Source organism: Malus sylvestris, chromosome 15 (genome assembly GCF_916048215.2).
Source record: "Malus sylvestris chromosome 15, drMalSylv7.2, whole genome shotgun sequence".
NCBI classification, from domain to species: domain Eukaryota; kingdom Viridiplantae; phylum Streptophyta; class Magnoliopsida; order Rosales; family Rosaceae; genus Malus; species Malus sylvestris.
The window spans coordinates 21,483,627-21,767,911 of NC_062274.1; the positions used below are offsets into that span (position 1 = coordinate 21,483,627).

Here is a 284,285-nt window from a genome sequence, read left to right on the forward strand (position 1 = left end):
TTTATTTTTGTATAATATTAGGAGTGTTATCAAAATGATGAATTACATCATAATCCCCTATTGGCTTAATTTAGGTTTTATTTTTTGTTTGTTTTGTAGGTTTTGTTTTCTTGATGTTTTGAGAAAGGTAGGTACATAATTTGATTGATTTAATTTGTTCATTTCTTTTCTGGGTTGTGAGTTATACATAATTTACTTGTTTTGTTTCTTATTTTTTCTAAAAGTAGTTTTACTCTAATTTGCTTTTACCTTCTATGGTGTATCTACAGGATGGATTAAGGGAGCCACAAGCTTTTAACATTGCATCATTTCGGTGTTTGGAATGCAGAAGATTGATTAGACATATAAATTTTGTTTAGACTACCATTTCTAATAGGCTTAAACTTCTTCATGATACTTGTACCATTTGTATTAAATCAATGAAGTATGAATCATTTTAATATTAATTTTTTATTGACAGTTTATTTTTTCGTCTAGGATGGTGGTGGAAAATAAATATAATCGTAAACATATTTGACCATCAAACTAGGAGAATACAATCAAATAATTAATGGGAGATTGAAAAACATTTTTAATTAATATAATTCCCAAAATGAAATAATAATATATATAAATGCATTAAATAAATAATTATGTAGGGGCCCTAATAATCGCCTCTAATACTTTAAGCATCCGCACTTAATATTGTTTACACGTTAGACTTGCCTACGTGGCAATAAAACTATTAGGGGCGAAAATAAATGTTTATTTGCCCCTATTTATTAATAGCAAAGTTCTTTTTAGGTGCAATTTTAATATTCATCATTTCTAACTATTAGATGCAAAAATTCTCAAATTTTGTCCCTATTTCTAATTAATAGGTACAAATGTATTAGCCTCTATTTATTCATAGTTTTGTAGTATCCACATATACTATTCAACCTGTCATTCTCTATCATATATGATTCACGATATGTTCAAATCTGCTGCAACAACTCAAATACCCATTTCATAGCACCAGTTACTGCCCCCTCAGCCGACATGTGTCCCAGCAAAGCTTGCTGTTTGTGACAAGACATGGACAACAAGTATCTCAGAACCATGCATGCTAACAGTTACAGTGATTTTTGAGTTTCAAAAAAAGCTGGTTCAGCCCAGACAACTTGGGAAAGTTTGGGACCAAGGCCAACTATAGCGCAGCATACCTACCTCAACCTTCTGAGAGCCTAATCATCGTGCGCACTTAAAGTACGAACCATCTCCATCAATGACCGGTTCACACGAAAACAACTAATTAGCCATTGGCCAACAAACCAACTTTTCATTTCAGCAGCTTAACTGAAAAGCGAAAGTGACAAATATAAGCCAAATCAGAATTATGAGACAAGTCTCTAATACTATCTTAAGCATAATTAGTGCTTGTTTTGCAAGGGTCATGCTTAGGCAACTTGGCTATGAGACCATGATTAAGATGGTTTAGCACTGAGAGATTCTACTCCATCTTCGATGATATATTTCTATGGGCATGTCTATTTTATTACGTTTTTCTTTAGTACTAGTTATTGTCAAGCCATAACTGTATCCAAAATCATGACATTTTAAATCATGACATGTAGATATATTTCAACCTAGATTCAAATAATTTATCCTACCACTGAAGATAGTGCCTTAGTCATCACAATTCTCATAGCACCAGCTATTTCCACAATTGTACCTAAAATCATGACATGTAGATTTATTTCAACATGGATTCAAATATTTTATCCTACCAATGAAGATAGTGCCTTAGTCATCACAATTCTCATAGCACCATTGTACCCAAAATCATGACACTTGGTACATTTTAAGTTGTGTTTAGGACCGAAATAATCTGTCTTGCACCAAAAATATATCTCCAAGTGAGTGTCGCGATCATCACGCTGCACGTAAGCATCAACTATTGTCAAACAACAATTGTATCCATAACCATGGCATCTGATACATTTAAGATGGATTTTGCACCAAAATAATCTACCCTACCACTGAAGATAATGCCTAAGTCATCACGCTTCTCATAAGCACCAGATGTTTTCAATTCATAAATGTACCCATAATCATGACACTTGAATTATTTATACCTTTATGCCATTTGAACTGCCATGACAAAGATATATATACATATATATATATATTTAGATATATAAAGATAGTTGCCCCAAAAGGGAAAAGATATGCATCATGTGAATTTGCCTTTAAAGTATAAGAAGCAAGGTCCACCAAGTTCAAAGGCAGCAGAGAGCCAGCTGCAACAAGCTAGCATGGGTGTAGAGAATGTCTTCCACATGACTGGAGGAGTTGGCCGTACTAGCTATGCCAGAAATTCTTCACTCCAGGTTCTCTCCCAATCTGTATGTGTGTGCGCGTGTGTGTGTGTTCAGAATGTTTATTTCCTAATTTTATGTTTTTTCTTTCTAATTCTGGATTGACAGAAGAAGGCATCTGATATGGTAAAGAACATAACTTTAGAGGCAATACAAGAACTTTACCTCACAACAACTCCAAAAAGCTTAGGCGTAGCTGATTTGGGCTGTTCATCCGGACCCAACACCTTATCAATCATCAAAGAAATCATTGAAGCAGTTGAAGGCTTCAGTATAAAAACATTTCAACCATCACCAGAGTTCAGAGTTCACCTCAATGATCTTCCCTCCAATGACTTCAACTCAATCTTCAAGGCCTTGCCAGACTTCTCCAAAGACCTCAGCGACGAAAGAAGCAATGGGAAATCTCCCTCTATTTATATAGGAGCCTATCCTGGCTCATTTTATGGAAGACTTTTTCCCAACAATACATTGCACTTTGTCTACTCATCCTACAGTTTGCACTGGCTATCTAGGGTAAGAATCTGATATTCTTTAATTAGATTCATTTATTATTTCAAATCTACTTTGCTTGGGAAGTGATTTTCACTCTTTTATCTCTCCCGGCACTCCTCTCTTTCTTTTCTAGCCTTTGAAGGGATAGAAACCAGAGGTTCTAGCCTCTTTTTTTTTTTGGTAAAAGAGGTTCTAGCCTGGGATAGCAACCAGAGGATGAGTGCAGAAAGAGAAAACAGGAGACTAAAAATAACTGCCCTAAAACATAGTGGTCATATCTATTTGACTATAATGTCATGCAGGTTCCTCCAAAAATTTACTGCAAAGAGGGGAAGTCCACAAACAAAGGAAGTGTTTACATTTCTGAATCAAGCCCTGTTGGAGTTTCTCAAGCTTACCTGAAGCAATTTCAAGAGGACTTCAGTTTGTTCCTTAAGTCAAGGTCTGAAGAGCTGACTGCAGGAGGAAGAATGGTGCTGATCTTGTTGGGAAGGAGTGGCCCAGATCATGTTGATAGAGGCAATTGTTTCCTCTGGCAGCTTCTTTCTCAGTCCATTGCCATTTTAGTTTCCGAGGTACTAATTTATTATGCACACCAAGAAACTCCAAAATTTCTTATCAAATGTATGTCTTTATATCCAAGACAGAATCACAGTGGCACCCGTTCAAAAATTGAAAAAGAGATAATATAAAAAATCAATACTGGGATAGACACCACGCGGTATTTAAAATGAAATTAGGTAGGTAGTAGAGGGAACTATGAGGTGGACGTGCCGCAAGGATGTTGTCACAGTTGATTTTGCCTAAATTAAGACACTATAAGTGATACTATAGGAGGGAGAATCGAACATATATGGGCACATGTTTAGAGTTACATGAATGCGTTTAGCCGGTTGAGAATAATTTTGTTTTGATTGTGTTAGGGTGAAGTTGAGGAGGAAAAGCTTGACTCATATGATGTGCATTTCTATGCTCCATCGAGAGATGAAATAGAACATGAAGTGAGGAAGGAGGGTTCTTTTGAATTGGACAGGTTTGAGATGTTTTGGCTGGATCAGAGGCATGGCAAGAACGATGAGAGCTATGGAACTAGTATTGCAATGACTGTGAGGGCTATTCAAGAATCAATGATTGGGCAGCATTTTGGAGAAGGAATCTTGGACAGTATATTTGAAAATTTTGGGAGATTGGTGGATGAAGAAGCGGCTAAAGAAGAGATTAAGCCCATCACTTTTGGGATTGTACTTAGAAAATTATAATTGCCCAAGTAATCTGATCCCACTGTGATATTTGTGGTTTTGACTTCTGATTTGGAATGATAAAGCAACGAAAATTTTAGTTCTTGAATATTGCTTACTATTTTATAATTTCATTTCAAACTATCAAACCCTCGTTCTGTAGCCTCCCTCATTCCTCCTATGAGTGCAAATGACTAAAAGATCGATGAGTGTCAAAATCGCTATCCACCTAACAGACACAGACTGAAAAATCCTATAAAGCAATTCATCCTGATAATCTAGAAAAATATCAAAGTGTTTGATGAGGTTAATGATAAAAATTCAAGTGAGTAGAAATTTACCAAAAGAAATATGTATCTGTGGAGTATTGTCGAAACAACAATTCAAATTCTTCTTTCTTTTTCTCTATCAATATTGTTGCACTCTTTGACCCTCCACTCTATTTTAGGGTTTTTGTAGGCTTTATGTCTTTAAGTCAGAAATGAATTTGCCAAAAACCTACTCCAATTTTTTCATTGGGTTGGATAGGCTCAAATTTTATAACATTGCGATGGGTTTAATTTTTGGTCCAGTGTCTTAATGGGGAGAGATTGGTTTGAGTTTGCCTTATGTTGCAGCACACCATAATAGGGTGAGACTGAGACCGAATGAGATCCGCATGTAAGAGTCTCACAATGTGTGAGTGAGTTGTGGCATGAGGCAACTCTACCGAAAACTTTCTTTTAACTGGAATCACTATTGTTCGATTAGGCTTGACCTACGCCTTCTATTTGTTTGGTAAAAGGTTATTTTTATTAAACAACAAAACAACATAAAAGCAAATCAAGGGCCAAAAACAAAAGAAAAACACAAAAAGAGCCCCAAAACAGTTAGGCCCTAAATTAACACAAAGTATCCATGACCAGAAGCTTCTACAACTTTCTCCAATGTCACAATTCCAAGCAATCCATCTGATTCCTTGTCCACCGCCGAGTCTCGCCTCATTAGACGCCCCATCCAACCCCGATTTGCTACTTGAGCACAACCATAAACTAGGCATAGCTGGCAACTAAGCGAGAGAAGCCAACTACCAATATAAAGCTCGTGGAAACCCACTAATGACACTACCGGTACTGGCAAACAACAAAGAGAAAGTGGTGGTGTTGGAAACACTCGAGCCGGTGGATACACCGAAACTTTGCTCACTATCTCAGTGGGATGCATGGCTGAAGATTGGAATCAAGAAGAGGTATATCCTTGGGGATAAAGGAACAAAACAGATCAGAGTAAAAATTTGGGAGAAAAAACAATAGAGGCAAGGAAAACTCTCAAACAGTGAGGAAAGCAAGGAGGAAACGGCAACCAACCTCGACCGAAGCTAGGGTTGATGCCACCAGATTTTCTTGAGTTTGAAAGCTTCACACAAACAATGAGGAAAACTCTCAACTTGGAGTGAAAGGTTCTCACCATGGAGAGAATAGATTGAAAAAATTGACCTACGCCTTATGTTTGAAAAACTTAAAGATCCATACCCTTGTTATGTATTGTCAGTTGACTACCCTCTTACATCTTGCAAATAGAACCCCTTAAAGTGGAACATATTTGCACGTGTGCGCTAGGGTTTAAATTGAAATAGAATTTCAAATTCCGCCATCAAAATTTCCTTTCGAATTCGAACATTTCCAAAAAGATTGGATAGAAGTTGGAATGAATAGAGAGATGCAAAAAACTCTAAAATTTCAAAATTATATGTAATGTTATCTCCTCTTCTTACATTTAAATGCAAATTTGAAAGAACAAGAAGTTTTCGAATACATGAACAAATATTCTTAATTACAATTAAGCTGCTATGAACAAGATTGCACTATAAATATTTATTTTTGAAACAACAAGAATATCTGGCTGCTTAAGATGAAGACAATTATTCAAAAACAGAGCCAAAGAGTCTAGTATAGGTCCTCTATATAGCACACAGATAAGACCCTCCTTACAAGTGACAAGTTTTGTCAATTAAAGAAGCCACAAAGCTATATGATCCAAGCCACCTTTTCTTTAGGAAAAGTCCCCTCTACTACCTATACTGTTTATCACCAAATCCCACTTTCCTTTTCAATCAAACTCTTGACCTAAATAATACGGGACACTTCCTACTGGTGGAGAGAGGATCCTAGCCACATACTTTTTATGAGAATTCAAGGATTCTTCAATTATATTCATTTATCGTATATCGTGCGGTCAGTTTTTGTCAGATACTATTTATATTCAATTTTAAATAAAAAATTTACAATAATTTCTAACCACACAATAAACGGATATGATTGGAGAATTCCTAAATCCTGAATCCTCCTAGCTTCTGGTGCATACAATTATATCATTGATATTTTCCCAATAATAAATATGCCCCATTTCTAATAAAAATATAACTATTTCACCTCAGACTCACCAAATTTGTTGCTTGGTGAAGCTAGCTTTGTTTTTTTGGTAAAGGTGAAGCTAGCTTTGCACTGCCATTTCCACTTTAATTCGGATAGCAAATTTATATGGCATGAAGAAACCACCAACATGACATCAATTATACAGTTTTATAGACAAAAACTAGCTCCGGTTCTTATTTTATTGACATAAAACACCAAGTAACAGCATAAATGTGACACGTGAGCCCTTCTCCCAAAATGGACTTGCACCCCTATATATCTGTCTATAAATCTACATTGTCTTCACTTTCTTTTTAGTCTTTTTTGTCATAGTTCATGTCCCACGGGTCCCCTTTGGTTAATTTGAATATGGTTTCTGCTGGACACGTAGCATTGCAGAAGAGCCACAACTTCTTATCCGGCACTAGATGTCGAAAATTAGACGGTTGGATTTGCATAGCCGAACTTTGACAGTTTTAATCTAGTGGTTTAAATAATAATGCATCTCTTCTTTTTTGTTCAATGTCCATTGGAAAAATTTGTTATAACATATACGTATCACTAATTGTAAATAATTATGTCTCTATTTTTTTTATTAAGTAACTGGAAACATGCACATAATTGTATGTGTTTGATGCAGAGAGACATGCAAGCTTGCAAGAGGAAGATAATCTGTGATGGTACTATGGATGATTAAGGTACAGGATTTTTGGCTCATCATTCACCTAGCTAGTATGTGGCTGATCTTTCCCCATATAATGGGTGGCTGAAGTTAGGTATCTATATATAAAGAGAACACAAAAGGTGAACAATGTTTTTTGTGTCACTCAGCTTCAACAAAAATTTGAACAAAAATGCTCCCAAAACAAAAACTTCAAAAGCATCCCAAATTAATACATCAAATAAGACATGGGCATTTTTGTTATTTTAATAGTGCTTTTTTTAATAATTTATTTTTTGGTACAATTTTTTTTTAAATAATTAGTACATCACAATAGACTAGCAATAATGTGATTCAATTTCTTTATTTTTAAATACGTTCAAAACATCTTAATAAGCGTGTAATGCCAATTATAAAAAAAATTCTTTCACATTTGGATAATAATGTAATTAAATAAGTTGTCAAATAATTGTTTTTTTTAACAAACAATATTATTTACACTAAGGGGGAGGGGTGGTGTGACAACCCATCCCTAGTTCTACGATTTTTAAATTTAAAAAAATGTGAATTCACGAAAATGCCCTAGAGGCTAAGGCTTGACTTTCGTTGACCATTGGTTAAAGAGACGTATGACTTATTTTTGTAGCATATCCTTGTAGTACTTGTTGGTACAAACACATAGGCGAAAGCTGTTTGCGAGTTCGGATTATAACGGTATAGTTTCCGATGGTTTTCCACCGGATTTTCCACGAATGGGACCTAGCCACCACTCCCAAACATATCTAGCCCTTCCCTCTTCCTACCACACCTCAAATTTCAAGAGATTTGGGCTTGAAATTGGGAAAAATCGCACCGGTGGATGAGACGGTTCTTGGCCGAGATTCACCAAATTTTGAAATGATTTCATCTAATTACCATCACCTTTAGACTCCCCTTAAGGCCTAGAACAAAGCCTAAGCAATGGTCTAGGCGTCGGAGTGAGTATGGAGGTCGAATTGAAGCACACCATTTTCTAGGGTTCCTGCGGGTTTGAGCAAAATTGGAGCTTTTCCCAGCCAAATTGGACTTGGCCACGGTTATAAAGTTTACTCTACTTATTGAGATCTTCATTCCTGTAAATTTTGATAATTTTTGGAAATAGTTGGATTTTCTGGCGAATTGGGGCGGCCGACCGCCACCCGCGGCGGCGCGTGGCCAGGTCACTGTCGATGTTATCCTTAGGCTAAATTAGATGTCTATAGTTCATTTTTGGCAATTGTATATCGTAGGTTGATCATTTGGACCTAAACTCATTAGGATACGTTACTTGGTAAAGATATGAATCGACGATTCGACCGTTGGACCGTCACCAAACTTTAGTATGTTATAGTATATTATATTAGAGGACCATAGGAACTTACGGATTGGGAATCCGATATACGGATCTTCCCAAATTGGATTTGTAAGTGCATAAAGTAAAAGGTTAACCGCCACTTAGTTTTGGCAATTGGCGGAGATCCGACCGTTGGATCGTAATGGAACTTTAGGATGTTGTTCTAGAAGTATAATGTGGATCTTTGAAAGCAACGGACTGGAAATCCGTGATGCAAATCTTCCGAATTGAATTACGTGGGGATGTGTTTTATCAGTTTGAACTCTGAGATGTGATTTGATAATTGGTTATAGGCGACAATGGTTCGTGATATCTCGATATGCGTGCTAGGGAGTCGTAGAGCGGACCTCAGGTGAGTGAGTCTTTTCCTTTCTATTGCATATATATATATATATATATATATATATATATATATATATATATATATTCCTCAAACGGTTATAAACTGATTATTGCATATAATTACTGTGAATGCCGTGAAGCACTAATGCGAACAATGAATGGCTTGATCCCTGTTTAGGGTATGTAGACAGTCTAACAAAACATTAGATCCAGCCATAACATAAATGAGATTAAATAATTGAGACAATAACCTTGTTTGGGAAATTGTGCAAGGTGAGGGACATTGGTAGAAAATGTGAGATTTAACCTTATGATTCAGTGATTGGATGTTGGTCATAAATCATTGTGTGAAGGATCGAGAATTCGAAGTAAAGAATTGTAAGTATTGGTAGTTAGTTAAACTAGTGTTTAGTTGAGCTTGTTACCGATAATTATTCCCGAAAATTTATAGTTCGGGAGTAGAGCATTATAGGTTGTGCATTTTATGCCACATTATTGATATATATATGTGTGTGTATATATATATATATGTATGTATATATTTGGAAGCACTACAATATGGTTAAGTTTTGAATTACATTAACGCATATCCATAAGTATATTGTTGCGCATAATTATTATGTATGCTTTAAGGTACGTCGGTGAACGTGGGATGCATAGATAAGTTCAAGTGAGTATATGTTATGAAATGTGGGATGCATAATTATGATTACATTTTATTTGGAAAGATCGAGTGATGGCATGACTATATTATGTTTTAAGCAACTCCAACACTGTCGTACGGATTGCCCATGATTCGTACTTGTTATGTTGAGATGTATTGAGAGCTCATAAACATGCACCTCGGTGTTAGTGCTCCTGCCCGTGGCTAGAGGATAGTCCTTCACGTGATGTTCACCTCCCGCACCTTACACTCATCTTGGATCCAAGGTAGGTGCACAGTCCTGTCGTACAGACCGCTTTAGGTGGTGCCGACTCGTAGGTGACCCGTGATGATTCGCACAGTCTTCACGTGATCGTAGCACTTGATTGTATTTATTTACACCTAAACCTGTCGTACAGACTACTTTAGGTGGTTCCGACTCGTGTGCAGGTATACTTATTGAGCTATGGATAAGTCGTACAGGTCACTATAGGTGACTCCAACTTATGTGCTAGCATATATGATGAGATATGGATAAGTTGTACAGGTCACTAGAGGTGAATTCGACTTATCAGCTAGCATATGTGATGAGATATGGATAAGTTGTACAGGTCACTATAGGTGACTTTAACTTATGAGCTAGCATTGATTGATGAGATATGGTTGTAGTCGTACAGGTCACCATAGGTGACCCCGACTGGTGTGTTAGTATGGGTTATTAAGCACTTGATTATTTATATTGCTAATAAGATGTTATGATGTGCTATACTTCTGGATTTATTGTTAGTATACCCTTGATTTCATGTTTATCCGCAATATGATTTTCTGGAAGCTAAACAGGTGTTACGGAGAGGGATTATATCGTTTAGAATGTCTTTACTAAAGCTCTATTTTCTGGCCACTCACTCTAGTTTTTATCCCTCTAGGTCTAGTAGTAGAGCTTTCGTATGGACAAGGATTTGTGGCAAGTTTTGGTCTTGGAGATTACCTTCGATGGTATGAATTTCAATCCACTTTACTGTACTTTACTTATGCTTTGACGTCACGTGTGAAATTGGTTCATTTCCGCTCACAGTGCATCTTGCATTTAGACACTTTTAGGTTTAAATTTTTCCACTTTTTCCACATCATCATACTTTATGGCTTTGTCACATTTCAGGTGTCAGCTAGCACAACTCGATTCGGAATCCTAGTGGACATCCCGTGTCGGGGTGTTTCAGTTTGGTATCATAGCATAAATTGGGCAGTATTGCGTTCATCACACGCGTGATGTGAGCATTCTTGGTTCTCGAGTCTAATGTTTGATCTTGCCACCTCGTCGAATACGGAAAATATGTTAGTTGTTCCTAAGTTTTGGTCAAAATTGATGACTTGTCGATCTTTAGAAGATCATTTTGGGCGAGTGTCTCTAGATTATAATGAATGAACTTTTCTACCAAGGAAAGGTGTGGAATTGAGACTAGTTGATGGCCCTAACGTGGGGTTAATGTATCATTATTGGTGTATCACCATGGATTTATGGATCAATCTCATCACTATTGTTAACTGTCATTATTAAACCTTTTGAGAGTAGAAATAAAAAATAGTTTTGATTCCTTGGCGATATCCAGGAGAATACCACCATTCCATTTTTTCGTACTACATTAGTTTTCTTGCATTTTTCCACACAAATCCTATTTTAAATTGGTGATCTATGTAGTAAACTTTTGAAACTCAAAGTATTCTCGTGAAGCATGTTAAATCCATAGTAGTCTCATCAATGTATAGAACCATTTGGAATGAACTATTTTATCCGTGATTTAAAGTTAGCAATTATCATCTTTGCTTGGAAATCGAATAACATTTCTCTGTGAAGAACGTGTCCAAAATCTTTATCAACCTTAGAACTTCTTAAATACACTCACTTTTTGGAACGGACTAAGTTCGGACAGTGGCAGTAGAAGAATTTAATCTGCAACTATGAGTACACTATAGTGTATCTTTCAGTTGTACGAAAATGACATATTTACTTTTGAACACTTTCAGATGGTCCTATTCTATTTTAGTTGAAAAAATATGAGTATCGATATGGAGTTACCTTTAACCTATCAAGAAATGGTTTGAATGATTATAATCATTTTGTTATATGAATGGAGTTGGGAAGTATCATTATACACTCTCAGTCCGAAGTATTTTGTATGTGTAGAGAAAGTGAAAATCAATAATCGTGATGTTGAACTAATGTTATGCTCATGTGGTGTTCCAATTAGTGGTATTTATACTTCATTGTATGGTGTGTTTCATTTCTTACCAAATAATTATATCATTATTCTTCCGCCGTTAATACTGATCCTTTTGAGATTGGAAATTTCAGCTAGTTTTGATTTTTGGTAGTATCTGTTAGAATATCACCTATTAGAATTCCTGCGAAGTCTATTCTTGTCAAGACTCTAGAACTGTCTTGCGCAACAATGGTTCTATAGTAGTAGCAATCGACAGAAGAACATTTTGGGGAAATTACCTTTGGTCCCTGGTAGTTTTAATAATTTGTGATGTTACTTTTCAATCATCAAGAAACCTTGTTAATTCATTCTTAAATTCGACCTTCCTACTTCTTGGACTGAGGTAATAACGGAATTGTCTAGCATTCCGGCGTAATTCATCTTATTTTTTTTATTATCTTATTTTTGAAAATTTTCGACTCTTTAATATTTTAGTCCGTGCCAGTTATGGTTGTACTCTCAGTTTTATCTCATGCTGTTAAAAATAATTGGGTTGATTTTGAGTCACTGGTATATTCCTCATGTCATTTAGGAGGTTGATAAGTTGTCCAGGAGGACTGTTTAGACATTGACATTGCATAATTAATCCAGATACCTTGTACTCTAGATATTTGAACTTGTCTTGACGCTCAAATTTTTGGGTGTCCTGTTAGCCTCATCGACATGATTTCACGCTTGATTAGTGAGGAATTCATAATAGATCGATTTAACGGGCGCGTGCGCAGTGATCAAAACCCCATGAGAGAGCAACAACCTTTCCAGACAAGTGCAACAATTATTTATTTTCTTTATAAAAGAGAGATTTTGGCTTACGAATCTGTCGATCCTTTTTAGGTATATTGGTCACTTCAGTTTCCCGAAAGTAACACCATAGGGCCTATGAAAGCGGTGTTTTGGGTGTCAATTATTTTTTAGGAAAATCATTTTACCATCTATTATATAGCATTATTATACCTATAAAGAGAAAAAAGGTTTGAGCTTGAAAGCATGAAAGAGGAATAATTACGTTTCGATCGCGACAAAATGACATTCTCTGTTATGCTACTGCTCTAACTTGATTTCCTTTTTCCATGTATATATATATATACTGTTTGTACCATATTTAGAGCCTCCGTATTTAAACCTCGTATAAATACTCGGGGGACTCAAATGTAATTATGTAATAAATGAAGGGGCAAATATGTAATAAGTGAGGAGCCCTTATTCTATAAAAGGACTCCTCACTCTCCTCATTAGGGGAGGTGAAGGTTTAGGCCATGGGAAGAGAGAAAATAGGCTAGAGAGCACACTGCCTCTAGCCTTCTTGTATATTCACCATTCAAAGTGAAACAATATCAACATCAGTGTGGACGTAGCCCAAACATTGGGGGTGAACCACAATACATCTTGTGTTCTTTACTTTCTTGCAGATTCACAGTCGGATTTACGTTGTTCCAAGACCCCTTCGGCTATGTGCATCAACATTTGGCACCGTTTGTGGGAATCGACACGAAAATCTATGTCGTTTCTCTTTCATTTTTTTTCATCTCACCACCGTGAGACCTCATCACTGTCCATCGTGAATCTGTATAAACCCAAAAAAAAACCAAACCAACGAAATTTCCTTCCTGAGTCTTTGACTACACCTAACCACCAAACACCGCAACCCCCATAACCCCAACACAAGCAACGCAGAAAGAAACAAAAAAACAAAAGGAGGAAGAATGAGTTTCCAAGATCTCGAGGTTGGTTCTTCTCCCCAACAGCAACACCAACAACGACGACCTTTCGTTTACTCGAATGCGATTCAGAATTAGCAGCAAAATCGAAGTCAAAATCTTTACGAGCCGTCCCAGGCCCTGTCTGTCGGGATTTTCTAAATCAACATCGTCGTATCCACTTTTTACCGCCTCGTCAATTCCCTCGGCACCCCCAGAGACACCCTTCAACTCCGAGACAAGCTGCATAAGATAAGGGCGCATATTGGGCAGTTGATGAAAGATACTTCTCACAAACTCGAGCAAGCTAGTGAAACTGATCACCATGCCCAAGTTACTGTTGTCATGAAGATTGCGGATGCTAAGCTTGCAAAGGATTTCCAGGCCGTACGTAAAGAATCCCAAAAGGCTCAGAGGCTTGCAGCTGAAAGGGAAACAAGACCCGACCCTTGGAGGCTGAATGACGGTGCAATCGAACGGTGCAGATCCTCTAATCAGGCAAGTGGTGGACGGCGGTGATGAGTCCCACCACCACGACGCTTTGGTAGTCAAGCACCACTTCTCGCTTTTCAAGCACAAATATAGCCTAAGACCCATGCTAGCAGCAACAAAGTTTTTCTTGAAGTACTGAAGTACTGGACGAGAGGGACCCGTTGCTAGCAGCAAAGAGCACAAGCTTTTTTTGCTTGGATTGCAGAAAGCAGGAAAAGGAGATTAGAGAGGGATCTCGAGAAACTTCGTGAAGACTCCTGCCCCTTCTCTTTCATAATCTGCCTCTCGACCAATGTCGATGAAACAGAAGGATTAAACTTCAGCCAGGAGGTACTTCCACGACTCATCACTCTTTTTCTCCATGAGGTACTTCCATTGGAAAAAGAAATCCGAGGACGATGACAGCTCCATGCTCTTTCTCCTGTCGTACTAAGCATTTTTCGGGTTGGGTTTTTTTAGCAAGAGAACTCGTCCATCCACAGGCAGTTGGAAACCCGGCAGTAGAGAAACCAAGTAGACTGCGAACACGAAGTGAACATCAACTGTGGACGTTGATTCGCGCACCTCGTTCAACCTCTCGCTTTCCGGATTTGGGAGATGAAGAGGCGTCGTACGTTCTGCATTACTCGAAGTACAACGGGAAGGCCGGCGACATAGGCATGAAGAAGACGATGAAGGTTGATGCGGTGATTGGAGCTAATGGAGCGAATTCTAGAGTGGCTAAGAACATTGATGCTGCCAAGATGCAGGCTTGTGGTGGGGTTGCAGTGATGGGTTTCTTCAACAACCCACTTGGACAAAAGGAATAGCTTTTCCTAACAAAGGGCTCAGCTTTACCAGATATTTACATGTGCTAGCATGTTGATGCTCTGTCGCCTTCTTGAGGCTAAAGAAAAGTTGAGCTTAGAGTTTCATAACGCTTTGAATAAAGGACCGATGGCTTTGTCGACCACATGGAAAAAGTGGGTGGATGACTTTGAATAAAGGACCGGTGGCTTTGTCAAACCTGACTCCACGTGAAGGTTTCCTCCAACAGTTGGACCGCTGAGGTTGATGTGAAAGGAGAAATCTCGCTGTTGCCAAGTCCCAGCAGTTTTTTTTTTTTTTTTTTTTTAATGATGTGATTTACTTTTCTTATTTTTTGGAGACATCTATATAACCCCACTAGAGGGTAATCATAAATAAAGAAAGAAGGCAACATGCTAAAAAAAAAAAGGGTAAAATGTCGGCAAGCTCCAAATGGTTGGCCGAAATGTTATGTGGAGGGCGAAGACCCATATGCCCAAAAGAGCTAGGCCCTATGGCTTCAAACTCCAACCTCCATCATTCCGCTTAAGGTTCACCCTCTATTATCACCAACCAGGTGACCAAAAGTACATCCAGTACTCCAAAATTATTCGGCAGCCTACCGTTATTATTACCAACCAGATGATCAAAAGTACGTCCAGTACTCCAAAAATATTTGGTGATTAAAAGTACGTCGAGTACTCCAAAAATATTTGGCAACTTACCACTATTATCACCAACCAGGTGATCAAAAGTACATCCAATACTCCAAAAATATTCGACAACCTGCAGCTATTATCACCAACTAGGTGATCAAAAGTACGTCCAGTACTCTAAAATTATTCAGCAGCCTACCGTTATTATCACCAACTAGGTGATCAAAAGTACGTCTAGTACTCCAAAATTATACATGAGCATCACTCATGTCAATCATACATAAACATTCATGAGCATCACTTATGTCAACATTCATGAGCATCACTCATGTCAACATCCATGAGCATCACTCATGTTAATCAACATAAACATTCATGAGCATCACTCATGCCAATCAGCTTCGAAAGCTTCATTTACAGAGCTCTAGCTTCGAAAGCTTCATTTACAGAGCTCCAGCTTCGAAAGCTCTAGCTTCGAAAGCTTCATTTACAGAGCTTCAGCTTCGAAAACTTCATTTACAAAGCTCCAACTTCAAAGCTTCATTTACAAAAGCTCCAGGTTCAAAACTTCACTTTCAAAGCCTCACCTATAAAACTTCACTTTCAAAGCTTCACCTACAAAGCTTCAGTGCATGGTATACAAAGACTACCTCTGAACAACCGCCACTTCGGCCCATACATGCATTAAATTTGAAGTCTCCAGCCAACAGACTTTGTTAACTGAAGACTTGGGGGACTACACTATGTACCATATATTGGGCTTCCGTAACTGGGCCTCATGAAAAATTCTTGGGGGGACTTAGCCCATTATTTATGTACTAAGGAGCGAACCTTTATTCTATAAAAGGGACTCCCTCACCTTTATTAAAGAGCATCGCCGCCTGCTGAGTAACTGCCTCGCCGCGAGCATCAACTTTAGCCTATCATTTATGTATTGAGGAACAAGCCCTTATTCTATAAAAGGGACTCCCTCACCTTTATTAGAGAGCATCGCCGCCTGCTGAGCAACTGCCTCGCCGCGAGAATCAACTCTAGCCCATAATTCATGTATTGAGGAGCGAGCCCTTATTTTATAAAAGGGACTCCCTCACCATCATTAGAGAGTATCGCCGCCAGCTGAGCAACCGCCTCGCCGCAAGCATCAACTCTAGCTCATCATTTATGTATTGAGGAGCGAACCCTTATTCTATAAAAGGGACTCCCTCACCTTCAACGCCACAAGCCGAGGCAACCAAGGCAACATAAGCCATAAGCCGAGCAGCATCGCAACATATGCTACTTCTAGTTGAGCATCATTTCACATTGAGCACCGCCTCATATCGAGTATTAGTTCTAGACGACTTCTAGTTACTTCGGCCCACACATGGACTGAATTTCAAGTCGCCAGCCAAAAGACTTTCTTGACTGAAGACTTAGGGGACTACTGTTTGTAGCATATTTAGGGCCTCCGTATTTAGACCTCGTATAAATACTCAGGACTCAAATGTAATTATGTAATAAATGAAGGGGCAAATATGTAATAAGTAAGGAGCCATTATTCTATAAAAGGACTCCTCACTCTCCTTATTAGGGGAGATGAAGATTTAGGCCATGGGAAGAGAGAAAATAGGCTAGAGAGCATACTGCCTCTAGCCTTCTTGTATATTCACCATTCAGAGTGAAACAATATCAACATCAATGTGGACGTAGCCCAAACATTGGGGTGAACCACAATACATCTTGTGTTCTTTACTTTCTTGCAGATTCACGGTCGGATTTACGTTGTTCCAAGACCCCTTCGGTTTTGTGCATCAACATTTGGAAGCAAGTGAGAAGGATACAAGGAATCATGTGGAGACAAACGTAACAGAACACGTGCCGATACATCCACTACTTTGTCAACAGCAAAAGTATCCTATATCATCAAGGTCGAACGTACTCTAGATTTGATAGACTTGTTTTGACCCTCAAATTCTTGAGTCGGCCTTATACTCTGGAAGAAACCAAAAAACCCTCCAGCCCAGTTCAAGAATAAGCCTGTGGAAAGTTACTTATTCAAAACAAAAGTATCTTCTATCATCTCTTCTCATTTTTCTTCTCTTTATCCTTTTTGCTGCCTGCAAGATAGGGAGAATGAGAACAATCAGCCGGAACTCGAAATCAAACTTCTGATCTGGGACTGATTGTTGGGAGCTCTGATTGCTTACCTTGTCTGTTACCTCTTTCGGTAGATCTCCTAGCTCGGCGACTTAGGGGACTCCTACTACATGGTTTGTATCGTGCTTAACCAAGCCTGAAACTACAAGCAAGCTTCAAGTGAAATTGATACATTACCTTGTGCATCTTTACTGGTTAAATATACCACCCCTAGATAGAGGAAGAGTACTTCCAAAGAAGATGCCACATTTACCTATGAGACAAATAAAGCAAGTGAAGACGATACCACACTTCGGTACTTAGAAGTTTCGTGATTACTCAGCGGCTTGGATCTTGCAAGTCCCCAACCGAGGAGCTTCCCCCACTTGGGAACTTAGGGGAGCACTGTTTGTACCATACTTAACCAATCCCGAAACTACTGAGCACTGGTCAATGTTATACTGTCAAGGACCCAAAAGAGTTTCCCTCAGACCAGGAGGCCAATCACAATGCGACACGTGTCGACATCAGAAGCCAATCACAGCGCAACACGTGTCAACATCAGACGCCAATCACAACACGACACGTGTCAATGTCAGAACAAAGCTAGAAACTCTTCTATAAAAGGAGATCATTCTCCCAGAATATTTCCTAATGTCATTTGTACTAAATCATTCACTTGTACTCACTAAAGGAGAGTTTGAACCTATGTACATATGTAAACCCTTCACAATTAATGAGAACTCCTCTACTCCGTGGACGTAGCCAATCTGGGTGAACCACGTACATCTTGTGTTTGTTTCCCTGTCTCTATCCATTTACATACTTATCCACACTAGTGACCGGAGCAATCTAGCGAAGGTCACAAACTTAACATTTTCTGTTGTACCAAAGTCTTCACTGATTTTGTGCATCAACATATACTTTTTCCTATCTTCTGGATTACACTACATTTAGCTAATGATTTCAAATTTTGGGGATGAAATTATTTAAGGTGGGTAGATTGTGACAACTCGTCCCTAGTTCTACGATTTTTAAATTTTAAAAATATGACTTTACGAAAATGCCCTAGGGGCGAAGGCTTGACTTCCGTTGACCATTGGTTAAAGAGATGTATGACTTATTCTTGTAGCATATCTTAATAGTACTCGTTGGTATGAACGCATAGGTGAAAGCTGTTTGCGAGTCCGGATTATAACGGTATAGTTACGAACATTTGAAATTAGTTACTTGTTAGTTTAATTTTGAACTCCCACTTGGCAGGAATAGTGGACCAATTAAATTAAAGGGACAATGAATCAATTAGAGGAGGGGGAGAGGGCAACAACCCAAGGAGAAATAAAAAAAAAAATAATGAGGAAACGGGGAAGGGAGAGGTTGCACAATGGTAGCGGAAGAGAGCATAGGAGGGGGAATGCCCAATCAGAAGAAAGGGAAAGGAGGGGGAATGAGGAAGAGGGAGAATGAGAGGAACCGGCCGGGTTCCCTTTTGACCCGCACCCATCGACCCGTTTCTACCATAATTTCCGATGGTTTTCCATCAGATTTTCCACGAATTGGACCTAGCCACACTCCCAAACATCATCTAGCCCTTCCCTTTTCCTACCACACCTCAAATTTCAAGAGATTTGGGATTGAAATTGGGAAAATTTGCACCAGTGGCTGGGACGTTTCTTGGCTGAGATTCACCAAATTTTGAAATGATTTCATCTAATTACCATCACCTTTAGACTCCCCTTAAGTCCTAGAACAAAGCCGAAGCAATGGTCGAAGCGTCGGAGTGAGTATAGAGGTTGAATTGAAGCACACCATGTTCTAGGGGTTTGAGCAAAATTGGAGTTTTACCCGGCCAAATTGGACTTGGCCACAGGTATAAAGTTTACTCTACTCATTGAGATCTTCATTCCTGTGAATTTTGATAATTTTTTGAAATAGTTGGATTTTCCGGAGAGTCGGGGTGGTCGCTCGCCACCCCCGGCTGCGCATGGTCAGGTGACTGTCGATGTTATCCTTAGGCTAAATTAGATGTCTTGAGTTCAGTTTTGGCAATTGTATATCGTAGGTTGATCGTTTGGACCTAAACTCATTAGGATACGTTACATGGTAAAGATATGAATCGACTATTCAACCATTGGATCGTCACCAAACTTTAGTATGTTATAGTATATTATATTTGAGGACCATAGGAACTTACAGATCGGGAATCCGATATACGGATCTTCCCGAATTGGATTTGTAAGTTCATAAAGTAAAAGGTTAACCACCACTTAGTTTTGGCAATGGGCAGATATCCGACCGTTGGATTGTAATGGAACTTTACGATGTTGTTCTAGAAGTATAATGTGTATCTTTAGAAGCAACGGACCGGAAATCCGTGGTGCAGATCTTTCGAATTGAATTACGTAGGAATGTGTTTTATCGGTATGAACTCTGAGATGTGATTTGATAATTGGTCATAGGCGACATGGTTTGTGATGTCTCAATATACGTGTTAGGGAGTCATAGCACAGACCTCAGGTGAGTAAGTCTTTTCCTTTCTATCGTGTATATATATATGTGATTGATAATTCCTTAAACGGTTATAACTGGTTATTGCATATGATTACTGTGAATGCCGTGAAGTACTAATGCGAACAACGAATGGCTTGATCCCTGTTTAGGGTACGTAGGCAGTCTAACAAAATGTTAGATGCAACCATAACATAAATGAGATTAAATAATTGAGACAATAGCCTTCTTTGGGAAATTGTGCAAGGTGAGAGACATTGGTAGAAAATGTGAGATTTAACCTTATAATTCAGTGATTGGATGTTGGCCATAAATCATTGTGTGAAGGATCGAGAATTCGAAGTAAAGAATTGTAAGTATTGATAGTTAGTTAGTTTAGTTGAGCTTGTCACCGATAATTATTCCCAAAAATTTATTGTTTGGGAGTAAAGCATTATAGATTGTACATTTTATGCCACATTATTGATATATATATATATATATATATATATTTGGAAGCACTACGATATGGTTAAGTTTTGAATTGCATTAAGGCATGTCCATAAGTATATTATTGCGGATAATTATTATGAATGCTTTAAGGTACATAGGTGAACATGGGATGCATAGATAAGTTCAGGTGAGTATATGTTGTGAAATGTGGGATGAATAATTATGATTACATTTTATTTGGAAAGATCGAGTGATGGCATGACTATATTATGTTTTAAGCAACTCCGACATTGTCGTATGGATTGCCCATGAGTCGTATATGTTATGTTAAGATGTACTGAGAGATCATAAACTTGCACCCCAGTGTTAGTGCTCCCGCCCGTGGCCAGGGCACAGTCCTTCACATGATGTTCACCTCACGCACCTTACGCTTACCTTGGATCCAATGTAGGTGTACAGTCTTGTCGTACATACCGCTTTAGGTGTTTTCGACTCGTAGGTAACCCGCGATTATTCGCACAATCTTCACGTGATTGTAGCACTTGAGCGTATTTATTTACACCCAATCCTGTCGTACAGACCACCTTAGGTGATTCCGACTCGTGTGCAGGTATACTTATTGAGCTATGGATAAGTCGTACATGTCACTATAGGTGACTCCGACTTATGAGCTAGCATATGTGATGAGATATGGATAAGTTGTACAGGTCACTAGAGGTGACTCCGACTTATGAGCTAGCATATGTGATGAGATATGGATAAGTCGTACATGTCACTATAGGTGACTCCGACTTACGAGCTAGCATTGATTGATGAGATATGGTTGTAGTCGTACAGGTCACCATAGGTGACTCCAACTGGCGTGCTAGTATGGGTTATTAAGCACTTGATTATTTATATTGCTAATGAGATGCTGTGATATGGTATACTTCTGGATTTAATGTTAGTATACCCTTGATTTCTTGTTTATCCGCAGTATGATTTTCTAGAAGCTAAACAGGTGTTACAATGAGAGATTATATCGTTTAGAAGGTCTTTACTAAAGCTTTATTTTCTGGCCACTCACTCTAGTTTTTATCTCTCTAGGTCTAGTAGCAGAGCTTTCGTATCGACGAGAATTCATGGTAAGTTTTGGTATTGGAGATTACCTTCAATGGTATGAATTTCAATCCACATTACTGTACTTTACTTATACTTTGACGTCACGTGTGAAATGAGTTCATTTTCGCTCACAGCGCACTCTTGCATTTAGTCACTTTTAGGTTTAAATTTATCCACTTTTTCCACATCATCATACTTTATGGCTTCGTTACCTCCAGGTGTGGGCTGACAATAATGTGATTCAATCAATTGTTTATTAAATATTATTTTCTCTATTTTTATTGTAAATTCTATAAATACCGATTTTATTATGTGAATTCAGCTACTTTAATTAGTAGAGGTAGGATCGTGAGGTAGATGAAGAATAATGTTATACAGAAAACAACACACAAAATGAAAACTAAAAACTAAAAAACAAAATATAATCAGTAACTATTTTTAGGATTTTCACTTTAAAAACTTTTTTTCATTCATCCTTTTTTGTTTCTTTGCCTCCTTCCCACCACATTTCTTTATCTCTCATTCCTCTATATATATTTTTCACATCTTAAGCACAAAATGTACAAATTAAAAATAAAGTAATAATCAATTCCTAAGTAAATAGTAATTAGATCTTGTCATAGACAGTATCTAAAGCTGGAACTTAAATTTGTTCTGATATACCGGTGTACATTTTACATCCCACTTTATATCTAAATAAACATTTTATGAGGGAAGTGGTGTGCAGAATATAAGATGAGCTTAAATTACTTACCCAAGTGAGTGGGCCTGGGACCTAAAATACAGGCAAAGGCATATTAACAGTAAAGTGAATTTCTTACTACCGAACAAAGGCATTATTCTTCGGGAATTTTAACGAAAAGCACCCGGTACTGTTCACTTTAACGAAAAATCACATTTTTACACTAAAAAGTCAATCCTGGTACTATTCATTTTATCATTTATTTTGTTCTTATCATTAAAACTCAAAGTTTTCAAGCTCTTTTCATTAGTTTTCCTTTATTCTAATTATCATCAGCAGCTAATTAATTGATATATATATATATATATATATATATATATATATATATATATATATATCTTAATACTAATTACTTAATTTGAATAGTGTTAAAGACGCATATGCATCATCCACAATCAGCACAAAATCTTATGCATTACAGAAGCACGCAACAAGATCCTTCTAAAGCTAATTAAGAATCTAATTATTTGAAACCAACAAGGAAGAAACATGCTCAAGTTCTAATTATTTTCGTTCCAATTATAATGAGATCAACAAAATATATAAATCATAGGAAGTATGACCTCTCGAAATTTCAGAAGATATCAAGTGAAGATCTTCATCAACTCCTGGGAAATAATACAGCAATTACATTCCTGGTTGGCACCTACCACTTACAGTTTCCCCCTCCACTTAATCACTTAAACATAAAACTAAAATAATTGGACGTCTCCTTCTATGAGGATGCTAATAAAAGCATATAAGTTGTGATAACTAAAACATGAAAATCAAGAGGTGTAATTTTTGGCTTATTATATTAACACCCCACAAATTGTTGAATAAACCCCACATATTTAATACACCTCACATTTGTTTTTTCAATTAAAAATTATCTTAATACACCCCACATACTTCCCCATAATACCCTCATTCCCCATATTCTTAATATACACCTTACATTTTCTATATGCACCCCATATTTTCTAGACACCAACATTTCTCAAATCTTATAAAGCTTTTAATTTGGACAAATAACGCCGACTAAAATTTTGACAAAAGATGCCGCCTGGGATTTAAAGCATATGTGGGTTATTTTCAATTCCACCATTAAAACCCATGTTGTCTGTTTTTAATATTTGGTGGTAATTTTAGATGTTTAATTCTTCATGTAATCTCTGTGATCCCTAAAAGATGAATACGAACATAGAAGCTTGAATAATGCATCAAAAGCGAGATTAAATAATTATCGATATCGTCAAAGTCACTAAAACAATAAATAATATGAAGCCTTACCTCATGTGAAGCTTTCGAAACATCGATTTTGTGTTTCATTCGTCAAAAATAATTTTTCTCAATCAACATATTTGTAGTTTCATTGGTTAGGATTTTGTTCAACAATGGAGGGTTGGAGGGGTTTTGATAGTTGAAGAAGATAAATAATACGTTAAAAATGATTTGGGGTGTATATAGAATTTTTTTATTTTTTTTAACCTAATAAGGTCAAAATTGCCATTGCATAGTAGAATAAATAAGTTATTTAATATTAAATTTTAATATGGGTGCATTCAACATTTTATAGGGTGCTAATATAAAAAACCTAATTTTTTTTCTTTCTAGCAAATACGAAATGGAACCATTTATACCAGTGTTTTTTCACCACCGAAATTATTTGTAAATATGAGTTTTACTTCAGTAAATACAGTCAGTAAATATACGTGCAGTGTTACACAAACTTATATATGATTAAAAGAAAGGTTTGTTGAAATCGAAAATCACTTCAGCAAGAATCGAATCTCGTCAGAAAAAAGTGTAAATGACTTTCGGTATGAAGGTTAAGGGGATAGCTTAAGGTACATTTTAGTTTGGAAGATCATTGCCATATAATTTTATGATGATTGATACTGTTTTATCCACTAGAGAATTGTATTCACTTAACAGTAAAAATATGATCCCTGTGTGAGACAATGCTTAATGGAATTACTATTATTATTAAGAAAGTTTGGTGCGAGTGATGATTACACGATCAATCATGAATCGTACCTACTAGAAGCAACTGTGGAACTTTTCAGAAAATGAGCATTCTTGTCAAGAATCATGTTTGTAAATTAGTTGCGGATGGAAAAACCAGTTTGGTGCCAATCGAAAGAGAATTTGAATTATCCATTAATTTTAGCCACCATAATCTTCGTTTGTAAATTAACCCTATAAATTTTTAGAGCTTTGAGCTTTCAATTCTTAAAAGATCACACTCATGCACACATAACATTATTAAATAGCGTGTTATACTATGAGTGGTAGCATAGTACAGGACATGCGTGTGGATGCAAATTTCCGCCTTCTTCTTTTTGGACAAAATTGCACCTGCAAAACAATTAACACCTTAGGTCAATGCCAAGAACCTCATGCACCCATGATGAATGGGGGGGGCTTTGGCTGAAGAACCTCCGATGCCAAAGTTAGAATTTAGAGAGAAAAGTATTTGGAGAGTTTTTGGGAGTTTTGCAAGAGTGTGGAACCCCTTTTTTAGAAAAAATGGGGTCATATATATAGGGGAAAATGGGGTCATATATATAGGGAATGGAGATGGCCGGCACTTAGAGGTTTTTTGTGTAAAAATGGGTGATTTAATTGGTGATTAATGGATTGATTGGGAATTAATCCTTTAATTAGCCAATTAATCTCCATTTATACGGAATAATTTGTAGGTTATGAAGTAATTACCTAAGATGAGGATGGATGAGATAATTTGGAATTGGTTACCTTTTTTGGACACTCTTGGCTTGATTAAAGAATGATTGTATCCTACTCGCACGTAGGACAACCGGTGTGTCTCAGGAGTAATTTTGTCATTTTTACCAAAAATCCAAGTGTCGCCTTGTGATTTTTTTTGGCTCCACAAATGCCCCCACACCTGCTAGGCTACTCATAAGAAAGGACAACAGGTGTAGAGATCTTCTCGCTCTAGGAAACTTAGGACTGCTTCCTGTTTTAATGTAGATTCCCTCTTTAATATGAAATTAGATCCTTCTAGGAAAGGGAAATAAATTTCTCTCAGAGCCTATTTAAGTCCACCTTAAGTGGGTTACTAAATCAACTTTGGAGAGTGATTTATTCTACCCTACAAGAGAGAGAGCTTAGAAGATATTTGTTTCCCCTTCTCTAGCAATCTTCTACATCTTACCCGTGCAAAGGACCGTCTTTTGTTGCTTTCTCCGTCTTCTCTGTGCCGCACTAATGTAATAAAAACTTAATTTCTTCTTGTCTTCTTCTTGGATGGTGCTGCCACGGGGCAGTCGTCGGGTGATGCGGCACGTCGGTTGGCATGGTGCCAGGAATCGACTTGGTATGGGCCAAGGAGGTGATGTGGCAGTGGCCATTGCTTGAGCAGCTCGGCTTGATTGAAGCCAATGATTGGTTCGGCATGGGCCTAGGAAGTGACGTGAATAGGCAATTGTTTGGGTTGCCACATTTGGGCAACCTGCTGAAAATGAGGAAACTGCTTGAGTTTGATTTTTCAACTACTATAGATGGAGCAGTCAAGGATGAAGCTGTTAAGATCAGAGTTGCTGAAGATGAAGTGTCGGATGAGTGAACTGTTAAGTGTAAAAGTGGTTCTTACCCCCAAACCATTTGTTGCTTAGTTGATCTTCAAGCATCCGATCTTTTAAACTATGTGGCCTTCTCGCATTGGAGAGTTTACCCTCTTGCACTGGAGAACAATTAGTTTATCCTCTCGCACTGGAGAACAAACCTCATGAGTGTCGGGGAATTGGTTTACCATCTCGCATTGGAGAGCAATTAGTTTATCCTCTCGCACTGGAGAGCAAACCCATATGGGTGTCAAGAAATTGGTTTACCCTCTCGCATTGGAAAGCAATTAGTTTACCCTCTCGCACTGGAGAGCAATTAGTTTATCTTCTCGCACCGGAGTGCAAACACATATGGTGTCGGGGAATTGGTTTACCCTTTCACACTAGAGAGCAATTAGTTTATCCTCTCGCACTAGAGAGCAGACCCTTTTAGGTGTCGGGGAATTGGTTTACCCTCTCGCATCGGAGAGCAATTAGTTTATCCTATCACACTGGAGAGCAAACCTTTTTGGGTGTCGAGGAATTGGATTACCCTCTCGCACTAGAGAGCTATTAGTTTATCCTCTAATACTGGAGAGCAGACCGATATGGGTGTCGGGGAATTAGTTTACTCTCTCGTACTGGAAAGCAATTAGTTTATCCTCTCGCACTGGAGAGCATGAAAGTCATTGTCTTGAGTGCAGCTGAGGAAAGCTGGACTACTGGATAATTGAAATAATCATCAGGCTGTGAGGTCTTGTTTGGCGAACTGCTTAAGACTTTGAATTGCTTGTAGAACCCACGTAAGGGTGTAAACGCAGTAAGCTGCTCCCTGAATTATTGCGCCATCATTAGGTGTTTCATTTTCTGCCCTTTTGAGGCTTGGTTGGCACGAGAAATTGCGCAATCACTTGGTTATGAGCCTTTCTACTTCTTCCTTAATTTTCCTTTGTTGGGGTGGTAGAGCTATCGATTGCCCATGATCGTGATATACTAGTCTAAGCTGCTCTTCCATACGTTCATCTCGTCTATGACGCGGTTGAGGAAGGTTTGGTATGTTCTTAGTAAGCGAGCGTGTAACTCATAGGTTGCTGGTTGAACTTAAGTCGAATTTAGTGACTGCTTCTTTCCGTCTACTGTGCTGCCTGCTTCGATGTGATGTGGAGGATACTCTTTGCGGGCCTAACCGCGAATGAATGCATTGCCTAGAAGGTTGTTCATGTTGATTATCGGAGTGTGGCCCCAACCGTAAGTGTATACTTATTCTTGGGCCTAGTCAAGAGTGCACACTCATCCACGCTCTAAGACGGGAGTATACGCTATCTCGGGGGCCTAATCGGAAATGTACATTACCCGAATGGTCGGCTTGTGGCTGCTTGCTGGGACGCTACTGGAAAGGTTCGTCTACCTTTGTCCTACTTCGTGATACCTTGTCCGGGGCACGTTGGATCTCGGTGCGTTGCAAAAGTTGATTCACCAAGGTCATCTATTGTGCAAGAGCGCTCGTCAACTCTATGACTTGTCGAGACAAATGTTGTTTGCCATTTAGATTATAAGAGCTTGGAAGGAATGTGCTTCCTTGAGCAGTGGAAGTATGGTAGACTCTAGGTATGAGATTCGAGTTGGGAAATGTCAAATCCGTGGAGAAATATGGTAAAAATGCCCTCGGCTTGATGGTTGCTCCTGATGGTCGAGATATTATCGAGCCAACTTGGGCTGCTTGGGAAATCATGGGAGCAGGCTGGGCTGCGGGAGTAGGTTGGGCCACGAGAATGGGCTACTCAAAGGGAGCAGGATTTGCCACTGGAGCAAGTTGCTAGGCGGAAGCAGGCTGGGCCACGAGAGTGGGCAACTTGGCGTGTAGCGTATGTGGGTGTGAGTCTAGGGCTCGGCTTGGCAATGCATTGGGCTCGCGTTAGACTTGAAATGACATGGCGTGGGATTGCTTTGATGGCAAGACTCAAGTCATGGTAATGGTGCCATGGACCTCGCCGTTAGTGGCTACCGAGGTAGCCACCAGGGTGGTTCCCATGGTGGAAATTCGTGGTGGTGGTGCCACTCCACTTATTGTCACATTTAGCCTCGTGGATCGCCGTGGTCCCATCTCTTGAATGTTGAAATTTTCATTTGTTGATTTATCTAAATTTCTAGCCATTGTATTTCTCTTTTACGTTTTATCAAATAATTTTTGCAAATAAAAAATTCTAATAATAAGAACGTACGAAAAATCTACACATGGACAAGAAAATAGAAAACCTTGGATGTGAGAATCTTCTACGAGTGTAGGACTCAGCTCTCAATGAAAGCACCAATTTGTGGATGCAAATTTCCACCTTCTTTTTCTTGGACAAAATTGAACCTGCAAAATAATTACCACCTTAGGTCAAGGCCAAGAGCCTCACGCGACTACGATGAATGGGGGACTTTGGGCGAAGAACCTCCGATGCCAAAGTTAGAATTTAGAGAGAAAAGTATTTGGAGAGTTTTTGGGAGTTTTGCAAGAGTGTGGAACCTTTTTTTTAGAAAAAATAGGGTCATATATATAGGGAATGGAGGTGGCCGGCCCTTAGTGGTTTTTTGTGTGAAAATGGGTGATTTAATTGGTGATTAATGGATTAATTAGGAATTAATCCATTAATTAGCCAATTAATCTCCATTTATATGGAATAATTTGTAGGTTATGAAGTATGTTGATGCACAAAACCAGAGGTCTTGGAACAACATAAATCCGACCGTGAATCTGCAAGAAATGTAAATAACACAAGATCTATCGTGGTTCACCCCAAAGTTTGGGCTACGTCCACACTGATTATGTATTTATCTGAGGGAGAGAGAGCTCTGAGAGTGAGAGCTTTGAGAGAGGGAGAGGGCCTAGGAATTGGCCTTCCCTAATTGTGAGGGTGATGGGTCATTTTATAGAATAAGGACTCCTCACTTATTACATGTTTGCCCCTTCCTTTATCACATAATTACATTTAAGTCCCCCAAGTATTTGTACGAGATCTAAATACGAGGCTCTAAATATGGTATAAACAGTAGTCCCCCAAGTCTTCAGTCAAGAGAGTCTTTTGGCTGGAGACTTGAAATTCAATCCATGTGTGGGCCAAAGTAACTAGATGTTGTCTTGAACTGATGCTCGATATGAGGCGGTGCTCAATATGAAATGATACTCAACTAGAAGTAGCACCTGCTGCGAGGTTGCTCGGCTCGTGGCTTAGTTGCCTTGGTTGGCTCAGCTTGTGGCGTTGAATGTGAGGGAGTCCCTTTTATAAAATAAAAGCTCGCTCCTCAATACATAAGTGATGGGCTAAGTCCACCGAGTATTTTTCATAAGGCCCAGTTGAGGCCCAATATATGGTATATAATGTAGTCCTTCAAGTCTTCGGTCAATAAAGTCTGTTGGCTAGAGACTTCAAATTGAATTCATGTATAGGCCGAAGTGGCGGTTGTTCGGAGGCGGTATTTGTATACCCTGCACTAAAGCTTTGTAGGTGAAGCTTTGGAAGTGAAGCTTTGAAGCTAAAGCTCTGTAAATGAAGCTTTCGAAGTTGGAGGTTTTGTAAATGAAGCTTTTGAAGCTAGAGCTCTGTAAATGAAGCTTTTGAAGCTGATTGACATGAGTGATGTTCATGAATGTTTATGTTGATTGACATGAGTGATGCTCATGGATGTTGTCATGAGTGATGCTTATGAATGTTAACATGAGTGATGCTCATGAATGTTGACATGAATGATTGTCATGAATGTTTATGTATGATTGTCATGAGTGATGCTCATGTATAATTTGGAGTACTAGGCATACTTTTGATCACCTGGTTGATGGCATGAATGAGAGTACGGGTTGTACATTTTATCACCTGGTTGGTGGCATGAATGGTTAGTTGCCAAATGATATTAGAGTACGGGTTGTACATTTCATCACCTGGTTGGTGGTAATAGCGGCAGATTGTTGAATAATTTTGGATTACTGGGCGTACTTTTGATCACCTGGTTGGCAATAATAGCTGCGGGGTACCAAATAATTTTTTGTGGTACTGGACGCACTTTGGTTCACTTGGTTGGTGCTATTTTGGGCTTATGGGCCTTTGCCCTCCACACAACATTCCAACCTATTTATTTTGGGCTTTGCCGTTTTCTTTTTACTACCCTCTAATGGAGTTTATACAGATGTCTCCGAAAAATAAGAAAAGTAAATTACATCAAAAAATAAATTCGACCCTCTGCTTAATGGGTCATGCCCATAAAGCCATCACCACCACTTTCTGAAATATTCTCCCAACGACATGATCTTTTTTCTTTTATGTTCCTTTACCCTAATCTCTCCTCCTCCAGACACACTCACTTGCTGTTGCTTTTACTTTCCCTTTTTTTGCTTTCTTTTTCTTTTTCTGCGTAGGCCCAATTGATTTTGATCTAAATCTGCCAATAGCATTGCTTCTGTCAGTGCTTTTGCTTTTCTTCTTTGTGAGTGTTTTTTCAGATAGTGGGATGGTGGACTCCCTGTGGTTACTCATCTTCGCACCAAACATCCGGCTTGACTCAGCGTCTCCGCTTCATAACTCATCCAAGTTGCTTGAATCGACTCATCTGTGCCATTGGATCTGTGTCCGTTCTGTCACTCTATAACCCGGTGGACATGGCAGAGAGTCTGCTGGGCCGTGGCTGGAACAGAGACGGTGCCATCGGATATGTGTCCATTATGGTTGACCATCCACTCGGATATTTGCAAGCTTGAAGGTGAGACTTGCTGAGGTCCTTCGAGATCTGGCGGAGGTCCGAAATGGAAATTGGGTTGCCTTCAGAGACCCATCTCTGAAGAACGTTGGTGGCGCTTCGCTTGGGCTGCTTAAGCCTGAAGACTCTCATATTCAGATTGTCACTTTCCTTATAATCTTGGACAAACTCAGCATTCACAGCATATGCTCCTCCTGACAACAATAATCTAAAGAATTGCGAAACAAGAAAATGATCAACCAACCTGGGTGAGAAACAACAAGTGGATACCCAGTCTTTGGAGGAAAGATTTGGCAACGTCAGAAGTTGGAGATCTCGAGGCAACAACCATGGATATTCCCTTGTCCTTGAGCGCATACAATATTCCCGAGGCTTGTGGGTAAAGATACGACGTGTCGTCGTAGTAGCAGCACTCGTAGAAGAAAGGCCAGATGGTGTAGTCGAGATCGAAGACGACGAGACTCGGCAAGTTCTAGTGTCGTTCGATTATCTGCAGAGCCTCGCTCTTCACCTTCTCGTCTTCGCCCATTGTTCCCTTTTGGCATAGGTTGAAAATCTAATAAGCAGAGAGCCATTGTTGAAGGCAAAGTAGAAGAAACCAATGCGTGATGGGTGCCACGTGAATGAGGTGGAGTCAGGTTTGCTGAGAAGAATGGCTTGAGTGAAATTGCAAAGATCGAAAGCTCTTTGGTTCTAGAAAATATAGAGATTGTACTGATACTTGTGCTTGAAAATGACAGAGTCTCCTACATGAATAGTTGGGTTTTTCCACCTTGAAACTTCATCAACTAGTATTGTGGTGGAGTGAGAATGCTGGAAGAGTAAAGCGAGCAAGCATAGCACGATGAGCATGGAGAACTTCATGGAGAGCCTCTTTTTTGAAATTTTTTGTCACCACAAAGTATAAAGATGGTTTTTTGATTTGCCTGAGGTGGTATTTTCAATGTTGGAGAGAGAGCAGGGATAACTCTGTGTCTGTGTCTCTGTGTGGGTTTTGCAGATCCACGGCGGAGGTGAAAAATTGAAAGAGGACAGACATAGTTTTTCGTGTCGTTTCCCACAGACGGCGCCAAATATTGATGCACAAAACCGGAGGTCTTGGAACAACGTAAATCCAACCTTAAATCTGCAAGAAATGTAAATAACACAAGATGTATCGTGGTTCACCCCAAGGTTTAGGCTACGTTCACACTGATTATGTATTTATCTGAGGGAGAGAGAGCTCTGAGAGGGGGGAGAGGGCCTAGGAATTGACATTCCCTAATTGTGAGGGTGAGGGGTCCTTTTATAGAATAAGGACTCCTCACTTATTACATATTTGCCCATTCTTTTATCACATAATTACATTTAAGTCCCCCGAGTATTTGTACGAGATCTAAATACGAGGCCCTAAATATGGTATAAACAAAGTAATTACCTAAGATGAGGATGAATGAGATAATTTGGAGTAGGTTACCTTTTTTTGACACTCTTGGCTTGATTAAAGAATGATTGTCCACTGCTCGCGCGTAGGACAACCGGTGTCTCAGGGGTAACTTTGTCATTTTTACCAAAAATCCACGTGTCGCCTTGTGATTATTTTTCGCTCCACAATGTGAATTTGATACCTCTTAGTGTGTATATATCCTTGTATAAAAAATTAAATACACGACATATGCTGTGATATGTCGATTGATAGCATCAATGACAAGTGTTATGGTCATACTAAAACATAACTTGTTTTTAAACAAATAAACAATGAGATGGGCTTAAATAAGGACATTGCTTAACTCCTTACATGAAAGGAGACATTCATCTTTATATGATAGGAGGGAAAAGTTATGACCAAAACAATTTATTTTCTTTGTTATAATTTAAAATCCTCTTTTAATCGTTTTAAAAATATACAATACATGAAGATATTACTTATTACTATAACCGTCAATGTTTGCAACATATATGGATGATCAAACGTTTTTCAAAGTGAATGAATTTTTCTAAAGATAATGTTTAAATAATGATAAATAGAATGAACAATTTTGACGTTTGTACATTAAAATGTTGTCACATAATTATATAATAAAAAGAAAAACCTTATTGGTGTGTTACCAAACGGGGCAGGAGCATAGAGAAATGGAATTGCACTACTCTCGACACATTCTAGCATTTACTAACATTTGGGGAATCAAAAAATAGGTGGGGTCCACTTAATATCCGAAACCGTATTCCAGAATTACTCGGAATTAGATTACCGTGATAGAGGTGGTATTTGGATTTCGGAGAGAATGCTCTATCCGGAATCAAACCTTTCTTTCCAAAATACCCTTCCGTCTCCTTGTCCCCCGTCATCCTCTCCAGCAGCTCTCTGCTCCTCTTGTGGTCATCATCTTTCACAATTGACGCCCTTAACCGAATCTAACTTCAACAACAAGGCATAGTCACATGCATATATCACTCTTTCTATGGAAGTTGGAATTTGATTCGATTCCTCAGCAAATATTCCACCATTTGATTAAATAGACCCAAAAAATACCAAATATAATGCATGTAGCATATATTCCTTTAATTTCATGCTGTTTCCACAAGCAAGAAGCATATGGTTCATATTTTAAATAATATTCTCGCGCTTACGATCAAAATAAAATTCCATGCACAGTCGGATCCATCTCAACCCTATCCAATCTAACGGCTCAGATAAAAATAAAACACAAAAAGAGATTAATTGTAGTAAATTATTTTTATAATTTCCCACAAAATTTTCAACCAGAAAATGCTGTACATAACACTAGGTACCCTTGGCTTACATCCAATTTACTCAAATTTAATTTCTTCATTTTCTTTTAACTTTTTCTAGGATTTTTTTTTATTTTTTATTATTAGCTATGGTTCTGAAGAACAATGGCCAGAGACTTCTGGTGACGAAAATTCAGCTGTTTCTCGGTGAAAGCTTCAATGTAACGCTGACACTCCTCGTTGCTCAAATCGTCCTCCTCCTCCGTATCTTCCCCTGCACGTTCCTCGCCGGGCCTCGCGATTTTTCGGCCAATATTCGTCTCCGATCTGCGCAGCTTCGTCGATTTTCGCTCCCTCCCGAACTTCTCCGATTTCGTCCTTCGAATCTTCTTCGTAATCTCCGAGTCTGAGTCCGAGTTCGACTCGGTTTTCGGTTTAGGATCCGCCGAGTTCACCTCCAAAACGGTTTGCTTGTCCTGGTACATAACCTACTCTGCCCCGCGTAAGACGACAACGTCTTCTTCTAAACGAGACTTCGTACTACTGTCCGTTCCGACGGCGCTGTTTTTGACTAACTCCGCATAGAGTTCGGCCTCCACGGCATTGTTATTACTATCGACCGAGCTGAAGTGGCTAAACTTGAAGACTGAAGAGGCGATGATGGCGTGGCAAAGGAGGAAGACGAAGATGGGGCTCGAAACGACGCCAGAGAGGAGGAGGAAGTAGTTGAGGGAGAGGGTGAGGGCGAATGGGAGGAGGGCGAATGAGCATTGCGGCGGTGCGGAGGCGTTTGTACCTCCGCATGGTGCTGGCTTTCTCTACCTTCACGATGTCGAAATCCCACGACTCCACTTTTGGGGAGACACAAACAGGGGAAAATTGTTGGAGTTGGAAATTGATTACAGAACGTGTTACTAATTGTGAGATGGTTTTGTTCGTGGCAGGAATTTCCATGAAGGATGCTTCCTAGCCGACGAGCACACAACTCCCCGAGAGGTCGGTGCCGGTTGATGCTTTCTGTCGGGCTTCTGCTTTACTGGCAGGCTTGTCGGGCAAAGCCTGTCGGGCAAGGCTTGTCGAGCAAGGCTGAAAGAGAAGGACAGAGTTAACTTTGAAAGGTGCCTTTGTGGGGCCTTAGGTGTAGGCCTTGAGGCTCACAATCAAGTTTAATTTTTAAGTGCTCAGGCGTGCCACTGCCATCTTCAACATGGCAGATGTAAAACGGATGTTGAGTTTTAATTATATATATTCGAGAGTCTATGTTAGTTATTGCCAGGTGCCTTTGTGGGGCCTTAGGTGTAGGCCTTGAGGCTTCCCGTTAATAACTAATTTAGTACTCGAATACATAAGGTTCATTTTCTTGGTTATCTGAGTCTTATAACCATTATACTTCTGATTACCTGAGCCCGAAAAGCAGAATGAATCCAAATAGGTGCCTTTGTAGGGCCTTAGATAGGCCTTGAGGCTTCCCATCAGAACTCCTTCTATACTCAATGTTCTAGCCCGAGAAACAGGATGAATCCAAATAGGTGCCTTTGTAGGGCCTTGAATAGGCCTTGAGGCTTCCCATCAGAATTCATTCCGTACTCGAAAGTTCTATGGTAATCATAATATAATAGAAATAAAACTAAGTGACAGGTCGATTACTTGCGCCTCAAGTAACTTCGAACTTCTTGTTATCAAAGCTTGTCGTGGATGGGTTAAGTCCACATCCGGTTCTTTTTTATGCCTTGAGGTCAAGGACTTTTAGAGTGATCAAATCTTATATGCCTAAGGGCTTAGAACTTAGATCTGGCTTGAACTGTGACGACATATTCAAATCTGATTCAAGCGTTGAGAGAGTCTATTAATAGCCATATTACTATAAATAACTTGGATACAACTTGTAGTATACAACATATTGCTAGGCTAATGAATGAAAAGACAAAAACAAAGAGGGTCGGGCAAGGCTAATCGTCTTGCAACTTCCTATCTTTGTGGTTTATCAGGAGGTTTAAAAGCTGAGAAAAGGGGTTGGGAAGTGAGTTTACAGAAAGAAATCGATACTACAGCAAGAGTTGAACAGGGTAGCAGAGCTATTAAAAAGGGTTTATCCCGAAAGGGATGAAGGCTTGGGCTGACTACAGCTTCGTTTTGAAGGCAAATCTGGCTTTGATCAGAGTTTGTGCTTGTATTTGTTGGTTTGTTTGAGTGTCATTGACTCTGATTTCTCTTTCTTCTTTTATAGACACCTTGGCTTGGCCTCCTGTAGCAATAATATTGCCCGAATGCAGTTTTGAAGGATAGTGACTCATCAGCTATTTACTTGTACTGTCACTATAAAGTACTTTTTGGGCTGATTAGCTGGCTGGTCTATACCACCTGGCCCTTGGGTAGGTGAGCAAGTGGTGCAAATGATCTGCACCTAGTCGAAAAGGCCTTTTCTACCTTCTGGGCTTGGGCTGTGCTTCGGGCTTTTCTCCTCTGTTTGGGCCAACTCCCTTCTAAGCCCAAAGTTTAAGTTTTAACCCAAACAAGTTTAGTGTGGCATTGGAGGTGATTTTCCGTGGACATTTTGATTTCTCGGGAAAATGTTTGGAGTTGGAAGTGAAATTTTATGGACTGGACGTTACGTGAGAGGAACAGAGGGAGAGATGGTTTGTGAGTTCGTGGGGGTTGGAAGCCATGAATGAAGTGAGAAGCCGACCATGCTTTTGCGTTTTATAGAGACTCTGCACTCTGCAGGAAATCTTTTTGCTTTAGGTAATGGTTTGTTTTCTTTTTATTTATCTTATTTTTCATTACAATAAAGATCACTAGTGAAAGGAAGCTTAGTTTAAACATACAAAAACATGAATACATAAGAAAAAAGTCCTCCAACCATACTTTATGATCTCCTTTTTCGGCTTCACACTACAAACAATAGGAGGAGAGAGGAATAGGCTATAGTGACTAGCAACTTAATATTGATTCATAATATATTTTCCAAGCACACTTTGAGTTTTAAATTTTGTGAAGAGAGAGAAGAAATATAAATTGAAGGAATTTTAACTACTTAATACAAGAAGCATGATGAAAGAATATAGGGCTCCTTTCTAGAAAAGTAATTTTTTAATGTACTTGGAATATCGTTACAATAAAGCGTGATATGTTATTACTATTTTATTCAAATTATAACACTTATATTTATATTTTTTATTTATTAATATACTATTTAAGCAAGAAATATATCAATCATAGCATATACTTATATTATAACACATGAAATCAGAATACTACATGACAGTGTTTGCATTACACAAAACTTTTTTCCTATAGATATATTAAGATGTGAATAGTCCATTTTAATATTGTGTTAGAATGCAAGGATCCAATTTAAACTAGTTAGCAATGCCTGAATTAGATCAAAATCTTTAAGCATTAATACAAGACTTTCATCTCTAATCTCTAATGTGCGATAATACTCTCACGTTAGCAATGTGTGAATAAATGGCTTTGATATTGTGTTATGTTTACCTTTTCAATATTCTTGTTATGTTCACCTTTTCAATATTCTTTTTAACCATGTTTGGTTAACGTGTTTGAAATTTGTGATAGGAGGAATAGGGTTGACAAGATGTGAAGTTTTTCACGTGAAGTGCTCTGCAGCTGCCTGTTGAAATAAGAATGGATCAGTTATCAGTAGAGTACAGTGGTAACGCTTCTGCGCGCATCGTGTGTTCTGGTTGTTTTGGTTCCAAGTCGAAACGAACATATTCCTCATGTGGTGTGTGCCAATTCAACACCCCCCCCCCCCCCCGCCGGGGGCGTCAGTAGAGTACAGTGGTACCGCTTCTGCGCGCATCGTGTGTTCTGGTTGTTTTGGTTCCAAGTCGAAACGAACATATTCCTCATGTGGTGTGTGCCAATTCAACACCCCCACCCCCCCCCCCCCGCGCGGGGGCGTACAATAATGCTCTCCTTCCCTTCCTTCCCTGTGCCTTCCATGATTTGCTTGGTCTATGTCATTTTTTTCACTCTCTTTTTTTCTTATACTTCCTTCCAATCTGCTATCTCCAAATTTGTGTCTCCTTTGTACTTTTTTGGCATGCATCACTTGTCACAGCCCGTCCCAAATATATATTTATCGACGGCGTGAATTGACGAAAATACCCTTGGACGTTAGTTGTGTAATGTGGTTTAAGTGTGGTTTTGGGTCAATATTCTTAAATCCTAATTATTTGGAACCAATTAGGATTAAGTTATGGTATTTTTGGTAGTTGACCAATCCTAGGCCACACACACACACTCTCTCTCTTCTCTCTCCCGTACCCTCTCATCTCTCTCGGTTCACTCTCTCTCTTCCTTCTATGTACGAACGTTAACCAAAACCTTTGCAAACGTGACAGATCGAAGTGGAAAATGACACCATTGTGTTCGTGAAGCTCAGACGAACGCATCCATACCATTTATAGGAAGAACTATTTCAAAATCTCGTGAAAACCCTAACCTTGAATGAAGTACTGTTCATGCAAAAACTTATGGCTTGTTTTTATGGAATTTGAAGCTTATATTTCGGCATATGCGATGCATCCAGGAGGCACTAAGATGTATAATACCATTAGACCATTTTATTATTGGCCAGGTATGAAAAGAGAAATTGCCGAATATGTGAGTAGGTGTGCCATTTGTCAATAGGTTAAAGCTGAAAGGAAGAAGTCGTTTGGGTTGATGCAGCCCCTTCCCGTTCCACAGTGGAAATGGGAAAATATTACTATGGATTTTGTGTACAAGCTTCCTCGCACATAGAATGGTTATGACGGCATTTGGGTGGTAGTTGATCGGCTTACGAAGTCAGCGCATTTTATTCCAGTGAGGGAGAAGTATTCGTTAAACCGATTAGCTAAATTGTTTATATCACAGATTATGAAGTATCATGGTGTGCCAGTTAATATTATCTTGGATCAGGATCCCAAATTTACTTCCAAGTTCTGCTAGCATTCCAGGAAGCTCTTGGTACGAGATTGCTTTATAGTACGGCATATCATCCTCAAACAGATGGACAATTTGAGAGGACCATTCAGACATTAGAGGATATGTTGAGATCTTCAGTGCTGCAGTTTGGAGATAGTTGGCATGATTGTTTGGATTTGATGGAGTTCGCCTACAATAACAGTTATCATTCGAGCATTGGTATGGCACCATTTGAGGCACTTTATGGGAAATCTTGTCGTACGCCTCTATGTTGGTCAGAGGTTGGCGAAAGAGTTTTAGTGGGCCCTGAGTTTGTGGATGTGACTACTCAAAATGTTCAAGTAATTAAGTCTAACCTGAAAGCGGCCCAAGATCGACAAAAGAGCTTAGCAGACAAACATGCCACTGATCGGAAGTATGATGTAGGCGATTGGGTATTTCTGAAGCTATCACCTTGGAAAGGTGTTGTACGATTTGGAAAGAAAGGAAAGTTGAGTCGGTAAGGTTGCTTACAGGCTTGAGTTGCCTCAAGAGTTGTCCAAGGTGCACAATGTATTTCATGTTTCGATGCTTCGACATTATGTTTCGGATCCTTCACAAGTGATTCCTCCTCAACCCTTGGAAATCAATTCGGACTTGACTTATGATGAGGAACCAGTGACTCTTTTGGATTGGAAGGATAAGGAACTAAGGAACAAGACTGTACATTTGGTGAAGGTGTTATGGAGAAATCATTTAGTGGAAGAAGCTACTTGGGAGACAGAGGATCGGATGAGAGAGATGTATCCACGCTTGTTTTATGATTATTAATGGATGTATTTGTTATGTATAATTTCGAGGATGAAATTTTATAAGGTGGGGAGATTGTTACAGCCCGTCCCAAATATATATTTATCGACGGCGTGAATTGATGAAAATATCCTTGGACGTTAGTTGTGTAATGTGGTTTAAGTGTGGTTTTGGGTCAATATTCTTAAATCCTAATTATTTGGAACCAATTAGGATTAAGTTATGGTATTTTTGGTAGTTGACCAATCCTAGGCCACACACACACACTCTCTCTTCTCTCTCCCGTACCCTCTCATCTCTCTCGATTCTCTCTCTTCCTTCTATGTACGGACATCAACCAAAACCTTTGCAAACGTGACGGATCGAAGTGGAAAATGACACCATCGTGTTCGTGAAGCTCAGATGAATGCATCCATACCATTTACAGGTAAGAACTACTTCAAAATCACGTGAAAACCCTAACCCCAAATTAAGTATTGTTCATGCAAAAACTTATGGCTTGTTTTTATGGAATTTGAAGCTTATAGGAAGCTTCGTGGGGTCCCTAGGAGGCTAGGGATATGTCGTTTAAGGATTTTGGACATCGGAAAGTGGAGATCGAAAGTTTTAAATTTGGCCGGAAAGTCGATGTAATTTCAAACGTGTTCTCATGAATTTCAAAGACCCAAATTGTTATATCGTGTTTCTACTTGTCTTTAGCTTCATTTTGATTTGAATTTCGTAAGATTTGGTGAAGAAACGAAGAAGAATAAGTGTTTCAAAGATTTACCCAATTTCCGGTGCCGGCGACGGTCGCCGGAGATTCAATGGTAGGGATGACAGAATATTCCATCAACTTTGACGGAATATTCCAACGACATCAGTTAGTTGGACGGATTCTGTTGGGTTTTAATAGAATATTCTGGGGAATATTCCTAACGGTAGTTAAGGAATCTGTCAGGATTCTTTACGCGTGGTGGCGCGTTTTGCCTTGCCCTTGCCGGCGCGTGGGAGCTCAAAAATTTTATCTAAAAATTTGAGGATGATCCTGAGGTTGTGTAGGTCACTATGGTATATTCATATACCAAAATTGAGCAATGTATGAGAAGTTATTAGCTAGTTTTGCCTATGTGCTTTAAAATAACGTTTTTATAGTTAATTCGCATATAGGTGAAACTTATCCCGAGGACGAGCATATCCACAAGCGACTCGGGGGTTACGACCCAGCGACATACCAGTGAGTGGGCTTTTGTTTTCAGTATATAATTATATACTTGATATATTTCCCATAAATGCATTTTTTAAGGAAAGTATGCTTTGAAATAATATGCCAAATGCTTTTATATTCTGAATATGCATTTCATGGTTGCATATATATAAATGTGGTGCTGTGGAGGCACAGGTAAGTTTAGGTAAGTTATGTTTGGTTATATGAATCATCGATGATATAATATGTGACTGAATAATGTTGAGCTCATAAAACTGCACCTAGGGTGATTGTGATTTAGCTAGAGATATGAAGTACAGGCCTGTTTATTTACATCACCTCATGCACTATATGCTCATACTGGATCCAACTTAAATGCACAGTCTTGTCATACAGACCTTATTTATGATTCCGACTCATATGTGACTAGTGATTTATCGCCTGGCTATTATGAGAGAATAGAATTGAGCATAATTATATTACACCCAATCTTGTCGTACAGACCCCTTTTTAGTGGTTCCGACTTATGTGCAGTATATTGCCGTATAGGTCATTGTAATGACTCCAGCTAGATTGACTTTTGAGCTATGAATTCAACAGTACAGACTACCACAAGGGTTCCGGCTAACATATCATGTTTCTATGAATTTATTCTTACCTGAATTACTTACTCTGTTATATCTTGGCATAGCATACATTTGAATAAGTTTATGTGAAGCATGAATTGAATTGATATGATTTCATATATATTATGTATATGCTTATATCTTGATTCTGGGAAAAATTATACATGTTTTACAGCGAGGGGTTAGTATATTGATAAATGAAATGGTTTTGTAAAACATTTGTTTTGCCCACTCACGTTTTCTGTTTTGCGCCCTTCCAGGTTTTAAGTAAGCTTGATGTTGCTGGCTCGAGGCGTCGGATGTTTTGACTTATCTAAATAATAGTAGGGCATTCTTGGTACTGTATAACTAGTACATGTCCTCCTGGACTGCACCTAGACTTTATGCTCTGATTAGGAGTGTTTAATGTTGTAACTAACTCCTATCACTTTCTGTTTAGTAGTGCACTCTCGTAATTCGGTTTTCAAATATTCATATAATTCTTATCTTTATTGCTTCCGCAATTTGCACATGGCTACGTCACTCTCACGTGACGGCCAGCATGCCTTGATCTCGGTCAGGGTGTGTCATCACTTTAACTTATATTTTAGTTGACAGCGTTAACCTTTTATAAGATCAAATTAAAATAAAATCACAATGAAAAATTGAAGAGAATAACAGCAACTTCAACTTAAGCCCATATGTTGGCTGCAACTCCTTTCCTCATCACCAATAAAGCTTATTTTCTTCTTTCTTTTTATTCCTATTGAGAATGAGTCTCACATGGATTGGATGAGAGAACTTGCATGAGCTTATAAGAGGTTGAACTATTCCCCTTATTGTTGTTTTATGGTAGAACTTCAACTTTCTTCATGGTATCAAAGCAGGTTGTCTCACGTGTAAAGCCAAACGGCCACACGCGCTCTACATCATCTTGTTATGTTGTCCACGTGTTAGACTTAAAAATCGCCCCGTTGTGTTGTCCATGTGTTAGGCTTGAATTCGCCACACGTGAGAGAGCGTGTTGAGAATGAGTCCCACATTTATGGGAGAAGGGAACTTGCATGGGCTTATAAAACGTTGGGTTACTCCCTATATTGCCAATTAGTTTTATGATGGAACCTCAACTTTCTTCAATTTCCCCTCGTTGGTGAAGCCGCATTTATCCATCAGATGTTCGAACAGTTTCTTCACATCGTTTCAAATCTCGATCTATTGATCAGGTTTCTTACTCATCCCCAAATTCCAAAATTCACCAAAATTTGTTTTATGACGGGCTGGATCGATCACGATTTAGTGCGCGTGTTCAAAGAGAGACAAAGAGGAAGAAGAGTAATGAGAGAGATAGAAAGAAAAGAAGATTTTCCGACGATAATGAGTTGTGTGTCACCAATGGAATGGTGTGGTTGGGGTGGGTGGTCGTCGGCATAGTTCAGTTGGTGGTGGAGTTTGGATGGCTGTTAGATGCTTGTTTTCCTTTAACAATTAGTTTGTTTGTTTTATTTTAGAAAACATTTAACACTGTTAGACCTACTCTAGTAAACTTCAAATTTTAGGTTTTAAACTTATTCCAACTTGCTCTAACATTTGACATAAATATGAGTTTTAACCCAAAACTCATTTCTGAGGCAAATTGAGGTCAAGATTTCCTCTAGGTTAGTGGGGTTGCCCACCATATATGTGTATTTTTTTTTTTTAGTTTTATATTTAAAAATTCATTGAATGCAACTGCTAAGATCTAATATGATCAAATCCAATGATAAAAAAAATTTAATGATTCAAATTTAAATCCAACAGCTAAAAGAAATTAAAAAAAAAATACTTTTATCTCTTTCGTATTCTTACGTATTGTTCCACGAGTTTCATGGTGTCAGTTTAGTAATTTTTTAATATTTATCGGAATCTAAATATTTTTAGGTTAAAATGTTCATAAAATTAAATTAGGATATGTTGCATAATTTTTGTTGTAAAAATAGTTACTTTAAGAAAAAAATTATTCAAAATTCATTCTTTAATAATCTTGGGCTAAAAAATTAAACTAGAGGGTTGGAGGAGAAAAACTATTTCTATGTTAAAACCTAAATGTTTTGGGTTAAAAATTTCAAGTTTTACCTCAAGAATTGAAGATGATCTTAAATAGAGTTAAGTTGAGAAACATATGTCAATAAACTAAAACGGAGACAAAATGGAGACAAATTTGCGGATAGCATATCCGCTGTCTCCAGTTTCCTATTTCCAAATTTTAAGAATACATAAGAATTGGTCAATAATAGAATATAAGATTAGGGTTATATGTTGATCAATGTGATTCTCCTGATATCTGTGTAACAGGGACACTACTTTGGTGGCAAGAATTTTGCAACTACAAGGCTGCAGGATCGGGCCTTAAACCCCAAGCAATGAGTCACCAAAGTGAGTGGACTGCACCACGAAGGGGGAGGCTCAAGATGAACATTGATGGTTCTTGGAATATAGAAAAGAAGTTGGCTGGTTTTGGCATCATTATTCGTGGGGACACTGGTAATTTTGTGGCAGCAAGAAGTGGGTGTTGTGTGGATGTTTTCTCTCCATTTCAAGTGGAAGCAATGGCAGTTAGAGAAGGTTTGAGATGGGCGGGGAATAGGGGGTTTTCAAAACATAACTTGTGATAGTGATTCACTTTAGATTGTGGAAGCGTTTATTAATCTATCCCCAGTTGGACAAATTATGGAAGATATTAAAGCGTTACTTTCATCAATCACTAAGACTATTTTTACCCATACCCGCTACCAAGCCAACTCTATTGCCCATAGGCTAGCATGTTTTGGCCTCTCTTTGCGTCAGGAGTGTGAATGGGATGTTTCCCCTCCTTTATTCATTTCTGATTTACTCTTGGAAGAATGTGTGTTGCCTTGATTTGGCTTATTGTATCTCAAACTATGTAATTACATTCCTTAATCAATAATCTACTATCATTTTCTTTCAATAAAAAAATTCTAAAAAAAAATAAAAAAAACTCTTCCCCTTATGTTGAAACCCTAGCTAGATCGATGACACATTAGGGTTATTGATTTGTATTACTATAATTTAAGAGAAGTCTGTTTCGTCAACTATTTTTTGTGCAAAATCGTACCCTTGGTTGCCTTGCATATTAATAAAAAGAAGTTAATGTTAAAATAATTGAATAGTAATCAAAGGTCATCTTTTTAACAAATGAATTATCTACACTACGACGGTGGGGAAATGGACTGAGCCTCATATAAACTAGCAATAATGTGGTTCAAATTCGCCTTTGGTGAGAATTGAATATAATACTTCTCACTTACAAGTGAAGAATTCATTTTTTTAAAAAAAAAGCATAAACAAATGAATTCTCTCATATTTATCTCCTTTTGCTTTCTTTTCTTCTATTATACATGAGAAATGGTAAGAAGACTCTTTCAAAAGTGGGACTCTATGGATTCTCTGCCACCTCAGATTTTTTTGCACAATGTTTTATAATGTTAGCACAATAATCAAAATTAAACTGTTAGGTGGTAGATAATTCATGAAAAGTTTTATTTTAAAAGAGTCTCCGTAACATTTCTGCCTTAAAAAATAAGGAAAACTAATGAAAATGGTTTGAAAACTTTGAGTTTTAATGATAAGGACAAAATAAAGGGTAAAGTGAATAGTATCAGGATTGACTTTCTAGTGTAAAAATATGGTTTTTCATTAAAGTGAACATTATTGAGAGCTTTTCATTAAAACTCCCAAAAAAATAATTGTCCCTCAACACTCAACAGCACATGCATAGTATATGTAAAAATAAAATACTGAAACTGATGGGTGGCCATCACTTTGTGTTACAGTGTTATTCCTTAATTTTAGGGTCTATGTCTTCTAGGAGATTTCCTGTGAGTTGTATCTAGGGCTAGCCTTTGTCTCTCTAGCTACTACTTTGTAGCTGTTTGCATTTGTTTATTGGGTAGGTTTTTCCTTCCTTGCCTCGTCTCCTTTTTATGAGACCTCTCCCTTGTAATTCTTTTTCATGAATACATACACACTTTGTTGAACTTAAATCTCAACATAAAACTAGTATGATATATGTTTTGGAAATTGAGACTGACTATACTAAGTCCTGCCTAAATGTCAATGTAGATTATGGGAGATAACCAAAATAAATGTGTTTTGAACAAAGAATGCATTCAAATTTGAAAACTAGTATATATCTTCAAAGAGAATGAGCTCTGATGCAAATTACTTAATCGGTATATTACTTACTTCCTTTCATTTCCCTATAAGAATAGATCCTTTATAATTCCATAGAATCGATATGGATAACCAAGGTAGGCTATATGTACTTAAGTCAAACGTGAAAATCAATAAGAAAATTAGTTGAAATGATTATTTTCAAATCTCAATTACTGAAATCATTATATATCTTCATGATCAATATTGGATAACTATATCTTTAATATTAATTATTTGTTGTTAGTATTTAATCGATATAGTCGGTATTTGAACACTTGAGATTTGATTTCATCATTTTACTCAAAATTTTAAATTAAAGTGCATTCTTAATAAATGATATGCCTACTAATTGGGTTGATGATCGTCAATCCACGGTTGCACACAATCACTTCAAAGAGGACTATATACCTAAGCCCAAATATAAAATATATGTAGGGATAGGAGGCAAACCCCTTTATATGCACAAACCACGGTGCATTTACATCAGTGAATTACGTACGTACACAGTGCAAGGCACAATGAGTGCATGAAAATGTTATAACTTGAAACTCGAAAGATTTTTTAATGTGCTCAGAATATAGGATGGTACATTACGTATTACTATATAAGTAGTGAAATATTTGTATTAAAAAATTAACAACTTAAAAATAAAATTTTCATTTATTTATATAATGACACATGATGTAGCATCAAATTACAGGTACAATGTAAACTTACTCTTGAAATTCATAGTACGGCCAATTAATTTTTAACTTGTGTTTGTCGGAAATATATGTATAAGGATCGTTAACAATCAAACCCTAACCCTAGTTCATAAATCTTAACATTGAATGATAATTGCTACATTTATTCTATCATTATGCATGCAGCGATTATAACAAGTAATAAGGGTTTACTTACTTGTAGAAGAAGACATTGACACCAAGTTTGATCACTTGTCTTCTCTTCTCTTGGTTACAAAAACTGATCCGAAAACACTCAATGGGACTGTTTCTTCGTGAAGGATCACACACACCCGAGAAGAGAGACCAAAGTGTTATATATATGTACTGCAACTCATCCTCCCATCAAGGATGCAGTTACAAGCAATTTTCTTCGGTTAACTGTCACCAAATTCAAATACTTGTAACTTGAAGTTTCCCTCCTTTGTGGCTCCAATCCCATACGAGTCACACATATAAGTCCTAAATGAAATACAACCATTTTGTTCTATATAATTGCACTAAACATGAACTGATGAAGCTCACTACATTTTAGGGTTTCTTACATTCTCCCACAAGAGCAAAATATGTTCTTTATTTTGAATTGCAAATATACATACAAATGTGATCACTGATTGCATTTTCTCAATGACCTTAACAACTATATACTGAAAATTCACCAGTTGAGTTTTAAAGCTATTCAACATTGAATACAATGTCAGAACCCTAAAACCACAAACTGATTAAACTCCAATATATATGTGTTGTATTTGAGAGAACAAAATTCTTGGGACATAATTGCATGCAAGTTAAATACTCCCACATTTTGTTGGTCACAAGGTACTATAGATACCTTTACCTTTAACACTTAAATAATCGTTAAGCATTTTGAAGACATTAACCTTCAACATTACAACACATGTATTAACTTTATTACATTACTGATGGCTTAAACAATAAATACAAATATGTATAACTTACTCCCACATTTAAAGAATATCAAATGTTGACTACAAACCCATTTTCTGTATATGTTTGTTGAAGACTGTAACATTCAAGGCCTTTATCATTGGATTTGCAACCATGTCATGTGTGTTGATATGTTGAATATCAATCACACCCTCTCTAACTTTATCTTGAACTTTCAAATACTTGATATCCATAAGTCTTGATGCCTCTGATCTTTTGTTGTTTTTAGCAAAAATATTGTAGCTATATTATCACAGGAGAGCTTGAGTGGTCTTTCAATGCTTCTCATAATCTTCATCTCATAGATTAAGTTCTTCATCCAATTACACTGTTTCACTGCCTCAAAACAACCAATATATTCAAACTCCATAGTGGACATTGCTCTTGTAGTTTGTTTCTTACTCCTTCATGAGATAGCCCCACCACACATTAGAAAAATATAGCCATTGGTAGACATTCTGTCATCAATACATCCACCTAAGTCTGCATCAATATAACATACTGATTCTAGATCTTCAACATGATGATAACACAACACATACAACTAAGTTCTTTTCAATATCTTAACACCTTTTTGCCAGCATTCTAGTGAGCCAACCTTAGATTCGATTGAAATTTTCCTAACACACTTAACACAAAAGCCAAATCAGACCTAGTACAAACCTATGCATACATCACACTACCAATTAAAGAACCATAAGGCTTATAAAAGGAATTAGAAGGCTCATTGTCCAAATAAATATGGAGAAATTGAATGGCAACAATTTCAAAACATGGAAGCAACAACTTGAGATGAATCTTGGCATGTTAAAGTTTAGTATTGCATTCAAAGTTCCTTAACCTGCAGTCTTAACAGATACAAGTACTACACAAGAAAGGGAACATTTTGAAAAATGGGAAAGGGCAAACCAGATGTCTTTTTCATAATGCAGAATGTGATGATGGAAGAACATGTGAGATGAGGGATTCCTAGTTGTGACTTGGCTAAGAACTATTTGGACAAAATAGAGGAGAAGTTCAAAAGATCAGATAAGGCTGAAACTAGTGTTTTGTCTGTCAGAATTGATAAACACCAAACATGATGGATCAGGAAGTGTTCGTGAACACTTGCTGAAATTGGTTAACATTGCCAACAAATTAAATGCTTTAGACATCGGTATCACTAATCAGTTCATTGTTCACATGGCTCCTTAATTACTTATTGTCCAGTGATTATGAGCAACTGAAAGTGGGTTACAACACTCAAGAGGAGATTTGGAGTATTAATGAATTGATAGCCATTTGGAGTAAAAAAGAACAATGTTTGGACATTAGTTATGCATGTGCATACAACACCCACTTTGTGCATACTAGAAAAGGCAAAGGAAAGGTCACTGGTGTTAACAGGTTTGAGAATTACAAAGGAAAGAAGCCATTTGCATTCAAGAAGTCCGTATCAACTACTGGAACAATTTCTGGTTCCAAGAAGCATTGCAAGTCCAATGTGTACCTATGAAGTCAAATGCACTCTCCATTGCTTCTAGACCTAAATACAATCACAATGATGTTAAAAATGTCATTTATGTCATTCTGATGATCACTTGAGGAAAGATTGTCTAGGCTTTAAAGCTTGGTTAGTCAAGAAAGGTAAAACAACAATAAATGTTTTTGTGACAGTAGAGTCAAATATGATTTTTATTCCTCATCATTTTTTGTGGTTTGACACAAGTTGTTCTATACATATAACAAACTCTTTGTAGGGATTTCAAAGCCAAAAGAGAACGAGTAAGGAGATCTATAATGTTTATGTTGAAAATGGGAATAAAGTTGCAGTTGAATATGTTGGTTCTGTCAAACTGAGATTGTCAACTGGCTATTTTTTAACTTTAAGTAATGTACTTTATGTTCCTTCCATGAGAAGGAACTTGTTTTCTGCTATGCAATTCATAAACGATGGTTTTTCATTTGTAGGGGATATTAATCAAATTAAGTTTTATTTTCGAAATCAGTTTGACAATCTACTCGATTATGCATTTCCAAATGGTGATCTTTGTCACCAAGAATGTCTCAGTATTAAGCATTCTGCTTCAAAATGTATGTCCCTAAATGACAGGTCTTACATGTTTTGGCATTACAGACTTGGACATATTTCAAGAGAAAGGATGATGAGATTAATGCCAAAGTTGGATGTTAATGATACTGTGGAATGTATTAATTGTTTTAAAGGCAAAACTAACACCTCAACAAACAAATGTGCAACAACAAGAAGCAATGGTCTCTTAGAGATCATACATACAGATGTCTGTGGACCATTTCCAACCAAAACCATTTGTGGAAATTCATATTTTGTTCTCTTCATTGATGACTTTTCACGATACACTTTTATATATTTGATTTCTAAAATGTCCCAAGTTTTAACTTGTTTTAAGAATTTCAAATTAGAGGTTGAAAAACAATCGGAAAAATCAATTAAGATTGTGAGGTCCGATCGTGGAGATGAATATTATGGAAGGTACACAGAGAAAGGACAACAAAAGGGTCCATTCGCCATATTTATGGAACAAGAAGGAATTGCAGCACAGTATACAACTCCTGGGACACCATCATAGAATGGTGTTGCTAAAAAAAGAAATAGAACAGGGAAGGAAATGGTTAGAAGCATGTTTTCTCATTGTCAACTACCAAAATTTCTTTGGGGAGAAGCAGTGAAACCAACCAACTATATCTTGAATCGGGTTCCAACAAAAGTAGTGGCATCAATACCATTCGAAATACGGACAGGTAGGAAGCCTAGCCTAGCTCATTTTCATACTTGGGGATGTAGATGTGAAGCTAGGCTTTATAATCCAACTAAACGAAAATTGGACATGAGAACCACTAGTTGTTATTTTGTAGGGTATGCAGAAAGGTCCAAAGGCTACAGGTTTTACTATCCTAATGCATTAACTAGGATAGTAGAGAGTAACAATGCCAAATTCATTAAAGATTGCAGTGATATGCACTCTTATTCCAAAACTTCACATGTGTTTGAAAAGAAATATGAAGAACCTCAGATCACTGAGAGTGAGTGTACTTCAAATACCATTGAGAGTGTTTTAATACCTGTGTCAATGGTGAGTCTAGAAACATGGAATGTTGCACATGTGCCTTCTCCACCAAGTAATTTAATACAAGATGTTATTACAGATCCATTGCAGCATGATTTCCATGATACTACACTACAACAATCTTTTTATGATTCAATTCCCAATTCTTCTCAGCACATACCTGCATCTGCATCAACTTCAGCACATGTCCTCGAAACCCTACCAATTTAAACAAGAAAGTCCATTAGGCCTAAGAGGTATGCTATTCCAAGTGATTATCTGTGCTACTTGCAGGAAGTTGAACTTGACATTGGTAATCATGATGATCCAACCACATATCAAGCAGCAATGGAGAGCTCCAAATCCTCACGATGGCAAGTTGGCATGGAGATGAATTGGATTCAATGCAAAAGAACAATGTTTGGACATTAGTTATGCCTGCAACAACTGTCAAACCCATTGGATGTAAATGGGTGTATAAAACTAAAAGACACTCACATGGAAGGATTGAGAGATATAAAGCAAGGTTGGTGGCCAAGGGTTTTACATAGAAGGAAGGTCTGGATTATAATGAAACATTCTCTCCAATTTTAACCAAAGATTCATTTCGAGTGATCATGGCACTCATTGTTCGCTTTGACCTTGAACTACACCAGATGGATGTTAAGACAACCTTTTTGAATGGTGGTCTCAATGAAGAGATATATATATGAAGCTACCAATTGTATTGATTGAAAGGGGGAAAGAAGACATGGTTTCAACTTAACAAATCAATATATGGACTCAAACAGTCCTCTAGACAATGATATAAGAAGTTTGATCAAGTTGTGATAGACTTTGGCTTTGTAGAGAACAAGATTGACAACTGCATTTATTTCAAAATGGTAAAGTCCACCTTTATCTTTATGGTTCTCTATGTGGATGACATTTTACTTGCCAGTTCTAATGTTCATTTGCTTAGAGAAACCAAAAACAAGTTTTCCAGTAGCTTTGATATGAAAGATTTGGGGAAGTACACTACGTTTTAGGGTTTTTTACAGTGTTATATACCAATGCCAGATAGATCCATTCCATCTACTTAAACTGTATTTTATACATCATATGATATTAAGGTCGATTGTTAAGTTCCTTTTTTAAATTATTACATAAAAATTCAAGGCTTTTTATCCAAAATGGTCCTTGAGATTTACATAACACATCACTTTGGTCCCTGAGATTGAAAATCAATAGAAATGGACCCTAAGATTATCCACCATCCATTATTTTGGTCATTCCATTCAAAACTCCGTTAAGTGTCTCGAAGCTTTTGGTCGGATGTTTGGGCAATTTTCAAAGCTTTGTAACTCAATCGTTTCTTAACCAAATTCGACTCATAATATATCAAAATGAAGATAGAAAAGTGTAGAACAAGATTATATCCATTTGAAAGCCCAATGGCTGCCAGAGATGGCTGGAAAATACGTAGACTGGTCCGCGAGAAAACTGGAAAACTCACCGAAAACTGGGTAAACATTAAACATTCATAACTTCTTCAATACTCAACGAAATTGAGTAATTCAAAATAAAAATCATACTTCTTGACAAGAAGAAGAGAATGGTACCTTTTTCAAAGGCTAACTTGTCGTGATTTGGCCATAAAACCGCTCAAAAGTGGTTATCTTGGTCGTCGAGTTAGCCACTTTCGAGCCATTTTCTGGCCAAAACACAGCATGTTAGCCATTGAAAAAGGTACCATTCTCTTCGTATCATCGAGAAGTATGATTTTCATTTTTGAATCACTTGATTTCGTTAAGTATTGAAGAAGTTATGAATGTTTAAAGTTTACCTATTTTCAAGCAAGTTTTCCAGTTTTCCCACGGACCAGTCACCTTTCAGGCTATTTTTCGGCCATCTCTAGAAACCATTGGGCTTCCAAATAGGTATAGTCTTGTTCTACACTTTCCTATCTTCATTTTGATATATTATAGGTCAAATTTGGTTAAGAAACGATTGAGTTACGAAGCTTTGAAAATTGCCCAAACTTCCGGCCAATAGCTCAAAAACACTTAACAGATTTTTTAACGGAGTGACCAAAATAATGGATGGTGAACAATCTCAAGGACCGTTTCTATTGATTTTCAATCTCAGGGACCAAAGTGATGTGTTATGCAAATCTGAATGACTATTTTGACTAAAAAACCAAAATTCAATAATATTGTTAAATTCCTTCTTTAAATTATTACATAATAAAAAAATTTAATCAACGATGATATCATGCAGTATTTTCTAAAAATATGATTTTGCATTATATTGTCCAATTAAACACTATAGAGAAAAATTTCATCTTCTTTCCTTCCTTTAATTGTTATTTTTCAGTTTTTAAAGAAGATTTGTCTGGAACTGACCTTCTGCAGAGTGCAGAGGATGCTTGACGGAGACGCAACCCTATTTATTTCGCAATACTAATTCAGAAAAGTAACCAATGAAATGAGATGGTACTGGTCGTTGGCCAAGGTGGTAGTCAACGATGTATGATGAATGTCCCAGGTGAATAATATTGAACACTATTATTGACAACTCTTCACAAGTCACAAGCAAGGTCTAAAATATCGATATTATCTCGATATTTTTATTGAAATTTTTGTGTTTTTGGACTACCGATATTTCCGATATCATCGATATTTTAGACTTTGATAGGAACTCTATATGGTACTAAGTCACTCATGTATTTTACCATGCAATGTATAAAATGTAAAATATTGTACTAATTCATTATATATAAATAATTATGGTGTGTTTAAACTTCTTTCATTAATTACTACATATTTTCTAAACTCACAATGTTTGTCAGCTCGCTATATAATCAACTTAAATCAGTTAAATCCATCATGCAATGCATTTCCTTCCAATTTTTTGTGATAAACTAATAGATAATTGACTAAATAAACATTTTGCAAAGTTTCAATAAAAATTTCCAAGTTTTTCTTACAATTTCCTTGGTTTTTATTCAATTTTTATCGATATCGATAATATCCCGATATTTCCATTGAAATTTCCGTGTTTTTGGACTACCGATATTTCTGATATCATCGATATTTTAGACCTTGGTCACAAGAGGTTTTGGCTGTCTCTACTGTTTCGTGTTCAGTTTTGGAAATGAAATATGCACGCCGATAGATTAATCTTGTTATATATAAACAGCAGCAAATAAAAGAACTGGTTGTTTGGCTGGGTCGAGTATCTTCTTCCTTGAATTAGGTTTCAGTTTGCAGGTGTATTCATCGTGTAATATAACCAAATCACTTAGGTATTATTGTGACGTGTCACCCTTCAAAATTTCTTCTGATCGAAATTAGATAGGATCCATTCCAATGGGACCCACTTGGAGTAATTTAATGGGTGAATTGATCAATTATTGTAGGGTAGGGAAAAACCTAGGAATGTAGTTTTTCCGTGAATGAGTCCGTCCGGTCTTAGGTATTATCTGAGTTGATCAGTCCAGTTCAGTCGTAAAGGAGTCTTCTCTTTGATCTTTCGTACTTGTAGTTCCTTAAGTTCCGCAGATAGCAAAAGAAGCAACGACTTTATAATTGACAGAGACTGAGTGATAGATGCCGGCCTCCATGCCCTCCACCGTCTATTTCTCCCGATCCGACAACGTTTCCTTGTCTTTTCTTACCTGCTTCCTTTCACGCGTGGCATTGTTTCACAGTCCACACAACCACTAACTCCTCCCCAACCACACCCCCACACACAACATTAAAGCAATTAATGCTCGATAACTTTCACACTTCTGAGTTTTGACTCATTCCTCATAATTTTACAAGTCCCGATTCATATTATATAACAATTACTAAGTTAGAAAGGTTTAGATGTTATGTGTAAAGATTAGTCTCTTCTACAGATATATATAGTTGATGCATGTGAGATTTATATTTCGTCTAATGGTCAAAATCATCCACTCGCATCTGAGCGACAAATTTTTAGCAAAATCCATGACTTTGTGTGTAGTTGAATGAATTCATGACACCAGATTGGCACATACAAATACACAATAATTTCTCATTAAACTCTTAAAGTTTATTAATCAAGTATTCTTTCTTTCTTTCTTTCTTTCTTTCTTAATTTAAATATATCATATAGATTTTAATAACATTTCCTTGGAGATGATCAAAGAATTTGCAGTATTATTCATCACCCACTTGGCAAACACGTTCGATTATATATATTCACCTCCACCACCTCAAATTTCAAACGAGATACATATGATACATCAAATTATATGGGCTCCATTTTTATGTGTTCCAAAAATTCTGCAGTTAATTTGGCTTCATTCTTAGTATTATCATTTGGATTTGAGGCTAAGATATCTCTTGTCCTTGTTGGCATAATATTTCAATTATCAAAGGCATGAGCGGTGAGCCAGCTGATCATTATCTTATATTATCCACAAAGCTCTAGGTTTTGATTAAACAAAAACAGATAAAGGAGCTTTAGTGGTGGAAATTTGCTTCTTCGGAATCTGCATGCAGTAAGTGAAAGTTCCATTGTTCGCAGTGTTTGCAACATAATTTTGATTTTGATTTTTGAAAGTGATTTAATTGATTCAAGGTTGAAGCTTTTTGTCGAACATATTGGAACTTTCTTGGCTGTAAAGACGAGGAATATATGTAAAGGCTGCTGCAGATAACACTTTACCTTTGAGTTAAACACTCTTGTATGTTATATATTCGTTTTGGTTTGGTTTTAGTGGTGTGGATTATGTGGTATTAGTAAGCTCCACACATACATGACATTTCTTTCTTCCATTTTTCTTAATTAAAGATGAGCATTAATAATACTATAGAACGACTAAACCATGCAGCATATGCACAATCTTCTTCTCATTTCTTTTTTTAGTTTTTGCAAAAAAGATTTTGGAAGTGTCTTGTTCATGTATTTAATATCAAATGGCTATTTTACAAAATACCTCTTAGTCAAGCTGTATTTCTCTATCTACTATTATAGAAGACACTCAATGCTCTATATGAAGAAAATTAATATTCCATTATAAAGCGAATTAATAAGATGAGGACTATGATCCAACTTCTTATCAGGACATGCAAAGATTTTAATTTTATTTTAATTTTGAAATGTATAAGGATATGCAAGGTTGGTAAACATTCAATGTGGGGCATTTCCTTACATGTCTTGTGTTGATGCACAAAACCAGAGGGGTCTTGGAACAACGTAAATCCGACCGTGAATCTGCAAGAATGTAAATAACACAAGATGTATCGTGGTTCACCCCCAATGTTTGGGCTACGTCCACACTGATGTTGATTGTATTTCTCTCTAACTATATGTATGGATTACAAGGGTGAGGGGGAGTCCCCCAGAGAAAGAGGGTGTTGTTGTGTTTGTGAGGGTATTGCCTTCTATTGGGTTCCCAGAGTCTTCTTTGTGAGGGGGAAGGAGTCCCTTTTTATAGAATAAGGGGCTCCTCCTTTTACATAATCATATGGGCTGGGTAATGAAGCCCAATGTATCAAAATCTGAGGCCCAATATGTGTGGTACCAACAGTGGTCCCCCAAATCTTCAGTCAAGAGAGTCTTTTGGCTAGAGACTTCAAATCCAATCCATGTACGGGCCGAAGTGGCTAGATGTCTTGAACTAGTACTCAATATAAAGCAATACTCGGCTAGAGGTATCACATGTTACGAGACTGCTCGACTGGAGACGATGCTCGTTGCGAGGCTGCTCGGCTAGAGGCTATGCTCGCGACGAGGCGTTTGCTCAGCTGGAGGCTATGCTCGTTGCGAGGCAGCTCGGTTAGAGGCTATGCTCGCTGCGAGGTGGCTCGGCTCGTGGTATTCCTCATTGCAAGTATCTACTTTATGTCGACATGCACTCAATATGAGTTGATTCTCAACATGAGTCGGGTTCGCTTGTCGAGTTCGCATATTGGGTCTATGTGTCGGATCTGTGGATTGGGTCTGCAAGTCAGGTCTTTGAGTTAGGGCCATATATAGGGTCATCGAGTTGGGGCTATCTGTAGGGTCATCTAGTTGGGTCCAAGCACACAGGTATCCCAATAAGCAAATGTTCGAGTAAGTGGCTGTTTGGTCAGATAAGAGATTACCATGAGCACGTGGCTCATCAGTCTATAAGTTCATAGACTTCTTTAATCAACAATAATTTAATCAGTGGATCTAGTTACTTAATAATTCCTGACAATAAATTACAGTATAAGTATGACCGTATAATGAATAAATCAAATTGACAAAGTTCGTCAAGGCAAAAATATTGTACTGTGTGCCTTCTATGAATAATTGATTTATTCTGTTGTCTGATAAATGACATATTGCATAAATCAACAATATATTAGGTATTGCCTAAATGTGTGCGTGTGTGTGTGTGTGTATGTAATCATGAATAAATGATTTATTCAGTTGTTTGATAAATCACATGTTGTATAAATCAATAACATGATAGTAATCATGTGATATCATAAATAATAATTGTATTATTTAATCATAAGTCATCATGACATAAAAATAATAAAATTATTATTTTATAATTAGTCATCATGACACAAATAAAATAATAAGATATTAAATAAACAATGATATTGAGAAACCATAATGATGGGTTTCTTTCAAGCATGGCCGACAATATCAAAGCGGAATGATTATGACTTAATAATAAAATAATAATATTAATTAAATAATAATAAAATAATTATAAGGAAGCTTATCTTATGCTTGGGTTTTTTCAGAAAACAGGCAGGGAACACGCATTCCCTTTCATGATGAAAGTTTCTTGTTGGTGAGCATCTTCTTTGGTGGTCGACAAAGCCATCAGTCCTTTATTCAAAGTGTCATGAAACTTTGAACTCCACTTTTCTTTAAGCATCAATATGCTAGCATATGTGAATATCCGTTAAGCTAAGCCCTTTGTTGGGAAAAGCTATTCCCTTTGTCCACGTGGGTTGGTGAAGAGAACCCATCAATGCAACTCCACCACAAACCTGCATCTTGGCTTCCAAATACAATAATATCTCACAAGCGTCCTTCAAAGAGAATGGGAAGCTGGAAGAGCATACCGACCTTGCGGCGGAGGCTGAGAACGTCGACGTCCAGAATATCACGAATTTCACATCCCCATCAGCTTCTCCAACGTTGACTGTCAGTAGGTGCTCTCTAACTGCTGGGCAATGATGCTGTTATTGAAACTCTCAGGATCAGTAGCTGCAAAGCTTTTTCTGCGTTGGTTTCTCTGAAATCCTTGGCTGCAAATCTCGCACACGACTTAGAAATCTGTATAACAAGAGAATGGATATCCAAGAAACTGAGAGCTTCCACTCTGTACTAGAGTTTCCTCCAGGACCTGTTTGGCTTCCTGGAAAGTTTAAGAAAATCTTGAGCAGTGATGTTCATGAAAGCCTCGGCAACTCGGGAGCATCGTTGCATTGAAAGCCTCGGCAAAGCGCGCTTCTCCCGAGATGTCATTGAGCAGCGTCCTCGTCTTGGAGAAAAAACTCTCTCCACCGCTGTTGGGGTCGGAAGCCGTGGCGATGCTGAGTCGGTTATTGCAGCCGGATAACATCCCACACAAGCTGAACTTATGGCGGACATTGACACTATAAGTCAAGTTGTTAAAAGATAGGACGAATGGCAATGAGTGAGGCTCGAGGCTGGCGTCAAAGATTTCGCATGCGTGGTGTGCTGAGGTCTCGACTCCGTCGCCAGTTGTCTCCTTACGTACATCACTAACATGCTTCAGTAGCTGGCCGAGCGAGGGCAAAACGCCGTGGGTGGCGCGTGGAAAGTTGTCTAGCTCCATGGAAGTGAAAAATAGCGATATCTAATTGTCCGCCACGCGAGACGACATCCGTATCGGTCTCTTTCTCTCCAAGTCTTCTGATACTTATAGTCGCGGAGAATGTGATGCAAGTTAGGAATGAAAGCGGTTAACGGCGTGTTTGGAATAGGATTAATCTCTCAAAAAGTGCGATCAAAGCATTTTGTTTCGTCTGGCCTCTTCGACTCAACAATAGTTTCTGTCTCTCTCTCTAAAACTCTCTCTCTCTCTGAAATCCCTGGTTACAGATCGAGTAAGATCTCGGGTTGTGCAGATTCACGGTGGACAGTGTGAGATTTGATGAAAAAATGAAAGAGAACCGACATAGCTTTTCATGTCGATTCCCATAGACGGCGCCAAATGTTGATGCACAAAATCGGAAGGGTCTTGGAATAACGTAAATCTGACCGTGAATCTGCAAGAATGTAAATAACACAAGATGTATCGTGGTTCACCCCAATGTTTGGGCTACGTCCACACTGATGCTGATTGTATTTCTCTCTAACTGTATGTATGGATTACAAGGGTGAGGGGGAGTCCCCTAGAGAAAAATAGTGTTGTTGTGTTTGTGAGGGTATTGCCCTCTGTTGGGTTCCCAAAGTCCTCTTTGTGAGGGGGAGGTCCCCTTTTATAGAATAAGGGGCTTCTCCTTTTACATAATCATATGGGCTGGGTAATGAGGCCCAATGTATCAAAGTCTAAGGCCCAATATGTGTGGTACCAACATCTTGCTTAGAGTGAAATTTCAAGCTTATCACGTAGACATCACAAATAGAGTGATGTTGAACATGTGTAGTTATTGGGTTTTACACGTGTGCCAACATATTATGATACAATGAAGAATGTAGAAGTTTTACTATAAAACTGAGAATATGTGAAAATATAGCCCAACTCCTTATAATGCAAGATTTGATAAACTTACAGTGTGAGATGTTTCTTCACATCCTCACACTTTGAACTATGCCGAAATGTTTTTAACTTCATGGCTCATCGACAGAGGCGACCCAGAGGCAAAGCGATCACAAGGCATGCGCCTTGGACCTCACTTTAAATTAATCCTCATATTTTCTCCATATGCTTGTTATATATCTTAAAATTTTAATCATTCATTGTATTCTTGATTAGAAAGAGTGAAAAATCTCTTATTCTCATAACTCTAATATGATGTGAAAAGTTCATGATAAGGTACTAAATTAGTAAGATCTCATTTCATTTTTGTCTTTGGCCTTAGTTTGCATTGGGACTTCTCTGCTCACCACTTCATTTTTTACGAGATTCTAAATTCGAATCTCCCATCATTTGTTGGTGGATAGGGTGTTGAGTTTCTACCCATGTGTATTGGGATCGAAACTCCCCTATTCCCCTTCTAGAGCCGGTGTAGACCCTTAGCATGACACATTTTATCTATGAGGCTTCGACAAAGCTTTAAATGACTTATTTTGATCACTATAATCAACAATGGAGGAGCTAGGAAATTTTCACCTGGTGGGCTAGCTTAATGATTTAAATTTTTATAAACAAAGAAACTTAATACTATATTTTTCAGAGTATGCTCTAGCTTAAGAAAATTTCACAAGGTGAGTCGAGAATTTTCGTTATTAAATAAATACATGTTAAAATTGAAACAAATCCAAAGTTGTACATGTACAAGAAGCGATGAGAAAAAGGATGTAACAAAAAGAGATTGTTTGTAAACTATAATATATAATTTTATATGGTTAAAGCAAGAGAATTAAGATTAGTAACTAAATATATAATGGGCTGCATTCGAAAATCAATAAAAATTACATGTAAAATATTAATTTTTTATGAAAAGCTACCTAGGCTATAGCCTAGGGTAGCCCTCAACATGGCTTCGCCATTGATAATCAGGGAATCTAAATTTCTTTACTTTAGATATAGATAATTCGTATTCTAAAATCCATTCTCTCACCAACATCTATGCTATGCCCCAAAAAAAATAAGAAGAAAGAAAAAAAGGGCAGTCACCCTAAAATAGTTTGTTCTCATGTGTGGTTGGACAAGAAACAAAGGTTTCTTATTCTTCAAGTCCTTGAAGGGCCTTTCTCCTTCACACTATCAAAACCATAGTTGGATTTGGATTTCAATCACCTGTTCAAGGGCCTCATTGCTCTTAAAGCAAGTACACCCCTAACAATGCGCTGACACCCAGCTCATTTAATTCACTCAAATGAACAGTAATTGAACAAATGCATCTCCACCCCCGCTAGCATAAAGTCTAGTCAATTCGTATTAAAATATTATTAATTTTTTTATAAAAAAAAATTAGTTTCAATTTCGGATATGATTTTTAACCAATCTTGTCATGCCACGTGTCATTATCTGAAAGTACTATTTTGTGAATAGATTTTCGATAAGATTTTCAACCAATCCTGACGTGCCACGTGTCACTATTTGTTTACAATCCTATAGCCAAGATTACGATAAGATTTTCAACCAATCTTGTCACGCCACATGTCATTATCCGAAAGTACTAATTTGTGGATAAATTTATGATAAGATTTTCAACCAATCTCAACGTGTCACGTGTCACTATCTGTTTACAATCATTTAGCCAAGATTTCGATAAGATTTTCAACCAATCACGTAAGATGGAAAATGATGGTTAGGTATTTATAGAAAAAATAATAATTATTTTAATTTTAATTTTTTCTATATTTTTAAACATTTTTTAATAATTTTTATTAAGTTAATTAATCTGGACCGTTGGATTTGAAAATGATTGAAATCGAACAGCCCAGATTTGGACACGTGGCCAACAATAATAATTCTGACCGTTTTCTTTTCTTCTTTTTTTGCCAAAAATCGTGGACCGTTGATCTAGGAATCGGACGGCCCAGAACGCGCCACGTCACTAGCCATTGGGCTTGAATTTCAAGTTTTATTTATCCTTGGAAATCCAACGGCTAAATAAGCACCACGTGGCTTCTCCCCACTCCCCTTTATTGCGTCTGGGAGGATGGGCCTCGCCATCTTTTTTCTGTCAGGAACGCACGCCCACGCGCCTGACACACAAGAAAAATTATCGGCCGGAAGGGATTTGAGTGAAGCTAGCCTATTTTTTAGGCTTTGTCCCAGCCTACCCCATTGGGGTGGACTTGATCTTATGGTTCCTTGTTTTTGGTCACTCGTTTTCCAAAGTTTTAAAGCCCACAAACCCTCTAAAACTCAGGGTGATAGAATAAATTGATTTCAAACTCACATCAATATTCGAATTTAATATATCTTACTTATAAGTAAAGAAAAATTATCACTAGACCATAGTACTATGTGACTTAAAAACTTTTAATACAAAACCTTAGCAGTCAACTATTCTCTTCCATTTTCTATCAATTATGCAACAACAAGAAGTCCGAAAATAGGCGCCAACTCAGACTGTCAACTGAGAAACAAATGCTTGAGAGGGAGGGAGGGGCGACAAAATGTGAATACTCCAATCCAAGTTCTTTATGTTTTATTTTTACTATGTACAAACTATGTTTATAAATCATATTAGATACAGATGATTCTAAGAAAAATAAAATAAAATAAAAAGAAGAGAGAGAACTATGTATTAAACGGATACATTGGGCTAAAGTCTACATATTATCAAATCAGGCAAGCATTGCATGTTCGACACAGAATAACTAAAAACACCTTTCTTCGAATATGTACGGTATTCATTTATATGGGAAAAATGCATACAAGAGAATAACGCGCATTTAAGTGGCCACATTAAAGCTTTATCAGGACTTTCAACTTACTAAAAAATAAAAAAAAAATCAGGCACCAAAAAGGACTTTGAACTTAGTCAAGACTCTTTCTCACAGACACACGTAACTACTACACGACTGCTGTTGTTTTCCAACAAAAAAAAAAACGAGTATTGTGGTATTGTTGCTAACCTCGTCTTACTTTACTTGAATGGCGTTCAAGATTATGCACAAATTAGGAACGCTTTGCCAGAGTTAGAATCTTATGCTACTTGTTTAATTAGTGTTAATGCTGGAATTTTCTGGTTTTTTTTTTTCAAGTGTGTACATGTGAGCTGTTTCGTTTGTTTAAGCTTTTTGTAGTGGTGGTTCGCTGTGAATTTATTATTTATGAACATATTAAAACAAGTTAGAAGGAGAATGCACGTAATTTCTAGGTGATTTTGTATAAAATCAATACAAAGTTATCATATTGACAATATATCAACAATATTTATGTTAATTATAAATAGGTCAATCATGTATTATGACATTTAAATGCACTTAAAATAAAATAAAAATTACAGAATCTTTCATTACTGATGGCACCCATTTCAATTGGCACCCATTTCAATTGACACCCCCTTTCTCAGACCGTGCATTGCAGTGTCCATTTCCTAGTTCCTTTTTTTTCCATCACTCACACGCCTTCTATGCTTCATTCTTCGAGCAACTATTTATTTTTACATTTAGATTCAGATACTACAATGCAATGTTCTTTTCCATGTCCTATTTTTCTTGTATTACATTTTGATTCAAAAACTACAACGCAGTGTCTGTTTCCTGAATCTATTTTTTTTTTCTTTTTCTTTTTAACATTTTGATTCAGAGACTGCAATGCAGTGTCTGTTTCCTAGTTCTATTTTTCTTTTTTCTTTTTTACATTTTGATTCAGACTCTACAATGCAGTGTCTGTTTTCTAGTTCTGTTTTTTCTTTTTTCTTTTTCTTTTTCTTTTTTACGTTTTGAGTTAGACACTACAATGCAATGTCCATTTCTTGGTTCTGTTTTTACATTTCTATTCAAACGCTGCATTGCAATGTTCGTTTCCTAGTTCTCTTCTTCTTCCCATAATCTTTTCCACATTTCATGGAGTCTCTCTCGACCCATAAAATTACATCTTTGAAAAAAATTTAAATTTCATATCATAGAACAAAAGGAGATAGAACCCATTAAATTAATCAAAACGCAAAAAGATTTCAAACCCAAAAGAAGAAAACATCAAACCCATAAAATTCATCCCCCGCAGATCCTCCTCACGGCTTTACCCATTTCAGTCAATGAGAAGGCCTTGCCGATGAAAGATGGTGGCAACGAGGCGTATGTATTGAAATTAGAGCTTTTTGGGTTTGATTTTAGGTCTTTTTTCTCCTGCAGGTGGAGGCGGTGGTGTGGTGTCGTCAAAGAGTCCCACTAAGAACAAGTTGCTGGATTGGGAGTGGGAGAAGGATGAGAGAGATCGATGTGGTGTCCTGGCGGGGGAAGACGGAGCGCACGTGGACATCTTGATTGCATATTTCACAAATCTACTTAGCGGTTGGTTGTAGGGTGGAGGAGAAAGGTCGGACAGTTTTTTTTGAAAAAAATAAGAGAGAAGGAGAGAAGGATAAAATTTTAACTATTGATAATTCCTTAAAGCCCATGTAGCATTTATCATTGATCTATACCTAATTAACAAAAATATATCTTTGATATATTGCTAAATAGTAAATTTTTTATTGATCTTTGACTAAATTACCTTAATTTCTATTATACAACACTAAAAAGATACTTAATAAGGTAAATTGGAAAACAAAATAAACACGTGTGTTTATTATAATATAAGTTTCGACAAATCCTTTACTACCACACAAGTAATAAATAAATACTAGTGAATTAGTGTTGGATTGCTCTATTAATTAGGGGATTCTCTCTTCAACACACTATGTTTCAAGATCAATTTTTTTTCTCCTCTTAGTGTAGCTTAGAATAATACTGTTTATACTATACTTAGGGCCTTCATATTTAGACCTCATATAAATACTTGGAGGACTCAAATGTAATTATGTAACAAAGTAAGGGGCAAATATGTAATAAGTGAGGAGCCCTTATTCTATAAAATGACTCCTCACCCTCACAATTAGGGGGAAGGCCAATTCCTAGGCCCTCTCACCCCCTCTCAAAGCCTCTCCTATCTTGAGCAAAGTTCTCACACTCTCTCCCTCACAAATACTCTCAGAGAAATACAATCAGTGTGGACGTAGCCCAAACCTTGGGATGAACCACGATACATCTTGTGTTATTTACTTTCTTGCAGATTCACAGTCGAATTTACGTTGTTCCAAGACTTCCGATTTTGTGCATCAACATTTAGCGCTGTCTGTGGAAAACGACACGAAAAGTTATGTCGGTTCTCTCTCAATTTTTCACCTCTGTCATGGATCTGCAAAACCCACACATCTAAAAAAAAAAAAAAAAAAAAAGCCAGGTTAAAGCAAAAGCCATGGGAGAGCTCCTTGCTGTGACAAAGCCAACGTTAAGAAATGCCCTTGGTCACCTGAAGAAGAAGCTACACTCAAGGCTTATATCGAGAAGCATGGCACCGGAGGCAACTGGATTACCTTACCTCAGAAGATAGGCCTTAGAAGGTGCGGCAAAAGCTGTCGACTTAGATGGTTGAATTATCTACGGCCGAATATCAAGCACGGCAAGTTCTCAGAGGAAGAAGATAACAACATTTGCAGCCTCTACATGAGTATTGGAAGCAGGTGGTCTATCATTGCAGCCCAGTTACTAGGGCGAACGGACAACGATATTAAGAACTACTGGAACACAAGGCTGAAGAAAAAGCTCTTGGGCAAGCAGCATAAACAACAGGAGGCTCAGCAGAGTCGTCGCGCTGCCATCTTTAAGCAAAAAACTCGCAAGACTTTTACCGACCTCCTCTACACAGCCTTGAACAACGCAGGATATCTTACGTTCCGAGACGACGATGAACTTAAGAGAGGAGAAGATATAAAGCTAGGACTGCAGAAAGTGATCCAGCAGTCACGAACTTCTCGTACCTGTTTGACATGGAGTTGGTCGTCGGCTGCTCCGAGATCTGACTCGCCAGACTGTCCCCGCCGCAGATCGTCGCCGTCCTCGACTGCAAGTCCTTCTCGTACATGTTCGACATGGAGTTGGTCGAGAAGAAGAATGTTCTTGTCGGCGACTTCATGCCGAGTGTCAAGTTCACCGGCGACTTAAGGACCTGCGCTTATCTCTCCACCACCGACCCCAACTCCAAGCGTTTCTTCTTCAACAACGAGCCTCACTATGTGGACCCTGATCCTGGCCACTTCTTCCAAGCCATTCGAGAGCAGATATTTGGGCTACAAGAACCGTGCTAACTCCGAGTTTGGTGCTGACCACCGACTCGAGCCCACTGGTGAGCCAAATCTCTATGGGGAAAGGTTGATCCCAAGCACTTCGGTGACTGGGCTTACAAGGGAAGACCCAGAAGGAAGATAAGTTTCCTCACAAATATTATTATTTAATAGTTTATTATATATTCTATTACCTATCTTTAATCATTTCTAGCTTCTATATTTAAAATGGTAGGATAAAGTATACCCTTTATCCATCTGTCCCACCAACTTCTGATAAAAAAAGATCATGCATCCCATTTTCTGAAAAACTTTTACAAATATTATTATTTAATATTACAGGGTATAATATATACCCATTATGCATCTGTCTAACAGAAAAAAGCCAAGGTAAAACTCAAGATAAGAGCACTTTTATTATGAAGTGTCTACTTTTCACTTTGATATTGTCGGTCATGAAAGAAACATCATTATGTTTTTTCAATATTATTGTTTATTTAATATCTTATTATTTTATTTGTGTCATGATGATTAATTATAAAGTAATAATTTTATTATTTTTATGTCATGATGACTTATGATTAAATAATATAATTATTATTTCTGATATCACATAATTACTAGCACGTTATTGATTTATATAACATGTGATTTACCACACAACTGAATAAATCATTTATTCATAGAAAGCACATAGTACAATACTTTGCCTTGACAAACTTTGTCAATTTGATTTATTCATTATACGATCGTACTTATACTGTCATTTATTGTCAGGAATTATTGAGCAACTAGATCCACTGATCAACATTGTTGCTGATTAAAGAAGTCTACCAACTTATAAACCGATGAGCCACGTGCTCAAGGTGATCTCTTGTCTAACCAGACACCCACTTACTTATCACCAACCAAGCGATCAAAAGTACGTCCAGTACTCCAAAATTATTCGGCAACATGCCGCTATTACCACTAACCAGGTGATCAAAAGTACGCCCAGTACTCCAAAATTATTCGGCAACCTGCCGCTATTACCACCGACCAGGTGATCAAAAGTACGCCCAGTACTCCAAAATTATTCAAAAACCTGCCGCTATTACCACCGACCAGGTGATCAAAAGTACACCCAGTACTTCAAATTATGCACGAGCATTACTCATGTCAATCATACATAAACATTCATAAGCATCACTCATATCAATCATACATAAACATTCATGAGCATCACTCATGTCAACATCCATGAGCATCACTCATGTCAATCAGCTTCAAAAACTTCATTTACAAAAGCTCTAGCTTCAAAAGCTTCATTTACAGAGCTACAACTTCAAAAGCTTCATTTATAGAGTTACAGCTTCAAAAGCTTCATTCACAAAAGCTCTAGCTTCAAAAACTTCATTTACAGAGCTTCAGCTTCAAAGCTTCACTTGCAAAGCTTCACCTATAAAGCTTCAGTGCAGGGTATACAAATACCGCATCCGAACAACCGCCACTTCGATCCATACATGGATTCAATTTGAAGTCTCCAGCCAACAGACTCTATTGACCGAAGACTTGGAAGACTACACTATACACCATATATTAGGCCTCAACTAGGCCTCATGAAAAATACTTGGGGGACTTAGCCTATTATATATGTACTGAGGAGCGAGCCCTTATTCTATAAAATGGACTCCCTCACTTTCATTAGAGAGCACCCATCACTTATGTATTGAGGAGTGAGCCTTTATTCTATAAAATGGACTCCCTCACCACCATTGGAGAGCATCGCCGCCTACTGAGCAACCGCATCGCCGCGAGCATCAACTCTAGCCCGTTATTCATGTATTGAGGAGCGAGCCCTTATTCTATAAAAGGGGCTCCCTCACTTTCATTAGAGAGCACCCATCACTTATGTATTGAGGAGTGAGCCCTTATTTTATAAAATGGACTCCATCACCACCATTAGAGAGCATCGCCGCCTACTGAGCAACCACCTCGTCGCGAGCATCAACTCTGGCTCGTTATTCATGTATTGAGGAGCGAGCCCTTATTCTATAAAAGGGACCCCCTCACCATCATTAGAGAGCATCGCCGCCTACTGAGCAACCGCCTCGCCGCGAGCATCAACTCTAGCCCATATTTATGTATTGAGGAGCGAGCCCTTATTCTATAAAAGGGACTCCCTCACCTTCAAACGCCACAAGCCGAGCCAACCAAGGCAACATAAGCCACAAGCCTCGCAGCCTCGCAGCATATGCTACTTCTAGTTTAGCATCATTTCAGATTGAGCACTGCCTCATATCGAGCATCAGTTCAAGACAACATCTAGTTACTTCGGCCCACACATGGACTGAATTTCAAGTCTCCAGCCAAAAGACTCTCTTGACTGAAGACTTGGGGGACTACTGTTTATACCATACTTAGGGCCTCCGTATTTAGACCTCGTATAAAACTCGGGGGACTCAAATGTAATAATGTAATAAAGGAATGGGCAAATATGTAATAAGTGAGGAGCCCTTATTCTATAAAATGACTCATCACCCTCATAATTAGGGGGAAGGCCAATTCCTAGGCCCTCTCACCCCCTCTCAAAGTCTCTCCTATCTAAAGCAAAGCTCTCACACTCTCTCCCTCACAAATACTCTCAGAGAAATACAATTAGTGTGGACGTAGCCCAAACCTTGGGGTGAACCACGATACATCTTGTGTTATTTACTTTCTTGCAGATTCACGGTCGGATTTACGTTGTTCCAAGACCTCCGGTTTTGTGCATCAACAAGTACTATCGCTTATAATGAAAAGAAAGCAATGAATAAATATTCTCATGTTGAAAATGATCTATTCTCAATTTTATCATTACCAAGCAATGTTGTTAAGCTCTTACAAAAGAAATTATGTTACTACGTGACGATAGAGATATACACAAAACTATATACCACGTAAGAAATCTAATATGAAATCCAAAAATTTCTTTTACGATATGCTCTTACCAACCAAACTATTAGCCTTGCAATTAACACATTATTCTAAGTTTAATTCCCATATAAGTAAATAAATATAGACGTTTATGAATTAGGTCAACTAAAAGTTATTTGCAGGTCTGGTGGTATTACTCTTTGCTTAGAAGTGAGAGGTCTTAGGTTCAAATCTCGTGAATGGTGAATTCAATATCAAATTAGGATGCCCATTGTGTGGCTTAACAAGCCTATTTGAGAAGTGACAGACAAATGACAATTCACCACCAGCAAAAAGTACTTTTCAAGGGCATGGATAGGTTAATAAACGATGACTCACCATGCTCTAGAGGCCATCACCAAAAATGGGAAGTTTGGACAGTCAGGCTAAAGAGTCTATAAAAGCAGCAAAGGACACAAGGAAGAAAGACACTCAACTAATCAATCAAAAAACATCAAAAGCAAGAAACTAGAAAGCTTTAGTTTGTTCAAACTTCATCATTTTTAGCCGCATGTCCACCATAGAAAGCCATTTTTTGTCAAGTTTTAGAAGCTCTGCTACCTTTCCCCTGTGTTGTAGTATTGAATCCCTTTAGTAAACCCGATTTGTATTTCACTCTCCATAGATTACAACCCATGTAAAACACAAAGAGAAGTGGTTGCAAGAAGACAAACCTTGCTTGACAAGGTCATACTCTTACTCGAGTCTTTTTTGTTTGCACTTACATAAAGTAGATCTGTTGTTTTATGCATCTTTCATTGTATCATAAATCATTTTCGACTGCTTTTCGTTCAAGGTTTCATCTATAGTTAATCTTGCTAAACTAATTAACTTTGCTTCTTTAGTGTTAACCGTAATCAAAGAAATAATTTGAAGGACCCTGAACTCCTTTTATTTGGATATATGATATAATGAGTAAAAGTCCTTGTTTATAAGGCAAGAAAATAACTTCATATAGACTTAACTCATCTATAAACAATCCAATCGAACTAAGAAGTCTAAATAACTTGTGGTGCAAGTAATCATCCCATTTAATAAACAAAAAAGAACAATATGTTATACAAAAATAACGGTAGCACGCTTAGACCCATATTAATTTTGATTGTGAACCTCAGGACCTAACAAATGCCCAACAAACACACCATTTAAACTAATAACAAATTCATATTGCACTACACTAAGCAGCAAACCTTGCCAGGTAAGACACAAGAGAGTTGTGCGAGAGACAGCAGAGTAAAACTACCCAACGCTACTATGCGCCACTCATTTATTACCTGTTCCAGTTCCACCATAAAAGCTTTGAGAAATGGCTCTCAGCCTACCCACCCCATTCCCGCACCATCACTAAACCATGCCACCATCAGCAGCCACCAATTTCTTCCACCACCCAAATCTCAGAATCTTCCACCGCCGTTCTTGTTGGCTCAAATCTCTGAAACCCATTTCTTTTCCCAGAATTCCCACCAAAAAACTGGATTCATCAGGTGGGTTTGTTCCAAAGAAAGCTGTTTCAGGGCAGAGGAGCAGAGTCATGGGTTCCAACTCCATGGTTGAGCTGATAAAGATGCTGCCTTTTCGAAACGCCGATGGCGAAGACGGCGGCGGAGAGCTTCATCGTGAAGATTACATTGATGGGACTTCGGAGTTGAGTCCTTTGGTTGTGGATAATGGGTTGGAATCGAAGCTCAATCGACTGGTTGGTAAAATCGCCTGTTTCATGTTTAGTATTGGGTGTTTTACATAGAAGCCTTCGATAACATTACACTTTATAGAAAAACGCTTCAAATCCAATACTGTAGTACTAATAATTCATTTAATTAGAGCACGACCTCGAAGTGTTTTTGTATAAAACTTAGTTGTCGGGTTTTATTTTAATTAGAATGATGTTAAGGGATTGGTTTGGGTTGGATGCAGAGCAAGTGGATAATATCTGCTTTATTTGCTGTGGTGATTCTATGGAGGCATGACGGAGAGGCCATATGGGCTGCAATGGGGTCTGTTGTAAATTCAATCCTATCTGTTATACTCAAAAGGATACTGAACCAGGAGAGGCCAATTCCGTCGTTGAGAGCTGAGCCCGGAATGCCTTCTTCCCACGCACAATCCATCTTCTACATTGTTACGTTCACTATTTGGTCGAGTAATCTCTCTCATCCCTCTTAATATTGTGTTTCTCCGTTAACTGAATGTTGTATGCTTTTTAGCGGAAGAATCCCCGCCCTCTTGCACTCAAGTTGAATCCACCTCCCCATAGATTAGAGTATATCTTGTTGCTTGAAAAAAATGTATGTTTAAAAGATAGAATACGCCAATTGGTGTAAACTACTATAATCATGTTGACGTGGAATGCGAGCTTAATATACATTGTTGATCCTTTCCTTAAGTTTCATAGAGCAGTTTGCAGCATAATGTCATTGGGAAGGATGCTAATGACAGTTATGAACTTTTACAATTTCAAATTGTGGTCAGAGGAATACTTAGGGGAAAATAGTCAGTTTTTACGGCACTAACAATTGCCATCTGCCGAGCAACTAGAATCTAGACACATCTAAGGGTCAAGATGTCTTCTGATCTTCATCATTGAACGGATTAGATGACCTGTCATTAGATTGATGATGCATGCCTTTAAATCTTATCTCTAATGTTTCGTGAAGATTAAATTTTGAGGATTTTTCCAGAAGACAGTGAGTCAGCTATGTGGGATTGTAGTCGCATTTTTCAATCTTTGTGATATGAGGGAGTTAGTAAATTCTTAACATATGTCGAAGAGTACATCTTTAGGGGATTTTCTGGTGTGACTTTGTCTCAGCTCTGATACCATGAAATGCAACTGGACGAAATTTATGAGAATAACTGTCATGCAGTGTTTTTGTTGGTGTTGATGAGAATTGGCATGTAGTTTTCTTGTTTTTGTAGTCAAATATCAATCTGCTACCTCTATTTTCTCATCAAATGCTGTTTACCTGTGTGCTGCTATTGCAGTTGTGGAATGGCTAGGGATGAATGAGATTTCTCTGACTGTCACTGCATTTGCCTTGGCGTTTGGTACATATTTTGTAAGTATTCAATCGTGTGTTGATTTCAGTTAAATAATGCTTTGAAGCTCAGCTGCATACTCTCTTTTTTTTTTGGTCAAAAGCTCAGCTACATACTTGAGTGTTCAAGATCTTCAGTTGATGCCCTACCCAATAGAACAAATTTGCTCACCATGGTGAACATTACCACAATATTATGTGTCATTGGATGAGTTTGATTTAATATAATCCATTACACGAATCTCAGAAATTAAGTTCATCCAATGACGTTTAACGTGTGGTGGTGAGCAAATCTATTCTCAACTCAATAAATGCTGGACATGCAAAGAATGAACAAGCAACATATGCCTTTACTAGATGGTAGATCCGAAGTAAACAGAACTGAAGGGGATTTAGATTGCTTATATCTTTATTATTTGTCTTTGCAGTCGTGGTTACGAGTCTCACAAAAACTTCATACACTCAGCCAAATTGTTGTGGGTGCTGCATTCGGAACTATTTTCGCCATCTTTTGGTTCTGGACATGGAATGCTTTTGTGGAGAAAGCATTTGTTTCGTCTTTATGGGTTCAAATAGTTGTATCTGTGGGGGCTGCTGGATTTTGTCTAGGATTTGTTGTGCATGTAATTCGTTATTGGCTCAAGGATGAAAGGTGAAAAACCGCGTACGTTGATTTGATATGATGGTATATTGCATTTCCACTGGTAGATCTCATTTTATGCTTCTGGCTTTTACGTTTCTGCTTTTTTTTTTTTTTTTGTCTTATAGTTATAGCGGAGGATCCTCATCGGGGCATTGAAAAGAGAAATACCATTAGACTAAGAATTAGTCGGTAATTTTAAATTTCTGTTGAGTGTCAGTTTTAGTTGATGAATCAAATATTTGGACGCCTTCCGATTATCCAATTACAAAATGCATGGATGAAAAGAAAAAATTGTATACAAAATTGAGAAAGCATATAAAGGAGTGACAAAATGATTCGAATAATATCTTCTTGTTTTAGAAGTTAATTGTATAGGAGTGAAACTTCCATGCAACCCAAACGCTTTGAACCCAGAGCACTAGCCTTTAAACCCGGCATGCTTTGAATTAGAGATGCAGCACACTTCTCTGGACAACTTGCTCAACGTAATATCCAAATGCGAAAATAAGTGCTAATCATCTGGATTTGAAGATATAGTGTTAAAAGTTAGCCCTCGGATGTTGACAAAGTCGAAACCTCTACTGAAGCGTGCAATTTCGCGGAAGAGACCTCTTCGAGAGTTTCCATGTCTTCGATAATGCTTGACCTTTTATGTTGAGCCCAGCTACTTGAGGCCGAGCCTGATACTTCTTCTCTTGTTGTGGGCCTGTACCAGCCCTACCTTGAGGTCCATATAGCTGGGGTTACCTTTTAGGAGGAGTATATATTGTAATAAAGAGAGCTGAGAGAACTTGTGAATAATTGAATGAAAGTTTCCTCCTTTTCCTCGAATTCTTCTTCCATTTCCTCTTTAATTTCTGCACTGTTTTTCTGTTCAAGTTACCTTTTTTAGCCATCTGAACCTATTGGGCATACCAACTGGTATCAGAGCCCATCGTTGGGCAAAAGCACACACTCCGCCACATCCGACCCCGATGCCGTCGCTGCTACAGCTGACGTGCGTCAAGAACACCTCCACACCCAAGTCGACGACTTGGGTGACTTAGTCGCCACACTGGAATCCCAATAGAGTCACCTCCAAAACTCTCTAGAAGCATTGACTGCATCCAACACAGCTTCTCAAAATACCATGACATCACAATTTACAGCTTTCCAATCCCTACTCCTCGATGAGCTCCGCCTCCTCAAATTGGGGCCCTTATTATAACCAACCCACCTCCCCCAACAAACACATTCCCAACTCAAAACAATTGAAATTGAACCGCCAAGGTTTAATGGCGAAGACCTCTATGGCTGGTTAGCCATGGCAGAACGATATCTCGACTCCTACGAGGTACCTCCCCATCAATATGTACTTGTGGCTGCGTGCAATTTTGGAGCTGATGCTTCCATCTGGATACGAGGATTTGAACAAAGATATGGGTGAGACAACTGGAGTCTTTTTGTGGATATGATGCTCCAACGTTTCGGGGGTGATGATCGTGCCAACATTGAGTCCCAACTCACACATATCCAGCAAAAGACCTCAATGGATGATTATTTGGTAGATTTCACACGGCTTTCGTGTCGGGTCACTGACTGGACAAAAAACCAGTTGAAACATGTATTTTTGGGTGGTCTGAAAGAAGACACACACTATAATGTTCTTGCACTGGAACCGGAATCATTACATCAAGCTCAGAAATTGGCCAAAATTTTGGAAACAGAAATCCAAGCCAAACGTTCAATTCAACCCCAATTTTCCCGCAATTACGTAACCCTTACCACCACCTCTCATTCCACCATCCCCCACCCAACCCCACCAAACACCACAAGACGACCACCTCTGCCTACTGGACCTTTCAAGCGTCTCACACCAGCGGAGATACAGGAAAAAAGACACAAAAATAAATGTTTTAGGTGCCATGAACAATACACTCCCACCCACAAATGCAAATCCCCACTTCTTGTATTGCTCGACACTAATATACCAGAGGACGATTCCCCGAAGTTCCATGATTTCCGTGAGGAAGACATGGTGGTCGACGACCCATCTTGTTACATGCTTGAGTCATTCACAATACCAGGCATAAATATAGGCCGACCAATGAGGCTAAAAGGGTCCATTTCCTCCAAACCTGTCACTGTCCTTATTGATTCCGGAGCGGCCTGTAACTTTGTCAATCCACATCTTGCTGATCAATTAAACTTACCTGTGGAAAACATTACACCCGTGAAGGTTACCACCGCTTCACAAGACCGTTACGCATCTAAAAGAGTAATTGGTGTGACCCTCAACATCCAAGATTATACATTGACCAGCTCCTTCCTTTTGCTAACTATACCCGGATGCGACCTCATCTTGGGGGCAGAATGGTTAGAATCCTTGGGATTCATTGGATGGCATTTCAAACATAAGACAATGGTATTTTCAGTAGGAAACAAAACTTACACTCTTCAGGGATTAACACCTTCAACCTCCTTATTTCCAACCTGTTCCAGAGTGGACCACTTACTCGAACAACCATATTCTCTCTTAGCATCCATACCCGACCCCGATATCATACTTACCCCACCCATTCATACTCACCCAGCCATCCTATCTCTCATCCACCAATACATAAACCTCTTCGATCCCCTAGTCGGCCTTCCACCCAAAAGATCAATAGACCATACAATACCACTCCTTCCAAATACAAACCTAATCAATGTTCGCCCATATCGATATCCACACTTCCAAAAGGCAGAGATTGACAAACAAATGTAGGAATTCTTGAACTCGGGTGTCATACGGCCAAGTTTAAGCCCTTTCTCCTCCTCGGTTCTCCTTGTCAAAAAGAAAGACGACATTTGGCGCTTATGTATTGATTACCGTGCCCTAAATGCAGCGACCATCAAAGACAGTTTTCCTATTCCAGTGGTGGATGAACTCCTCGAAGAACTGAATGACGCAACTATTTTCTCTAAACTGGACCTTTGATCTAGATACCACCAAATCTGAATGAACACTAAGGACATCGGCCAAGACAGCATTCCACACCCATGACGGACACTACGAATTCACGGTAATGCCCTTTGGCTTATCAAATGCACCTACCACATTTCAATCCTTGATGAATTCTATTTTCCATCCTTACTTACAGAAATTTATCTTAGTCTTTTCTTATGACATACTTGTTTATAGCACTTCATTAGCTAATAACATCTCCCATCTGAAGACCATTTTCCATACACTTTTTAACCACAACTTGAAGGTTAAACTAAGCAAGTGCTCTTTTAGCCAAGAACAAATCGATTATTTGGGCCATACAATATCAGGCAAAGGCATGGCTGTTGACGCATCCAAGATAAAAGCCATCATGGATTGGCCCTAACCGACATTACTCAAAGGACTTAAAGGATTCCTTGGGTTAACAGGGTACTATCGGAAATTCGTCAAGCACTACGGAATAATTGCCAAGCCCTTAACCAATATGTTGAAACAAGGTAATTTCTCATGGTCTCTTGATTCTATTCACGCATTCAACGCATTGAAAAACATGTTATCCTCAACACCAGTGCTAGCCCTGCCAGAATTTTCCAAACAATTTGTTGTCGAAACGGATGCATCAGGTAGTGGTATTGGGCCTGTTTTGAGTCAAGAAGGTCACCCAATTACTTATCTTAGCAAGGCACTGTCCGAGCGCACCATGGGCCTCTCCAGTATGATAATTAGATGCTAGCAATAATCTCTACGGTGCAACATTGGTGGCCGTGCCTATTGGGCCAGCACTTCCGAATACTCACTGACCATCAACCTATCAAACATTTTCTGGAGCAGTGAATCACAACTCCGCAACAGCAAAAGTGGTTGGTGAAACTGTTAGGGTATAACTATTCGATCGAATATAGACCTGGTGCACAAAACAATGCTCCTGACGCTCCTTCATGCCAGCATGACCTCCTGCTACTCATGGGCGTATCAACACCAATCTTTGACTATATCCTTCAGTTGCAATAGTCATATGCTCAAGTCCCACAAGTGCAAAAGGTTTGGCACCTTTTACTTCAATCACCACTCACTCCAATTAAGGGATTCTCTCTTGTAAATGACATCCTGCACTACAAACAAGGGATCTTTGTTCCACTCACATCCTAATGGTGGCCTAAATTATTACAAGAATTCCATGCTTCGCTCCAAAGGGGACACTCGGTCTTCTTATGTACTTACAAACGATTATCCCGAAATTTTCTATGGCCTAGAATTAGAAAATAAACAAAGCAGTTTGTGGCAGAATGCACGGAATATTAGCGCCAAAACATCGAGAATACACATCCTCCCGGATTGTTACAACCTCTGCCCATTCCCACAGGTGTTTGGCAAGATATAGCAATGGACTTTGTCGAATGACTCCCTCCCTCCAATGGGCACACTGTATTCTTTGTTGTTGTTAATCGTCTATCGAAATATGGCCATTTCATCCCCTTAAAGCACCCTTACACAACTGCTTCGGTCGCCAACACTTTCATCAATGAGGTTTTCAAACTTTATAACATGCCTAAGTTGATCATCTCAAACTACGACCCAATTTTCATCAGCAACTTTTGGCAAGAGTTCTTTAAAATCCAAGGCAGTAAACTTTGTTCAAGTTCATCTTACCACCCTTAAACCGATAGGCAAACAGAAGTCCTCAACCGCACCTTGGAACATTACCTTCGCCGCTTCTCCAGTGATAAACCCACCAAATGGTCATCTCTCATTCCTTAGGCTGAATGGTGGTATAACACAAGTTTCCAATCTACCATTAAAATGTCTCCGTACCAAGCGGTTTATGGCATTGAACCACCAACCATTCGCATGTATATGCATGGGTCCACGGCGTTCAATCAGTTGATGAGGCACTACAAGACTGAGATAAGTTAATAAGCCTCCTATGAGCCAACTTGCAACTTACCCAGAACAGGATTAAACAAGTTTATGATAGCAAGCGAACTGAGCGGGAGTTTAACTTAAAACTTCAACCATACCGCCAACACTCGGTAACTACTCGAACAACACACAAGATATCTCCCAAATTCTATGGCTTATTCCAGATAACAAAGCGCATTGGCTCAGTGGCATATCAACTTCGCTTACCTTTAAATTCCAGGATCCACCCCGTTTTCCACGTGTCCATCCTCAAACCAAAACTCAGCAGTGATTCTTCTCCATTCTCATACTTGCCTCATATTGACTCCACTGGAGTTCTGCAATGGCAACCAAAAAAAGTGCTGGACCGTGGCATATTCAAGAAGAAAAATAGAGCTGTTACAAAATGGTTGATCAAATGGGCTGGCCTACCCACCGCAAATGCCACTTGGGAGGAAGCAAATTACATCTTGGCTCGTTACCCTGAATTCACGGCCTGAGGACAGGCCTGTTCTTAAGAGGGGAGGAGTTGTTGAGCCCAGCTACTTGAGGCCGAACCCGATACTTTTTCTCTTGTTGTGGGCCTATACCAGCCCTACCTTGAGGTTCATATAGCTAGGGTTACCTATTCGGATGAGTATATATTGTAATAAAGAGAGCTGAGAGAACTTATGAATGATTGAATGAAGGTTTCCTCATTTTCCTCGAATTCTTCTTCTCTTTCCTTTTTAATTTATGCATTGTTTTTCTGTTCAAGTTACTTTTTTTAGCCATCTGAACCTATTTGGCGTACCATTTTAATGCGACCCCTGATCCAGAATTTCATGCAACTTCCTATCCTTGAACATCAAGCAACGATGCAATTTCATTTGGTTCCATAAATTTCTTTAAGATGCAACTATGCCCTAAGAGGATCCCGCTTAATATAAACTAGACTCTTGCATGTAGTTTGACATAGCTTTATCCAATTGAAGAGATCAGCTTTAAATTTTTAATGGATTAAATGCTAACCTTCAACGTCAATTAATGAAGAACCAATTTTCTGAATTGTATCGTCTACCTTTGAAGCTAGTAATTCCAACACACTGTATATATCATCAGCTTGTGGATGAGACCAATCTTCGGCGATAAATGCAAAAAGTCAATCCTTGACCTTTATCCAAAACCATCCCGGCTCCTTAATTACCCCCTTTGATCTCATCATTTTCCTTACTTCTTCCGCTTCCCTCCATTTTCCTTTAGCAAAACTCAGATCCAATTTAAGAATCTCATCTGCAGCACATCTTCCACAGTCGACGTCACCATGGAGCCCACAAGCTCTAAGGAGAGTAGACCAAACGACATCATCATGTTGAAATAGCATACTTTTGATCATATCCTCTGCCTTACTTAACCGTCCAGCTCGACAGAGGAGATCAACCATGCAGCCATAGTGTTCTTTTGCAAGATTAATCCCAAAGTCATTGCTCATTGAATTGTACTAGTGGAAACCAAGATCAACTAGTCCAACATGGTAATAAGTAACAAGAACACCGATGAAGGTCACCGAGTCTGGTTTCAACCAACCCTAGGAATCTTCTCAAACAGATCAATGGCTTCTTGGTAGAACCCACATTCAGCATATCCATTAATCATCGTCGTCCATGAAATAATATCACTAAGTTTCGTTACATGAAAGATCTTTGCAGCTTCTTTTATACTTCCACATTTCAAATACATATTCACAAAAGCACTTTGTACCATAGATGTAAACTCTAAATCGACAGACAGAACATGAGCGTGCAGTTGTTTCCTTTGTTCAAGCATTGACATGCTTCCACAAACACTCAATACACTTGCAAGAGCAAACTCATTTGGTTTTGGTCCGTCCTTTCTGATCCACAACAAAAACTGAAAAGCTTATTCCCCGTAACCTCCTTGAGAATACCCAGCAATTAAAGTGCTCCATGAAACAATATCTCTCCTGCTCATCTCATGAAACACCTTAGAACCTAAAGCCAAACGCCCACATTTAGTGTACATGGTTACAATGGAATTTCCCACAGACAACAAAGAGATAAGACCCCTATGTAAAATGTGGGCATGCAATTGTTCACCCCATTCAACTTTAGCAAGATTGGCAACTCTAGAGATGACGCCTGCAAAAGTGTATTCATAAGTGTTGAATTATTAGTCTATAGTTTATTCATGTTAGTGAAATAAGATGAGTATATTTGTGTATTCACTTGAGTATATACTACCAAGTGTGAGATCAAAAGATGTAAGGCATATAATGCCATGTGTAATGATCTTAGTCTATAGCTCAATGTATGGCTGAGATCATTTTGGTAATGTAGGGTTTCCAACCACTTCTCTCTATCAGTTATGTATATTGCACGATGTAAGGATGTTTTTAGTCTTAAGAAGAAAAATATAATCCTCTGTTACACTTTGTGGTAGAGAATAGATTATTCATAAAACTTTTTCTTCTTCTTAATTCTCCAAACAAATATAGAAAGCCAACATGGCCTCAGAGCCAGGTTTTATCAATTGAATCTAGGCGTAAATCTGTGATCTCATTGAGCTGAATTAAAAGGTAGGTGAAAGTCGTTGAAGACCCATTGTTCATCTGAGAAGAGAAATCAACTCATTCGAACTAAAGATGTCTAGATCTAGAGGCTCGGAAGTAAGAACTCCAATCTTCTCCGGTGAGAACTACAAGTTCTGGAGAATCAAGATGGTGACCATTTTCAGATCACATGGGTTATGGAATCTGGTGGAGAAAGGAGTTAAAACTTCCGATTTGAAGAAGAATAAGGCTGAAGAAACATCGGAGGATAATGTAGATGAAGGAATGGCCGTTGTGTTGATGCAAGATGCAAAAGCTCTGGGAATCATTCATGATGTAGTCTCGAATCAAATCTTCCTTCGAATCGCCAACGCCGAATCAGCAAAGATGGCATGGGATTTGTTGTATGGAGAGTATCACAGTGGTGATCAGGTACGTTTATGAAATTGCAAAATCTGAGACGTGAATTTGAGTATGCTAGAATGCTTGATGATGAAACTCTATCTGGGTATCTTACTAGGCTAAATGAATTGATTAATCAGATGAAAACGTTTGGTGAAATTTTGTCTAATGAAAGACTTGTGCAGAAAGTTCTGATTAGCCTTAGTAAACCATATGATCTCATATGTCTTGTCATTGAGAATACAAAATGTTTGGAGACTGTAGAATTGCAGGAGGTAGTTGTAATTTTGAAGAGCCAAGAACAACAGTTTGATTTGCATACGGTTGATGCAACTGAATGGGCATTCTCTTCACTCTCTGTGAATCCAAAGGAACAAAACAATAGTGGTGCTCATTCTGGTTCATCTAGATTTCAGAAAAACTAGAACTCTAAACGCAAGAAATGGGAATCAAAACCCAAATTTCAACAAAAATCTCCTCTGCACACTTATCAGAATGTGAATGCATCTCAGTCAATGGGTCAAGAGGTTGCAAAGCCTTAGCGTAAGGTGTGTTCTAAATATCATTTTGGTGGGTGTAGATACAAAGGGAAACCAAAATGCTTCAATTGTGATAAATTTGGGCATTGGGTTAAAGAGTGTAGTGCAGGCAAAACAGTGCAAAAGGCAAATAGTGCTAATCAATTGGAGATCACAAGGAATCTATTTTATGCAAATAGCACAGTTTCATAACCAAGAATGAATGGAGAATGGTACATCGATAATGGTTGTAGCAATCACATGACAGGAAATGTAGAATTGCTTGTTGATGTGAGAACCAACATAGCTGGAAAAGTTCAAATGCCAATAAGAGATCTTGTGAATGTAGCAGGAATGGGTTCATTGGTGATTGATACAAATAAGGGCAGAAAATATGTTAGAGAAGTAATGTACATGCCTGGTTTAAAAGAAAACTTGCTAAGTGTTGGTCAAATGGATAAGCATGGATATTTCTTGGTGTTTGGTGGTGGAATGTGCAGTGTGTATGATGGTCCATCACTGGAATGCCTAGTTATGAAAGTGAATAGGTGTTATCCATTGGCTTTATTATCTAAAAACCAAGTGGTTTTTTGGCATAGGAGACTTGGGCACTTACATCTTGGTGGTCTTAAGCAATTGAGGGATAAGAATATGGTACATGGTTTACCACAACTTGGAATTCATAGTGGTGTATGTGAAGGGTGTCAATATGGAAAGCAACATAGAGATGAATTCTCAAAGAATCAAGCACTGAGAGTAAATGACCCACTTGAAGTTGTTCATGTTGATCTATGTGGTCCTATGAAAGTTGACTCAATTGCTGGAAACAAATATTTCATGTTGTTGATAGATGATTGTACCAGAATGGTTTGGGTATATTTTCTAAAGCACAAGTCTGAATCATTCAGTTGTTTTAGAAAATTCAAGGCTACGACTGAACTACAATGTGGTTTTAAAGTAAAGTGTTTGAGAAGTGATCGAGGAGGAGAGTTCATGTCAACTGAGTTTGTGCAATTCTGTGAGAATGAAGGGATATAGAGGCAACTTACTCTAGCTTACACTCCACAGCAGAATAGAGTTGTAAGGAGAAAACATAGGACAGTGGTTGAAATGGTAAAATCTATGCTACATGAGAAGGGAATGCCATACTATTTCTGGGCTGAGGTAGTGCATACGGCTGTGTATCTATTAAATAGATGTCCCACAAAGGCATTGGACAACATCACACCTTTTGAAGCTTATTCTGGAAGCAAACCAGGTATTGCTCATCTGAGAATATTTGGTGCTTTATGCTATGTTCATGTTCCAAAAGAGCTTAGACACAAGCTTGAATCCAAAAGTGTCAAAGGTGTATTTGTTGGCTATGCAACTTGTGAAAAGGGTTATAAAGTGTTTAATCCAGCTACCAAAAAGCTTATTTTGTCCAGAGACATTGTTTTTTATGAGAAAGCAGTTTGGAATTGGAAGGGGATTTCTGAGCAACATGAAATGCCTCTTATTGAAGGAAGATTTGTGTATGACAGCCTCAGTTTAGAAAATACGCTACCACAAATTTCTCCTGTATCACAGTATCTTGGAAGGAATATCAATGCTGAAAACTCAAACTCTGAAACCATCTTGTCTCCTTCAGGTGAATCTTCCAGCAACATAAGTCAAGATGAAAGAAACACTCAGGCATTTGATCACACGCCTCTGAAATGGAGAAAACTAGATGAAGTATTGACTCAATACAATCTCTGCATCATGGATCCAGAGAAGTATGAGGAAGCAATGCAAGATGAATCCTAGCTAAAAGCAATGGAAGATGAATTAGCTATGATTGAGAAGAATGGCACCTGGAAGCTTGTGGATAAACCAACAAAAAAGCCTGTTATTGGAGTTAAGTGGGTCTATAAAACCAAGTTAATCTTGACGGTTCAATTTAAAAAAAAAAAACTAATGAAAATGGCTTGAAAACTTTGAGTTTTAACGATAAGGACAAAATAAAGGGTAAAGTGAATAGTACCAAGATTGACTTTTTAGTGTAAAAATGTGGTTTTTTGTTAAAGTGAACAATATCGGAAGCTTTTCGTTAAAGTTCCCTTTAAAAAACAAAGCTAGGCTGGTTGCAAAGGGCTATGCTCAAAAGCCAAGACTAGACTACAATGAAACTTATGCTCTAGTGGCTAGATTGGATACTATCAGGACTCTTGTAGCATTGGCAGCACAAAAGAGCTGGAAATTGTATCAGCTTGACGTAAAATCAGCATTTCTGAATGGTGTATTGGAGGATGAAGTTTATGTAGATCAGCTTGAAGGGTTTGTAGTCAAAGGAAAGGAAGATAAAGTCTACAAATTGTACAAAGCTCTTTATGGTTTAAAACAGGCACCAAGGGCCTGGTATGGAGAAGTTGACACATATTTCTCTCAGTGTGGTTTTGAGAAAAACTTGAGTGAACCGACACTGTACACCAAAGCAAGGGGGAAAGACATCTTGATTGTTTCTATATATGTGGATGACATAGTCTATACTGGAAGTGATAAACTGATGCTTGAATAGTTCAAGGAAGATATGAAAAGAAAATATGAAATGACAGATTTAGGTCTTCTCCATCATTTTCTTGGAGTGAGGATAATTCAAACCAACTCTAGCATTTTCATTTACTAGAAGAAATATGCAAGTTCTTTGTTAAACAAGTTCAATCTAAATGAGTGCAAGCCTGTGGTCACACCTCTTGTGACAACTGAGAAGTTAACCAAAGATGATGGAAGTGGAGCAGTAAATGAAGAATTATACAAAAGCATTATAGGGAGTCTTCTATATCTCACAGCCACCAGGCCGGATATCATGTATGCATCCAGTCTACTTGCCAGATTTATGCATTGCCCTACTAACAAGCATTTTGGAACTGCTAAACGTGTGCTCAGATACATTAAAAGGACTCTAGACTACGGTTTGGAATACACAAAAGGGAAGAAGGCAATGTTGATTGGCTATTGTGACAGTGATTGGAGTGGATCACTAGATGATAGCAAAAGTACATCTGGATATGCATTTTCTTTTGGAAGTGGAGTTTTTTCTTGGGCTTCAGTCAAGCAAAACTACGTGGCATTATCTACTGCAGAAGTAGAGTACATAAGTGCATCTGAAGCCACTGCACAAGCAATCTGGCTCAGGTTTGTATTTGAGGATTTTGGAGAACTTCAAACTGAAGCAACACTATTGAAATGTGATAACACTTCTACAATTGCAATCACCAAGAATTTTGTGTTTCACCAGAAGACTAAACACATAGATATAAGGTACCATTTTATTAAGAATGCACTGCAGGAAGGAATTATTGATTTGGTGTATTGTCCCACGAAAAAGCAGCTAGCAGATATTTTCACAAAACCTTTGGCTAAGGATTGGTTCAGCTATCTTAGGAGTACGCTCGGAGTAAAATCAGCTCAAGACTTAAAGGGAAGTGTTGAATTATAAGTCTATAGCTTATTCATGTTAGTGAAATAAGATGAGTATATTTGTGTATTCACTTGAGTATATACTACCAAGTGTGAGATCAAAAGATGTAAGGCATATAATGCCATGTGTAATGATCTTAGTCTATAGCTCAATGTATGGCTGAGATCATTTTGGTAATGTAGGGTTTCCAGCCACTTCTCTCTATCAGTTGTGTATATTGCACGATGCAAGGATATTTTTAGTCTTAAGAAGAAAAATATATTCCGCTGTTACACTTTGTGGCAGAGAGTTCGCCACAAATGAGCTCTCATTGAACCCATTCTTCATTGTTTACGTGTGAATTGCTCTCCCATATTTCAAAGCACCCAAATCAGCACACGCCTTCAACGAGATATCAAACACATACGCATCATACTGCACCTTCGACCTCCACATTTCAGAAAAATACTCCAACCCTTCTACATTGTAACCTGCACGAACAAGCCCAGTTATAACAGTAGTCCAAGACACCACATTTCTTATCGGCATTTCGTCAAATATCCTGCATCATTTCTCAATCTTACCAATCTTCATATACATGTCAAGAAGCGCACTGCCCACGAAGACCGAATATACTAAACCCGATTTCATCGAGTACCCATGTATTACTTCCCCATAAGACCAACGTAGCCTGAAATCATATCTCTCTGAAGCATTTTATCGAACACCTGCCGGGCGTCTCCAACGTTACCGGTTTATACTAGCTGCTTCAAATGAGCGTTGAGTTCAAGCATATCTACATGATTACCCAAATGGATCTTCCGATGTAGATGGTCTGGTTTTGCATCCGGAAGAAGAAGGTTTCTGCATTCTGCGTGAGCGAAGGCTGAAGCTGTAATATTCGTCGAATATGAGGTCTAATTGAAAAAATCATGTTCTGGTCATTGAGCGACCATGAGAGACATTTGGCGCGTACAGGTTAGAAGCGCGAAATATTTTTCTCTCTATTTTTGTCTAATGGACATGGGATTAACTCAATCTCAATTAGAAATACTCTCCGACTGGTTTGGTACCGAGGGAGACTAATTTGTTTGAGTGCACTTTTCCGAGTGTACTCGTAACATAGACGCTTAATGTTATTATTTCACGTATTATAATATAGCGTGCATAATGTGTTTTGTATCGATAAATAAAACACGTGTTATATTATTATAACATGAGTGGATTTGTAAGACCCCCACGTGACGGTTTCATAATTAACCCCAAAATTTATCATGTTTGAAGAGGTCATGAGTTTCATGTTATAGCATAAAGAAACTTTTGAGTGTGACGGTTCATGTGTTACAATATAAATAGACGACATGATTGATATAAAATCAATTTATGATATATTAGTAATAATAAATAAATTCATCTATTACAATATAAGTCGATTAGTAACTTCACGTAAATATGTGATAATCACGCTAAAACACTCTAGTTGAATATTAAGCTCCAAGGTTGAAGCGATATGCTACATGCCTTGAGATTTAACAGGCTTACAAAACTCTATGCCACATCGATCTCCAACCATTGTAGCCTCAAGATTTCATCCCACAAAGAGCAACACAAGAACAAAATTAGGGTTTTCATTTTGCAGCAGCATTACAAGCTTGACATAATGAAATAACATGTATGACTTTGAAGCTGTCTGGTTTTCTACAAACCAGAAAACTTCCTGGAAAACCCACTTCACACTTGACAACATAAGTACGAGATGTTGGGACATGTAGGGCAAAGAAAAGTTCAAACTATACGTGTAACACAAGTTTCCTTCCTGGAGGAAAAAAGTTCATCCGAATCATCTCTTAACAGAGAAACCCTAATGGCAAACCTCACAAGGTAATGCATTTGATCAATCTCCTATAGGCTTGCCTTTTAAAAGAGTATATATATATACGTACTCGAGCTAGGATCCACAAACACATGATGAATTGGGGCTTTCGTGTAATGGTTTGGGACGCAGGGTGGTGAGAGGCTACTTAGGATTGCTTCTATGAGTTTCCTCTTGATCTGAGCCTCCACTTCCACCGTGGTAAATTTCCTTGGGAATTTCGGATGTGGCTTGCGTGCGGGATGCCTTGACGTCCCATAATACGAAGCACATTCCTTGTATTTTAAATTATTAATGAATCAGTAAAGATGTTATCATAATCCATCTCCTGTTGGGTGGATTATGTTTACTTATAATCTAAATAAATAAAACTAACATCTCCCACTCACCCAAATAGGAGTGGTGTCCTCACGTTCACATTCACTTGTCATCATCCCAAGTTCCCAATATTCTGACGTTCACAAAGAATGGATTAAGACGCGACCCTACGAAAATATGTATAGCATAGGAACAGAAAAGTTTAAACTATTTGCATAGCAAATGAAAATGTTCTCTCGATAGCGTTTCGTCTATACCCTAAATTATTTTTCTAAAACACAGAACAAGACATTCTTTAATCCCTCGTGAAAAAGCAATGTCTTTTCTCTCAAGCATTAAATGTAATCATGTTCTTGCCTTTTACGCAAACGTTGGCTAGCTAATGAGTTACATTATTAAAGTGGTGTAATAACAAACAGTCTTTCCTAAGCACTCATGTCAGTTCAAGTAGACTTGACCGCTTTCCCAGACACACCCCTTAGACAGTAATGATTGATGAGCATCTTCAAGTAAGTATGCAAAAACAACAGTCGGCAAGTATCCTCTTTCTGACATGGTCTTTAGTCCAAAGGGTACAAGTTGTTGGATTCAAAAATCTAGTGGCTCACACAGTAATGAAGAAGGAATTTATTCATTACTCTAACTATTTTTTTGTCAACTTAAGCACATATAGTTGTCTGACTCTAGTCTCAAACATGTATGTTATGACGTAATCTCATATTTCAAATACGAGCATATCAATTTGTCTGAAACATATATTTGGTGCGTCATACGAATCTCAGCGCAGTTGCTATGCTAGTACCTGACCTGAATTTCTTGGCATAGATGCCATCCAGGCTCCTATATTAGTCAATTCACATTCAGCTATAACCAGGCTACTTGGAGTCATGGAAATATATACATGAATTATGCCAAGATCAACCTTCTCCATCATAAGGTCTCATCTTAGTCCATCTTCAACCGAATAAGGGTCAAATGGTCATGTTAGGCCATATTTTATATCATCTCCAACCGAGGGGGCCATAGGCCAAAAATAGCTCTTTGACAAAAAACTCATCTCCAACCGAGGGGGCCAAAGAGCCATAGGCCAAACATAAACCCTCAATAATTTATTATTTTAATTGAATTAATATGGTTAATTAAATTAAACTACCATATTAAAATAAGATTTTCGGACATATTTTGAGTGTCACTTATCGCAAAATGAATAAGCCTCATGATTTCTTATTTTTATATAATCTCAATAATTTTTCGAATAGGATTTCGAGTGACACGTGTCGCTAAAGTGAGTAACTCTCCAGATTACTTCTCTTTCTCCTTCATCTCTCTTGTTTTAATCTTCCATTGCAGTTCGTCTTGAGTTAGAAAATTGTCCATTGAAACACCCTTTGACATAAAGAAAGCACGATAATGAAGAAAGTGTGGTATTCTTGCACCTGCCACAAAGTCATGCTTGACATTTTGACGCCAAGTGGGCCGAGCTGGAGGGGTGGTTGGCTGGCTGGAAATGGCCAGCCAGCTGGCCTAATTTTGGGGTTTTGGCCTGGTGGGGTTCACAACCCTTTTAGCCTAGCCCTTGGTTGGAGACAGTTTTCGTGTCATTCCGAGCTATTCCTTTAGCTATTTGACAGGGTCGGTTGGAGATGGCCTTAGTTCACTCTCTAAGGTGACATATCAAATAATATACGTGCATTTTTTGTTGTACCAATTAAGTAATGCGCTCGTCGGGATGCATCCTCTGCGCCCAGGACATATTCGGATGCACTATATTTGTCTAGGACATGAATGTTTCAACTTGCTCGTTATCTCAATATGCCAAGGTGAAGCATTCGTGTGAGTGAACCATTCAAAGTCCAGTGACATAATAAAGATGTGTTTGCATCATTTCAATTCCATGTATGAAATGAGGCACTAAACATCAATCATAATGTCAAAAAGCAACTCTAGTCATGGTTTTAACCATGCTAGTTGCTTAAGATGCGTCTCTGGACTGCATCTTCTTTGTGCACTTCTAATTGAAACATCATTTCCGGTTAGAGCAATTTTAGGCGTGGACTAAAGCAGTTCCATTTCTGCATTCTAGTATAGCTTCTCATTTCTAGGCTATCTAGTCTTTGCAAGATCCTTCAAACTTCGTCTTCAAACTTCAAGCTACGCCCCCTATGTACCCTACCCTCAAGGTTTTTGGCTAACTTGAACTCTATATATAGTGGTTTAGGCAATATAAGTTTGTTTCTCATCCTTTGAGAGAACATCTAGGTGCATCACCTCATATTATGTTGCCTTTCTTTCTCTTTTCATTGCTCATCCTTAAGGGATGTCTCTAGTCCACATCAAGGTGGCCAATAGAGAGGACAATGGTTCCACCGTGATATTAAAGAACTCTCTTCATTTAATCACACAAGTATTTTCAAAATTTCGCTTAACGAACACAATTAAGTCTAAGTTAATTTATGATCGCTCATATCAATATCAAGTGCATCATAGAATTCTTTTCAACTTGCATAAGACAAAAATTTTATAGTCGCATATCATATGACATAGCGCTCCATACTATTATTGTCAATTGTCATGAGATAATATAGAAAAAATTTATTGTTTCTCTCACTTTACTTGAAATGCATATCCTAGTATTAAGGCATTTCTTTCTCTTCCAAGATGACCTTGAGTTCAGGAGTGGCCCATATGGTGACATCCAAGAACTTCTATATATAAGTCCCACTAGGACAAACTGAGAAGTTTCTAAGAACTCGATCAAACTCCATAGCATCTTAATTTTCTTTGCCTGTGTCTCACATCCAACTTGGAGATCAACTCGTATTTGAAGTGAAATCATAAAAGAAAAGGTGGTGCTCGTGAGTCTCCACATGACGCGACAACTACTATAGTGTCTTTGTTTTAGTAAAGTAAATAAATAATAAAAAGGGAATTGTGGATTCTTGCACAATACATTTTTATGTATGTTATGGCTTATGTAGTTTCGAGCCACATCCAGTATTGATGAAAGTTCTCAGCTCATATATCAATTGAATGGCGAAAAACAAGAGCTATTAGCTCTAATACCACTATTAGAAACATATGAATATGCAACATATATAAGTACTCAAGATTTAGGGATTATACTTAGCAGAAAAACCTTGAGTCAAACAACCGTCTTGTTCTTACAACCGTCTCGAGCGAGGAACCACGAACACACATGAATTGGGACTTTCATGTACAAGTTTGAGACATAGGGCGGTGAGTTGGCTACTTGGAATTGCTTCTAAGAGTTTCCTCTTAAGTCTCCCCCTCCATCTTGGTGAACCGAGTGTTTGGGAGAGTTTTGTGAGTGAGGAGGAAATTCCTTAAGACCTCTATTATAGTGGTCTAGCTAGGGTTTAGGGTGAAGGCTTGGAGGCTAAGGCAAGCCCATAATACCAAGCATATTCCTTGTATTTTAATTATAACAAATAATTAAAGATGTTATCATAATCCATCTCCTATTTGGTGGATTATGTTTATTTATAATCTAAATAAATAAAACTAACAGTTTCTACCCAACCTTTCATCCCTTCTAATGGCCCTTGCCCTCTTCCACATCCGAGCATTTCTTATCCGCGCAAAAGATCTTCAGAATCTGATTGAGCTTGTGAGACTGTTGAGCAATCACATTTGTTGTTGAGGGACTTTAACTCATAACTATGTCGTATCCATCACGGAAAGAGTCCATGCCTTCAGTGAGAAGTTGCCAGAATAGTCCCCCAGCAGCTGCTCCTCCTCTTTTCGTCGAAAAGTATATCTTGGAGTACACGGTGTTAAAGAGCAAGTCTCTTTGGTAAGTGCTGAAACCGAGATCTTTCCAAGACTTCCCAAACTCTGCAATGTATATCGGCTTTTGAAGAATGTTCTGTGCAACTTGGATGTGGGTGTTGAGCCAGTTGTTCAAGAAAGCGACCTGATGTTTATCATTAGAGCTACCCAACCTGCTCAAGCAAAAACCGGCATAAGTACACCGCTAAGAAAGTTGACATGATCCTGCAAGTTAAGGAATGTTTACCATTGATCAGGATAAGAATGAATTGTTGTGAAATCGATCCCAGGAATCCTATTATTCGCGATAAAGTCTGTTCCAATATTATAACCAGGATTGAGACTCATCTTCTGAGGTATTTCTTGTCCATAAAATCCCTCTAGACCAACTTCCAATAAGTGGTTTCTATCTATTGACTTCACATGTGAAGCCATTTCCTTTATCCAAGCTTGTTAGTATGAACACCAATTAGTAGAAATCTGACATGAAATGAAAAAATCCATCTTAAATTAGAAATGCACAGCACATAAAAGTGGTAGCTCTCTCAAATGCATTTATTCTAATTCTCGAGGAGAAAAACTTATGTAGGGGCAACCTCATCACGTCATTTATAAGGCAGCTCTCTCAAAAGCATGGGACCCCCTGTATTTTAGTCTCACCTAACTCCACATTCGTCCCACCCAATGTGAAAGTTATCCTAGTCAGACATCCTTATCCTCTATAAGAGCTATGATTAGTTTATATTTTTGCTTTTCCTAGAAACTTGGTTTAAGAAAGAGGAAATTTGATAGCCATTTTTTTTTTAACCTGAATAGTCCTTCCTGAAGGATCTGATGAGCATCTAGGCTCATTAATAAGTTCCCAGGCCATAATTGTTGGGTCATCTTTGTAATGAACTCCAATGTAGCTGTTATATCTGTTAACAACAGTCTGAAAAAAATATTGATCAAAATTAGAAATGAAGATCATGCATATTCATAAACAGAAAAGGCTCTTCGCATACTCTCAAGGCTCGTTTGGTTCTTAGGATCGGATTTGGATTGGATAATATATTTATACCCAAGGTTTGTTGAGTAACTAGTACCTTCAACATAAGTTGGATTTTATGAGTTATCCAATCTAATCCTAGAGACTATACGAACACTGATTGCTTTCACTTACGGTACATGTTTCTTGTAGTAACCCTTCACAACAAGGTTCCTAAAGAAATCATCATCAGATGTGAGGTACTGCCCTTTCCTTCTTGCCCAATTCACATACTGCTTTCTTCCTCCAAAGTTCTCATAGTTGTTCACCAAGCTTAATATCATCTTAATCTCATACCTTCTGACATCAGCTATCACAAAATCCAACCCCTTCAAACCAAATTACTAAAATCACCATCAGTGCAAACTTCAAAAATCTTTGGCGCCAGTGCTGCCTAAGATTGGATTAGATAACTCAACAAATTAAAAGTACGTTGAAGGAAGAAAATGCCTAGGGTTAGATGGATCACTCGTGAATGAAACTCAACTCATTCAATCCACACAAAATGGTAGGATCAACACCTTCTAGTTATAAACTAATCCATCTAATTCCTTCATTTGGGACAAACTTTAATAGTTGGCCTTCATTTCTTACTTCAGCATACCTTGAGGCCTTGTTTGGTAACTACGAGTGAACTGGAATAGGTAACTCACTGTATGCATACTTCAATATAGTGTGTTATCCATTCCAATCCAATTGTAAAGACCAAACAAGGCCTAGTTCAGTGAGTTATCCAATCCAATCATAGGGGCCGAGAGCAACAGATAGGAAAAACAAAGAGTAAAGCAGACCAAGTATGAGAGGAAGAACCTTAAACATGTGCTCGTTGTAGGAGCCAGGGGAGAACTGAAGAGGCATGTAACCTCCATCACTGAAAGCCCAAGTTCTAGTCACGGTGAGTCCGTGGCTAGTTGCTTCGCGGAAAGCAGACGAGACTTTGTGCCTCTGAGATGGGTCAGAAGCCACATACATGAGCCAGTAGCCATTGAAGCCGTTTGCATAGTAAGGGTTGTCGTTGAGAAGAAAATGCACTCCCCTTACTCTGATGAAATCATCACCTGCTGCTGAAACATGGATGGGACTAATAAAACATTGTTGGTGTATTATAATTGCTAAAAGAAGAGCAATAGAAGGATGCTTCGTCTTCTCTAAAATGTAGATGTAATGTTATTGCAGTTGGATAAAAAGCTTGGAGGTGAATTTGGTTGTCTTGTTTTACAATTGCAAATGTGCAAATAAATAGAGAAGAAGGAAACTAGTCACCCATGCAGCAGAGCAGAGGAACCGCCGAATTGGGTAGGGGCATATGTGACAAGTCACCTATTTTTAAGACATATGCAAGGAGAATGATTTAAATAACATGGGTACACCATTACGTTTGCATCTTGTGTCAATGAAATAAGAAATGTGTAAAGTTTTGTCCTTATGTCATTGTGTTATAGGTATGGAACGTCACATGATGTGTACCCGTATCTTGTAAATTGTTCACATACACAGAAAATCCTTGCATTAAGGTTTATTTGGTGCCACTTCATTCGTTCGCCAAGACACACACGACACGAGGGGGGATTCCCTATATTTAGGTTTTATTCCATGCCACGTCATCTCTCCGCCCTAGACACACACAAGGGAATCCCAAGTGCAAGGACCAGAAAAAACGGGCGCTCTAAGCTTCGCCCATGCGCGTTTAGGAAGATTGGCAGCAAACCATCCACCCAACCCTACCCACCTAGCGGTCGTCCATCTTACAACCTTTTTATGTGTATTTTGAGCAGACCAATGACGTAACACAAAAGACCCTAATCAAGAATCTCTCAAAATCAGTAATACTAGTACGGTTACGAGTTACAATACAAGAAACAAGTATAGTATTGCTGAAAAGTTCCATTTTTTTCTCTACTACATTTGGGGATCAATTCGTGGTTTGTATACAACTTACTAAACAGACAACAAAAAGCACCAATGCTTGATTTATATATGACTTACTATCGATTCAATGTCTTCTCATTTTCGTTGTTTATGAAAATTTGAAACCAACACCCATTCGGGCATATTTTTTACTTTAATTTGTTTTAAAGTTTTAACTTTTTATGTTTCCTTATCTACCCACCAGGGCCACCAAACGCATTATCATTTTCTAGGAAAGTTTTTCGCACAACATTTATCTGTTTGACTCTTTGGCTTCTTTTATTTCTGTCAAAATTTGACTCTTTGGCTTTGGCCTACATTAAATTGGCGCCATTTGCGGGTCTTGACATGGTGGTGACACGTGGCAAGTCAAAGTCATGTCTGACCATCACTTAAAGTGATGATGCCTCCCACCGTTCAACTGCCTCAAACATCCCACGTCATGGGAAACTCACCTACACTACTGGGATGCCATTGCAACGCAAGTGGCATCGTGGGAGTGTAGGGTTTAATACTTGCCTTTATATTATTAAATCGGAATGTCACAATGGCACACTAACTGCATACGGAATATATGCCACCTTCGTTCTGGGCCATTGTGCATATGTTTGAACAGTGACATGCATCTCTACAAAGCCTGGGATAAACAAGATTAGAGGGCTTACTGAGCCCACTTGTGTGTGAGAGAAATAGGGAGAGGGAGGGAGAGAGAGAGAGAGAGAGACTGAAGGGGGTTCTACAAGTAACAAAATCTTTGGCTCTGGGAAAATGCCATTGCTTTACAGCCTTACAGGAATGCTTGCGACTATCTTCCCAATGAGATTACAATATACCCTACTCCAGATAACAAAAAGAAACGGGAGGCATCTACGTTAATCAACGACATCAAAACCATCTCAGAGATAACATACAATTTTGTGGCAAAATGATACGGCCATCGTCACTTGTGTACTCCAATGGATACGGATTGGCCCTGACATCATAATGTTTGAATTTGACCCCCATAGCCATAATTCTTCAAAAGCACTTCGTCTTGCCGCCAATTCTCTTTAACCTTCACCACAACCTGTTTAAAGCATGAATAATAGTCCTGTAAGGCGCATATTTTCTATATATGACATGACGAATGAAGTAAAAGTGAGGAGATAATGCAGCAGCTAAACTGCCCACAGTGATTGAATGCATTAAGCGCAGGACAATGGCCAATTAAAGGATAAAGTTAACATAGTTTGTGCACAAAGATTGTTCATGGTGTAACTTGGCACCTCTAGGAAGACTTTCTTCTGCAAGAAATTTTCTATGTCGAGCCGCGCAGCTGTTGCAAGTAGTTTCAGAGCTCTCCCTTCCTACGAAATTATTCAGGGCACAAAATCAGCATACGAGCTATCTCTTCCTACAGTGATGGCACATGAAAGCTCTGTGGCTTTGTGTGATACATACCTTTACAACCCATATTAAATCTTTGATCAAGAAAATAAATGATAAATTAATTTGAATATAATTTACACGTCCTTTTGCAAGCATTTGCACTTGAAAATTTCATCTTCCAGCTTATTATTTCATAATTGCTAAAAAAAGCAGACACAGTATTGCAACTGAAGATTACTTACTTTTCCAATAACAATGATCTTCTGTGAGTTTTTTTCAACGACAATTTCCACTTGTATAAAATCCTTCGCCATTGGCCTAGTTTTGTAGCTCACGACATTCACCTGGAGAAAAGAAACTATAAATATTATCATTTTATTCTGTTTCTTTCTAGGGATAAGATACCATTCTTCACAAGCCAAACCTTTTGAGCTTCTATACTACATACCTGACATGAATAAGGAATCTCTTTGCGGTACTGCATAAAGATCTTTTCTCGAACAATTTCGGATACAAAGAATCTTTCTGGGTGCTCACTGACAATGTCCTGAGGACTCATAGGGAATAAAGATAAGTATTTCCATAATGAAAATAGCACTTGTGGATATTCTTGACATCTAAATATACACTTTGAATAAGCATACGGAAGATGGATTTTTACTCCTGCTTAAAAAGAACTAACTTTCAAAAGTTCTACACTGATATAGTTTTCTTCTTTGGGATGGAAAGCATTGTGAAACTAATGCCAGAAAACCTACAACTGAAGCTATTTTCTTTTATTAATTCTATGTTCCCTTAGAATGGAGGTCTGATTGTATAGATAGTCTTATGACATTCATAACCATTTTGCAATTTCGACACAACTTGTGATGGTTGGGATAAGGCAAGAATAGAACATTCGCAACCATAAAATAGGAACACCATTAAGAAATTCAGTTTCAAAAGAAAGGAAAGGCAACCATGAGTCTATAACATGAAATTCCAAGTACCTTCGGATAATATGCTGGCCCAAAAGGAAGTTTTGATAAAATCCATTGCTTGACGTCTTCCACTCCCTGTCCAAGTTTGGCACTCACGGGTATGACCTCATCAACGTTTGTAAATTTCTCATACCACTGTAAAAGATGTAATTCTTATTTAGGCTCAACAGGAAGCTTAAACAACAAGATCCAGAATTACGTGTGTAGTTAGTTATACACGTAAACAAATACTGACCTCTAGTTTCTTTGCAATTTCACCAGGTTTAATCAAATCCTTCTTATTCATAACCAACAAAATGGGTGGCAAGCTTTCCGTCAGGTTACCCATGCCTTCTTCCAGCACTTCATCAATCTAGAAATGAGAAAACGATCTAAGGACAAGATGGTAAAGTTTCATAGGTAAATCCTACAAATGAAGAAGCATACTTTTTCAGGCACTTTACATGCATCAACAAGAACAACTACACAATCCGCATTAACCGCAGCACTGCGAACATTCTTCATCATCATCGAATCCAACTTGTGCATTCTCTTCTCCATAACACCCGGTGTGTCATAAAGTATCATCTGCAAACAAATCAATGTCAGAGCCATATGCTTTACCAAAACTTCCGAAACCATCAATAGAGTATTATTTCTGTCCAAACCAAGATACTAGTCGGCTCTTATTTATAAGAGACTACAAAATTAAATCTTGAACCTAAAAATATGAATCCTGAATCACTGCTCGGGGAACCATCAAATGGGTACACCTCAAACCCTCAGAAACTTAACCGCATTTACCATTTCCATTATGTTTCCTTATATGCCAAGTAACCAAACTACACCGTGGTTATAGTTTATAACAACATATGAACCACAACATTTCTCACAGCTTTCAATGAGACTTTAATACAAATACACATAAACAACTGAAACAAAACCAACAATAATATCAGCTACCTGATAGTCTGTGCCAGAACATATACCGAGAATTCGATGCCGGGTAGTCTGAGGTTTATCAGTAACAATGGACAACTTCTGACCAACCATTTGATTCGAGAGCGTACTCTTTCCCACATTCGGCTTCCCCAGCACAGCCACGTACCCTGCATTTTTCACTCAATCAAATCCACAATGCCAACTCTTAAATAAAACCCAAAATTCCTCTGCTAAAATTAAACAAAACCCAGAAGATATTTTATCATTTTCTTACCGCTCCGATGATTCGGGTCAGCGGCATCTTCGAGCTCCTCCATCTCGTACTCATCCAGCAAAGCCATGTTTCTGTCTGGCTTCTCACTCAGAGACAGCAACGACGACTCGTCCTCCGAGAAATCGTACTCTTCTTCTTCCTCCTCCTCTGCATCTTCTTCTTCTTCATGGGCTTGTTCTTGTTCGGTGATCCCGAACCGTTGATTTGTGGCTGCATACGCAAGTTTTGGGGTCCAATTTCTTCGATATTTTGACTGGAATTGTGGGTTTATAGAGAAATGGGCGAAGAGAGAGGTGTGGTGGTCTTGGGTTGCGAGGAATTTGGAGTGGCGGTAGTGGGTGAGGGGGTTTTCTCTGGGAGGAATTGCGGACATGTGCAGAACTAGCTCCATTGTCGGAGCTCCGGAGTTTCTGATGATTCTCTTCCCACTCTGTCATATCATACCTGTGGATAAACCCTGGAACGGCGCCGTTTTTTTTTCCCATTTTTTTCTACCGTTTTCTCTGGAACCTATATTCACGTTATTATTGTATTCAAATTACCTTTCGTTATTAGATAAATTTAACTTCAGAGATTTGTATATAATAAATGGACATAAATTTCATAATTTAAATTCATTCAACGCAACAGAATAAATAAAACGTTAAACATTACCACCACTTGATAATGATGAGCAAAATTACCCATTTCAATTTTTTTTTCTTTTCCCTTTGACAAAATAATGATAACTCTCGAAATGTAAGAAACCAAATATATTTGGTTTACGAACTAAAAACATATAAACAACCTACAACTTTCCATTTGGGTGAACGAAAAGCCGAATTAATCAGGTCGTTAAGATTAAGCCCAAGCATGATTCCCTTCAAAAGGGTAACTGGTCAGCGAGAAACTAATTCGGATAAGTCGGTTGCATGATTCCCTCCACGGTAATAGGGCAGAAAATTGCTGAATCAAACTGCGAAAACCCAATTCGGTTCAAACTGAAATTGCAAAAACATGGAATACGGGCAAATCAAACTGCAGGTCAAATAGCCTTCGACCAAAAATTCCAAGGGTTGTGTAGCACCGTGAACAAGCACTATTTCTAAAACTGAATACTTATCGGGCAAACAAATTGTGTATAATTGCTTTGAGACAACCCAAAGCTTCAAACTTTATGACTTCCTAATTGTGATCTATAAACCTTCCAATATGCCAGTAAGGGCCAAAACTTGAACTATTTGCTGTAGAAACGTACATCCTCAGATCAAAGGAAAATCTGACTTGTAAAAGAGCGAGAGAATGTTAATCCACAAAGGGTGTGGCATATTAAAAGACCTTTTACTTTCTCCTCCTGTTTTATGGCATAGGGTCACGGTTGCTACGTAAAGTTGTTATCATTTGCCTGCATCACTCCTTTCAGGAACCTCAGAATCAAAGCTTGGCGATCCCCTGCTAGACGGGATATATGAGTATGCCAAGGCTGCAGTGCCAAGAGTAAGGGCAGTAGCGATTGAGCCCCATACCCATCTTTGTCTTCTTTCCCTTCTCTCCCTGTCACGCCGTGCCATCTCTACATGAGAAGAAAAAAAAACCAGAGAAACTTAGGTGAGCTAATTATGTGAGGTAGATAAAGGCCGTACCCAGTGCACAAGGCTCCCGTTTTACGCAGGGTCTGGGAGAGGTGAATGTCGGCTAGCCTTACCTCCATTTATGGAGAGACTGCTCCCAAGTCTCGAACCCGAGACCTACCGCTCATGGGCGAAGGCACTTGCCATCGCACCAAGTGCGACCTCTAATTATGTGAGGTAGATCCAAGGACTAAATTATGCACATTAGGAAGGTGCACAGATGCAGTTTAGTCAATATTTGGGCACAGAGAGAACAGTTAAAATTTACTTCCATATAGAATATTTCCAGTTACATTCCCGTCAAGGACTGGGTTCCTGTATTATTTTTAAATGCATCCCACAAACTAATAAAACAATATTTTCCACCTAATAGAGGGTTCCGGGTTAAACACAGGGAAGAGGACAAAGTTCGACTGAGGTAGGCATTGGAAATGATCTGATTTAATAAACAATAGAATAACTAAAGCCTCAGAAATCAGGAAATAAACAAGTGGCATAAGGTATAGAAATCTCACCGAGAACATCCTGATTCCTCTGAACCATTTCCTGATTCATAGCCTCATAGTTACGAAGTTTGTCCATCAACCGAGCAATCTCAAAGTTCTTTGACTCAACCTGAGCTTCCATCTCCATCTCCATCTCAGCCCTTACCAATCCCCTCCCAATAGTATTTGATACAAACCTAGCAAGATAAACTTGTTGGTACAGATCTTCTGCAGGATCAGAACCTAGTTGCTCGTGACCACTGGCAACGGTGGGATCTTTAGGGAGTGTGAATCCTACAAGAGATAATTGTTCCCTAATCCTCTGCCACTGCCCTCGCATGTTATTCAAGGATTCTTCTACTTGCTTCCGCTTCTCTATCTCCATTATGAGGCTCAATCTCATTTCACGCAATTCAACTTCAAGGTCAGAAACAGAAAGCTGCTGCCCTTGCCCGCTCTCAGATGAAAGTTCTACACAAAGTAACAATAAAAGTCTTTATTATTGTAGTGCATAGTAGAACAAGGTGGCTTACAGAACATTAAAAGATTAAGCATACAAAACTTGGAAACCCTTTTGTAATTTAAAACCGAACTTCTGAACAGGAGAAACGAAGTGTTCTTTTAATGCATAACCTAAACAAAAAGCTCTCAAACACACACAAGACATGAATAGAATGTCATAATTTAATCTCTCCTCCTATGCAATTTCAAAATTCACATGGTTGGGTATCTCTAGAGAACCAGCATGTGAATGCCTTTAATCATAATTAGCAATTTAGTAGTAATCTCATGAATAATGAACCATTTATATGTCATGTAGACAGAGATGTCAATTTTCAGCAACAGTATGACACAACACAAACCCTTTATGAAAATAAACTGGAAAGGATTAACTTTCAAGAAAACACGAAACAGTAACACAACTTGAACCCAATAAGAAATAACAAGCTAGGATTAACTACTACGTATGGTAGGACGAGTTAGAGTAAACTATTAATTGATATGAATCCAAATATAATACAAATTATTAACAAGAATATCAAACACACTAGATTAGTTCTCGCTAGTGCTTGGATCAGGTGGCTTTTACTTTATGAAGATATGAGAAATGAGTTTGGTTCAAAATGAAAATCCTGTTCTTGAGTTTCTAATTCATGAGATATGCATGTCAACCAAAACACGACAGAGTTAACAAATGGGTCAAATTGCACATGCTCAACACAAATCTAGATTTACATAAGAGATGAAAATATACGAGTATGACCCGCCAAATTGCACATCCCTACACATATAGAGGGGGGAAAATAAATATACATCATATTCTATGTAAAGATACCAAACTATGGCAAAATCAGCATACTCCAATCTTCAATCATGATGCTCAATTAATTCACAGATATACGGACAAAGCACAATCAAGAAAAATTAATAATCAAATGAAAGGAAATAAAATTAACCAAAAAAGCAAAGCTACATACCATCCCAAGCATCATAAAATTCCCCCATGGGTGTACTGGTCTGTGCAGAACGCTCTGCCCCAAAATTTCCCTCTCCATCAGTGTTGTAACTTGCGACACTCATGGAGTCTTTCGGATCAACGAAATCTTCACGTTCACTATCTCTCCCTGGACTCATGGCAACTTGCTTCAACAAATCATCTTCCCTAGCAGAACCATTACTCAGTTCCACATTACTGCTTCTCTTGTTGGACGCATAGAAGTTATCTTCATGCTCGCTACTACTACCTAGTTCCACATTACTGCCTCTAAGTTGCCCATTACTGCTCACGAAATGATGGACACCGTTCGAATGACGCACTTCAACAGGCTTCGAAAAAGTAAAAGTATTCAAATCATCAACAGGTGAATTTGCCACCTTTGCCTCTGCGTTGCTGACATTCCCATTGAGCTTCACCACCTTGGCCTCCACACGGTTGACATCCCCATTGAGCTTCTCTCCACCTCCAGCTTTTTGGTGCAAGGACACATCCTGCTCCGAGTAACTCTTCATAAGCCTTGGACCACGGCGCTTGTGGTTGATGATGTAAGGCGAGGGAGGAAATGAAGTGGGCAAATCCGGGAGCGGTGTGGCCTCCGGAGTAGCATAGAGGGCCGGCCTAATCTGAGGTCGATGAGGCCTCTTCTCCACAACGGAGGTGCTGTTCCTCCTCTCCAGCTTGGAGTCAGGAACCGGCATTGAACTCGAAAAAGGCTTCGAATTGGAATTTGGAAGAGATGACATGTCAGCAGATTTGGAAGAAGCTCCAGGTTCTAACAACCTATCTAAAGCTATGACAGTGAAAGTCGGCATGGCTCTGCATCATCAATTCATCATCATCAAAAAAATCCAAATCAACAAAAAATAAATAAAACCCTAGCTGTGCAGTTATAATCCTAATATTAAACACTTATAATCCGATTCATTTTCTTCAAGATAATAAAAACCTAAGCCGCACAAATTCCGATTTCAAGAACAATAAACAGAATAATCATAAATAAATAAATAAGCAAATAAATCGAATCTGGAAGAATCCTAACGCTATGTTTGGTTGCCGAGAAAAAAAAAATCAGAAAATCCTCCAGGTTTTGGGGAGACGCCGATTCTCAGCCGCCTCAGCCGCCAAACACAAACAAAAATACACATAAAAAACATGAAATGAAAACTAGATGCAGAAACAGAAAAGTAAGATCGGAGATAGAGTAAGATGCATACCAGGGAGGAGAAAGAGAGAGATAGAGAGAGAAAGAGGGGGTTCAGGTGAGAGGAAGAAGGGGAAGGACGATGGGGAGGAGAGAGGAGAGGGTGCAATTGCAATTGCAGAGCTGAAACATTATCGAGATTTTTAGGTTTTATGGGGTTTCATCAGAAATAATCACCACCGCCCTTCTTCTTCCTTTCACCAAATGAGAGAAAATATTTGAGCCTCCGAGTTGGTTGGTACTTGGGCGGGTCTTGCAATCTATCGCAACGACCGCCTCTTTTTCTGAGAGCTTCTCTTGCTCGCTATTTGAGCCTCCTTCTCACACGGTCCCCGCAAATATTTGAAACGTCCCATTTCCTATTCCTACAAGTGTACATCAAGCTTTTGCAAATATTTCAAATTTACACAATGGTACTTTAACTTTTTCTGTTTTGCAATTACCATTTGTTCAAAGAGAGGGCATATAGTTTGTTGGTCAGACCGCCACTTAGGCCATCTCCAACCGAGGGCTAGCCAGATGACTCGTTTTAGCCCTCTAGCTCTTCAAGATATTAATATTTTAATGAACAATACAGGGTCATATTTGCCTCCATCTCCAACCGAGGGTCAAAGGGTCATAGAGCTCGTTTTAGCCCTGTCACAAAAAACCACCTTCAACAGAGGGTCAAAGGGTCATAGGACCAAACATAATTTATTATTTAAATTTAAAAACTACAACTTATATTTGAAAACTACAACTTAAATTTAAAAACAACATTAACTTAAATTTAAAAACTACAACAACTTAAATTTAATATCCATAATCAACATCATATTCATCATCCGCCATTGTAGGAGTATAGTCAAAGGTAAACAACTGCCGCCGAGTCATAATTTCTTTTTCTTCTTTTTTCTATCAAAATAGGCCTTACTCATTGGAGTGTAATTCGAAGTGTTCATTTCCATATTCTTATCATCCATCTCTTCTTGTATTTGTTTGGCCCGTTCTTCATGCCTACACTTCTTTTCTTCCGCCTCAAGGGCATTTTGCTCCGCCATTAATCGCAATGAGGCCGTCACTTCGTGTTAAGCAGCGTAATCATCATTTACCTTGCCATTTTCCTTCAACCTCCGTTCCTTGTTTCGTCCCATAGCCCTAGGTATGGAACCTTCACCAGAAGACGGATTTTCTACCCTTGTTTGTTGAATGGTAAGAGATCCATCTTCATCCATATCTGCAGCTGAGGATGCAATTTCGAACACCAGCGTAGGAGCTTTATGTTGAGGTGGATCTTTAAATAACACCCACCCTTTATAAATTTCCCAACAACTGTGAAATTGAAATGGTTTCGAGCTACTCTCCATATACAATTCCTCCGCTTGGTGTACCTAGAAAATATAATTACAAAAATTAAAGGAAATTAATTTATGAAATTAAATGTAATATAATTAAATATTTAAAATAAATTGTGAAAACACTTACTTCGTCGTAGTAATTAGAGCCGCTTTCATGTCTACTTGTGGCTGCTAACAATGCTTGATGCCATTTGTTCAAACTTGGCTGCAGATGTTTCTTCCATCTTGAAGAACAACTCCCGTGGTTTCGAATATTCAGTGGAGTGGTGTCTTCATAGAACTCTAAGTATTTTTTTGACACACGAGTCCAAACATCGTCATTTGTTTGACAATTCCCCTCACACTATCTTCTGACACCCATCTATAAGCCTTGCAAAGAGCTTCATCTTCTTTTCGAGTCCAAGCCCTACCTTTCATTGCAGACAAGGCCATTTGAAAATTATTGAAAAAATTGAAGGATAGATTTTTGAAAGAGGAAAGAAAATATGAGAATTGAAATGGTGAAAATTTTGTGATGAATTGTTTAGGTATTTATAGGAAAAAAAATTAGAATTTTTAAGAATTAAAAAAAAAAATTGGCCCAAAAAACCAAAAAAAAAAAAATTTAATCCAACAGTAACTGACGTCAGTTAGCTGTTGGATTCAAATTTTTGTTTAAGCATTCATGTCGGATATAACCGATAGGAATAAATTTATATTAAATATATTCCTGTCGGTTATATCCAACACGATTGCTGGAATTTCTGGCCAACCCTAGGTTGGCTAGCTGGCTGCATGCGGCCAGACCTTTGGCCCTTTCATATTCCATGGGATCCACGAACCCTTTGGCCTAGCCCTCGGTTGGAGACGGTTTTCGGACTATTTTCGACCCTCTGGCCCTCTGGACCTTTCAGTTGGAGATGGTTCGAAAATAACCCGAAAATCGTCTCCAATCGAGGGCTAGGCCAAATGGCTCGTAAGCCCTACGGGGACAAAAAAGGTCCAAAGGGCCAATCGGCTGGCCCAATCCAGCCAGCCCCTGGCCGGGCTGGATTTCAAATTTCCAATGGCTACTTGCTGAAGTCAGAAAGCAGTTTTTTTTTTTTTTTTTTTTTTTTTTTTTTTTTTACAAAAATCTTTAACTAAATGTTTTAAAAAAAGTTCCTCCCACATCTGATGTGAGACTCTCCCTTCTTTTCTTTTCTTTTTTTCACACTCCCTCTCCCACAACCGATGTGGGACTCCCACTTTTTTTTATTGTAACATCCCACATCGCCCAAGAGAGTGATCCTTAAATGTATATTCACATCCCTACCTAGCACAAAGCTTTTTGGGAGTTCACTGGTTTCTGGTTCCATCGGAATTCTGAAGTTAAGCGAGTAGCGCGCGAGGGCATTCCCATGATGGGTGACCCACTGGGAAGTTCTCGTGTGAGTTCTCAGAAACAAAACCGTGATGGCGTGGTCGGGTTCCTAAGCGGATAATATTGTGTTACGGTGGTGGAGCGGGCCCGGGATGTGGTGAACCCCGGGCCGGGATGTGACATTTTCTTTTCCTACTTCCTCTCACACACCCGATGTGGGACTCTCCCACCCACTTCCCTTTTTTTTTAAATACTCTAAATGAAACCTCTCACATTTGACTTGAAATATATAAGTTGTATTTTTTAAAATTTTAGTTGTAGTTGTTAAATTTAAGTTGTATTTTTTTAATTTTAGTTGTAGTTTTTAAATTTAAGTTCTTGTAGTTTTTAAATTTAAATAATAAATTATGTTTGGCCCCTTGACCCTCAGTTGGAAATGGTTTTTAGTGATAGAGCTAAAATGAGCCCTATAGCCCTTTGGCCCTCGATTGGAAATGGTAAGAAATATAGTCATGCACTGTTCATTAAAATATTAATTTATTGGAGGGCCAGAGGGCTAAAACGAGCCCTCTGGCCAGCCTTCGGTTGGAGATGGCCTTAGTACTACGGTTTAGTGGTATTTCTTTTTGCTTGTAAGTGAGAGGTCTTAGGTTCGATTCTCATCAAAGGCAATTGAAACACATTATTGCTAGCCCATTGTAAGACTAAACCCACCCCTTCCCTCTTAGTGTTAGATAATATCGATTGTTCAAAAAAGTTTGTTGGTCAGACCTTAAGTTACACAAAAACCCCTTATCCCACCTCATGCATGTAGGGTATACTTGGCAAACGAGTTGTGTTTGTGTCATACTCGTTATCTTAACAGATTGTGTTATGTTAAATCTAATATCTTAACGGGTTCTTGATAGGCGATCCAAAAAGGACTCAACTCGTTAATGGGTCGTGTCATTTCGTGTCAGTTTAATGGGTCATGCAAGAAATTATCATGTCTAATGTCTAGACTTGGCAAACTGGTCTTGTTCGTGTCGTCTACGTGTCATACCCATTATCTTAATGAGTGACTTGATAAAGACCCGCCTCGTTAACGGGTTAACAAAGAACCTATTATTTTTGCGTCGTTTAGTGTCAGGCTAACTAGTCGTGGTATATATTGCCAAACCTAATGTGGTGACCCGATCAAAAATAATTTGTGTACATGCATACGACTAGTTGGATACAAGAACCTCTTGTTTTTAAGGTCATTGTCATCATTTCACTCAACTACAAAATAGGTTTAATAAGTTAAAAAAAAAATTTTAAAAAATTAAAAAAAAAAAAAAAACTAAAGTGAAATTGTTGAGTTTTTTTCTTTGAGAAAAAAAAAATGTCGTGTAAACACCTGTTTTAGCTGCAATAAAGTGGGCGTGTATTGAGTTAATTAACTTCAACTTTCAAGTACTCAAGTAGTGAAAATGACATGTATCCTAAGATGGGATAGGTTTTCTTGAGAATAAGAGCAACTTCAAAGATTAAGACTCCGGCTAGGAGAGAGTGGATAAGAGAGCAACAAAATGAGGTTCAAAAAAACAGAACTGCATGCCATTTAAACTTTGAGGGTGACTATCACCTCCATTTGCATCAGAGAAGTATCCTGTAGAGATTTGATTATGATGTATTTGTTTTAATGTAGTTTGTTGCCTTTCGTAATGTTGTAGTTTGTTTGTGTTTATGCTTATCCAAAAATGTTGTACTTTGTGTTATTGATAAAGAAAAAAGTGTTGTGCTTTGTATTCAATTTTCTAGGTTAAAAAAATTCATAAAAAGTGATGAAATTTAAGATAACACACACATAAGTGATGAAATCTAACTTTGTCAAAATTTGAATTTTTTAGGTTGAAAAGTTCATAAAAAGATTTAAGATAACACGTCCAAAAATCAACTTAAGAAATGTTAAGACAAAAATAAAATTTATTGCGTTATCAAATTATTACATAAATAAATATATAACCTCATATAGAGCCCAAAAAATATATAGCCCCTCATTGAGAGAGATTCTTTTTAACAAACGATATTATCTATACTAACGGGAAGATGGTGTGTTTAGCCTCTGGTGTGTTTAGCCTCACAATGGGCTAGCACGGAGAGATTCTTTTTTAGAGTCCCAAAGATTCATAGGAGCTCTAAATTGGCCTATATCAACCACTTTTCTAGCCTCATATAGAGCCCTCATTGGGGATGCTCTAAGATATTATGAGAAGTTTAAGTGACAAATAGTGGCACAACATGATATTTAGGTGGTTATTGTAAAAACATTTCATTTATATCGCAATTTCTCAAAACTCGGAAAGTTCAGGCCCATTTGTGCAATTTTTCATTTGTTTTGGTCAAATGAGCCAGAAAAAAATGAAATTTCATTCCCAATGAGCCAGAAAATGAACTAGATCCACCACTGGGACTAGCAACTTCATTCCTTGGGTAGCATAAAATTGGGTTATATCTCGCCTCAAAAAACAGTGGGTCCTACAAAAAAGTAGTAACCTATGTGAGCAAAATTATATCACTATCCCTCTACTTGTGAATACACTTATACTCTTCTTTTATTCTTTTTTTTTTAAATTTTTTTTTCTTACATTTTTTTTTTTTGCAATCTGGCAAATTAATTATTTTTTTAAATTTCATAAGAATTAAAATTTTCAAATTGATTTAACGTTCATGGGCATTGATGGGTGAAATTTTAAAATAAATTTGTTTCAAAATTGTCTAATACTAATTTACCAATTAGTGCTAGGTAAATTGTTATGCTATACGTGAAAATCAATTATTTCAAAGGGCGAAGTGGGAGTTTGTATCTTTCAATAGATGAGATTGATATAAGAGAATATAATCCAATGAACAGTTCATAAGTGATGATATCTAACTTTATCACAATTTGAACATTTTTAGGTTGAAAGATTCATAAAAAAAATTTAAAAAAAATTTAAGATAGCACATCCAAAAATCAACTTAAGTAAAGTTAACACAAAAAAAAAAATCATCGCATAATCAAATTACTACATAAATAAATATAGCTCTATATAGAGCTCGAAAGAAATTGCCCCTCGTTGAGAGAGATTATTTTATAAAGCTCCAAAGATTCCTTTTGACCTCTAAAATGGACTATATCCATCACTTTTTCAGTCTCATAGAAAGCCCCTCACTAGGGATGCTCTTAGAATGAATGAGCTGGTTGTTAAGTGGGAATTGGGAAATTGGGAACCATTTAGGGATTTTGTTTTACCTCAATTGGTTTTGGACGTTTGAATTTCTCTAACACCTTATTTCCTTATTATTTATGAATTTCAAATTGATTTAACGTTCATGGGCATTGATGGGTGAAATTTTCAAATAAATTTGTTTCAAAATTGTCTAATACTAATTTACCAATTGGTGCTAGGCAAATTGTTATGCTATACGTGAAAATCAAATTATTTCAGAGGGCGAAATGAGAGTTTGTACTTTCAATAGATGAGATTGTGATATGATATTAACTAGCACTCAAATTAACCCTCTTTTTATCAATTGTAGTAAGTATGTAAGTAGGGATCGTTCTAGGCCGGGGATTAGGAGGGATTGCTAAATCACTTGAAAACTGACTCAAAAACGTAAAAACAAAGTTTAAAACACTAAACTAGACTCAAAGAATGTAAAACTATAACTTAAAACACCAAAACAAACCAAAAGACTCAAAATAACACAAAAACACTCAAAACTGCCTTAAAACCACTTTCTGGGCAGTTTTGAACTCTAAACAAGATTTTGACGAAAATAGGTTTTAACTTGACTCAAAACACTTAAAAACACAAACTAACACACTCTCTAACTAATTTGACACTTGAAAACAAAGGGGGATTTGGTTTTTACGAAATTGAAAACAAAACATAAACTTGTAAATCAAAACAGATTTTAAAACGAATTTGATTGAATTGAATGGATAGAAAGCTAGCTAAGGGGTTCATCTCCACACATGTTAGACTTGTATTCAAAACGATTTCCAATTGCTTTTCAATAACCCATGAATTCTCAATGCCCCAAGTTAATTAGGTCCGCTTAAATTAACCTTCAGATTTTTCCTAACGTTATTGAATTGGATGATTGCATACGACAACCCAAAGCATTCCCCACAAGTCCCCTACATGATTGCATAATAGAGATACAAGCAAGAATCATTAAGTTCTATGAAAACCATAAGCATTGACGAAGCACTTGTTACTATGATTGCATGAAACTTATGCCAAGAATTTACTTAACGCGATTGAGATCATCAACCTTTACTACTTATGAATATAAGTCCATAACGATTAGGTGAAATTTCCTTATATCCTAGCATCAAATTCATGCATGCAAATTAAGTGTCGACCCTCAACCAACATACACAAATCAGTTTTAATTCTTGTAGATAAGTAAATTGAATTCCCAACTTATGAAACGCAATTAGAAGTAATCAAATCATATAGCAAGCATAAACATGGTTTCGAATCCCCCCCTAGCCAAGGGGGGGTTTAGTTCCTCATACTCGCAAAGCCAAGATACATAAATTTAGAAATTAAAATCCAAAGAAAGAAAACACCTAGAACGCTCCAACTTGGCAGCAAGTGCATCCAATGAATTCTCCTTCCTCCTTGCTGCGGCAAAGACTTTAGAACAGGTTTTTGGGGTTATTTGTGGTGTAGAATGGATGGGGAATGGTATGGAGAGGTTTAGGGTTGATGGGGGTACGGCTAGGGATGATTTTGGGCAGAATTTTGGGACTTTGGTGATGGAAAGGTGCGCCAGAAATCAAGGTTTAATTTCTGGCGTGAATGGTTATGTATCAGAGGTGATGCTCTGATCTAGGGGTTATAATGAGTATATATAGGCATCCAAAACCCTAGGGTAATCAGATTAGGGTTTCTAGAAGCCCAAATCCACCAGAAATTAGGTTAAAACAATCAGATTTTTAGTGGGAATAAGGCCTAAGGTGCGGCTAGGGTTAGGGTCCACAAGGAATTAGGGTTTAGGTCATCTAAAAGCCCAAAACCAAGAATAGAAACTCTCGAAAATGGAAACCTCCAAGAATAGAAACTTCCAACTTTAGAAACTTTGGTTTCCAAATCTGAATTCTTTGTTCTTCACTTTCATTTCTTCATTTCTTAAGCTCATTTGACCTTCAAACTCGTCCATTCCTTGTGCTCCATTAGCATACACTCCATTCTAGCTCAATTTTGCTCTAAAATGCTCCATTTTGCACTTCTTTGCATACTTCGTCTCTAAACCTGAAATTGCACGAAAATGACTTTAAACACTAAAATAACTAAAGAAAAACAACATAAATGCTTAAGAACAAGCCAACTAAGTCGCATAAATATGCTCCTATCAAATTCCCCCACACTTAGCTTTTGCTAGTCCTCGAGCAAAACAAAGAAACCAAACAAAACAAAAACACAATCTAAACCTTCCAACATTTGCCTCAGGGATTTCCAATGCACATGACATGTTAAAAATCATCACTCCCACAGATTTTAGTCATCTTCACACTTAAGCACATACTTAATCATAGTCACCACGTACTAGTTCACATTTAACCAATTAAAACATGATTTTGAATGTAGTAACATGCCTTAGAGAATGTGCTCAATTCCTTACTAGATATGCACTCAATTTTCACTCAGATATTCTGACTACACACCCTATACTAGTTATATGTGAGAAGATTGTTATAAACATGAAAACGAATGCTCACATATATGTATAACAAAGAAAGCACTTTTCGGAGTTAATAAGCATGTTTAGATATAATCTCATGAATGGAATGCTACTACTTAGATGCGAGAACCAGTGACACCATATGCTCATACCAATTTTAAACTCCACAAATTGAAACACATAACACTCAAGATTAAAGTCAAGGGTTGTAACGGGGCTAGGGGAGTTGGCTAACAACGAAAGGATAGGGAAAACAAACGTTCTTTAAGCAATAGTAAGCAAAACAATGAAATCGTACTCAGAATTCCCATTAGCATGCAGAAATTAACTTTTAAACACAAAAGGGAAGATTCAACAACAATTAGGGCCGAATTCATTGTTTTGGACCCTTCCTTCAACAAACAACACTTAAGAACTCTTTTTCTCAACTTTTCAACTCTTTTTTCAAACTTTTCATACTTTTTTCTTCAATTTTTTTTCTTTTTCCATGAAATTTTTTTTTTCTTTTCTTTTTCGTGCCTCATTCAAGACTTTGGCACACCCACAACAAAACTCACTTCCCCCACACTTGTTTTCTGCCAACAATGACCAAAAGGAATTCATTTTGAGTCATTCATTACTATGCTTCAAGAACGAAGGTATGGATGGTCCTAATCTAGGCTAGGTGAGGATAATGTGGGTTAACGAAGAAAACATAGGCTAAACAAGGCTCAACGGGGTTAAAACCTACAAAAACGACTGCATGGAATGAAGGCTTTTTGGCTATGGTGGTAACTACTAACTTCATCTTGAATATGTGTTATGTAATTCAATAACATGTTTTGAATGAAATTGGCATGAGTTTTAGCATTTGGAACTAAATGATGAAACGCCTTCTAAGTAATAACCAAGCAAAGAATAATGAGATCATGCAACGACTTTAGAAAACAACAATGCACAGATTTTAACTCTCCAAATAAACGTTTAGGCTCAAGTCTCACAAGGTTGTAGCGTTTGTTTGAGTTCCTTCCTTCAAGCATGTTACAAAAACTGATTTTTTTCTTTTATGATTGCATGTGAATTCATAAGTTATAACCACAACCAAGCATAAACAAAGAGTAAATCAAACTTTCATCCACGTTAATCACTCTCTTTAACAGCCATGTAATTACAAACCGAATCCTCATCATTGTGTTGGAAGGTACCCTAAGACACAACAAACACACAAAAACAACTCTTTTTGGATTTTTTTAAAACAAATTTTTCAAATTTTTATGTGATTTTCGGATTTTTGCATCAAAACACACTAAAACACATCAAAACTGCTCAAAAACACTTAAAAACAGCAAGGAACAAGTATCCAAGTTAAGGGTGATAAAATCCCACGAATTTGCATCTAAAACACTCAAAAATTTACCCCCCCCACACTTAAATCAAACATTGTCCTCAATGTTTCAAGCATAAACTCACACAAAACACAAAGAAACACACAAACAGCAAGTTAAAAACAAAACTGGCAGATTAGAAACAAGCAACAAAGTGAAGGGTTTTAGAAACTCAAATCTGGTTGTTAGAGCAATTCCTAGGTCCCACGGCATGGATTTGATCTTTGAATGGACGATGATACTTGAAATGAACCGGCATTGGTTTAGATTCTAGTGTAGGTACCTGATTCATCAAAATCAGCAAGTTAGTATAAAATGTAATGGAAATTGGAGAAGATGACTTACTTGCTTTGTCCGACAAGAACTCAATGACAAACACCATTCCTTTGAACGTTTCAGGGATATTGGACTTGGCCAGATTTACTATGATGGTTGTGACTTGTCCAATGTCATCAAATTCAACTTCTTTGGGCTTTGTTGTTTCAAATTTGTCCTCTTTGATGAAGTCTTGACATTCTTTAGCCACTACTTTCTCTTGAATCATTCTTCTTGGGAAACAAAGGCCTTTGAAATATTCAACACGATCTAGAGCTTGCTTTGTTGCACCAAGAATTGGAATATCCTTTTGCACCTTTGGAAGAGCTGCCACGATGTCTTTTTCACTCTCTTCTTGCTTGGGAATCAAAAACCTGCTAGGAAAATGGACATTGGGAGGAATAACATTAGAATGAAATGAAATTGGGACGTCCTTACTTGTGGTGGGTGGGTTAGAAGGCTTAGGGGGTTGCGGCAAGGGTTGTTCTACCCTTGCCGTGTGTATGTCTTCTTCCTCCTCCTCAATCAGCAGCTCCTCATCCACTTCTAGGCAATGTTTGGACGTTTTTAGGTCAGCTCCAACCTCCATAGCCCTTCCCAAAGTGATAGCATCATGGATTTCAAAATCTTCCTTCGAATTTTCAATAGTTGAGTTGGAAACTTCACTTTGCTCTTGAATGTGTGCCATGAACTCCATAATCTGCCCAATATGCTTCTCCAATTCACCCGTCTTCTTGGTTTGAATTGGCATCTCTTTGTTTCGATTTTCTACTTCCTGGTACAAAGAGGTGAGTAACTTATTAAACATATCATTATCCAAAGACGTACCTGAATTGAATTGGGCAAATTGTTGTGATGGATGTGATAGTTCATATGGCCAATGATAGAACTCCTCTTCTTGCTGCCAATATCCACCTTGTTGATCCTCCTTGGCTTGATTTTGTGAGCCCTGCAACAAAGAATTTAATTCATTAAGAATTTGATTATAATCTATTGACGAACCTAAATTTGATTGAGCATATTGTATATGAGGTTGTGGTGGCTGCATAGGTCTTGAATAGAACTCTTCATATGGCTGCCAATATGCTTTGTGTTGAACTTGTTGAGCTTCCCACCACATAGAGTTTGAATGATCACTCCAATCGCTTTGTGGATATAGATTGGCTTGGTATCCTTGCCTATAAGACGCACCAAATGTAGGGACACTTTGCATTGTGGTACTTTCGGCAATCTGTGACAATTGAGAAGTAAGATTTGCTAATTGAGCTTGAATGCTAGCAAAATCCATGTCTTACTTCTCTAGTACCTAAAATCAAAGAAAGAGAACTAAATCAAATATCAAAAGTAACACAAAAAAAAGGAAAACAAAACTAAGTCAGAAACTAAAACAGAAACAAACTAAACAAAAAGAAAAGAACCAAGGGATTAGCAAAGTTGCTAATCCCCGGCAACGGCGCCAAAATTTGATATGATATTAACTAGCACTCAAATTAACCCTCTTTTTATCAATTGTAGTAAGTATGTAAGTAGGGATCGTTCTAGGCCGGGGATTAGGAGGGATTGCTAAATCACTTGAAAACTGACTCAAAAACGTAAAAACAAAGTTTAAAACACTAAACTAGACTCAAAGAATGTAAAACTATAACTTAAAACACCAAAACAAACCAAAAGACTCAAAATAACACAAAAACACTCAAAACTGCCTTAAAACCACTTTCTGGGCAGTTTTGAACTCTAAACAAGATTTTGACGAAAATAGGTTTTAACTTGACTCAAAACACTTAAAAACACAAACTAACACACTCTCTAACTAATTTGACACTTGAAAACAAAGGGGGATTTGGTTTTTACGAAATTGAAAACAAAACATAAACTTGTAAATCAAAACAGATTTTAAAACGAATTTGATTGAATTGAATGGATAGAAAGCTAGCTAAGGGGTTCATCTCCACACATGTTAGACTTGTATTCAAAACGATTTCCAATTGCTTTTCAATAACCCATGAATTCTCAATGCCCCAAGTTAATTAGGTCCGCTTAAATTAACCTTCAGATTTTTCCTAACGTTATTGAATTGGATGATTGCATACGACAACCCAAAGCATTCCCCACAAGTCCCCTACATGATTGCATAATAGAGATACAAGCAAGAATCATTAAGTTCTATGAAAACCATAAGCATTGACGAAGCACTTGTTACTATGATTGCATGAAACTTATGCCAAGAATTTACTTAACGCGATTGAGATCATCAACCTTTACTACTTATGAATATAAGTCCATAACGATTAGGTGAAATTTCCTTATATCCTAGCATCAAATTCATGCATGCAAATTAAGTGTCGACCCTCAACCAACATACACAAATCAGTTTTAATTCTTGTAGATAAGTAAATTGAATTCCCAACTTATGAAACGCAATTAGAAGTAATCAAATCATATAGCAAGCATAAACATGGTTTCGAATCCCCCCCTAGCCAAGGGGGGGTTTAGTTCCTCATACTCGCAAAGCCAAGATACATAAATTTAGAAATTAAAATCCAAAGAAAGAAAACACCTAGAACGCTCCAACTTGGCAGCAAGTGCATCCAATGAATTCTCCTTCCTCCTTGCTGCGGCAAAGACTTTAGAACAGGTTTTTGGGGTTATTTGTGGTGTAGAATGGATGGGGAATGGTATGGAGAGGTTTAGGGTTGATGGGGGTACGGCTAGGGATGATTTTGGGCAGAATTTTGGGACTTTGGTGATGGAAAGGTGCGCCAGAAATCAAGGTTTAATTTCTGGCGTGAATGGTTATGTATCAGAGGTGATGCTCTGATCTAGGGGTTATAATGAGTATATATAGGCATCCAAAACCCTAGGGTAATCAGATTAGGGTTTCTAGAAGCCCAAATCCACCAGAAATTAGGTTAAAACAATCAGATTTTTAGTGGGAATAAGGCCTAAGGTGCGGCTAGGGTTAGGGTCCACAAGGAATTAGGGTTTAGGTCATCTAAAAGCCCAAAACCAAGAATAGAAACTCTCGAAAATGGAAACCTCCAAGAATAGAAACTTCCAACTTTAGAAACTTTGGTTTCCAAATCTGAATTCTTTGTTCTTCACTTTCATTTCTTCATTTCTTAAGCTCATTTGACCTTCAAACTCGTCCATTCCTTGTGCTCCATTAGCATACACTCCATTCTAGCTCAATTTTGCTCTAAAATGCTCCATTTTGCACTTCTTTGCATACTTCGTCTCTAAACCTGAAATTGCACGAAAATGACTTTAAACACTAAAATAACTAAAGAAAAACAACATAAATGCTTAAGAACAAGCCAACTAAGTCGCATAAATATGCTCCTATCAGATTGAGATAAGAGAATCTAATCCAATGAACAGTTCATAAGTGATGAAATCTAACTTCATCACAATTTGAACATTTTTAGGTTGAAAGATTAATAAAAAAAAAATTTAAGATAGGACGTCCAAAAATCAACTTAAGTAAAGTTAACACATAAAAAAAATCATCGCATAATCAAATTACTACATAAATAAATAAATATAGCCCTATATAGAGCTCAAAAGAAATTGCCCCTCATCGAGAGAGATCTTTTATAAAGCTCCAAAGATTCCTTTTGACCTCTAAAATGGACTATATCCATCATTTTTCCAGTCTCATAGAAAGTCCGTCACTAGAGATGCTCTTAGAATGAATGAGCTGGTTGTTAAGTGGGAATTGGGAAATTGGGAACTATTTAAGGATTTTGTTTTACCTCAATTGCTTTTGGACGTTTGAATTTCTCTAACACCTTATTTCCCTATTATTTATGAATTTTTTTACATTACACAGCTTATGGAGCGCACCGATATTTGAACACACGATTGCAACGCCCAAGATCCAGCTACTCAACTTTAATTATAGTTTGAGGCAAACTACCGATCTTATAAATTTCAGCATGGGACTCTAATTAAAAACTCATCAAGTCATCGTAATATTACCTTTTCTCCCCACCCGGCCTTGTTCTGAAGCATCGTAAACTAAGGCGATCTACTCGACCTTTTTGGTGTGATTGTGGGCGTACCATAACGTCACTTGGAATAGCTAGAGTAGAAATTTGAGATTCAAAAAGAAGTTGCATGTGACGGACAAACTATTATAATGTCATTTGAGCGATTTAGAAACAGACAAAAGAATCTTCACTGGCTTTAGATCCCCCAAAATAAATGACAATAATATATAATCGGATAAAGTAAAATGCACCAAAGTAAAACTAAATCCATTCCAAAAGCAAAAGAAAAACGTTAATTGAAGATAAAATTAATCCGAACAAGAATGTAAAATTATTCTACTAACTGAAAGTAGAATCACTAGTTTTTTAGTGACGACATCCTACCTCCGATAAGGTTACTAGTATTTGTTTGGACAAATTGGACAGCACGATAAGATTTATACAAAATATGTTTTACAAAATAACACATAGTTTTCAAACGCAGTGAGTCAAACTTGAAACTACCTCCAATTGTAGTGGAAACAACTACCTCCCTAAATCGAGCAATCTTTAGTTGTTTACGGATCCAAATTGAATATTCGATCTTTTCTTCGGGTTAGATATGCAACCTAGTCACGTAATACAACATGTTTTAGATTGTTTTTCCTGTAAAACACTTTTATTTACAACTACTTTTGCTAAAAATAATCTTATTAGAAACGCGTTGAAATTTGATGTCATAATTACTAAAGTTTTTCATTAGTTAAAAAGGACAAGGCAAATCTAGAAAACGAGTTTCCATGCTTTATAGTTTGCTGACGCATGCAATGAAATGTCAACGAAGATTTTGTAGGGAAGAGGAAAGAGAAATAGAGAAATAGAGAAATAGAGAAATGGAGAAATTAATAAATTAACTCATTTAATAAAGTTTTTGTTTAAGATATTGAAACATGACACGACCATAGTCTCTCTACCACTTACCATAACTTCGTCTACGTCACCAAGATTCTAAATCTCGTTTAGTGGAGGGAGCATAAGATTCCTCATATTATCTCGCTTGGCTCGATTTATTTGCATCATTTTTGTCCTGTAATTTAATTACTTTAATTTATTAGAAATTAACGGCACGCATTAATAGAAATATTCTTGTGGTCATCTTGTGATTAAGGAATACATGATTATTCTTATTTAGATAATATTGGAAATAGTTTATTAATGATTACATCTAATGTTTTACTTTTAATTCTCGATTTAAAATTTAATGGTGAGTAAACCATGAACCATTGGTCAGTAGATTGGCAATGCGATTTTGTTCTTCAAGTAACTCAAACCTTCTTTTTTTGTTTATTGACAAACGATATGATATTTGATAAAACTTAACACACACCCCCACAATAAATCAAAGTGTGCCACCATAAGAGCAACTCTATCGTTACAAAGGCCCCATAGGATAAGTCACTATTGAATAACCTTCAATGAACAATAACTGCTTTAATGAACAGTAACTGCCTTTTGCATCTCCACCCTTACACTAAATAGCTCTAGCAATAGTCAATAAAATATTAGTATTTTTTATTTTATAAAATACTACAAAATAATTTTCTTTATAATTTTATTCTCCATCAAAACCCTTTTCAACGTCACCCACTTCAGCACCAACAACTATCCCCTCGCCACCGACCCTGCCTTACCCGTCCCCGCCGAACAAAAGGTCCTATTCCCCTTCACCTGCCTCTACTGCAATGGCACTGGCGTCTCCAACAAGTAGCCTCAGTACATAGTCAAGTCCAACAACGACCTCGACCACATAGCCACTGTCCTATTCTCGAGGCTCGTGACGTACCAGGAAATCACGGCAGTGAATAAGATATTCGACCCCAGTCTGATTCGGTTTGGGGAGAAGCTCTGGATTCCTTTGCTGTGTAGTTGCGATGTGGTGGACGGTGAGAGGGTGGTCCATTACGGACATGTGGTGGTGGCTGGGAGCTTGATGGAGGCGATTGCAACAGAGTACGAGACGACCCAGAACGTCAGCCTAACGCAAATATTTTTAAATCATGGCTGACGTCAGCCATGCATCACTTGGGCCTCAGACTCTCGGGCTGTGGATCGCGCCTGACCTGTCCACCTGGCCTCCCCCGAGCCCCATTGCCAGCATAGGCTGGAGCTGATCGTTGGGGCTATTGCCTCATTTCTGTCACTTGTCCATTGGGCCAAATACCCCGGTGGAGTTGCTTTAACAGGGCAAACGACAAGTAGTTTTGTAATAAACTCGAAACAACTATATATCGTTTTTGCAAACGTGTGAGTTGAACGTGAGACAGACAACTACCACTGCAAAAAACTAGTGTTATCCACTTGGATAAATAAACTGGTAAATAGAAATCTAAGCCCAAAATATAAGGATAAAAACCTACGCATAGTGCAAATTTCAGCCCAAAATAAAAAAAGGCCCGTTATGGTGGGCTTGTAAAAAAGCAGAAAAAAAGCCTAAGAATCTCCAATCCGACAGAAAAAACAGCGAAAGTTCTTCTGGTCTTCTCACCTCGTCTTTCAAAAATACATGCGTCAATGTCGTCCCTCCAACGATTTTCATTTTTTATTTCCCGTCAAAGTAAACCAATCGTCCTCCTTCAAATTCTCGGAAGGCAGTTTCAGCCGCCATCGTCCTCCCGGCCCGGCTGACCGACCGACGGTTCAGATTGCTGCGCGGCAGAAATGGCGGGGATTGGTTTGCTCGCGTCGGATTTGGTAATCTCGTTCATGTGGGTATGGTCGGGGGTCCTGATTAAGATCTACGTGTTTAGCTTTCTGGGGTTTGGTCACGGACCCAGCGGTGAGATAATCAAGTGCGCCCTTTCGATTTTGAACATGTTTTTCTTTGCGTTGCTGGGTAAGGTTACCAACGGTGGCGCCTACAATCCTTTGACCGTGTTGTCCGGCGCGTTTACGGGGGGTTTCAGCCGCTTTCTTTTCACTGTTGCTGCCAGAATCCCTGCTCAGGTGACGCCCTTTGACTCGTTGATCGTTTGTTTGGATAGAGAGAAAATTTTAACTAAAATAACGGAATCTAGATAGAAAATTTTGTTTGGATAGATGGAAAGTCGATTGATTTTCTTTATTACATATTAATTTGGATAGGTGAAATCTGATTTGGGCATTTGTGACATATTGGTTTCATTGTTTCTGTGATGCAATTTATGTTGTTTTTTCTTACTATATACATGTGTCGATGATCTTGTTTTCTCTTGCTTCAGGTTATTGGCTCTATTGCTGGGGTTAGGTTCTTAATCGCGACCTTTCCTGAAATAGGTCTCGGGCCTCGTTTGAACGTTGACATCCATCGAGGTGCTCTTACAGAAGGATTGCTGACATTTGCAATTGTTACTATCTCGCTTGGGCTCGCCAGAAAAATCCCAGGGAGTTTCTTCACCAAGACTTGGATCTCAAGTGTTTCTAAGTTAACTCTTCACATTCTTGGCTCTGATCTGACTGGTGGTTGTATGAGCCCAGCCTCTGTAAGTACCTACAACGATTCTTCACGGCTATAAATCCATTTCAGCTTGTTGAGATTTAATTTACGAAACTTGAATGCACTGAACCTCAACTTTATGGACTTGGGCAGGTGCTGGGATGGGCTTATGCTCGTGGCGACCATATCACGAAGGAGCATATCATGGTTTACTGGCTCGCCCCAATAGAGGCGACTCTGCTGGCAATATGGACATTTAGGGTCGTCGTTCCACCAGTCCAAGAGGAGAAGGCAGACAAGAAGGCTAAATCAGAATGAAGAAATTCCACTGCATTTCTCCGTGTCTTACGGACGTTCTAACCTGTTAACAGTTGGAGAAGATAGACAACGGTTGAATTAAGCAAGTTTCTCCTGTATATGAAATCATTGTGCCTTTGAATTTGTAATCTATGAAATGGAGGATATTTCAATACAAAGTTTCCTGAGTTTCGATTCATTGTTCTCTCTCTCAAATATATAATTAGTTATTTTCTTTTAGCGTTAAATTTCTGGATGATCTGAATGCTCGGAACTGGCAAGCTCGATACCATCTTCAACTTTACCTCAAAGACTTCAATGGTGGGTTCGGCCCTTCCCCAGCTTAGCATCCATAACAAAAGATGTTCTCTTACTAGTCTTGATTTCTCAAACAGAAAGGCTGGTGGCATGTTCATGGCAGTGCGAATCAGTAACCCAGCTACTTCCGACTTCCTTAACTAGTCCTTTCGTCTCCATTACACTCCTCAATTCATCTACAGAATCCCACCTTCCGATGGTTGCATAAAAATTCGATATCAGAACATAATTCCCGGGCTTATCGGGCTCTAACTGCAGAAGATGCTTAGCAGCAAGCTCACCCCCTTTAACATCCAGATTAAGGCTACAAGCATTCAACAATGCTGACCAGACTGCTGCTGTAGGCCTAATGCCATGCTTAACCATATCATCAAACACACACCACACTTCATCTATCTGACCGGCCCGGCCTAACATATCCATGAAGCAGACATAGTGCTCCGGACCCAGGCCCAGACCATACTTCTCTATCGCTAAATTAAAACACTCTCGACCTTGCTCCACCAGCCCCGAGTGCCCACAAGCTGAGAGAACAGCAAGAAAAGTCACAGCATTCGGCAACACTCCAGTTCTTTCTTCCCCCATCTTGTTGAACAGATCAAGAGCTTCGACCCCATTCCCATGACTTCCATATGCATCAATCATGCTTGTCCACGAAACCACATCTTTATTACGAACTCCATTGAACAAAGATCGAGCATTCAAAATTTTCCCACACTTTGCATACATGTCCAGCAAAACATTGCACATTTGGGTATCGGACATGAACCCATGACGCAATGCCACGCAGTGTATCTGCTTCCCAATCCACAAATTCGAATTCTCTGAGCAAGCAGCAAGAGCGCTAGTAAGTGCAATTACATTCGGTTTCATGGCAGACATAATCGACAATGCCTCTTGGTACTTCTTGTTTCGAACACACCCGGCAACTAGAGAATTGAAAATGACATCATCCCTTCGACAATTCAAGCTCGAGAACACTTTCATGGCTTCACTCATACATCCAACAGCAGAGTAGAAATCAATCAAAGCGGTGCCCAAAATCACCATATCGCGGCCCATCACAACCACCATCCCATGAACCTGCTTGCCTTGTCGAAAGGCCTTGGAAAAGGCACAAGCTTTAAGCAGAGAACACATAGTAAACTCGCTGAACTCCACTCTTTCCTTCCTCATTGCTTCAAAAACACCAACCGCTTCTCGGGCAAGCCCATGCCTTAAAAAGCTCGAAAGCAAAGCATTCCAAGTTACAACATCCTTGAACTCCATCTCCTCAAAGGCTCTGACAGAGTCCTCCAAAAACCCATATTTGGAGTACATGTCCATGACGGCAGTCTTTGCCACGGTTCCTGACTCGGAACCAGTTTTGATCATCAGACAATGGACCTGCCTGCCACGTTCAGGGCGGGGAAGAGCCCTGCAGGCGCCAAGTACCGGAGTGAAAGTGTAGGCATTGAGGTCGGATTTCGTGCGATGAACGCGGCAGAAGAGAGCCCATGTGGAGGAAAATTGTCCGTTGCGAGTGTAGGAGGCGAGCAGGGAGTTGAGCGAGTAGATATCTCTTTGAGACGTTTCATCAAACAGGTGGTGGGTCTGGAAGCCATTGAAATTGCATTTGGCGGGAAGGTGGAGAGAACGTATAGGACGAGTTAGGGCGGTCATCAATTGGGGTGAGGGAACGTCTTACATCTAAGGTTATCCTCTCTCACAGGCACTCTCGGCTTGCTTCCTTCTCCAACATGTTAGGATATGGAAGCCAAGTCTTATACGGCGTTATTAAGGAAATATAGAGCCGGAAGAGACGCCGCATCCACATGGTACTAAGTAGTTTTGGCTGTCTCACAGCTGGTCATAATAAATTTATGAGAACTTTAACGAAAAGTTTCCGGTACTATTTATTTTAACGAAAAATCATATTTTTACACTAAAAAATTAATTCTGGTACTATTCATTTTACCCTTTATTTTTTCATTATCATTAAAACCCAAAGTTTTCAAGCTCTTTTCATTAGTTTTCCTTAATTTTATTTGAATTCATCTTTATGAAAATTAAATTTACAATCTCTTACAAAAAGAAATATCACTAGACCATAGTACTAAGTAGTTTTGAAAAAAAATGATTTTGACAACTAATCTATATATATAAAGGGAGAATGTCAGTTTGGTGAAGTATTCAAAATGCCAAGAATGCCCTCACTTCAAAAAAAAAAAACACAAAATCATCCTAATATAATATGGTTAAAATCGTAATACGCAATTATAATAGGGTTGAAATCATAATACACACAATATAATATTCGGAGATGTTTTTACAACTGTTAGATGAAAGATATCCCCATTCAAACAAATTGTGACCCTTCAGATGAAAGACATCTACAAGCAGTTGCTACAATGGAAACTGCAACCAACCGCATGATCAAGAGGCCATAACGGCTTACTCAATCCCCACTATTCATAGAAAAAGGAGAAACGAACTCAATCGCACATAGCCGTTTCTCACATTGTCTTATTTATGCTTCTTCTTCATGCACTTTCATCGTCTTAAATTTCGTATTCATTTTGCTCAGTTTTTGTTCAATTTCGATAAGGTATTACAGCTTGGAGCCAATTTGCAGATTTTAAAAATAGTGGATGTTGGGCAAAAAACGCTTGGACATGTAATTCAATTTCAATGCCAAGACTGTTCGTTTCTTTTGGATAATTTTGATCTTATGCTGATTTCGACTGAATTCTAAAAAAAAAATTAATTTGCCTTAGTTTAATTTGTAGTTGTTCATTTCTGATGAAGAGCTGTGAATGTTATGAATTACTACAGGTTTAAACTAACGATCTGTTCAACAAAATGAAATTGCTTTGTGTTTTAAGATCTTCATCCGAATAAAGTTTCGTTATTTCATATGGTGGACATCCGTTTGCAGTTCGGAGTCGATGTGCGTATTTTGAAGATGGTGTATGCTAGGCCAAAAAGGCTTGGACGGGTAATTCAATTTCAATGGCAAAGACCATTCATTTTTTTTTTTGAATAAGTTTGGTCCTCTGCTAATTTCGACCAAAAAAATTTAATTTGCTTAGTTTAATTTGTAGCTTCTCTACTCGAAGCGTCCTCCCTCCTCCTACTACCCCACGTCACTCTCTTCTGGAAGAATTTGTTTACAAATTGAGAGATTGAATTGCTGCTTGGAAATTCAGAAAATTTATGATCTTTGTATGGCATTTTAGGTTTAGGATACAGAAAGATTGTGTCTTTGATGTAAAATTAATATTGAATTTGATGAACTTGATTAGATTTTGCATTGTTTTAGGCCACTGCATATTAAGTTTGTGATAAAAATTAAGGATTGTTTGTGTGGTTTTTTTCCGTATTCATAATTGTTCAACATAATCAAAATTAGAGTTTTTTTTTTTGGTGTGTTGATTTTCAGGTACTCTGTATTAGTAATTGCTTATTTCAAAAGGGAATGTGGGGATATGATAGAACTTTAAGACATTTCTCATGTGGATTTTTCTTATAGAAAAGGTATGGTATTCTGTATGATCTTACCTACTTTTTTTTTTTGAGTGTCGTGTGATTGTTTTCTAATAAACTCAGGCTATCCATATTTTTTTTTCCTTATCTCCTTCCTATTTTACTTACTGTAGGGATGCATCTAAGTAGTTTTACATGAGATCTAAATGGGAAAAATAAAAATATAAAAACCTTCTGAAGATAACAAAATGAATACTTATGGCAAGAGGATCAAAGTGCTCCCACACTTGTGATTCTAATGGAATGCAATATGATTACCCAAAAACCTTACACAGTTAAAATAATTGCACTAATTATACAAGAGAAGTTAAACTATAAATCATATTCAATCATGAGGACAAATAACCCTGCAGAAAATTGTTCATGCCCATAATGTGGTCATCCGAATTTTGTATTGACTGGTCCATTGATTTTTCTGAAGGAAATCAGAATATATGCTTGTTGCCTGCGATATGATTGACATAGTTTAACTAGATTGAAACCAGACATACCCATCTAATGTATATGTTGTATGCATTCGTCATCTTTAGGGGCGTGTAGTGCCCGTGATTAAAAAATGCCTCTCACATGAGTGTAAGCGTATGTGGAGATATAAGGTTTTGATCTCCCTCATTTTGATATATGATTGGATTTTTATTGTAGTAGATTCAATTTGCAAAATTACAATTGCTTTGCTCTTAGTTCTCCACGATTGTTTTATCTGTTATTGTTTCATATCTTTTCATTCCATGTGTTTTTTTTTCTTGACTGGCCAGGAACAAGATAAAGCTTTTTGATTGTTTGGCTTGACAAGGAACAATAAGCATTTTTGCAAGCCGTTTGAAGTCCATCCAAATAAGAATTCAGGACTATGTGTTGTCTTGCTTAATCAGGTTTTTGTTTTGGGTTTTTTATATCTTAGTTTCAAACAATTCTATATGGCTTCATTTGTATGCTTTTACTTCAATGTTTGGGTGAGAAGTTGGACGTCTTCTTCATTTGAAAAATAAATAAATAAATTTCCTTTTTTCCATGGTGATAAGTGCAAAGAGAATGAACCACTGGAGATCTGCTATGCCAAAGAGAAAACAAGTATGGAAGATGGAGATTAGTTCTTGATTGCTCTCATTGTGGAGGACAAAAGTATAAACATTAAACACAAAGGTTTTTGAATTATATGTGGATTGAGGAGAAAAATATAAGAGTATATGAAATATAATTTTGCTTTCCGTGTGTAGTGAATGGAATAACAAATTTCTGTATAATTTTTGTACTTCTGCAAACAAGTACCGTCTGATAGCGAATTGTCAATTTTACTTGCAATTCGTGACAAACAACATTTTTAATGTGCACAACATTGACATGCCAATGTCTAAAACCTAATATAAATTTATAGGTTCAATTAGCATTTGATTTAAAACCAATGCCTGTAGAGAAAAGGATATCAAACCAATGTTTTCGGAGCAGCTGGGTGAATTCTAAAAGCATGTGCTACAAATTGCTTTTCACTGGTAGGATTTCATTTCCTTGCAAACAAAGTTAACTTTCAATTCCAGAGATTTTGGATTCTGATTCAAGATCTTTGGTTTCGTTCTTATCATCAGACAAGGTCTTGAGAATTTAATGCCCGTAGAAAAAAAGATATCAAAACACTTTTGTAATTCATCGTCTCTGCATAAGATTGCAATCACTTATATCTAATACGTACGACCAACAATCAATTTAGTTTTATATTCAGAGCTTCACCATTTTCTCTTGATACATTTTTTCTGCATTTTGTACTGTAATTGCAATTGTACGCATTCATTTGCTACACCAACTTCAGAGTGAATTAAGGTTTTTTCTGCATTTTGTACTGTACTACATTTTTTCTACAAGTTCATTTTTCAAAAATACAATGTCCAAATTCATTTTAGTTGTACTCTATTTGTAGTGCTGATGTTGCAAAATTTATTGTCATCATTAAATAATGAATTTCAAAGATAACAACATGGGTAATGCTAGGAAGACTAAATTTGTAGACAATATTTGTGATTTTATCTTTCTTAATAGTCGGAAAAATTCAGATTTCATACTTATTTGTTTTGGTGCATGTGATAAAAAAACGTTTGATAATGTGGCACCAATGATAAAAAAAAATAATAACAATGGCTACAAATTGGCATACGTGGTTTCGACATATATAAAAGTTCTTTGGGTGTAACACCCGGAATTATAGAATAATACGCCTTGACTATGTGCATTAATTAGAAAGCATGGTTATAATAATAGTTTGTAACACAATCGTAGAGAAAAAAATATATCATAAGGAGTTGATTGTAAAAAAGAAAATAATAAGAAATTGTTATGACATTCTCACATGCATAACCAAAGTAACACATTTTTAAGGGCGCGTAGCGCCCGTGATGAAAAAATGTCTCTCGCATGCGCATGAGCACGTGCGGAGAGGTTGGTGTTTAATTAAGCGAAAATGCTAAAGAGGGCACATATTTTTTACCACATTCATGTGGCGTGTGATGTGTACTTGACACGTGAATTAATAAGTTCATGTCATTGAATGTTTGTTATATGTGTCAGTTGTAACATCACATTGTACATGAATGTGGTAAAATAATATACCCATACTATGAGTAACTAGGAGGGGGGGAGAGGATGCATTTTTTATGACGTAAAATTGACCTAAACCCTAGTGCAGAAAACAGAACATGGGCACTACACTAGACATTTAACAATTTACAACAACCAAATGTGTATAGAAGCAAAAAGACAGATACAATCATAATTAGTAGCAGTATAAAATGATAGAGACCAACAAGAAAAGGGTCAAACTCCAGCAGTTATACATCATGAGGCGTCATGATTGTCACATGCAAAATAGTCATCTGTAAGCCTCTTTAGCTTTTATAACTCAATTTTTGTCTTTAAGTTTGGTCGGGTGGAGATTTAACATGTTCCTTCTTTTTATTTATTACATATGCCTTTACTTCACAGAGAATGTGCCCGTTGGTCTTCCAAAATTTGAACATTCAACCACCATATTTCATTCAATTATAATTTACCCAACAACTATTCTTGTGAGCTAAGGATACATAATTACTCGCGGTAAAAAAAAAAAAAAAAAAAATAATCAAATTACATGATATTAATGGGCTGCATGCGCAAAAGCCGGCGCTACCGCTCTTCGGAGTTGAATTTGTTCCAAGCTTCCTGTATTAAACCAGACCAACAAACAAAATCAAACAAGTGAAGAAGAAGAAGCACAACTAGAAATCACTCAAGGCACAAATAGACAAATGCACTTGACGCACCTTTAGAAGATCGAAAACTTTCTCGCATATGTACTTCTGTTGAATGCTTGCACCCCGTTGTTGTAATTTGTCAGGATGAACGCATAGAGTGGCTTTCCGGTAAGCTCTCTTTACTGCTGCAGCTGTTATGACTTCTGTCAACGGAACGGGCTGCCAACCACTATCAGCCCCAAGGATCTGTCAATGAAAAACATCTAGTCAATTAACCACTTGATAGAGCCTAGCTCTATGCGACTGAAGATAATAGGTTCATTTGCTGATACGTTCTATTTTTGTTAAATTAAACTCAAGAGATCAAGGAAGTCAATGAAGAATGAATGCCAAAACGTATGCAGATCAATAACACCTACATATTGCAAAGTTGAAAGCAATGCACGCAAGTTGCCTTCTTTTCCACTTGACCACCTCCTGACTTCCGCATCCAGAGTCTCGGCTAATCTCTGCAAACAGAATTAGATCCGAGCCAATCAGCGAAAATGATAAAACAATTCAAAGTCATAAAAGTTCATTTAATGTGGAGAGAATAATTACATTTCTCTCTGCTTGCTCTCTTTGTGCAAGAAGATCGCGCGTATTCTTCTCCGCAAGAGCTTTCGCCTGAAACAGTCCCAGAAAGCTTGGAATTATAATGCCAGGTAAGACTAAACCACTCATAGATTATAAATGATTTAAAATCATACCGCTCGTTCAGCTGTTCTAGCATGCCTCTCTAGCCTAGCTTTACACCTTTGGGCTGATTCACCTTCCACCCCCTCATATCTCTCTGTAATAGAAAGTTTCAGAAAAAAAAAAATAGTTTAGAGCCAACTGAGCAATAACTCAAATGTTGATGGAAACTATGAAAAAGTTTAAAGAAAGATTGCTTGAATAACCATTGGAGCATTAAAAAATCACATACCACCATATACTGAGGAATATGGATATCTTGATCCCCTAGTGCTGTCCGGTAGATCCTATGAATTACCAGCCAGTTCAGATAGCTGTTTGAGAATATGAATTAATTAAAAGGATGATAAATTCAACAGGAAAAAAAAATACTCACCGACGATGAAGAGCAGTGCCTTAAGCCAATATTTGTAGACGAAGTATAGAATTTATCAGAAACAGATCTTTGCACGCGCTCTCTTGCTTCATATACAGCCCTTTCAGCCATTGCTTTTTCTGCAGCACGCTCTCGAGCCTCTGCAGTTGCTCTCTCTACTGCGGCACGCTCTGCCTTGAGCCTGGCCTCCATGGCTGTCATCCCTGCTAATGACTTCTCCCTGGCCTCTGCACATGCCTTCTCCAGTCTTTCACGAGCCTCAGCCATTGTTCTTTGTCGAGCTTCAGCTGATGCTCTCTCAATAGCAGCTGATTCTGTCCTATCACGAGCATCCAAAAACGGCCATTCACGAGCTTCAAGTGTCGCTCTATCAACAGCCATCCTATCTTTTTCTCTTTCTCTCTCCCTTTCTCTTTCTTCCTCTATCTTTCTAAGGCGCTCATTTTCAAGCTCTCTTTCTCTTTTCAATCTTTCATTTTCTTTTTCCCCATTTTTAGGGGTCTCTTTAAGACTCTTCTCTTTTCTCTCTGGGGGCTGACCTGCATTAAATTGTCCAGATGATTTCTGGCTGTTTAATTCTGTCATGGCGGGATGAGCTGCTGCTGTTTTCCTTTTATTTTCAACAAACTCTTTCACCAGTTTAGGCGTCGAGTATTCTTTCTTGTTTTCTTCTCTGATTGAGGCAGCTTCAACTTCCTTTAAGTCCTTTTTAGCTTCATGATCAAAATCCACTTGATTAAATTGCTCAACCCGTGGTGGTCCAATGTGACTGCCAGGTTCTCCGGCTTTCTTCATGTGAATGTCTAAAGGAACCGACTCATAGGCATCTTCCACTGCAACTTGGCTATTTCCTTCTTGTGTGCTTTGCTGGGCCATGCCAGATTCTTTGAGCTTTTCATCAACCGGCACATTGTCAATTTCAAATGCCCCCAATTCCCTTTTGCTAGCTTTAGGTTCAGCCCTAATTTCTTCACTTGCTTTCTTGACACTATCATCTACTGGAAGAGACTCACTGGCATCTTCCCTTCTGAACCGGTTCTCTCCATTTTCTAAATGGTCTGCAGATGCGGCAGATGCTTTAAGTTCCAAATCAATCAACATGCTTACTCGTACTACTTCTGGCTGTGTATCACTATTGTTGTGTTCAGTCCTTTTCTCTCCATTTCCTTCATGAGCAGGGACTTCTTGTGTAGCTGCCACTGTTTCACTGCTTTTATCATGCTTATTGGATATTTGAGTCGCTTGAGAGTTCTGATTACAATCCTGGTTACATGTATCATCAGATACCCTGAGATCCTCCTGTTTCATGTGCAAGGTCTGACCGTTTTCATTCCTCTCTGTCCCCTCATTTGTTGTGTTTAGGACATTCAGTTCTTCCCAGTCACCAGCAACTTTAGCAGTCTTCCCAGTCTGTTCCGACTCATTAGCCTCTTCTAACGTGCTTTCAGTTCTAACTTGCCCAAAAGTTTCATTTAATCTTCCCTCAGTTCCTTCTTTGTCCTGAGCCTTTATTAATCCATTTATGTCATATTGCTGCTCATAAGCATGGGCCATTTTTATTCTTTGCTCAGCTTCCTTTCTTTTACAGGCATCTTGTTGTCTCTTCTCATATTCTTCCCTCTCGAGAGCTTCTTTTATCCTCTTCTCATATTCTTCTATTTGGGTAGCCTCTTTCTGTTTCTTCTTATTTTCCAGTTCAGCAGCCTCTTTTAGTTTCTTCTCAGTCTCTCGCAACTCAAGAGCCTTTTTCAGCCTTTTCTCATTTTCTACCTGCTCAAGAGCAGCCTCCTTTAACCTCATCTCATTTTCTTCCTGCTCAAGAACCTTGTTCAGTATCTTCTCATTTTCTGCTTGTTCAAATGCCTCTTTAAGCCTTATTTCATTCTCTTCCTGCTTCAAAGCTTCTTCTTGTCTCTGTTCAAAACTTTTCATGCCACGAGATTCCTTGAGTTTTTTGTCACTTCTAATTCTTTTTTCATTTACCTTCTGCTTCCTGGCCTGCTCTTGAACCTCCAGCACAATGTCATGCTTTTCTGATTTTTCAGCATCTCTTTGCTTCTCAGGTTCTGCAGGTAGAGTCCCCATTCTAGAACTCATCTCATGCTGTCCGTTCTCATGAATTTCTTCAGCCACCTTCACCTTTTTGTCATGCTCTTTTCGACTGCATGCCTCCTTAGATGCTTTGGGTCTTGCATTGCATTCCTCCCATCCACGAGGTTGCTTCTCTGTTTCCTCTTTAATAACTGCTCTTACTTTCTTATCGATTTCTTCTTTCTGCTCTAATGCTTCCATGGTTGCCTTTTCTTTATGCCTGTTCTCGTGACTTTTTCTGCTCTGAACCAAAATCTTCTCTTTGTTTTCCAGCTCAAAAGCCTTCTTGGACTCATCAATTGCCGCCAATTCAAAATATTGTGTTTCTTCCTGCCATTCATTAGCGTCATCAATTTTGAAAGACCCATTCCCATGCTTCTCTTGTTCAAAATGTTTAGCCACATTTATGAATACTTCATCTTCTAAAAATTCTGGAACTTCTTTGGTTGTCTTTGAAGATTTCCGCCTTTCCTTCTTAACAACAAATTTCGTTCTACCATCTTCTCGTACAGAAGTGGCCTGCACTCCCTCAACTTTCACACCATTGCAGTCATCAACAATTTTACCCACCATTCCTTCCTTCTCTTTCATTTCTTTCTTTGAACCCGATGTTGTACAGGTTTGGAATCCGTCTTTCCTCCTCTGCATTAACACTTTTGCACTTTTCAGTTGTACTTTAGCTTTCTCCATTGCTTCTCTCATAGCAGCTGCAGAGATTGCAGCAGATGAACTTGCATCCACTTCGACATCAAAGAACCGGGGTGAACTATCACCTGCCGTCCCATCAGAAGCAATCGTGTTAGAATTTGAGGACAATCTACCAGAATCTCCACTGCTTCCATCCAGTATGGGCGGTGGTCGAGAGGGTGGTGGCAACTGAGAGGGCTGAGTTCTAAGGCTTATGTCTGATACAGTCACAAACGGCCTTCTATGATGAGAACCATATCTACCATTTCCTCTTTCATGTTTAAGGTTGTCTCCAAATGCCTGTCCGGAAGAACTACCATCAGGGGGGAGTGACATGGTCTTTTTGAGATACTTTTGATTCACCACTTCCACATTGGAGTTCATATTTAATTTGCTATCATCAGCTACTTGAAAGATTGGATTCTCATGTTCTGTCTGTTGGGAGGGAGTGATTTCATCCAGCACATATGTGTATCCAGGAACAACATGTGCCTGAGTTACATATGTCATCCCGTTCAAAGAATCTTTACTGCTTGTTTGATGAGCTGTATGATATGCCATGCTGAAATCTTTACTGCCATCAAATGACTGGTAAGGATCTCCATTTGAGCATTGGTTCTTTCCGCAATCATCCGACCCTTCTGACAGAGAACCAGATTCTGCAGGAGTCCTATGAATGAGGAAACCAGAAAAACATATTCTAACATCAAATTCTAGCATTACATGGTTCAAATTATGTATAGAAAAAAAAAATCTTTTTATTCCTCATTTACTATTGCAATGATAGACAAAGCAATTATGTTTCTTGTTCTTTCATACTTCCACGTGTAAAGAAATTCACTCAGATACATTAGTACATGATTAGATTGATCAAGAAGCTTATCAAGAGGGGTGTTGAACACGGGCTGTGTCACAACCTTCAACCCAAACAACCCACAGATCCTAACAGAGAAGTTAGTCTCCAACTCCGGCTAAACACATTTATCTCGCCCTTCTACAATCATAGAAGTCAAAATTTTACTTCAATCGAACTTTTATCATATAAATAACCTCCCCTAGGACGCTATTTCTTACTTTCTTTTTTCTATACAATCCCTATTCCGGGAGGCCCGATTTGAACACAGAGCTCGGGTGCAAGAGTAAACGCGCTACAAGTTCCTCGCGGTCACTATTTCTTACTTATCCAACCGGAAAAAACCCAGATCAAAGGTTATTAATTACCTCATTAAATCAACCCCAATACCTAAATCCACAAGACTTTGTTTTGTTTTGGTCACCAAGTTTACACTTCCCACTCAAAACTCACAAAAAATAGAAAGACATAGATTTTTCCCCAAAATGCCATTCACATTTCAGTAAAAAATAAAAATAAAATATTTACTTAGGAAACAAATTTTGACTGAGAATTTAACAAAAACATGCATGATCATACCAGGCTTCGTCGGAGGAATCGCCACCGCCGCCGCCGTGGGATTGATCAGCCAGGTCGTCGTACGCGACGGCGAAATCCAGGCCGTTAAAGCCGCCGAAGACCTCGCTGTAGTCGAAGCCGGAGCTCCGCACATCGAAGAAGACCTCGTTTTCGTCGACGGCGGGAACATCCAGCACCGGAATCGACGAGGCGCGTGACGCGTGGAAGCTCCCAAAAATCTCGCTGTAGTCCTCCAGGCGGGGCGAGAGGGACGAGAGGCCGAACTTCGGCGGACCGCCGTAAACGTCGTCGTAGAGCGTCTTGGCTAACAGGCCGCCATTGTTCATCATTTTCGCGGAAGAAGACCTGTTTGGATGCCGAGAATGTGATAAATTATCCATGAGAGAGAGAAGAAAATTCGCGTTTCTAGGGTTTTGCGTTTCGAGGCGTTTCGTTTTCCTCCCTCTCGCTCTCTAACTTTTTTTCTCTCTCTGCTCCTGAGTGCAGAGTCTCAGGACTCAGAACTCGGACACAGGCCGACGAAAGTGGAATTAAAAGGAAAGTCTGAAATTACCAAAAGGGACTCGTATAATTGCATGACGAATTTTCCTTTTACCTTTTTCGGATTTTGCAATTTTTATGGATTTGGACAAGTGACGGGGTGTAGCCGGTAAATGGTGGACAACTGGAAACTTTTGAGCAAGTATAAAATATCGATGATATCGAAAATATCGGTAGTCCAAAAATACGGAAATTTCGATGGAAATATCAGGATATTATCGATATCGATAAAAATTGAATAAAAACCACGGAAATTGTAAGAAAAACTTGGAAATTTTTATTGAAACTTTGCAGGATGTTTATTTAGTCAATTATCTATTAGTTTTTCACAAAAAAATTGGAATGAAATGTATTGCATGATAGATATAACTGATTTAAGTTGATTATATAGCGAGCTGGCAAACATTGTGAGTGTAGGAAATATGTAGTAATTAATGAAAAAAGTTTAAACACACTATAATCATTTATATATAATGAATTAGTACAATATTTTACACTTTATACATTGCATGGTAAGATACATGAGTGACTTAGCAAGGTCTAAAATATCGATGATATCGGAAATATTGGTAGTCCAAAAACACGGAAATTTCGATGGAAATATCGGGATATTATAGATATTTTAGACCATGCTTTTGAGTATAACCTCGTTTATTAATTACATGTTATTTGCTGAATGAGAATTTTCGTATATCATGTGCGTATGGTATCAGTATGTACTGAATGCTTCATTCAAGAAGCACATTCTTTCAAAAAAGTATTTTAGTAGTATTTTTGTAGGATTTATTTGTATTTTAACTAAGGATTGGTTCAAAAAATATTTTCATCAAAAGCGCTTTCATCAATATTCAAAGCACTTTCAAATAAGCTCTTATTATTCAGCTAAAAAAATGACACTCCAGTTAAAAGTTACGTGAACATTCCAAAAAGTCCAAAGAAACAACTTTCTTGATATACCAACAACAAATAATTTTTTTTTAACAAACAATATTATTTACACTATGAGATGGGGAAGTGGCTAAGCCTCACAATGTGCTAGCAATAATGTGATTTAAATTCGTATTTGGTAAAAATCGAACCTAAGACATTTCACTTAATAGCAAATGACCTTTTAACTTATGTATAAAAGTGCTTCCTTCTCTTATTTTATTTTTTTTGTATTTAATCATAAATATTAGGTCTAGCTTGAGGTTGTTGTGCTTTTTTTAAAACTACTTCTGCTGTGCTATGAGAATAAACAACTGTGAAAATAAACAGATAAGTATTTGGTAAACTATAGTGACAAAAGTGCTTTTAGCAACAAAAAAAAAGGTGTCAAAGATGAGATAGGATTTCAATATGAAAGTTTCATTAATTGGTACTGTTCACCCGTCTCCAATGAAAAAAAAATTGAGAAGTATGTGTAGCTCTGCTTCTGTTTTCTGTTGCTTTGGTCTTTTTGAACCCATGATTTTGAGAAGAAAAAAAAAACACTTTTTTTTTCATTTACCAAACACAAACTCCAAACCAACCCTTATTAAATGGATATAAGTATATTACTAAATAGATATAAATATTATAAATAAATTACTAACATGACAACGAATATAACTAAAAACAAGTGTGTACGAGATGCTATAAAATGTGTATGTTTATCATTTTAAAAAAATGAAATGAGAAAAAGGGCAACTGGGAATGGGCAATTTGGGTTGCAATCTTTTAGATAAGGTTCAATTTCAATGCATCAAAATGTCCAACAAAAAGGGTCCCAATTTGAGTACGGTGAGAAAAACCTGATTCCCGCATAAACACTTTGGGAAGGACTTGCTACAGAGAATAATGACAAGGCGCCTTGTTTGCTAGTATTTCACTATTTTGTGGGGTGGGTTTGTAAACTTGATGAACTTAGAGGGAAACTTTGGCAATTTACAAGTGAGTAACTAGTTGCATTTGTCTTTGAACAAAAAATAAAAATAAAAAAACAAGTTGCATTTATCTTGGTATTGGCATTCATGTCGCGTTTTTCGTGTTCGTAACATATTTGATATCTTAACAGATCGTATCGTGTAATACTCGTTAAAATAAATGGGTAATATGATCCAGCTCGAAATCCACCCGTTAAAATGAACTGGTAATATAACATGACCCGTTATCCATTAAAGAAAATATATTTTAAACCAATAAATAATGAAAATGAAAAACATAATTCGACCAAAAAAAAAGGAAAACATTATAAAATTAGTATATGCATACCACATTGTCACATAAATATTAATTCAAAACATAAAAAATAAAATAAAATAAAAACATTTATCTTGCAGGTATTACGTATCCCTTTCTCAAAAAAAAAAAAAGTATTACATATCCCCAAATAAGAGTCTAAAGAAAAGACATTAGTACATTACTACAGAATACTAAATGTTTAAGGATATATAAAATGAAGGGAGTTGCGTTTCAAGGTTGAGGAACCTTGCAAGTATTTTACAATAAAACCATTTCATTTCCATCAATCACCAAAGGAAATGGTATTGGAATTTTGGCTTGATATATTGTCTTCAAAAATTATATTGACGATGTTTTTATTAAGGCTTTAATATGTTTTATAATGTTTTGAACTCACTCTTTGCCTATTGTGTACTATAAAAATAAATAAAACTTAAATTTTTTTAATTTATATAGAATAATAATATAATAATACATATTTAATATACAACATATATATATATATATATATATATATATATTTTGTCTATGACTATTGTATTTTGTAGTAAGTTTTTTTAGTATACAAAATTAAAATCATCAAAATAACTGTTTTCTTAACGTATCGAAACAGGTTATCCACATGTCACCTTTGTGTAAACTTGTTAAGTACCCGTTATTAAGGGGTTATTCTCGTGTGACCCAATAACAACTCGATTAGTTATCTAGTTAACCCAAAACCCTTTATTTTGATGTCGTTTACATGTCGTGTTAACGGGTCGTTTAAGAAATTGCCAAGTTTATTGGAGATGGAGGGGGAGTGGCAGATCCAAGATTTGAACTTAAGGAGTCCTGGTGTTAAATACAAATTTTTTAAAATAGGAACTGAATGCGTAAACAAAAATTCAGCCTATTCACAAAGGCATTTCCTCGAACGTTTGGTGACTTGTTTTCGTCAGCCAAATCATGTTGCACACATATCAATAAATAATAGCATATGCCGAAAGAATCTTATTAGTGATATAAAAAGAATTTATCCAATCCTATCGATACAATAATATGTTGAGATATGTCTATAATATATTTCATCAAACATTTAGTATACACACACAAAATTCGTACCAAACATTTAATCCTCGAAAGACCTCGTTCGCATATATATTTTTCAAACTTCGTTGTCCTGGGACAACCTTAGTCCCTACTTCCATCCGTCCTGGACGGTGGTGTCTTTTAGGTATTGTATGACATCATTTGATTTGATTTGGAGGAAAGTAGCTTGTCATATCTTACTTGTAGGAGAATATCGACGTTTCTCGTCTACGTGCATCGATTAATTTTTTGGATTCTAACCCCATCCAGGATACTATTTTGTAACACTTTCGATTGTGACAACTTCATAGATAAGAAAATAGCGTAAATTTTGCTAGCGTCAATATCCCACCCGCATTCAATTAAACATGATAAGAACTTTCATTTAATTAGACTAGACCTTGCGTCATGACAAATGTTATATTGGGCTCTAGAAGTCGGACAAAGATTGCCTGCCCTCCACTTTCGGTGTTATTTTTGTACCCTCCTGTTTGTGTGGTCACGATTAAGTTATGTCAACATTTTATATTACTATTCATTTTTATCTTATTATATCTATAAAAAAACAATATAAAATGTTGACGTGGCTTAACCGTGACCATACAAAACAGGAGGGCATGGGAAGAACACCAGAATTGGAGGGCAAACAATCCTTGTCCGTAGAAGTCAACTCCGCTACTGTTTATGAGGATTTTAGGTGAATAAAAATTGTTAATTTGTCGGCGTTTTCCTTTTCATTTGTAAGTGAGAGATCTTATGTTTGATAACCACATTATTACTAGTTCATTATGAGGCTAAGCTCACCCCCATTTCTTAGTATAGATAATATCACTTCTTCAAAAAAAATAAAAAATAAAAAATCGTCGGCATTCTTGTTTCAAATAAACATCGACTTTTCATTTTGTTTTTGTCATAATTTTAAAATCAACATTGATGAGTATTGGTTGCAAGAGGATCCCTAATCGAGTAATCATCAACCATGAGAAATTGGAATGAATTTGCTAAAGAAACGTAAAGATGATGCATGCATTTTTAACATTAATTTACAATTGATTTTTCAAGGAAAAAGGTGAAAGGAGAAATTTCAATGAAGATTATGGAAGCCTTTTGGACTGAAAATTCATCATTAAATATTCGATTTATGATTTTACAATCGGTTGATGACCTTTCATGTAATTTTCTATTTTTTACCAAACGATAATCTTTACTAAGGAAAAGGAGGTGAGTTTAGCCTCACAATACGCTAGCAATAATGTAGTTCAAACTCGCATTTGACGAGAATTGAATCTAAGATCTCTTACTTACAAGTGAAGAGGAATACCACTAGACCATAGTAAGTGACTCATGTAAATTTATTTTTTAAAAGGAAAAAAAAATCATCATCAACTCATCAACTTTGGGACATTGCTCATTTATAAAAATAATACTTGGCAACTCAAATAATGAGTAAGAGTTCTTATTCAAAACTGTTCGTTGCAAATTCATAAAATTTCGTTTTTATGATTAGAACCGTTCGTATTATTAATCAACCTATAAAGATTGCCTCTAAAAAAATCCATTAAAATTAATATCGTTAGTCATTAAACTGTATAAAACCAGATGACTGGATTGGTAAAAGCATAACCGTCTATGTATTTTCTAGAATGAATTGACTAAACAATCTTTGCTTTAGGGAATTGTTATTGGTGCTCTAAAATTCTCATTTTACACTCCAATTTTTTTCTATTTAGAAAGAAAAATACATTCGTGAAGAATGCAAAATGAGAATTTTAAAGTGCTAATAACAATTTTTTTTCAATTCATTTTTTTAGAGACGATCTTTTCAAAGTGATTTACAATATGAAAGTTCTGATCATAAACACAAAACTTTGTGATTCGAATATAAAGAATTTTGAGTAGAAGTTACTACTCATCTTTGAGTAGTCAAACATTGTTCCATGCACAATTCAAATGCTAATTGCAACAAGGAAAAGCACTCAAATGCATTTTTCATATCTTTTTTATATATTATTAAGGCTACCTAATCCATTAATTTCTATTAAATTCGATCATCAAAATGAATAAAATTTTCTCACAGCCTGCGATCTGCAAGCAGAAATTAGGTGTCAACATTAAAGATGAAGAAACTCCTCAAATGGGTGGTAGTTGGAGCATTTTATATTTTAATGTGGATAAATAATATATATGCATGTGTATATAAGGTACTGTATGCTTTTGATGCTTCCCATTTTTGCAGGGTTTTCATGGAGACATTAAGATGGTGTTATCTATATACTTTTTGTTAATTTTTGTTATTTAGTTTTTTTCAATTTATTTGATTTGACAGAAAAAAATTAAGAAAATGTGTGAAAAGTAAAAAAGTGTATGCAAATAGCATCACCCTAGACACTATATTATAACCCTAACTGTTACCAGGGTGAAGTTATTAGCCATGTCTCTCTCTCTCTCTCTCTCTCTCTCTCTCTCTCTCTCTCTCTCTCTCTCTCTCTCTGTATGTCTGTCGACCAAAAAAACAATCATTCAAATTAGTTGCATCACTCAATTATTAATCTGCCCTGTCACAAACTCATAAGCTAGGATGAGTTAGTACTGTCACACTCGCTGTATTAATTTCTCGAATGATATCAGAGACATGTTAAAGAGACTCTTTCAAAGTAGGGTTCTTCATGAACTTTCTGTTTCTGTTACTTTACATTTTAATGTTAATTTTTGTACAAAAAACATGAGATGTGGGCAGAGAGTCCACGTAGAGTTGAGAGAGTCTCCTTAAAATTTCTCATGATATAACCATAATATTGTGTATTCGAATTCAAATTACTTTAAATATGCGTATAAGGGATAAAATGTCGATAATGTGTATCCAAAACATATTCGATGTGTCTAGCTTTATTCAACTAAATTATCACTAGCAATTAAGTAAGTGACAGCAAGAGGAACCGATTTAGGAAAGAAGTAAAACACAAGCAACGCATATAAAGGGAAATTCCAACGACAAACACCCATGTAGGGGAAATAATTGCACAACATTTCTCTCGTAAGTTTATGATTATGCGACCGTCACATAAGACGTAGAATATGAAAGATGCATTATAACTTACAAGTTTCATACATTAACAGTCAACAAACGTTCGCACAGAATAACGACTGTGGAAGCAAACCGTGTCTATAAAGCTTGTTGGACATAATTTGGCTAGTAATTTTGCTTCTTGTTTTGAGGACCTTGCGTAGGATTGCATATTCCAAAGAAGGAAAAGAAACAACAGACACTGTGCGTCTCTCTCTTTGTCTGAAAGCAGGACAAAAACTGAGAAAAAAGGATTAAAACAAGGTTCTGGGAATCGGAATGTAATTAAGTAATCCAGCTAGTAAATTAAACTAAACACATGGATTATGGATAGCATCTTCTTCTTTATATTACTTTGGCACTTGTTCCCAAATTGCCTGTCAAACAGGCCAATCCAATGCATAAAGCACTAGGCTTCTCCTTTTTCTATAGATAAAGCTAATTTATTTTCTTTTTGCATTCAAAGATTCAAGCGTCTACGCACAAACAGAATCGGCTATAATTTATATACGATTTGTTGCCTATTTAGTGTATTTTAAATTTTAAATATTTTTTTAAGAAAGTAGATGTTTTATCATAAAACTAAAGGAACTTTAACGAAAAGCTCCCGGTACTGTTCACTTTAACGAAAAACCATATTTTTACACTAAAAAGTCAATCCTGGTACTATTCACTTTACCCTTTATTTTATCCTTATCATTAAAACTCAAAGTTTTCAAACCCTTTTCATTAGTTTTCCTTAAAACCTAATTAACTATAGTAATACAAAATATGGAGCTTCTTATTTTCCACATGAGTCACATGCGGTGGTGGATCCAGGATTCAAATTTTTTAGATTGAAATAGAACGCAAAGCATGTAAAAAAATTTAGTTTATTCATTAAGATATTTTATCGAACACTTGGTTAACTTTTTGTCAGCTGAATCAAGTTGTGCTCATGTCAACAAATATTGACATATGCCGAAACAATTTGATGAATGCTATTGAGAAAATTTGAAGAGCTTTTTTGACGCAACATGCGAGAAACATTTCATCAAACACTTTTTAAGCAAAAAAATGACTCATATCAAATATTCGGAAGGTTCTTAAAAGACCTTCCCATGTATATTTTTAGGACTTAGTTTGTCCTGGAATCACTGAGTCCTAATATGCATCCACCACTAACCATATGGACATACATATTGGTGGACATGAGAACGTAGGCATTGATAACGAGGCAGCACCTAGGCCATTGGACTCAATACATAGGTAACATGTCTTGATAAGATGAAAAAAGTTAAGGTTTCACTTTAAAATGAATTGGTCATAGATTAGTTACCCAATTTGAGATTCATATGCTCAAATTTTTTGTTTAATTAGTGCGTACATAAAAATTCAAACGTGAGACTTCATTCAATATCAAGAACCAGTAGATTACGAACTCGTCTAATATCCTAGTGGAATGGTGTTGGGTTTCTACCGGTTCATCCTAGGTTCGAAACTTTTCCCTCTCCTTTACTAATGTAATATTTTCGAACTCACTTCTCTCTCTTAAATTCCAGGTAAACGGGCCATGGGCCCACTCCAAAAACACCAATACTGTCCTTGGGCCATGGGTTCACTCCAACAACACCGATAATGTTCCCACTTGGCCACCTGCTCAATCTGTCAGGTGTGAGGTTTTAATACAAAATGTCCCGGTGATAGTTAGAGTGAGGTAATTCTATTTAAAGGGTTTGTTCTCAAGCCTTCTAGTCAATGTGGGACAAAGGAATTCTAACACTCCTCCGCATGTGAGACCCCATTTTATGGGTCACACGTGAAGTTCCACACATCGGCAACCACTTGGAACCAAGCCATAGACCCACTCCAACAACACCGATATTGTCCCTGGGCTATAGGCCCATTCCAACAACATCGATACTGTTCCCACTTGGCCACCTACTCAATCCGTCAGGTGTGGAGTTTTAACATAAAAGGTCTCGGTGATAGTTAGAGTGAGATAATTCTATTTAAAGGGCTTGTTCTCAAGCCTTTTAGCCGATGTGGGATAGAGGAATTTTAACACTTCCCCGACGTGAGACCCCATTTTATGGGTCACACGTGAAGTTCCACACATCGACAACCACGTGGAGCCAAGCTAAGGCTCACCCGTTTACGTGGGGTCAATGGGGACCCACCCATTCACGTGACATCTCTTGGCCTACGTGGAGCCAAGTCAGGGCTCATCCATTCGTGCGAGGTCAAAAGGGACCCACCCGTTCACGTGACAGTACGGGCTCGTCCCTTGGCTCCGATACCATCTTAAATTTCAGGTAGACGGGTCATAGGCCCACTCCAATAACATTGATACTTCCCCACTTGGCCACCTGCTCAATCCATCCGGTGTGGGGTAATTCTTTTTAAAGGGCTTGTTTTCAAGCCTTTTGGCCGATGTGGAACAGATGAATTCTAACACTTTCCCCTCTTCTTAATAATATAAAACTAAAAAAAAAACCCAGTAGATTACGAGCAAGTTAAATTTGTAATGAATTTTGTATGTTTAAAATTCAAAAAAATTGAAAAGAAAGAAATTTGGGAATGTGTTTGAATAGTTTAAGGCAAGTGCTTCTGACAAACGTATTTCTCTTTCCTTGTTGAAATGTTGAAATTTTTGAAATGTTTGAAATGTGAGGTTGGGTATCCCATAAGCCTCTCATGCATGCCAATGCCAATTGCCAATTGCCAATTGCCGAATACCAATGCCAGAAAAGAAGGGGGTGTTTTTCTGGGCCCTTGTGTTTGCCACTTTCCTATGAAAAAAGGCACCAAAAGTCTTCATTTTTGTGCTTGAAAAATGGAATTCATTTGCTTTGTTTAATGATGCAGAATATTATACCTACTGTCAAATACTGTATAATATTTGTATACAAAGCAGGAATTATGGAATTATTCCATGAGGGGAGAGCGCAAATACAGGATTAGGAAAGGATAAATCTCTCTCTCTCTCTCTCTCTCTCTCTCTCTCTCTCTACATTTGAATTAGATAAGACGTGGTAGTCATACTGCTTGCCATTGCTAACTTAGTGGGTGGCACATAAATAGTAGAAAGTGCATACCACCATCTTACATGAACAAACTAGTGAAAGAATGAATTTAGATCCTCTCTCGGGATTTTGCAGTGCGGAGAGGGGAGAGAGATCCAGACCTTTAGTTTGTATGAGGTGATTTTGTGGATCGAAGTTGATAGATTGAAATTTTGGACCATTCAAGAGAGAATGAGAGAGATTCAGACCGTTAGTTTGTATGAGGTGGACCAATGAAATAAATTAATGAAATATGTGTAGGATTTAAAATGAGTATTTCGGATCTTCGGATCCGTCTGCTTTGGACAAAAAATCGGAGAGTATCTCAATTCATGAAGAATGACTTGTGAAAACATTAAAAAGCACAAGTTTGATACATTGGTTGGTATCGAAGTCTTTTTTAATAGTGTTCTTAAGTTGGATTCTAGTAGGTCTAAATTTGAGTTTCGGTCCCTACTTTTTGTCTGCAAATTGTAAAGTGAGATGATACTGCCGTGATACGTCTTAAGATTTTGAGACTAGTGATGGTCCTGCAAAGAGCGAAACAGATAAAATGCTTTTAAAATTGTAAATTATGATCTTTACGTGTGTTGTAATTTATTTCGACATGAACAATGGCTGAAGACACTTTTAACCAAATGAGTAAATTTCAAACTTATGATGAGGATAATTAAATTGGATTTACTTGTCAACTAATCATCTTTTTGGATTGGACAAGTAAATATTTGAGTTGATGATGCATTGTTGGTACTCGTTAGACAGGTTTAACCTTCAAGTTTTGAGAATAGAAAGAAAAATAATAGCTCTTTATCCAGTCCAGCCCAGAAGTTGAGAAATACTGCAAAATCCATTCAATCTGATCCAAGATTGTTAGTTTGTTGGGCTATCCAGCCGACATTATCGGTTAAACCTTCTCATTCTACATTCTTAGCTTTTTTCCCATTTTAAAATATTTCGATAATCAGAACTGTCTATTTCTAGTTCTTTTTTGAAAATCTAACTTTGCCAGAAATCCGTCAAATCAAAATCCGTAGCCCTCGCGACTCACATCCTCCACTCGCCCAAACGAAATGGATTGAATGATCTTTTAATTGATTTAAAGCGTGATGAAACAAAATCTACGATTGCACACCTTAAAGGCTTAAATATGAGAACTATTTTCTAATTATTATAAATTGAATTTTCAAAACTGTTAGTTTTTTTGTTTTTTGTTTTAATAATCCCGTTCATAATTCTTATTACTTCCACAACTAAATAGATCAAAGGATGTGAAAAAAGTTTAACAGAAGAAAAGTATCAGCAGGTTTCGATGCCTGATTTCACTTCGTTTATTTCATAAAACATATATAAAAGCAATCAAGCTCTAAAACTACATATCTAAGAGCATGTTTACGTGTCCATAATCGGAATCAAAAGTCGGAGTGTGATTCCGATTACGAGTTATTCTTGTGTTTACTAAAATTTGGAGGAATCAAAATGGGTGGGGTCCACTCGAAAGATAGGAATTGAATTCCTAATTTTGGAGGAATTGAACTCCTGAGTAGGATGCGTCATTTGAATCCTGGGATAAAGGAGGAATCCGAAATACAATTTTCTACCTATTATAACCCCATCTAGTTCCTAAAAACTCCAAATCCGCCACTCAAATCAACAAGCCTAGACCTCTCTGTCTGCCTCCCTTTCACCTCCCCGTGCCCCAATGAACCAATCTCAAGAATCCTAGGGCATCTGTAGATATCGTAGTGAGTTGGTTGTGGCATCGTGGTTGTGTGGGGATGGAGGTATGACGCGTGAGAGAGATTAATGGATGCGCAGGAAATGATGATGAAGGATCCACAAAAAATAAAATGGAGGAGAGGGAGGGTGAGAGTGGTGGCGATAGCAGCTGGTGAGTACTGACGAAGGATACTGAGGAGAAGAGAAAAGATGTGTAAAATTAAAGTTTCAAAAGGTAGAAAACTTGCCTACTGGCTTGGGAAGTTATGGGGTGGGTATAAAAATTAGGTTTGAAAAGGTAAAAAAAAAAAGTTAAAAAATTAGTTTATAAAGAGATAGAAAATTTTATCATTGATGGGTTAAGATAGTATGAAAATTAAATTTTACTAATTATCACATAAAATAATTCATTTAGACCAAGGGCGGTTTTGATTCCGATTAGAAGTGAATTGACAAACAACTTATATGAAACCAACATCATTCCTATTTTGTTTCTTAACAATTTAGTAAACACCTTTCATAGGAATCTGATTCTGATTCCTTCCCAATCCAATTCTGCATCAAATCAATTCCCCCAATTTTGATTACGGTTTAGTAAACGAGCCATAAGAGATCTTGAAAGAAGCTATCACAACACCGAAACAGAAGAGAAGTTGCATATCAATCAGAGAGAACGAGCAGAGCCATATGCTATTCTTCGTGTTTTGAGTCTTGACCTTCACACTCCAGACGGCCCCAAAAATTATTCGAAATGTAAAGCAGCCATTCGCTATAAATCCGCACATAAACAAAAACACTCACTTACACTAAATCTCAAAGAGGTGGTACCATTACCCACATCGTTAATAGTCGTACTTTCTTAAGCAGCCTTAGGTGGCGATGCGTTATCAGGAAGAGTAGTCTCTGCCGGTGTCTCACGAGTGACACCCAACATCGAGTCATATTCCTCATCACGGCGTGCAAACTTCTTTCGCAGAACCTTCTGAAACTCTATCTCGTCGAGGGGCTTTGCATTTTCAGCTGCATGAACCTGAGCCAAGTTGGAATAATTTAAGGCTGACTGGGAGATGAAGGCCATCTCGTCTTCTGTGAGCTTTCTCAGGAACTTTGCTGGATTCCCTCCCCATACCTGTTATAAAACATTCAGTAAACAACCAGTTCGAAAAATTTAAGTTGGTCGTTAAAAATTAATAAACAAAAAGAGCTACATTCAGCTATAAAAGGTGTCAGCTCGCACTGAGTCACTAGGATGAACTTATTGTGAGCTTTTTGTAATAACAGTTTGCACAATCAAGATACTAGTTTAACCGGGTACGGACTTGTCACATTCCACGCAAATAAAGGGTGTTTTGACATACCTCTCCACAGGGGATCCTTGTGTTCTGCCTTACAAGGGCTCCGGCAGCAACCATGGCGTGTTTCTCAACATAAACCCCATCAAGCAAGGTTGCAGCCATACCAACAAATGCCTCATCCTCTACAGTGCATCCATGCAAGACAGCACTGTGGCCTGCACAGTTCAAATCGAAAACCACGACACCAGAATTAGATCCTTACACTAAACTAAACCCACATCAAGACCATGCTAAAATCACCGGAAACACAATCACACATAACTCACCTACAGTAACATTGTCTCCGATAATGGTAGGCAAAACCTTGCCAGTCAAGTTAGATTTTGCCACATGAACAAGGGAGTTGTCTTGAATGTTGGTCCCAGACCCAATGCTGATGCTGTTAGCATCACCTTCACACCCGAAAACAACAATCAGGTAAATACGACATCTTTCGGGATTACGCTTCTACTCCCAACAACAAATTGGCTTACTTTTTCACAGAACTGGATTCTCAAACCAAAATTACCCTACTTTAGGAGTTAATATTACCCTACTCCCAACAACAAATTGGCTTACTTTTTCACAGAAATGCTTACCTCTCAAAACGCAACCGTACCAAATGGAGGAGCCTCGGCCCACCTGAACTTGGCCTATGATCGACGCACTGGGCGCCACAAACGCCTCCTTATCGACCACCGGAGCTTTGTCGAACACGTTCATCAGCGTCCGATGCCGCGATACTAATAACAACAATCGAAACAAAATAACACAAAATTCAACCACCGCATATCTCAAAATTCAATTCGACATTCAATAAACAAAGCTACAGACTCAGGATTGTGAAATTTGTGTGCAAATTTGTGTGCGTTAGGGTTTGAAGGAATTGAGAGATGAAGGAGAAGAATTGGGGGCGTACGCTGTTCTTGGAAGTAGTAGTTGCCTTGGAGGCGGGAACCGAGGCGGTCAATGGCTTGGCCAGTCTCGCGGATCCAGAATCCGACGGTGTAGATTGCTCTGCCCAGGGTCCCCATCGTCGTCGGAGATTGGAGGGTTTGTCGATGAGCGTTAGTTTGCAGGGGATGGTGTATGGGACGGCGCGTACTGGGTTCAGTCGCGGTCTCAGCTGTGGGTGGTGGAGCAAAGCATTTGAGAATTTGAGAGGTTTGAGGAGGAGAGCGGCGCTGCTGACAAGTGGGTTGGAAATGTTGGCCAGCGAAGGAGGTTACTGGACTCGCTCACTCGGATTCAATGCGCGCCGTTTAGTCACCTGCCCGGATCTTGTTTTGGTGGTTATTGACTACAGCTTCCCTACAGTATCGTAATGTAATCTTTCAGTTAAGAATACCACGTGGAAATAGGGAAAACGAGCTCTTTAATTCTTTTTATCATGATAAAATCAGTAACGTAATACAAGTTCATGAGAGAAATTGGCAGGATACTCATGCCGGGGTTGACAACGGTAAGGTCGAGTTCGAGTATCTGAACATGGAACCGGATATGAGGATCAAGGCTTGTGACATCCTTTTTTGTGACAAACAATGAGAATAATCTATACTAAACTCATCCAATTATGAAGAGGGAGATTCAAACATGAGACCTCGGTTCAAGGACGAATGCTTTTTAACCAACCGAGCTACAAATCAGTTGCCCCAAATGCTTGTCCAAGTTAGCAATACATGTTCAGCTCTCTTAGTTTTGTACTCTATACCAAAACATTTTCCTTCATTTTCATGCACTAAAAGTACTGTAAAAGTAAATACAACTCAAATTTTTAGATTCAATCGCTTCAGAAGGTAAATCTTTGCATCCAAAGTTGCATGAAATCATCCAATGACAAAATCTACTATCCACAAAACATTATTCAACACACTGAAGAGACGTACAATCAAAAGTACAACATAAGATCAACCATTTAAAACACAGAGATATAGCGCGATACTTTCGTATTTAGCAACAAGTCTACGGATCTTACTGTATTAATAAATCGTTTCAGCCATTTCGCTAATTATGAAGCCTGCAAGTTAGCCTACTGCCTCAAGCTCTTCACGATGTAAGACTAGGGGTGGTTCGGTATGGGATCCCATACCGAAACCCTTGTCTCGATTCCCAAACCGAAATTTTCGGGAATTCCAATTTCAATACCGATTCCAAACCAAATTTTTGGGAATCTCAATTTTCGGGATTTCGGGACAAATCGGGAATCCCGAAATGGTTTTGGGCTTTTGGACAAAAATTTGACATATTATGCTTTTGGGCTAAAATTCAACATTTTATATTGAAAAATTGACACATAGGCAAGCCCAATCTGCCAATTTGTTTCTACTAATCTGTGCACAAATCTACCAATTCAAAAGCTTTTGTGCACAATTTGCCTATTCAAAAGCAATCTGCCAATTTGCCTAATCTGTGCACAAATCTGCCTATATGTGGCTCATCTAGAAATAGCTTGCTTAAACTTTGATATGTTCCCGCTTAAAAATGCATTCAATCAATCGTCTCAACTAAATTCAAAACGGGTGATAAACTATGCATTTTACCCTTCAAGTTCTTGATGGTAAGCTTAAACGAGAATATATACAACAGAAAGTAAAAGAAACGCTACAAAGCAGACGGAAACAAAATTTGTTCAACTATGCATTTTACCCTTTAAGTTTGAAGAATCTTGTCGAGCATACTTACCACACAAACAAGAAATTGTGATGGGCCAAGTTGACATAGCAAATCGACAGTACATGTACACTACATCTCGGATTTAATCCATATAGGATGTTTATACAGTCATTCATAACGGTAAATATGGAGAAGCTGGACAAGGCTAAAAAGGAGATGAATCCTACTCGGTTGAGGCAAACAAAATTACCTTGTCCTTGATGTCCTTGTGGCATTGGTTTGTACACCTTCTCTGTTAACAATAACACACCAACAAAACAACATTTGAAATATCATCAGTAATGTTGTCTGCCTAATACCCCAAGTAATTCTCATAAAAAGACAAAAATTTTGATCTTGCTTAAGCTTTGATCAACATTGGTAAATATGGGTCGCTAATGTGACATCCATTTTATTAATAATGGCTTCCAACTAGAAGAGAATAACCTCCACATATGCTATTAAACCAGAATCTGAGAAAGTATTAAATCGGAATTTGAGAGAGTATTAAACCACAGCCTATTAAATCAGAATAGAGAGAGTATTAAACAGTTTGCATCGAGAGAGTATTAAATTAAACCACAACCTATTACAAAAGGTCAACCAATGACTAATGTAAATATACCAAAGCTCCAAAAGCTTAGATTCCTTAAAGACCAAATACTTCCAAGACTTGAATATAAATATGTCCCACATTACACTCTTAAAAGCAACAATTAAATCAAAGGAGCATACAATTCAAGAGAGCATAAAATTAAATAAAACTTATCTGAGAAATTTACCTGTTGCTATTGGCAAATAAAACTCCAGCACAGTAGCAAAGCAAAAGAGCCCAGTTCCTTCGGACCTTCACCAATCTGCAAAAACCCAAGAACCTGAACCATTAGATCAATTAAATAGAATCTAATCTGTGAAACCAAACAAACCCTAAATTTACAAACCCTAATCTAGAATTCGAAAATTAAATTTCAAAAACCCTAAAATTACAAACCCTAATCTAGAATTCGTAAATTAAATTTCACAAACCCTAAATTAAATTTCAAACCCTAAATTAATTCCCATATTTATTTACCTGTGTCTGAATCTGAGAGATAGAATCGCGTGAGAGAGTCAGAGACTCTTGAGAGAGAGAATCGCAAGAGAGAGTCACGATAGAGAGAATCGTGAGAGAGAGACCTCAGACCAATGGTGGCTGTGACTCTGTATCGTGAAGGAAGGGAGAGACAGAAGTGGATGATCCGCGTGTGGTGGTGGGCTGGTGAATGGCTGGCCGAAGTTGGATTTGAGTGAGACTGAGCTGAGAGAGAGAGACTGAGAAATGAAATGAAAGTTAGAAACCGGAGTGGAGTCAGTTCAGTCCTCGACAGGGAGAAACAAAGCTGAAACTTGAAAGCCTAACAAGGAATAGATGGACGGCATAGATTTTGAAACAATCCAACGGTTCAAATTAATTCTAATTATAATTAAAAATATATATATATATATATATATATATAATAATTAAAAATATACATTTTCGATTCGGTATGGGAATACCGAAATTTTGGGAAAATCGATTTAGGACATTTTTGGTTTGGGATCGGTATTTTTTTTGTTTGGTTTGGGAATTTTGAGAATTTTTTCCCTCCATATGTAAGACTCATACAGGTTCCTGCACACAAGACGTTATTTTAAGAAAACAATAACAATGAAATATTTACGTTCTATTTGCAATAATCATAGGCGACCGTGAAAAGAGTGGAAGTAAAGTTTATCTCACATGGAGTATCTGATGGCCTCAATGGCAGCCTCAGCAGGTAGAAAATCTTCAACAGCAACTTCCTTGTTCTCATTCTTTTTGTCTATCATGGCGTAAGAGTTAAGGGCATGCGGCAAAAACCAGTTCATATTGCAAAGAGACGAACAAAGTTTTTTAATAGATTAATTATCTACTTGAGGTAATTCATAACTGTGGAGTCACACGACTCCCAACCGCTTCAATTTAATGGAATGCACGCAATGTAGTAATAGGATACAGTCCTCAAAGAACCGACGAATTTCTGCAAGGCGATGTGGAGGAATCTCCTTGATGTCAGTGTAATGGCGGAACCCAGGGTCATCCGCACATACTGCAATGATCTTGTCATCCTTTTCACCCTGCAATAGAACTCATGTTTTCGATAGCTACACCCACTTCTGGATGTATGAAATCAGATCGCTATGAGAGGAAACGATACAAAGAATAAATATTGAAATTCTGATAGCCAAATGAAAACAGCAGTAAAATAAACAAAACTTCCTTTGCTTGTTACATTAAATTCTTTAAACGCATTGATCTAGTCAAGCATGAGATCGAAACAGGCTTTCTTACTTGATCAATCATGGGCATTAATCCAATAGCACGAGCACGAAGGAAATAACCAGGTATCACGGGCTCCTATATGGGAGAAAAATCCAAGACTATTTAATAAGTTCAGTCGAATATACAAGATTAGCTGTTTTGCCATTGAGGAGGGAATTATGTGTCCAAATGACATTACCTGCATCAGTACTAGGACATCCATAGGATCGCTATCCTCACATATTGTTCGTGGGATGAAACCATAGTTGTGTGGGTAAACAACCGATGAATAAAGCACTCTGTCCACCTGCGTTAAAGAGCCTCATGCATTAGTGTCCTCCATGAAAGGCATCAATTTCACACTAGATGCCAATACCCTAGCAAACACTATGATAACAATGTCTACCAAACAACGGTAAATATACAGGGCCCATGTTTAAATTTCTCTAACCGTAATGAATAAGTATGGTTAACTAAAGAGGCAACAGCTCATCATTTGGAAAGAAGAAGAATAGTCTTACTACTATAAGGCCACTTTTCTTGTCGAGCTCATACTTAACCTTGCTGCCTTTGCCAATTTCAACAACCTGCCACAGAAATTATCACTTGGATTCTTATGTAACTGGTGTAACAGAATCTTCAGCTAAATATATATATTTTTTGTCATTTATTTTTCAAAAAGTGGGGAAGATTATTTAAGTCATCGTCCACTGATAGAAGCATTCCACAATCTTATTCTAAAGGGTTTTAAACTCATCCACGGCGACCATATGCAACACATCCATAACTTACATGTTGGATTTGTTAAAGGGTCCTTTTGCTAAAAGATCAGAACAATAAAAAGACTAAAAGAAAGTTAGAAACAATGACTCACACAGTTGAAAACTGCTGGTGCACCAGGTCCTGCATAGACGAAAACATCAGGCATTATTAACCAAACATGTAAAGTTTAGGTCAAATTATACATGGAGCTCTTGAATACGAGTCTCGCACACACACAACGGAATCTGAGCTTCTCTCAGCTCACACACATATGCGCACACACAACACAATGAAGTGCAATACTCACACACACACACACACACTCTATTTCCACAAAAGAATAGTGCAAGTGCCTAACTTGATCCACTATATTTCCATTTCCATAATTGTGACTAAGAATCATTGTTGTAAAGTAATGTGACGTTTCATTCCGAAATTTATTGTATTTTACTCACAACAACAATGAAATTCCTAAAATGTCCATGAGATGCCACGTAGGTCTTTGGACTTCAATTATCCTTTCACCTTTTCAATCTTATTTGACCATTGTTAAATAGTACTCATTTTTACAAACACGTGAGCGCATATGGAACTCAATTCGGAATTATAACGAAAAAATTATATTTGAAACAATGTAAACTTACCTGAGATAAATTCAAATTCCGAAAAACTGACCTCGTGCAATGTGCATCACTGCTTGAGCCGGCCTTGTGTTAAACAAATACTTATTTTAGGGTTTTAAAACCTACTCTTGTCAACACCCATCCATCAGACATCATTCTTTTCCTTTTTTTTTAAAAATATATTTTCTCTTTCTCTCTCTCTCTTTCCCTTCTCTGAAATCACTATCTATCTCTTCTTTCTCTCTCTGCACCTTCGAGCTCACACTCCATCTAACACATAGAGAGAGAGAGAGAACCAACACTATCGCCCTAATCCCTTCACAAATTGAACTCCAAAACCATGAAACCTTAACCTCTAGGACGAGAGGAAACTAGTCATACCATTGCATGTGCCATCGGAGCACTGGGCAGTGACCTGCCATTAGACCTAATAGCTTCAAGCTCTCACCTTCAATCTCAGGTGAGATTATTTTCCTTCTCTTCGAGTTCTGGGTTCCTATTGTTAGATGAAGTCAAGCTCACATCGTTATTCCCGCGACTTGAGGATTTCATCAGTTCAAACTCTTATCCTTTAGCTGTTCCTAGTTTATAGGATTTTGTTTTCAAATGTTTGTTGTAAGTCAAGCTGCGCATGCAGTCTTCTGCTATCTAATTGTATATTTGAAAGCTCTATGTTTCTCGGGTTTTCAAACCCTTTTTGTAATCCTCAAGTTAATATAAATATATGCATCCCATCATTAATTGGGTATGCAATTGAAGTGAAAGTTTGAGTTCTGAAGTTTTACATGGTATTGAGCCCTACTGTCTAACGACTCGATCCAGTTTTTTTTTTCCCACGCTTCAATGGCTGAAAGCAATGGCAACTCCTCCAATTCTACCACGCCTCATACCATCAATCATTTCCATCATTTCTCCACTGTTGTCAACATTAAGCTTCATAGAACCAACTACCCACTGTGGTTGGCTCAAATTCTCCCAATTCTCAAAAGTAGAGATCTGTTGGGGTATGTGGATGGTACCTCATTGTGTCATCCCAAACACATGTCGGGTGTTACCATTATCAATCCAGAATATGCTGCATGGGTCCAACAGGATCAAATGATCCTTAAATGGCTCCTTGATTGTTTATGTATTGTTTACTGTGGCAAGTAAGAGGAATGCACGTGCCACTTGAGAAGCTTTAGAGCAGAGGTATGCCTCCACATCACAAAACCGAATTTTGTTCCTGCGAAATGAGTTACTGCAGACAAAGAAACGTGATCTCTCTGTTGCGGATTACCTGGATCGCATGAATGCGATAACTGATAACCTTGCCCTAGCTGGGCAACCTGTGAATGATGATGAACTCGTACATATTGTGTTGAACAATCTAGGACCTGCATTTGAAATGACGGTGAGTGCTACTTAAGCTCGGGATTCTCCCATTACTTATCCCACTCTTGAGGCACTTATATTGACAACTGAATAAAGAATGGCGGACCAACATTCTTCCTTGGCTGAGACTGCATTTGTGACTGCTTTTGTTGCTGCTTGAGGCCGTGGCGGTGGAAGGTCGCATGGAACTGGGATATGTGCCTTTCCATCCAACCGTGGTGTCCCTGTGTTTGAATTGAATTTTCTGTTGGATTTGAGCTTTAATTTGTGTGTTATGAGGCATCTTTTTTCGAGCAAACTCTGGTGAGTTTGTGATTTCTGGAGCTCGTGATCAACTCAAATCAATTCCAGGTATTTATATATTCTCTTGCATGTAAATTTTAGTTAGAAGTTACTGAGATTTGACATGCATGTACTATGCTTCCTATTTCTAGAACCCGGTGAAGGCTTTCGAAGGGAATCCATCGAATCCGAGGTGGATTCGACCCCTAATTTAAATAAATATGTTTTAGGTAAGTCCTTGAGTTTCTCAGATTGTATTTTCTAAGATTTGGAAGTTGAATTCATGGAGTTTGGGACTAAATTCATGCTCTGCAACTCTATGGAATTTTCTCTAGTTTCCGGCAAAGGACCTATGGGCTGCAGGCCATTTCTCGACCATTTCTCGACCATTTCCAGCCACTACTTGACCCAATATTGTTATGGCTCGAATGCTTACTCTCCAAGCTTCATTATGGTAATTAGATGGTAAGTTTTGGTTGAGTTTTGATCCCAAAACGGAGTCGGAGAAGTTTTCCGGCCATAATTCCCATATCCAGCTTTCTTCTTCATTTGGGTTCGGCGGGTGCGACTCGCGAGCCCAATTGGGTCTGACCTGACTCGATAAAAAAATGAAGCCCAACCCAGATCCAAGAATTGGCCCAAGCTAATGACTCGTTAACCCTAATCCGGATTCGACCCTGTACAGAAAGAAAAAAAGAAAAAAAGGCCTAAGCCCAAACCTTTGGGCCATTGTTCCAGCTCATCCCATTTCCGAAATGGACTGAGAATATTCTGGAATATCCTTGGAATATTTCTTGTGTTGACTTTTTCGAATTTTCTCGGAAGCCCTCCTAGGCTAATTTTGACGCTTCGAGTCCATTTTTGACATCCATTTAAGAAAATTTTGAAATTTTAACATAGTTGACCATCGATGTGTCTTGGTTGACTTTTAAGGTTGATCGTTGACTTTTTACAAAATTTGCCCATGACCCCTCTTTACTTATTTCGACGCTCTGATTATAAATCCGCACTCCGTTTTCTCAAATTTGATCGTCTAAGTTGAGTTTTACCAATGGGTCCCAATATTATGTTTATGTGCGATTAGTATCAGAGACTCTTGACTTTCTTAGCTTGAAAGGATGTGAAATCGCAAGTACGTGTGAGTGGATCTTTTTATTTTTATGTATATATGTGTATGTGATTTTTTCCGATGACTGCTTTTATATATTATGATATGACATGCCATGTTTAGCTTTACAAATAGACTTTTCGTGCACTTTATGTTTTTAATACTATTTGTGAGCATAAACTGTGGCATGGCATCCTTGCATTTTATCTGCTCATTACTACATGTTTGCACAGTGTCTCTTAGCTATTTGTACTGTCTTGGGCCAAAGACTAGCTTCACATGTAGTTCCATCGTTTACATTCGCTTTGGATCTAGAGTTAGGTGCCAACCTGTCCTTTTGTGTGATGTTTTGAACTCGTATGTGATGCGATGAGCGCAACTCACGTGATGTAGTACTAGAATGTAAAATTTACACCTAGCATGTTCCATTGTTTGAATATCTCTGCAATGGACTTAAGTGCCTACATAAATTAATGAGCATTGATTTTTTGAAATAACGATTTGAGAATTGATGTTGAGATACCTTGTTGTTATGCCTACAACCTTTTAGCTCATTTGTGATGCAAGGTACCTATTATATACTAATATTATAATATTTTTGGGAAACCATATACTTGTTTTACAGTGAGGGGTTACAATTTCGAAAAGGTTTTACAAAACTTTATTTTTCAGGCTCACTCACCCTTGTTTTTCGCCCTTCTAGGATTTTAGTGGCAGATGTTTCGTGACGACGAGGATTGTTGGTAAAAGTTGTTACATATGAGACTTCTCATTTCAGTATAAATGTCCTTACTTTTCTTTTACTGCAATTTATCTATGCTCTGACATCACTTGTGTGATATGGGTTCAATACCGCTCACATACGCACTTTAAATTAGTCACTTTTAGGTTTTAATTTATTCACATTTTTCACATCACTACACTTTATGACTTCGTCACCTTCTAGGTGTCGGCCAACACATTGCGATTCAGGTGTCCAGGTGGACATTCTGGGTTGAGGTGTGTTAGTCAAGTAAAGCCAACTACACTGGCCGATCTACGAAGAGTGAGTGAATGATATTGCTTTTATATCTTTTGCTAACAATGATGAGTTTTACAGATGTTTATGCTTCAATCTAGCTCTTATAAAGGCAAATTGCAACAAAAATCGAAAGAAGATTAGGGCAAAGTACGACAAAGTGGTGGAAATTGGGCAACATCGTCATTCCAACATAAACATTACATTTCCCATATCAACCATTAGTTGGCTCAAAACCATCATAACGAAAGTTATCCCACACTAAGGCCATCTCCAATTGATCATGCCATATGGCTATAGGCTATTTTATAGCTCGAAATAAGGAAAAAAATCATCTCCAATGGAGGTCCATGCCAAAGAAAAAAGTAACCCATTGGGCCAAACTCCATCCTATGGCCATCGGGCTGGGCAATTGAAGCCATCCAGCCAACCCGAAAAGCTTGTCCCAACTATCAGCAACCCACATGCTAGCTGACGTTTGCTAGTCGTTGGATTAGATTTTTTTTTTTTTAAAGATGAAATTTAAAATAAAGTTTTTAAAAATCTAATTTTTTTCCCTATAAATATCTAAGTCATTTTTACACTATTTCTCACATCATTTTCATCATTTTGTACTATTTTACCTCATTTTATTTTAATTCTTCAGATTCTTTAAAATCCTATCCGAATTTTTTTTTTGGAAGCAAAACAAACATAGCATTCCGAAAAAAATATTAAGATTATATAAAGATAAGAAATATGGAGAGTTACTCATTTATAAATATGGTAATTTAATTCAATTAATCAATAAAGTTAAAGAACAAAAAAATAATAAATTATTGATGGGCTAAAAAACAGTTTCCTTCGTTTGGAGATGATATATGAAGTGGCATGATAGTGTTTATTAAAAAATAATTTTTTGTCGGGCTATAATTTAGACGGAAGCTAGATATAGCCATTTTAGTTAGAGATGACCTAATAAAACATAGCCTATCAACCTAATGAGACACAAGTCAATTAGTCACCCACAATATAATGTATAAGATATAATGTATAAGATAATAATGCACTTCTCTACGTTAATCTATGAGTTTGCCCTTGATTGTACTTAATTTAGTGCATATAAGAGCGATTAGTTTAGGTTAACCACATTATTGGTAGCCCATTATGAAGTTAAGCTAACCTCTTCCCTTAATGTAGATAATATCATTTGTTAAAAAAAAAAACGATTAGTTCTCGTGGTGGAGCAATATTTAGGACCAAAGTTCAATTCTTGTCTTTAATTATCGTGAAATAAAAAGAATGACAATTAAGTACTATGATGTTAAATGTTGAGTGCTTATGAATTCAACAGTTTTGTAAAGATCTTGTAGCTTAAGTTTTTAAGCGCGTTGACTCATTTGCTCGAAATCTCGTGTTCAAATTCGATATTTTGAAAGCCCTATACGTGAGCCTGGGCCTCATTGACCCGGCCTGTTAATGTTATAAGCCTACTCAACAGTTGTAAATTCATCGTCTTCCAAGTTTCGTCCACTTCTCGAAACCCTAACTCAATCACCAGGTAATCTTATCTCTCGCTGATCCTGCATTCATTTGTGCTTGATTTAGGTTAAACCGCAGCACTTAATTTAATTCGTTCACCGATTTATGCACAAGAACAAATCTGTATCCCCTGTTTGTTTCCCGAGAAAATGAGAGAGAAATTCGATTCGTACAGTAATTTTTTTTTTTTATCATTTATGCTATCTTGAGCAAACAAATCAAGTAGATTTATTATTAGGTCAGCTTCCAAAAACGAAAAGACTGTAATTTTTGCTGCTATTTATCTTTTGGGTAGAATCGAAACTTGATGGAGGGACTTGGAAGCGAGGGCGGAGCAGCGGCGGCGCCACTGGCCCAATGGCGGAGCGATTTTGCGAGAGCATTCCAGTACTATTTGGATCGGTCAACGCCTCACACTGTGAATAGGTGGCTAGGAACCCTAGTTGTGGCAATGATTTACATTCTGCGTGTGCACTATGTTCAGGGGTTCTATGTTGTCTCCTATGGTCTGGGGATCTACATCTTGAATCTCTTGATCGGTTTCTTCTCCCCGAAGGTTGACCCGGAGCTTGAGTCCTTGGATGGCGCTTCATTGCCAACAAGTGGTTCTGATGAGTTTAAGCCTTTTGTCCGCCGCCTTCCTGAGTTTAAGTTCTGGTAAATTACTTTCATCCTTTTGCAGCTTTGCTTCATATGTGCAGTGATGGTATTAAAACTAGTATTGCGTGGTTCGGTGTGATTTCTTATGTTCGGGGCTCATTTTGATGGAAACCCCCCTTTCCATATGTTGTGAATGTTAAGGGATGTGTGCATGTAGCTTGTAGTGGTAAATGCTTCAAGTATCTGTTCTAGAGACTATGATTTCTTATTTTCAGGTAGGGGGCAACTTCTTTCCCTATTTTGATGAAAAACCCCTTTCCATATGTTCTCTATGCTAAGGGATGTGTAAATGCTTCAAGTGTCTTCCAATAATGCCAGGGACGGTGGGAACTTCTTGATTAACAAACAATTAGTCTGCTATTTTCCCTGTGTATTTAGTTCAACTTACTTAGAAATGTATGTAAATATTCCCTCTTTAGAGAAGGGTTTTAATGCTTTTCACTCTATCCGTAGAAATCCGTTTTGACTTTGAATAATGATGGAAGTAGTTCTTAACTACTGAAGGATGGTTCTACAGTTGAAATGGTGTCCTAGTCGATATTACTTATTGGTTTGCAGCCATCAGGTTGTAGGAGTTATAATCAAGAAATGAATTTTAAATTTCGTGTTGCCACCTGATTCATGTGCCCGGTAGTTAGGGTCCAATACCTTGACTTATGTGAGAAGTTCTTGCATATGCGTGTCTATTGTCTGGTATGCTAGATTTCTCAGCTTCATGACTAAAATGGTTCACCTCACAAAATGAAAAGCATTTAGGAATTAAGAGGTCGCACTTGGTGCGATGACAAGTGCCTTCGCCCATGAGCGGTAGGTCTCGGGTTCGAAACTTGGGAGCAGCCTCTCCATAAATGGGGGTAAGGCTAGCCGACATTCACCTCTTCCAGACCCTGCGTAAAGCGGGAGCTTTGTGCACTGGGTACGACCTTTTTTTACAATTGTTTAAAAAAATCTTGGGAGAGTTTAATGCACTGATGTTGTATTGATTTTGGATCCTTTATTTTCCCTTAGAAACGAAATTGTTTGATGTTTTTCAGGTATTCCATCACAAAGGCATTTGTTATTGCATTCATCATGACCTTTATTTCTCTGCTGGATGTACCCGTTTTCTGGCCAATACTGCTATGCTACTGGATTGTTCTGTTTGTCCTCACAATGAAACGACAAATCCTACACATGATCAAATACAAATATGTCCCGTTTGATATTGGAAAGAGGGTGAGTCAACATATTCTCATGCTTTCTCCTCATCTTTGTGGTTGGCCCTCATTGTAGGTCATTCATTCCTTATCATGAATGTAAACTAATTATTATACTGTCTCCATTTGTTTTTGACAGCGGTACTCTGGAAAGAAGTAGAGTCTGAATGGGAGCGGTTTATCTACAAATCCAAAAACTAAAATGGTGCTGATTTGTAGAACCTTGTGCTAAAGCAAAATGATAAATTTGGGTTCTTCAGTATGTTTTGAAGGTAATGTTCATTCAATATATTTGTACATGTGCTAGACTCTCTAGTTTAGAAGAAGTGGATGACAGGTCTTGTCAGGATGCCCTGATAGTTAATCTTCCATAGGCCTTATCAGGGTTGGAGGTGCACTGCTTTCCGTCAAACATTGCCTATGAGATTAAATTAGACATTGTTGAAACAGCATTAGACCTGGTGCCACGGCTAACAGCTGTCTATGTTGTAGTGTTTTTGTGTGCGTGTTGGGGGCATTGATTGACCCATTGTGTTTGATGCAAGCAAAGCATGATAAGATGTTTGATGTTCAGGTGGGTGTGTTTTCATTCTCGCATGCATAAATAATGTTCACTTGCTTTTCGTTGTTCATGTTAAAAGACACACTCATATGACTAAACTGAGAATGAGTACGCTGGTTTCTTTTAGCGTAAACAAGAGAGCATGTCATTTTATATCTAAAGGTTCAGGGTCATTTGTGTTTGGTTCGTTCTGATTTTCCCAGTAGTAGACTGCTGTAACACAATCTTGATAAAAACCCATAAATAGGCGGAAAGTAACGATCAACTCTCAACAGGGGCACATGAACTACACATACAGGCGGTTGTTGGAACTCTTTCTGGTGTATGCTCATGAACTTGGCCACAAATTCTGCATAATATAACCAGTAAACTAGTACAAGAGTGGATGAAGGATTTTGATGGCTTGCATATGTTACCTTCTAGTTTCGGTAACGCACTCGTTCCTGCCGGGAGCCTTTTGTCCTGCAAGGACAACATTTGAGTCAGTTCGTTTTCTCCAAGAGCAGAAATAAGGTACGAGGTAGAGAGCTTATTAAATAAGCATGCCAGTAATATAGTTCCCTCTTAGAACTAGCATCTACTCCCTTTAGGAACTGTTCCATGAGCTTCTGCATTTCGGAAAATGCAAACTCTGTTAGACAAATATACTTTGGCGATTAAGTAGATATGAACACAAATTTTGAAACTTTCGAAACTTTCCCCGGATGAAAAATAGCCTGACAAAAGATTAATACGGAAAATCAATTCAGATATTGCGGGATGCTGTTAGATGAACGGTGTAACTGAGTTAGATGTGGAATCCGTCATGGATTTCGCATTTGTCAACGACTATGAGATTCAGATCAACCAACGCATGTCAATGAAATGATTACATCTCTCTTAGGTGATGGATCAGCTAGGATTTCTGAAGCAAGTTCAAACAGCACCTCTTCCAATCCAATTGGAATCGGGTGTTCTTTCTCCACAAAGCAGAGCTGCTTATATAGGTCAAGCTCCATGTGTTTTTGTGTTTGAAGTAAAGAACTAACAATTAAAAAGTTCGGAGTATCGATACTGAAACACCTTAAAAAATCTTCGTTTTTGCAGTATGTTCACTTGTGTGCCTTGCATGCTTCAAGAGCCAAAACCCATGATCGCTTTTCTCATATCGTGCTTCCATTTTTGGCATGACCATAGAAAGTTCACATGGAGTTGGTTTCCATGGGCGAATTAAAACACATGTTGTAGAGAGATATATACGTGAAATGCCAACAATTTCATGAGAAAATAACACGTTTTGATGCCACAAAAAGAATAGTGCAAGTGCCGACTGCATATTTGTGACTAAGAGTGATTGTCTTTTTTATTTTTTTATTTTTTTGAACGAACGATATTATCTACACTAAAAGAAAGAGGGGTGGGCTTAACCTCACAATAGGGTATCAATAGTGTGATTCAAATCCGCCTTTGGAGAGAATCGAACCTAAGACCTCTCACTTACAAGTGAAGATGAATACTACTGGACCATATCACTAAGTGGCAAATGATTATCTTTATTTAAAAAGATTAGACTAGATTAAGTATGCTTAATGTCAAATGTTATGGACATTGCTTTAGTGATTAATGAGTTGTCATTTTTGTTATACTCAAGGAAGTAGGGCTGCACTTGATTATTGACCCACCACACGGATTTGGATCCCATTTAGACTCAAATTGTGGGGATTATAAATCTTAGCCATTCATCGTGTATCGTGCAGATAGAAATTATTTGATTTTTTTATTTAAAATTAAACACAAATAGTAGTTGACGAAAACGAATCGTATGATGTGCGATAAACCGCTATGAAAAAAAAAAGAATGACAGTACTACGAGGTTAAATGTTGAGTATCGATAAATTCCATAGTTTTGTACTGTAGCTCAAGTTTTTAAAAATGTTTGATACTTTATTCCAATTCTCAATTCTCGCGGTCAAATTCGCTTTCCAAAATACAGTTGGAAAGGAAGGAAAAAAAACAAAAGAATTCGATATTTTGAAAGCCAATTACGTGAGCCTGGGTCTCATTGGGATAAATTGCCTGTTTGACCCGGCCCGTTATTAGGCCTGCTCTCGAAGAGCTTTATGAACAAAAGAGACCACGAGAGCCGATCGTGGAGCGGCAAGAGTCGTTAGTTCATCCGCTTCACGAAACCTAACTCCCTCGCCAGGTAATTTTCTCTCTTGCCGATCCTACGTTCTTTTTTGCTTGATTTAGCTTAATCCGCAGTTAATTTATTCAACTCGTTCACTCATTTATGCACAAGAACAATCTGTAGCCTCTTGTTTGTTTACCGAGAAAATGGGGATAGAAAATGTCTATTCATACAGTTTTGCTCAATTCTGATATTCTATGTTGAGCAAACAAACTAAGTAGCTTGATTAGTTTATTAGGTCAGTTTCTAAAAATGAAAAAGCAATCATTTTTGTTGCATTTTTTTTGGTAGAATCCGGATTTGATGGAGGGAATTGGAAGTGAGGGCGGAGCAGCGGCGGCGCCACTGGCCCAATGGCGGAGCGATTTTGCGAGAGCATTCCAATACTATTTGGATCGGTCAACGCCTCACACTGTGAATAGATGGCTTGGAACCCTAGTTTTGGCTGTGATTTACATTCTGCGTGTGTACTATGTTCAGGGGTTCTATGTTGTCTCCTATGGCCTGGGGATCTACGTCTTGAATCTCTTGATTGGTTTCTTCTCGCCAAAGGTTGACCCGGAGCTTGAGTCCGTGGATGGGCCTTCATTGCCAACAAGTGGTTCTGATGAGTTTAAGCCTTTCGTTCGCCGCCTTCCCGAGTTTAAGTTTTGGTAAATTTCTTTCATCCTTTTGCTTCATATGTGCAGTGATGGTGTTAAAACAATAGTATTGCATGGTTCGGTGTGATTTCTTATGTTCGGGGCTCATTTTGATGGAAAACCCCCTTTCCATATGTTGTGTATGTTAAAGAATGTGTGATGTGTCTTGTAGTAGAAATAAATGCTTCAAGTGTCTTCTTATTATGCCATATTTGCATGCTATTTTCCCTAGTTCAACTTACGTAGAAATGTATGAAAACCATATATTTCCCTCTTTACAGAAGGGTTTTCATGGGTTTTACTGTAATGGTAAAAAATTGTTTTTGAATAATGATGGGAGTAATTCGTAACTACTGAAGGATGGTTTTGCTGTTGAGTATTGGTACGGCTTATAGGCATCTGGTTATAGGAGTTATTAAAAGCCTTGAGTGACTGAGTCAACAGGGTGTTTATGCCATGGAGTATCAGTTAGCATAAACCAATAAGTGAATTTCAGATTTCGTGCTGCCATCTGATTCCTGTGTATTGGAATTATACCACTGGACTGGTTCAATACCTAGTTTCATGACTAAACTGGTTCACCTCACAAAATGAAAAGCAGCAAGGAAGTTGAATTGTCTCTAATTCTTAATATCACACTTGGTTAAAAATCTCGGGGAGTTTTAATGTTTCTGATGTTGTATTGCTATTTTTATTACCATGGAAAATGAATGTGTTCATTGTTTTTCAGGTATTCCATCACAAAGGCACTTGTTGTTGCATTCATCATGACCTTTATTTCTCTGCTGGATGTACCTGTTTTCTGGCCAATATTGCTATGCTACTGGATTGTTCTGTTTGTCCTCACAATGAAACGACAGATCCTACACATGATCAAATACAAATATGTTCCATTTGATATCGGAAAGAGGGTGAGTAAACATATTCTGATGCTTCGTTCCCCCTCTTTGTTGTTGGCCTTCATATATAGGTCCCTACCATGAATGGAAACTAATTATTATACTGTCCCCATTTGTATTTGCAGCGATACACTGGAAAAAAGTAGTCTGAATGGGAGTGGCTTCTCTACAAAAATCAAATGCTGCTGCTTTGTAGAACCTTGAGTGGAAGCAAGATGATAAATTTGGGCTCTTAAGTATGTTTTGAAGGTAATGCTCGTTCAGTATATTTGAACATGTGCTATACTCTCTAGTTTAGAAGTGGATGCCCTAATAGTTTATCAGAGTTCAAGTTGCACTCGTTTTTCTTTAAACATTGCCTAGCAGATTAAAATATACATTGTTGAAGACACAGCTAACAGCAGTCTATGGTATATTGTTCAGTGTATTTGTTCCAAGTAAAGCATGAGAAGATGTTCCATGTTCAGATGGGTGTGTTTACGTTCTTTTCATACTAAAATATTGTTCACATGCCTTTCGTTGTTCATTTTAAAAGATATACATAAAGACCGAGCTGAGAATGTGTAAGCTTGTTTTATTTCTTTTTGTCTAAACAAAGATAATGCATGCCTTTGTACTATATCTAAATCTTCATGATCATCTTGAACCTAGGAAAAAAACTTCAGGGCTGTTTATCTCTGTCTCGTTCTCTTTTTCTGAGTATTAGACTGCAGTAACACAATTTTGAAAAAAACCTATACATAGACAGAAAGTAACGATCAACTCTCAATGAGGGCATATAAACTACACGTACTCCCGGTGGTTGGAACTCTTCCGGTGTATGCTCATGAACTTGGCCACAAATTCTGCATAAAAGGTGCATGATTAACCTGTAAGCTTACTACAGAAGTGGATTTGTGCCAAATTATTGAATCCTTATATAATTGGATGAAGAATTTTAGTGGTTTGCATACGTTACCTTCTAGTTTCAGTAACGCACTCGCCCCTTCGGGGAGTCTTTTCTCCTGCGAGGACAAGATTTTAGTCAGTTCATCATCCATCTCTGAGAGCCGAAAGAAGAAATTAGGGAGAGAACTTACATAGTAAGCATGCCAGTAATAGAGTTCCCTCCTAGAACTAGATGCTACTCCCTTTAGGAACAGTTCCACGAGCTTCTGCATTTTGGAAAATGCAAACTCCATCACAAAATTATACATTGGTGACTAACTAGATATGAACAAATTCGAGGTATCGATGCAGTACCAGTAGAATCAGCTTCGGATGGACAAAATCTATAAGAAGCTTTTGAAACTTTCCCCGGATGAAAAATAATCTGGCAAAAGATTAATGCGGAAAATCAATTCAAGCATGGTGGGATGCTGTTAGATGAACGGTGTAACTGAGTTAGGTGTGACATCTCTCGTGGGTTTCACATTGGTGAATGACTCTGAGATTCACATCATTCAACGGATGCCGATAAAATGATTACCTCTTCGGTGAAGGATCGGCTAGGATTTCTGAAGCGAGTTCAAGCAGCACCTCTTCCCATCCAAGCGGAATTGGTTGTTCATCTTCAAAAGGATAGCTGCATAGGCAAAGCTCCATGTAAGTTGACCTTACAATAAACTCAAAATTCCCAACAATTTTATTGCCATATGTTCTCACTTGTGTGCTTTGCATGCTTCAAGACCCATGATTGCTTCTCTCAGATTCTGCTTTGATTTATTTGCAATCTTACTAGCAAAGCTCATAGGTAGGTCAAAGTCCTCCTTGCTGGCTATCTGAATAAGAACTTCCATAATCTGGCAAAGAGAAATAAAAGGTAAGCGGACGTGGGCGTGGGCGTATCCACGTTGGCTGAAAACGTTGTGTTTTTCTCTATGCACCCGAGTTTGAATCTCGCTCTTCGCAGTTTATATTAGCTTAAGGTATAATTAAAATAACATCTCGGGAACTCTACGGTCCATGTAATACTTACTTCATGAGTCGCAGGAGCATCAACCTTGATGACCATGCACCGGTTTTTCACCGATTCAATGACGCCGGTGTCATTTTCGCAACAGAGTATGAGCTTCCACGATTCCGAGTGACAGTCCATGATCCATTTGATCAAATGCTGAATGTGCGCTGATGCTTTGTCAACACCGTACAAAACCATCACTGGAACGAAAAGGAAAAACATGTTAGAGTTTTGAGAGAAATAGGTCAAAAGTGTTTGGAAGGGGTTTGTGGGTTTGTTGAGAGAATTTTGACCTCTATGATTTGCCTTGGAATTTATAGAGCTGACTTCATGAGCAATTTCGTTGTTGTTTATTTCCTTGACTAAACCCATTAGGGCATATCTGGCATTTGGTTCCAGTTGTACATTGAGTTCTACATGGTGAAGACTGGATGTCAATGGAACCACTACTTGCATTGGCCTTTGTTCCTGTCACCATTGGGTCATGTAAGAGAAATTTGAAAACGCTCGTTCACCCGTACAGATAAATCACAGTTTGACACGTGCACATAAATTTCTTCTTTTGTGCTTTCGATAAGTTATTTATGCATGTGTGTTAGCATGTGATTTCTAGGTAAGGAAGAACGACTTTTAATTTTAAGAACATTATGAGCATTTCACAAAATGAAAGGCATTATTTCTATTTCTCAACTGTCTATTTCACAACAGAATACCTGAACCCGGAAGTATCTTAAATCATGAGATATCTGCAGAGGAAAACAAAAGTAAAAAACCAAAACAGATAATTTTAATCCATCTTCAAGGAAAAAGATTTGAACTTCGTTGTATTTGATGTAAAGATACATACTTCCCAGCTCGCGTCGCCGTATATTTCCCGAAGATACGCCATTGTTAGAGCTTTCTTCCCAGAACCAGTTGGTCCAGTAAACAAAATATGGGGACTGACGTTATCAATCGCCTACATATTCAAGAGCATGAGCAAGAAAGCATGAAGAAAACCGAAAACAAACATGCACAAGGCCTGCAGATGTTACGTATTTGCGTATGCAGCTAGAAAAATACACAGAACAAACGATGAAAATGGGTGAAATACGCACAAATGGAACTGGTTATAAAACTAAAAACAAAACTGGAGGGACACTGATACAATAAACGGCTTTATTGTCTGTTTAGTGTCTTCCAGTTCTATTTTCGACTGGAACTTTGCTATCAATTCTGTCTGCGCATATTTAATCAGAAAATTACTCACAAGTTGCTTGAGAACTTGAGCTTCTTGTTTGTGGCAAGCGAATCCGTTCAACGAACTAGGCCGATGCTTATCCGCCCATAACTGCCTGAGACTTTCCACCACGAACGCTTTCTCGATGAATGCAGCTTCATTGAATGCGCTCTGCTCAGGTGACAATTTTTTGTTCTTGCAAGAACTCTTTTTCATACACGAAAACCACGCCTGACCTTCGCTCTTCCTCCTATTGTCTGTGAACTTCCTCATGCTGGCTGTTGTCGTCCTGCTTGCATCACTCGTCTTGCTGCTAGCCATGCTCAGCTTCCCGCTGCTCTGCCTGCTCACCGCAGAGCTGGAGGTGGTGGTGGTTGTCTGTGACAGACCATACGGGGACAAAAGTCCGCGGATATTGACATTCTGATCGAAGTTACCGTTTGATCGAGTAGTACTTCTCTGTTGAGAGGCAGCAGAGGAAACCACTTTCGGTTTTTGTAAGTGATTTCGAGGCAATGCCATGACATCGCACTCTCTGGAGAAGAAGATATCACCTGCTGCAATAGAATCCGAGCTTTCGTAAACCGGAGCAGCTTTGTTATTCAACATGGAGTTTGGAGAAGTTCTAGCAAGCTTTGCATGGGCAAGCATTTCGTTAATTTCGCCGACAGATGGCGTGCTCACTTGCCTTTGCTTCTGATGAGCCATGCTTTTGGATAACGGGGATGGAGTCCTCTCCCCTTTCGTAGGCGTGATCGAACAATTCCTCTGCTGGTTGGTTTCTCTCGGTGATCTATGCTGCGGAGCAGCTGCTGATCTTCTGCTGTTCCTTCGCTGATGTAACAGGTTTCTGTTTGAGCCTACAATCTCATCACCATCGTCGTTCATATTGCGCTCTTCTCGGTCTGTTTGAAAAGGTGAAACGTGTCTCCTGCGCTCGGACTTTCCCAAGGGGCTGATGTTCCTATGAATATCAGAACCCGCCATTGGCAAAGTTCGAGCATTGCTGTCATCTCTTCTGGGCTTGTAGGGCGACTTGCTGCTGGTTCTTCTTCGAACCGGACTTACCACAGAGGTAGTTCTTGGAGTAGGGCCGTCGTATTCAAACCTTGAAGATCTCCTGCTCTGCTTCGAAGGGCTGATCGTTCTTCCCAAATACAACTCTGGTTTTGCCCCTTTAGACTCCCATTCTCCACTTGGCCATTTGTTTCCGCCGTGCCAGGGGCTATCTGGGATGTCTGTCTCGGCATAAGATGGCTCATATCCACTCCTCCTTTGCTTCACCGGCGTCAGAGAATTCCTACTGGGCCTTGACCAATTATTCTCCATTTTTAACTAACCAAGTTCATGCAACGGTTAGAAAATGACTCAACTCCTTATAAGTCCTAGCAAGGTTTCTTAACTTTCAGATAAAGTGGCCAGGCTTGGCCAGTACGGCATCGGTGAGAGGGAAAACAGCACGGATCACCAGCTAAGCCCCCTAAACGACTGCTAAATTGAGCACCACGAGCTTACAAAAAACCCAATTGAACACCGAGGCAGGCATCGAAGGGTTGATTTAGAAGGAGAAGAAATTCGAGAAGCGAATCACATAAATTTAATGTAACGAAGGAGACAATGAGAAGAACAAAGAAAAGGGTATCTGAAGGAAGTGAGGAGGAAAATCCGATGCTTACAAAGAACAGAAGACATTGATGATGTTAACTATGTCGATGTTATGCTCCGAGTGTTAAGTTTACAGCTGCAATAAGAAAAGAGAGACAAATAAACCTTTTTTTTCTGTAATTTCTAAGCTCATGTTTTTGTCTTTATCTTGTCTCTGTTTTATCGGACTGGAAGATTACAGCGTACCGACAACAAGGATGGGGAAATTTGAATGGAATAACTTGGCGGCATCGGCATGGCGGCTATATCGGCATGCGTCCAGAGGCTGTCATCTGCAATGGAAGTTCGTTTGGATTCTTTGGAAATAGGATTCATATTAGCAGATAATATGTCACTGGTATCATATTACACGTCGCAGACAACTTACAGTTTGACAAACAAGGTGGTGACTTGTCAATATCATTATGTTCATGTCTCGTCGTCTCAAAAGCTCAGAAACGAACACGAAGGAAAGCTAACATTAAGTAGTAATTTGATAAATGAATTTACAATTGTACATTCGTATTGCAAGTATACTCCTCATATCAAGCATGAGGGGTGGGTGCTACAGATTTCTATTCGTTCAGACTGTTTGGAGAGAGGCTTTGAGTGGTGAAGTTGATAACCAATCTAATAATGCCGTATTGACAAGCTCTGGAACTTCATCGTGTGGACAGTGCCCGGCCTGCAGATTTACCAAAGTTGTATTCGGATAAAACGCTTTGATGCTGTTAGCCTTGGCAGGACCTACCCACGGATCCAAGTCACCCCAGACCAACAACAGCGGACAAGACAACTTGCTTAAGACGCTGTCCAGAGTGTACTTGGTCTGGTTCGTCATGAACCGGGTCATCAATCTGCGCAAAACAATCAAGAAACGTCATACTTACTAACGAATCAGACATCAATTTTCATGACCAAATCTTCAAGATATCACTAATCCACGTCATTTGTTTTCAGGGGATCTTTATTATAGAACAGATCTACACATACCTGTAATACACTTCTCCAGCGTTTGGGTCAGCAGCTGGCATTATTATGGACTCCACCAGATAGTCATCCACATTGGCAGTGTTTTTATAGACCTGCGCCAGCAAAATTAAGTATTTAAAACATATTGTAGTAAAATTTTGTTACGACTTTGGGAGACTATTGTATAATGATTGGAATATCAAGGTTGACCTTATATTCAGACTTCACGGAGAAGCTTTAGAAAGTAACTTACGCTCTTTAAGACGGATTCAACACGTGCTGGTTGCTTTGCTTGCCAGAACAGAAATCCAAGTACCACTCGCTGGAAAACTTCCTTCAGGGGCTTTAGGATGAACTTTTGCAGGGCTGTTTCCCCCTCAGACTCCTTGGCTACACTATTAGGATTTCCAAACTGTCCCGCAGAATTCAGAAGTGCAACTCCAACTACTTGCTCAGGCAACCCAGCTGCTGCAACCAAAGCAGTAAAACCTCCGAGGCTGAAAATTACAGCGAGTCAAATAGTCATTATCTCAAAAGCCATCTGAAGAGAAAACATGAGATATACACATTTTCCGTTTGCAATGATCAACTCAAAGCAAATTACCCCTCTTAATTGAAAAAGTTAAAAAGACCTCAACTGAAGGTTTATGCCTGTAAACTTAGAAACAATGTTTGATGTTTAGAAAACACGATCTTCGACATTTTACAAGCCTTAAGTTATGTAATGTTATACATGAAATATTACAGATTCCGTAAGTAAGTAATTAAAGTTTAGATTACCTGTTTCCAACTAAAACTGTCGGTTCTTTCACTATCTCCTTTAAGAAATCCTCCACTTGATCTCTCCAAACCATGGCATCATAATCAACAAGTGCTTTCTCACTCCACCCGAACCCCAGCAAGTCTATAGCATAAACCTTATATTTTTTAGCCAACTCTGGAATGTTGTACCTGTAACACGGGGAGCAAATAAAAACTTATCACTTTTAGAGTATACTAAACTTACGGCCACCATAAACATGAATGTTTACTTCACATAAAAGTTCACATAGGAAACTTGAAATCAAAGGGTTGAAAGAAACCCAAAACCCCCAAGGCATGTCGACAACAACTGGGTTTTAATCACAAAAGCAAAAGAAACAAAAAGGAAATCAGCCTCAGTTTCTTGAAATTTCGTACTTGATCAGATTTCGAAACCTCTCACTCTCAGTTTAGATTTTCCCCGCCACGGAGCTTATAGGAATTTGCAAACAACTATGCCATAGCCAATGCATACGCAAGTAAATGTAAACTCTAATAAAAACTGAAGGGAAAAATAGAAGGTGATGGGCACTAAGTAGCAAACCTCCAGTGAAATGCAGAAGCACCAAAACCATGAATAAGAACAACTGGAGGCCCTTCTCCTTGTACCACATAATGAATTTTGTGACCCCTCCATGTCCAAAAATTGTACCCCTCCGGCTTAAATTCCAGTCTTTCAACACCTAGAGAATAAAATAAAATCCCACATAATCCAAAACCCTTTTGCCTAAAAGCAGGAAAATTTGCAAAGAGATTATGAACTAAGATGGTAAGTAAAGAGATTAACCTTTAACTGGCTGAGCAGTCAACGAAGAACCCATGACTGAGAGTCCTGCAGCTGCAACTCCTCTGAAAGCAAAACTCCTCCTGTTCATCACACATTTGCTTCCTTCCAAGGAAATGCAACACTTACTAGTCAGTACCCAGAAAAAGAAATTTGAAACTTTTCATTTTCCGAAATTCTAAACCACTCTAATCTATGCTAAGTTAAAACTTGGCCGCACATGGCGGGCTTATTAGCCAACTAACCTAACCCATGTCAGTAAAATCGAAACTTTAGTAAATTAAATGCAAAGATAGAGTGGATGAGCTTACTGTTGCAATTAAATGGTCTTGTGAGGCCAGTGAACCTGGTTTCATGAATTGGGTTGAAGAGCTCTGTTCTCGCCGAAGGCAGTACGGACGACGACATCGCAATGGCCGTGAATACCTCTCAAATCTTTGGGTGTAAAATGAGGAGGAAACTGTAAAGTTCTCAACTTTTCCGTGGTTGGTCTACGTTATGCGTTGTGGTGGGAGGAGATCCCACATGATTAAACGGTCTGTCGTTTCTCGTCCTTGGATATGCGATGTCGTTTTGTTTGATAATCTCTAGGTGATCACGGGTTCACGGTCGTGCGCTCTACCTCTTCGTCTACAACCCAACTGCTCCAACCGAAAATTTTCATTTGCTCCATGGAAGCTCCGGCGAGAATTCTCAGTCTCAATCGCCAGCTCTTTGGCAAAACGACGCCGTCCGCCCTCGCTTTCTCCCCAAAACTCCGTCGGCCCGCAAATTCCTCGCTTATATTTCACACTTTCGCTCGAAACGGCGTCGGCAAAAGAACCCCCTTTTCTCTTTCTCTCGCGCAGTCGCACTCCTCGTTCTGCTTCAATCCGAACCCCTTCAAATCCCTCCCCCTTTCTCTCTCCTCCCAGTCGCCGTTCAGCAGCTTCAACCCCTCTCTCTCACCCTCAAACGACGACGTTTCCACCCCGAATCGGGCGTTCCACGGTGGCATTGCCGGAAATGTGGGTTCTTTCGGGACCCACAACCTTGAAGTGAGAGTTGTGTTGCTGGGCTGGCTCGGCGCCAAGACGAAGCATCTGAAGAGGTACGTGGAATGGTACAACTCCAGAGGCATTCACGCCGTGACCTTCGTCGTTGATCCGAGGGAGGTGCTCTGGTTTGATTTGGGCCGCCGGGTCGAAAATCGGGTTTCAGACTTGGCCCGGGAGCTCGCTTCGTGGGCGGAGCATGGCGGAGAAAGGTGTTTGCTTTTTCACACGTTCAGCAATACGGGTTGGTTTGTGTAGGTACTCTTTGTTTGGATGTGATTGCTTTGTGTTACTGCTTTCATGGGTTGCCAATTTTCGGGTTTTGGGAGGTTGCTTATGACAGTTAGTTTGTTGCAGGTATGGTGCCATTCTTGAAATTCTGCAGCGGAGGCAAGACCTGATGGAGAAGATTAAAGGGTGTGTGGTTGATTCAGGAGCAGCTGAACCTTTTAATCCTAAGGTCTTTTTGACATGGTTTAATCGGATTTTTAAGTATCGATTGATTGCTATCGAATAACATAAGAACTGTTTTTTGACATGGTTTAATTGGATGGATTTGTTTGCTTAGATTGACTATAGGATCTGCTTTTGATTGGATTACCTATTTTGTGGAATCTGAAATGACTTACTGGCTTATTAGAATGTAACAAAGCACCCTGCAATGCAAATTCGCTTTGGTTTCTCTGCATTTTGATCAAATCTGCAATGTAATCTGAGGAATGTTTTTGAATCTGATTCGCCAAATATTTCAAATATGTTGGTTTTATATATTTATGTTTTGTTTTATGGTTATACATCAATGTGAGTTCAACTTGAGCTATATGTTACGAATTCAGAAGGGCGTCGTTGTGCTTTGCATTTATGGTGCTGTGTGCAAATGATAACCTTCTCTAACCTTGACAGGTGTGGGCAGCAGGATTTGCTGCTGCGATTTTGAAAAAACGCAGCTCTTTAACAAGCGCTGCAATTGAGGCTAGAGAATTAAATGAGTCGGAAGATGCAGCAAGCTTGTCAAAGCTGCAAGAAGAGAAGCCTCCACTTTCCGAAGCCGTGGTTTTACTGATATTGGAGAAGCTGTTTTCAGGTCTTCTAAAGTTTCCTGATGTGGATAAGTAAGCAGTGCTTGTTTTTGATTTAAATGCTTGTAAATCATAGATGATATATAACTTGATGTTCAAGAAAATGGGCAGAACTTTTCAATTAAAAGGTATATGATTGACTTTTGTATTGTTTTCGTGCAGGAGGTTAACGAAGGTAGTTTCTATGCTTTCGGAAAACAGTCCTGATTGCCCACAGCTTTACCTATACAGTACTGCTGATAAAGTCGTTCCACACCAGTCAATTGAGTCGTTCATGGCTGAGCAAAAGAGGAAGGGTAGAATTGTACGGTCCTTCAATTTCGGCACAACACCTCATGTGGATCACTTCAGGAATTTCCCCGACATATACTCTTCAGAGCTCGACAGTTTCTTGAAAGATTGTTTAACAACAGTTAAGATGATTTAAACTCTGCAAATGCAGATTGTTGTGTAGAAGTCATTCGATTTAAACATTGGTTGGTGTGTTGTCAATAGGAACACGTCCGAGGTTATAAAGTGTCGAAGTGTTCAGTTCTAATGCAGCAAATGCCAATAACTTTGCAGTCTATTATTTCACAGCAAACATCTGCTAGGCTGGAAGGACAGTCTAACATACTGTGTTTAGCTACCGATGGGAGATAGAGAGCTTGTTTAAAGAACCCAAATGTCCTTATTGGAAAGAAAAGTTATGTAATGCTTCTTTTGAACTTTGCAGATCTTACCGGTTCTTCATGCTTGCATTGTTAGAGTAGTAGATATATTTTTTACAACCCGATATTATTATCAACTCAATTTACGAGTAAACTGATCCGATTGGGTGCAAGGAGGCATGCGCACTAGCACAAACAACTGATTTAACTCACGTCTGTGTAATAGAAGTAAATTTGAAATGATGATTCAACCGTTTGTTACCAATTTATTGATGTAAGGTTGGGGCATGTAACACTATAGATGCCAATAAATGAGCGCTACCGAGGTCCTGTTTTCAAATAACTCTGTTTCCGTAACTGTTGTATTCAAATTCTTCCGTAGCTATCACTTAATACTACAATTTAATTGTCTGTTTTCTTTACTTGGTTAGTGAGAGGTCTTAGATTCGAACCAAAGGCGAATTTGAACTTCATTATTGTTAGCTCATTATAAGACTAAGCTCATTTCTTCTCCCCTCTAGTATAAACAATATCGTTTGTTAAAAAATAAAAATAAAAACTCTCTTCAGCAGCTCGAGGAGCTAAGAACACTTGGCCCTGCTAACCAAAATTTGAAAACCCGACCCGGCACATAAGCAAGATGTCCAGGTTCATTATGTTCGTTAGCCGACAACCAAAAAGACCAACGCTTTCAGGCTTTTTCTGAAAAAAAAGGACCCTAAAAAAGAAGAGATACGGAAAGAGATAGACTTTTGCTTCTACAGTTCGGAGTCGCGCGTCAAAAATGGCGGTTTTGGAGGATTCGCTGGTGAGCTCCAAGCTCTCTCCGCCGAATACATACGGAGCCGTCGTTATCGGCGGCACTTTCGACCGATTACACAACGGTCATCGCCTGTTTCTCAAGGTATGTGTCTTCATCTTTTCCTTTATATTTACTTCTTGTATGTGAATTTTAAGATTAATGGTTTGATGGAAATGGAAGCAGGCGGCGGCGGAGCTGGCAAGGGATCGGATTGTGGTCGGAATTTGCGACGGACCCATGTTGGCTAAAAAGCAGGTTCTTAGCTTTCATCCATCATTCATTCATATTTTACGAATTTTGTGCATTAATTCGAACTGGTTTAGTTGGTGTTAGCATTGATTTTCCCGAAAGGCTTTAAAATTTAAACTATTGTCTTGATGAAGTAGATTTCGATGTTAATGTTGCGGTTTATGTTCCGAATATGGCAGTTTGCTGATTTGATACAACCCATTGAGGAAAGGAGCAATAGCGTTGAGAATTACATCAAGGTATTATGCTCCATGAATTTGTTTGAATTGCGATTCAATTGGTGTGTATTGAAAGAAGAGATAGAAATGGTTTGATGAACTTTCCGAAGCATAAACTTTGGAATTTATGGTGGATTTCAAATACTCAAAGGAAAATACGGTGTTATAGTTCACTTGGAAAAACTTTCTTCTCAATCCGTAATAAATCGGAATGTTCTATTTTTATGTTTTTTAACATTTGATCCAAACAATTAAGAATGAGTTGCAATGCAGCTCATTCTGTTGTAGCTGTTGTTGTCTGTTTGAACAGGTTCATGTGTTTGGCCACCGTATGTCCATACCGCTTTCATCTCTTTATATCTCAATTTCTGGTTGACATTTGCTAGTATTTCAATTTTGGTAAGGGTTACAGAAAGTAGACTATGTGGCGGTATTTATGGACCATCAACCCTGCTATCTCAGGAGGATAATGCATTCAATAATTTCTGTGTTGTTTTCCTGCGCCGTTGTTGTGTCGTAGAAAATGCCTAGTTCTCTTATGTTCTATAATGATATTTTCAGTTCTCAGTTTCTTACGAATATTTGCAGTCTATCAAGCAGGGGCTGGTATTGCAAGTTGAACCTATTACGGACCCCTATGGTCCCTCAATAGTCGATGAGAATTTAGAGGCAATTGTTGTCAGGTTTGTTTCAGATTTACTTCTTTTTTTTTTGGCCTTTGCTAGATTTCCAATAGTAGATTTCTTTTGGTCTTTGCTTCAGTCTTGAGGTCCAGTAGGTTTTAAGGACAACTTCCATTTGACCGTGAATTGTAGATCATCACCCGCTTTAAAATTCAAAACTTGTCTGCCTGCTTTGAATCAGAAAGATTCAGTTTACGTTTAAAATAGGGAATAAGTCGACTTACCTCAGCCTGCACAATATCGAGTCTCCCTCTTAAAATGTTGGTAGAGGTATTTCTTCACTAATTATGTAGATTTAATTTTTGGCAGCAAGGAGACTTTACCGGGTGGACTGTCTGTTAATAAGAAGAGAGTTGACCGAGGTCTCTCACAGCTTAAGGTAGTTGGTTGCTGCAAATTCGATATCTTCCTGACATTAACATATTAAAACTAGACTATTTTCTGTTACTTTGAAAACCTTTATGGCTGTTAGGCCTCAATTTAGTCTGTTTTGTGCAGATTGAAGTTGTAGATCTAGTGTCTGAAGGATCTCGTGGAGATAAGCTTAGTTCAACATCATTAAGGGAGCTTGAGGCGGAGAAGGCCAAGAACCAACCACTATCATAAGTTCTTATTTACCAAAAAGTGTACGTGAAGCTATGCAAGTGTAATCTGTCCCGTTCGAAGACTTGAGGGCGGAAAAATTGTATGAAAATAAGATGTAGAAGAGTGTATCTGTGCCGAAAACAATCAAACTGGAGATCGCGCAGTAATCCATAAGTCAATTGAGCTGTTCGTTGCAGAGCGAAAGAAGATGAGTAAAATGGTAACGTCCTTCAATTTCGGCTCATCAACGCATGTGGATCACTTCGGGACATTCCCCCAACATATACTCTTCAAAGTTAAACTGTTTCTTATGTAAAAGTTCTGCAAATGCAGAATGTGTTGTTTGATTTACTGCTGGTGTTTTGTCAATAGGAACATATCTGAGGTTTTAACTGAGTCCTCAGTGCAGTAAATGTCAATAAAATGTCTGCTTTTATTTTTAGGTCTCCGTAAAAGTTTCAGAACTCAATGTCCATATCCATATGTTTTCCCATGACACGGGAAGAGCATAAACAAAGGATCCAAGGCCAGGGGTTTTGTAATGTGCTTACCAAACAAGGTAATGCGTTTAATATCGTTTGCTATTTAAGACCCTGATTTTTTTATTATTTATAATTAGATATTTATAGAGTGATTTTGTTTACATTTGGAACTCTGTTGAAAACATTGGCATTGTTATGAATGCCCACACACACACATTTTCAATGCCCATGCAAAGTGAAATTGAATTTGGAAATGCATGGAGATTGTATTGTCAAAAGGAAGTGCTGTAAACTTCAATGTGCAGTTAATGCATTAATTTGGAGTTGCTCTATAAATAGAGCGCTCCGTATACTTTCAACCCACAGAAAGAAAGATCAATAATATCATCTATTCCTCCCTCTTTTATTTGTCATCCCCTAATGCTATAGTTATAGTGTGATATTTTACACCTGCTTCGTTCCTGTCACTAGTAAAGGTTATCTCTCTAACTTTTACATATTTATAACACGTTATCAACACGAGTCTCTAAAACCTAATCATTTTCTCATTTCTCTTTGCCGAAGTAAAGAAAGGAAAAAATGTTTCCTCTAAGGTTTTTACTGTTCATCTTCTTCCTTTGCCTTAAATACGCGATATACCCTTCCGACGAACTATTTGCTCTATGCCTGCTTTTAGTTCTCAACTTAACAGTTACATACATCTTTGATTTCTTGTTTGGTGTAGATCTTGATTACTAACCTAGTATTTATTTATGTTGATTTTACTGCAATCCAAGATGGTGCGGTACAATCACCCATCTTGAACTGCAAATTTAATCTTACTGCGATCCAAGATGGTGCGGTATCATTGCCTATCTTGGACTGCAGATCGAATTTTACTGCAATTTTAGGTGGTGCGGTATAATCGCCCACCCTACCCTGCATATTTAAATTTGCCTGCTTAATTTCATTACAATTTTAGGTGGTGCGGTATAATCGCCCACCCTGCTCTGCGTATTTAAATTTTTCCTGCTACTTAAGTGATGCGAAATAATCGCTCATTCTATGTTATATTATTTCAATGAGAATGGTGCGGTTCAATCGTCCTCCTCATTCATCTTGAAAATCTCGAGCCTGAAGTTTCGAGTGTTTATCATTTTGGCCTGAAGATCAAAATGCAAAATTTGTAAGAACCAGAAATTCTAACACTATATTCCTCCAAAAATACATATTATTGCAAGTTCTTACACATCTCATTTTCTTTCAGAAAAAAAAAATGACGAACTTGGCGAAGCTTGATTTTGCTGCCCTGGACATTACTGGGAAGAATTACCTTACCTGGGTACTGGATACCAAGATCTATCTGGAAGCAGGGAATCTTGGAGATACCATAAGGGAAGAGAACATCTCATCCTCTCAAGATCGGGCGAAGGCCATGATCTTTATTCGTTGCCATCTTGATGAGGGACTAAAAAGCGAGTACTTAACGATTGAAGATTCATTAGTTCTCTAGAAGGCCTTGAGAACAGAGACAATCACCAGACAACGGTGATTCTTCCAAGGGCTCGCTATGAGTGGACTCACCTAAGGATCTAGGATTTCAAGTCAGTGGCAGAGTACAATTCTGCGTTGTTCAGAATTACATCTCAGATGAAGCTCTGTGGGGATACTATTATTGAGGAAGATTTGCTAGAAAAAACTTTCAGCACATTTCATGCCTCTAATGTGCTCCTGCAACAGCAGTATAGAGCGTGAGACTTCACTGAATACAACCAATAGATATCTGTGCTCTTGGTAGCTGAACAAAACAATGAGCTCTTGATGAAAAATAATCAGTCCCGACCTACTGGATCTGCACCATTCCTAGAAGTGAATGCTGCTTCCCTCGAAGTGAACGCCACATCCTCTGGTGGCGATAATCATAAATGAGGACATGGCCATAAGCGAGGTCAGTGGAACAGGAAAGGCAAGAACCATGGTGGTCAGTTTCACAACCAGGTTCCAAGGCATAATTCAGGCCAGAGTTTAAAAAATGTGAATCGCCACAAAGGCAAAGCTCATATGAATAATGCTCCCATGAACTTTGAAAGAGCTTGCCATAGGTGTGGTGGCAATGGGCATTGGGTGCGTACTTGTCGTACCCCAAAACATCTGGTGGATCTGTATCAAGCCTTCCTCAAGGAGAAAGGTGTCGAGATTAATTTTCTCGACCAGGCTAAACCAATGGATATACCTGATCCAGTGTGCGACTTATCAGGGCAGTTGAACACAACTCACTTAGATGTTTCGGACTTCATTGTGGAAAGGGGGAATGAAGTGTATCGGTCCGACTGAATCATTTATGTTTGATGTACTTTTATTATGATGAACTTGTTGTTTAAAACTAGCATTTCAGATTCAATAAAAGTGGCATGTAAATTTCCTGTTATAACTTGCTTCTAACTCTGATTCCTTTACTCAGAGAGCATGGATAAAAACTATGGTCATTCTCAAAACATGAGAAATGGCGAAGATATTTGTCTTGCAGACTGCGCAACTACGCATACAATACTTCGAGATCAAAAGTATTTCTCAAGATTGATGCTTACAAAGGTATGGGTAACAACAATATCAGGACTTTCAGATGTAATTGAAGGCTCAGGGAAAGCCCAGATTATGTTACCAAATGGAACAATATTGTCCATACAGAATGCGTTGTATGCTACTCGATCTACTCGAAATTTGTTGAGTTTCAAAGACATACGTTTAAATGGATACCACATTGAAAAGAAAAGTTTAGAAAATGTGGAGTATCTATGCATTACCTCTAATGATACCCATATTGAAGAAGTTGCATGGTTTGTCGAGTGGATTGTATTATACATACATAAAGACAGTTGAATCACATACCGTCATGAACCAGAAGTTCATTGATTCAAAAGTTTACATGCTTTGGCATGACTGTCTGGGTCACCCAGGATCTACCATGATGCGTAGGATAATTACCAACTCTAATAGACATCCATTATTGAGCAGACATATTGCTATCACAAATGATAACCCTTGCAAAGCTTGTTCTCAAGGGAAGTTGGTAATTAGATCATCACAACTAAAGGTTGATGCTAAATCCCCATCACTTTTGCAAAGAATTCAAGGGGATATTTGTGGACCTATTCAACCATCTTGTGGACCATTTCGATATTTTATGGTTTTGGTTGATGCATCTACTAAATGGTTACATGTTTGTCTCTTGTATACTCAAAATGTAGCTTTTGCGAGACTTCTTACTCAAATAATTAAGTTACGAACACAGTTCCCAGATTACTTCCATTAAGTCAATCCGACTTGATAATGCTGGTGAATTTACGTCTTAAACCTTTGATGATTATTGCATAACATTGGGCATTGATGTTGAACACCATGTTCCTCATGTCCATACTCAAAATGATCTAGCAGAAGCATTGATCAAGCGGCTTCAGTTAATAGCTCGCACTTTGCTCATGAAAACAAAATTGCCAGTTTATGCATGGGGACATGTCATCTTACATGCTGCATCATTGGTTCGATTGAGACCTGTAGCCAACCACCAATACTCCTCAGTACAACTTGTGTTTGGGCATCAGCCAAACATTTCACATTTACGAGTTTTTGGTTGTGTTGTTTATGTGCCTATTGCACCCTCGCAACGCACAAAAATGGGACCTCACCGTAGACTGGGAATTTATGTGGGTTTTGATTCACCATCTATATTATATATTTGGAACCCTTGACAGGTGATATGTTTACAGCTCGTTTTGTTGATTGTCACTTTCACGAGACAATCTTCCCGTCGTTAGGGGGAGAAAAGATCGTTCCAGAAGAACGGAAAGAGCTGACATGGGTTGTTCCCACATTGTCTCATTTTGATCCACGTAGCACTCAATGTGAATATGAAGTGAAACTGATTGTTCATCTTTAAAACATTGCCAATCAAATGCCATATGTATTTAATGATGCTATGAAAGTGACAAAATCACATATACCAGCTACAATGCACCTGCAAGGATTGATGTCCCTGTTGGACAAAATAAAGTGGCAGCGAATGATTCATCTGGTGCACGCCTGAAGCGTGGTAAACCCTCAGGTTCAAAAGATTCAGCCCTTCGAAAGAGAAAGACAAGGGCATAGTTGAATCCAAATGAAATCATTTAGGAAAAGAGAATGAATGACAAATCACAATTCATGATTCTGGACTTCTAGAAACAGAAAATGTCCTTGATGAGACATATGTCCCTGAAGAGACAACAGTACATGAGAGCAAAGAAATCCCCATAAATTATTCATGTACTAATGAATTGTGGGATCAGAATGAAATAATCATTGACGATATGTTCGCATTCGCAGTAGCCACTGAAATCATATTAAGTGATGATATTGAGCCCCACTCTATTGATATAGTAAACAGAGACAAGTTGGCCTAAGTGGAAAGATGAAATCCAGGCAAAATTAAATTCCTTGGAAAGGCGAAATGTTTTTGGACCAATATTCCAAACCCCGCCTAGTGTAAACCCCGTGGGTTACAAATGGGTATTCACAAGGAAACGCAATGAGAAAAATGAGATTGCAAGATATAAAGCACGACTCATTGCACAAGGTTTTTTGCAAAGACCTGGAATTGATTATGAGGAGACATACTCTCCTGTAATGGACACAATTACATTCCGTAACTTAATAAGTGTAGTGGTTTCAGAAAAACTTGACATGCGACTTATGGATGTCATCACCACGTATCTATATGGAGAATTAGTTACTGACATATATATGAAAGTCCCAGAAGGACTTAAGTCACTTGAAACAACTAACAAATCACGAGGTATGCTCTCGATCAAATTAAGGCGATCATTGTATGGGCTGAAACAATTTGGACGAATGTGGTACAATCGTCTCAGTGAGTATTTGATCAAAGAAGGGTATATCAACAATGTTATTTGCCCTTGTGTGTTCATTAAGAAATCCAACTCTGGATTTGCTATAGTGGCAGTATATGTCGATGATATGAACCTAGTTGGAACACTTGAAGAGCTCAATAAAACTGCTGAATATCTGAAAAGCGAATTTGAAATGAAAGACCTTGGAAAAACAAAATTTTGTCTCGGCCTGCAGATCGAGCATTGTGTTAGTGGAATTTTGGTCCACCAATCAACTTACATTGAAAAAATCTTAAAGCAATTTGGTATAGACAAGGCTTATCCATTCAACACACCAATGATCGTTCGTTCTCTGGACGTTAAGAAAGATCCATTCCGTTCAAAAGAAGATGATGAACTGGTCCTTGGTCCAGAAGTACCATATCTGAGTGCAATATGTGCTTTGTTGTATTTAGCACAATGTACTAGATCAGATATAGCCTTTTCAGTCAACTTGTTAGCAAGGTATAGCTCTGCTCCAACAATTCGTCATTGGAAAGGTGTCAAAGATGTATTGCGATACCTTCGTGGGACAACAGACATGAGTCTCTTTTACTCAGAGAAATCCACAAATGACCAGGTCTTTGTTGGATATGCAGATGCTGGTTTTCTCTCTGATCCGCTTAAAGCCCGCTCACAAACTGGATATGTGTTCAAGAATGGAGATACAACAATCTCATGGCTCTCAACATACTAAACACTAGTTGCTACATCTTCCAATCACTCAGAAATACTTGCTTTACATGAAGCAAGTCATGAATGTTCTTGGTTAAGATCAATGATCAATCATATCTGGAATTCATGTGGTCTAACTTCGTAGACAGACAATCCAACTTTCATTCATGAAGATAATGCAGCCTGTGTCACCCAAATAAAGGAAGGATTCATCAAGGGCGATAAAACTAAACGCATATTTCCAAAAAATTTCAGTGCACATGAGCTTCAGAAGGCTAAAGTTATTGAAGTTAGACAAATCCGTTCTAATGAAAATTTGGCAGATTTGTTCACCAAATCTCTACCGAAATGCACGTTTCAAAAGTTAGTACAAAGTATTGGATTACGTCGATTTATCAAACAGCTAAATTTGGAGAATGCGGAATCAGGGAGAGATATATATCAGGGGGAGCATCCATGATACATGCCTGGTGTACTCTTTTTCCTTCGATTAGGATTTTTCCCACTGAGTTTTTTCTATCAAGGTTTTAACGAGGCAACATAAACATATTTAACACTATATCAACAATCCAGGAAAAGTTGTACTCTTTTTCCTTCGCTATGGTTTTTCCCCACTGGGTTTTTCCAAGTAAGGTTTTAACGAGGCAACTCATGTTGATATGTGGGCATTCAAGGGGGAGTGTTGAAAACGTTGGCATTGTTATGAATGCCCACACACGCACATTTTCAATGCCCATGCAAAGTGAAATTGAATTTGGAAATGCATGGAGATTGTATTGTCAAAGGAAGTGCTGTAAACTTCAATATGTAGTTAATGCATTAGTTTGGAGTTGCTCTATAAATAGAGCGCTCTGTATACTTTCAATGCATAGAAAGAAAGAAAGATCAATAACATCATCTATTCCTCCCTCTTTTATTTGTCATCCCCTAATGCTATAGTTACAATGTGATATTTTACACCTGCTTTATTCCTGTCACTAGTAAAGGTTATCTCTCTAGCTTTTACATATTTATAACAAACTCGTGTTTATAAACAGAATCTCTTGTATTTATATAAAGTCGTCTCATTACTAAGTGGTCCAGCTTGAGAACCGACCGAATCTTTGATGGGCTGATTTTAAACGGGTTAGTGAGGTTGAGTCAGCCTGTTTAACATTTTGAATCTGTATACTGAAGATCTCTCTTTTTATTAGTAGAAAATTTCCAAAGTTCGAATCTCCTTTTAGATATATATATATTTGTAGGATTGAACAGAACCTAGGTCTAATTGGTATTTGAGATGTCACAATTTTTTTTGTTGGTCTTCGTTATTTCCTTTTCTCAAGGTTTCAAATGACCCATTTTCACCCTACACAATTCTAGATGCTGTGCCTTCAAAGGATATGCATGGCCGAACACCGATACAAATCCAATCGAGACTTTGCCACTTAGTATGTGTTATCTCATCATGTCAGCATTTCTAGCCATGTGACACATCATCTGCCCACTCACCACTTGTTGCCGACTCTGCTCCCATATAAAGGGTTTAGGGTAACCTAGAGTCTTGCTATAGCTTCGGGATCAAGGTATTTTTTTCGTGTTCTATTGTATTTTTTTACCGTGATTTTTTTGTTTGTGATTCAATGTTTACATTCATTCCAACTGTGAATTGGTAATGTTTACTGCTGAAAATGTATTAGCGCTCTAAGTCCACACTTCACCTTTATAAATACACAAGGGAAAAAACTGTATTACTGAAATGGTATTTTTGAAGTGTCTAACTTTCCGTTGAAAATTGTTCTTGGGTTTTCTTGGTTTGCACACGTAAGTTTTGCATGTTTGATAACCTTTTGTTGTTGAAAAATGCTCTCTCCTAATCCTCAATAAGGAGCGAGGAAAGTCCTTATTCCTCCCTTTAACCGTGCAAACACCATAATCATAATCGTTTAATCACTCCCTAAGCTGTTGATAACTGTTCTGAAGATTGTACATCTTGTGAATTTGTTTGTTTCACAGTGTTTATATATATATATATATATGAGTATGGGCTCAACTGCTTGTTATATTGGTTGGTTATCATGCATGCATCCTTCTCGAATTATTTTTTATTTTTTATTTTTTTCAGTTTTCCACTTCTATTTGCTTGTGTTTTCGCTTAAACATGCTCAGTTTTGAAACTGGCTTTATATTATCGTGGGTATTTTATTTAACTTCGAACCTAGTCGAAGTGACACGTGAGGAAAGTAGTGGTGTAAGTGTTGCTGACCCCTTAAAGGTTTTTGCATGCAAGTTATATTGAGGAGCTGCTGCAGTGAATATGGCGACTTCTGATGTTATAGCGAATTACAAGCTCTCTCCGCCGAATACATATGGAGCCGTGGTTCTTGGCGGCACCTTTGACCGCTTACACAACGGCCATCGATATTTTCTCAAGGTCTCTTCTCCGTTTTAGTTTTAGTGTTTTCACTTTTTGGGTTTGTAAATTTTGAGATGATAAAAAATAATGGTGGTGGTGGAAACGGAACCAGGCCGCGACGGACTTGGCTAGGGATCGAGTTGTGGTTGGAATTTGCGACGGACCTATGTTGGCCAACAAACAGGTTTATATTAATCATCCTTCAGCTTTTCTGTGATTTCATGTATTTACAGTTTAATTCCAATCTTAATCATAATTTGTTTTCAGTGTGTTTAATGTATCCATTATTTATTTTTTAATTTTGGCAGTTTGCTGAGTTGATACAACCCGTTGAGGAAAGGATGAATAATGTTGAAAATTACCTCAAGGTATGTACTTGGAATTTTTTAATATTGATATTGGATTTAATGTACTACTTACAAAAGAGAATTTGGGTTTGAATTTTAAGTAGAAATTAAGTGTTGAATGAGAAGATATAAACATTTGATGTAGTTAGGGAATAAACTCGAAGAAAAATGCTTATTTACAACAATACATCTGAAATTCAACTCAAGTATTACTGAACCTCTTGAAAACATTAAATCTTTTCACTTAACCTCTTAAAACTCAATTTGTGGCTCACTTTGTGCTATACCGTTAAAGGTTGTCAAAACTGTTTACGTGGCACAGATATGACCCCCATTGTTAAGAAAAATTTATGTATAGATTTTGAGATTAAGGACAAAGTGAGACATGAGTTGAATCTTAGCGGAGTTAAGTAACAACTAGCAATATTTGAGTTTGAAGGAGTTAAACAAGCTCGAGTTGAATTTCAAGGAATGTAATTGTAATTAACCTTTCAACTTTAGTTCACAAAGCTATAAAAGTAAACTCACTACTTTCATATGTCTTTAATCTGTTCTCATTTTTTTCAGAATTTTTGTTTTTTTGTTTTGTTTAATGTCGTGGAATGACACTCTTAGTCCTCAAATTTTTGCCAAAAATTGCAGTCTATCTCGCAGTCGCTTGAAGTGCAAGTTCAACCTATTACGGACCCCTATGGCCCTGCAATAGTTGATGAGAATCTGGAGGCAATTGTTGTCAGGTTCGTTGCAGATTGATTACATCTTTTTCTTTTGATCTGTGTTAACATTTCAATTCGGTTACAATGTCCCCGAGTAGCGGTTTATCAAAAAAATGTACATGTAACCCTCATCACGATCGTCTTTGCTACACTCTTGAAGTCTATAAGGCGGCATAATGTGCATTTTCGGGTCTCCGTCTTACTGTTGGCAGGCGTTATTTCTTCCCTAGCTAATTTTGTAGATTTGATTTCTGGCAGCAAGGAGACGCTAGACGGCGGACTGTCTGTTAATAAGAAGAGAACTGAGAAGGGCCTTCCGCAGCTTAAGGTTTGAGTTGGACTTGGTTGCCGTGAACTTATCATTTTATGATATACTAATCGTAAAAATGTAGACTTCAATTTCTTTGAAAAATATTCTTTTTTAGGCCTTGATTTTTTGGGTATTCTGCAGATTGAAGTTGTAGATCTGTATTCTGGATCCGGCGGAGATAGGCCGAGTTCATCATCGTTGAGGAAGGGTGAGGCGGAGAAGGCCAAGAACTACCAGCCAGCATAAAACCAAGTTCTTATTTCTAAAAAAATAAAACTACTCAAGTCTAATGTGTCACATTAGAAGGCTTGAGGGTGGAAAATGTATTAAATAAAATGTATAAAAGTGTATCTGTGCAGAAAATATATAGGTCGCACTTCTTGAAGAAGTTGTCTTTCTAGCAATCTTGAGTTATGATCTCCACTTGAGAAATTAATAAAATGCTTTCAGACGAATGCTTTGCACTTCTTTCTAGCAATATTAAGTAGAGAAATGATTTCTCCAAAAAAAAAAAAAAAAAAAAGTATAGAAATGATTTCTACCCATTTTTACACGCTCCTGTTTTTTTTTTTATATTTCGGATTCTAATAGACCAAAATTCGTAGCTATTACTATAAGCAACTTCTTTTGGAGGATGACATCTGACCCAACTGAAGAAGCATAGCAGCTGGTGAAGCATTTGAAATGCCCATACGATACTCTGCAAAGACCTTTAACTCCCCATCATAGCAGTGAAGCATTTGAGGCCATCTCAAGATGGCTGAAGGGTCATGTCCAACTCTATAATCTTGCAAGAAATTATTTTCTAATGAATAGTGCTATACCATATTTTATACCATATCCAACCAAGAAGGTCAAAGAGTCATGGGCCAAAGCATAGCTTTTTGACAAAAAACACTCATCTCCAACCGAATTGGGCTATTTTTTAGCATTCTCAATAATTTATTATTTTAATTGAATTCATATTGTTAATTGAACTAAACTACAATATTAAAATAAGGTTTTGGACATATTTTGAGTGCCACTTGTTGCGAAATTAATAAGCCTTTGGATTTCTTATCTTTATATAATGAAAAGGATGTGAAAAATTGGTAAAAAATTGAAATAAAATGATGTAAGATAGTATGAAATGGTGAAAATGATGTGAGAAATGGGGTAGAAATGACTTATGTATTTCTAGGAAAAAAATTTCGGCTAAAAAATCCAGCAGTAACCTGACGTTAGGTAGCATCTATTTGGGCTAGGCTATAGGGCTAGCTGGCTACTCTTGGCTAGCCCTTTGGCCGGTTCTCCAATTTTTAGCATGGTGGGGCCCACAAGCCTTTTGACCTAGCCCTCGATTGTAGATGACCTGAATTGCCCATTTGACATTCTGCAAAGACCTTTAACTCCTCATGATGATAAGTGTGATTGTATAATATGAATGGTAACAGTTCGGCACAGAGACAGAAATGTTTGCTTAGAAATGAAATGTTCCAAATGTTCCTGTAAATTCTTGGTCCAATGGCCATTCTCATAACCACGAAAATTAATCATATTCATAACCGCAAATTTATTAACCATCGGAGATCATCCATAATTATACTCACGGGGTAACGGATTCCCCATCAGTTAAGGGTTATATCCATTTTCGTCAATACAAAAAAAAAAAATATTAGTTCGGTTGACGCACTATAATTTTGTAGAGACTAATTTTTTCATTAAATATCCACCAATTTCTTGATTGTGAGACTCGTGAAGAGAGACAATAAACTTGGAACATTTTATGTGTAAATTATTAAAGTATTGAATTTAAAGCATTGATGATGTTGGCTAATCTTCTGTATCTCTCATAAGCATCATTGAATTCTCATTGATTTTGATTCAAAACTTTGAACTTTCTCACAACATGCAACTCCCAAAATGCAACTTTTGTATTCCCAAGATGAAGGGTTCCACGAATAATGAATATATATATATATATATATATATATATATATATATATATATATAAGTATTACATTTTAGAAAAATTATATTACTATTATATTTTATACAAATTATGTTACATACAATATAATATTCAGGTCGCATTTGGTGACAAATATGGATCAGAAGCTCTTATAACCATATCCAAAACCATAACAGAATGATGTTCGCAGTATTTCATCATATCCAAAATATACCCGATTTTCATCTCCAAATCCATTTCATTCGGACAGATATCTACGGTTATCGGGTTTAATTGTTTGAATTGCCACCCCATCATCTAGTATCACTAATTCATGTGTTACAATGATGTAGAAGACATGATTGATCATGGACCTAGGTTACAATATCAATAAAATATACGTGTCAAACATGAGTTCATTGTAATAATATATAGCAATGTTATTACACTGAAAACTTGCTTATGACAAATAATTAAGAGAGTAATTAACTCCCTAGTAACTAGTCTATCGCATTAGCGGTGCCTCAAATTAATCACGTTTTATGCAGTGCCACATGAGCTATTTACGGCTACATGAGAAAATTCAAATGTTTAATTTATAAAGATGACACATAAAGGCACGTGATTGACTTAAACAGACATGGCATGCCAGGTGCATACCCGTGAGTCTCCCTCGTCAAGAACCCTTTAGCAGTACCATTACCATATTCATTAAGCTATGCCTTTCCCTTAACGGTAAAGATTGGCACTGCATTTAGGGTTTTGGTTGGTGTACATGTATAAAAAAAAAATTGTTCCTGTCAAAATACATCCTTTATCCATTTTACAAATCTGAAGTTTCTGAAATCTGAAATCTTGTCCCTAGTTTTAGCAATCCCAACCTTAAAGTCAGTCAAAGACAATCCGAGTCCCTTTCAGAATTTTGCTTGCAAGGTTTCATGTCCAGCACAATTCCTACCTAATTATTAGTTAATTGAGCCAGAAGCCCCTTAACAAACTTGAAAAAACAAATGCAAATTTTGCCTCAACACATTCATATAAATATTTGGCATCTTAGTCTCCATGCCTCAGTGCCTCTTCACATAAACATTTAAGAAGCTGCGATCAAACGAGAGAATCGAAATGGCTAGCAGCTGCCTCCGGAAAAGATTTTTATGCACGTTCGTGTTTGTCTTTTGCGGTTTTCTTGGCTTAATCACTTCTCCAGCTGAAGCTGCTATTAAGAAATACCAGTTTGATGTGAGTTGTTTCCATGCATTACAAGAAACAAAGAAAAAAAAGAAGAAAAAGTAGTACTCCGTGCATTGTTTTTTATTCGATAAAATCCTCATCTGTGTGCTTTTACAGGTTCAAGTAAAGAATGTGAGCAGATTGTGCCATGCAAAACCGATTGTTACTGTAAATGGCGGATTTCCAGGGCCTACGATCTATGTCCGGGAAGGTGACAGACTTCAAATCAATGTCACAAACCATGCTCAATACAACATGTCAATTCACTGGTAAGAATTAACCTAAACTACCAGCCTTTTTTTATCACAACCTTTTTTCGTATCAGAGTACTAATTACCGGTTCTCCAAGAAAAATATGTTGGTTTAGCAGAAACATTTAGAGGGTTTAATTTAATCCTTTCTTTGCAGGCATGGATTGAAGCAGTACCGAAATGGTTGGGCAGATGGACCAGCTTATGTGACCCAATGTCCGATCCAAACCGGAAGTAGCTACACATACGACTTCAATGTGACAGGGCAAAGAGGAACTTTGTGGTGGCATGCACATATTCTTTGGCTAAGGGCTACTGTCTATGGAGCAATTGTGATCATGCCTAAACAAGGAACTCCATTCCCATTCCCACAGCCGTATAGGGAAACTGAGATTATACTTGGAGAATGGTGGAATGTGGATGTGGAAACCTTTGTCAACAAGGCAAACAGCTTGGGATTGCCACCAAACTCCTCAGATGCTCACACCATCAATGGCAAGCCAGGGCCATTGTTTCCTTGCTCTGAGAAACGTAAGCAAGCCTACTTTTAAAAACCACACCAATACTAAACCTAATCTCTAAGCTTGAAATGACGATTTTACAACTAAAATATTCAACCGTTTCAATAAATGGAATCAGAATTGAAGAGTATAAGTGAGGTTTTCTCAGCACATCTTGTCTTTAAAAATGACAGAACGTCCTGTACAGAGTTGAAATGCTAAAATTAAACCCTATAAAGCCAAAATGTTTAACTCCAAACCGCACCCTTCCCCCCCCCCAAAAAAAAAAAAAAAAATTTCTAAACACAATCACACTTTCAGCTTCAACATAAGCACAATTGCAAAAAATTGTAATTTAATTTTGTTCCATTTTCTTTGGTTTAGATACTTTTGCAATGGAGGTTGAGCAAGGGAAGACCTATCTCCTCAGAATCATCAACGCTGCTCTCAATGACGAACTTTTCTTCGGCATTGCTGGACACAACCTGACAGTGGTGGAGGTCGATGCAGTTTACACCAAACCCTTCACTACTCAAGCCATACTAATTGCACCAGGCCAGACCACAAACGTTTTGGTCAAAGCCAATCAAGCTTCAGGCAGATACTTCATGGCTGCTAGGCCTTTCATGGATGCTCCAGTTCCCGTAGACAACAAGACAGCCACTGCCATTCTCCAATACCAAGGAGTTCTGAACACCATCCTGCCAAGCCTTCCTCAATTGCCTAACCCTAACGACACCTCCTTCGCTTTAAGCTTCAACAAGAAGCTCAGAAGCCTAAACACTCCAAACTTTCCGGCCAATGTGCCTCTCAAAGTCGACCGGAAACTCTTCTACACCATTGGTTTCGGGAAAGAATCGTGCCCTAGTTGCATCAATGGAACACGATTTGTTGCTTCCTTGAACAACATCTCTTTCGAAATGCCTCAGGTCGGTCTTCTTCAAGCACATTACTTCAATCTCAAAGGGGTGTTCAAAACCGACTTCCCTGATAGGCCTTCAACTCCTTTCAACTACACTGGTGCACCACTCACAGCCAACCTTGGGACATCAACTGGAACTAGACTGAGCAAGATTGCGTTCAATTCGACGGTTGAGATTGTTTTGCAAGACACAAATCTCCTAACAGTGGAGTCGCATCCGTTCCATCTCCACGGATACAACTTCTTTGTTGTTGGAACTGGGATTGGGAACTTTGATCCTGCCAAGGACCCTGCTAAGTACAACTTAGTTGATCCTGTTGAGAGAAATACAGTCGGTGTTCCCACAGGTGGTTGGACTGCCATTCGGTTTAGAGCTGATAATCCAGGTAATCGCAAACTTTAATTAACATGTACCACACGACATATAGACTTGTTGGTTATTTACCACTATAAGCTTTGGTTCATTTGTTTGAATTTTTAGGTGTTTGGTTCATGCACTGTCATTTGGAGCTTCATACCGGGTGGGGATTGAAGATGGCATTTGTTGTAGAAGATGGACCGGGATTAGATCTATCGGTCATGCCTCCGCCTAAGGATCTTCCACCGTGCTGATGACGCTTGGACCGGGTTCAGATCAAACTGGTGACATTGGTGTACCACCTACTTACACTTCTTGCAAAAGTTGCAGAAGTTTCTTGAGAGTAACAAACAATTATCAGTTTACGAAAATCAATTTGTGTGATACTGATGAAAATGTAACAAATTACACCATACTATGTAACGATTGTTTTCTTTCATTATATATTTTCAAAATGATACCATTGTTTTCTTTCATTAATATTTTTAAAATAATACTAGAATCATTTATACTAGTCTCTTGCCACAAGCTTACGCTGATTGCAATTGAACTCTTGGTTATTGTACTTTTTTTTGGTCAACTTTTTTAATTGTACTTATTTTAGATATTATTGTTTTTTATTAAAATATATTTTAAAATAATGAATTGTTTTTTTTTTGGTGAATTTTTTTTTTGAAATCCTGAAGGTAGAAGGATAATTTGGGTATTAGAAAACTTCACCCTTTTTATCTTCTCTTTTTATATACTAGTAACTAGCAGAGATCCACCCACAGTGTGTGTGAACAATTTCTTTTTATTTTGTTTAGGGTAAATCTCATTTTACTACCCTTAAGTTTCGTGGTTTTCAATATTTAGTATATGAAGTTTTTTTCGTCCTAGAGTCATACCTAAAGTGTTAATTTTGGGACAGTCTCATACATCCGTTAGTCTGACTATTAAGTCTCCCGTTAACTGATGACGTGGCGCCCATGTAGACAATGATTGGGCGCCACGTTTCAATAAAGGTCCCATGTGGATATTAAAAAAAATAAATAAATAAACATTAAAAATATTAAAGAATTACAAAATAAAAAAAGGTCTTCTTCCTTAAGCCCCTGACCCCCCCTCCCTTCTCTCCTCTGCACATCCATCCTTCCCCCTCCCTCTTCGACTCCACCTACGTACTCAACCCTCATCCTCTTCGACGGCCCCGTGAGCTCGAAGGAGCGATGATCGACTGTGCGTGGTGATACTCTCAGATCTCGGGGCGGAGATCTCGAAGCTATGGGGGAGACGATACTCCCAGATCTCGGGGCAGATATTTTGATTCCGCTGCGCGCGGTGATCGGCATCGCCTTCTCCTTAGTCCAGTTGATGTACGTTTTGCAGGTTAAGCTCTCCCCAGGAGGCCTAAGTCATCCTCGAAACTCAGCAGGAGGCTCGAGTCATTGCTGCCAAGCGGGAAGTACTTCTCTGCATGCTGCTTGGGAACTGGAGTTAGTTTGATTCGTTGGGGTCAACGATGTCGTGGTGGTTGAGGTTGAAATTGAGGGTGGCGGTGGGGGTATGGAAATGGGTGGGGGACATGGGGAAGACGAAGGGGTTCTGCACTTTTTTATTTTTTATTTTTATTTTTTATTAATTTAATTTTTTTTAATTTTTTTTAATTTTTAATATCGACATGGAACCTTAATTGACACGTGGCGCCTAATCATTGTCTACATGTACGCCACATCATCAGTTAACGGGAGACTTAACGACCAGACTAACGGATGTATGAGACTGTCCCAAAATTAACACTTTAAGTATGACTCTGGGACGAAAACAATTTTATGTACTAAATGTTGAAAACCACGAAACTTGAGGGTAGTAAACTGAGATTTATCCTTTTTATTTTATTTTTTTATTATGAAGTGTGATTAGTTTTAAAAAAAAAAAATTAGTTTATGAATTGGGATAATAAGCCTTTTTTCTATTATTTAATTTTATTCTAAATTTTAAAATAGAGCATGCTATACTAACCTGACTGTGAGGTTGTTGTAAAAAAAGAAAAATTTACAAGAAAAAGTTACATTCATATAATTACTAAATTGCCCATATTTTTTATTTTGTTCAATTTTAATGAGGGAGTTAAAATAGTAATTTCATAGAATCTTGGTTGACAACCACGGTTCTATTAATAAGTAGTTTAGATATAGATAAACAATAAAATGTGCCCACTGCATGGGATTCTTTTAGTTTTCAGAATTTTTAATTATTTTCTTTTAACTCAATATTAACACACCTCGACCCGAAAAGTCCACCTGGACTCTGAATCAAGATGTGCTGGTCGACAACAAGAGGGTGACGAAGCCATAAAGTGAAGTGATGTGGAAAATGTGAATAAATTTAAACCTAAAAGTGCCTAAATATAAGAGTATGCTTGTGAGCGGGAATGAACCCATTTCACATGTATAGTATGAAAGTACTTACTGTAGCCTGCAATATTTCAAGAATTCAATACGTCACAATATATTTCGTAAAGAACCATTTAACGTTCGACAGTCACATAATCTCACATAAACAAACGTATCATATCGAGTGCTCATCGACATATGCTGACACACGAGTTCATGCAGAGGTATTCTGACATGAACATGACTGGGTGTAATAATGATTTACGCTTTAGTACTATAATCATGTGAAGACTAGCGCTATACGCAGCATATACGAGTCTTGATTGCCTATAACAATCTAGTACAAAAATGGCACCTACAATGAATCCAAAGTGAGTGTACGGTGTGATGTGCACATGCACGTGAAAGACTGGCCCTGGCCCCGGGCGAGTACTAACACCGGTGCAGCAATGATGAGCAGATAATGTAAATATGATCATGCCACAGTAATTCAATAATTCTAGTCAATATAATACCATTCATAACCATAAATATAATTAAGGCACCCCCTTATAGTAAGCTTACATGTGCATCTCGTAAGATTATTTCATAATTTCCTAACAATAAGACATTTCTTATAAACATTAATTTAATTATGGCAATCATGTAGAAAATTCATTAATATATATATATATATATATATATATATATATATATATATGGAAACTAACCAATACATATATATATACACACGCACACTATATAAAAGAAAAGACCAACTCATAAGTCATGTCATCGAGTTGAACTTGCCTCATGGGCATCGAACATCCTTGCGATGCTTTTTACCTTGAAACGAGACCATTTACGTAAATATAACATATTAACATAATTAGGCATTTTCGTACAAAGTACGGCTAATAAAAGAACTATTTTAAAATGGTCGAATTTTAGAAAACGGATGGCGGATTCAGATTCGGCATGTCGAGAAACCAAAGGAGGGACCTCGGGGTTCCTCTACGCTTCACTGCACGCGCCGAGTTGGCTTGCCAAAAAGTTCACCGAAAAAGTCGTCAGCGCCACAGTACCTTTGACGAAGGCGCGTGTGCTCCACGCGCGGGCCATGCACCGGCCCAGGAAACTGAAACTGGGTCCGGGTTAGATCTGGGATTGGGTTGTTGAGTTAGCTCTTGTCACATCTCGGGTTCGACTCCACCGTAGCACGATATTGTCCGCTTTAGGCCCCGACCACGCCCTCACGGTTTTGTTTCTAGGAATTCACACGAGAGCTTCCCAGTGGGTCACCTATCTTGCGATTACTCTCGCTGCGATCTCGTTTAACTTCGGAGTTCCGATAGAACCCGAAGCCAGTGAGCTCCCTAAAGGCTTCATGGTATAGGAGGTGAACATGTACATATAAGGCACATTATCCCCTCTCCGTTGGTCGATGTGAGATGTTACAATCCACCCTCTTTAGGGGCCCGACGTCCTTGTCGGGACACTCGCACCACACAGCAGAGTGGCTGTGATACCATTATGTCACATCCCAGTCTCGACTTTGTCGTAGCACGATATTGTCCACTTTGGGCCACACCTTCACGATTTTGTTTTTAGAAACTCACTAGCAACTTCCCAGTGGGTCACCCATCCTGGGATTGCTATAGCCCAAACTCGCTTAACTTCGGAGTTCCAATGGAATCTAAAGCCAGTGAGTCCCCAAAAGGCCTCGTGTTATATAAGGTGGGCATGTACATATAGGCACATCACCCCCTCTCTGTTGGTCGATGTGGGATGTTTCAATCCACCCCCTTAGGGACCTGACGTCCTCGTCGGCACATATCCGGCCAGGGATTGGCTCTGATACCAAATTATCACATCCCGACCTGGAATGTCCACTAGGACTCCGAATCGAGCAGTGCTGGCCGACACCTGGAAGGTGACAAAGCCATAAAGTGTGATTATGTGGAAAAATGTGAATAAATTTAAACCTAAGAGTGTCACATCCTAGCCCAGGCCCCCACTACATCCCGGGCTCGACTCCGCCGTAGCACGATATTGTCCACTTTGGGCCCTGACCATGCCCTCACGATTTTGTTTCTGGGACCTCATGCGAGAACTTCCCAGTGGTTCACCCATCATGGGATAGCTCTCGCGCGAACTCGCTTAACTTTGGAGTTTCGACGGAACCCGAAGCCAGTGAGCTTCCAAAAGGCCTCGTGCTAGGTAGAGATAGGAATATACATATAAGGCTTACATGATCCACACCCTGGGCGATGTGGGATGTTACAATCCACCTTTTTAGGGCCCGACATCCTCGTCGGCACACTTCTGGCCAGGGATTGACTCTGATACCAAATTGTCACATCCCGAGCTTGACTCCACCCTAGCACGATATTGTCTGCTTTGGGCCCCGACCACGCCATCACGGTTTTGTTTCTAGGGACTCACACGAGAACTTCCCAGTGGGTCACCTATCCTAGGATTGCTCTCACTGCGATCTCGCTTAACTTCGGAGTTCTGATGGAACCCAAAGCCAATGAGCTCCCAAAATGCCTCGTGCTAGGAAGTGAGCATGTACATATAAGACACATCACCCCCTTTCCGTTAGTTGATGTGGGATGTTACAACTCTGGCCTACATGGGTTGGATTGGGTTGATAGGCCAAGGGTAATTGGATTGGGCCCAGTAATTGGGTTAGGCCGGTTTTGGGTTGTGGATCGGGTCGACCAATTCATGGTTTTTATAGAAAATACGATATATTAAAATATAGCTCAGTATAGGCCAACAATTTATTCCTCACCAAAAACGAGACAATAAACAACATATTCTATAAACATGCTTAACATAAAATCAGTTTATAAACTCGTAAGGCATGCATTTCATTTATGCAATTAAACTATGAAATCATGTAATTTTAGAAGGGGTCCATTCACCGTACATTGATGATGCAAAGCTGTACCAAAAAAAGAATAACGGAATCACCGTTAATAACTGCACATAATCACATAAAGGGGTACCTTTAGTCAAACTCTATTCAAACAATTGAATTTGGGAAAATGGACTTCAAAAACGGGTCCAGGACATCGAAATTAGCCTAGGAGAGGTCCCGGACGAAACCTCGAAAAGTTAACCCTAAAAGTCAACATTGAATGTTGACCGGTCAAAGTCAAAGTCAACGTTGACCGTTGACCGAGTCAACGGTCATAGTCAACGATCAAAGGTCCACTGGGTTTGGACTTAGGGTTTGAATTTGGGTTGGGCCTAATAGGCCCTAAGGGTTTTGGGTTTAGAGGGTTTAGGGAAATAGGTTTAGGATGTTGGGTTTTTAGGGTTTGAGCTTAAAGCTCTTATTAGAAATGGCCAAAGGGCCCTAAGGGTTTTTAAAACAATTTAATTTAAATAAAAAGAAGATGGGCTTAACGGGCTTGAGGCCCGAGTTCCTCCTGGCCTTAAGGCTTGGAAGCTAAGGGTTCTTGGGTTGAAGAAGGAACGGGCCGAAGACCCTATTAGGAACAGCTTGAAGGCTCTTTTTGGGTTTTAAGGAAATAAAACAAAAATAAAATAAAATAAAAAGGAAATGACCTAGGCTACTGGCTGAAACCAAAACGGGCTTAAGGCCCGTGGGTTGAGAAACGACCTGAAAGGCCTTAGGTGCACCAGAGAAGAACGCCGGAGCTGTAAAGCTCTGGTCGACTGCAAACGACATCCTTAGACTTCGATCTATGTATCAAAATGAAGAACTAGATGATAGGAGCAATTTTATACCTTCCGTTTGCATTAAAAAAGCTGGAGGTGACCGGAAATTCCCTCGACACCCACGGCCTCGTTGGAGCTAGGTGAGCTTTCCCCCAAACCGATTTCATTCTAAAACCTTGATAAAATGATATAAAACTCATTAAAACACATTCATGCAAGAGTCTAGAACGAATAGAGGGAAATTCGAGGCTTACCCAACCAGAAAAATTAATAAAACCCCGCTGGAGTTTTCTGGGTTTTGTCGTTCTTCGTAGCGACGGGAAAGAGAGAGAAGAATGAAGTTGATGATGATAGAGGTGTTGTAGGTACGGGGTTGGTGATGGGTGTGTGTGTGTGTGTGTGTGTGAGTGTGGGCTCATGGGAGGATGAGAAATAGACAGATGATAGTGATTACAGAGAGAGGGAAATGAGTGAGTGCAGAGAGGGAGATAGGTCCGAGAAAGAGGAGGGAAGTGAGATGTCAGGGAAACAGAGAGAGAGAATGTTTGTTAGGATGCTGCCACGTGGCAGTGTGAGGGAGTTTAGGAATCTAGACAAAGGGTCCAGATTTAGTCAAGCTAGGGGACCAAAATGAAGTTTTCATTAAAACTTTGGGAAATTATAAAATTACATATAAATTCGGGGATGGGGTTTAGCAACAGTGGCCAGAGTTGGCCGGAAAGCGGCTCGAAGCTACCAGGAAAATCTGGGATGCTTTCCTCATAGCGATGCTGTACCAAAACCTACATCAAGACCTTTAAGAAAGCTAGGAATATTTACTAAAACATGATCCAAGATGTTTTGGGTGGTTTTTGGAACTTAACATCGTTAGAACTCGAGATCTCATCGGAGAAAATATAAACAGTGATGGTGTCACGGAGTAAGAGGTTTCTATCGATAAGAGATCACGGTTAATGGAGTTTGGGGGTTGCGATGCTTGTTGGAATTGTGATGGTACGGTGATGGTGGTGCTCCGATCTTGGCACCAGTGATTGTATAGAGAGAGGAGAGTGCTAGAGTGAGAGAGACGGGAGAGAATAGAGAGGAGAAAGATAGTCTTGGTTTGTGATGGAAGAGAGCAAACGTGGCAAGAAGAGAGTGGGGAGTTTTTGGGATGTGTAGGTCCCACGGCCCCAATATAAATTAATAAAATATTCAAAATATCTAAACAAAAAATATTAAAATAATAATATAATAATATAATAATTTTGAAAAATATATAAAATATAAAATAGTAATTTTTCAAGAAAGTATTTCTCGGATTCGTAGTTTCGTAAAATCTGCATTGTAGCTCCAATTTCGATTCCCTTCACGCCTATACATTCATACCGTCGAGTACTTCGAGAATATGGTAAAGTAATAGCTCAAATGTGTCACGAACTAACGGTCAATGAAAGTCAATAATCTCGCCTTTAGGGTATTTTCGTCAATTCACTCTTCTAAAATTAATAAAATCGTAAAAGTAGGGATGGGTTGTCACGATCTATCCACCTTAAAAAAAATTTGTCCCCGGAATTGGAAATAAGTTGCTATACAAAAAATACTCAAAGATAGAAATAAATATATATAAAGAAGAATTCAAGCCAGAGCGGGTTGCATAAAAGAGAATACCATTTCGTCACGATCGGATTGCAATAATTCCTCTTTGATGCCTCCAAACTCAAACTTTCATTCTCCTTAAGTACAATACTAAAATGTACTACTTTTGATGAAAACATAAAGTCAAAAATATTTATATATGTATAATAACATCACGTCAAAATACATATATATATATACATATATATATATATATATATATATATATATAATGTAAAGTTAGAATAATATTTATATATGTATAATAACATCATGTCAAAATACGTACACACACACACACACACACACACACACACACACACACACACACACACACACATATATATATATAATAACATAAGTTAGAATAATTATACTGAAATTAAAACTGAAAATAGAAAATGTTTCACCTACACATTCGTAACATCACGTACTCCGAGAATAAGAGCATAGTATCTAAAAATGCAAACGTACTCCGACAATAAATAAATAAATATCTAAAATGTCAATGTAAAAGGACCTACTTGTCCACTTGCTTAACAAACCCAACGAATAAGTTATTAGTATTATGGTCTGCAGCTCGCGATATTGACAGCTCACTGTTGTCTCGATAAGCAAGCAACAAATTCCTAAGGGAGCAATATTACCATCATTGGGAAATACATATAAATCGTTTGATTAGCACCTCGACCGTGCTCACATACTACCCTCTCGAGCGATAACGCAAATAGCACACAATTTCCTAAATTGTAATCTTGATTATTCAAATGCTTGTTTGTAATACTCCTCTGTTAATCATGTGCTATGCATAAAATCTCCATACTACGTCTCAATGGTGTCATACCCAAAACCAAAAATTGTAACCGTAGTTACATGCAACTAAAATAAAGATAAGTACATGTTACAACCATGCTAATTGTAGAACGGACAAAATCGAACAAGTCCATTAAGGTTTGGATAGTTCATTCAAACTGGCCTTTTGTTTGAGGGTGAAAATGTGGTACTGGACAAAAACTTAGTACTCATAACCTTCAAAAAGGCTTCCCAAGACTTGGAAATGAAATGTGTATCATAGGGAGATGCAGTAGTGACATGCACACCAAGTAGCCATACAATATAGTTCAAAATGCCTTAGCGAGCAGCTTCATATTGAATTTCCCTCGGATTTAGCGAAAACTATGTCGAGAAGGCTAAAAGAACTGTTAAGAATTTAAGGGTCAAAACAAGTCCATCAAATCTAGAATACAAGGTAACTGGAATTAATGCATGATATCTCGCTACAATGGTAGCTTTTGGAATATTCAATCACCAACAGTAAAGATTCGTTCGGCAAAGTATTTGTTGGGTGATTGAGAAATTAATGGTCACAATTATAATTTTAATGTCAACGGTCCTTCTAGATAGTTTACCTTCCTCAGAAATAATATGAAGTGCAGTAGGGTAGACACGTACCTAAGGTTGATTGGAATAACTTCCGGCATAGAGGGGTGAATATGGAATCACGATCAGAGTAGATACTTATCGAAACATCAGAAAATCTGATAAATTCAAGAATGAGTGATTCCCTCTAGACCAACGAAAAGTGGGTTTGTAAGACCCTGAAATTTTAGAAGTGTTTTTATGAACTTTGGAGTGTCTTTGAGTTTTACAATTTACAATTCTTTTTGAATGGGTGATAATTTTACATGAGATCAAGGGTTATTTTAAGGTGATAGGTTGAAAGTAGGCGAGAGTTTGTAGCATTTTTCGAATTATTCTTTGGGGCTCGAATGAAATTTTTATGAGATTTCAAGCTGGATAAATGTTGGAACGCCATGTGGCAGCCAAGGTATGGCTGACTTGCCACGTGGACAGCAGCTGGAACGACCAGCAAAGAGGGGCTGATGGTGGTGTCAATACACACCATGACAACACATATGTATGTAAGGATCAAAAGAAAAGAACAAAGCAAAAGAAAAAGAGACTAGATATCCATCTTGCTTGACACATGGCAAACACCTATTGGACCTCTGAAATTGAAGAGGTGAGGCGGCAAGCTTGGAAGATTATAAATATACTTCCTTATTCAGTGTTGGAAGCTGAAACGAAAATAGTAAAAGGAAAATATTTCCCTTCAATCTTTCGAAATTCATAACTTTCAATCTGGGAATCTGATTGAGAATCGGTTTTCACCTACATGCTTAGTGAATCGAACCCAACGTCCGAAGGTAAATTTTGAGGATTATTACTGAAGTTTGAACAATTCATTTAGATTGGGATTCGTGACTAAATAGACCCAAATCTTCGATTATTACTTAAGTTTGCACGATTTGAGAGCTTTGAAGCCTATTGGATGACTGGAGAACAATTTCTGAGACATTAAGGTAAAGATTTACACATGATCAGATTTTTGAGATTTTATATAAGTTTCATATGAATGAGATATAGAGAAATATGATGATTGATTCGTACTATTTCGAATTTGGGCTTTAAAGGACGTTTGTATGGAATAAATGAGTTGTACTATTGATGGATTATGTTTTGGCTTGAAAGATATGTTGAATTTCTGGGAAAACAGACCTCAAAGCCACTGGTTTCATACTAGGGACTGAATTGCGAAAATAGTTTCGGTTTTGGGATAATTTTGTAAATTACCAAAAGTTCAAGGGTGAAAGTGTAATTATCAAAATTTTGGGGACCTATTTGAAATAATAAAAAGTTCAAATATAGAATATTTATTTTGGTTAAGTAAAGGTCCCTATTGGATAAATTGTTGTTATGGGAATAAAGTTGAGTCATTATATATGGACATATAGTGACATATTGTAATTGTTGAACTAGGGACTCTAATTACTCGCGGTGCTTGCGTTTAATCGATGTATTGGTGAGGAATATTGCTTGCTTAGCTTGGAGACCAGGTAGGGGGATCCTAACTTACCCTAGTTATGAAATTTTATGAATGTACGTATATGTAAATATACGAATGTCTGTGAAAGCTGCATATATTTTGCTATGATAGAACCATGAGGAAAAATGGTTTTGTTTTATACCATGATATACATGTTGTTTTATGCTACAAATTAAAGTGATGAATTAAGAGTGAAGGGGGCATAGCCACCACCTTGGGTTTCAATCCTCTAAAGCTCCGGAGGGGTTACTACGAAAGGATTAGTACCACTACCTTTCTAGGAGAGGTACTAGGATATCTAAGGGTAGAGCATTAAAGGACACTCTCACTACACCTTACCATAAATATGTTCATTCGGAGTTGGTCCAGGTAAGGGGGTAGTTGGTCATTGGACCGATCATCAGGCATGTAGCGATTTATTGGGATCTTGTTTTCTTTTTAAAAGAAAATTGTGTGAGCATACAATCTATTTTTAAAACTAAACAAAGCTTTTGTTGTGCATCAATCATTTTCCTATAGTATATATAATGTCGTATACTATTTTCAAACCTAGCTGGGGTGGATTCCCTGAGGGGGAGCGATGAACGTTTGTGATGCTCACCTTTACTTTATTACAGAACCGGTGCACCTATAAATAGAATATCTGAACTAAATTTGGGACAAGCATTGTTTGTTACTTGTCAACTTCTTAGTCACTCATTGACTTTCCACAGGTTTTTGATTCCTACATATGCTTGATTCCCACATATGCTTGATTCCCTTACTGTCTTAAAGGAATCTTTTGTAGCCAAACTTAATGCTTTGTACTTTCCAAATTGTACTAAAGAGTTGGTTTAGTATGATAATTACCTTAAACTCTTTGGTTTTGTTGTAGATTGTGAAGTTCTTTTCCCATGTAAAATTTTTATCCAAATTCAGTTGCCCTTTTATTCTTCGTTTTATCAAAATGATTTCCGCTTACATACTGCTTACAAATAAATTATTTTATTCCCCTCAAATAGCCTTACATACTATTAGGAATGTAGTGCTATAGTGTTGGGGCGTGACAGGGTTGATTGATCAAGTTGGTCGATAATCACTGAAACATCATCATATCTCCACATACACAATATACTTCGCATCGGGAGCTCATGATGATATTTCCCAACTACATTTGAATATAGGAAGTGATTATACTTGAATGATTTCTTGATGATTTGTAGGTAACGTCATATCAATACTCATGAATTCCAATTGAAATGAGGTAAGGCAGACTGTAAGGGTTCAAGGGTAAATATGACTTTTGCTGCGGTAAACCGTAACTACGTTTCTACAACCGGGGTGATACATGATAGTGTAATAATAGGTGTTGATTTGGTTCTTCTTTTTCCATTGTTAGAAATCTAATTCTTTTCAAATGAAGATGTATTTGAGAGGTTTAAGGTTGATAAAGATTTTGGACACGTTTCTACATAGAGTAGTGTTATCCAATTTTCAAGTAAAGATGGTAATTGTTGACTCTAAGTCATGAGTAAGGTGGTTCATTTCATACGGTTCCAACCATTGGGAAATATAAGCGATACCCCATAATGCTGCATCTACCCAGCCAAATCATCCAGATAAAATGTCATTGTGGATTTCTAAATTATCGATGTTGTCGAAAAATGTAAGAATAATGCTCAGGAAGAGGCAACACTTATGTTGTTAGAAATTTTATTCATATCCAACATCCCAAACTAAACTAACTTTCCTCGGTTGATAAGTGAGGAAAAATAGTATTGTGGAAAAATTGCTAACAAATTGTCGATACATTGTGAGAATTTCAATTTTCTTCCGCTGCAACCTTTTGGGAAAGAGAAAAGAATATCGTCTAATGAGATCACATCTCCTAAGAAAAGTACCAATTTAATCAAAGTTAACAATTGATGAATTTGGTATAAAACTGACTAACAGTTATGGATGCAAATTTCCCCCGTTTTCTCCTTTGACAAAAATGCACCTACAAAATAATAACACCTAAGATTAAAGCCAAAAGCCTCACGCACCCACGATGAATGGGGGGATGTTTTGGCCGAAGAATCTCCAATGCCAAAGCTAGAATTTGTGAGAGAAAGTGTTTAGGAAATTTTAGGGAGAGAAATAGCATATTATTTTAGTGGGAAAACATGGCTATTTATAGAGGAGTGGCCGGCCCTATTTGGAGAATAGGGGCCGGCCACATATGGTCAAATTGTGGGTGTAATTGCAAGATATTATGTGAAATAATATCTTGCAATTAACTTGGCAATTAATCCCAAATTGAATAGGAAAATTAGGAGTTACCTTTTGAGTGAGGATTTGATAAGGAGTGATGAAAGGGTTTTGAATAAATACAATTTTTATCACCTTTGACTCTTCCCAAAAGTACACGTGTTGCCTCCATAATTTTCTTGATTATTTTTTTCTCCACAATGATGGTTAGAAAATTTTCTCTCATTGCTAGGATAGGTGAGAAAGTCATTGGTACGACCACTACAAATTCGACAAGCTACGGAAGAAACCTCGGGCTCAGAGGTTGGTCGGGTAGACCATCAACTTGAAGTAAGCCTAACGGTTTTTCATCATCACCTGATAAAGTCGCTAAAATCTAGGTACGATCCTAAGGTTCGGCCTTTCGCTTTCGCGGATAGGTTTGAGATTCCCTGGATAAGGTGTGTGGTTGGATAAATTCCTAATCGGTAAGCTTTAGTAACTAAATTCTCTGGATGATGTAGGACTTGCTCGAAAAGACATAAGGAAAACTAATGTAGTACGAAAAAGTGGATTGAGGGTGTAATTCACTTCACCATTTGGTGATATCCTAGGTAAAATTTTGAGAAATGATGCCAAAGGTATACGTCCTCAGAACGTACAATACTACTTCCTTTCTCTACGGCACGTACAATTCTAATATTTGCATGTGGAAGTGATCAGAAGGGTGATTGATCAAGAATGTTCTGGTTACCTAGATAGCTAAAATGGTTAACACAACTGCGAAGGCTTGCTCCTAATTTCCACAATTTTATTTCTTCAGCTCAGATAGTCATTGTTAATCAATCTATCAGTCGTGCCGCTAATTAACGCATATATGATAACTTGGTATTGTTCGTTACCCTGAAACTGTGATCCGGTGTTTTGGCACAAAGGTATCACTCCCAGATACTATCATGTGTCCGGTATCAGAAATCATACCACCTGAATACTGGTTGATAGTTCTTTGATATCAGACAATATCATCAATTAGTAGCGCCACCGTAGGTTGATTATCAATTAGAGCCCCCTTAGATGGATAGTTTCGGATGACTGGTAAGGAATTGGTCCTATGAGTTGGTTTTGTTAATTCTAGGGAAAATTGATTACTGCTTCTAGGATTTCTGCTACCCGAATGTATAACAACTCGTACTCTCCTGCCTATACTCATCGAAATGACGAGTACAACATCTAAAGGAAATTTGGGAACTAGTGTTGGTTGGAATGTCCTAAGGCCGGAAAAAAAAAAAAAAATTTGCTAATAACTCACCTTAGAAAGAACTTAAAGAGATTCAATCTTCCTCCTGAAGATTCGAAACTGTACTAGTACATTTGAAGGGTGAATTCCATCGAGGACCAAGAATGACTGTCCCCTAGAAGTGCTTCCGTCGAGTGCTACCACTTTAGCACCATGTTGTCGCTTAAGACATTTCTGAAATCTTGATGAAAGTAAACTTCCTAGGAATTCTAATAGATGGTATACTAACGGATATCGCCAAGGAATCAAACCATTGTTGGTTTCCTAACTTGAAAAGGTTGGTAAAGATGACAAGATAATAGTAGTGGAATTGATAAGTAAAGTATTCGGTGGTACACAATTATCGACACAATAGCCCTGCTTCAGGGCCACAAACTTGTCTCCGAATCAGGATTTTTTCCTTGGCATGAAGGTTGCTGTAAAAAATAAAATAAAAAAAGAAGAAAAATTTACGTTCATATAATTACTAAATTGCCCATATTTTTTATTTTGTTCAATTTTAATGAGGGAGTTAAAATAGTAATTTCATAGAATCTTGGTTGACAACCACGGTTCTATTAATAAGTAGTTTAGATATAGATAAACAATAAAATGTCCCCATTACATGTGATTGTTTTCGTTTTCAGAATTTTTAATTAATTTCTTTTAACTCAATATTGACACACCGCAACCTGAAAAGTTCACATGGACTCCGAATCGAGCTGTGCTGGCCGACACCAGGAAGGTGACGAAGCCATAAAGTAAAGTGATGTGGAAAATGTGAATAAATTTAAACCTAAAAGTGCCTAAATATAAGAGTGCGCTTTTGAGCAGGAATGAACCCATTTCACACGTGATGTCAGAGCATAAGTAAAGTATAGTAAAGTAGGATGAGAATTATACCGTCAGAAGTATACCCACAACAATGTTTTGCTAAAAATCCTCGTCGACACAAAAGCTCTACCACTAATACCTGGAGGGGTGAAAAACAAAGGTGAGTGGGCTTCAAAATAAAGTTTTATAAAAATCTTTTCGAAAACATAATAACCCCTCACCTTAAAACAAGTATAGTTTCCAAAATATACATACTACGTATAGTATGAAAGTACTTACCGTAGCCTACAATATCTCAAGAATTCAATATGTCACAATATATTTCGTAAATAACCATATAACGTTCAACAATCACATAATCTCACATAAACAAACGTATCATATCGAGTGCTCATTAACATATGCTGACACACGAGTTCATGCAGAGATATTCTGACATGAACATGACTGGGAGTAATAATGATTTACGCTATAGTACTACAATCACGTGAAGACTAGAGCTATGCGCAACATATACGAGTCCTAATTGCCTATAGCAATCTAGGACAGGACTGGCACCTACAATGGATTCAAAGTGAGCGTATGGTGTGATATGCATATACATGTGAAAGACTGGCCCTAGCCCCCGGCGAGTACTAACATCGGTGAAACAACGATGAGCAGATAATGTAAACATGATCATGCCACAGTAATTCAACAATTCTAGTCAATATAATACCATTCATGACCATAAATATAATTAAGGCATCCCTTTATAGTAAGCTTACCTGTGCATCCTGTAGGATAATTTCATAATTTCCCAACAACAAGAAATTTCTTATAAACATTAATTTAATTATGGCAATCACGTAGAAAATTCATTATTATATATGTATATGGAAACTAACCAATACACACACACACACACACACACACACTATATATATATATATATATATATATATATATATATATATATAAAAGAAAAAACCCACTCACAAATCATGTCGTCGAGTAAAACCCTTCTTATGGGCATCAAAGATCCTTGCGATGCGTTTCACTTAGAAATGAGATCATTTACTTAAATACAACGTATTAACGTAATTGCGCGTTTTCATACGAAGTACGTCTAATAAATGAACTATTTTAAAACGGTCGGTGGATTTGGATTCAGCACGTCAAGAAACCTAAGGAGAGACCTCAGGTTCCTCCACGCGCCACTATAAGGCGGCTGCCCGGAAGGCCACGTGCCATCGCGCGCCGAGTTATTTCACTGAAAAAGTTGTCGGCGCTGCCGTGGGTGGTTGCAGAGCACAGTACCTCCAACAGAGGCGTGTGTGCTCCGCTCGTCGGCCATGACGTGCACCCATGCGCAGACGTAGAAAACTAGAATTGGGTCCGGGTCGAATCTGGCCTTGGGTTGCTGAGTTGGGCCTGGCCTACATAGGTTGGATTGGGTTGATAGGCCAAAGGTCATTCGATTGGGCCCAGCAACTGGGTTGGGCCAGTTTTGGATTGCGGATAAGGTCGATAGGGTTTCAGGCCGTAGGTCGGTCGAATTCTATGAAGAAGAAAGTCGGAGCTTCCCAAGCTCCGATCATCACCAAATTTTAACAAAAACTAATCATTCTGTATACCAAAATGTAGCTCAAGGAACAAGGATTTGAAATGTACCATTAGTTTCCTTGAACGTGGCCGAAGTTGACCAGAAAACGGCTTGAAGCCGCCGAGAAAATCTGGGATGTCTTCCCTGTAGCGGTTTTATACCAAAACCCACATTAAGACCCTTAAGAAAGTTAGGAACATATACTAAAACATGATCCAAGACGTTTTGGGTGGTTTTCGGAACTTACCATCGTCAGAACTCAAGATCTCACCGAAGAAAATATAAACAGTGATGGTGTCATTATGCAGAGCAAGAAAGAATGAGTAAGAGAACAAATGTGGCAAGGAGAGAGTGGGGAGTTTTTGGGGTGTGTGGGTCCCACGAGCCAAATATAAATTAATAAATATTCAAAATATCCAATAAGAAAATATTAAAATAATAATATAATAATTTCAAAAAATATATAAAATATAAAATAGTAATTTTTCATGGATTCGTAGTTCCTCAAAATCTTCATCGTAGCTCCAATTTTGATTCCGCTTGCGCCTATGCGTTTGTACCGTCAAGTACTTCGAGAATACAGTAAAGTAATAGCTCAAACGAGTCACGAACTAATGGCCAATGAAAGTCAATAATCTCGCCTCTAGGGTATTTTCATCAATTCACTCTTCTAAAATTAATAAAATTGTAAAAGTAGGGACGGGTTGTCACGATTTACCCACCTAAAAACAATTTCGTCCCCGAAATTTGAAATAAGTTGCTATACATGAAATACTCAAAGATAAAAAGAAATATATATAAAGAATAATTCAAGCCAAAGCGGTTGCATAAAAGAGAATGTCATTCCGTCACGATCGGATTGCAATGATTCCTCTTTCATGCCTCCAAACTCAAACTTTCCTTCTTCTTGAGTACATACTAAAATATACTACTTTTGATGAAAACATAAAGTCAAAAATATTTATATATGTATAATAATATCACGTCAAAATACATACATATATATATATATATAAAGAATAATTCAAGCCAGAGCGGTTGCATAAAAGAGAATGTCATTCCGTCACGATCGGATTGCAATGATTCCTCTTTCATGCCTCCAAACTCAAACTTTCCTTCTTCTTGAGTACATACTAAAATATACTACTTTTGATGAAAACATAAAGTCAAATATATATATATATATATATATATATATGTATAATAATATCACATCAAAATAGATATATATATATATATATATTATAACGTAAAGTTAGAATAATTGTACTGAAATTAAAATTGAAAATAGAAAATTTTCCACTACACATTCGTAACGTCACGTACTCCAAGAATAAGCACGTAGTATCTAAAAATGCTAACATACTCCGACAATAAATAAATAAATAACTAAAATGCTAACATAAAAGGACCTACTTGTCCACTTGCTTAACGACCTCAACGAATAAGTTATTGATATTATGGTTTGCAGCTCGCGATATCGACAGCTCAATATTGTCTCGATAAGCAAGCAACAAATTCCTGAGAGTGCAATATTACCATTTTGCCCCTCATTGAAATACATATAAATTGTCTGATTAGCGCCTTGACCGCGCTCACGTACTACCATCTCGGGTGATAACGCAAATAAATAGGAATTTTGAGAGAGAGAAGTTGAAGATTCAATAAATGTGGGCAAAACATCGCTTGATAAAATTGTATCCATGGTAATTTTGAGAAGACAACCTTTGAATTTGGAAGTTTGCTTGGCAATTGGCGTGTGGCTCCATTGTTTTCTCCTCCTCTTTGGATTTTGGTTTTGGGTGTAATTAGATTAAATTATAAGGGTGTTCGTATCTATTTAAGTGAAATTTTTGGTATATTTGAAAGTTTAAAAAAAAAAAAATTTGACATTTTTGAAATTAAGGATTAAATTTTGGCTATCAATGATAATAGCCCTTAGCCACTCCCACCTCTTTAGTAAAATAATATGGTTTGTTAAAAAAATAAATAAATCAAATCATTAACTGTTTTTCTCCCAAATCCCAAAGAAATCATAAAAACCGTTTAACTAACACATCAATAACGGCGTCGCCATCGACCGCCTTTCGAATAGTAAAGGAAAAATTAACGGCTACATTGCGATCCCTCCACTCTCTCTCTCTCTCTCTCTCTCGTTCATCGGAAGACTTCCTTCTTGTCTCAGTTGTCTGTTCTCCTCTCACTCATCCCCTCCCCCCAACCCCAAACAAAAGGAAAACAGAAACCCCCACTGTCAAAATCGCAGTGACGGTGACAAGAAAGATAGTCGGCGACTCTGCGGCGGTAGAAACCGAAACAGAGCACTCTTATTTCTTCTAGGTTTTTCCCGGAAATCCCACTTTCTGTAAATTTTTCGTTCCTCTTTTTCAATTCTTTTTTCTGGGTAGGCCTTAATCTTGGAAATTTGAAAGTTTAATCAAATGGGTTTTGTTTGTTTTCCTGATTTCTTCATGGGTTTCGGTTCTCACTGATGAAGTTTGTTAATTTTCTGTGAAATTCAGATCTCTTGGAGCAGAGTAACACAGAAGAAGAAGCACTGTAATCTTGAGAAGAAGATTCGATTCTTGAATTTGAGAGGATAAAATTAAACTTCAGTTAACTTTTCTTCAATTTCTTCAACTGGGTTTTCATTTTTCGTTTTCATTTCTTCGATTTCTAAGCGAATGTTAAATTTTCTGGACATTTTTCAGGTGTCTTTTGCAGATTCTTTGCAAAGATGAATGATTTGATGACCAAATCGTTCTTAAGTTATGTGGAACTGAAGAAACAGGCGCAGAAGGACCTCGAAGCGGATCTTGATGTCGAAACAGGCGCAGGCAAACTCAACCCGTCCAGCCAAGAAAACCTCTCTCAGTTCTTCCAAGAAGTCGGAGCAATCAAGGCCGACATGGAAGAGATCACCAATCTCTTGCACGATCTCCATTGCCTGAACGAAGAGGCAAAGTCCACACACAGCGCCAATATTCTGCGCGGGCTTAGAGACCGGATGGAGTCTGACACGGTTGCAGTGCTTCGGAAAGCGAAGATTATCAAGGCGAGGCTCGAAGTGCTTGATCAGTCTAATGCGATCAACAGAAAAATGTCCAATGTGTACAAGGAAGGAAGCACTGCGGATCGGACTAGAATGTCCATCACCGGTGGCTTGAGAGTCAAGTTAAGGGATCTGATGGACAATTTTCAATATCTGAGAGAGAAGATAGTTTCGGATCATAAGGAAGATCTCAAGAGAAGGTACTACAGCGCAACGGGTGATTTGCCATCCGATGAGATGATTGAAAAGATTATTTCTGGAAGCTTGAAAGTTGAGTTGTTCGAAGGGAAGACGGAACTGGATATGGGGAACAAGGTCCGACACGAGGCGGTGATTGATATCCAAGGAAGTCTGACTAAGCTTCATCAGGTGTTTCTCGACATGGCTGTTTTGGTTGAGGCACAAGGGGAAGACATTGAAAATATCGAAGAGAATGTGGCGAATGCCGGTTATTGCATCAGTGGAGGCACAAACAGTCTTCATTATGCCAGCCAGATGAAGAAGAAGAAGAAGTGGGTTTACTGGGTGTGGGCTGTGGGACTGATTATACTTATGGTTTGCATTATTTCGATGTTCGCCTCATGATTAGAACGGAGTCGGTACAATTTAGGGTTTAGTCCTGCGAATGCATGTCTTTAGTGAGCTTTCTGAGCTCATAGAGTACTTTTCTTGACGCGTTTTGTGGTTCTGTTAATCGACAGAAATGTTAATGAGAACTAGATTTGAATTATTGATTTTTTTTTCACATTGGTTAATTCAGTTTTTGCTTTATTCTAGTGAATTTGTTTAAGAAAATCATGCTCAATCTCGCACTTTTTTGTAGTGCAATGCCAGATTTTTCTAGAGAGAGAGAGGGGATATACAGGATCGATCATCCATTATTGATGAGCTTTGATTGTTTTGTAGCTTAATAGCTTTGTGTAACAACAATAGAAGACTCGAAAGCAAAGATGATACATTATTTTTACAAAATTGAATAACGGGGACTAGGCACTCTTCAATTAATGCTAAGATGTCGAGTTCCCTGTTTGGATACATCAGCATTTTTAGCAGGCAGTATCCCATAGACAATTTCAATTTTGATCAAGTTCAGTCAGTATCAAAGCAACAGGGAAGTTATTACCTTTGCATTTTCGACACAAACAAAATCTTTGTAGCATGCTTCCATTGTCAGATATGGGTTCCACAAAACAGCATCTGTCCAACTACTTAGAGAAAAAGGATAGGGGAGTCAAACAAGTGGAACGGAGAAAAAAATTTACCAAACAAATCAAATTAAGATTTAGACTTACTTTGTGTTCTTGATAGATATTACATCACCTAAGCCATTATCAAGATGCAACTCATTAGGGGCATCCAGGTATACGCAATCCACGAATCCAGGAAAAGTGATCACATCCCTGTGTCATTAAGATACCAATTAGAAATGCCTAGCAATCTGTACCGCAAGATTTCAAAAATTAGTGCTGAAAAGTGACTAAGCTATGACAAAAGCATTTTATTTATTAAAACCGACTGCCCTAATCAAACCTTATTTACCCAGCCAATAAACTGAGGAAAGCATTGAACTCATTTCACTTTTTTCATGTGATAAAAGCATGTGAAGAAAATGATACGCGCCTTTCTTCCTTCCCCTCCAGTGGATTCTTGGGATCAGGATCTTTATTTAGTGTTTTGCATCCTTTCAAACCGTTAACTGATGCCCCTTGTACAGCGGCCTGCATGATAAAGGTTAAATGTTACTGATACAATCATTTATACAAGCCCATTTTATGGTATCAATTTCATAATCTTTGCTGAGGATCCTAGTATTTTCAGACTTTTGAAGTCATTAGAAGCAATATATGAATAGATGAATCATTTCCACCTCAAATTATTCCTCTACGCCACACTGCTAATTTAGTTATGCCAGAATGATGACTGAACCCCTGAGCATAAAATAATTGTACTTATGCGGAAGTATGTATGCAATGCGGTGCTGTATGAAAATGGTTTGCTGTCTGTATTTTTAATTACAAGTTCAGTGGAAAGGCTCTTTGTTTGCAAAGTGACCTGCAACCATTGAAACACATTAGAAGTTTTGTCCAATCCAGGTTATGGAAAATGCAATATCATATGGAGTCAATAAAATTATGACCACAACTACCATTTTATACATGTGGTGTAACATAGTATTGTTGTGTAGTAGATGTGCATGCCAAGGGAGCTAGACAATTATCATTTTCATAGAGGGATATGTGCAACTGACCTTGTACAAAGCTTGAAAGCTGAAATCCCACATGGAGCGACTGCATTCACCTTCCTTTAGTTCTAAAGTTATGGTAGGATCTCCTTGCACATTTTCAGAATCAATGACGGACCAGTCCAGATTTCTTGCAAATCCGTGCTGTTAATTGAAAGCCTCAGAACAATAGCGAAAACCGAACAATGCAGTCATGTATAGCCAAAACAAAGATCTGGATCTCCATACGAGAATCTTTGATGGAAGCAACGTCACTAGACTTGCTACTACAATATCACATCAGGCAATGTGGTTTGTAAAATTTATCAAGAAATCAATCAACCTACCATTAACTTCAAATCCTAGTAGCCTATATACAAATATCCATCAACTGCCATCTCCCGGGTTTTAAGTGTTTAGGTTTCCAACTCTGGCACTCATCAGAACGGAGTATCTGCTAGCTCCCTAATATCAATTTAACTTGTAACATTAAAGACTGAATGAAGACAATAGTATAGAAACAGAATTAGAGGATTGTACCTGCTGCATAGGGCCTGGTCCAAACTGTGGAAAACAATGTGGAACGCCTCCACTATCCCAAGAGAGAATAGTCAGTATCTCGAGGAAAATTCCGAGCTTTCAGGAAAAATGATTATTCAAAGGCACATGCTTAACAAACAAATCAAAGGAATTTCAGACCCTTTTGAAACATACAAGACACAACGAGACGAAACCACATTTGATATTTCTAAACTAAACCAAGCAACTTGTGAATGATCATTTCCAATATTCTCATCGTATTAAACATAACTAAGTCAATAGGTGGCTCAAACCCAACAGATACATCAAGAACTTAAGCTTATTGCCTTCAATGATTCAAATTTAAACAGACACGAATAACAATTTATGTTCGAATACCCGAAAAATGAACCCACGAATTCGAAAACAACCTGATTGGTTTCTTCTTGTTGAACACCGCATCAGGTCGAACAAAAAGGAGGTCTCTCCCATTTGGGACTTTCCATGAAGTAATAACACGACCATATAAATATGCATCTGCCTCACTGCAAGCATCAAAACTCATCAACCCATAAAATAATTTCAATAAAAAATTCAAATTTCCGTTTCCAAATGCAAATTCAACCACAACCCACGAAGTCAACACAATGTACCTGCCGCCGGCGCTGGTCAAAACAACCTTTGGCAATTTCTCTTCTCCCTCTGCAAATTTCACCCCCGCAGTGGCGAGCTCTTTGCTGGCGGGGCCGCTTGCAACAGCCATCACGGACTACGGGGAAGATGCTTTTGCGGGGACCAGTTAGAGATGGCTCCTATCCTTTGCAAAGCTCTACTTCCAATGCTATTGTTTCTTCCCGTTCTCCATAAGCATTTGTCAGTTTTCAAGCTCCAGTGAAGACTTGGCATAGTCGATTGGGTCATCCCTCCTCTACTATTTTTCGCAAAGTACTTTCTGGTAATAAACTTGCACTGCAAGGTAAATCCTCTGTTGATTTCTTCTGCTCGGATTGTGCTATAGCTAGAAACCATAAACTACCCTTTCACCCTGCTGGTTCATCTACTTCCCATAGTCTAGCTTTGCTTCATTGTGATGTATGGGGACCTGCCCCTGTTACTTCTGTGAGTGGTTTTCAGTATTATCTGTTGTTAGTCGATGATTACACGAAATATAATTGGTTCTTTCCTTTGAGAAGAAAATCTGAGGTGTATTCTACCTTTGTAACTTTCAAGAACTATGTGGAAAAATCTGATGGAAATCAAATAAAGGCTATACGTTCTGATTCAGGGGGTGAATTCACTAGTGCTTCTTTTCAGTCTTACCTTAATTTGCATGGCATTTCTCATCAGTTCAGTTGCCCACATACGCCTGAACAGAATGACTGTGTAGAACGCAAGCATCGACATCTTGTAGAGACAGCCAGCACATTGTTAGTTGCATCTCATGTTCCTCAAGTCTATTGGGTTGAAGCTCTATCCATTGCTATATACTTGATTAATCGGTTGCCCATTTCTGGTCTTGTGAAATCTCCATGGGAGTTACTATTTCATTCCTTCCCCGATTATACTCGGTTAAAGGTTTTTGGGTGCAGCTGTTACCCCTGGTTAAAACCTTATGTCACTTTTAAACTAGATGGCAAAAGCAAGCAGTGTGTTTTTCTTGGGTACAGTTTACAACATAAGGGTTATCGGTGTTTGGACATGGCTACTGACAGGGTATACATCTCTCGGCATGTCTTATTTGATGATAAGTCTTTTCCTTTTACTGCCAAGCTCGCTTCACCTTCTCATTCTATCCTTCCTGTTTCTCCTGCTTTTGACCTACATTTTCCCCTGTCCACCTCACCCTCTGTTTTACCCAGTTCTCAATCTATAAGTCATCTTCCCCATACTCCTACCTCTAGTGACCCTGTCTCCTCCCCTACTTTCAGCCTTTTACCTTCTCCCTCCTCTCCATCTTTACCTGTTCAAAACATTCATCCTATGGTTACTCGATCCAAAAATGGCATTTTTAAGCCTAAAGCCTGCATCGCTACCAAACACCCTTTATCCTCCTCCATTGATTATGTTCCCACAACCTACACTCAGGCCTCTAAATTTGTTGAGTGGCGAGCAGCCATGCAGGCTGAATTCAATGCCCTCCAATCAACTAGAACCTGGATTTTGGTTCCTTCTTCTTCCTTCCAGAATGTTGTCGGTTGTAAGTGGGTGTTTAGAATCAAGAAGAAGCCTGATGGAACTATTGACAGGTATAAAGCCCGGCTTGTTGCCAAGGGTTTTCATCAAAAAGAAGGTTTGGACTATCAAGAAACCTTTAGTCCTGTGGCAAAACCTGTTACTATCAGAATTTTGTTAACTTTTGTTGTCCACTTCAACTGGTTTCTGCATCAACTTGATATTAGAAACGCTTTCCTTCAGTGATCCAAATTTTCCAAATCATGTGTGTCAACTCAAGAAGTCCTTGTATGGCCTCAAACAGGCTCCCAGAGCATGGTTTGACAAGTTGTTTCAAGCTCTCAAGTCTCTTGGTTTCACTCAATCATCATCTGATGCATCTCTCTTTGTTCTCAAGGTTCCCGTTCTTGTCATTGTCCTTGTCTATGTCGATGACATCTTGGTCAGTGGTCCCGATTCCTCAGTGTGCAATCTTTTCATCCAGAAACTGAGTTCTTTGTTCCCTGTAAAGGACTTAGGTCCCTTACATTATTTCTTGGGCCTTGAAGTTCATCGCACCAAAGACAGCTTATTTCTCCATCAGGGTAACTATCTGATGGACTTGTTACAAAGGGTCAAAATGGAGGGTGCTAAGCCTTGCTCTACTCCTCTTGGCACTGCCAAACTGGATCACAGTGGTACACCTTTGGAAAATCCAACTGAGTATCGGTCTATTGTGGGAGGTCTACAGTATTTAACTTGGACTCGCCCTGATATCTCCTTTGCAGTTAATCAGGTATGCCAATTCATGCATAGTCCCACTGATTTACATTTGCAAGCCGCCAAAAGAATACTCATATTTCTCAAAGGTACATCCTCACATGGTATATGGTTTCATAAAGGTCCTCTCACTTTATCAGCCTACTCTGATGCAGACTGGGCTCGCTGCACTTTTGATCGGCGATCCACGAGTGGATTTTGTGTGTTTCTTGGCTCCAACTTAGTCAGCTGGAGTGCTAAAAAGCAGCCTACAGTAGCTCGTTCTTCTACTGAGGCTGAATATCGATCCTTGGCTCATACTGCAGCTGAAGTTACATGGATCTGTAAAGTTTTCAGAGATTTTGGTTTCTCCTTCTCTGATAAACCTACCATTTGGTGTGATAACATTTCTGCCATCTCTCTTGCTTCAAACCCTGTTTTCCATGTGCGAACCAAACATGTGGAAATTGATTACCACTATATACGGGAGCTAGTTCTTGCCAATATGGTTAAAGTTCAGTATGTTTGCAGCCAGGATCAGATAGCCGATATTCACACTAAATCTTTGTCTAAGAATCAGTTTCTCTTTCTTCAATCCAAGCTTTCTCTTGGAACTCCAAGTCTTTCCAAGCTCAGCTTGAGGGGGTGTAAAGATAAGGATGCCAAGTCATGACAGTTCATATAGTTTTAGGCAACCAATTATTCTTGTTACAACTGTATAGTTTTGGTTAGGTTGTTATAATTTGTTACATGATGTTAGAGGAAGTCTTTGTACATGGCCTTGCCTATATATATATACCCCCAATGTAAATGTAATTAAGTAAGTCAGTAAATGAGAAGAGGATTATTCAGTAAAATCATTCTTCTGTTTCTTTTGGTTTCTTCATTGTTTGCCAAAACCTGGTGTTTGTGTGACATGAATTTTACAGGGAGGCGAGCTGATGAATGACCGAGTTGAAAGAAAGAGACAGAGAAAGAGAAATGAACTCACCGGTTGACTCGGCGGGGGTTCGGAGAAGTGAGGGTGGGGAGTGAAACGAGCATAGAAACTGTCGCCATCGCCATCTTCTTCGTCGAGCGGGTTGTTTTGTGGCAGTGTGTGGTTCCACTCCATATGCTCAAATCTTCTTCTGTGCCTATTAGGTGTGCTACCACCCGCCAAGCCCAGCAATCAAACAATAGAAATTCGGATCAAGTATCATTTTACCCCGTTCTGTTTCATGTACGGAGTCATTCATTCTCACACATCATTGATTTAGGCAAAACTAGTAAACAACACGAGGGTGCAAAGGAACTAATTTCTGCATACTTCTCTTCTCTTTTCTTCTTGCACATGTGTTATTTTTTACTTGGATGCTCTCTTGCCTTTTTTGATCTAAAAACCGTATATAAACATGAGTGTGCATAAAATGGAGCGTGTAAAATCATTTTCCCTTAGAGCAAGTCCAGCCTTGCTAATCACTGGGGGGACGGGCTGCAGGAAAGGGCCCGAGGGCCGGTTGGTTCTTCTCTAGCCATGGAGAGCCCGAGTGAGGGTGGGAGCCCGAGTGAGGGTGGGAGCCCGAGGGCAGGGGGGTGGGCCATTGATAGGCCTGTGGCCCGAGGCCCGTGACGTTAGGCCTGGGTCTGGGTTTTTTTTTTAATTTTTTTTGTGTCAGGCACGTGCCCCTCATTCGCGAGTGGGGGCGCGTCGCCCGACAGGATTTCAGGCAAGCGGCCCGCGCGCCCAGTTACTGTTGGGAAGCCACGTGGCTTCCCACGGTCCTTTCAATCCCAACGGCTCTTTAATACAAGCCGTCCGATTTGCAACGGTAATAAAAATAAAATAAAAACTGATTTTATATCAACCGTTCGATCTAAGATCAACGGTTGATATTAATCTGTTTTATAAAATAAAATAAAAAAGAAAAAATAGTTTTAAAATTAAGAAAAGTTACCGTTATGACACGTGGCACAATCTAGAGTGTTGGAATTCAAATTTTTTAAAATCCAACGGCAGAGATTAATTATTTGAATAAAAATTAAAAAAAAAATTGTAAAAAATCCAAAAAAATTGTAAAAAATCTGAAAAAAAAATTTGTAAAAAATTGTTTTTACTTTTCTATAAATACCACATCTTCTCCATCTACCTTACACCACAATGTCATATTTTCTCAACTACTTTCAATCAAATTCCTATATTTCTCTCAAAGTTTCAATCCAATTTTTTTTCCACAAAATGACTATTGATGCAGGTACGAATTGGTCGCTTCTTGAAGATGTTGCATTGTGCACTAGTTGGGTTGAAGTTACTCATAATTCCCATACGGGTACTGAGATGCAATTGCGAGAAATGTGGAGTTTAGTTCATACCAATTTTCTTGAGCAAATAGGTGGGAAAAGAACCAAAGAATCGATGTCCAGTCGTTGGAAAATACTTTGCCATTCCTTTAGTACGTGGAGAGATGCCTTGACACAAGCGAGTAGTAATGTTCGAAGTGGGGCAAATTATGCGGATGAGGTAAGAATATATTATAATTATTTGTTTGTATTATTTATTTGTTACCTAATAATTTCATTATTATTATTTGTTTGTATTATTTATTTGTTACCTAATAATTTCATTATTATTCATTTGTTTGTATTATTTATTTGTTACCTAATAATTTCATTATTATTATTTGTTTGTATTATTTATTTGTTACCTAATAATTTCATTATTATTCATTTGTAGCAACTTCAAGCACAAACATGGTATGCTGCCAAAATCAAATCAAGAAACAAATCATTCCACTGGTGGGAATGTTGGAATATTGTTAAAGATTGTCCTAAATTCAAAGTTGTGCCTGTTGGTCCAGAAGTATGCATGAACAACACCTCTCTACACAGCACCTTTGTACACAACACCCCTCCACACTCTACACCCGATCATGGCTCCCATGTTGATGAAGAAGATGGAGAAGAAGTGCCTGAAACGCTCATTCCTGAACAAGCGTCGGGGTTGACCCGTTATCCAATTAGGCCTCTAGGTAAGAAGGTTTCAAAGAGGAAAATGAGTGCTTCCAAGAATGATTATGAAAAGTACATGCAAGAACTTGCTCGTCAAGGTGAATTGACGTTGGCACGGGAATTGGCGAAATATGAGGCTGAAAAGGCTAAAGATGAGGCAAAAGCTACAGTTATTCAACAAGCATTTCAAGCTGAACAGAGGGAAAGAGAGCTACTTAGGCAAGAAAGGGAGTTGCTTAGAGAAGAAGAATTGCACAATGAGATCGTGACATTATGAACACGCGTTTAGAATGGATGTCTCCAAATTCTAAATATTTTTGGCAGTCGGAGAAAGCGGATGTGGTGCAAAGGAGGCGTGCAAGAGAAGCGAGATCAAGACAAGATGGTCCTAGTACAACAAGACAAGATGATCCTAGCACCACAGATTGGTTAAGTGGTGATGAATAGGGTACTTTTGTAATCGGAGCCCATAGTTTTCCAATCACTTTGGGTTGTAATTTATTATTTATGTTGTTTCCATTTTATTGAAGTTAGTACTTTATTTAAAGTGAGAGTACATGTATTTAATTTCGTAATATATTTATCCTAATAATAGAATCTTTATTCATCAAATTGTTCACGTATAATGATGTAATTATAAAACACACCAAATAAAACTAAAAATCTCACCAATTGGAATTACATAAACACACCAAATAAAATTACATAAACATACGAAATAATAAAAAACTCACTACAAAAAACACACCAAATAAAATTACATAAACATACCAAATAATTCACACCAAATAAAATTACATAAACATACGAAATAATAAAAAACTCACTACAAAAAACACACCAAATAAAATTACATAAACACACCAAATACAAACAAACATACTAAATAAACTTAAGTATCTTCAACTTGTTTCAATGCCCACTGGTGCTCTATCAAGTCAATTTGCCGATCATTGTGCATAGATGACCTTTGAAGTGCAGTATATCGTTAAATGAGCCTTTCATTGTAACGTCCATCCCTTTCTAATGGCTCGTGTTGCACGGGTTCTTCGGTGGCATCATGCGCACAATATATACGCGTTCTTGAATTGTTCATCGTGTCTGGCTCAGGCTCATATTCATCAACCGCATCATAATCGAACTCATCTTCCACAATCATGTTGTAAAGAATGACGCACGTCATCATGATGGATCGAAGTGACTCTACATCGAACATTCTGGCAGCACTCCTGACGATCGCCCAACGAGCTTGAAGGATACCAAAACAACGCTCCACATCCTTCCTGCACCCCTCTTAACAGCTTGCAAAGTATTTTTCCTTTACACTTCGCGGACGTGGCACTGTTTTGACAAATGTTTCCCACCGTGGGTAAATGCCGTCAGCTAGGTAGTATGGCCCGTCGTACCTACGTTTGTTGATGACGTAGATGACTTTTGGTGCCTTTCCTTGCAGAACATCGTTGAACACTGGGGATTGGGCAAAGATGTTGAGATCATTTTGAGCCCCCGGAACCTCGAAAAAGGCGTGCCATATCCATGTATCAAAAGATGCCACTGCCTCCAAAATGATAGATTTTGCTCATTTTTTGTCCCCATATGCGTCTTGCCATGCACTTGGACAATTTTTCCACGTCCAGTGCATACAATCGATGCTTCCTATCATCCCAGGAAAACCTCGCATCTCACCCTTCTTCAGAAGCCTTTGCAAGTCCATGCGAGTAGGTTTTCGGAGGTACTCTGCGGTGTACAAAGATTCAACTGCTCCGCAAAACCTCATTAGGGCCTCAAGAATGGTTGATTTCCCCATCCTCGTTATCTCATCCACTTGGTCTGCAGATGCTCCATACGCAAGCATCCGCAACGTTGCAGTGATTTTTTGCTTAGGCAAGAGACCCATAACACCACAAGCATCCTTCTTTTGCATAAAGTAAGAATCATGGTTGCAAACATCAGTCATGATTCTGTTGAACAAATGTCGTTCCATTCTAAAACGGCGTCTGAAGTACGTATCAGGAAATGCACTGTTATGGACAAAGTAATCGTCCATCAGCTCTTCACCCCGTTGTTGCCTGCTTCTATCAAGGTTTCTTGAACGGTTGGGCCTGCATATCTGAGCAACAGTCTGGATGACTCGATGGCAATGTGAGGCTCTGGCCATTCTTGTTTCGTCATCTCTCATTCTACACTCCTCATCCTCTTTCATCTCATTTTCGGCTATCTGAAGGTTGAACATTCCTTCAGATTGGTTAAACAATTCTTCCTCTTGCTGATCAATTTCCCACATCATCCTTGATGAAGAAGAATACATTGTAATGATGGATGGTGAAGAAGAAGCAGAAACTATGAATAATGAGATAGAGATGTTGAGAAAATTGGTGTGAGATTTATGAGGATGGATGGTGGATTATATGGACGATTCAGAAAGGATTGAATTGTAGATAAGGCCACGTGGCATGCCGTCATTCGTTAAAAATCTGATCGAAATCTATCCTCAAAGATTCTGAAAAGATAATGACACGTGGTACGATCGTATTGGATAAAAATCTTATCAAAATCGATATCCAATAATTATCTTTTCGGATAATGACACGTGGCGCAATTTTGAACGAGTTAAAATATGATCGAAATCTATTGTCAAAGATTCTCAAAAGATAACGACACGTGGCACGATGACATTGGATAAAAATCTTATCGAAATCCATCGCTAAATAATTGTTTTTTTTATAAAATGACACGTGGCGCAATGAAAACGATTTAAAAAATCTTATCCGAAATTACAAATAATTTTATTTTGTATTATTTAAACAAAAAAAAAACTAATATTTTATTGCCTATTGCCAAGGGGAGGGCTCCAAGGGTGGAGATACAAATGACAATTACTGTTCATTAATGGCAGTTACTATTCATTAAAGGCAGTTACTGTTCAAAATGGTGGATTCAATAGTGGATTACCAGGGGGGAAGGCTCCATGGGTGGAGTTGCTCTTAGTAATTATCTTCATGTATACATCAACAAAAAATTTATATTGCAATTAAACAATAGAAGTTAACTATTAATTTAATAATACTGTAATCTCTACTAATTAATAAAACACTCATTGTCAACCAAAATCCTATGAAATTACCAGTTTAACCCTCTAATTAAAATAAGAAATATGAGACAGAAATATAATTTTACACAACCAAATTTTGTTTTTTTTTTCAAAGCCTCACCTACATGCAATCATAACATATTTCTAATTAAAAATTAAAAATTAAGAAAAATTAAAAAAAACTTTTCACTTCCACATTCTCTATCAGTCTCTTCCTCTCTATTTATATTTAAAAATAAATAAAAATAAATAAATTTTCTCACACACTTTGTGTGTGCCCATATGCTAGTTTTTACTATTGAAAGAGATTTTAAGTTCGAATCACTCACGTCGTTAATAAAAAATCTCTATTAATTAATAAAACACTCATTGTCAACCAATATAAAATTATCAGTTTAACCCTCTAATTAAAACAAAACATGAATAAGAAATATGGGGCACATATGTAATTTCACACAACCAAATTTTACTTTTTTTTCTTCAAAGCCTCACCTACATGTAATCATAACATATTTCTAATTAAAAAATAAATTAAAAAAAAAAAAAAAACTTTCCACACCCACAAAATTTCTATCACTCTCTTCCTCTCTCCTTCTATTTCAAAAAAAAAAAAGGTCGAACCAACCCCAAATGACGTCCCGAGTCCGCTGTTCAATGTTACAAGGCCCATGGGCCATGGAGAACAAGTATCACGGCAGCAACAGCCCAACTTTGGCCCCAACAGAACCGCAGATCAAAATCAGCAGCTAGGCGAGTTCGTGAAATGAACTTTGAATTCTCCGATGAAAGGAGGACTGGGATCCCTGGTGAAGGGGCCTCGTGCGGTTAACGCGATCATTCAAAAGCTGCAGAGATGCATGAGCAGCGGAACCGCCGCAGTCATGAGCTTTGGCGACGGAAACCACGGTGCTCTGGGCCTGCCGACTTCCCTCATGGGACTCGGCGTCGACGCTTACGAACCCATCCGGGTCCCTTCTCTGCCTCCTGATATCACCAGCGTCGCCGCTGGGCACTACCACTCCCTCGCTGTCACTTCCCAAGGGCAGCTCTGGGCTTGGGGCCGAGACCTTGAAGCCCAGCTCGGCCGCGGACTGCCTTCTCCCAGGTAAAAGCCTTCAGCTTTTCAGCTTAACTGAGCTCTAAGATTCAACATAAGCTTACCCTTTTAACCATTTTTCGAAGGCCCTAAGTGATAAAAGAAAGAAGATGAGTTTATTTCTTATGGTTTTGCATCAATTGGTGAAGATTAACTATGAAAGTGCTTTTTTTTTTGGTTGTTGGTCAAGATTATGTGATTAACCATGAAAGTGCTTTCTTGTTTTGTTGTTGGTCAAGATTATGTGATTTATCATGGAAGTACTTTTTTTTTTTTTTTTTTTTTGTTGGTCAAGATTATGTGATTCATCATGAAAGTGCTCTCTTTTTTTTTTCTGTTGATGATCAAGATTAAGTGACTAACCATGAGAGTGCTTTTTTTTGTTGTAGGTCAAGATAAAGTGATTAACCATGAAATGGAAGTGCTTGTTAAAAAAAAAAAAAAAAAAAAAAAAAAAAAAAAAAAAAAAACATGAAATGAAAGTACTTTTTTTGTTGTTCCTCATGAGACCCCTCTTTTGAATTGAGTTGTTGGTAGTTATCTAACTAATGAATCTTCATTGGATTTCTGAGAATTTTCATTCGACTGGTTGCTACCACATTTTACTTTGAATTATGGAATTGTAAGTTACTGCATAATAAGGTTTTGTTGTTGGTGGCAGAGATTCATGGAATGAACCAAAGAGAGTAACTGGGTTGGATCAAGTAAACGTTTGTGCTACATTTGCGTCCGGTGTTGTTTCTGCAGCCATTGGAGATGATGGTTCTTTGTGGGTTTGGGGAAAGTCGAAGCGTGGCCAGCTTGGTCTTGGAAATCAAGTCACCGGGGCCATGGTACCTTCCAGAGTTGAAGCACTATCAGGAGAGAAAATAATTAAGGTGCGGTTTAAAGCTTAAGGTATGAATTTGTTATACGCGGTAGAAAATAGAAAATAAATGCTTTGTCTAGGATACTTGTTTACTTAATAAGAAGGAAGTTTCTGGGGCACACATGTTATTTGGCAGGTATCATTTGGTTGGGGGCATGCTCTTGCACTGAGTGAGGATGGAAAATTGTTTGGTTGGGGTTATTCAGCCGATGGTAGGTTAGGAAGCATTACAGAATCCTTGGAGCCGTCTCTACTGGAATCAAGGGCAGGTTTGAGTAATAAGGAACCATCAAGTTCAACTGTGGAAGCTGCGGAGAAGCTGGTTTTAGAAGGAATGGCTAAGGAGAATGACATGCCGATAGTTTGGGAACCTAGTTTAGTGAGAGAACTACATTCTGTTGAAGTTGTAGACATTTCATGTGGTTTTGATCATTCATTAATTCTTTGCGGTAGGTAGTGTTGTGTGCATTGATATGCTTGCACAGAAATATATATTATATTCTGGAACAACGTACATATAAATATTCATGTGCGGATGCTTGTTTCAGGTGATGGAACACTACTAAGTTGTGGGAGCAACGTATATGGTCAGTTGGGCAGAGAAAAACAGGATTTGGGATTGTTCCCTGTTGACATAAGCTTCCGTCCCACGTCTATAGCATCAGGGCTTGGCCATTCTTTGGCAATTTGCCAGGTTCCATCGTCGAATGTTATAAAAGGAGCCGAAGACATTGTTACATGGGGGTGGAATCAAAGTTCTCAGCTTGGAAGAGGTGGATCGGAGAATATTCCATTGGTGGTTGAAGGGTTGGAAGGGGAAATTCCTGTCTCAGTGTCAGGAGGGCGTGTGCATTCCATTGCTCTCACATCCAAGGGAGAAGTGTGGGTTTGGGGTTGTGGTAAGAATGGAAGATTAGGGTTAGGAAGCTCCTGTGATGAAGCAGAACCGATTTTGCTCGACTCTGTAGAGGGTTGTCAAGTTTTACAAGCTGTGTCTGGATTTGATCATAATCTTGTCCTGATTGCGGAGTGATGTGCATGACATAACGATTGTAATTGCGTTTTGTTCTGTGGTTTTGCTTAGTTATTGTCCGTTTTATGGCTTCTACGCTCCAATGTATTCAGATCAAAGAGAAACAAAAATGTAGATTGTCGAATACTACGTTCTATAGTAGAGAGATCGTGGGTTTCCACTTCACGAATAATGTAGAACTTAACATTTTATGTTGTTTTCCTTTGTCACAATGGTTGGTGAATGCGTATCTTTCAACTTCGATCCTTTGGTTCTTTAGAATGTTGCTTCTTACGCCTGCGTCTCTAGATTTCTTGATTCGATGGACCATGAGATTTTTGTTTTGTTTTCTGCAAATATCTGTGTTGTGACAATGTAAAGATATGGTTGTATAAAATGATTCCTGTATGATTTAGAAGAATTACAGTGAAAGAACACAATATTTACCTAGTATGGTATAATTTGTTACATTTACAGTTTCACACAAAGTGATTTTTGTAGATAGGTTATTGTTTGTAAACCCTCAAGAAACCTTCTGCAACTTTTTGCAAGAAGCGCAAGTAGGTGGCACTCCAATGTCACCAGATTGATATGAACCGTTCCGTGCATCATCAGCAAGGCGGAAGATCCTTAGGCGGAGGCAGAACAGATTGATCCGATCCTGGTCCATCTTCTACGACGAATGCTGTTTTCAGTCCCCAGCCAGTATGAAGCTCCAAATGACAGTGCATGAACCAAACGCCTAGACATTCAAACAAGAAGCAAAGGGTTATAGTAAGTAAATAACCGATAAGTCTCTCATTGTATACGTGGTCAGTAAATGTGGTACATGTAAATTAAGGTGATCATCGTACCTGGATTATCAGCTCTAAACCGAATGGCAGTCCAACCGCCTGTGGGGACTCCAACTGTATTTCTCTCAACAGGATCAACCAAGTTATACTTAGCAGGGTCCTTGGCAGGATCAAAATTCCCAATCCCAGTTCCCACAACAAAGAAGTTGTATCCGTGGAGATGGAACGGATGCGATTCCACGGTTAGGAGATTCGTGTCTTGTAAAACCAGCTCAACTGTCGAATTGAAAGCAATCTTGCTCAGCCTAGTTCCAGTTGATGTGCCAAGACTGGAGGTGAGTGGTGCACCAGTGTAGTTGAAAGGAGTTGATGGCCTATCGGGGAAGTCGGTTTTGAACACGCCTTTGAGATTAAAGTAATGTGCTTGCAGAAGCCCCACCTGCGGCATCTCGAAAGAGATGTTGTTCAAAGAAGCAACAAATCTTGTTCCGTTGAGGCAACTAGGGCATGATTCTTTCCCGAAACCAATGGTGTAGAAGAGTTTCCGGTCGACTTTGAGAGGCACATTGGCCGGAAAGTTTGGAGCGTTTAGGCTCCTGAGATTATTGTTGTATCTTAAAGCGAATGACGTGTCGTTAGGGTTAGGCAATTGAGGAAGGCTTGGCAGGACGGTGTTCGGAATTCCTCTGTATTGGAGAATTCCAGTGGCTATCTTGTTGTCTACGGGAACTGGAGCATCCATGAAAGGCCTAGCAGCCATGAAGTATCTGCCTGAAGCTTGATTGGCTTTGACCAAAACGTTTGTGGTCTGGCCTGGTGCAATTAGTATGGCTTGAGTAGTGAAGGGTTTGGTATAAACTGCATCAACCTCCACCACTGTCAGGTTGTGTCCAGCAATGCCGAAGAAAAGTTCGTCGTTGAGAGCGGCGTTGATGATTCGAAGGAGATAGGTCTTCCCTTGCTCAACCACCATTGTAAAAGTATCTAAAACCAAATAAAATAGAACAAAATTGGAATTAGAACTTTTGGAGTTGTGCTTATGTTCAAGCTCAATTTGTTGCTTGTGTTTAAAGAAATTCATTTCGGGGTTTGGAGTTAAAACATTTTGGCTTTAAGGTTTCCTTTAGCAGTCTGACGTTCTATCTTTCTTAAAGATAGGACGCGCTGAGGAAACTTCACTTATACTTTTCACCTCTGATTCCATCTAACGTATTTGAAAGTAGGCTTGCTTACGTTTCTCGGAGCAAGGAAACAATGGCCCTGGCTTGCCATTGATGGTGTGAGCATCTGAGGAGTTTGGTGGCAATCCCAGGCTGTTTGCTTTGTTGACAAAGGTTTCCACATCCACATTCCACCATTCTCCAAGTATAATCTCAGTTTCCCTATACGGCTGTGGGAATGGGAATGGAGTTCCTTGTTTAGGCACGATCACAATTGCTCCATAGACAGTAGCCCTTAGCCAAAGAATATGTGCATGCCACCACAAAGTTCCTCTTTGCCCTGTCACATTGAAGCCGTAAGTGTAGCTACTTCCGGTCTGGATTGGACATTGCGTCACATAAGCCGGTCCATCTGCCCAACCATTTCGGTACTGCTTCAATCCATGCCTGTAAAGAAAGGATCAAATTCAACCCTCTACATGTTTCTGCTAAACTAACATATTTTTCTTGGGGAACCGGTAATTAGCACTTTCGCTACGAAGGGTTGTTATAAGAAAGGCTGGTTGGTTTAGTTAAATTCTTACCAGTGAATTGACATGTTGTATTGAGCATGGTTTGTAACATGGATTTGAAGTCTATCACCTTCCCGGACATAGATCGTAGGCCCTGGAAACCTTCCATTTACAGTAACAATCGGTTTTGCATGGCACAATCTGCTCACATTCTTTACTTGAACCTGTAAAAGCACACAGAGGAGGATGTTATCGAATCGAAAACCATGCACGAAGTACTACTTTTTATTGCATGGAAACAACTCACATCAAACTGGTATTTCTTTATAGCAGCTTCAGCTGGAGAAGTGATTAAACCAAGAAATCCGCAGAAAACAAACACGAACGCACACAAAAATCTGTTCCGGAGGCAGCTGCTAGCCATTTCGATTCTCTCTTTTGATCACAACTCCTTAATGGTTTATGTGAAGAGGCAATGAGGCATGAAGACAAAATGCCAAATATTTATATGAATGTGTTGAGGCAAAAGATTTGCATTTTTATTTTCAAGTTTGTTAAGGAGCTTCTGGCTTGATCAAATGATTAGGTAGGAATTGTGCTGGACATTAAATCTTATACGCAAAATTCTGAAAGGGACTCGGATTGGCTTTGACTGACTTCAAGGCTGGGATTGCTAATTTCAACTTTCAGAAACCTCAGCTTTGTAAAATGGATAAAGGATGTATTTTCCGTTTTTTTATGTGCACCAGCCAAAACCCTAAATGCAGTGCCAAGCTTTTCCGTCAAGCGAAAGGTATAGGCTATTGCTTAAAGAATCTGGTATCACTAAAGAGTCTTGTGGTGAGGAAAACTCGTCTGTACTTGGAATGTCACGGTTTTCGTCGTACTGTTATGTTCCATTTTATCAATTACGTGGCAATTCATGATTAACTTGGGTTAATTACTTGCAACATGACATACGGAGTGCACGAGAAGTTATAAGTTCTCTATGAATTCAACTAATGGATGGTCATATACTATTATCAATCCATGTGTATTTTAATGAGATGATATTATATTTTAAGTTCATGACATATTAATTATGATCTATTTATCTACTCATATTATAATACGTAAATTAATAATACCATGTGACAATGCACTGTGGTACTAAACCATCTCTCGATGCATCTCGTCTTCGTCATCCATGTAAAATCTCTTTGCAAGGTGCCATCTGGGCAATGCAAATGCTTCGCTGCTGCTAAGCAATTCTTCTGTTGGGTCAGATGTCATTCTCCAGGAGTTGCTTACAGCTATGTAGGGTGCTGCCTACTAATCCTAAGGGCCCATGGTGCATCAGAATCTAATTCATTTATATACATATGAATGGGGAATATATCAATATTTGAGAGCTTACTTTTAAGCGTCCCTTAGCATTTCTTTGGCATCAGAGATATGGTTGTGCGTACTTTGGGGCTCTTTTCGTTAAGGTACTTCAGATAGAAGCTTCCTCTTGCTTTTGATTTTGCCTACTCCATAAGGGAAAAACAAATGGAATACACGCATAAAAGAACATCCTCTTCTCTCTTTTAACTATATTCCATCTTCAATTCTGTGTGTGTTTGAAGATTTACTTCCAAAAAAAAAAAAAAAAAAAAACAAACCTTAGGCAGGAGAAAAATTTAGGTATAGGTGTTCGATCACATTATCTATAGGCATCTCTAATAATAGTATCAAACCTCATGTAGTTTGGTTGTGCTTAAATTTATGATGGTCTCATTCAATCAATGTGAGAGTTGTCTTAGTCAGACAATCCTACCGAAGTTTCTCTCCTGTAAGAGGATCTTGTAAGTTTAAACATATTTTTGTTAACTAGAATCATGTCTACATAGACCCCACAATAGTAAGAATGGCAGAGTATATTCATCTGCAGCCATTTAGGTTCCATGCATTATAGAATATGCTTTCATATGAAGCTGATAGGTCTTTATTTCTACAATGAAGCAAACAACGATGAGCATGTAGCCAATTTGAAATTATGCAAATCCGACGATAATATTATACGAGAAAATGATATGATTAGTCACAGGTGATCGATTGATGATTGTTGATGCAATGTATTTTGAGCCCGAGTAAAAAAGAGAGGTTTTTTATACACTCAAATTTTGTTTCTGGACATCCATCAATTTTATTTAAAAGAAAAAGACTCTTTTGCTTTTGTATAAAATTACCAAGACCTCCAAAATAAGAAACTCTAACTGACAATAAGCCACAAAATTCTCGAAAATTCTACCAACCAATTGGACTCCCACCACCACCGCCTCCGCTCAATTCCCTCTGCTTCTCGGTGTCCCTCTCCAACCTACTCTTCAGCTGAAACTGTGTCACCGTCGTCGAAAACCTCACCGCCTGCCTCGAGCCCAGCATTTCCACCAACTTCGTCGCCATCGTCGTCCTCAACAAGTTGGCAACTCCAGCACGGACTCCAAATCCGACTTCAGCGATTCGATCACCGTATCATACTCCACTATCTCCCCGTTCCCAACCCTCCCGTACCACAGCTCTCTAACTACCAACCAATACTCAATCTCCGACCAAGACCTTGACTCTCGAGGCTTCAACCTCCAACGCACGATCGCGGAGCTGAACTTGGACCACCTCAATAAGGTCTTCGTGGTTCTTCGTGGTGGTCAGGTTTCCAAAGCAGGGCTCGAACAAAATCCGAACTACGCTGGGAAAATTACTATAACTTGAAACCATCAACAACAATCCGTGACAAATTGAAGAAATATATGGCCGGTCCTTTTTTATTTAAATCCGAAATTAAATATAGAAAGAAAAACACACTGCTTTAATTAGTTTGAACAAACTCATGTTTACAAAGAGTCATGCATTTAATTTTGATTATCATTGATATTTCATGGCACATAAAGTATCAATGGTCAAGATCAGTCCATGCACGTCCGTGGGCAACTAATAAGTATAGAACAATCCTGTTTTTGTTTGGTTGGTAATGTAGTTTATGATCATGATCATCAGCGGGCAAACGGCAGATAAGCAGGAATAGGTCTCAAGTCACGAAGCCTTATCGAATGGACTGTGTACGCGTCAATCAAATTCTGACTCGTCGCATGCAATACATGCCTAACACGATCGAGATACTTCTGCTCATGCAGTCCCTGTCATCTCCACATACATACATACATACATACATATTACGCATGTATCCAACTGAAAAACCAGACTCCAAATAATTCAGAGAAACACAACCTGTCGAGAACATGGGTTTCTTTAGTGGACGTCCCACTCTGGGGCTCCACTTCCATCATCCCACCATTACCAATTCAAAGTTCAGTGCACTAATTTGTCAGTTTGTCCTGACAGTCGGTATCTACTAAACCCTTTTTTTTATCTTTTTTCTATTTTTTTACCAAGGGTATCCACTAAGTGTTTGTATAATGTAACTATGAATTTTTTAGGTGTTCATCACTCCGAAACAGATAATATATAGTTTGTATCCTATTCAATTTAGACTGGTTTCTAGAATTTTCAAATCAATTCAAGTCGATCAAAGATTAGAATCTGTAATGTAATGTGATCTAATAGGCATTGGATTAGATTTAACAGGGTGTCCGCTTTCGTAACGGAAAAATAAAAATATTGAAACTTTGTAGAGTTGCAATCAAATTTACACTACAACAAAATTAAGGGGCGTGCATTGCATATGAAAGCTTTGCTCGAAACTCAAATTCAAGTGTAAATATAGACTTTTCAGAAGTCAACAAAAGTTACCATGTATGGATAAAGACTTTTTATGATTTCTAAGAAGTCAATCAAAGTCTTGTGGCATTCATTTATGACTTTTTGTGAGTTTACAAAAATTCAAGTGTATGGACTTTGAGAGTGCTTATAAGGAAAGTTTTTTGTCATAACAAGTCCAACCTCTCTCCCTCTAAGATTTTTGATCAATTTCATTTTTCTCAATTCTCTAAAGATACACTTTACCACCTACCATAACGTAATGACAGTCATTACTACCATGTCGCTGCCACCACCTTACCATGACCATCTATTCCACCCCCACCCCCACCATTGTCACCCCCATTGTCATTGCCAAGAGCATCACCATCCCTACAATGACCACCACTTGCACCACCATAACCATGACCACCACCTCTACCACCATCATCACCACTCCATCACCATCACCATCACCCCCATCCTTCCCCCTCTACCACTCTAACACCATCCTGCCACCACAATCACCATGTGAAGCTTCCACAACTATCGCTATCGCTACCACATCATAAGACCACTTTGTCATGGTCACCATGTGGGAACATAAGATATATCGACCAATGGGAACACGCCACGTGTACAACTTATCAAATATGACTACTTTGCCCTTGACAAAATACGCAGATTGTTAGTCAAACCCTAATGGACTAACAGGCAACGTTCTCTACAAGGGCTTTAGAAGCCCATAAGCAACAAGTCCCCGTGCCCAATTCATTGCAAATGGTCCAAGTCGATCGACACACAACCTGCGCAAATTACTCTCATATGTAATGGTGCTTACCTTTTAGTCTCTTAGCACTTACGAACTTTCTTCCGTCCTGTCATTGACGTCCCTACAAGAATTTATGAAGACAACTTCGCCTATATCGACTAGATCAAGAAGTGATACATTAAGGGAGACAACACCAAGCATATTGCGCTGAAATTCTTCTTTTTGCATCATCAACAAAAACATCAGAATATCAAAGTCAAGCAAATTCGTTCCTAGGACAACCTAGCCGACCTCTTTACAAAATCACTGCCAAAGTCTACTTTCCATAAACTTGTTCAAGGAATCAGTATGCTTAAATTATCTGATTTGAATTGCTTGTCGTTCTCATGTGGGAGTTTTGTCAAACTTAGGAGAGTTTCCATAAGTATACTCACTTGATATTAATGACTCTTTTTCCCTACGATTAGAAGCATATATCTTTTTGGGTTTTTGCTACTTGATGAGGTTTTATTGAGGCGGAGGTGCTCATTCTGCTCTAGTCATACCTTTGTGTGTATTCTACTCATGAATATGTTTAGTTTTGACTTAATGTAAGTTCTCATTTTTCTCCTTAGACTGAGTTTTTATCCTACCATGGGTTTTACCATAGCACGGTTTTGTGAATTCTACTACTTATGCATTCTTCCGTTGTTTTTTAGACTCGCGTTTGCTCATTGTGCCTCGACGACTTCATCAGCTATTCTTGATAAATCACTGAAGACATAATGTGACACTTTGTTTGAGTATTTACACACTCAAGGGGTGTGTTGCAATCCTAAATTAATTAGGAATGTAATTGTGTAAATCCTTATAGGATTCTATAGTATATTTTAGATAGTTTCTTAGTTATAATGTATTACTTGAAAGGCAAGTATTCTCCTTCCCTTATTACTATAAATAAAGGAACAATGAGGGTGAGAAATAACGCACCACATAATTCACCAATTCTCTCTCTCTTGCCGTTGGCCTCCCTCCCCCTCTATGACCCTTCAGTAAAAAATGCCTACAACATATTAAGATAAATTAAATAAGGGTCATTTTGATTCCGGTCCCTAATCAACCTAATTGTTAGACTGAAACCTTGTTTGTTTAAATATTTTGATCAAGATCATTAGCATCATTTAAGAGATTTAACTCATGCATTTATGTATTTAATGTTCCAAAAATTATGAAATTTAAAAAAAAATTCAAATAATATTTTTAAAATATAATAAATACTTAAAAATCAATTTTAGAGAAATATTGTTCTTCACAAAAAATTAATGTACACACATAATTATTAACATATTTTAAACAATAATACATTTAGCAAAATTAAAAATGGGTACAAATACAAATAAAAGTTTAAAAAATATTAGCACAAAAAGGAATTAATATACGAGTACAAATTAAAACTGAAAAGAAAATTGGTACAATTAAAAAAAAAGGTTGCAAATTGCACAATGGATACAAACTAAAAATAAAAATATATAATAAAAAATTTATCCATAAATATAAATATACCAAATGTAATTTTCTAACACTAAATGAATATATTTATAAATAAAAAAATATTTAATTATTGAAGTAATTAATGGTGTTTATTAAAACCTAAGAACCTTGATAAAAAAATTGAAAAAGAATAAGGTCTTAATCAATGAAGTAGGAGAAATAGGATGGAAACCTCCTACTTTTTTTCATTAAATAATTAAGAGAAGTTTTGTTTGAACATATAACCTCTTTCTACACCCAACTTAAATGTTAAATATGAAAAGTCAATATTATTCTATTGCATAATTACCACCAAGTACAAGATGCAATTAAAAATAAAAATAAGATTTATCAATAAACTCACACCCATTAATCAAACCGTAACAAAAAATGGCAGCACCCCTGTAACATCCCCCATCGCCCAGGGTAGTGATCCTTATATGTATATTCACATCCCTACTTAGCATGAGGCCTTTTGGGAGCTCATTGGCTTCGGATTCCATCGGAACTCCGAAGTTAAGCGAGAAGGTGGTCGGAGCACTCCCATGATGGGTGACCCACTGGGAAGTTGCTCGTGAGTTCCCAAAAACAAAACCGTGAGGGAATGGTAAGCCCAAAGCAGACAATATTGTGCTACAATGGTGGAGCAGGCCCGGGAAGTGGTTTGCCCCAGGCCGGGATATGACAAATGGTATCAGAGCCAATCCCTAGCCGGAAGTGTGCCGACGAGGACGTCGGGCCCCTAAGGGGGGTGGATTGTAACATCCCACATTGCCTAGGGGAGTGATCCTTAAATGTATATTCTCATCCCTACCTAGCATAAGGCTTTTTGGGAGCTTACTGGCTTCAGGTTCCATCGCAACTCCGAAGTTAAGCGAGAAGGTGGTCAGAGCACTCCCATGATGGGTGACCTACTGGGAAGTTGCAAGTAAGTTCCAAAAAACGAAAACATGAGGGAATGGTAAGCCCAAAGTGGACAATATCGTGCTATGGTGGTGGAACAGGCCCGGGAAGTGGTCCGCCCCAGGTCGGGATGTGACAACCCCAATACAAATCATGTTACTAAAAAATTGATCAGCATTACATTTTTTATGTTTATGTTCATGATTCTTTCTCTTATCCAATGCAAAGGAACAAGAAGTTTTCTCACCAAATAGAGTTGCTCTCAACCAGATTTTCTATCTTCCTTCGAATTGCTTCTCATGTATTTAGATGACTTCTGAGTTTTCTGAATTCAAACAGATACAATTTGCTTAACTTTAGTGGATCAATTCCACTGTTAAGGTATATATCATTAAATCTTTCTAGGGTATAAAGTTCTTGGTCTCCTAAAATGTTGACCCTACATAATATCTTATAATTTCATAGTTTTAGTCAGAATTGCATTTTCGTTCAAAAAAAAAAAAAGAAAAGAGTCAGAATTGCATTTAATTTTTATGACTTCAGAACCTCTCACAGTATAATGGAAGAAGAACAATCTTTGCAACTTTTTTCCCCCAGAACTTATGATTTAAGACTAGAATGTTCGAAATGATGCTTCTCTCTTAGCTCCTATTATTTTGTTTCATGGTACTGCAAATTACTCCATACCATCAGATGCCAAGTATACGTTTTCCCATAAATGAATTATTTGATTGCCTGTAGTTATTTCTTAATGGAAATAGTGTGAATCTATATGGTTGGTGCAAAGCAACCTAAAATTTACCGAGAGTAACACTATAAAAGAATCAAAAGCAACAGTTGAAAAAGAAGAAAACATACAAGGAGAGAATGCTTTGATTTTGATTTGTTAATTTTCAAATGGGTGCAAATACAATTTACATATTGAATTGGGTTTGTGAGAGTAGTTTAGGTAGTAATTTGGGTTTAAAGAGATATTAATATTTTAATTAAAACGAATATGGATGTAAAGAATAAGTTGAGTGTAGAGAGATATTATATGAGTTCAAATAAAATTTCCCAATAATTAATTCAAGTACATGTTGGTCAAATTGTGGTGAATATAAATGAGTAATAATTAAAATAATAACCATCGATTCTTTCAACTTGTAAGATATTTCCAAGCATATTGAGTTACCAACATGATCAGTGAGGATCTTGGGAATTCATAAATCGTGTCCGTTCATCGTACATCGTCTGGTTAGTTTTTGTTAGGTACTGTTTGTATTTAAATAAAATATTTAAAATAATTTATAATCGCACGATGTACGATGAACAAATATAATTAACAGATTTTCACGATCATCACAAAGAGGATCCGGACTCATTTAGTTAGACCTTACCTACCACTATTGTCCCATCCAATGTGAAGGTTGGAAGAAGTCGAATGAAAGTGTGTTTATCAAGCTCAAGCGATTGAATATTTTTGTCCCAAAAAAAGTCCAAGTTCAAGTACAACTAGTTATTAGAAATTACTTCCAAGTTAATTAAGTCTTAATGTTGGTTAATCACATCATTGACCATGAGCTTTTCGCTAATGGGATTTTCAAATTCAAATGAAACATATAGTAAAACCTCTATAAAAGTAGTAAAGTTGGAACCAAATTATTTTGTAACTTTAAAGAGATTATTACTTAATAGAGGCATAGGTAAACAAAATATTTATTCATGTTATTTAATCCTTAATAAATGTTGTATTTCCTAAACAAGACTCCTGAGGATAACAATATGAAAGTACCAAAAAGTTTCATGCCAAGAAGTTGTAAATATGCTTGAGAAGTTATAAACATTTTGGTTTCAACAAGAAGGTGTCAATATTGACGAAGAATTACATATCCGCAAGTTCAAAGACGTGACATAAACTCTAAAAACTAAAGTATTATCCCAAACAACTTTAGAGAAACATTTTCGTTCATTTGAAATTTTTTTTTTTGAGTTATATTTTTGTACTATTAGCAATTATTAATATGTGGAGGTGTGTTTCTTTAAGATGAGACCAAGAAAAATTATAACTTTTTATACTATGGAGTTTATTCTTTTATAGAATATTACTTTAAAGAAGTTTTATTGTATTCATTTTTTTTAAAACAATATTATTTACACTAAGGAGAGTGGGTGAGTTTAGCCTCACAATGAGCTAACAATAATATGGCTCAAATTTACCTTTGGCGAGAATCAAACTTACGACCTTTCACTTACAAGTAAAAATGAATACCATTAGACCATAGTACTAAACGGTGATTGTATTCATCTTTTGAATACTCTAGCAACTTATGTAAATGTTTGTGTTTATATTTAACTATAAAAAGCTTTTTTGTTTGACGAAAAGAAAAATCCAACATTATACGTTGTTTATTTTTTTTATTTTTTTACTTTAATAATTTTAACATTTTGAATATGATTCTCAGAATTAGATAAGGGTGATGTTAACAGCCCTCTCAAGTGGACCTTCTTGCTTTACCTTCTTGGTCATTTTTTTTAAAATCCTATAATATTACTTGGTGTTAGGAACCATCCAATTTTTAAATCATCCGTTTAATATCAACTAGATAAAAAACCAATCAAATTAGAAAAATGTTTAATGACTCGATTAACGTTGTAAATGTGACGACCCGTCCTTAATTTTCCTATGTAATTTCTCCCTGAGTAAATGTATTGACGGTTATGCCCTTAGTGGCGAGTGACGTGGATGTATTTATATCGCTTTTATTTTATTTCTCATTATCACATTTAAATTGTGCATGTTGTTACGAGTGTACGAGAATTTCTATCAGTGTAGAAACACTGTTATGGATGGATTTTGATTCCCTTTTCTATACAAAATCCAAAACTCTATCCCTAGCCTTCTATTTATCCCATCCCGTGCTCCCCTTTATGTCATCCACCAATCCCATCCACTCCCTCTTTGCAGCAACCAATCAGAAAAAGAGAAAAATGGACTCTCTATTTCTCTTCCTTCTCTCTCCCTCTCCTGTATACTTTCCCTCTCTCCAAACCCCATGAACAAACCCTAAACCTCACATATTGAACCCAAAAAACACACCATTGTACTCCTTTCATCTTCATGAACACAACCATGTTCTTGAAACCCGGAATGGATGAGTTTTTGACGTTGAACTCGTGAGGTCCGAGCTCAGTGCTTTGAGTTCATCATGTTTGGGACCGAGTTACGGACTTTTAGGAATTTTAAAGGCTTCCATTAAACTCCCCGAGATCCCTAGTGAAACTTTGGTGAAGAAGCCACCTGAAACAACCGAGTTTCGAAGAGTTCCAATTTGGCCGGAACTTTCGAGGTGATTTCCGACCACCTCCGTTCATTTTTTGGACTCCAAACAGGTATAACGCCATTCTTCACTTCATTTGCTTCAAATCCATATAAAGTGGGTTAAAAATGGATGAGATATGAAGAAGTTATGTTAATTTGAAACTTTCCCTGAAATTTGACGAAAAATCAAGTTGCAAACTGCAGCGGACAACGGCAACGGTGAGGTTTGCCGGATAAGGTGACGGGATATTCCGTCAAGGTTGACAAAATATTCTTGACGGCATCAGGTAACGCTGTTAACTTCTATTAGCATTTAATGGAATATTCCGTGGAATATTCCTAACGATGTCAGGCTAGCTGACGGCACTGGCCTGCGTGTGGGGGCGCGTCTGATCGTGCCATTTTCGGCACGTGGGGGCGCGTGACCTGTCCAAAATTTATTCTAAAAATTTGGGGATGTTTGTAACGTTGAGTAGGTCATGATGGTATATTTAAACCCTAGGTTTGAGCAAACTATGGGGATTTCATTTAGGTTTACGTTTATGTGCTTTAATTAATTCAAAATTAGTTATTTCGCATATAAGGGAAGGGAAACATATCCCGAGGACGTTCGAGGCCAGGCTAGGCTCGGGGGCTACAACCTAGGGACGTACTTGTGATTGGGCAGTTTATTTTTATATCTATACGTATTTATAGTTTCTAGAATTGCATAAATACATCACTTTACGCATATATTGCCAAATAATTGATAACTGTGATAATATTATGGTAAATGCTGCTATATGGTTGAGATATTATTGTCATGACATTCATACATATTTGTACATGCTTATCTTTCTGCATAGGTGTTAGTACTCGCCCTAGGGCCAGGGCCAGTCGTTCACGTGTATGTTCACATCGCACCGTTCGCTCGCCTTGGATCCAAGTTAGGTGCCAGTCCTGTCGGGTAGATTGCATTAGGTAATCTGACTTGTATGTGACCGTGCTTCTGCACCAACCTTCATGTGATCATAGTACTAGAGCATATTGATTACACTCAGTCCTGTTTGTGTCAGAAATTATCTATTCGAACTCGTGTGTCAGCCTAAATGGATGAGCATTTAGCTATACTTGATTATCACATGATTTTATTATTGTGGCATTTGATACATTATGACTGGCATATTTTTTGTTATATTGCTATTGTGCTTTTGTTACATACATATGTAGTACGTTTTAAGGAAACTATACATATTTTACAGCGAGGGGTTAGTATATTAAAAAATAAAGGATTTTGTATAAGCATTGTTTTGCTGACCCACTTAACTTTCACTACTACAAAATGGGATATCACTGGTGGTATAAAACCGACAAGAAACACCACTACCAAAAATTCGACATTAAATCGTGCAATGTCGCATAGAGAAACCGACACCAATACTACCGTCACAAAATGGTGACATCGGTTCTTACGTCACTTATAAGCGACATGAAAATCTGATATGATGACGGACCAAACCGACATTAAGTAACAAATAAATAATTAAAACATCACACTTACTGTCGGTTCAAACCGACATTACATAGCATATAGATACATAAAATAATTATTATGATGTCGCCCACAAGCGACACCAAATATATTAATAATAAAAAAAATCTTTTTCCGTTTTTAATTAATAATAATTAAAAAAAATTATATAAAAATAAATTCCACTATATAAGCCAAATGTAGCAGTTATTTGAGGCTATAGGTCTGAAATGTACCCGCACGCTCGTTGCTTTAGTCCATTTGGGAATTGTACTAGAGGGGATTCAGAGATAGAGCCTTTCATTGCAGCTCATAACATCATTCTATCCCATGCAGCTGCTGTCCATCTATACAGAACCAAATATCATGTTAGTAACAAAGATTTCAAATTCATTCACGAGAGCAATTAATTTGATGTGGTTCGAATGCATGTCTTTTGATGATTAGAAAAAACAAGGAGGTAACATTGGAATTGTTATGAATGACGTATGGTATGAACCGATCAGCAGCTCCTTAGAATACAAACTAGCAGCTGAGAGGGCTATATCTTTCTATATGAACTGGTAAGTAAGACCATATGCAGTAGGTTGTTCTCATATTTCTCTGGTCACACTACAACTAAGATGTTTAAAATGCAGGTTCTTAGACCTAATTTTACAAGGCAAAATATCCTGCAGAAATGTGTGAGATTCTAGGAGCTGATTTGCCGACATTTTCGAAATCTGATGTGGAGATGCTGAAGAAGAATGGATTGGACTTCATTGGCATCAATCACTATACGAGCTTTTCCTCAAAAGACTGTATGTTCTCTGCATGTGGACCACCAGAGGCTTCCAGATGAATCAAATGAACAAGGTTCCTCTTTCCAATTCAGAAATGAGGGTCTGCACCTCCATTGAGTTAATCCTTATAAATACAGAAAAAAACAATTAAAAACCAAGAAACGAAAATAAATTTTCAATTTAAGTATAAAACTAGTTAAAATACAAAACAGAAACTAAAATTAATAATCATAATAATTTAAAAATGAACCACCTTCGAGCTTTTCCTCTTCAAATTGGAGTTCCTCAAAATGTTGATCTTCAAAATGGTGATCCATAGCAAATGGGGAAGGAGAAGAGGAAAAACTGAAAAGGAGGATGAAAGGGACGCACGGATGAAATGGGAAAGAGAGGGCTTTAAATATGGGTACTTAGTTGGCGTCGGTTTAAACCGACATGGATTTACTGACGTCGAATTAAAAGCCAATGGTGTCAAATTAAATGTACATGGCGTCAGTTTTAACCGACGCCAACCTGCCACACTTTATTGATATTCACGTCACTTTCTGACATTCTTTATTGAAAATACGGCGTCGGTTTAAATTAATGTTGGTGTCAGTCTTAATCGACACCAACTTTTGACACACTTTTTGAAGTTCACATAATGTCGGTTATAGCGTCAGTTAAAACCGACACTAAGTTTAACCCCAAAAAAAGCGGGAAATTTCGGTTTAAACCTGCCTAATGTTTTCATCCATTTCTCGCCTGACGTTTTCATCCATTTCTTGCCTAATGTTTGGGAAATTTCCAGCCTAATATTTCAAGATATCCATCCATTTCCCGCCTAATATTTAACTCAAAGAAAAAAAATAACCAGCTTTTTTTTTGTGTGTTATCTCTTATAACATTTTAAGATTTTAATAAATAAAATTTAACTTGAATAAAATACGTAATAAAAAATATAAATATAATTTTATTATAAAATATCATAACATACTAATTGAAACATAGTCTAATTAACACTTAAAATATATAAAATAATTAATATATTTATTCCAAATCATCAAAACGATAAGATTCACTAACACTTAGAGTTTATTTATACTTTCATTAAGTATAACATAAGATTCACTAGTGTAAATATTTTAAATTGAAGATCGAATTCATTCATTGTATTCATATAGGATCAAGGAGTGTAGCTATAAAAAATCATCAAAATCGAAGTTAAAATAACCGTTAAACCGTGATTTTTTGTTTATAACCGTCGAAAAGTTTTGTCCCATTACTTGATCTCTGAATGTTTGTTTTTTGCGATTTTTGACGTATGCGATCTCGAAGCATATACAAACAATTTTGACTATTGAACCATTGAAATTAGTTTCATAGAATGCGTATCTCATCAAAATGATAGATTGACTAACACTTAGAGTTTATTTATACTTTCATTAAGTATAATATAAGATTTTGTGGTATCCACTAGTGAAAATATTTTAAATTGAAGATCGAATTCTTTCATTGTATTCATATAGGGTCAAGGAGTGTAGCTATAAAAAATAATCAAAATCGAAGTTAAAATAATCATTAAATCGTGGTTTTTTGTTTTATAACCGTCGAAAAGTTTTGTCCCGTTATTTGATCTTTGAATGTTTATTTTTTGCAATTTTTGGCGTATGCGATCTCGAAGTATATACAAACATGTTTGACGGTTGGATTGTTGAAACTAGTTTCGTAGAATGCGTATACCATCAAAACAATAAATTCACTAACACTTAAGAGTTTATTCATACCTTCATTAAGTATAACATAAGATTTTGTGGTATCCGCTAGTGTAAATATTTTAAATTGAAGATCGAGTTCATTCATTGTATTCATATAAGGTCAAGGAGTGTACCTGTAAAAAATCATCAAAATCGGAGTTAAAATAATCGTTAAATCGTGATTTTTCGTTTGTAACTGTTGAAAAGTTTTGTTCCGTTACTTGACCCTATATGAATACAATGAATAAATTCGATCTTCAATTTAAAATATTTACACTAGTGGATACCACAAAATCTTATGTTATACTTAATGAAAATATAAATAAACTCTAAGTGTTAGTGAATCTATTGTTTTGATGGGATTCGCATTCTACGAAACTAGTTTTAATGGGTGAGACATGACACGACCTATTAAGATAACATGTGTTACACGAAAATGATAAACACGATCCGTTTGCCAGACCTAGTTGCGGGCCACCTCATAAACTCATCCTTAAGAAAGATGCAAGAGAGGAAGAAGAAAACACGGGGGATAGTGTATAAAGACCATCAATTTGTCGCTTACAACCGACACTGGGTTTCAAAATATTAAAAAAATAAAATCTATGTCGCTCAGAACCGACACAAATTTCAAAATATTAAAAAACAATAATTGGTGTCGCTAACTTTATGTCACTTAAAAGCGACAATATTTTTTTAAAGCGACACCATTATTTAAAAATTATTAAAATGTATGTCGGTTATAAGCGACATTAAATGTTTACGTCGATTAAAGCGACATAGACAGTTTATGACGCTTACAAGCGACAGTAAATCCGACGTCATGTTCAGTAGGTGTCGCAAATGTCTTGTCCGCCACTATATTATATTAAAGCGACATCACCTAGTGACACAATAAGTACATTTTTGTAGTAGTGTTTGTTTTTTGCTCCTCCAAGACCTAGATAGCTGTACTCTTCGTGACACTCAAGGAATTTCAGCAGTTCTGACATTCTCTTATGTTTAGACGTACAAACTTATCACTGTTATGTAATAAGTGTACTTTAGTTACTTTGACTACTCTTCTGTAGTCTCACTGTCTATTACGCTCTGAATAATTATAGTGGGTTCTTCCCACGATTGCGCATTCTTTCACTATTTAGTATAATTAGTTTTATTTAGTCTTGAAATTATTCACTTTTTTCATCACTTACCTTTATGGTTACATCACCTCACAGTGATGGCCAGCATGCTTCGACCTTCCCAGGTTGGGGTGTGTTAGCTTGGTATTAGACTATAGGTTTAGACAGTCCTGCACTTCCTAGTGTGTTTTAACTCTTGTTTTCTTATGTTAGAACCATGCCACCTCGTAGAGAGCCACGTACTTCAGATGAGAATAATTTTCTGGACTTTGGACAATTTGGTGAGGCTATTGCCAATGTTATTCGGTCTTCACTCCGTCCTGCCCCAAGGAATACTCTGGACATTATATCTCGCCTGAAGATTAATGACTTCTTTGGTAATGAGGGGTCGGAGAAATCAGAGATATGGTTCGATTATGTTGAAAAGACATTTCGAGTCATGTATCGACAGGGTAATTTACCCATAGAGAGATGGGTTGAAACGGCAACCTAGTTCTTTCATTTGGAAGCAGAATCTTGGTGGGATCAGGAGAAGAAACCATTATTTGATGAAGATGTTATGAATTGGGATGTTTTCAACCGGATATTTCAGACCAGATTTGTTCCTCGGGAGTATTTGGATCGTAAGAAGGATAAGTTCTCAAATATGAGGTAGGGTAAGATGTTAGCTACTGAGTATCATCAAAAGTTCACATACTTATCTCGTTATTGCCCCGAGATTGTTGCTAATCCTCGGGAGAAGCTTCGTCTGTTTAAGAGAGGAACCTGTAAGAAATGGCGTTCTATGGCAACCACTACTCTTTGTGCTATGTATAAGGAATTCTTCGAGGTTTTGCTTCGGGTTGAAGATTCGGACAATGCTCCTGACGATGAAGATGAGGATGTTGGCAGGAATGCCCAGAGGTACAGTAACATGGGGCAATCATCACTTGGTCCGAGAGGGGCTTAGAATTTTAAAAAGAGTGGAAATAGCTCTAGATCTTTGAGCGGGGGTTCTAACTTTGGTAAACTTCATAGAGGAGGCAGATCCGCTGGTGGTTCTCGTTTTCATAATCAAGGAAACTCTAGCAGTTCAGGTGTTCAGTTTTGTCGCATGTGTAACACCCGTCACTATGGCGAGTGTAAAAGAGGAAACATATGATGTTTCACTTACAGACAGACAGGGCATATGGCCTATAATTGTCCTCAGAATCAGAAGAACCAGCTTGCTAATCTACCACCTGCAGTCCCCCTACAACATTTTCTAGCACCTGGTAATCGTCAACAGATAGGCCACGGTGGAGCTTTCCATTACCAAGGGGACATAACCCCATACCAGTACACACCAAAGGTTCCCTACCATCAGGGAGGCTATCAACAGATTCAGGGAGGTTATCAGCTGACTAAGGGAGGTTATCCACAGTTTCAGGGAGACTATATACCGTATCAGGGTGGTGGAGCACAAATTTATACTAGAGGACAATATTGAAATCTCGACGTAACGTCTAGCAGTGGAGGTTCAGGCAGACAGGCAAACCTACCTCATCAGGGCCGAGGTAATCAGACTTAAACAAACAGGGGCCGGGGAGGTAGGCAGCAAGTTCAGGGAAGAGTCAACAACACCACGCTACAGGATGCTCAGGCTAATCCGGACTTGATCATGGGTACGTTGAATGTTATAGACCATTTTGCTAAAGTTTTAATTAATTCTAGTGCTACACATTCAGTTATTTCCCATAAGTTTGCTCAAATGACTCAACCACACCCTACTTCACTAGCTACGAGTTGGAATTCTCAATGCCTAGGGGTGAAATTTGTTATGTTAGTTGGGAATATCAAGGATGTCCCATCCTTGTCTAAGATGTAGTCATGTTGGCTAATCTTGTCCATTTGGATATCGTTGATTTTGACGTTATCTTAGGCATGGACTGGTTACACTACAATCGTGCCAAGTTAGATTGTTATGAGAAGGTTGTTACTTCTCACCGACCGGGCATGCCTATTGTCACGTTAGTTGGTGAACGTGGTGGTCTAAAGCATGGAGTTATCACTGCCATGAGGGCGAGGCGACAGTTGAGTAAGGGTTGTCAAGGTTACTTAGCTCATGTTGTGCCAACAGAAGAAACTACTGCATCTGTGGAAGACGTCAGAGTAGTTAAACACTTTCCCAATGTTTTTCCCGATGAATTACATTGCTTACCCCCAGATCGTGAAGTGGAGTTCACCATTAATCTACTTCCAAGTACTAATCTTATTTCTCTTACACCTTACCGTATGGCTCCTGCAGAGTTAAGGGAACTTAAAACTTAGTTACAAGAGTTGGTTGATAAGGGTTTCATTCAGCCAAGCACCTCCCCGTGGGGAGCTCCTATTCTGTTTGTAAGGAAGAAAGATGCAACTTTGAGGTTATGCATCGACTATAGGCAGTTTAATCAGGTGACGATTAAAAACTGTTATCCATTACCTCGTATTGACGATCTCTTTGACCAACTTAAATGTGCTTGTGTGTTCTCGAAGATTGACCTAAGGTTTGGTTATTACCAATTGAAGATCAGAAGTGACGACCTTCCGAAGATAGCTTTCAGAACTCGATATGGTCATTACGAGTTTCTTGTGATGCCATTTGGATTGACTAATGCACCAACAGCTTTTATGAACCTGATGAATTGAGTATTTTATCCATACCTCGACTGGTTCTTCATTGTTTTCATAGATGAAATTTTGGTGTATTCGAAGAATGAAATTGAGCATGCCAGGCATTTGCGTTTGGTTCTAAAGACGCTAAGGGTAAATAAGTTGTATGCTAAGTTTAGCAAATGTCATTTTTGGCTAGATCAAGTGTCATTCTTAGGGCACGTGGTATCAGCTCAGGGTGTGCTTGTGGATCTTCAAAAAGTAGCAGTCGTGGAGAATTGGGAACAACCTCAGACAGTTACGGAAGTTCGAAGCTTTCTTGGTCTTACTGGTTATTATCGACGCTTCATAAAAGACTTTTCAACCATAGCATTACATCTGACAAAATTGATTAGAAAAGATGTTCCATTTTTGTGGAGTGATGAGTGTGAATAGAGTTTCCAACAATTGAAGTACCTTCTCACTTATGCACATGTCTTATCACTTCCTGATGATGGTGGAAACTTTGAGATCTACAGTGATGCATCTCTGAATGGTCTTGGATGTGTGTTAATGCAGCATAATAAGGTGATTTCTTATGCATTGCGGCAGTTAAAGCCCCATGAGAAGAACTATCCTACTCATGATCTCGAGTTGGCAGCGATCATTTTCGCTTTGAAAATCTGGAGGCACTATCTTTATGGGGAAAAGTGCAAGATCTTTACTGATCATAAGAGCCTTAAGTATATCTTTACTCAGCCAGATTTCAATCTTCGGCAACGGAGGTGGGTAAAGTTACTCAATGATTATGACTGCACCATTGAGTCTCACCTAGGTCATGCCAATTCGGTAGGTGATGCTCTTATTAGGAAGTCTCATGGCTAACTTAATGCTCTTTATGCGAGTTGCATTCCTCTTTTGATTGATCTAAGATCCATTGGAGTAGCATTGAAAGTGCGGTGACAAGGAGCCCTAATTGCCAGTTTTCAGGTCAGACTGGTTCTGCTAGATCATGTTCTCGAAGCCCAGAGGAACGATACAGAATCTCAGGAATTGATATAGGCTGTGTTAGATGGGAAAAAGAAAGACCTCAGGATTAGAGATCCTGATGGCATGTTTATGCAAGGTGAGCAGATGTATGTACCGAATGTTGAGGAACTAAAGAGAGACATATTGGATGAAGCGCATATTTCTGCTTATGCGATGCATCCAGGGAGTACCAAGATGTATCATACCATCCAACACTTCTATTATTGGCCAGGTATGAAAAGAGAAATTGCAGAGTATGTTAGTCATTGTGCAGTTTGCCAGCAGGTTAAGGTAGAAAGGAAAAAGCCATTTGGATTGCTACAACCACTCCGGATACCCCAATGGAAATGGGAAGATATTACGATGGATTTCATGTACAAATTACCTCGTACGCGAAATGGTTATGATGGTATCTGGGTGATAGTTGATCGGCTTACCAAGTCAGCACACTTCATACCCGTTCGTGAGAATTACTCATTAAGTTAGTTGGCCGTACGATTAATCTCTGAAGTGGTTAAGTACCATGTATTTGGTTATATTGCTGTTGTGCTTTTGTTACATACCTACGTAGTACGTTTTAAGGAAACTATACATGTTTAACAGCGATGGGTTAATATATTCGGAAATAAAGGATTTCGTATAAGCATTGTTTAGTTGACCCACTCAACTTTGTTTTTCGCCTCTCCAGGACCTAGATAGCTGTACTCTTTGTGGCACTCGAGGAATTTCGGCAGTTCTGACATTCTCTTCTGTTTAAACGTACGAACTTATCACTGTTATGTAATAAGTGTACTTTAGTTACTTTGACTACTCTTTTCTAGTCTCACTGTCTATTATGCTCTGAATAATTGTAGTGGGTTCTTCCCACGATTGCGCATTCTTTCACTATTTAGTATAATTAGTTTCATTTAGTCTTGAAATTATTCACTTTTTTTCATCACTTACCCTTATAGTAACGTCACCTCATGGTGATGGCCTGCATGCTTCAACCTTCCCAAGTCGGGGTGTGTCAGTAAAAATTTTCAACGTTAGATGACTAAATCATTTTGGATTTAGTTAATTGTTTGAAGAAATGATCTTTGTCAAGGAGAATTGCTATCCACTATTGGTGGTGGGTTGCTAAATGATTTTTAAAGAGTGACCTAAAACATAAACTGTCCGGATCATCCGACATTACATGATGAACAAGAGAGCGAAAAAGGTGGAATGGGAACTCCAAAAGGTTGCTAGCATCTCATTAGATAATACCAAACATTGATTAACTTGAACTTGACAAGATTGTACCCTTTTTATATGATAAAGATGAAGCATTGGATGGTTTAAGAATAATTAAGTTTTTCATTAGGGTTTTTTCCAATTAGATTATGACAAATGCTTGTTGGATTAGTGGATATACGCATAGCATAAAAGGGATATGGAATATTTTATTTTTTGGTTGGACATTTTCTTTCTTGGCTGTAAACATTCCTAATTCCCTACTAAATCCTAACAATACAGAACAAATTACATAAAATTAAATCAATAAAAAAAGGTAGAACATCATCGCCACGTGTACGAAATCTGTTGCTCCAGCAGTAACGAGTGACGACACACCCCGATTCCCTCCATTAAAATTTACAGCTCACAATTTCAATGTTTTCGTTTTAACGGACTATTAAAAACCACCCCCGAAACGCGTAAAGCGCCAAAAAAGCGCATCGGATCCGTTTCGAGCGAGCAAAAAACCGAAAATCTTTTGCTCTGCTCTGGTGGCCGGCGCCGATCGGAGCTCTGCGGTGGAGGTGCTGACGTGGGAAAGGAGAAGGCGGTGGCGGCGATGAGAAGCCGATCTAGGAGGGCCTCGAAGTAGAGACCCCAAGTCGGAGAACGGCATGGTCGGCTGCTGCCGAGAGCTTGGCCGTTGTTCTCCAATTTGCGATACCGGGACGTTCTAGAAGCTTCTCTTCCGCCTGCCGCCTGCCTTCGCCTCGTGAAATAGCTGCTGTGAGCTTTCGAGCTGGTTCAACAGGTTGGCTGGCTCTTTGTTTTTCCCCAATTTTTTTATTATTTAATTTACAGATCGCCGAAAGTTTGACACTTTCGGTGGCAAAATATAAAAAGTAGATTATTTTTTCAATTATTTGTTTGACAAAATTGATGGGTTTTACTTTCTTCTAAAAATTACAGATTTTTATGTGTGGACATTTTTTATGGGGTTTGAAGAAGTTGTGAAATAGAGGAGAGAAATGTATATTGAATCGAAAAGATTTAAAAATTTGGGTGTGAAGAGGAATTATGTTGTTTATCAAAAGATTTCTTTGAATGTAGCCACTTTTAGTGCCAAAACTGTGGCCGATTTGTTCACATTTTGAATTTGAATCGAATTAAGGATAATGGGTTTATATTCATGTACTCGGTAGTTACTTTCCGGTATCGAATTTGCCTGCTTGTTAAGATTTTGGTCTCGAAATCCTTTTAAAGGTCTTTGACTCGTTGGTTTGGTGTTATGATTGATATGCTATGTGTAGATGTCGTTCAAAGGCATTGTTCGTGAGCTGCGGGAGATGAAAGATGGGATTGGGAGCATGTCAAGGCGAGTTGGTGAACGGAAGCATTGGCGTAGTCGGACTTTGTCGCATATTGCTCCTGATATGGCTCCAACCCCGCCAACTGATGTGATTCAGCAGGGTCAGTGGGCTAACTTGCCTCCGGAATTGCTTCTGGACATAATTCAGAGGGTAGAAGAAAGTGAAACATCGTGGCCTGCTCGAGCTGTCGTTGTTTTTTGTGGTTCGGTTTGTAAGTCATGGAGGGGCATTATGAGGGATATAGTCAAAACTCCCGAGCAATGTGGAAGGCTCACATTTCCAATCTCATTGAAGCAGGTGTTGCTTTATCCTAATTCCTCTTAAGTTTGTGTTTACTTGTACTGAGTGCCTCCTCTGAAATAGTGTTATATGTGGTGTGCTTTGTGTAGCCGGGGCCTCGCCAATCTCCAATACAGTGCTTCATTCGAAGGGGTAGAGAAACTTCCACATATTATCTTTACTACGGTCTGGTACCATGTAAGTCATGTTCTTATTGTGGACAATGTAACTCTGTTTTTTTTATTATTGCGCTGCACATTGGGTTAGTTATATTGTAAGTTTCTGTCAATCTTAGGAGATGAATATAGCATTTCTAGAGATATCTTATTTTGCTTCTTTAACATTCTCGTTTTAGATTATTTGATGAAAAGAAAATGTATCAGTTGATTACCTGGTGTTCACTTATATTATTGAATTGACAGCTGAGGGTGAGAAAGATAAATTATTGTTAGCAGCCAAAAGGATCAGAAGGGCAACAAGCACCGAGTTCGTTATATCTTTGGTTTCAGATGATTTTTCTCGAGCCAGCACTACATATGTTGGTAAATTGAGGTAAGTGTGCTCTACTATGCTTGCAAATATTTCAGTCAAGTTATTCTTGTTTATGTTCCCGCAACTCATTCAACAATTGTTTTGCCAGGTCCAACTTTTTGGGTACCAAGTTCAGCGTACATGACAGCCAGCCTCCATGTGATGCAGTACCCCAACCAAATAATCGATCATCTCGAAGGTTCCATTCTAAGCAGGTGTCTCCAAGAGTACCAGCGTGTAACTACAGCATTGGCACCATCTCTTACGAGCTCAATATTCTTCGCACAAGAGGTCCAAGGAGAATGCATTGTGCTATGCACTCCATTCCTGTCTCTTCCATTCAGGACGGGGGCACCGCCCCAACACCAACATCGTTCCCACAAGCCTATGACGAGCAATTTGCTCTCTCACCAAGTTCAAAAGAAAAGGATCTGATCAGAGAGTTCAGCTCTACAACCCTCTCGGAGCCAAATGTCTCAGCCCCAGGTGCAGAGCCACTGGTTTTGAAAAACAAGTCTCCTCGGTGGCATGAGCAGCTACAATGCTGGTGCCTTAACTTTAGAGGGCGTGTTACAGTGGCTTCCGTTAAAAATTTCCAGCTTGTGGCAGCTGTTGATCCATCCCACAACGTTTCGGCTGAAGAGCAAGAGAGGGTAATCCTACAGTTTGGGAAGATTGGAAAAGACATCTTCACCTTGGATTATCGCTACCCGCTGTCCTGTTTCCAAGCGTTTGCGATCTGCTTAAGCAGCTTCGACACTAAGCCAGCTTGTGAATGAAACACTTGGTTGTAGAACATGATCGTCATTTGCTGAATTTTGTTCCTTAATTTCGAACCATATGCATGTTCTGCGTACAAGTTCTTCATGCCTCGATCATGTAGTTCTGAAAATCACAGCTATTTCAATGAATTCACTTTTCGCATGGCCTGCCAGTCCAGAATTTGTCTTGTAAGCTGTTTTTTGTGGTGCAACCGAATCTCAATTAACATGAAGTTGAATGAATGTTACCTTTATATAGGGGTTGCAATACGATCCATGGCCCAATCATCCATACTCCATAGAGAGGAGCCCATCACTTGACGCATCATGTTGGTATCAAAACGGGGTAAAAGAATCTAGCGCATTTCGTTTAAGAAGCTGATGAACAATTTTTGAAATTTCTACCTTCTGGTCTTTGTGAAACAGTAACGACATGTGTACCCATTACGTCATATGATGAGAGCTGTAGATACAAAATGGTGTAAGTATCTCTGGTTTGGAGGTAGATTGTCTGCCCTCTTATTTGGATGTCATTCCCATCATTTCCTATTTTATGCGGTCACGGTTAAGCCACGTTAATATTTTATATTAAATTTTTTTATATATATAATAAGATAAAAAATAATAAGAATATAAAATATTGATGTGATTTAACCGTGATCGTATAAATAAAAGGGAAAGGAAAGGGTACCCAAACAGGAGGGCAGACAATCTGCCTCCCTCTGGTTTTTCATGCTTGTATGATGGATTTTAAACGTAATGATTGAGTGACGGATTTTCAACTAATGATGAGGGAAATCTAGCAAAACGATATGCTTAAAAAGTAGGAGATCTAAAGTAAATTCGCAGTTGAAACGGATAAGAAAAGAGATTGGGTAATACGAGCCATGCGCGCCTCTTTAGGTGACACATGCTTCATTTTATAAACGACATGGATTCTCGCTTTATTACAAGGTTTTGGCATCTCATAAGTAGTATTATGTAAAAGCTAATTACTTATTGCTCAGTGCTGACAAAAGTTTCCCTGCCAAACTTTAATGCACAGAAAATTTCAAAACTCAAAAATAGTTTAACAAAAGGAAATTAACAGAAAGTTAAAAAAAAATTAGTTTTAACAAAAATAATAAATGAAAGGTGTAGTGAATAGTACCAGAGAAAAGTAAAAATGTCGTACCCAGTGCACAAGGCTCCCGCTTTATGCAGGGTCTGGGAGAGGTGAATGTCGGCTAGCCTTACCCCTATTTATGGAGAGGCTGCTCCCAAGTTTCGAACCCGAGACCTACCGCTCATGGGCGAAGGCACTTGCCATCGCACCAAGTGCGACCGAATAGTACCAGAGAAAAGTAAAAATATAATTTTTATTATAAATGAACCGTACAAGAAGTGTTTTGTTAAAACTCATTTTAATAAATTGCACATCACCACCATATCAATCAATTGAAACACTAACAAAAAGGTTTAAACAATTGATCTAGTATTCCAAACGTTTCTTTAAGCATATCATCATCATTCAGCAAACAAATCAATCAAATCGGATGCAAGCTTATCTCATCGTCATGTCTTTGAACTATTGTTTGGACCCAATATTACACTCTCGATCATGTGCAATCGAGGTTGTTGAATGAATTAACGAGTTGGTAGAAAGTTTATAAATTAGGTTGCAAGTTTCAATTAAGCTGCACATGAGCAATTTAATTTACCATATACGAAATTCGAATCTAAGTTTTCTCACACTTACAAATGAAGAAGAATATCATCTTGTAGTATTAAATGACAATCCTAGGTGAGTTGGGATCATGGTCTAAAATATCGATATTATCCCGATATTTCCATCGAAATTTTCGTGTTTTTGGACTACCGATATTTCCGATATCATCGATATTTTAGACCTTTGATAGGAACTCTATGTGGTACTAAGTCACTCATGTATCTTATCATGCAATGTGTAAAGTGTAAAATATGGTACTAATTCATTATATATAAATGATTATGGTGTCTTTAAACTTCTTTCATTAATTACTACATATTTTCTACACTCACAATGTTTGCCAACTCGCTATATAATCAACTTAAATCAGTTAAATTCATTATGCAATGCATTTCATTCTATTTTTTTTTGTGATAAACTAATAGATAATTGACGAAATAAACATCCTGCAAAGTTTCAATAAAAATTTCTAAGTTTTTCTTACAATTTCCATGATTTTTATTCAATTTTTATCGATATCGATAATATCCCGATATTTCCATCGAAATTTCCTTGTTTTTAGACTACCAATATTTCCGATATCATCGATATTTTAGACCTTGGTTGGGATTGCTTAAAAGAGCAAGGTTGGATTGTGGCTCGGTCAAGTCCCAAACAAAGTCGGACTATTGAAGGGTCATGATAGGTTTTTGATAAGGTTTGAATTAAATTGCTTAAGGAACATTCGTGTGTAGATAAATAAATAATTAATTATATAAAAGGAAAAAACCATAATCTGAGCGACTCCATCTCTGTCGCCATTGCCTCTTCTCCTATGATTGGTTTTATGAACAAGAACAAGAAGGAAAAAAACCCTAATTTGATCGAGTTCCTAAAACCCACAAAACCCTAGCTGGAGAGCAGAAAGCAATCAAATCATGGTACGCCCAATCGGTCCTAGACAGAAGGAAGCTAGAAATCGAAGGAAACAGTGCAGGAAATCGTAAAAGAGAAGGGAAAAGTAATGAGATTTAAAAGGAAAGGAGACACATTTCACTCATCATATCCCTTACAGAGTACACTACATCCTTTATATTTGACTGAAAGGGAAACCCTAGCTCCAAACAGGCTGGGCCTTGAGCAAAACATAGTTGTGGGTTAACAAGAGTGGGTTGAGAGAGAGGGAGCTAAAAGCCCCCCCAAACAATGTGGTCCTAACAACTCCCCCCCCTCGCTAGAGAAGAGGCATGTCCTCAGGCCTGAAAGTCAGGATAACAAGCGATGATGTCGTCGGCGACTTCCCAGGTAGCATCTACGACGGGCAGTCCTGTCCATTTGATGAGCCATTTGGTGACTGCAGTATTCTTCCGCTTGAACATGCCCCTGTTGAGGATTTGTTCAGGTTGCCAATGTAGAAGTCCCGTAGAGTCAAGCGGTGGTAGAGTTGGATTTGGGGAAGTATTGTCGCCAATCTTCTTCTTGAGCAATGAGACATGGAAAACCGGGTGTATCTTGGACGTAAGGGGGAGGTCGAGTTTGTAAGCCACAGAACCAATATGTTCTCGTATTTGGAATGGTCCATAAAACCTTAGGGCCAATTTATGGGAAGTGCGATGGGAAACAGATTGTTGACGATATGGTTGCAGCTTGAGGTAGACCCAGTCACCTACCATGAATGTACGCTCGGTTTTGCCCTTGTCATGGATTTGCTTCATGCGATTCTGAGCTAGTTGTAGGTTAGCCCGTAGGAGGTGAAGCAATCGGTCTCTGTCTTGCAAGGCCACATCAACTGAGTGTACTACCGTGGTGCCAGGAAGATAGGTGTGAATGGTCGGAGGAGAAGCCCCGTAGAGAGCTTGAAATGGTGACATCTTGATTGCAGATTGGAAAGTGGTGTTGTACCACCATTCAGCCCAAGGAAGAAGAGACGACCACTTGGTTGGTTTGTCGGCCGAGAAACAGCGAAGATAATGTTCGAGAGTTCTATTGAGGACTTCGGATTGACTGTCTGATTGGGGGTGATATGCAGAGCTATGACAGAGTTTGCTACCTTGGCGCTTAAAGAATTATTGCCAAAAATGACTGAGAAATGTAGGGTCACAGTCAGACACTATGGATTTCGGCATACCGTGTAGACGGAAGATTTCTTTGATGAATGTTTCTGCAATAGATGTTGATGTGTACGGATGTTTGAGTGGAATAAAATGGCCGTATTTGGTTAAGCGGTCCACAACCACCAAGATTACCGAGTAGCCATTTGAAGCGGGCAGCCCTTCAACAAAATCCATGGCAATGTCTTGCCATATGCCATTTGGTATGGGGAGTGGTTGTAAGAGGCCAGGTGGGTGAATCGTCTCATGGTTCTGGCGTTGACATTCTGGGCAGTGGGCCACAAAGGTCTTCACGTCTTTGCGAATGCCGGGCCAAAGAAAGCTTCTGGAAATTCTGTGGTATGTATGGAAGAAACCCGAGTGTCCGCAGTGTAAAGTTAAGTGAAACTCCTCCAAGATTTTGGGACGCCACTTGGATGAGGAAGGAACGAAGATTCATTTTTTGTAGTGGAGGATATCATTAATAATGGAAAAACCTTGGATATGTGTGTCCGGGGATTGACGTAAAGCAGTCCAAATATTCATGACCTAAGGATCTGTGGGGTAAAATTGCTTGAACTCAGTGATGCAATCAAAAATAAGAAAGGAAATACCCAGGAGTGGTAGCAACTCGTCTTTACGTGAAAGGGCATCGGGGACTACATTTTGAGAGCCTTGGCGATATTCCACTGAGTAATTGTACCCAAGAAGCTTGACAAGCCATTTTTGTTGTTGAGGAGTAGTGATACGCTGCTCAAGAAAATATTTGATTGGTTTGTGGTCCGTGACGATTCGAAAGTATTGGCCCAATAAATATGGTCGCCAATGTTGTATTGCAAACACAATGGCTAAAAACTTTTGTCGTATGTGGAAAGAGCAAGGTTGCGGCCAGATAATGCTTTGCTAAGATAAGCGATGGGATGCCCGTCCTGGGTTAAGACAGCGCCTATGCCCACACCTGAAGCATCAGTTTCGACCACAAACTGTTTGTTGAAATCTGGAAGGGCGAGAATTTGAGTGGATGCCAAAGCCTGCTTGAGCTTGGTAAAGGCCGCAATGGAGTCGGGTGTCCATGTAAAGTTGTCGTGCTGAAGCATTGTGGTCAGGGGCTTGGCGATCAATCCGTAGTGATGAACAAATTTACGGTAGTAACCGGTGAGTCCCAAGAATCCCCGAAGACCTTTGATGGATGTCGGCTGAGGCCAATCGATTATGGCTTGGATTTTGGAGGCATCAACAGAGACACCGTTGCTCGAAATAGAATGTCCCAAGTACTCTATTTGGTTTTGGCCAAAAGAGCATTTGCTGAGCTTCACTTTCAGGCTGTTGCTAGAAAAAACTTGGAAAACAAGCTCTAAGTGGGACAAGTGAGTATTCAAAGATGGGCTATACACAAGTATATCATAAAAAAATACTAATACAAACTTACGCAAGTACGGACGGAAAATGGAGTTCATAAGAGCTTGAAAAGTAGATGGTGCATTGGCTAAACCAAATGGCATTACCATAAATTCGAAGTGACCGTCGTGTGTACGAAATGCAGTTTTGGCGATGTCCTTCGTGCACATCCGTATCTGATGGTAACCGGAACGTAGGTCTAGTTTGGAGAAGATCGAAGCACCGTGTAACTCATCTAAGAGCTCATCCACCACCGGGATTGGAAAACGATCCTTGATGGTCGCAACGTTAAATGCTCTATAATCGATGCAAAGGCGCCATTACTCATCTTTCTTTTTTACGAGTAGGACAACGGAAGAGAATGGGCTGTTGCTGTTTCGAATAACACCAGAGGAAATGAGGTCCTGCACTTGTTTCTCAATTTCGGCCTTCTGGGAATGGGGGTAACGATATGGGCGTACATTGATGGGTTGGCTATGTGGGAGTAACGGAATTTTGTGGTCTATGAGTCGATTTGGTGGGAGGCCAAGAAGAAGGCAGAAGAGGTGTTTGTATTGAGATAAGAGGGAGATGATTGTAGGATGGGTATTAGTGGGTGGGGAAAGAGTTGTGTCGGTGGGTAATTTGGGGTGAAGGGGTGGGGGGTTAGAGGTATCTGGAAGTTAGGTAGAGTGGCACGGGTTAAAGGTGGGATGGGCTGTAGTAAGGCCTTGAAGGGTGTAAGTGTGGCCCATTGATGTGAAAAACATGGTTTTGTTCAGGAAATGCTAGCCAATAAAGCCGAGGGACTCCAACCATTCAGCCCCCAAAACTAAATCATATCCCGGGATGTTGAGTAGGAGAAATGAACCAACGAGGGTGTAATCTTATAAGGTGACGACTACATTGTGCACTCTCATGGTGGTAGTAACCTGTTTGTGAGAAGCCATGGTAAACGGGATTGGTTGAATATGTTCAATTTGTAACCCCAAACGTTGGGCAATATCGACACTCAAGAGGTTGCAGGCAGCCCCCGAGTCAATGAGAACTTTGATGAGAGTGGAGTTGATAGACCCGTGCAACCGCATGGGATGACCCATTCCAAGGTTCGGTATAGAGAAGAGTTCGAGCATGTGGCATGTGGGATCAAGGTGAGGATCCTCCTCGGGGTTACAATCATGAAATTCAGGGGAGTCGTCCTTGGGGTTATCAACATCCAATAAAACAATCATGGGGTTCCTGCATTTATGGCCAGGGACATGTGGCTCAGTGCAGTGAAAACACTCTTTTTTCTGATTTTATCTTGAACCTCGGCTGGTGTTAAACGTTTAAAGGGAGCCGTGGGGTGAGGAGGTGGGTGGGGAGGTGTTATGGCAGGTGGTGGGGTGGTAGGAATAGTGGGTCTTGAAAAGGATGAGGATTGGAAAGGACGAGGGAAAGGGGGACGGGTATAACGTTTGGCATGGTTTTTGGTCTAAAAGATTTTGGCTAGCTTTTGGGCTTGGTGGAGGGAATCGGGTTCAAGAGCTAGGACGTCATGACGAATGTCATCACATAATCCCCCAAGGAAAACATGTTTCAACTGATTTTCTATCCAATCGATCACCCTACAAGACAGTTTGGTGAATTCGGCAATGTATTCATCCATAGTGCCTTTTTGTTGAATGTGAGTGAGCTATGACTCAATATTCGCTCAATCACCACCCCCAAAACGTTGAAGCAATAAGTCCACAAAAAGACTCCAGTTCTCTCGGCCATGCCGTTGTTCGAACCCTCGCATCCAAATAGAGGCATCCGCCCCGAAGTTACAGGCAGCCACCAAAACCCACTGATTTGGTGGGACCTCATAGTAGTCCAGGTATCTTTCGGCCATGGCCAGCCACCCATATGGATCATCTCTATTAAAATGTGGTAACTCCATTTTGATAGGTTTAAAATGAGAAGGTTGGTGATGTTGGTTGGGTGTGGTGTTTGATGGACTGTTAGAGGTAAATGGCACTGTTGAAGGTAAGACATGGAAGGAGTGGGGTTGAGATGGGATAGGGGAAAGAGGGTTTGGGGAAAAAAAAGAGGACGATGGGGATGGATGATGTGAAAAAATCGGGCAAATGGGTATAGTTGGTGGGGACGGGGTGGGGCGGGTGGAGGACAAGTATGGGGGCAGGGGAGCAAGACTGGGTGAGGGGGAATGAGAAAGACCCAAGTTGGAAGATGTAGTCATCGGTGGTGCAAAGAGGGAACGGCTAGTGGTGGTGGGTGGTTGAGTAGTGGATGGGGTGGGGTAGGGGTAGGGGTTGGGGTTGTTGTGGTGGTTTGAACTGAGGGAAGCCCAGATTTGAGAAGACGAAATTCGTCGAGTATGAGTGTTTGAAATGCTGCAAATTGGGAGGTTACTGTATTTTGGAAGGTTGCATTGGAGGTGGTCATGATGTCGAATGATTTCTGGAGGTTTTGGTGTTGGGTTTCAAGGGCTTTAATGGAATCTAAGAGACCCTCAACCTGGGTTCGAAGGTGCTCCTGGCGAGCATCCATGGAGGCGGCGACCGCATCGGGATCGAATGAGGTGGCGGACTGGGTGTTTTTGCCCATCGAATTGACGGGCTCTGATACCAATTGGTACGCCCAATCAATCCTAGACAGAAGGAAGCTAGAAATCGAAGGAAACAGTGCAGGAAATCGTAAAAGAGAAGGGAAGAGTAATGAGATTTAAAAGGAAAGGAGACACATTTCATTCATCATATCCCTTACAGAGTACACTACATCCTTTATATTCGACTGAAAGGAAAACCCTAGCTCCAAACAGGCTGGGCCTTGAGCAAAACATAGTTGTGGGTTAACAAGAGTGGGCTGAGAGAGAGGGAGCTAAAGGGCCCCCCAAACAATGTGGTCCTAACAAATCAAAACCCTAAATTTAAAACCTGCAAAAGTAAGGTGTTTGCCTCTGGTTAGGAATGTGAATTGTGGCTTCCGCGACATTTCGGGGGTATGACTGAAAAAAAAAAAGTTTAATGGCGTTGGTTGAATTGGCGGTTTTAAATGGTAGAAAAACGAAATAAAATATGCCGCTTGAGGAAGGGCTTGAGAACCTTCAACCTTGTGATTAAGGGCCACATGCTCTAACCAACCAAGCTACTTCAGCTTTTGTTAATTTAATTTATTACTAATGAAAAAGAATTTAAAACTTTGAGTTTTAACAATAAAAAAATAAAATAAAGGGTAAAGTGAATAGTACCATGATTGACTTTTTAGTGTAAAAATATGGTTTTTAATTAAAGTGAACAGTATCGGGAACTTTTCGTTAAAGTTCCCATAATAATTTCACATTTCAACATAAGTAAATGACTTTTTTATTTTCTAACAAAAGTCTAATGAAACAATTTTTCTTCAACCAAAATCAATAACCTACTTATCACTGCAGGTCGCTAAAATTACAAAAAAAAACTTCCATAAACTCGTTCCTGAGTGTGTCGGAGTAGACTGAAATCAATAACAGCTCTCTATCTTATAATGGTTGATGACTTGCCATTTAGAAAGTGAATGAGATTAGAGATAATGATCTGAGTTAGATTGCGATGAGAAAATCTGATCCAAAGGTTATTAGAAAATGAAATAATATTATTTGATTTGGGAAAATGTGTTAATTAGATAAATAAACCAATGCAAGAGATTAAGATAAAAGAATATAATCCAATACTTGTGAAATGAAATCTTACCTTGTTGCATTTTTTATTTGTGTTTCAAACAGTTGATAAGTGATGAAATCTAACCTTGTTAGAATATGAAATTTCTTTAGGTTGGTGCATGTCTATAGGGAGAAGAACATGGTAGCAAATAACATTGCCAATTAGAGTTATAATATGGATCTTGGGTACCATTATTTTGATAATTCTCTTAATTAAATTGGAACTTGATTATTTAATGAGATGATGGTTGTCCCTAGACTCGAATTATCTGTAATAACTCTTTGAGCTTTTGAACACCCAAAAAAAAAAAAAAAACTTCTTTGAGCTAGTTTTTGAGGTGATCTAAGATTGTGGTGCTTAAAAAAAAAAAAACAGTTATTAAAAAATCTGGAACATTTAGGTGGAAATGTTATATTTTTTATTTTATATATCATTGGGTTGAAACGTTAAAAAAACAAAAGGAGTTTAGATCACTAAATAAATAAATATATAACCCTAGACTTGCAAAACAAGTCGGGTTGAACTCGACCCGTTAATAGGTCATCCAAATTCAACACATTAAGTTAACGGATCATCCGTTTCACTTTATAACAATTTTTTTTGTTTTTTTTTTTGGGTGCAAGATTGAGTCTTGAGGGACCTGAGTTGTGAGGGACCTGAGGGTTTTCTATTAGAGTAACTCCACCCTTGGAGCCCTCCTCCCTGGCAATCCACTATTCAATCCACCTAGTGAACAGTAACTGCCCTTAATAAATAGTAATTGCCATTTGCATCTCCACCCTTGGAACCCTTCCCCCTGGCAATTAGTAATAAAATATTAATATTTTTTTTCTCACCCAATCCATAAAATATTATTATTTTTTTCCTAATTTTGACTGGTACTCTCTCTCTCTCTCTCACAGCAACAACCATGGAACACTGAGGAGGAAGGAGGACGAGGAGCGGAAGGAGGACGAGGAGGAAGGAGGAAGGAGGACCGGTCCTCTCTCTCTCTCTCTCTCTCTCTCTCAGCAGCAGCCATGGAACACCGAGGAGGAAGGAGGGCGAGGAGGGGAAGGAGGACGAGGAGGAAGGAGGAAGGAGGAAGGAGGACGCAGAGAACACCGAGCGCATGCACCGATGCCGCACATCAGCCATATGTCACACAGCCCTCAGGCTCTCGGGCTGGCAATCCCCGCCGGGCCTGTCGCTCGGGCCCTTTCTCCTCGCCTGTCCCCCGAGCAACCAGCAACGCTGGATCCCCATCCCCCGGCCGTCGGGCCCTTTCTCCTTGCCTGTCCTCCGAGCAACCAGCAACGCTGGAGTTGCTCTTAGGACTATGCATCGCCTCTGATATATTTTGGTGCAAGATTCGATGGATTTACACCCCTGTCAATCAAGATGGATCTCAACGCCAACATTGACTTCAGGTCCTTGGGCCCTTGCCGTCAACCGTGCAGCCCATCGAAACGCAGGTTCCCATAATCTCCCTCACCGTGCCCGCGAGCTCCTTGGCCATGGATCTGTCCCTCATAAAGTTGTCGATATGACATCATCAAGGGAGATGTTGTTATTGTGCTTGAAGAAGTGGTGTTCTGCGAGGGAGGAGGCAGTGATTGCTGGAGGGAGGTGTGTTCCCAGTAGGTGAAATTACACAAAAATCTTCAATAACGGTTGTTAACGGGTTTCGAATGTTCATCTAAAATGACTCGTTATTTAACGGTATATTAACGGATTTATCCGTTAACCATCTGATCCATTTATCACTCATCCGAATATTAATTTTAACGGGTCGGATCGGGTTAACAATCGGGTTGAAAATGCTAGGTGTATATAACCCCATATAAAGCTTGGATTTTAAATACCCACCCTGGGATGCTGGGCATGGAATAGTTCATATCAGAGAGCTGCGCAACGGGCAAAACATTGGATTTTCAACATCTTCCTTCTCAAAACCTATCTGTTCCCATTGAACTTCACCAACACTGCCATTTTATAGCACTTAAACCAGGCAACCACCTGACTTATGCATCTCCAAGTTTCAACTTACCATCAACTGCTTACAACAAACAATGAAGATAAAATTCTGATCCAGCACCCGTGCCTGCACGTAGAAGCTCTGGTTTCTGAAGCCGTCCTGATACGGCTACAAGAGCGTAGCAGGATTGATTTCCCGGCTCCTAATAATTCGTTCGGATGCACATTGTTCATTGGTTTAATGAAACTTTACAGAACCAGGCAAAGTACAATGAGAAAAGGGATTCAATTTTCTGAAGCACATCAAATTACATTCATATTATATATTTTTAATGAGTATGTATACAGCTGCAAAATGGAAGAAGATATATTATGAATGAAGAAAAAAGCTCACGACTTTGCTGAAATCTAGAAACCTGATAAAAAAAAAAAAAAAAACTACATCAAAATTAGTCCATTATTACGAAAACCAGTCACTCCCTACCATATTTACCTGTAACATGAGGATACTTTTCCACACTTTTTAAAACCCACAAAGCGCTCCGGCCTAGAAGCAATGAGTCTTACCGGGCGAAGAGATTTGGAGACGCTGTAAGAAGCAAACCACCAGAGGCTTCATTTCTTCTTTTTCGGCATAAGGGAACTGGGTTTTGTGAACATGGATATTTTCTTTCCAAAGAATCCTGAAGTCTTTGGTGATTTCCTTTCAGTAGAATGATTTACATGGTCTCTGGATGCATCAAGGTCGGCAGATCCAGAGCACTCGTGCTCATTGACATATTTGATATCTCTTAAGAGCCGTAGCACTTCCAATGCGCTTGTCATTGCTCTCTCTGTCCCATTGTTAGATAAATAGACAAGCGATGGGATAACACCCTCGTGCATGACCAACTGACAATATTCATCACGCTGAGAGCATAAAGAAAGGAGGATATCAACAGCATGTTCTTGGTCCTCACTGCTGCCTGTCTCCAGGAGTTCAGCAATAGAAGCAATGCATCCATTACTTGCAGCAATCGAAATCCTGGCCTCTTCAGTATCACACAAATTTTTCAATATAGAAATGCAGACTCCTGAAAGAATGTCATCTTTAAAGAAAGAAACCAATTTTGGTATGCACTGCAAAGATACAATTTTTGAGCAAATGTCCTTATCTAAGGACAAATTACGTAAAATCTTAATGGCTTGTCCTTGTAAATCTTTGCTCTGGGAGTCGAGGAGTTTTAGAATGGATGTAAGTGCACCAGATTCTGAGACCTTAGGCCTGCAATACTGGTGGCCAGACACAACTTCCATTATGGCAAGAACTTCTTCTGTTACCCTTGAATCAAGATAACATGCCAGCAGACTATATGCCTCTTCACATAGATTAGGTATTCCATTTCTACAGTAGGCAGCAAAAACGAAATTAAAAGAATCTAAAAATAACTGCAGTATGGATGCGGACGTTATTGCATAACAGTTTGATGCATAAAACAGTTCACTAGGCCACAACTTAGTCATGCAAGAGTAACGAATTCCCAGCTACAAAATAAAAATTTACCTGTTTTTTCTCACAAAGGTCAGTAATAATTTAAACCCATCCCTCTGCGCTTTTGCATCATTCAGGTCATGTGCATCCCTCAAAAATTTGATGAGAGGTTCAACAAAATTCTTAGATGACATAGCATAGGAAGCTTGAGGATTGCATTTCAAATGGTTCTTGACATCTTCAACAGCCTTGCATTGGGATTCCCATTGGACTTCACCAAGTTCAGATAGAAATTGAGCACCTGTCTCGCATTTTTTAGCATACTGGTATTTCAGAGAATCGTTGTCGTTCTGCACCAAACTCAAGCCATTTTCAATCTTATTGCGTGATGAATCAGAATTGTAACTGGTATCTAAGGACCCAAACGATATACAGCTGAAATCCATTTGTAGGTGTAGATCATTCATAGAACTGCCTAAACTACGAATGGAAGTGGAAGAGGTTTCCCATGAGAGGACTTCTGGTTGCATACTTGGGTCGGGAAGGACAACTCCATACTGTGTACACCACCTTGATATTAACTCCTTCATGTTAATGTTCGGAGTCAATGACAGGTTGGTTAGTTTCATATTAGTTTTTGGGCATGTATCATGACCCTCATCAAACCACTTCTGTATCCACATTTTTTCATATGTTTGACCAGAAGCAATGACAACAGGATCGAACATCATTTTGGAAGATATTCCGCACATAAATTCCTCAGGAGGTCCAGCTCCATGGAACAAGTTACTTTGTGCCTTGGACTCGCCATAACCAACGTGAGGTTCAACTTCAGCATATTGATTAGATTCAAAACAATTTCCAGAATTCTCAGAAGCAAACGTTCCTTGTTGCAGCTCTAAGGCACTCTCTGTTTGCTTTCCCGTTATCAAGCTTCCATACTTCTTCAATAGATACATGAAATAAGTCAAAATTTGCTTTTTCTGAGGGTTACTGTCACCAACTTTTTCTAGCAACTTCCTAATTGATCTTTTCTCAATTAAGATTGCCTTTGATGATGTGATATGGAGCCTCAAGGATGCAATTTGAAAAGCCTTGATTTCAGAATCCTCCCTTGGGTCTGACTGAGAAGGAACATCATGGAGCAATTGTCGGACAACCCTCCCAGCTTCTTCTTCATACGGGTCCAGTTTAAATGTTGAACCTTTAAGATCCTCAGCTATTTGAGACAGCTGCAAATGACATTTCATCATCATCTCAACCAAATAACTGTGACTTAATTGGTATGAACCAACATAGAAGATTAGAAATTAAATGAAAAAGATTAGTGACTTCGAGCCAAGCTAACTTTACTTTTAAACAATAAAACCCAGATCATTAACAAAATATGCTGCCAGAGAAAAAAAAAGAAAAAAAGAAAAGCAAGAAGAATAAGCCTACGACATCAACCTTCAACATTGTTTTGATTGATGTATAATATCTATAAAGGCTTGATGTGAGCAATGATCAATCAAAAAATGATTGTTGTACTGTTCCATGCAGTTCTATGCCCAGCACCCCATCGAAGGGAAGTGGGGTTGTGGAAAAAGGAAATACGAAAAGATGATGAAAACTTTTAGTAGGAAAAAGGGCATGTAAGTTAACAAACCTGCATCACCAACATCACTGGAACCCAGTTCTGAATTTCTCGTACACTTTGCTCCAACAAGTTCCTTGATCCTTGACATCTTGAGACCATCACATCCCCGGTAACTGCCTGCAAGTCAACCATAGAATGGCAGGTAGGTACACAGCTCATATTGGACAAACCGCACTGAGTATTTGACATCAAAAGAAATTTCTTGATTATGCATTTCAACACAGCTAACCCGTAGGCGTTGGGAGTTGGACAAAGCTTCATAAAGAGAGTTTCTCAAAGGTACAAACCAGGTAGAGTTTACTAGACTCGCTGCAATGCTGAAGAAGTAGCTTGGCCTTCTCCATTCCACGATTTAACAAGCATAGAGCCTGTATTCCTGTTGAGCACCGAGGTCGAGCTGCTTCTATTTCTGGAAGTATCCTGGAGATTCTATCAACCAACCTCAGGAGTTCCGTGCACATTAAACGATGAACCTGTTATCATCAATAACAATTATGTAAAAAATCTAACTAATATGACTAAACAATTAAATAAATACACTAGAAAAATTTAAGGACACATAATCTCAAGTCTGAGGTTCCTCAGAGTATCCATTAGAATTACAAGGAAACATGATCGCTGTCACTTTCCTAAATGTATGTCTCAGTTAAATACATCCTAACATCTCCTTTTGTTTTTCCACACAATTGCAGAGATAGCATAAGGGTCATATTCTGTCATCTTGCAGAAAGATCAGTAATCTCGTGGTTTTTCTTGCCCCACTTTTTACATCTGCTAACAGCACCATATTATCTTCCTTAAAAAAATCAGCTATTGGTTGTAAAAATAGAGTCATGCCTTTACCAACGGGACCAGATACCGAAAAAACGACACGCTGTGTATAAATTTGGACTTCATATTTCATACGTCAAATACAAACTAGAACAATTCACAATATCATTAGTTTGAATGAGAAGAGTTGTCTCTTGTTGTAAGTGACAAAAGTTGATCAGACATCGATTCATAACTACATAACGAATCCATCCTCAAAGTTAAACATCCCATATGACCTAAAATAAGAGATTGATTTAGCATATTATACCTTAAAGCAATGAGGTGTCCTCGCTGCCTCCGCCACTTCAGCAGCATCGGTACCCATTCGAGAGAAATTATCTCATATCTGGGCATTCAATAAGAAAAAGACAGTTATTTTCATGTGTTTCTAACATATTATGAAAACAATCTAATATTATGCTAGAGTCACATTTCAATATTCAGCAAACATCAACCCATATGCAAAACGATGAGACTTCGGGCACAAGTTCTGAGCAAACCCCAAATTCAACACTTTACAGTTTTCGTCGTAAATGCTAAACAAGAAAAGTTGAATTCATCAAAAAGTAACACTCAACATAAAAATTAGGTTATAAAGGTTATAACATTTCCATATCAAGAACCATATGCAGAGTCTAGGGGAGCTCTTCACACAAAACCATTTTCACTTGTGTCCACCATAAAAGAATTGCGTACCGGTAACGGAATTCGGGTGCAAAACAATCATCACAGAAAAAATTTGATTAATTCAACTGGGAAATGTTCATGTTTGGATTCATTTCTGCCGCAGAGATTCACATACTAACAATCTTTATTGGGCCAATCATTCTCAGTCAACTGCTGTACCAAAAATTTCCTTTTCTCGCCTAAATTGCTAAATTCTCACAAATCATTTAACTTATGTACATATAAGACACAAATTATTAACTTCAAAAAGAAGAAATAAAAAAAGGGACTCGCCCAGTGAAGCAGAAATAGAAGTATGCTGACAAGCTTCCTCCTCAGTCTTCAGCTAAATTTTGAAAATCCTACAACCCAATTCACATACCACACCAAATATTACCTTCAAACCATTCACCTCTGAGGAACACCTTGAAATCCCCACAAAGTTGTCCAATTTCCAGCAGAATTCAGCTTCTTTCAGTGTTAAGAAGCCTTCCCAGAAATAGAAAGCAAAATAACATACGCTTGGTCTGCACAAACTATTCAGATAAACAAAACCCAGAATTAGATTCCTTTTGGCTAAACCACACCAACCAAAAAAACACCAATCAAATTAAGTAGCTTTTATATCCAAAAATGACCCAGAAAAAAAAATTATTACAATTTACAGAAAGTAAAGCATTGCTGCATGTCAAGCCCCCACAAGAAGGGCAACCAAGTCTTTGCACTAGAAAACGAAAATACTTTAATTAAAAAACCCCAACTTTTGTCTGCTAGTTTTGGAGTTCGAACAATGCTTGGAGTTTTTGTATAATGCAGAGCCTGGGGAGGAGACTCGGGAGAGCAGCAAAATACCAGTCAACGAGCATCAAGCGTTCTCGGTCGTCCACTACCAGAGACAGAGACAGAGCCAGAGAGGAAGAGTCTTCGTCTCCGAATGGGCGAGTAAATGAACGGTGAATTCTTATTAATTATTTCTATCTCGTCACGCGATTAGAGAGACATATAAGAACACCGATCGTGTGAGAGAATATCCTCTTACTTTGTGAAGTACAGTGACCGGTAAGGCTGTAAGCAGTAGTGAAACGTAAAAGGAAGCTGACAATTTCAAATGCGCAGATCATATTAAGAAGGCTTCAAAGGGTCGTCATCATGGACAAGGATTGTCTGCCGTTCACCTGGTGTCCTTTCATGCCTTTCTGTTATGTGGTCACTGTTAAACCACGTCAATATTTTATATTGTTTTTTTATAGATATAATAAGATAAAAATAAATAGTAATATAAAATGTTGACATGGCTTAACCGTGACCATACAAAACGGGAGGGAACAGAAAAGTCACCGGAAGTGGAGGGCAGACAATCCTTATCCCGTCATTACAAGAACAGAAAAGTCTAAATTTTTTTTTAGTAAAATGAAAAAGTCTAAATAAGAAAAGGTCCCAAACCTCATTAATTGTATAACAAAGTAAGTGACTCTTATTTCCAACAAAAAAAAAAAAAAAAGAAAAAATGAGTGACTCTTTATTACAGTAGCAAAAAAGAATTGGATATTTGCATTACGGCGTGGGCTTCCATCTTATCAATGGTTAATCTAACATTTAATTTAAAAATATATATTTTTTTGACAAAAATAATAACAATAATAATATTTGTATAACAAATAACGTTGCCGCTCCCACCAACTTCGGTGGGGTTCACTCCCCCGCCATTTTCCTCGGTTTTTCTATTGCGGTCAATTGAGCAAAAAATATTTGGTCGTCGCTATGTGGTAGTTTTTTAACACCCTCTTATTTTTACACATATTCAATATGATACGAAATGTCGTTATGACAATAAATTTAGGAAAAATTAGAATGTCCTACATATTTTTTATAGTTGTTAGATTAAACATTCATCTCTTTTAAAGATTTGATAAAGGTGCTTCACTCAATTGCCACCTCAATAATTTTCTATTTATATAATTTCCATGTCATTAATTTAAATGCATTTATATAGAGGCATAAGGTAGCTTAGCAACTAATTGCCTATAATATAGGAATTTAATTTCCTCAATCCCCTTCTGCGCATTAAATGACATTTTTTTAATAAAATAAAAAATAATAATTAACTAATTCCTCATTTCCTTATTATCAGTATTTAAAAAAAAAAACTCTTTCTATTAAAATTGTATCAATAAAAAGTCTTCAATACATATTTTTTTCATGTAATATAAAAAAAAAATATACTTAAAACTTATGGTACATTTGAGAACAAAAGTATCGACTTTTGGTACGTTTAGATTTCAAATGTACCGAGAAACCAAATGTACCAAAAATTCAAATGTACCATAAAACTAAATGTACCCATTGTTATGTAACCTTTTTGGTACGTTTAGATTTCAAATATACAGAGAAACCAAATATACCAAAATTTCAAATGTACCATAAAACCAAATGTGCCCATTGTCAGGTAATCCTGTTGGTACGTTTAGATTCCTATTGTACCAAAAGACCAAATGAACAAAAAATCTCAAATGTACCACAAAACAAAATGTCTCTATCAGATAATCCTTTTGGTACATTTACATTCCAAATGTACCAAGAAATACAAAAACTCAAATCCACTATAAAATTAAATGTGTCCATATTATAGGTAACTAGACGTACCTATATAATCAAACAAATCTTTACTATGTGTTCGGTCTTCTAAATAATAAAATTTGACAATTTTGTTTATAAATATTCTACTATATTCACAAAAAAAAATTAAATATTATAACAAACAATAAAAAAATGCATAGAGATGGATAATAAATGCATAAATATAGAGTAATAGGAAAAGAAAACGAAATGCCCAGGAGATGGATAATAAATGCATAAATATAGGGAGAATAGGGAATATGAACTGAAATTAATAACCAAAATTTTAGGAAAATGTTTGATCAAATTTTCAAAATGAGTGTATGTTTAGTCTAAAAAATTAAAAAACGAGGCGCCTATATCAAAATGCCCTATAAATTTACATCAAATAAATTGTTCACGTTTGTGGCAGTCCCATGTTTCAATATGATAAAACACGCTTGGAGCCCGCGATTTCTACTTTTTTTTTTTGGTAAAAGACTGTTTACTACCCTTATGTTTCGTAGTTTTCAACATTTAGTACATCAAGTTTTTTTCGTCTCAAAGTCATACCTCAAGTGTTAATTTTGGGACAGTCTCATACATCCGTTAGTCAAACTGTTAATTCTTCCGTTAAGTGATGACGTGGCACCCATGTGGACAATAACTGGGCACCACATGTCATTAAAGCATCCACGTGGAAATTAAAATTTCAAAATAAAAAATAAAAAAATTGGTCTTCTTCTTCCTCCCCGACATTCCTTTCCTCCTTTATCCCTGCATTCTCTTCTCAAAACGAGTCCCAGGTCCCACAACGAGTCCGAAGATGAGAACCCAAATATGCACCAACCCACCAAACTCTTAGCTCCGATTCAACTCCTCAAGGTGTGGATATATGCACCAACCCACCAAACCCTCACAGAACCCAGATCCCGCAACCACTGGACTCGTTTGATTCAACTCTCAGCTCCGATCCACCATCGTTGACTGATCTCCTCACCATCATATCCAGTACCAGCTTTCAAAGCCATTAACCATGGGTGTGCATGCTGGAGCATTTAACCACAAGGTTAGGAAAAAAGCCGGTCGTCGATGGCGGATATGGTGGCTGCGAAGTAGGCAAGCCGAGTGAAGGGAAGGGACTCGGCGGCAAGGGTTTGGAAGGAACTCGGGATTTGGTGGGTTCGTGCATAGGAAAGAATGGAGGGAGAAGAAGGGAGGGAGCGAAGGACGGACGGACGATTTGGAGGGTTTGGTGGGTTCCTCCCTGATTCTTGTTTTTCTTTTTTTGTTTTGTTTTTCATTCTCATCTTCGCACAGCCAGAGATTCACAAAAGCTGAAGTGAGAAGATTCCAAGATGTTGTTTCTAACCTTTGCGAATTTAGGTACTCCTCCTTGATTATTCAGGCGATTTGGAGAGTGGGTTCAACAATTTAGGGTTATATTTTTCAAATTCTAAAGGTACAAATCTACTAGGTTTTGATCCAAAAGGGTTTTGGTTGGAATCGGTTCAAGAATTTGGTATTTTCAAGTATGGATCTTTTCTTTGTGAACCCAGGTGGAGGAGACCCAAATCTTCCCAATTTTCGAGAAAACTATAAAGTTAAAAGAAAAAAAAATTCAAATAAATTAATATTGGGTTTCTTTTGTGAACCCAAAAAAATTGGGGTCTCTTTCGAGATGAAAGAAAACGGAAATGGAAAAGGAAAATCAAAATGAAAAAGGAAGAAGAAAGGAAGAAAAGAGACAGGAGGGCAGAGAAAAGAAAGGGCCAAGAACTACAACAGCGCCGCTGTGGCAGTGGGTCCAGGATTTGGACACAGAGGATGAGATGTCGTCAATGGCGGAGATGGTGGCTGCGAAGTAGGCAAGCCGAGTGAGGGGAGGGAACTCCGCAGCGAGGATTTGAAAGGAACTCGGGATTTGGTGCGTTCGTGCAGAGAAGAGAATGGAGGGATAAGGGAGGAAGGGAATGTCGGGGAGGAAGAAGAAGACCAATTATTTATTTTTTAATTTTTAATTTCCACGTGGACGCTTTAATGACACGTGACGCCTAATCATTGTCCATATAGGCGCCACATCATCAATTAACGGGATAATTAATAGTTTGACTAACGGATGTATGAGACTGTCCCAAAATTAACACTTTAGGTATGACTCTAAGACGAAAAAAACTTGATGTACTAAATGTTGAAAACCACGAAACATGAGGGTAGTAAATAGTCTTTTACCTTTTTTTTTTTCTTTTTTTTTTCACATTGGGACTCTTCCACGATAAACATTTTTTCCTTTTCAGGGTTTCGCGTTCACTCTTCTTTCAGGTCCAGCCTCTCCATTTCGCCTAAAATTCTCGGAATTCGTTGATAGTTAGAATATATTCTAGATCGGGTCGATTGATTCGAACAAGTAGGTGTAACTGTAGAGTTCTATGACGGCGAACTCAACAGAGTCAGTTATAGCGATCTCGCTACTATGAAAAAATATGATAAACGTGCTCAATTGGGTGAGATTTTTGAATTAGATTGTGCTACTTTGAAATCCGATGGTGTTTAATAACTATCTTTGTAACCCTCTAATGTTTCACTTTATGCTCCTACCTAATATCTGGATATACCAAGAAAGATATATATATCCAGAATTAACGCATTCATCATAGTTAGAAGTGCCAGCTCTGTATCAAGTCATAGTCGTTACTTTAGTAACAACATAACAGAGACAGTCAATCAATATAAATTGATTTGAAATATGATTATTTTTCTCCTAAAAATCTTTTCAATTCCTCTTGAAATTTTATAGCTTAGACCGAAATCAAATTTAATTTGAGTAAAGATGCGAAATCCACCCCCCTTAATTGACTAATTTAGGACCATTGTTCAACAAAGCTTGTTTAGTGGCTTCCTTCGGTTTTTAGTTGATTACAATGTTGTAAACTGATAGTTTTGCTACTAGAAACTATTAATTTTTATTCGTGATGATTTTTTATTGAAATTTTACTTCTTAGAGTTTAGTGTATGATAAAAAAAAATGCTTAGTATATATATGAAGGGCCCCATCTTGAATTCTCACTCCTGCATCCAAATCTCCGGATCGGCCAATGGCCATGTTGTCGTACAGAATAAAGATATATATGTTTAGGAATTAGATCCTCTCCAGATTTTTTTATTGGGGACCTTTGGAATCCATTAATAACAACTATCGTGTGGTGTCAATATTTTTTTTAATTTTTAAATACAAAACGAAGCTGTTTTACTTTTTAAAATATAAAAAAGTATTCAATGGTGGTCGCATGATTTTTGATAATCAGTTGGTATTAATTGATTTTTAGGAACTCTAATGAGAAGATCCGAAGATGATCTAATTCCATATATTTAATGCCGTAGGGATTTGGCTCCAAATTTTAGTTATGATTTCCTTGGCTTTTGGCCTTTGGATTTTGGCTTTTGGGTAGCTTTACTAAAAGCAAAAGGAGCCTCTAAAAGTGAATAAGTAATGACATGTTGGGTTTTTTTTTTTTTTTAATATAGACGTGTAGGGTCTATTTGAAGAGAAATTTTTAGTTGTGACGAGAATATAGATGGTACATCAAGTATTTTTCTGCAAGTGGTGGAAAATTTTAATTTTTAAGTTATTAACATTTTAACACACATAATCCATCATTTATATAAGGACACATAGTGTACCATCTCGTGTGACAGTCATACTGAAAAATCTCTCCTACTTGAAAGCTTAATTACAGAGAAGAAAATTTGAACCCTAGTCCTTATTAAGAACATCTATGCCCATCACGACACAAAGAAGCATGCGTAGAAGAGTTTATAGAAGATATAGAAGATTGTTACGATCAGTCTTCAACTCCAAATTTTATTAAGAAACATTTATGGCTCATCGCAACACAAGGAAGCATCATAAATTGATAAATAGAAGAGTGCTATGATCAGTATTTTCAATCATTTGATGTGTGAAAGTTTGGCATGCATTAAATTATTTATGGTCAAGATTTGCGGGCGATACGACATTTGATGATGCATATGCCACTTCTTGGAAAGAGCATGTGAAGCCAACCTATATTTTTCGAATCACTCGGGGCTGATTTGATATTGTTATATTTTGAAAAAATATTGTTTATGCTGTGTTGTAAAAATAAACTCATTTTTACTACTTCACGTTTTCAACTTTTTTTTACTCAAAACTGTAAAAATAAGTTGTTTTTAAGTATTTACCAAACACCTTTTTGAGCTCATCTTTTTTTTATACTCATTTTTTTTTATAAAATCACCTCAGTACCAAACCAGTACTCAGTCTCATTTGAGCCTAACCCGTGTTAAAAAAAAGTCTTCTAATAATGTTCTCATCTAGATATTTATCTTAAGGTAAATCTTCCCAATCTTCTTAATCTGGTGGGTCAACACTAAATACTGACTGACATTAGTGTTTGTTTTATACAAGAAACAATATAGAAGAACATTTATATAACATCGTGAACCTTTTTATGCGTTTCTCGTTACTACTTGACAAGTGAGTGAAGTAAACGCAAAATAAAGATGGAGAGAATTTACCGTATAATTAGGATTAAATGTTTTGCATTTACATCACTCACTCGTCAAATAACTAATTAACTGGCTAGAGCCGTACGTGAGAGACAAACCTCATGCCATCGTTGTTCTACACCAGTCATGTCACAGCCCGTTCTGAATATTTAATTTCGACGATGTGAATTGACTGTTATACCCTTGGACATGAGTGTTGTGGTGTGTGTTATGCATGTTAGGGGTGGTTCAAACTTGCATTTTTCCTTAATTTTTGGACAAAAATTGGACTAAGTTTATGTGGTTTTGGTTGGTGACGCACGTGGACCACTCACACACACACACCCTTCCTCTCTCTTCTCTCCCTTGCTCTCTCATCTCTCGGACTCACTCTCTCTCTCCTTCCTTCATGTACGGACAACATTAAATCCATAAGAAAACTTGCAGATCAAAGGTTTAAAGAACACTATTGTGTTCCTGAGGTTCATACGAGTTGAATGGTACCATTTTTAGGTAAGAACTCCTTCGAAAACCCTAGTTTCCTCGATCTCCGATTATGGCACTATTCATGCAAATGTAAAATCTTATGTTTTGGGGATTTCAAGCTTATAGGTAGCATAAGGAGGTCCTCACGAGGCTAGGAGTGGTTTGTTGGAAGAGTTTGGATGTCAGAATAGCGAAAACGGCGAGTTGCAGGTTTAACCGGAATATCGATGAGTTTTCCGGCGAATCTCGTGGGATTTAGGTCCTAAAACTGGTATGGGTTTGTTCTAATTGTTCTAAGCTTCATTTTGACATAATTTTTTTGAAATTTGGTTGAATATCGAGTGAGATATCAAGGTTTTAAAATTACCCAGTTTTCGGCGCTGGTGACGGTTGTCGGAGGTTTGAGGTTAGGGATGACGGAATATTCCGTCAACTTTGACGAAATATTCCAACGGCATTAGTTAACTTTAACGAATTCCGTTACTATTTAACGGAATATTCATAACGGCATCACTGTTGCCGTTGGTGTGCCAGGCATGTGCCCGCGCATGGACGGCGAGTCTGGCCGTGCCTTGGCCGGCGCGTGGGTGGTCGGAAAATTTTTCTAAAAATATGGGGATGTTCGTGGAGTTGTGTAGATCACGTTGATATATTCAAAAACTCCATTTGAGCATTGTATGAGAAATTATTAGCTAGTTTTGTCTATGTACTTTAAATAACGTTTTTATAGTTAATTCGCATATAGGTGAGACTTATCCCAAGGACAAGCACGTTCAAGGGCGACTCGGGGGCTACGACCCTTTGACATACCAGTGAGTGGGCTTTTGGTTTTCAGTATATATTTATATACTTGACATTTTCCCAGAAAATATGTTTAAATGAGATTATGCCTTGAATGCCATGCATATGAATTTATATTTCGTATATGAATTGGTATATGATGCATTATATATAATTGTGGTGTTGTGGACACTCAGGTAAGCTCGGTTGAGTTATGTTTAGTTATGTGAATTACCGATGGTGTGATATGTGATTGAATAACGTTGAGCTCATAAAACTGCACCTAGGGTGATTGTGATTTAGCTAGAGATATGGCACAGACCTGTATATTAATGTCACCTCCCGCACCATATGCTCACATTGTATTCAATTTAGGTGCATAGTCTTGTCGTACAGACCTTTACTATGGTTCTGACTCGTAGGTGACTAGCGATTTATTGCCCAGCTGTGATGTGAGAGTAGTATTGAGCATAATTATATTACACCCAGCATTATCGTACAGACCTTTTCATTTGGTTCCGACTCTTGTGCAGTATAGTATCGTATAGGTCATTGTAGTGACTCCGGCTAGATTGACTTATGAGCTATGAATTCACCCGTACAAACTACCACAGGGGTTCTAGCTAATATGTTATATTTCTATGAAGTTATTCTCACCTGAATTACTTACTCTGTTATATCTTGACATGGCACACATATGAATATGATTATGTGAAGCATGAATTGAGTTAATATATTTCATATATATTTATGTATATGCTTATATTCTAATTCTGGGAAAAAATTATACATGTTTTACAGCGAGGGGTTAGAAATGTTGATAAATGAAATGGTTTTGTAAAACATTTGTTTTTGCCCACTCACGTTTTTTGTTTTGTGCCCTTCCAGGTTTTAGGTAAGCTTGTTGTTGCTGGGTACAAGGATTTCGGTGTTCTGACATATTAAAATAATTGTAGGACATCTTATGGTACTGTATAACTAATACTTGTCCTACTGGACTGCACCTAGACTTGTTATGCTCTGATTAGGAGTATTTACTTTTGTATCTTACTCTTAACACTTTCTGTTTATTAGTGCACTCTAGTAGTTTCGTTTTTTTAATTATTCATGTTTCTTATCCTTATTGCTTCCGCATTGTGCACATGGCTACATCACCCTCACGTGACGGCCAACATGCCTTGATCTCGGTCGGAGTGTGTCAAGTCAAGTCTTCGTTGAAAAGCTTATAAATCTTCATCTAATACTAACGAGGTTTCACATTATTCACATTTTTACTTTCTTTTCAGACGTATGTTTTTGAAGTTGAAACAAATTCATGTAAAGAATGCTTTTTTCTTCTTCATGTACATACAATGGTAGTTGGGCAGGGCATATATAATTCAATATAGCACCTCAAATGCAAGAGTAAATGCTCTTTAACTATTTGAGTTGTAATTTTTTTATTACTATAATGTTTTGAATCTCAGTTGATGTGACAAACTTAGAATAATGCTTGTCACATCAAAATTTTGCACTAAATGATGTGACACTAATTAAATTGTACTTTAATTACAGTTGGATTTGATTAATAATTGTAATAAAAATTTATATGATGTAGAATGTGGCACACAATTTGGTATACAAATTTGATGCATGAATTTGGTGTGTGTAGCCAAGCTTTTTGGTTTCATTTGTTTATGTCTGGAGCCAACATCATTAATTTATGGGTGGTGTGACATACATCAAATTCATGTATCAAATTTGTGTACTAAATGATGTGATACATTCTACATAATATAAATTTAAATTTCAACTTGAATAAAAATAAATATTTAAGTGATGACATATTATTTGGTGTAAAAATTTGATATACTTAACATTATTCTTAATTTATTTACAATTTACAAAAATGTTACGCGCCACATAAATTAGTTTTAAAGAATCGGCAAATTTCCAAAATGTTTACTTGTAACAAAAGCTATCGCATATTTTAGTTTTTCTCGAAAGACTAAACCAAGTCTTTTACTAAAAAAATAAAATAAAATAAACCAAGTCTAACAGCTTAAATCAGAAGATCAAGATGCAACAGTTTCTAGCATTATCTTTAAGATAGGTCAACCTCACCTTTCAATTCCATGATTTGAGTATAAAACAGTTGGAGTGTGTTATCTACATACTCCTTTTTATTTCATACATACTATCTTAATTTAGTCGAATCGACTTAATTAAAGAAGATTAAATAACAAAAATTAATAAAAATATGTGAAAAATAAAACAAAATGTGTGGATAGTACAACACAAAAACAGAAATATGCTCTGAAGCAATGAGGCATCGATCGTGCATGATACATAAATGGGTTTGGGCCTTTTTGAGGCCCCAAAAAATGACGTTTTGATATTCAGTTCATGTTTTTAAAGTTTTCTGAAGAAAATATCAAAGAAAAAAAAATTGAATAAAAATGTAGGACCCCATCTTAGGCCTAAAGGGCCACCGTGCATTGCATGCAGATTGAAACCCTAAACGGACTATACCTAAGCATGATTTTCCCGCACATCAATTTTTACAAATGAACTGTTGAGATTTAACTAAATTCGTTTTTTATTTGTTGATAACTAAATCCGTACTTTATTGTCTTTTTAATGCTTAGTAGAACAAAGCTTCTATACCTAATTAAAAGAACCTATATGGTTGTCTAGTCGACCGACTCGATCGGCAATGTTGTAGCAAACATTTCATGGCTCCATAAATCAACACATGCACGCATGCATGCAGGTTGGCTACAGGAGGAAACCAAACCTCGGTTCACCTCAGAACCAAAATCAGCAACTCCAAAAAGCAAAGATATGCATGGTTCGACAAACAGTACCATTGCAGAAGCAAATTTTGATAATTTATATATGGAGTCACTTAGAAGAGCTTTTGGCTTAGTTCTCAGCATGAGCTGCATCATGATGAATCAAGTCAGGCCTCACAACATATATCCTCACAATAATTATGTTGTTGTAAAATCGACGGTGTGTGCAGTGGAATAAATGAAACAAGACATAAAATTTATGAGGTTCCTCTACAGTCAGTGTGATTGGAGTACGTCATCGGGACAATAGTGGTGCTTTCATTATAATTTGGGATAATAGGAGTACAAAGACAACTCTTTATATTATCTCTCTATTCTTCCTCTCTTCTCAGCCATGTTGCTTCTATGCTCATTTGTATCTCTCCTCCTTCTTCACCTTTCATTCATTTTATAAGCAAGGAGAACACTATTCACTTTACAAATTTTCCACAAATGAATAGTGAAAATACTGTGCATAAATAGTAACAAACCATTCATGTGGGCCATCCACATATTATTCACAACACTTCTTCTTGGATGGCCACAAGTCTTCGATTGACTCGTTAAAATCTTGATCTATTTTGGATGCTCCCCCTGATGAGTATCTCCCCCTGATTTCAAATCATTTAGGCTGATCGCTGATCATTCTGCTTCAGTCTCTTAGCAAGAAGAGTTGCCGAAAGAGGTGTTTTACTTGTTGTTAACTTTCTATAGGCTTGTTCTTGAACTGGGCTGGATGGTCTTCTGATTTCCTCCAAAAGTCTGAATTTACTTCATTTATTTGGAGCTAAATTTGATTAAAGGGTGGTGGACACTTGATCTTGAATCAGACTTGTGATCTCTTCAAAGACCTTAGAGACTTGATTTTGTTGCGCTTGTCTCCACATGTTTCAATGTATCATTTTCGCTTGCCTTATCTGTTCCCCTTGCATAAATGGTATTTTCCCTGGTTTTCCCTCATGCATATGTGGCATATTCTCTTGTAGTATTTGTCCACTGATGCAGAAGTGGAATGCAACCCTTACATTTGAATGGTTCATCACTTCTTTGTGACTCATCCATGTGTGGCAGCGGAAGTTTGATTGGAGGTTTCGACATATTGCTTTCTTTATCCTTGTCTTTGCAGGTAAGAACAAGGACAAAGGAAAGGACAAGGAGAAAACATGATATGAGATACTCTTTCTTTCGACCCTGATGATATGAGATACTCTTGCTCTGATGTGACTTGTTTTAAAGAAGTATTCTCGGAGAGGAAGAAAACTGAGTATTTCGAGATGCTTTGTTGAAGATGCATTCTCGGAGATGAGGAAAAATTAGGTATTCTTGCAGGTCTGCCTTGTTATGGAGAACGGAGGTCGACATATATAGAGATTTCCTAAGAGCAAGTAGTGGTGTTCTGCCTTTACTTTTGTCAGCAACTGTGGTGTAATTAGAACAGTAAGATTTACGCGTTTTCAACTTTGTCATATATCTTTGACAAAGTTTCACACGATATCCAAAAAAGATGAGATTGAGTCTGAAAAATGCCAACAAACTTTATTCAGGAAAATCTGGCTTTTGAAATTCGGAGAGCGGTGCCTCTTCGATCTCTGAACAAGTGGCTCAGTTGCCTCTTCTTTTATAGAGACATCAATTGTGTTCAAGAGTATGCTAAAAAAGTTGCTGCTTATAGAAAATTTCCTCTTCTTACACTTCTGAGATTTTATTTGACCTCATTTTTCCTTCATCATTTATGAAAATGGCTTGCCCATTTAACATTTGCTTAGATTTGAGTCTTAGGAGTGATATAAACGAGCAGCGTCATGATAATATATAGCGCCCGTCCTTCTTATCTTCTAATCTCTTACTGTTGGGGACTTTGTGATGAAGAATATCATAACTGCTATTGTGGTAGCTAGGAATCTTCTCACTCCAAAAGATAATAGAATCCTTTCAAAATGGTCTGATAAGTCAGCCGTTCAAGACTCCTTGGTTCTCAGTGTTCAGTGTGCTGGCTTTGTATCCAATATGGGTCAACGCTTACTTGCTCAAACTCGTCAAGTTGAATCATTGATGGTTGAGGTGGCAAGTCTTAAATAATAGATCAGAAGGCTCAAGCATGAGAATAAAATGTTACACGTGCTTGCAAATAATTACTCTACAAGCATGAAAAGAAAGCTCGACCAGCTGCAGGAATCTGAAAGTCAGATTCAAGGTGATCACCAGAGGTTCGTTGCTAGATTCTGAAAGCAACTGATGCCTTCCCCTTCTAGTGTTTTGCTAAGTACTGGGGTGCCACATGATCAATCTCCAGTGCCTCCCCCTTATGGGGTACTGCCGAGCACTAAGGTTTCACATGAGCAACCTTTGTGAAGGCTTCATCCTGTTTGTTTGTTTTAACTCATATGTATGCACATATCTGTAATTTCTCGAAGATATTAATATATAAGCTTTACAATAAAGCATATACTTCACTAAGATGTGGTACTTTTGGACCAAATATCAATTTATCTTTACCCTCACGAAGATAAATGATCATTCTTAGTGTCGACATCATTTGAGTATTCAACTCATAATCTTAAATCCATATGATTCTTTAATATCATAAACATCATGGATAAGATTCGTGTTGGCATATTGTTCGATCTGCAGTTCGAAACAATATTTCTCTCAACACTCTATATTCTTTCTAGACTCTTCGGGAGTTTCAATTTAATATCATCAACTCTTCAGGAGTTCTAATTTAATGTCATTGACTCTTGCAAGAGATTTTAGTATGTTGCAACAATATCATAATGATAGTACTCACTAAGGCAATTTATACCATCCATTGGTATTGAGTACATAATTTCTGCTTTACCCTTCGAGGGCTTACTTCAAGCAATTTGAATCCTTCAGGGATTTTTTACACTTCATGACATATTTTCCTTTGGAATTTACATGTATACTTGAGGGATTTACTTATGGATATATGATGTGGGCGACTCATAACCCTTCGTATATAATTCTCCATTCATATGAACTCGTTTACAAGTTTGTGTCATATCATGTGAGTGTAATTCACTGTATTACAAACGCCTAATATAACCTTCATGGTTCAACATCTTTTGGCTATTTGTATTATATTCAAATATATAGGTCAATTTTTCCACGTTCTTACAAAATTGTAATGGAATTGCCTTTCTCCATTTTGGCCAATAATTTTGTTGATGAAAAAGAACGGGACTCAATATCAACACAGCTCATTGAAGAATTTAGTAGCTACTTATAAAAACCAAAATTACCATTGGTTATCATCAATCCGTGATCCCATATTCTCATGTGCATGCGCAAGCATAAAAACTTTTCATTTCTTTGGACCATTGCCTCTTCAAGGGCATTACACTATCTCTTCCAGGATAGTCATAGTTTAGAGAATGTAGATTATAACCTCCTCTAGAGCGTTATAGAGCTTGGATTTTAATCTTCACTTCTGGGAATTGAGTCATTTGAAACTTATACATCTATCATGCTTCATGCATGAGACATCAATATTCGCATGTATGCAGATTGTCGTATATCCATGTGGTAATTGTCATGCTTCTGGCATGCAACAGTTATGCTTCGGGAATGCAATAGTTTAGGAGTGCCATATTCTTCCTCTTTCGGAAGACAGAATTTTTTTGAGTCTTAGGGTCTGCCTCGCTTTAGGCGTGCAACAGAGAAATCATTTGCAGCCTCATTATTTTTGTCCAACAAGGATATCAATTCTTGTAGGCACATTTGCAACAAATATATGTGATTTCATCACTTTCTTTCATCATTAAATACATCTGGCATTTGATTGATACATCATTGCATCATTCAATTATTCTTACTTCATTTTCATGTTGATTGCTTCGTGAATCAAAATAAGACAAATTCTCTTCGTTCTTCTGGAACAATCTTTTCTCATTATTCTGTTGGAATGATATTTTTTCTTCGTTCTTCTAGAATGATGTTATTTTCTCCCCCTAACGGCGGGAAAATTGTCTTATCAAAATGATAGTCCGCAAACCCCGAGGTAAACATATCCCCAGTCAAGGGTTCCAAAATTGAATGATAGATGGTGTTCAACATCAATGCCTAATCCGCGATGATGCCTCATTTCAGTACGTTGTGATAGTGCAATAGGCACATAGATAACACAACAAAAAACTCGTAAATGTATAATGTTTGGCTAGTTCTCAAACACGAGTTGTACTGAGAACTATTAATGGTTGGTAACATGTCTCAACTGAGTTAATAATGCATCATGCAAAATAGCATGTACCCATGTAAAAACTGGCAATTTTGTTTTCATGAGCAGAGTGCGGGTAATCAATTTCATCCCTTAATAAAGGCTTCTGCTAAACCATTTTGAGTATGGACAATAAAGGCTTCTGTTAAACCATTTTGAGTATAAAGGTAAAGGGAAGTTTAACAATAATCTAGGACAAAGGTATTATAATTCCAAGCCTGTGGTACATGATTTTGCTCTTGGAATTCTTGGGACTCCGTCTTCATTCAACAGTGGTGCATCTTTTTCAAATGTTATCTGTCAGATTTGCTCTAAACAAGGACAGTCTGCTTCAACTTGTAACTTTAGATATGTTGAGCCTGTTGAGCCTTGTCAAAGCTGTGACAGGAAAAATCATATTGCAAGAACTTGCTTCTTTAAGAATAAATCTCCTAATCAAGTCCCACACATGGCAGCCATGAACACCATGTATTCACACTCAGTGCCATCCAATCACATGATGCATTCTGCAATGGCTAACTCTGTACCTTTGTCCACCACCACACAATATTCGCCCGAAGTTTGGCTCACTGATTCTGGGGCCACAAACCATATGACTACTGATATGAGGAATTTGAGCTTGGCATCACCATATCCAATGATTGAAACTGTCCAGACTGCAAATGGGGAAGGTTTGCAAGCGTCTCACATAGGCACCTCTCTCTTGAGGACCTCACATCATCCTTTGAAATTGAATTCAGTTCTTTATGTGCCTAGATTGTCTCATAATCTTTTATCTGTGCATAGATTATGTTTAGACAACAATTGTTTGTTAATATTCGATGCTTTCTCTTTTTGGATCCAGGACAAGGCCAGAGGGAGAATCCTATTCCAAGGAGTATGCAATAATGGACTCTATCCTATACCATCTCTTATACCACATCAATTTTCTTCAACTTAAAAAATCATGGCCTGCTTGGGAAAACTAGTCAATTCAACTCTTTGGCACAACCGATTAGGTCATCTTTCCAACTCAGTTTCTTCTACAATGCATAATAAGTCTAGCATAGTTACTGTACATGATACATCTTCTACAATGTCAAAGTTGTTTAAAGGGGAAATTTAGCAAGTTACATTTTTAGTATGTTCAAACTAGGTTTGTGGTTCCTTTTGAGGTGATACATAGTGATTTGTGGGGTTCGGCACCTTGTCAATCTTTAGATGGGTATAAATACTATGTCCTGTTCACAGATGAATGTAGTAGATTCAGTTGGATTTTTCTCTTAATCAATAAATCAGACCTTTTCTCTACATTTGCCTATTTCTATCATTATGTTTGCACTCAATTTACAACCAAAATAAAAATTATGCAAAGTGATGGAAGATGAGAGTTTATAAGCAAAATGTTTCAAACATTTCTCACTAAACAAGGTGTTTTCCATCAGATTTCTTGTCCCTATACCCCTGAACAAAATGGGTTAGCTGAACGTAAACATAGGCACATTGTAGAAACTTCCCTTACATTGTTGCAAACTGCTCATTTACCTTCATTATTTTGGACTTATACCTGTCATACAACAACCTACTTAATCAATAGAATGCCAACTATTGTTCTTCATAACAAATCACCCTTTGAATTACTATATGATGTTATCCCTAAACTTTCTCACTTAAGGGTATTCAGTTGTTCTTGCTATCCTCTCCTTAAACCATATAATATTTCCAAATTACAACCTAAAACCTCTCGATGCTTATTTTTGGGATATGATCCTCACTATAAAGGGTAAATCTGTTATCATCTGGAAACCAAAAAGACCTACATTTCTAGACATGTCATATTCAATGAACTTGAGTTTCCATTTCCATTCCTATCTGTTTACCTAAAGCTCAGATTATTACTCCCACTCTATTACTTGACAATGCACCACTACCAACTCCAAATCTTCAAAATGTTCTTGTTTCACCAGTTTCAAATTCTAGAGTGCACACTTCATCTACACTTAAAAATACTCTATCTACTAGATCTCAGTCACCTCAAATACATGCACAACCATCTCCAACACATAGTCAATCACCTCAAATGCATACAGAGTCATGTCACAGGTCTATTGAGTCCCCAGATGTATTGCAGACTCCTAGGTCTTATGATACTAATACCCCAACCACACCACAGTCCATTATTGCTGCTCCATCTCCCTCTTCATCAACTCTTGTGGCATTTGAGTTCTGTCCTGAGACTCTCCAAGTAGTTCTTGAGATTCCACCTATGAATCTCCACCTAATGCAGACTCAATCCAAAAGTGGTATTGTGAAGCATAAAGCATTGTATGTATCAGTTTGTGATTCTGGAGGGGTTGATCTTACTACCACAGAGCCTGCAACATATAAGTCATCTATGAAATAACTAGTGTGGCACAAGGCTATGAATGAAAAGATTGCAGCTTTACATTCTCAAAGAACCTGGAGTCTAGTGGATCTTCTACACAATAAGAATCTTGTTGGTTGCAAGTGGGTATTTAAAATCAAGAGGAATTCTGATGGGACAATATCGAGGTATAAAGCGAGACTTGTTGCAAAAGGGTTTAATCAGGAGCATGGACTCGACTATGGGGAAACATTCAGTCCGGTTGTTAAACCAACCATTATCAGGTTAGTGTTAGCTTTAACAGCTCATCATGATTGGCCTCTACATCAATTAGATGTAAAAAAAGCCTTCCTTCATGACATTTTACAAGAAGAAGTTTATATGACCCAACCTCCGGGATTTGAAGATCATAATCATCATTTTAAAGTCTGTAAATTACACAAGTCTCTCTATGGACTCAAGCAAGCCCCAAGGGCTTAGAATGACAGGTTCACAAGCTTTCTGCCTAAATTGGGGTTCCATAATACATATGTTGATTCATCAATCTTTGTAAAGAGTTCTGGTTCTTCACTTGTGATTCTGTTGCTATACTTAGATGTCATTATAATTACTGGAAATGCCACTGAGATGATTGCACAAGTTATTGCAGATTTAACAAATGAATTTGATCTCAAAGATCTGGGGTCTCTCCATTATTTTCTTGGGATACAAATTACAAGAACAGATGAAAGGTTGTTTCTATCTCAAGAGAAATATGAAATGTTTAATTCTAAACCATGCGCAACTTCTTGCTTACCTTATAACAGGTTATTAAGGACGATGGGGAACCTTTTAACAATCCTAGTCTCTATAGAAGTATTGTGCATGCCTTACAATACTTGGTTTTTACACGGCCTGACATAGCCTTTTCAGTACACTAAGTTTGTTAGTTTATGCAGTTTCCAATGGCTTTTCATTATTTGGCTGTGAAGAGAATCTTGAAATATCTCAAAGGGACTATGACACATGGAATTCGATATACGAAAGGTAGTTTAACACTCCGATCTTTTAGTGATGCTGATTGGGCTGGAGATCTTAATGATAGGCGTTCTACAACAGGTTTTGTTTTGTTTCTTGGTAACAATCCTATCTCTTAGGCTTCAAAGAAACAACAAACAATATCAAGATCATCAATTGAAGCTGAATATCGAGCTCTCTCATCCATTGCTGCTGAATTGGATTGGCTGCAACAATTATTTCAGGTTCTACAAGTTCAAATTTCTCACCCACCAGTTTTTTTTTTACGACAACCTTTCTGCAATCGCACTGTCCTTCAATCCAGTGTAACATCAGCACACAAAACATATTGAAGTCGATGTTCATTTTGTGAGAGAACGAGTTGCAAGTAAAAAGCTCTTGGTTCAAATTGTCTCTTCTTCCGAGCAGTTTGCTGACATTCTTACCAAAGGACTAAGTTCGCCATTGTTCAATACTCATTGCAACAATCTCATGATTGGATCACCATGAGCTTGCGGGGGGATGTTAGAATATATAGGATATGGAAGGTGTGGATCATGACACATGTAATCAGCCAAATAGATAAGGCAGTTAGGAGTGTGGATGTTAGAATAATTAGTTAGGATTGTTGGTAAGTAATTGAGTTGGTTAAGGCAGTTAGCTAAGTACTCATCTATATAGCAACTGTACCCTTTGTAACAAAAATCAATCAAGAAAATAAGAAAAGCAATTCATTCTCTCTCTCTGTGATCTTCTCTGTTCTCTTTCTGCATATTACTTAACAATATATAGGTATATCTAGAAATACATATTATATATCGTGTATGCAGCAGCATAATAATACACATTATGTAGTACAAATGTCATGCATATATACACAGTGGTCTCCGAGGGTATGTATATAGAACATGTGATCAGCAAGCGATACTTGCCGATGCCGAACCATGGCATGATCATTGTACATGTATCAAACAAATGTATCGACAAATGCACTGTAGAGGCCCCTATGATACATTTGTTTTGGTACCATACATGTTAAACTCATAGCCTTTGCCAAAAAAAAAAAAAAAAAAAACTCATAGCCAAAAAATTAATTAGCTTACGGAAAAATAGTGTGCCCCTCACGTCATAAAGTCGAAATGATGGGACTAATATATGCTAACACACGTACTTTTCTGCTGATATGATTAGGAAACCAATTGCTAAACTAAACTCACTGGAAAAATTCCTAGTGGATTATTTTTATGTAATTTTATCCCCTTAAAAAGTTCTTAATTTTCATACGCTTTGCTTAGCATAAGATGCCTTAATCAGGAGCAACTTGCACAGCTTAAAGCAAAAAAAGAAATCAAATTGACTAATTTAGGGTTTATGGAGATATATTCATTTATATTCTACTCATTAAACATTTAACGACCATCAAAATTCATGGAGCACTAAGACCATTTCCAAAGACTTA

The 284,285-nt window shown here is 38.1% G+C and overlaps 24 protein-coding genes, 4 long non-coding RNA genes and 5 pseudogenes across 39 annotated transcripts; 17 read left to right on the forward strand and 16 right to left on the reverse strand.

Annotated features, from left to right (window-relative positions):
• Positions 1-1,556: 1,556 nt before the first annotated feature.
• On the reverse strand, positions 1,557-2,608 carry LOC126604776 (uncharacterized). The gene is made up of 2 exons (XR_007616739.1): positions 2,505-2,608; positions 1,557-1,898 (listed from the first exon to the last, which is right to left on the reverse strand). It is a non-coding gene; the product is annotated as an uncharacterized LOC126604776 (long non-coding RNA).
• Positions 2,175-4,181, forward strand: LOC126604775 (probable methyltransferase TCM_000336). The gene is made up of 4 exons (XM_050272087.1): positions 2,175-2,351; positions 2,448-2,855; positions 3,137-3,409; positions 3,758-4,181. The coding sequence occupies exons 1-4, from the start codon at positions 2,190-2,192 to the stop codon at positions 4,091-4,093; spliced, it is 1,179 nt and encodes a 392-aa protein (XP_050128044.1). The 5' UTR covers positions 2,175-2,189; the 3' UTR covers positions 4,094-4,181.
• Positions 4,182-33,410: 29,229 nt separating this feature from the next.
• Positions 33,411-34,221, reverse strand: LOC126602794 (uncharacterized; annotated as a pseudogene).
• Positions 34,222-43,178: 8,957 nt separating this feature from the next.
• LOC126602795 (uncharacterized) lies at positions 43,179-48,429 on the forward strand (annotated as a pseudogene).
• A 14,175-nt stretch (positions 48,430-62,604) lies between these two features.
• On the forward strand, positions 62,605-64,854 carry LOC126602796 (transcription factor MYB13-like). The gene is made up of 3 exons (XM_050269660.1): positions 62,605-62,620; positions 62,678-62,840; positions 63,775-64,854. Exons 1-3 carry the CDS (start codon positions 62,605-62,607, stop codon positions 64,526-64,528), a joined length of 933 nt encoding a protein of 310 aa, XP_050125617.1. The 3' UTR covers positions 64,529-64,854.
• Positions 64,855-65,388: 534 nt separating this feature from the next.
• LOC126604782 (uncharacterized) lies at positions 65,389-66,401 on the forward strand. Its single transcript, XR_007616740.1, has 2 exons — positions 65,389-65,754; positions 66,050-66,401. It is a non-coding gene; the product is annotated as an uncharacterized LOC126604782 (long non-coding RNA).
• Positions 66,402-68,849: 2,448 nt separating this feature from the next.
• On the forward strand, positions 68,850-71,323 carry LOC126604780 (lipid phosphate phosphatase epsilon 2, chloroplastic-like). The gene is made up of 4 exons (XM_050272092.1): positions 68,850-69,277; positions 69,496-69,721; positions 70,564-70,637; positions 71,045-71,323. Exons 1-4 carry the CDS (start codon positions 68,933-68,935, stop codon positions 71,270-71,272), a joined length of 873 nt encoding a protein of 290 aa, XP_050128049.1. The 5' UTR covers positions 68,850-68,932; the 3' UTR covers positions 71,273-71,323.
• Positions 71,324-77,132: 5,809 nt separating this feature from the next.
• Positions 77,133-84,125, reverse strand: LOC126602797 (putative pentatricopeptide repeat-containing protein At3g47840; annotated as a pseudogene).
• Positions 84,126-88,143: 4,018 nt separating this feature from the next.
• On the reverse strand, positions 88,144-91,183 carry LOC126602798 (mannan endo-1,4-beta-mannosidase 7-like; annotated as a pseudogene).
• A 1,481-nt stretch (positions 91,184-92,664) lies between these two features.
• LOC126604779 (GTPase ERA-like, chloroplastic) lies at positions 92,665-95,907 on the reverse strand. Its single transcript, XM_050272091.1, has 9 exons — positions 95,474-95,907; positions 95,221-95,366; positions 94,705-94,845; positions 94,514-94,630; positions 94,288-94,413; positions 93,747-93,845; positions 93,541-93,642; positions 93,196-93,276; positions 92,665-92,996 (listed from the first exon to the last, which is right to left on the reverse strand). Exons 1-9 carry the CDS (start codon positions 95,862-95,864, stop codon positions 92,910-92,912), a joined length of 1,290 nt encoding a protein of 429 aa, XP_050128048.1. The 5' UTR covers positions 95,865-95,907; the 3' UTR covers positions 92,665-92,909.
• A 568-nt stretch (positions 95,908-96,475) lies between these two features.
• Positions 96,476-100,617, reverse strand: LOC126604778 (uncharacterized). The gene is made up of 4 exons (XM_050272090.1): positions 100,281-100,617; positions 99,047-99,882; positions 97,599-98,039; positions 96,476-97,025 (listed from the first exon to the last, which is right to left on the reverse strand). Exons 2-4 carry the CDS (start codon positions 99,876-99,878, stop codon positions 96,850-96,852), a joined length of 1,449 nt encoding a protein of 482 aa, XP_050128047.1. The 5' UTR covers positions 99,879-99,882; positions 100,281-100,617; the 3' UTR covers positions 96,476-96,849.
• A 16,231-nt stretch (positions 100,618-116,848) lies between these two features.
• On the forward strand, positions 116,849-118,261 carry LOC126604781 (probable aquaporin SIP2-1). Its single transcript, XM_050272093.1, has 3 exons — positions 116,849-117,296; positions 117,551-117,811; positions 117,919-118,261. Exons 1-3 carry the CDS (start codon positions 117,012-117,014, stop codon positions 118,081-118,083), a joined length of 711 nt encoding a protein of 236 aa, XP_050128050.1. The 5' UTR covers positions 116,849-117,011; the 3' UTR covers positions 118,084-118,261.
• On the reverse strand, positions 118,157-120,220 carry LOC126604777 (pentatricopeptide repeat-containing protein At5g66500, mitochondrial). Its single transcript, XM_050272088.1, has one exon. It carries the CDS (start codon positions 120,040-120,042, stop codon positions 118,450-118,452), a length of 1,593 nt encoding a protein of 530 aa, XP_050128045.1. The 5' UTR covers positions 120,043-120,220; the 3' UTR covers positions 118,157-118,449.
• Positions 120,221-121,806: 1,586 nt separating this feature from the next.
• LOC126604783 (uncharacterized) lies at positions 121,807-123,207 on the forward strand. Its single transcript, XR_007616741.1, has 3 exons — positions 121,807-121,896; positions 122,661-122,777; positions 122,928-123,207. It is a non-coding gene; the product is annotated as an uncharacterized LOC126604783 (long non-coding RNA).
• Positions 123,208-124,901: 1,694 nt separating this feature from the next.
• Positions 124,902-130,956, reverse strand: LOC126604784 (auxilin-like protein 1). Its single transcript, XM_050272094.1, has 8 exons — positions 130,445-130,956; positions 126,235-129,682; positions 126,091-126,145; positions 125,873-125,955; positions 125,724-125,789; positions 125,543-125,632; positions 125,193-125,369; positions 124,902-125,091 (listed from the first exon to the last, which is right to left on the reverse strand). The coding sequence occupies exons 1-8, from the start codon at positions 130,822-130,824 to the stop codon at positions 125,056-125,058; spliced, it is 4,335 nt and encodes a 1,444-aa protein (XP_050128051.1). The 5' UTR covers positions 130,825-130,956; the 3' UTR covers positions 124,902-125,055.
• An 11,761-nt stretch (positions 130,957-142,717) lies between these two features.
• Positions 142,718-147,439, reverse strand: LOC126604786 (gamma carbonic anhydrase 1, mitochondrial-like). The gene is made up of 8 exons (XM_050272095.1): positions 147,137-147,439; positions 146,847-146,921; positions 146,276-146,317; positions 144,332-144,723; positions 144,012-144,155; positions 143,700-143,825; positions 143,437-143,588; positions 142,718-143,207 (listed from the first exon to the last, which is right to left on the reverse strand). Exons 4-8 carry the CDS (start codon positions 144,444-144,446, stop codon positions 142,938-142,940), a joined length of 807 nt encoding a protein of 268 aa, XP_050128052.1. The 5' UTR covers positions 144,447-144,723; positions 146,276-146,317; positions 146,847-146,921; positions 147,137-147,439; the 3' UTR covers positions 142,718-142,937.
• On the reverse strand, positions 145,900-149,312 carry LOC126602799 (soluble inorganic pyrophosphatase 1-like). Its single transcript, XM_050269661.1, has 11 exons — positions 149,259-149,312; positions 148,906-148,971; positions 148,584-148,691; positions 148,415-148,480; positions 148,080-148,200; positions 147,824-147,905; positions 147,629-147,715; positions 146,847-146,921; positions 146,532-146,583; positions 146,276-146,317; positions 145,900-145,974 (listed from the first exon to the last, which is right to left on the reverse strand). The coding sequence occupies exons 1-11, from the start codon at positions 149,310-149,312 to the stop codon at positions 145,900-145,902; spliced, it is 828 nt and encodes a 275-aa protein (XP_050125618.1).
• Positions 149,313-154,939: 5,627 nt separating this feature from the next.
• On the forward strand, positions 154,940-158,175 carry LOC126604790 (protein RER1B-like). 2 transcript variants are annotated; one of them, XR_007616742.1, is made up of 5 exons: positions 154,940-155,091; positions 155,368-155,729; positions 156,767-156,947; positions 157,068-157,200; positions 157,766-158,175. XR_007616742.1 is itself a non-coding variant. In XM_050272100.1 (4 exons), the coding sequence occupies exons 2-4, from the start codon at positions 155,380-155,382 to the stop codon at positions 157,086-157,088; spliced, it is 552 nt and encodes a 183-aa protein (XP_050128057.1). In that variant the 5' UTR covers positions 154,940-155,091; positions 155,368-155,379; the 3' UTR covers positions 157,089-157,501. The 2 variants fall into 2 exon arrangements, 1 of the variants encoding a protein (XP_050128057.1); XM_050272100.1 differs by lacking the exon at positions 157,766-158,175 and having other exon boundaries at positions 157,068-157,501.
• A 1,340-nt stretch (positions 158,176-159,515) lies between these two features.
• Positions 159,516-161,666, forward strand: LOC126604791 (protein RER1B-like). 2 transcript variants are annotated; one of them, XR_007616743.1, is made up of 5 exons: positions 159,516-159,675; positions 159,952-160,313; positions 161,032-161,212; positions 161,326-161,449; positions 161,624-161,666. XR_007616743.1 is itself a non-coding variant. In XM_050272101.1 (4 exons), the coding sequence occupies exons 2-4, from the start codon at positions 159,964-159,966 to the stop codon at positions 161,344-161,346; spliced, it is 552 nt and encodes a 183-aa protein (XP_050128058.1). In that variant the 5' UTR covers positions 159,516-159,675; positions 159,952-159,963; the 3' UTR covers positions 161,347-161,666. The 2 variants fall into 2 exon arrangements, 1 of the variants encoding a protein (XP_050128058.1); XM_050272101.1 differs by having other exon boundaries at positions 161,326-161,666.
• A 247-nt stretch (positions 161,667-161,913) lies between these two features.
• Positions 161,914-166,250, reverse strand: LOC126604787 (uncharacterized). Its single transcript, XM_050272096.1, has 10 exons — positions 164,389-166,250; positions 163,987-164,097; positions 163,433-163,607; positions 163,158-163,339; positions 162,845-162,981; positions 162,669-162,764; positions 162,443-162,512; positions 162,280-162,354; positions 162,159-162,204; positions 161,914-162,045 (listed from the first exon to the last, which is right to left on the reverse strand). Exons 1-10 carry the CDS (start codon positions 165,685-165,687, stop codon positions 161,984-161,986), a joined length of 2,253 nt encoding a protein of 750 aa, XP_050128053.1. The 5' UTR covers positions 165,688-166,250; the 3' UTR covers positions 161,914-161,983.
• A 142-nt stretch (positions 166,251-166,392) lies between these two features.
• LOC126604789 (pheophytinase, chloroplastic-like) lies at positions 166,393-169,019 on the reverse strand. Its single transcript, XM_050272099.1, has 7 exons — positions 168,871-169,019; positions 168,563-168,664; positions 168,320-168,458; positions 167,755-167,925; positions 167,228-167,471; positions 166,996-167,087; positions 166,393-166,859 (listed from the first exon to the last, which is right to left on the reverse strand). The coding sequence occupies exons 1-7, from the start codon at positions 168,965-168,967 to the stop codon at positions 166,586-166,588; spliced, it is 1,119 nt and encodes a 372-aa protein (XP_050128056.1). The 5' UTR covers positions 168,968-169,019; the 3' UTR covers positions 166,393-166,585.
• Positions 169,020-169,188: 169 nt separating this feature from the next.
• Positions 169,189-171,386, forward strand: LOC126604788 (uncharacterized). The gene is made up of 4 exons (XM_050272097.1): positions 169,189-169,847; positions 169,951-170,053; positions 170,497-170,705; positions 170,835-171,386. Exons 1-4 carry the CDS (start codon positions 169,231-169,233, stop codon positions 171,097-171,099), a joined length of 1,194 nt encoding a protein of 397 aa, XP_050128054.1. The 5' UTR covers positions 169,189-169,230; the 3' UTR covers positions 171,100-171,386.
• A 596-nt stretch (positions 171,387-171,982) lies between these two features.
• Positions 171,983-174,301, forward strand: LOC126604796 (phosphopantetheine adenylyltransferase-like). Of its 2 annotated transcripts, none has more exons than XM_050272109.1 (6): positions 171,983-172,226; positions 172,308-172,379; positions 172,553-172,612; positions 173,192-173,274; positions 173,584-173,653; positions 173,773-174,301. In XM_050272109.1, exons 1-6 carry the CDS (start codon positions 172,107-172,109, stop codon positions 173,878-173,880), a joined length of 513 nt encoding a protein of 170 aa, XP_050128066.1. In that variant the 5' UTR covers positions 171,983-172,106; the 3' UTR covers positions 173,881-174,301. The 2 variants fall into 2 exon arrangements, with proteins under 2 accessions (XP_050128066.1, XP_050128065.1); XM_050272108.1 differs by having other exon boundaries at positions 171,986-172,226; positions 173,180-173,274.
• A 6,645-nt stretch (positions 174,302-180,946) lies between these two features.
• On the forward strand, positions 180,947-184,143 carry LOC126604797 (phosphopantetheine adenylyltransferase-like). The gene is made up of 8 exons (XM_050272110.1): positions 180,947-181,045; positions 181,283-181,485; positions 182,175-182,333; positions 182,428-182,499; positions 182,624-182,683; positions 183,305-183,399; positions 183,637-183,706; positions 183,830-184,143. The coding sequence occupies exons 3-8, from the start codon at positions 182,217-182,219 to the stop codon at positions 183,932-183,934; spliced, it is 519 nt and encodes a 172-aa protein (XP_050128067.1). The 5' UTR covers positions 180,947-181,045; positions 181,283-181,485; positions 182,175-182,216; the 3' UTR covers positions 183,935-184,143.
• A 2,558-nt stretch (positions 184,144-186,701) lies between these two features.
• On the forward strand, positions 186,702-189,393 carry LOC126604792 (laccase-11-like). Its single transcript, XM_050272102.1, has 5 exons — positions 186,702-186,857; positions 186,966-187,117; positions 187,257-187,630; positions 187,984-188,907; positions 189,003-189,393. The coding sequence occupies exons 1-5, from the start codon at positions 186,741-186,743 to the stop codon at positions 189,131-189,133; spliced, it is 1,698 nt and encodes a 565-aa protein (XP_050128059.1). The 5' UTR covers positions 186,702-186,740; the 3' UTR covers positions 189,134-189,393.
• A 17,905-nt stretch (positions 189,394-207,298) lies between these two features.
• On the forward strand, positions 207,299-209,115 carry LOC126604793 (syntaxin-112-like). 4 transcript variants are annotated; one of them, XM_050272104.1, is made up of 3 exons: positions 207,299-207,673; positions 207,856-207,948; positions 208,045-209,115. In XM_050272104.1, the coding sequence occupies exon 3, from the start codon at positions 208,071-208,073 to the stop codon at positions 208,968-208,970; it is 900 nt and encodes a 299-aa protein (XP_050128061.1). In that variant the 5' UTR covers positions 207,299-207,673; positions 207,856-207,948; positions 208,045-208,070; the 3' UTR covers positions 208,971-209,115. The 4 variants fall into 4 exon arrangements, with proteins under 4 accessions (XP_050128061.1, XP_050128063.1, XP_050128062.1 ...); XM_050272106.1 differs by having other exon boundaries at positions 207,856-207,892; XM_050272105.1 differs by having other exon boundaries at positions 207,302-207,698; positions 207,856-209,115.
• A 354-nt stretch (positions 209,116-209,469) lies between these two features.
• LOC126604795 (putative glucose-6-phosphate 1-epimerase) lies at positions 209,470-211,952 on the reverse strand. Its single transcript, XM_050272107.1, has 8 exons — positions 211,779-211,952; positions 211,557-211,670; positions 211,147-211,198; positions 210,634-210,771; positions 210,339-210,437; positions 210,006-210,103; positions 209,678-209,785; positions 209,470-209,590 (listed from the first exon to the last, which is right to left on the reverse strand). Exons 1-8 carry the CDS (start codon positions 211,886-211,888, stop codon positions 209,485-209,487), a joined length of 825 nt encoding a protein of 274 aa, XP_050128064.1. The 5' UTR covers positions 211,889-211,952; the 3' UTR covers positions 209,470-209,484.
• Positions 211,953-218,170: 6,218 nt separating this feature from the next.
• LOC126602800 (uncharacterized) lies at positions 218,171-218,962 on the reverse strand (annotated as a pseudogene).
• Positions 218,963-220,848: 1,886 nt separating this feature from the next.
• On the forward strand, positions 220,849-223,323 carry LOC126604799 (ultraviolet-B receptor UVR8). The gene is made up of 4 exons (XM_050272112.1): positions 220,849-221,219; positions 221,872-222,088; positions 222,215-222,527; positions 222,627-223,323. Exons 1-4 carry the CDS (start codon positions 220,897-220,899, stop codon positions 223,109-223,111), a joined length of 1,338 nt encoding a protein of 445 aa, XP_050128069.1. The 5' UTR covers positions 220,849-220,896; the 3' UTR covers positions 223,112-223,323.
• A 132-nt stretch (positions 223,324-223,455) lies between these two features.
• Positions 223,456-226,113, reverse strand: LOC126604798 (laccase-11-like). The gene is made up of 5 exons (XM_050272111.1): positions 225,864-226,113; positions 225,629-225,780; positions 225,118-225,491; positions 223,945-224,868; positions 223,456-223,832 (listed from the first exon to the last, which is right to left on the reverse strand). Exons 1-5 carry the CDS (start codon positions 225,978-225,980, stop codon positions 223,702-223,704), a joined length of 1,698 nt encoding a protein of 565 aa, XP_050128068.1. The 5' UTR covers positions 225,981-226,113; the 3' UTR covers positions 223,456-223,701.
• Positions 226,114-246,180: 20,067 nt separating this feature from the next.
• Positions 246,181-248,829, forward strand: LOC126604800 (tubby-like F-box protein 5). Its single transcript, XM_050272113.1, has 5 exons — positions 246,181-246,536; positions 247,036-247,392; positions 247,485-247,572; positions 247,797-247,926; positions 248,015-248,829. Exons 2-5 carry the CDS (start codon positions 247,036-247,038, stop codon positions 248,682-248,684), a joined length of 1,245 nt encoding a protein of 414 aa, XP_050128070.1. The 5' UTR covers positions 246,181-246,536; the 3' UTR covers positions 248,685-248,829.
• A 10,919-nt stretch (positions 248,830-259,748) lies between these two features.
• Positions 259,749-265,077, reverse strand: LOC126604801 (U-box domain-containing protein 5-like). Of its 6 annotated transcripts, none has more exons than XR_007616744.1 (7): positions 264,446-264,687; positions 263,651-263,728; positions 262,857-263,042; positions 262,579-262,686; positions 261,003-262,162; positions 259,953-260,843; positions 259,749-259,875 (listed from the first exon to the last, which is right to left on the reverse strand). XR_007616744.1 is itself a non-coding variant. In XM_050272115.1 (7 exons), exons 3-7 carry the CDS (start codon positions 263,705-263,707, stop codon positions 260,075-260,077), a joined length of 2,280 nt encoding a protein of 759 aa, XP_050128072.1. In that variant the 5' UTR covers positions 263,708-263,728; positions 264,446-264,584; positions 264,901-265,077; the 3' UTR covers positions 259,749-260,074. The 6 variants fall into 6 exon arrangements, 5 of the variants coding, with proteins under 5 accessions (XP_050128072.1, XP_050128073.1, XP_050128071.1 ...); XM_050272115.1 differs by adding an exon at positions 264,901-265,077 and having other exon boundaries at positions 259,749-260,843; positions 264,446-264,584; XM_050272116.1 differs by adding an exon at positions 264,707-264,854 and having other exon boundaries at positions 259,749-260,843; positions 264,446-264,584.
• Positions 265,078-271,558: 6,481 nt separating this feature from the next.
• Positions 271,559-273,898, forward strand: LOC126604803 (uncharacterized). The gene is made up of 3 exons (XR_007616745.1): positions 271,559-271,927; positions 272,402-272,468; positions 273,325-273,898. It is a non-coding gene; the product is annotated as an uncharacterized LOC126604803 (long non-coding RNA).
• The last annotated feature ends 10,387 nt before the right edge of the window (positions 273,899-284,285 follow it).

Coding starts and splice junctions, on each gene's coding strand:
- LOC126604784 (XM_050272094.1), bottom strand. CDS start 130,824: ATGGATAATTTATCACATTCTCGGCATCCAAACAGGTCTTCTTCCGCG. Junction 125,956..126,090: donor ATATTCCTCAGTATATGGTG/GTATGTGATTTT, acceptor TTTCTATTACAG/AGAGATATGAGGGGGTGGAA. Junction 125,092..125,192: donor AAGTTTTCGATCTTCTAAAG/GTGCGTCAAGTG, acceptor GGTTTAATACAG/GAAGCTTGGAACAAATTCAA.
- LOC126602796 (XM_050269660.1), top strand. Junction 62,841..63,774: donor ACAAATCTACTTAGCGGTTG/GTTGTAGGGTGG, acceptor GCCAGGTTAAAG/CAAAAGCCATGGGAGAGCTC.
- LOC126604775 (XM_050272087.1), top strand. CDS start 2,190: ATGCATCATGTGAATTTGCCTTTAAAGTATAAGAAGCAAGGTCCACCA. Junction 2,352..2,447: donor CCAGAAATTCTTCACTCCAG/GTTCTCTCCCAA, acceptor CTGGATTGACAG/AAGAAGGCATCTGATATGGT. Junction 2,856..3,136: donor GTTTGCACTGGCTATCTAGG/GTAAGAATCTGA, acceptor AATGTCATGCAG/GTTCCTCCAAAAATTTACTG.
- LOC126604778 (XM_050272090.1), bottom strand. CDS start 99,878: ATGCCGACTTTCACTGTCATAGCTTTAGATAGGTTGTTAGAACCTGGA. Junction 98,040..99,046: donor ATTTTATGATGCTTGGGATG/GTATGTAGCTTT, acceptor TACTTTGTGTAG/AACTTTCATCTGAGAGCGGG. Junction 97,026..97,598: donor GAGGAATCAGGATGTTCTCG/GTGAGATTTCTA, acceptor CTTCTCATGTAG/AGATGGCACGGCGTGACAGG.
- LOC126604795 (XM_050272107.1), bottom strand. CDS start 211,888: ATGGCTGTTGCAAGCGGCCCCGCCAGCAAAGAGCTCGCCACTGCGGGG. Junction 211,671..211,778: donor TTGACCAGCGCCGGCGGCAG/GTACATTGTGTT, acceptor TGATGCTTGCAG/TGAGGCAGATGCATATTTAT. Junction 211,199..211,556: donor AACAAGAAGAAACCAATCAG/GTTGTTTTCGAA, acceptor CTCTTGGGATAG/TGGAGGCGTTCCACATTGTT.
- LOC126604792 (XM_050272102.1), top strand. CDS start 186,741: ATGGCTAGCAGCTGCCTCCGGAAAAGATTTTTATGCACGTTCGTGTTT. Junction 187,118..187,256: donor TACAACATGTCAATTCACTG/GTAAGAATTAAC, acceptor CTTTCTTTGCAG/GCATGGATTGAAGCAGTACC. Junction 187,631..187,983: donor GTTTCCTTGCTCTGAGAAAC/GTAAGCAAGCCT, acceptor TCTTTGGTTTAG/ATACTTTTGCAATGGAGGTT.
- LOC126604789 (XM_050272099.1), bottom strand. CDS start 168,967: ATGTCGTCGTCCGTACTGCCTTCGGCGAGAACAGAGCTCTTCAACCCA. Junction 167,088..167,227: donor TTGAATCCGTCTTAAAGAGC/GTAAGTTACTTT, acceptor TTGCTGGCGCAG/GTCTATAAAAACACTGCCAA. Junction 166,860..166,995: donor GCTGGAGAAGTGTATTACAG/GTATGTGTAGAT, acceptor TGTTTTGCGCAG/ATTGATGACCCGGTTCATGA.
- LOC126604791 (XM_050272101.1), top strand. CDS start 159,964: ATGGAGGGAATTGGAAGTGAGGGCGGAGCAGCGGCGGCGCCACTGGCC. Junction 160,314..161,031: donor CTTCCCGAGTTTAAGTTTTG/GTAAATTTCTTT, acceptor ATTGTTTTTCAG/GTATTCCATCACAAAGGCAC. Junction 161,213..161,325: donor CATTTGATATCGGAAAGAGG/GTGAGTAAACAT, acceptor TTGTATTTGCAG/CGATACACTGGAAAAAAGTA.
- LOC126604798 (XM_050272111.1), bottom strand. CDS start 225,980: ATGGCTAGCAGCTGCCTCCGGAACAGATTTTTGTGTGCGTTCGTGTTT. Junction 225,781..225,863: donor TAAAGAAATACCAGTTTGAT/GTGAGTTGTTTC, acceptor GTGCTTTTACAG/GTTCAAGTAAAGAATGTGAG. Junction 223,833..223,944: donor GTTTAGAGCTGATAATCCAG/GTACGATGATCA, acceptor TTGAATGTCTAG/GCGTTTGGTTCATGCACTGT.
- LOC126604800 (XM_050272113.1), top strand. CDS start 247,036: ATGTCGTTCAAAGGCATTGTTCGTGAGCTGCGGGAGATGAAAGATGGG. Junction 247,573..247,796: donor TTACTACGGTCTGGTACCAT/GTAAGTCATGTT, acceptor TTGAATTGACAG/CTGAGGGTGAGAAAGATAAA. Junction 247,927..248,014: donor ACATATGTTGGTAAATTGAG/GTAAGTGTGCTC, acceptor TTGTTTTGCCAG/GTCCAACTTTTTGGGTACCA.
- LOC126604786 (XM_050272095.1), bottom strand. CDS start 144,446: ATGGGGACCCTGGGCAGAGCAATCTACACCGTCGGATTCTGGATCCGC. Junction 143,826..144,011: donor GTACGGTTGCGTTTTGAGAG/GTAAGCATTTCT, acceptor TCGGGTGTGAAG/GTGATGCTAACAGCATCAGC. Junction 143,208..143,436: donor CAAGGATCCCCTGTGGAGAG/GTATGTCAAAAC, acceptor GTTTTATAACAG/GTATGGGGAGGGAATCCAGC.
- LOC126604796 (XM_050272108.1), top strand. CDS start 172,107: ATGGCGGTTTTGGAGGATTCGCTGGTGAGCTCCAAGCTCTCTCCGCCG. Junction 172,380..172,552: donor CCATGTTGGCTAAAAAGCAG/GTTCTTAGCTTT, acceptor CGAATATGGCAG/TTTGCTGATTTGATACAACC. Junction 172,613..173,179: donor GCGTTGAGAATTACATCAAG/GTATTATGCTCC, acceptor GAATATTTGCAG/TCTATCAAGCAGGGGCTGGT.
- LOC126604793 (XM_050272104.1), top strand. CDS start 208,071: ATGAATGATTTGATGACCAAATCGTTCTTAAGTTATGTGGAACTGAAG.
- LOC126604780 (XM_050272092.1), top strand. CDS start 68,933: ATGCCACCATCAGCAGCCACCAATTTCTTCCACCACCCAAATCTCAGA. Junction 69,278..69,495: donor AATCGAAGCTCAATCGACTG/GTTGGTAAAATC, acceptor GGTTGGATGCAG/AGCAAGTGGATAATATCTGC. Junction 69,722..70,563: donor TACGTTCACTATTTGGTCGA/GTAATCTCTCTC, acceptor CTGCTATTGCAG/TTGTGGAATGGCTAGGGATG.
- LOC126604777 (XM_050272088.1), bottom strand. CDS start 120,042: ATGACCGCCCTAACTCGTCCTATACGTTCTCTCCACCTTCCCGCCAAA.
- LOC126604779 (XM_050272091.1), bottom strand. CDS start 95,864: ATGGAGCTAGTTCTGCACATGTCCGCAATTCCTCCCAGAGAAAACCCC. Junction 94,631..94,704: donor CATGTAAAGTGCCTGAAAAA/GTATGCTTCTTC, acceptor TCTCATTTCTAG/ATTGATGAAGTGCTGGAAGA. Junction 93,277..93,540: donor AGATCATTGTTATTGGAAAA/GTAAGTAATCTT, acceptor ATAATTTCGTAG/GAAGGGAGAGCTCTGAAACT.
- LOC126604781 (XM_050272093.1), top strand. CDS start 117,012: ATGGCGGGGATTGGTTTGCTCGCGTCGGATTTGGTAATCTCGTTCATG. Junction 117,297..117,550: donor CTGCCAGAATCCCTGCTCAG/GTGACGCCCTTT, acceptor CTCTTGCTTCAG/GTTATTGGCTCTATTGCTGG. Junction 117,812..117,918: donor GTTGTATGAGCCCAGCCTCT/GTAAGTACCTAC, acceptor GGACTTGGGCAG/GTGCTGGGATGGGCTTATGC.
- LOC126604787 (XM_050272096.1), bottom strand. CDS start 165,687: ATGGAGAATAATTGGTCAAGGCCCAGTAGGAATTCTCTGACGCCGGTG. Junction 164,098..164,388: donor CTCAAGTTCTCAAGCAACTT/GTGAGTAATTTT, acceptor TTGAATATGTAG/GCGATTGATAACGTCAGTCC. Junction 162,355..162,442: donor ATCCGAAGCTGATTCTACTG/GTACTGCATCGA, acceptor TCCAAAATGCAG/AAGCTCGTGGAACTGTTCCT.
- LOC126604797 (XM_050272110.1), top strand. CDS start 182,217: ATGGCGACTTCTGATGTTATAGCGAATTACAAGCTCTCTCCGCCGAAT. Junction 183,400..183,636: donor CTGGAGGCAATTGTTGTCAG/GTTCGTTGCAGA, acceptor GATTTCTGGCAG/CAAGGAGACGCTAGACGGCG. Junction 183,707..183,829: donor AGGGCCTTCCGCAGCTTAAG/GTTTGAGTTGGA, acceptor GGTATTCTGCAG/ATTGAAGTTGTAGATCTGTA.
- LOC126604801 (XM_050272115.1), bottom strand. CDS start 263,707: ATGGGTACCGATGCTGCTGAAGTGGCGGAGGCAGCGAGGACACCTCAT. Junction 263,043..263,650: donor GGACACCTCATTGCTTTAAG/GTATAATATGCT, acceptor TGATGATAACAG/GTTCATCGTTTAATGTGCAC. Junction 262,163..262,578: donor CAGTGATGTTGGTGATGCAG/GTTTGTTAACTT, acceptor TGTCATTTGCAG/CTGTCTCAAATAGCTGAGGA.
- LOC126604799 (XM_050272112.1), top strand. CDS start 220,897: ATGAAAGGAGGACTGGGATCCCTGGTGAAGGGGCCTCGTGCGGTTAAC. Junction 221,220..221,871: donor CGCGGACTGCCTTCTCCCAG/GTAAAAGCCTTC, acceptor TGTTGGTGGCAG/AGATTCATGGAATGAACCAA. Junction 222,089..222,214: donor CAGGAGAGAAAATAATTAAG/GTGCGGTTTAAA, acceptor GTTATTTGGCAG/GTATCATTTGGTTGGGGGCA.
- LOC126604790 (XM_050272100.1), top strand. CDS start 155,380: ATGGAGGGACTTGGAAGCGAGGGCGGAGCAGCGGCGGCGCCACTGGCC. Junction 155,730..156,766: donor CTTCCTGAGTTTAAGTTCTG/GTAAATTACTTT, acceptor GATGTTTTTCAG/GTATTCCATCACAAAGGCAT. Junction 156,948..157,067: donor CGTTTGATATTGGAAAGAGG/GTGAGTCAACAT, acceptor TGTTTTTGACAG/CGGTACTCTGGAAAGAAGTA.
- LOC126604788 (XM_050272097.1), top strand. CDS start 169,231: ATGGAAGCTCCGGCGAGAATTCTCAGTCTCAATCGCCAGCTCTTTGGC. Junction 170,054..170,496: donor CTGAACCTTTTAATCCTAAG/GTCTTTTTGACA, acceptor TAACCTTGACAG/GTGTGGGCAGCAGGATTTGC. Junction 170,706..170,834: donor AAGTTTCCTGATGTGGATAA/GTAAGCAGTGCT, acceptor GTTTTCGTGCAG/GAGGTTAACGAAGGTAGTTT.
- LOC126602799 (XM_050269661.1), bottom strand. CDS start 149,312: ATGCCTGATGTTTTCGTCTATGCAGGACCTGGTGCACCAGCAGTTTTC. Junction 147,906..148,079: donor TCGTCGGTTCTTTGAGGACT/GTATCCTATTAC, acceptor ACGCCATGATAG/ACAAAAAGAATGAGAACAAG. Junction 146,584..146,846: donor TTATTTGCCAATAGCAACAG/GTAAATTTCTCA, acceptor CTGATTTAATAG/GCTGTGGTTTAATACTCTCT.